At 29.9% G+C, this 241,863-nt stretch overlaps 2 protein-coding genes across 2 annotated transcripts; one reads left to right on the top strand and one right to left on the bottom strand.

Annotated features, from left to right (window-relative positions):
• The first annotated feature begins 10,237 nt into the window (after window positions 1–10,237).
• Window positions 10,238–127,547, top strand: LOC129989222 (F-box/LRR-repeat protein 16-like). The gene is made up of 5 exons (XM_056097600.1): window positions 10,238–11,752; window positions 44,195–44,513; window positions 53,548–53,899; window positions 94,698–94,846; window positions 125,643–127,547. Exons 1-5 carry the CDS (start codon window positions 11,300–11,302, stop codon window positions 125,789–125,791), a joined length of 1,422 nt encoding a protein of 473 aa, XP_055953575.1. The 5' UTR covers window positions 10,238–11,299; the 3' UTR covers window positions 125,792–127,547.
• An 851-nt stretch (window positions 127,548–128,398) lies between these two features.
• LOC129988100 (splicing factor 3B subunit 3-like) lies at window positions 128,399–227,545 on the bottom strand. The gene is made up of 28 exons (XM_056096226.1): window positions 226,976–227,545; window positions 215,483–215,559; window positions 211,433–211,523; window positions 206,884–207,047; window positions 205,476–205,590; window positions 201,387–201,490; window positions 199,227–199,280; window positions 196,007–196,054; window positions 195,845–195,919; window positions 193,594–193,697; window positions 187,813–188,092; window positions 185,073–185,133; window positions 182,269–182,438; window positions 176,198–176,350; window positions 174,922–175,098; window positions 173,993–174,094; window positions 169,448–169,576; window positions 168,918–169,057; window positions 164,292–164,469; window positions 163,333–163,490; window positions 157,747–158,020; window positions 156,399–156,650; window positions 152,433–152,510; window positions 150,250–150,315; window positions 148,448–148,591; window positions 143,751–143,873; window positions 135,466–135,561; window positions 128,399–132,567 (listed from the first exon to the last, which is right to left on the bottom strand). Exons 1-28 carry the CDS (start codon window positions 227,199–227,201, stop codon window positions 132,511–132,513), a joined length of 3,696 nt encoding a protein of 1,231 aa, XP_055952201.1. The 5' UTR covers window positions 227,202–227,545; the 3' UTR covers window positions 128,399–132,510.
• Between the last annotated feature and the right edge of the window lie 14,318 nt (window positions 227,546–241,863).

The following is a 241,863-nucleotide window of genomic DNA, read 5'->3' as shown; positions in this document are numbered from 1 at the left end:
GTCATTCCACGTTCAACGTACGCTGATGAGACCAACACTTGCTTGAAATCATCGCCACTCTGGCGTAATGTTGAAAAAATCCAGCTAAAAATAAACATGCGCGTCCAAATGCTACAAGATTCATCTGATGACACATTCTCTGACCAACTGTTAGATATCGGCTATGGAAAAGTTGCTGTCTAGTAAAATACTGGATGCATAAAATTGCCCAGTAATTTCTGCACTATCGTTGATTCGCAAAATGCTCTCATTGACCGCATATTTCCCAATGCACGCACACAAAACATGAATCATTTTGGCTGACTGAAAGAACCATTTTGGCAACAAAAAAAATGGGGACAATTAAAACTTCAAGATACAGCAGTCGTTGCCAGGCGACTTGGTATCATAAATTTGCGATGCTAACGAAGCTGTAAATTATCCAACAGAGTTTTTGAACTCACTGGATTTGTCGGGCATGTCACCACACCTTATACGACTGAAAGTTGGATCTATGGTTATTTTACTTCGGAATTTGAACCCACCACAGCTGTGCAATGGCACGCGATTAGTCATTAAAAAATTGATGAAAAGCGTTATCGAAGCCACCATTTTGAATGACAAATTCGGAGCAGACAAATTTGCTGCCACGAATTCCAATGATTCTCACAGACGTGCCAATTGAATTCAAACGCGTTCAATTTCCTATTAGATTGGCATTCGCAATGACAATCAATAAGTCGCAAGGTCAAAAGATGTCTGTTTGCGGCTTAGATTTGGGCACATCATGTTTTTCACACGGACAGTTATACGCGGCATGTTCTAGCGTGGGCAAACCATCGAACTTATTTGTGTTGGCTAAAGACGGACTGACAAAAAATATCGTAGACTCAATTGCTCTTCGAAATGAATATTGATTTTCTTTATTTCATTTTCATACTTTAGAATAAAAAATATATTACCTTTTTCACTTTACGTTTAACCTTTGTGAGATTTGATTTTTTAAAATTAGCAACCAAAATATTCACTAGAAATAATTTGTATGGCAGAACAACGTTTGCAGGGTCAGATAGTATTATATAATAATCAACGCAAGTTATTTAACTTTTAAAAATAGATATGAAGAAGGTCAAAATATAATAGTATGCCTCATGTGTCGTTAGCTCTCGTTAGCTATTCGAAATAAAAGAGAAAACCACCTAGAGTGGTCCTCGAATACCCTCTAATAAAGGTGTTACCCCAACGAATGAATTGCATTGGCGTACAATGGCTACGAAATAATAACCTTTGGCTTGAATTTAGCATTTTTGCTTAATCTATCTTGGGATTTTTGCTTGGCTTGGGATGGGCTTTTGGCGATTAATCCCTGACATGCTGTTAATAGTGCGGTTAATAGTCAAATTTGGTTTTAGATGCGTTTTTCTTAACTGAATGAAACGAAAATCTGACACATAACTACATTTGTAATCACAAAATCTATTACCAAATTTGATATATTTAAGTAATAGAATTTTTTCACTTATCATGTTTACATGTTTTTGAAAGAACAGACTGACAGACGATCAATTTGTTATTGCATTTGGCTCAAAATTTGACGGGAGTCTTCACTATAGATGCTAAATCTGTACCGAGTTTTATAGTTATCATGTTAATTTTCATCTGAACAACCGGACAGACAGACTTCCATTGAATTGCTCAAAATCTCATACACATCTAAAAATTATTATATAAAGGCCATATATTAAATCTTATCCGTCTAGCTCAAAGTAGACAGACAAACATAATGTCAAAAATGTATTTATCGACCTCAGGGTGTCCTAAAACCTGGAGATTCGTCAAAATGTCCAATTTTGAATTCTTTTGGTGATTACTATAATTTCTCTATGATTCGTATACAAGAAAAAAAAGTGGGGCGGAGAGAAAAAGGTAAAGAGTAAAGACACGACGTAAAATTAAATATGTATATATATAAAAGCAAAACTTAATTATCGTTTTTTATCCATTAATAATTAATATATTCAAAATAAATACAAAAGAGACAAATTATATGTCGAGATGCATCATTGCATACTGGGATATAAGTTTATAGGACCCCTCCCCCACCCCCACCCCCCACACGTGCTCTACTGTTAGAATACACAGAATGCCACTGACTGTAACCATAATAAATCTAAAAAAAATGTGTTTAGATAAAGCAGGGAATAATTTTTCTTTTTGAATTTCAAAATTTGAAAAGGAGAAAAATTCAACAGCTGTTGTAGAAAGAGGAAATCGTTAAAAGTTAATGAGGAAATATTAATAATTAGTTTGGGTTTCAGGTACTAAAAGGCTGCGAATCGTTTTATAGAGACACAAAATAAATTCAGGCGCCATAATGATGAATTTTGAAGGCCATAGAAACAACAGCTGGTTCAAGGACTGAGCGTCAGATATGATCAATACTCATCAAGAAGTCCTAACTACTCACTATAAATAAATAAAAAAAAAATTGCTGGCTCAGTTGGTTGGTTCCAACCGGGCGCGAAATCCATCGATCACATTTTAATGAGATTTAGTGGATATTTTATTGCTTTTATAACAGGAAAGACTACATCTTATATATTTTCAGAAATAAATAAATTTTTATTTACTATTTGGGTAACATTGTTAGTGTCCTTTGCTACATCATCAAAATTGATTGTTTTGTTTTATCTTGGATAAATCGATTTCTAAGATTATTTTTTTTCCTTCGATGTGCATGTTATAAGATAATTGAAAAATTTGTTTCTGATATGAAAAAAAGGGCTCGTGCAACAATAAGCCGTGTTCTTGTGTAGGCTGTAATAACTGTAAGCCGTGTTATACCGTTATTGTAAAATGACGATAATCATGAATAGGCTTGATTTTTTCCTTTAATTTATGATATTGTTTAACATGAACAGCAGGAATAGAAAATTTAAAATTTGGTTCAGGAATAATTCATAAGCAATTTTTTATTAAATCAGCGGGAGTGGTTTACTTGAAATGTTCTTTCATATATTCTAATAAATGTATTTGTGTATTATTAACCACGTACCACTGGTGAACAATGTTTCGAAAGAACCCAATGGAGTGTGAACTTTTTCAATTAATCGCTAAGAAGCTGCTTCTCAAACGTAGAATACGAATGTATATCTCGGACGATTTTTTCCCCCAACCGATTAAAACCAACGATTCGAGCTATGTTCAGACAACGTTTTAAGAATCAACACTTTAAGAATTCATCTTTTGTCTGACAGTCATTGCTGATAGATATTTTTCTTTCAAGTCGCGTCAGTCACTAATGATTGGTGACATGCGATTTTAAAATTATATCCTTTTAATAAAAAATGTAAACAGCAAGAAAAGGAAAAATATGAATACCTAAATACTATTTTTTACGAAAACATTGTTTTTTGAATATTATTTCAATGTGGCATTCACAAAATCGTCGCCTTTTATCTGATCGATTTAGCATAACTTTTCAATTACTCGGAACGGCGGACAAAACTGCGAATCGGATATTACGGACTAAACAGAAATGACACCAAAAGCAGTCTGAACCCTCGAGATGGGAATGTTTAATATATTTTCGACTTTCAGACATTTTCGCAATAGTGCAATAAACAAGGTCTTTGAAATTTTTGAAGAACAGAATTGGAAACTATATCGTATTTACCCTTCATTCATTCCCCCTTTTTTTATTTTTAATTTAAAATTCGACAGAAACCTACAATTTCGGTGTCAAAATGGTGTCGATTCGGTGTCATAATGGCGCCAATTCGGTGTCAAATTTAAGTATTTTATTACTCTTAAATTATCGCATTCACGCATATCTGAATAGATAGACTGATGGACCAAACTGAGGTATTTTATGCTCATTTTGATCAACGCTGTAATTTTAGTGATAAAATTGTACGTAAAATATCAAGGATTTAGCTTAATGCTTTTTGCGTTATCGCATTCATATGCATGCAAACGGACAACTACAACTGTAGTCGTAAAATCACATTCCAAATTTCATATATTTATTTCAGTCATTACGTTTTCCAGTTATTGCATTTGCTGGTTGTGAAAATTCATACTGGAAGACGGTGAATCCCTTAACAGATCTGATTCTAAATGCGTATCTACATTTTAGATATTAAAGATGTGTACAAAATTTTATCTGAATAGTTTTCTTCCTTTTCTACTCAACTTATATTCTGATAGCTTTACAGACATATTTTTGAATGAATTTAATTCAAAATTTAATAGAATTCTACAAATCTAGAATAGAGACCCTATATCATATTTCATCCATCTAGCTCAAAGCGTTTTTCAGGTTTGTATACTGTATACATCACAAGACTGCATCTTGAAATTCTTTCGAATTTTTATTTTTACTCGTAGATCTACCCAAAAGAAATATATATCTAGAATTAATCTGCGTTTTCTATATAAATATATGAATGAATGTGAGTAATGTATTATTAATTGAAAAAAAAACATGGGCGAAACCTGCAATCTTGTGGCAAAATCGTAACACAATCTAGAGCTAATAGCAAACAAAAGAAAGAAAAAGAAAAAAGAAAGAAGCAAAACAAAACTCCATTCTCCTTAAGTGGAGCAAATTTCTTGAAATATATTCCAAACACTGAAAGTGAATGCAAGAATACCTTTTCTGCATGCAAGAAAATCGATTTCACGGAATTCTCATGCTCAAGAGGAATGCTATTCAAAACACTGAATTATGATTAATGTCTGCGTTAGGTTGGATTCTCATTAGAAATTCGCTGTTCTTGAAAAGCTGTACAAGGAGAGAATAATTAATGGCGGTTTATTTAGAAGCCTTTGTAGATGTCTTGGGTTTTTGTGCGAACTTTGCGACCGCAAAACTGAAATATAAGTTCGTGGTATCAGAGTTTCCTTCTCCAGAATAAAAGAAACTGAGGTATTCTAGATTAATAATTGATGCATTTGATAAAGTAGAATGCATTGATTATAATAACAAGAAAGAAGAAGTTTAAAGAGATTTAAAATAAGATAGCTAACTTTTTTATTAGCATTTAAAATAGAACAGACTCAACCTGCGCTGCCTATATACAAAAAAAAAGCAAAATCATATCAAATTCACGTTTTTTATATGATAGAAAAATTTACATAAATATAAGAATACACTAAAGCAAATTTACAAAAATATTCCTACTTGCGAACATGACAGGAAACCTATCGAAAATTAGTAAAAAATTTAGCAGCTATCTTGCTGCAACTCAGCATAACATAGAGCTAGATGTATGGTTTGTGGACAATTTTAAAATCAAAAATTCTAACCAGCCGAATCGCTGAAGTTATTTGATATGTATTAATTTTGACTCTGTGCATTAGGGGAGGACAGCCTTTGCTACTAAAAATCCCAAATTTTCCATTTCAATAATAATAATAATAACCAACCGAAATAAACAAATTTTTGGAATTTAATCAAGAGAGCTTAACAAAAGGTAAATATTAATAAATACATTTTATTTAATAGTAATTTTAAACGTACTAACACTCTATGATTTTGTTAAATTATTAGTCACCGTTGCTGTTGTTTCTTATGGCACTTGCCACGGACAAGCCCGCTGATCGGAGACAGCCGATTTAAGCGTAAGGGGGAGCGCCTCTTGTTTTTATCGTAGAGCCATCTAGGGCCAAGAGTACGACTTGACTACAAACAAGTCATAACCCTTTTTACGGGGCGGACTTCATTCACTCATCCTCAGATCTTCATTTAGGCCTGAATCAGAGAACGATCACCCCTTATCCAGTACCCCCAGTGGTATTACTCTCGACATGGAGGACTTTGTAACCACGACAGAGTTATACGCGCGTCAGCCACCAAGCACGCGGGGAATCTTCGGTCCGGGGTTCGAGCTCACAATCTAAGGGACGCGAATCCAACGCTCTACCAACCAGGCTATAACGGCCTATTTTTCGCTCTTAAACCACCAATTAACAAAGTCTTTTTGGTAAATTACAGCCGAAACTACCCAAATTATCTTCAATTTGTAAGAAAATATTGTCACCGTTGTGAATAAGGTCGGCATAAGAATCAAGGTATTTAACTTAAGCAAAAGATAGTAAGAACAATGTAGAGAAGGTGAAATTTTGCTGTTCAAATGATAGATATGATTACGGCTTGATTAGTAAAAATTTTATTAACCATTTATAAAAATGTCACAATAAGATCTCTTAATTATGTTAAAATCAAATGATAAGTTCAGGCAGCCATAGTTTTGCTTGTGGAAAACTCACTAAACAAAAAATCGTGATGAAAGCAAAATGTGGGATATCTCATTTGTCAAACTGACTTTGTAACATCTAGGTAGCACTTGAGGAATGAACTTGACAATATTCCAATGTACAGAGAAAAGTTACTATCTTAACAAGCTGCCAAAGAACTTCATTACCCATTTATGTTTTGAGTATAGTAAAATCTCTGAACAGCCAGCCAAACCTCAGCTAACAATCCGCTCTTAAACCACACACTAATGTGGTGAAAGCTTATAAGCCAGTTAAATGCTACGCTGCACGAACAATTGTTTTTGTATCGTGGTCATGTTACTGGGTTGCGAATCACAAGGTGCCAAGTTCTATCCCCGCTCATCCCAATACTCCAAATTGGTGACCTCGGACGATGAACCTTCAACTTTCGTACAGCTATTGTGGCGCCATCTATCCAGAACCGAAGTCATCAGACTCACTTGATGCAGCAACCACTCACCCACTCACGCGCTCGCCATAATGCTTGGCGCTATTCAAATAGGTACAGGCGCATTAGACTCAGCAGCTAATAAATACATCACCACTCAACAGCCATATCGTTCGTTTCCCCTCTGACTCACTGGAGGGTGAGTCTGTGGTGAATAGCATATAAGCCAGTTAACAACTACGCTATGCGAGCATATGCTTTTGTATCCTGGTCATGTTACTGGACTGTGAACCACAAGGTACCAGGTTCTATCCTCGCGCATCACAAACCCCTAAACTAAAAATGCGTGCTTTCCAAATTTGCAAGCAGTTCTTGAATAATGCATGTTAACAGCAACTATAGGCTAAAATCATAACTTACATCCTCCGATTTATTTTCCTCAGAATTCACTTTTCGTTCGAAATAGAGGGTGATTCAGCTAATCAACCCAACCTTAGCGAACAACCCTTTGGTAAAACATATATTAGCAATGTCCACTTTCGTTTTCAGCAATTCTTCAATAATACCTATTAAAAGCACACTTAGAGGCCTAAATCATAACCTGCTTCCCCCTATTCGTGTTCCTCGGCATTGATTTGTAATTTGGAAATAGAGGGAAACCTCAATCTCAGCGAACAACTCATTGCTAAAGCCTGCTTTAAAGCGCGCGCTCAAGTAATTTTGAATAAGGAAGATTAAGAATATAGTCAGAGGATGGAATCTACAACCTATTTCCTCCGATTCGTGTTCTTCAGCGATACCATGACGGACAGAGCTTGAATCTACTATTTTTATGTCCTTGACAACAGATTAAAAAAGTAATTAAGAATAGAATAAACGGAGGAAGCTTTAATATTTTGCTTTTCTATTTCTCGTAAATGTTTAAAAATACAAATTTGAGTCACAAATTCCCTATTTAGTTTGATTAACATTCATTTAGAAAATATTTGTGGATAATTTGGAGATGAATTTTTTTTATACAAATGAAACTATTTAACTTATTAACCAACTAAACTTTTATCACGATTACTTATAGAGAATTTCATCAACATTTCGTTCCGCAAGGCTTCATAAGTTTGTTGCCTAATTTTTCTACAAACAATTGAGGGTTAAGTATTACAATTTTATCGATATCTTTTCTTTGTCTTACTGTTAGTTAAACAGTAGCCATCGACTTAAAATGATGGATCGAATAATCTTAGCTAGTTTGATATATGTATTTTGTGAATACTTTATTAGGAAATTTAATGCAGCAATCATTCATCGAAAAAGCTCTTTTAGCGTTCCATTTTGTATATATATTAATGATTACATCTTAATTCAAAGTATATATTTTATTTTTATAGAAATGAAGGAGTATTTCGGAATTTTAATATAATAAAAGTGAGAAGTCTCGTTGAAATATTGTTTTATATTGCTAAATAAAGGTGCTATTCCCCGCATTAAAGTATGGACTTTAGACAAATCCGTGAGCACTAGGAGTTCTCAGATTTTTAATTTTAGAGTCCCTTGCATAACATATGTGCTATATAGTACAGTAAGAAGACCAACCATACATTTTGAAGGATTTTTTTTCCATCGCTGAAAATCAAACACTGTAGGTAAACTACAATTGTAACAACAAGATTATGTACCAAATTTCATCTATCAAGGTCGTGTAATTGAATATCACATTTACATACATGTGAAGAAAAGAGAAGCAAATGATCCATTTTTTGACATTTGATTCAAAATTGCATACAGATTGATATCTATATCAAATTTTATTATTTAAGTTTTATAGTTAGTGTGTTCCCCTGTTTACAGATATTCAGACAAATTTTTATGTGAACTGGTGTAATTCTAAATGTGGTGGAAAGATCACATACTGAATTTCATCTATCTAGCTCATAGCTTTCATGAATTATTGTGTTCACAGATATAATTTAAAATGCTTTCTTGTTGCATGTTTTGTGTACGGAAAAATTAGCCGGCGTCCGGGCGTAGGGGTAGGGCGTCTTCCCCGTGATCTGGGCGTCTCGGGTTCGAGTCCCGGTTTGGGCCTGGTTGTTCTCCTACTCCTGTGTTTTATCTATGAGGTGTATGAATGTGCCCTCCTGTAAAAAGGGACTGTGCAAGCGAATGAGTAATGCGTGAGTAGTCAAGTCGTACTCTTGGCTCTAGTTGGCTCTACAATAAAAACAAAAGGCGCTCCCCCTGAGGCTTAGATCGGCTGTCTTCGAACAGTGGGCTTGTCCGTGGCAAGTGCCATAAGTAACAACAACAACAACAGAAAAAATGAAGAAAAATAAAGCAACAGTAAATTAATGTTTTTTCCTCATAATTGTCTCCGCTTCTTTTCCACTTCAGAGTATATCTTTTCACGATATTTCATTTGGAAACTGTACCGAGGTGAATATCAGCAACAGTGTATTTGACAGGAGACTTAGTTTCTTTAAAAGTGATAATAATTACCCCTAAGATAAATACTTCCATATATGGAAATATGCCAGTTTTCAAACATGACTTGCAAATATTCTAAAATTCATGCTTTCCATAAGAGCAGTAAAATATGAATGATGTAATGATTCTTATTTTATAATCTGCTTCTAAAGTTAGTAATTGGGCATTGAAATATTGTGGTTTGTAATTGATAATTACGCTTAAATAGAAATTTTCAAAATAAATATGCAATCTTTTTTGAAAATTTTGTTACACACTGTTAAGTTGGCTCAACCACAACGATACTCCTTGCGGGCTACGAGTTTGATACCCTTTTCTATATTAACATGAATTAATTTGTGCTTATGATGATGCTTATTTACTTGTTATTAATTAATTGTATTATGAATATTCTAAGGATCTATGTGTTTCTGGGACACTCTGAACAATGAAGAAGTTCGACAATTGCCGTGCAATTTACAGAAGATTCTACCATTTCTTTTGGAAGTTTCGGATAATGATTATTCAAGATGTGTATGCAGTTTTTTTTTTCTTTAATTACAATCAGTCATCCCATTACCATAGAAGTATACCGCATAAATAGGTAATATTTTGACTGGCTGTTATGCTCATTAACTATCCAAATTTTTGCATAAGAAAACAACGGGGAAACAAAAGTTTAAAGAATTTTCAAACTGTTGGTAAAAGGCTAGAAATCTGCTATGTATGCATTTCTGCGATATAACAGAAACTGGTTCGACAAATATCTAGAAGGATTTATAAAAGTTTCTACCACTTATTTTAGAAGTCTCTAAACAACCACTCTTGTTTTTTCTGTCATCGAAAGATACCATCACCGGAAAAAGAGTAGGGACAAAAGAAGACACCAGCAATAACAACAACAAAAAATGAAGCACAGAGGAGTTTCAATTAAACTCGAAACACCGACAGCCTTTCCTCGGATGGCATTCCCGCTGCATCTTTTTCACGCTTGGAAAAAGAAAGAGAGTCGCGTGATCAGAGCCCGGTTCATATTTCATCGACAGAACGCGGGCATGCGCCTTGCATCCATCCGGCATTTCCTTTACCAGTGGTGCAGTCCGTATCGATCGCCAGTGGGGGTCGGGCCGCCTTAGCCAGCTCGCCGACAGAGCCTTTCTACACGCCACTTCGGACGGCGGAATGCGGTACGACCTCCCCCATTGATCGTCGGTGCGTGGATCTGTGCTTTGAGAAGCTATCACGAGGATGCTCCTCGAATTCGAGAATCTATCCCGTGCGCAGGTGCTTCTGCTTCAAGTTCACCCGGTGGTTGACACTGGGGAATCCTCTGACCGATGAGGGTATGTGGGAGGACTAGTGAGATGAAAACTTCCAGTTTGCTCGCCTGTGTTTGACGCCACTCCGGCCTAGAAATCTAAAAATTTTGTGTTTTTTTCCCGACTGAAATGTGTTCTTAACTTTTTTTTGAGGTGTAGAATTGAAAATTGACTTCTTGATAGGATTTATTCCCAATATAAATATTTCGATTTTCACTGCAATAATTGAGTGTTTGTTTTCTGTTCATCTAAATGTGTATTGATATCAGTGATTTCGACTAAGTGGATAAAAGTTATCTGTTTCTTCACAATTCATTTAAAAATAAAATCAGATTTTTTTAAATAAAAAAGTAGCATTCATTTGCTTCGTGAACATAATTCCTTTGGAACTTGCTCTTAGTTGCTTAAAAAGTTGGCCAATTTGAACTCTAAAACATATCTCATTAAAGATGCCTATGTAGTCTTGGTCTCTTTCTCCAATAGCTAGTTTTTCAGCCACGCCTCTAAAGCGTGGCTCATCTGCCTCTAAAATACTTATCTTATTTACATCTATAAATCATAGGAACTTTTAAAACTCTCTTCCCCAATGGTGTGATACTTTATTTTTCATTGAGAAATAAAATCGCATCGATATATTCATTAATATATATATATGAAGATCTAACTTTATAATATAACACGTCAGTACAAAAGTAGAATATCTGTTTCCAGAAGATGTCAGCCTAATTGCTGGCCATCAGAATCAATTTTGTGCAGCATTACCAGCATCAAAGTACAACATGCGGACTTGGCAAAACTTAGCAAGGTGGTCAAAAAATACTCGGTGAGGCAAAAAACTCAGCTCTGTTGCTTTTAACAACCGCCCGAAGGCATGATGGCAGAAGTGAGCTTTACAAAGCGGGCAGCGGCCGAGCTGAGTCGGCGTTTCAATGGGCTAACTGTCCGGAGTCGTGGATCGTCGGCGTCCTCCACCCCTCCTTCCAATCCGTCCACCCCCCAACCTCAGTCCAAGGGGGTTGGCCAACTGACCAGCTGGATGGTGGAAGGGGTAAAAAAGCAACAACCGAAAGGAAACAAGTTGGCCGAGCTTCTGGCCGGTCGACCGCAAACTGCGGATGCCTTGTGGATGGACCCTGCCTTTCTGGTCAACTTTTTCTGGTACTTTTCGCCGCTGGAGAGAACGACGCTCCCTCAGGTGTGTAGAACGTGGAAAGACATCCTTTACCAACCTGTGTTCTGGAAACAAATCATGCCCGTGCTTCACTGTAGGGAACTTAGGGTCACTTCAGGGGACCTGTCATCGACTTCGGAATTGAGGAAAAGGGTGAGTAGAATATGTTCTTTGCTATCAATATGAAATAGAAATTTTTTTCATCAAATATGCTCTTTACTTAGGTTTGTATATAAATAAAATAGTATTCATGCATTCATTTAATAATGTATTCAAATTTAAAAGGAAATTTCAAAAGATAAGAGAATGTATTTGAGTGTATATAGCTAAGTGAAAAATGAGCGTAATTTTTTCTCAAAACATAAATAGTTTGAAATGATATTCTTCTGAAATCACATCGGAATGTTCTTCTTGTAGAGATTTGGATATAAGTATCATTAAATCATGCAATTTTTATTTATCTAATAATTAGACACCTGATTAGTTGTGTGTAAATTGTTGCTAAAACTTCCACTTATTTTAAGTAATTTGCCCTTAAACGCTCCGTTAACAATATCCAATACTTCAAATTCCATTAATATGCAATATGTTTCATGTGTTTTTCCTAATTTGTGTAATAACTCAAAGGATTATTCAATAAAATGTCCAATTACAATACATTAAAGAGTAGCAGTTTTTAAAAATAAGCTTACTTTAAAATATTTTCATCATTGCTTACTTGTGAATTTAAACTTGAATTGTAAGAACAGAAAATTTTAAAGCGGATGATAAAAAGATATTTTAAATAGGAGCTTTCTCATTATGAAAAAATATATATATAAGCCTTGGCTTCATATCTTCAACGAAAAAAATGTCCATGATGAAATGTTAGTATGAAAGAGCGAAAACGGTTTTAGGTTCCATTTAACAGTGAAATATGGTATTGTAAAATACGTTTAAAATATTTTTAACAATGTATGAAAAGTATATTATTAAAATAACTGTACTGAAATTAAATAAGTATCTTTGGAAAGGTCATTTTTGAATTTTAAGATATGTAAAAATTATTATTATAATACTATGGGAAGTTATCATGAGAAAAACATCAAAATTTGACTTAATTTTCAATTAATTAAAATTTAAATTAGAAAAATAATAATTTCGGGGCAAATTTCCACCTTCAAAAGTATATTTGAAAGTTGGGACAAATTTGGTAACTTTTAGTAACTTCTGTTTGGTCAGTTCTGTAGAAAACCACACATTTTTCTCCGTTTGACTGTTATGATTCAAAAGAAAAGTATAATAGACAAGCAGAATTTTTTTTCCAAGTTTCTCTTCAAAATATTGAATTACTGCAACCATGAATTGCAAATGATGTACTGAAAGCAGATCAAAATGTTTCTAAGTCTTTATAATACTCAATGTGTACTTTATTTTAGAGGAACATGGAAGATTTCTCAGTCCCATTAGTGCACATATTTTTTTTTCCAACCTTTGCAAAATAAAATAAACTTTATAATAAGAAAATCCAGCTATGTCTTCAGCGCAAAGCGGAGTTAAAATCCTGCCTCTTTGGTCTGTATCATTATTGAACTTGCAAGTCCCAAATTCTGTTTAGTCGTCAAGAAACTCAGACAGTTTCTTTTTAAATTGACTGATTTACTGGCTTGCGAATGAAGTTAAGAATGAATTAAAATTAGTCACAGAATCAAACTTCACAACATACTTTTTTTTAATTTACAGCCCGTCTCTCCGTTACCACAGAACTAAGCAGCATAAACATTAATTATTGTGATTGGCTGTTATGTTCATTAACTATCCCACTTTTGCATATGAAAACAATGGCCAAGTAAAATTCAAAGAATCTTCAGACTGTTATTAAAAGGCTAGAAATCTGTTCCATCATTTTTTAATATTTTTAAATTTCCAGAATATTGTAATATTGCATTAAAATTACTTTTCATTATCAGTCTTCCTCTAATTTCTTTGAGTGTTTATGAAGGGCTGAACTGAGCCTATTTCCCCACATATACATGTGTTGTCTTGCATCCTTCAGAACCTGTAGAAATATTCAGGAAATTTTCCACGTTCCGATATAATTTGTACTATCATCAGGTAAAATATTTTTTAAAAATAACTTTTGGTTTCGGTATGAATATTATACGTCCTTTGCACATTATTATCCATATTATCCATGTATCCACCCACTACATAGTCATCCGTCTTCTAATTTCATTCTTTAACATTTGGAATGATTTTGTGACTGCAATATATATTTGGTACTTCAATACTTACTCACTTTTTTAATTCTGGATTATAAAAAAGTCAATGAGATAAAGTCTGTCATTTTATGCATGCATTTTTTTCTGTTACAATTTTGGACACTCTATCAATATGCATGAAATTTTCCATTACAACTTTCGTCAGTTCATCTGTGACAATCAGATCCGAGATATTTCTAACAGGATAACATCCCGTCTAAATGACCTCATCTTTTAATTAATAGACGATTTCAGTAAAATTAATTAAATACAAAATAAATAAGAAAAATGTTAAAGAAATAAAGTTGTTCTATACAAGAGTTTAGGTGAAATAGAGGAATCTCTCACAAGAATACTTTGGTTATAACGTTTTCTGCTAGTCATTCAACAAATTCTATCAGCTAACACTGAAAAACTTCAGAGTCTCGCATTTACAACAGATAAAATATCAAAAATATCTTGTACAGAATCGAATGCAAAGTCAATTGCGATCGAATCTGCATGGTAAAATAAATTGGAAAAAAGAATCTCGTAGTTAATCGCTAGCATTGAATGATTTCAAAAGAATCAATCAAGAGATCGTAGTAAATCTATTCGGTGTAAATTTTGCACTCATTTTCCGTCTAGGAATTTATCATTTTATTGGTATCATTTTCCGTTTGATGAAGACGCATGTAAGTACTTTCCACAATTTGTGATTCAGCGAAAGCCTGTTAATGGAAGCGATGGCTGATACAGTCAGAAAAACTCAATCGCTTATTTGTACAGATTTTAAGTCTAGTATTCGGTGCGGAGTGTGCGCTTCAATTTTTTCTATTAATTGCTATGGAGAGTACAATCGTACACCTTTGTGGTTTCATGTAGCAAATTATTCATCTATAAAAACATTTGGTGTTAAACACGTAATACTCGATTTAGTTTTTGTTCGATTATTCAACAGGAAATTCGTTACAACAAATGTATCTCGTACTATTTTTAGGTGCTATTTCCTAGAAAAAGTCAATCTTGAGAATTGTTTGTTATATAATTCTAGCTTTAGAGACATTGAATTATATTAGAAAAAAGAACTCGATTAGAAATAGTATCTCATAAAGTAAAGTAAATCGTAGAATGAGAGCAAATATGGATCACTTTGAAATTTTCTCGGATTATTATCAAAAAGAAAATGAATCCATATTACGTTGTTCAACTCATCATGATAAATCAATACATTATCAGATATCTAAAATATTTCCGTTTGAAATGTCTCAAAGAACCATTTCAAAAGAACATGATAAATGAAATTGTCTTGAAGGTTAAAATCAGATGTGTGAAAAGGGCTTTAAACAAAAATATCTATCACAATGTTTTTTTAAAGCTTCATTTTGGATCCCATAATGTGCCTAGCCTTTAATTCGTACCTGCTAGTAGCGGTTCGTCAGCTCAAAAATTAACAGTATTGAAAAAAAATTCAAGGCATTGGGATTTTTTTATTTTCTCGTATACGTAGTATAGAGAAAGTATAGTAATCGTCAAAAAATTCGAATCCGAAATTTTGATGAACCTGTGGTGAAAACTTATAAGCCAGTTAACAACTACACTACCCGAGCAATTGCTTTTGTATCGTGGTCATGTTACTGGGCTGCGAATCACAAGGTTCGAGGTTCTATCCACGCTCATCCCAATTCGCCACAAACCTCTACCTTTTAGACCTCCCTGAGTTCGAAAAACACATTTTTGAAAAATGCCCATCTGTCTGTCTGTGCAAAGATAACTAAAAAATGTTTTAAGCTAGACGGTTGAAATTTAGTATACGGTCTTTACACCAAATTTGCAGATTTCTATCGAATTTTGTGTAAAATCTGTTCAGAGGAAATCCGGCTGTTCGAACATAGGTTAACACGGTAAACATGTACCGAAAAGTAAAAGTGTAAACATGTACCGAAAAAGACATGTACCGTTTAACTTTAACATCCATAGTGTAGGCACCCAACAAATTTTGATACAAATCCAACTATGGGTTGACTTTCAGTCTGCTTGTACTTTCAGAAACATGTAAACACAATGATTCAAAAGCTCAATGACTTAAAAATATTGAATTTCATATAAGAGTTTATGACTACAAGTACAGTTTTGTGTAAAATTTTGCCTTCAATTGGTTGAGAAAAACGTGTCTAAAACACAAATTTGATTTTGCAATACTATTAACGCATGCCAGGGAATTATCGCCAAAAAACTCGCCAAGAATCAAACGATAGGTTCAACATAAGTGCTACCTTCAACCAAAAATTAATTCTGTCAAATTTCATAATTGCGCTCCAATGTCATTTAAGGCGTTCTCTGTCATGAAAATTTATTAGAGAGTATGCGAGAAAGTTTTAGGGAGACAACTCCTGCTGTTTTTTTTAAATTACTTTATCCTTAAGTAGCATAATTTTTAATTTTAAAGCCACATCTGAAATTTGTTGTGTTTCAAACGTAATAATGATATAAATTTCTTGCAATTTTATCAAAAGAAATTTATGTGAACGTTAAGGCGCTAATTCAACAGATATAATCATCGGAGCTTCCCTCCAACACACACCTCCATTTCCGCCCTGTCAGCTCACTAATACACGCCTAAAAGTGAATATAAAATAAGGTGCAATGATTCATTTGTGATAGTCATCTTCTTTAAAAGTAATAATTGATAATTAACGATCCCTCATAAAAATTTCCACCTGAAGAATATTTTAGAAGAGTGATCTTTAAAAATAAAATAAACTGAATATTCAATAAACTAGATGGGTTTTCGAGTTAAAATAAGTGGAAGTAGAAATTCTTAAACAACATCGGTAAAAAAATTCTTAAATACAATAGCATGGGTAAACAAAACAAAATTCTTAAATACGATAACATGAGTAAACAAAATTCTTAACTATAATAACATGAGTAAACCAAATTCTTAACTACAATAACATGAGTAAACACAATTCTTAAATACAATAATGTGAGTAAACACAATTCTTAAATACAATAATATGAATAAACAAAATTCTTAAATACAATAACATAAGTAAAAATTCTTAAATACAATAACATAAGTAAAAATTCTTAAATAACAATAACATAAGTAAAAATTCTTAAATACAATAACATGGGTAAACAAAATTCTTAAACACAACAAGGAAAGAACACTGGAAGTTAAAGAGAAAGAGAGAGAGAGAGAGAGAATGAGTGAGAGAGAGAGAGAGAGAGAGAGAGTGAGAGAGAAAGAGTGAGTGAGAGAAAGAGAGAGAGAGATCATTGTTATCGCTGCCGATCTGTCCGATTTTGAAGCTTTAGTTTCTTTAAATTCAACTGGAGAGAAGGCTGTGTTGATTATCATATTTCACTAAACTGCATGATATGCAAATTTTTCAAGTAATGTCGATATAATTATATTATAAGACAGATAATTGCATATGCTAGTTATTATATTTCGAATAAAACTCTATATTTTCCAATAAATGTTTCTGTTTAAATTTTTAGTAGGTCACTTTACATTTTGAAATAAACATATTCCTGCAACTTTTGCAGTATAAACTGTAAAAAGTGCCAAGAGTGAAAATTTATATGCATATAGATGAACATTTTATTAATTACTTTATACCGCTGGAAAGTTTGATTATATAATATTAAATTTTATAAATGTTATATAATTAAATATCCACAAAAATCTTATTTTCATACAATTGTCCATTTTATATAATGTAACTTTATAATATATGTCTTTGAAAGGTTGAAATATATATCTCAGGGAATATTTAAAGAAAAAACTCTGTCTATCTGAAAAATATCAAATCGTAATTTTTCCTCCTTTACTGGAAACATGATTCACCTCTGTTGTAATACTTCAATAAAAATGAATCACACTATTTCATTTTATTATTATCATATGCTTTAAATGCACCGCTTAAATTGCTTTTTTATTTTTATATGCCTAAATCTTCAACTGCTGGGTGATAGTAATATAATAGGCTTCATAATATAATACGCGATAATAAAAAAATTTCTAGCCAATTTACGTCACCCTTTCATTTTATGTTCGGAGTAAAGTGCAAAACATGACTCTCGCCTTGGCTTTTCCTTAGTTCCTGGTTAGATCGGATATAAAATTCAGTGAAAAACACCTTCAAAAAAAATTTATACACCATTTAATAAATCATAATTCACCATGTCTCTATTTCTCAGTTTGATAAATGATTTTTTTCCCTCCTCGATTTAAGACTTATGTACTTTATGACGCGTTATGATCTCAAAAATTAATTTCAAATTTCAACATAAAATGTTATTTTATGTTAGGTTTTCATTTTTAGTAGACACAGTAAAGCATATATCATGTATTTTTTTACCTTAATTTCAAATTTCACAATAGAATGTTATTTCAGGTTAGGTTTTTGTTTTCTGTACTCACAGTAAAGTACTTATTATAATTTTTTTTTTACATTATGTGATATAATATCACGCACAAGAATTGAATTTTTATATTCTAAACACAATTTGTTATAACCAGTTTGAAAAAGTTTTTTGAAGATTTAAATCCACTTTATACCAGTTTGATTTACGAACTAACAGTTACAGTGAGACTCTGTCAAAGAGAATCTGTATAAAAGGCTTTCTTCATAAAATTTATTATAATATAATGTTTTTATGTATAATTTATAATACTAATATTTTAATAACAATTTATATTTATAATTTATAATAATATATTGATGTTTTTATATAATTTCATAATTTATTCTAATATTATACATATCGTCCCAAAATAATGTATCCATGAATAATCAAAATTGACGAATGTAAATATTCTTCCACGAATGTCAACATTTATTGCTTGGTGCATGCCGAAAGGCAGCTATGGGAACGTCGACATTCAAAATAGAATGTTGACATTGTGGGGTATCGATCCTTCACAGTAAAAATATACACCCTCTGAATCGCTGTTAAATATATTAACAGGTGCTGCTGATAAAGCTAACACAATGGAAGTAAAAACGTACTTAAGGAACATTTTCTACCAATGAATACTTTAAATTCCTTGATCCTATTTAATTCTGGACTATTAATATTAATATCATCATTATAATTGGTTTGGCTGCACAGACTGAGTTCTGGCTTCTAAAAACTTAATTGTTGCGATAAAATAAATTCTGGTGCGGCAGATTTTGTAGTGAAAAGTTGAACCAGGCTCAGTAACAATTAACAATGCCTTATTCCACATGAAAGCACACTACATAGGTAATTAATCACAAACAAAGAGTGTGCAAAACAGCACTTAACAGTAAACAGCAGCACACAAGCGGCAAATCAGTAACAAACAATCGTAACAGCACAAAGCGACCAAAGAGAATTCGCTGAACTGTTTGCGCAATTTTTCGTGTGAACTGAACTGAACTCGCATGTCTCTCGATCTACTGATTCCAACACTGCACCTCAGTTTTTTTTATTATTATTTTACGAGACAAAACACAAAGTCTTCTGGAAGAATATCGCATCTTCGCTCATAATTGAGATATCACCAAAATTCTCGAATATTCTGGGTCTTTCATTTTTGCCGACGATCTTCAAATTTGTTTCCAATTCACCACATAATTGTCAAGACCAGGAGAGATATTGACTCGGCATCCATTCATCAATCTTAGTATATCTGTGAAACTATCTTAAATACCAGGAGACTTATTACCCGAAGAAGCAACATTACAAATTCATAACTCTCTTAATTAACATATTAATAGTCTCTGCTCATAAAGTTGATCGATGGAATATTGGAAACGATATTGTGTATTTCCTTTCAGCGATTGCTTTAAATTCATTGATCATATTTAGTCTTGGAAATTAATATAGTGTTAATGACGGCCACATTCACATCGGTTTTGCAAAAAAAAAAAAAAAAAAAAAAACCCTTAAAAACTTTTTTTAAGGGCAGTGACTCAATAGTCAAGCGAAAAGGTTAAAAGTATAACCTTTCCATCTCACCCTTTTTTTTTAATTTTATAAACTTAATCACAATCATAAACATTGAATTTTGTACAGCACGTAATTACATCACCCGAACAATATTATATTAAATTCTGTTTCATTTAAATGATGTCTCAAAACTTTTTCTTCCAAAATATCCAAATGGTGTTTATAATGTTTCATGTATCCTTACCCCCAAAAAGAGTCTGTCTAGATGCTATTCTATAAGAAGATGGGAAGGGGGAAGTTCACTTTTATCTCATAATCTCATATCCTCATTTTCAGCAAAAGTCCATCATGTCAGATCCTGAAGTAACCATTAAGCCGGAGATGTTACGTTTCGCAGGAAGTACTTTTCCCCCAATCCTTTCTTGAATACGTGACATAAACGATATGAGTCTAAGTACTCTCAAAGGAAAATTAATCCACCCGTTCACAATCTATCCTACACAACCCAGTAGATAATAATTAGATCACATTTTGTTCCATTGTCAAACTTGGGTAATCAACTCCCGAATGGCTGTAATTACAATGGTTAATTAAGTAGTAATTGAAGGAAATCGTTGTCTCGATGTAAACAATTTCGAATCTCTGGTTCGAAACATGATAATGTCTTGGGCTCAATTCTTCTGTTCATCTTTGTTTGTCGTCATTGCATAAAACGTTTATGAAGTAGTAAAGATTTTAACAAGATGGAATTTATAGAAAGATAGTCTATCTTCCTTATAGTAAATCTTTAGAGTACTTCTTTGTGTTTTTACTTTCTCTTTGACGAAATATAAAATATTGTAATCGTCAAAAAATTCGAACTCGTGATTTTGACGAATCTCCACGTTTTAGATCTCCTTCAGTTTGAAAAGAACATTTTTTTTTGGAAAATGTCTATTTGTCCATCTCTCTGTCACATAGATAATTCAAAAAATGGCTGAAATTTGAGAAAGAAGGCTGAAATTTGGTATGTGGTTTCTACAGCATATTTGTAGATTTGTCTCTCGTTTTAAGCAAAATCCATTCAGAGAAAGTCTATCTGTTAAATTATTATTGCATTTCATGTTTACGCAATAATTTATTTGATAGTAAAGATTGTTGCCTAGGAGAAATGACTTGAAGACACATGTTGTCTTTTATGTGGTTTATTGGTAATAATAACAAAATGCACATGAGTACGCCATAGTGTAGTAGGCCTAAAGAACTACACATAAGATTTCTCGGGAGTGAGAGAGCCGGGATCACTCCCCCTAGTACAGGAGTCAAGCTCGCTTCTACTGGTAAAAAAAAAAAAAAAAAAAAATACTAATATCAACAGGGAGACCACGTGGCAGCTAGCGCCCCCCAGGAAGATCATATGGCTAACTAAATTCTTAACACTATCTGTTCGGCTGTACAATTATAACATAACATGGTAGCTAGAAAACGAAGAGAGCTATATGAATAACAGTATAGTATAAACAACTATCAAATTTTGTCCCAAATCTAACAAGGGGTTGACCGCCAGTCACTCTGTAATTTCAGAAGCATATAAATGTAATAACTCAAAAATTCAATGATTAATACATATTAAATCCAGTAAGTAATTTTCTATCTACAGTTATAGTTCTGTGTCAAATTTTGGTTTAAATAAGTTAAGAAAAACACATCTAAAGCAGAAATTCGATTTTTTAGAGAATATTACCCGCAGTTTAAGGATTAATCTCCAAAAATCTCGCCAAAGATCACACAATAGATTCAGTAAAAAGGCAAAATTCTCGCCAATGATTAATATTTCGCAATTATTGTACGCCAATGCTATGTAAGACATTGTTTGTTTTTCTTAAGGTCTACAATTTTTTATAGGTTTATTTTTTTAAGGGAATTAAACCTTTTTAGAAAGTATCCAAGAAACTTTTGGAAGAACCACATTTGCTGGTTTTCATGTAATGATTTCTGGAGCACACATAACACAATTTACTGAAAGTGTGCCAGCTTAGAAACTCTATCATCTTATACAGAACGGTCACAAAGTCTTTCTCTAATTATAGAAAATTATTGTAACAAAAATATTGAAATTTGGCATATGGTTGATTCGATATTTTTTAAAGAAGAGTATAAAATTTTTAATAAAACCATTTATGTCAGCAAATTTTGATGTGAGCACTCTTAATATCATGGCGACATTCCAATCTTCACCACGTATTGTCCAACATTTCTGATGTCCCACTAGACACAACTTCTGTCATCCTAACTTTGAGTGCATCAATATTTTCAACTGGCGTTGCAAATACTTTGTTCTTTTTGTAACTTCAAAACTGATATTGAACGGTAATCGTGGCAGCTATCTTACAGAGTTTTCTCAAGTGATTCAGTTTTCGAGATTTTATCATAAATATTCATACAAAATATAAGATATTCATAAATAAATATCCAAATTTTGCATTTTTGTTAAAAGAAAAATAATAATAGGATCCAACCATGTTGTTTATAGAAAATCAAAAATAATAATTGAAAGCTTCAATTCAATATATTTACAAATGCTCCTTCAGAAACATTAGATATACTGAGATGGTATGATAACTCTTCTCACACTTTTTTTCTGCATGTCTTCTGGTGTGACGGTTTGAAAGTTTGCAGATATGTGCGCATTAAGTTAGTTGGAGTCTATTGGTAACGGTAAAACAAATACCTCCTCTTTGATGTAACCCCAGAAAAAGACCCAACTACTACCATACACGGACAAACATTCACCGTAAATTTCAGAGGTTTAAAATTTCTTTGGCTGTGTAGACCCTTTAATGAGTAAAAAATATTTTGAGACCCATTAATTCAATATAAAAGTAAACAAATACACACATACACCACCACCACCACACAATGTATATGAATAAAATATATATATAAGCAAAAAATCTTATTGTTATTATTTAACTGTCACTATGTAAGAAAACTCAATTGTACGCGATTAAGATTCAAAATAAAATTAATTCAAACATATTTTTGATATTGTTTATACTGCATGAGAGATTCAATATCTGGATTAAAACCTGGAAATTTCAGCCGCTTCATGTTTTACATTTAGTTTATTTCTGTATATATGATGAAAAAGCACACTCAGTTGGATAAGTAGTCAAGAGTTTTTAGCGGTTTGAATTAAGCGAGGATGAACCTGGGACCCTGTGGTTCGCAGTCCAGTAACATGACCAGGATACAAAAGCATATGTTTGTGTAGCGTAGTTGTTATATTCTATTCAGCACAAGTTTCTTTAAATATCTCAGTGCAATTGTATTTCTGGATATTGTTGCTGAATTTTTATCCAAAATAATATTCATGAGTTTGTTCTAAAAATGACGTTAAGATTCTGATCACATGATAATTAACTGAAAGGGTATTTATTATTCAATTGATGATATTTTTATTTTATACTAGCCGCCTTTGGCGACCAGCCGGTTCACCAATCTTAATGTTCGTTAAAATTTTAATAATTAAATATTTTATGCAATTTCTACTTTAATAGCTTCTTCATCAAAATATTTTAAAACTTCAAATTTTGATTATCATATAATTCATTCATAATATTATAAAGGCCTTCAGTCATAACGTAATATGTATCTCTCTCATTTTCTGTTAGCACCCGTAGAATTATGTTTTAAATTAAAGTGGAAAGAATTTATCTTCAATTAATATAATAATATTTTTCACTGAAACAAAGCATTTTTTTATAATCTGATTACTGAAAATAGAGTCACTCAGCGTTTAAACTTTATGGGCACTAAAGAATATCTTTTTAAATTTATGTAATATCTCAAGAGTTGGTCAACAAAATTTTCTTAGATTCATTATGAGCAGATCGATTAATTAACAATGTTTAAATTTAAATGCATCAAACACTAAGAAAATAAAACGAATCGTTTAAAATAAACGGTTGAAAACAGGTTTTAAAAAAACTACTTAAAAAACGATGTACTTAAAACTATAAGCATATACAAAAAATATATAACTAACATAAATACAATTTACTTACAAAAGCATGCAACTAACCCAAAAATAATTTAAATCATCCATTGATAACGTTGTCATGGCAACAATCAGAACAGAATGCGCATGCGTGAATTTTCTTCGCCGGTTACGTAACGCAAATACGTGATTTTTTCTACGCCAGTTGGGGTAACGCTATGTGGATTAGAAATTTTTAATTTCCTTTATTCTGTTTTATTTTAATTCAAAAGTACTTCAGAATGAATCTGAAAGATTGATTCATTAACAATGTTTAATTTTAAATGCATCAAACATTAAGAAAATAAACAGAACCGATTGAAATAATCCGCCGAAAAATTTTAACCCTAGCCTCATTACTGTTGGTAGAAAAAAAAACTGAAGCCTTTCTCGTTTGGCGCTGGGGATAATGGAAGATTTTTTTGGCGGAAAAGTTGGCGGTGGGGAAAATGGAAGATTTTTTTGGCGGGAAAGTTAGTTTTTAATTAATAATTAAAATTCTAACTAAAAATTTGAAAAAAGAAACCCCAGGTGCACATTCCCAACCTCCAAGGTATACATGTACCAAATTTGGTAGCTGTATGTCAAACGGTCTGGCTTGCAGAGCACCAACACACACACACACATTGAGCTTTATTATAAGTATAGATAATCCTATTCGGAAGGAATTCTGATTCATTGGTTCTAGTCTCCACTTTTCGGAAAGCATCACTTAAAACAAATATTAATCGGTCGTTCCACTTTTCGTAGGTTGTTCATTTCTGCCATTGTTATGATTAATTGTTGAATAAGAGCTATTTTTGCCTTTTAAATATTTATAACGTAAAATGTGCTTTAAATATCACTCAAACGAATAAATAGAAATTAATAATTTGTCTTAAGAATTTCGTTTTTAAAAGGAATAGAGAATTTTAAAAGAACCGAATATTAATACTTGGTATACTAAAAAACATCTAAGCCTCGAAAAAGCACTTTCGAATAAATGTTTGATACTGTTTTTTCTATTAACAAAAATACTGATTATAGAAAAGCAGTATACACTGGTTTTCATTTTATTTTGTTAATGTAAACAACTAGATTCAATTCAATATCAAGGTTCTTTAGTTCATAACAAACAAAATATAAGTTTAATTTCTTTTAAATGTCTCGGGGAATGTTTGATCCAAATTCTAAAGTAAAAATAGAATCCGAACCTATTAAATTGAACCGTAGATATGGAGAATAAAAATAAAATTTTCATTCGAACTGCGGAACATTTTCCTTTTTCTCCGGAAATTGCATTCCGGAAAAATTCTGGAGACAAATTCCGTCGCCGTAAGTATCTTTTTCCATTTTTATGGAGCTACCAGAAGTGTGTTTAAAAGTTTTATCGTTACATGTAAAGCCGGAGAATGTCTTCGACATTAAAAGAGGTACTTTTATGAGTGCGCGCTTGCACTGAATAGAAGTAAATGCATTACGTCTTGTAAGTCAGAGAATACTTGGCCTTGAAATTATTTTTGGGAATCATATTTATATCACTGCCGTAATGTTTTTTTAGATGAATTTACTTGCAAGAAAAACAAATTTGAGTTTAGAAAAGATTAATTCTTTTCCTGTTAAGCGGCATTTTCAGTTTAAAAATGTACTTATCTAAATATTTGTAGTTAATGAGCTACAAAATTGATTAATTTATTTAAAAATTGCTGAAAATAATTGATAATGAAACAAAAAATGAAATCTTATGAGTTGCAGTTAGGTAACTGTATTTATATTTTATGATGAATGGCACCAACTTTCGTAAATGCGAATTTTCATAAAAGACTTGGGATTCTTCAGTAGGATATTATCTGTCTTTTCCCCCACCAATTATTTAATAAAACAAAATAAAAAAAATGTCGAACAAAGGTTTTATTCTATCTAAAATATACTTTTATCTAAATGTTTATAATTAAGGAAATATAAAATTGATTACTTGATTTTAAAGTAATCTATTTTAATTCAGTAGCTTTATTAATCCGGAAGTTTTCAAATCTGATGGTTGCCGGATTGCTAAGAGTCTGTTGTATTTAGAGTAAATTTGAAAAGATATAAGAGAGAGAAAACACTTTCAGTACATTCCTATTGATAAAATGCTTGGTTACTATGGAATGAAATTCCTATTTTTTTTTAACAGACCCTATTTTTTTTTAACAGGCCCAAAACCTGGAAACAACTTTCCCCGTTTTCAAGTCATTCGATAATAAGATTTATTAATCCTGTCGAACGCCTTTGAAGTGATTTATTTATTTCTTCTCAATAAAATGAACTGCAGTGATGAATTTCCAGCTAGACAAAATAGGCAGTTGCTTATAGCTGCCGGGCGGAAGGGAGGGGACGCCGCAGGCAATTCGATGAAAAAATATTATTACCCAAGCTATCAAATACATAAATTAAAAGGAATAAACATTTATGAATTCTAATACATTATGACTAAATTGCGTAATAATAATAGATTATTAAAATAATTATTATATAAATTAAAGATTAATTAATTATTTAGCTGTAACGGAACATTGACGCTTTATTGCAAAAGGAAACACGAAACACAATTACCAGAACACATCCAAGGCGTCCATAAAGACAATACTTGCAGGAATCAACAATCCAACGGTAAACAGCAAATTTCTTATAACTTAACTGTGACTGCACAGTAGAATTCCGAGTGCAGTTAGATAGCTAGCACTACGATCAACACCTCCAAGAAGAATTCGCTCTTGTGTGTTCATCACATCTTATCTAGCCTCTTTGGAAACAAAAGAAATTTTCTAGATGTATTCTAAATCTCGTTTCCTAAAATTTTTATAATCAAAATTAATGTATTCTAGAACCTGCACTTTTGTTAGTATTGACATTAAATTCTTTGCCATATTGGTGGCCACGACCCAGGTCAATGGCGCGGTATCCATTCAGAATATATGTTAACCTTACAATGGGAACAACTGTCCAGGGAAAAAGGTTTACATATTAATAAAGGTACACCAAAATTTCCTTATTTCAAAATTATTCGCATTCCTAGAAGTCTTCTTTTGACTCATTTATCTATTATGTTTTTCAAATAGTCGCATAACATCTCTGAAACACCTGTTCTTGCTTGTTGCTAACCACGTGCTATTCCTTTTACTATAAAACTTTTAATGTAAAATACATTTGCAATAAAAATTTACAAAAGTTGTCAAGTGAATTAAAAATCTTGCAGTTCATTGAACTCAAGAACAAAGACTAATATACTAAGACTGAAACTTGAGAAACTAACACAATGAAGTTCCAGTTTAAGTTCGTTAAAACGATTAGTGGCATGATTACAAATTAGGTTTAAAAATTAATATTGAAAATTTAGAAAAAAATGAAAAAAAATTACAAATATATAAAATTGATATCAATGAAATGATATATATATATATATATATATATATATATATATATATTTAAATTTTAAGCTTGTATAGTTTTTTGCAATGATTTGCTCCGACATTATTGCTTAAGTAAATAAAATCTTCTGTGAAATTAATTTGTTCGTATACAATTTTCTTTTCTTTTTGAATTGAAAAAAAAATTGATGTAAAGTTTTCTTTTTGTTTGAAATAATTTAAATGATATATTTCTATCACTGTTTTAATAGAATCATTATAATTCTTATCACAATATCAATTCCAAACCTTTTCTGAATCTCTGAACAAGTATTTTAAAAATATATTTCCAAAATGTAGTTTATTAGTACATTTCATTACTCATAAACTAAAAATTTATCACGAGTTTATTGGTTGTAGAAAAATAAAAATTTAATCATTTCTTTTTAATTAAAAATTTAATATTTATGCAAAATTATTTGTTTTTTTTTTTAATTTAAAAGTACAAACACCAATGTTGTTTTGTTTTAAAAGAAAGCCAAATTTTAACTACCTTATTTTCATTTCCTTGATGAGATCATAAAAACATTGTTCTGAAATGAAACTTTTAAAATCATATAGTTATTTCTTTTTCTAAGTTATTGTCACAGATAACTTAATTTTTTTTACGGATAACTCTTGTTTTTCTACTTTCGCATTAATCAATCATTTTTTCTCTGTCTTTGTTTGGCTTTGTTTAGTTTCGTATGATTTTTTCAAGCCTTACTGGGAGCTTTTTGAGATTACTTTCAACTTTGTTATAGTCATGAGAACGACACTTGATCTGATACGCACGCATGCGCACATAAATTTTGGCTTCCATTGATCGAAAAAAAGTGATTTAAAATGTATAATCGGTTTAAGTCAGTATGCTGTCGAAAAATATAACGCTCATGTATAGGAGTCTGAAATTAAAAATCGGAGCATTCTTGACATTAATAACCTTGTTCAAGATACACACATTTTTATATATGGGGGGGGGGGTAACGCATTTACTATAAAGCATGCCAGAAAATTGCGAGGAGACACTTCCCGCTGGTTCAATGCATTACAGAAAAGATTTCTAATACTACATTCTTTCCTAATATTAATTATTGTATTGCAAACAGTCTGTTATACAACTTACTGTACTTAGTAAGAACTGTCTTGCAAATACAAGTTTTATACCCAGCATATTCTTTCTTTCTTAGATTTGCAACTGCGGTTCCGATATGTATAAAAAGGTATATAATTTCTAAATTCATATAAAGCGTCTTATGAAACCTATATTATAATACTCTGATTTAAGATATAGCTAAGGTTATATGAAAATTTGAAATTCAAGACGTACTTTTAATTATCCTTTTCTGTCAGCATTTAATTAAATGAATAATGAAATAATAGCATAAACATGACGCTTTCAAAATTGATACACAGAAATATAACTTTGGTTTTCATTCAAATATCTGAATTTAACATTTATTTAACAATCTGATTTTATACCATAATTAAGGCTATCACTCGAAAGTTTTGAAAATATGATTAAAAGTTACGAAATGTTAAAATAATACTCAACAATAGAAATACAATAAAACAGGTTAGGATTAGCAGATTAAAATTTACTTCTGCATTAAGTTCAATTTGTATAATATCGTTTGCAGTCAATGTGGAAATGATTTTAAACTTTTTTCATCGCCAACACATTAAAAGGGAAAAAACTACGAAGGGGAAAAAAACCCAAATAAATAAAGTTATGATTTTGTCAAAGCTCATGATTTGCAATGTAATATTCGTAAATAAAAAGTCATTTTAAATGCTTTTTTTTCTAAAGTTTGAAGCTTACACTTAGTTTGACAAACATTTCTGACTATGAGTTTCAAATAAAACTGCGGTTTGGTCAACTTCCTGTAACCTTGAATTTGATTTGTCATTTCGTCTGAGATGACAGATGTTGCCTTAAATATACATAACACAAGCGCAGACATTGAACACTTATTACAAAAGAAACATTTATTCTTTTATCTTCTCTCTACAGAAGTAGTCTTTCATTTATATATTTTTTTAATATATCAATTTTTATGGAAACTATAATATCTAAAATACTAAACGTAAGTAGGTTTTATTTTGCAAAAGAGTTTAAAAATGTTTTATTGAATCAACAATTTAATATCACATTAACAAAGTAGGAATGTTTTGTTAAATAATTTTATTACTGTTTGACACTTAAATTTTGTATCTAAATGAAATATTCTTTAAATCGTCTTTGATTTTTTCCAGTGAGTTTTCAACAAATCTAAAAATGAAATACATTCTATTTCCATGATTCTAAAATAAATACTCACGTGTTACTTTTTATTTTTAAGCGATTATATCTTTCTAATGATTATTATTGTAATAACTCCTGCGCATTATATCATTTATTTCTGATTCTGTTTTACTGAATCGGTACACAGTGAATATTGGAAACATCAAAAATAGACCGAAATTGCTGTTACACATTTAATCTTTTATTATCATGAACTCTTTTGAGATTAATAAGAGTCCATATTAAATATCTTAAGGCACATTGGCAACTGCAAATTTACAGCTCAGAGCATTACAATAATTCTTGCTCAACACATAATATATTGCTAATATGTTTCAAAGATTTTAGGTTCGATTCGTAGAATTTATTTTGAATCTGGCATTATTTCGATAAGATTTACTCTAATCTTCGAGTTAAATTAAAAAAATAAAAAATAAATTTCATTCAAAACATATACGAAATACCCTTTATCTCATTTTCAAACAGTTTTCATACAGGATTCTACAAACTGCTATGCAGTGAGCCACATGCTTCGGCAAAGTCAGTAAATATGTCTTTTAGTTCTTCATAAATTGACACCTTGTTTCTTATTTTATTTATTGTTACTACAGATATATTTAAATACTTTGCAATTGATTTCCTCTTCGGCAGATTTTATTTTATTACCAGTAATTTCAATCTAGAAATATTTGAAACAGTACATACCTTTTTCAATATTTGTTTGGAATCTACTAACCATGCAGAAACTGAAATCTTTCCTTTACTGATAAATAAATTGTTTATTTTGCACTTAGAAATTTTAATATCATGCATTTCACAATGTTTTTGAATCATGGAATAGAAACATTTCTCTTCTGAAAATGCAAATAAACACATTCTTCAAGCCACAACTTGTTTGCATGCAGCATTTTCGAAAGAAGAATAAATATCAAAGCAGCAGACGATATTTCTCATTTTAAATAACAAGCTGTTGCCGGAAATTTTCATTCCAAAACATTTGATTTTTTAATATTCTTTTTACAAATCGTTATAAAAATAGGCAAATACCGTCTGTATTGAAAGAATCACCTTTATTGAGTACTGAAATAAAGTATTATATTTGGCAAAAGTTTATATGAAATGTTGGGAGAATTATCCTGTTTTTTATTTGCCAATGGCTTCCTGTATATATTCACTGTTCCTACCGGCTTTAATGTTTTATAAATACCGTTTCAAATTTTATAATGATTTCAATGTATTCTACTATCTTTGAACTAACAGGTACTTCGTATAATGATCTATTGTTCTAATAGAAAATCGACCATCTTTACATCAACAAGAATAGGCAATGTTATTGTTGATAGCAGAGAACCTGCAAAGATATTTTAACATTTTAATATTCTTCCTTAAGTTTTACGAAATGAGCAATTGGGAGAAAAGGATAGTGGCTGACGTTGTACAATAATATACATTTCAAATTTCAGACCAAATGCTTATAAGACACCACCAGAGTTCTGTTTGATATTCTATTCCCTCGCGAAAAGAAGCTAAAGTATATTAATGTAAGATATAAGTTCGCTATCTTGACAAAAATATTGGAGAACTTTCTCCTACCTAGTTTAATAAAATGTTAATTCAACATCAGACATTTGACAGCTTTTTTTTCTGCCTTTAATCTAGAAGCTAAACATTCGGAAACAAGGTATGGCAACACAAGTTCTTGAATCATGTTATTGTGTTCGTCTTCAGAAAACTGTTTTGGTATTGGCAAGTTTACTTCATGTTCATATACATTATTAATCCTTAGGACTCGAATGGCACCTGTACGGCGACATTCGGTTATGTAGTTTATTTATGATGCAGAACTTGAAAGTAACAAATATGTAGTAGCAAGTAATTCCGATCGCAAGTTTACTATTACTGGAATATTCTAGAAGCTATTGAATGAGTTGTAAAATCCAACGAATGTAATGAAGCTTGATTTCAAGTTGTATTCTAATTTTTTATAGATAATTTGATAAATACAATTCGCAAGAGTGCAGTTATCGTAAAAATAAAGCTATAAAATGTACAAAAAATCGTTAAAGAATAAATATAAGTTGCATATTATAAGACTGCGATAATTAAAACACAGAAAAGTTTCGTAATAAATTAATTAAAGTAAGAAACCAAACGATAAATTAATAGCGCGATCTGAAGGTGACGTCACTTCCTAGAAACGCCGAACAGGCTGCATCTATGCTTTAAGCTTAAAACACATATATTTCAATTTTTTTATTCTAACCATGATACAGTTACATTGAGTAGCAACTAAAATTAGTAATTAAGATCTTAGTAAACTTTCATGTTTATATTTTGTGAATAAAAAAAATGAATTATGTGTGCTTTAAACCTAAAGTATGCATGCAACTCAATGTCGCCAATTGAGTGCTGAATATAAATGTAGAATTATGTTATCTTCGTGGGGAAAAGGAAGTATTAGACAATGTTCTGAAAATTGATGGAGGAATATCCGTACTATGTGCAATTAGTTTCCTTATTGATTCCCAGCCATGGTAATCTCATTTACATTTCTTGCCATTCATAAAACATAAATAAAATTTTTCGAAGCGATTAACAGATTTTTTTCCAAACATTTGCATATCAAATTTCGAACTTTATCGAACTTTTTTTCTTCTTACCATCTTAAACTCTGTAAGCAGTTTTTGTTGATTTTGCATGGGGTTAAGGCTTACTCTGATTTCCAAGTCTAACTCGAATGATTGTAAACACTCGTTAATCTTCTTTGCGGTACTAAATATATTATCAAAATAATAAAACTAGCAAATAGAAATGTATATAAATTAAAATCAGTGGTGTGACCTCAGACATTATTAAAATGTTGAGAATGTGCTTTTTTTTTTCAAAAACTGGAGTCATTTTGGCAAAGATAACACCACTACCTCATGCGGCTATTTGCCAAAACTGAATTGCTAAATACATTTCTTTAAGATTTTTTCCTCATAACTCTCATATAAGTTCCACAATCCAGACTGAATAGAAGTGCACATGAACTAGCAATAAAAAAAATTATATAAGTTCAAATAACATCAATTTTGAAATCAGCAGCTTCAAGATATACTAAAGCCGAAATTTCTTTTCAGTAACTGATTTTTAACTATCAACATCATATTTATAGGCTGACATATTATCTATATATTGTGAATCTAAGATGCATCATGAAATATTGTATCGTGTAGAGCACTCTATAGAGCATGCTGCTTGAACTTAGAATGAACAAATTCGGCAAGTAACAATTTTTTGAGTAGTAGATATTCATCAAAAATAAGCTTTACGAAATGTTAATCAAAAATGAGGTTTTCAAAATGTTGATCAAAAATGAGCTTTTTATCAACAATGAAATTCTTTTCAGTTTAAAAAAATAATTAAAATTCCAAAGTTATTCTTCGTTACTTTCCGAGCATATTACCGCACAAAAATCATTTTTACACCGCTATAAAATTTTAAAAGATTGATCATTGATTTCACTTTTTAATTCTGCACAATTTTTTTCTCTAATTTTAGTTCATTTTTGCATTAGTTTTATGTACATTTCGTATTAGTATTTTCCATTGCTTTAGTTTCTTAACCCTTTCTAAGGCCGTGTGAAGTATGCTTCCCACCAAATTTATCAATCTTTGTATGAAATTATGTAGGTTGGCATAAGTTCTGACAAATTTTTTTAAAAAGACAGAAAGTTAGATGCTTCAGTTCTTTATCTCACACAAAATGACGTGTCTTGATTTGTTACTTAATTATTAATGAACCAAATTAATTAATGAATCAAATTAAATTTATCTAATAAGCTGAATGAATCTCTTTTCTTATTCTAATTTCAAGCCTAAAAATATTTAAACATAATATGACTAGAAAAAAAAATGGTCCTTTAAAGGGTTAAATTGAACTTACATGCATTGCAACGATATTTAATAAATACTTTCTATTCATGTCATTACAGTTCTATAATTAAAAGAAAAACTTTAAATAATATATAGACAGATGAAAAGTTTCTAAAGCTTTATCATGTTTGTGTTTAGATTTTCGAAACTACATTAAATATTTTATATTGTATTTAATTCAAATCTTGAACTATACAAGTTCGGTCCATTTCGTTAAAAATGTATTAACTGAAATTAATGAAATGTCTATTTTTTTAATTTAAGAACATTTCAAATTTACAGTTTAAAGAATTTTTATCTAATTTTTTAACGGTTAAAAAATTTACAAAGGTGTTATTATATATTTTAATTGCTTAAAGTTATTAAAAATTTTAAATATGAATTTTCAGCGCGTTCTTTGCATGCCATCAATGCAAATTTGCTATGCAATAAAAATTCGCCCATAGATATCGTTTGCTGAATCAGGGAATTTTTTGTTCCTTTTCCCCCCCTAATATTCGAAGAGCCCGAAGCTATGGATTGGCGCCGTCAAAAAGCCAGACGTCTGCTGACTCACGTTTTTCAGGGAATTTCAGAATTTCTTATAGTCCATTAGACTGCTTATTAAGCATAGTAAAAGCAATTTTTCAACCATTTAGTTTTTCAAGAAGGAATTTTTCGTGAGTAATTTTGTGATGTAGTTAATTAATGTTAAGCCCAGCTATTGCGTTTTTGAGAAAATCATCTAATAATTTATTTGCTATTATTATTAGCAAAGTATTAAACATTTATTGCTCTGAAAAATCGTTATTTGACGAAAATATCGAATATTGCACTTTTTATCGAAAGTATCAAACCTTTTTCTTTACAAAATCGTTTGCATTTTGTTTCTGCTTTTATTCTTTAGGAAATTAGATACATTTTATGTTTGCATAACTTAGTGCCTTAATGTTATATTTACTTCTTTAAATGCATTTTTCATAAATTATAAATTTTGTTTCAATCTTGTGAAAAACTTTTTAAATTAAAATCCAAAGCACATTTTTTAATTTAACATTTGTATAATAATTTCTCAATTTACTTTATAATTTCTGTACAGTAAAATAAGCAATCTATACATTAGAAAGATTTTACTTTTTTTTGTGCATCATAATGAAATTTAAAATTTCATGTTATTTATCAGTTGAACTCCATACTTTTAAAGACTGGGTCGAAATTCAGCCTGTTTCTCAGTTCAAGAACTAGTTGATCATTTTCCCTCACTATTTCAAACAAATAATTTTATGAATTAGAGAATGTTCACTTTACACCTCTTTTTTGAAAAAGAAAAAAAAGAAGAAAAAAAATCCATGGATTTTTTTTTTCCTATTTTCAAAATAGGTTTTTCTTAATTGATATTTTTTATTTCCTAAGCGTTTTATTGATCGATTTTATTAAAAAAGTGCAAAGCTATAAGTATTTTATAAAAATTTTCTAAAAATTTATTCCCAGTGTCACATACCTTAAATAAATAGAAAGAGATTTCTCATAACTCAGAACTAATTATTTAAGGTATTAAAATATTTTAATGCAACTAATTTATAAAGACGAAGGAGATGGTTCCCCCTTCGATTAGTTCGTTAACTACTAGCATAATGACGAATTTTGTGTTTCATAGTATTACAAAAACAAATTGTTTGATTTTTGATATTTTTCTCCACCCTCCACGACTGAGAGACCGCGATGGCCTAGTGATAAGGCTTTGGGGAAGGTCGATTCCAATTTCGTATCATGACTTCTTGAAATAACCGTCGTGTATGCAGGATTGATGCATATTAAATTTGACTACATGTGCCCAACGCTCTGTTATTGATTGGTGTGGAAGTTAGGAGAGAAAATGCAGGCTTAGATGCCATCCTCGTCATCTGCCCGGAGTTCAAAATTACGAAGTTTGTTTCAAAACAGCTTCTTTGTTGCTTCTAAGCGTAGCATTAATGTAACTAAATGAAACCTTTTATTAATTGGATTTAACAACTGATTCAGATTTATATTCAAATGATAAAACTAAATGCTTAATTTTATCTGTCTAGCTGTTTATTCGATATATGGATATAAGCATGTAGATTGTCGGTGTTGTTTTTTAGGGCACTCGCCACGGCAAGCCAGCTGTTCGAAGACAGCCGATTTAGACCTAAGGGGGAGCGCCTCTTGTTTTTATCATAGAGCCAACTTGAACCTAGAGTACGACTTGACTACTCACGAATCACTCATTCGCTTGCACAACCCCTTTTTGCAGGAGTGCACATTCACACATCTCACAGATAGAACAGGAAAAACAACCATGCCCAAACCGGGACTCGAAACCGGGACGCCCAGATCACGGGGAAGACGCGCTACCCCTATGCCAGGACGCCGGCAGCATATAGATTAACTGTTTGAACTGTAGATCTGAATCATATGCTGTATACAATCTTTTGATAATTGCTTTGTGTTGGCGTTTTTGAGTTATAGCACTCACACAGATATGAACAGACAGATGCCGCCCAAATTTCCTCCAAATCCGCAAATTCGATAAAAGGGCACATATCAAATTTTATCCCTGCAACTCGTAACATTTTAGAATTACTGGGTAATTTGTGTAATTTCAAAAATGTGTTTTTCTCACCTAGGAATTGTGAAACATGAAGATTTGTCGAATAGGCAGCGATAACTACAAAACGCAAAGAGTTTAATACATAAAATTAAGTGCACACTTTTAGCATATAAATTACACAACTGTATCAAATTTTAAACCAAACGTGTCTTTAGATTGACCACTTGTCGGTCTATGAATACGTGCATATAAACATTATAACTCCAAAAGTGAAGTCTTAGATAAATGTAATTTGGCATGTGAACTTGATATTAACATTATAATTCTGCGTGAAATTTTATTTTTTATAGTAAAAAAAATCGACTTCAAAAATGTATGAACGGTTTTATTATCTGCACCACAAAATACAAAAAGCCCGTATATATGACTCTGAAAATAAAATTCTAAGGACATGTGCTTTCACTATTTTACCCAAGGACTACAATTTTTTGGGGTGGGGTGGGGGTAACATCTTTACTAGGATATATATGAAAATATATGATCCCTCCCTCATATTTTAAATGAATCTTCAATAATCTGGCTTGTTCGATAGTCGACAGTCCTATGGTTTGCGAAATTACTGAGAAATTAATATATTTACGAAATTTACAAATTTTATAAACTATACATTAACCCTTTCTAGGGCCGTGGGAAGTATGCTTCCCACCAAACTTATCAATCTTTGTATGAAATTATGTAGGTTAGCATAAGTTCTGACAATTTTTTTTAGAAAGACAGAAACTTAGATGCTTCAGTTCTTTATTTTACACAAAATGATGTGTCTTGATTTGTTACTTAATTATTAATTAACCAAATTAATTAATGAATCAAATTAAATTTATCTAATAAGCTAAATGAATCCCTTTTCTTATTCTAATTTCAAGCCTAAAAATATTTTAACACAATATGACTAGAAAAAAATAGTCCTTTAAAGGGTTAATTTTATTTTAATGCTTTGTACTCCTTTATTGTATTGTATTTCCTTATTTTAAATTATAACTTTTTAGTCTGGAGCATTAAATTTGAAGTAAATTTTACACAAGATTAAACTGTTGAAACTATATTACCACTTCTTGCTCCTAATGATCATTTATTAGAAACCAAGATAACATAAAACCACTTTAGCTAATTTTATATTTATAAAATGCCCTTTTTTTACTCTTGGGAGCCATAAACGTGACACTATAAACATTTCTAGTTAGTTGTTTAAAAGCCCATTTATCCTCATTATCTAAAATGGCTTTCACAGAGTTTCCAAGATCAATTTCCCAGGTCATTGGCCGAATCGAACCCTGGAAGACTTTCTCCGATATTCCGATTCCAAAGGCACACGAGTGGATTCCTCCAATTATCTAAATGAAACTGGACAAAGTTTGTGAAGTGGATTGTTGTTGGACTGGAATATTGATTCAAAGTTCAATCGATGTGGATGGGCGAAAAGAGACAATGAGACTGAAGGAGTCAAAAATCGATCCTAAACGTGCGCTGAATACATTATTGCTATTTCAGTAATGGCAACAGTGCGCTTGGGAATTAATGTTATGCGCAAAAAAAAAAAAAAAAAAAAAAAAAAAAATTCGCCTATCTGGAAATATATTAGCTAGTAAAAAAAGTAGTGTGATAAAAGTAAATTGTAAAGTAAATGAAAGACATCTCTATTAGTAATAAAAGTGTATGTCTGTTGCTGTGACATGGCACAATTGTGAGCTAAAAGTTGCGATATCAGGTTCTAATACATTTGGAATTTTTTTAAAAAATTTTATTAAGAATTTTTAAAAACTAAAAGAATTTTCGACATCTTCCTGCAATAACTTTTGACAAAATTATAGCGTAGTTAATTTATAAAATGATTTTTAAATCGTCTAAAGGTTTAAAAATTATCTTTTCAATGATATCTATTTCATAATTTAAATGATTTTTTCTGAATGTCATAAAATTAAAAAAAAAAAAAAAAAAACGACAAAAAAAACATTTGAGCTATAAGATTTCAGGAAAATATTGTTCTTTTAAATGTATATTTTTGATAATATGTATATTTTATATAAATATCTATTCATTTTTATACACGATTTTTTTTAACTTGGCTCTTTTCAGTTTCGTATAGATATAATGTTTTAAATAATTTTTCGAACACTTGTTGACATAAGAGCTTACCGATATCAGAGTAAATTTGTTCATTATCTACGACAATACTTACTTTTAATCTTTTCAGATATCTTTAATATAAGCTGTCCATCAGCTAGTTAAATAAATTTAAATTATTTAAATGAATGGATTAACTGATGCTCGACATTATTATGCAATCACAATAACGCCAACATCTGCGGGTGAATTTGAGAAAAAAAAATTATTTCAAGATCCTTTAGTGTTTATAATAATGGATTATAATTTTATAAATAAAAAGGAGAAAGTATTAAAAATATATAAATTTATTTCTTTTTAATACACAAACCACAGTTTAACCAATATTTTGGTTTTATTCATTTATTTATTAGATGAATTAAAATTTCGTAACTGTACATTTTCTTAAACTATTTTATTTGTCATTAAGGCACTTTTACAGTATTTTGGTTTTATTTAAATTAAGCGAATAACATTAAATTAGTTACATTAAAATTTAAAATAGTGGAATTCGAAAACTCAAAATTAAGGCATGAAGACTATGTAATCTTCAGAGTACAAATTTCATCTCCAGTTAAGCATTAATTAGAATTAAACAATTTATTTTAATTATATTTAACTACAATATTTTTAATTGTTTTACTTATTGCATTTAAACACACACATTAGTCCTAAGTATTGGAGCATTTAGGTCGATGCTGCAATACTTAGGACTAATTTTGAATCTCTTAAACATTTTTACTTCCAATGTTTTGTATTTCTTATTGTGTATGATTTATAGATATTTTTTTCATTTTAAAGTAGAGATATCTTTCTTTCCCAATAAAAAGTTTTTTTGATTGCGACATAATCAAATGAAAGCTCTAATTCGCTTAACATTTCACGACTCCTTTACACATATGAATTTGATAGATCACGATTCAAAAATAGTGGATGTGTTTGCAATGTCACACATCCACTATTTTTGTTTAATCACTAAAATTGTTTAATGCACCAAAATTAAACAATTTTGCAGGATTCTATGTGATTTATATGAGTTTGCTTTATGCTCAAAAAACAAAATGAAATAGAAAATTAAAGCATTCTGGACTATAAATCTTTATTTCGTCTTTAAATGTAAGTAGAAGTTACTCATAAATGACGCATTTGTTAGTTGAAACTTCAAAAACACATACGTGTCATACAAAAAACTGGTCAATTCTTTCTATTAAGTTGAAATTTTCCTTTAAAAATTTATTCCTTCGCCAATTCCTTATACATTTTTAATTTTCTTTCATTTATTTAATCAGGTTCACTAACTTTGATGAACTGCATCTTGTCGCCAAAAGAAAGTTTTATTTTAAAGTATGTATTGTCACGTACAGTGTTACCTGTATAAAAGATGAATAATGGTGGCACCAAAACCACGACAGCCCGATATAAAACCTTGAAAATAAAAAAAATTATACTGATTTGCCGCTTTTATTTTTCTAAAGGCAGTAAAAGCATATACAATAAAAATTAAAATAAATAATAACTGAAGATGAAGATGCATTAAAAAGGAGAAATACAACCGTAATAAAAATGTTCTGCAGATAATGCCTTTACAATATAAATTAAATAAGAGATAATTTTTAAATTTCTTAATTATTTTAATTTGGCTTTCTTCGAAATCAGCGAAGAATTGTGAATAAATCTAGCGAAATCGCTCTAATCGTTGAGAATGGGGGCAAAGCAAAAGTTTTATTTTGTGATATCCCTTGAAGCTGGAATGTGGTGGGGGACAGACGAACATTGATGGTATATATATTTATGATGAGCTTTCAAATGAATAAAAATTAACCAAATTGGTATAGTGGTTAGGTTAGGGGACAGGTTCTAACTCGTTTCAAATTTTTCATTAAGTTTTTCTTATTGATGATGATGATGTCGTGTCCGCGTTACCACGGAAAGGGAGTACAGTAGCTTCTGAGGGTAAAGACCCCTGAGCACCCGAGGGCGGAAGTCTGACTTCTAGCTCATGAAACTCACACACATTCGCTTGCACAAACCCTTTTTACAGGGGGGGGGCGAATTCACACACCTCACAGATAGAACACAGATGAAGAACAACCATGCCCGAACCGAGATTCAAACCCGAGACGGAAGCCCAGATCACTAGGAAGATGCGCTACCCCTATGCCAGGACGCCGGCAGTTTTCTTTATTATTTTAAATATAATAGACCTTCTCGATTTCTCTTAAAAGTATTAATTCTTTTCACCTTTTCTTATGATGTCAAACCTTGACAACAAGGTTTTTATATAACACGATGTACAAATAGTAATACCCACTCTACTATCACTACCCTTATACTCTTTACTGGAAATAAGTAATATTAGAAGAGAACATTAAAAATGTTTAACACTTTATACCTACTAGTTATTGGTTCAGAAATGCACCGACTTAACAATACTACATTCAAAAATCTAATCGATTTTACAAGTAATCCGTAGGAAACTCCTATATTTTCTCGTACTTGAAGTATTCAAAGAGAAAGTATTATAATCGTTAGTATTGTATTACAACTCCCTTTGATTGGGATTATATTTGCTTGTCTTTTTGTCAGTTTGTGAACACAATAGCTCATAAATGCCTTAATATCTAAGCAGTGCTAATCATCACTGCTTTGCTCAATATCAACAATTTTTATGCCAGGGGAGGTAGTATAACGCCTTTATTAGGTTGAATACGAGAAAGTTTCGAGGGGACAAATAATAAAGGTATAAATATGTATTTTATCAAGTAATAAACATCCTCTTTAGTAATCTAGATGAATCCATACGACCCAAATATATTTATTTCATTATTTATCTATTTTGTTTTCTTACGAAGAGTTCGTCTGATGGCTTTAAACCACTTAGATTAGCATACCCTCTGCATGAGTCACAAACTTGCGATAAAGAGGAAGCATAGCATCTTCTGTCGGTTTAGACAACTTGAAGCGCATAGGAATCACTTAAAGTGTATATCTGATTTCGTTTTAGAGTAATAATACTGTTTATTAAATCTACTGTAATAATAATTCAATTTCTCAGATCTTGAATAATAGCAAACATAAGTTATTACGATGCCATTTATGTACTCCCACATATAAGGCTACTTTTACTAGGTCTACATATGAAACCTGTCCAAATATCTTCAATATTTTTATTTCACGTACAAGGATAACCAGCACTTTTCCCTTTCCATATGCAACCATTTTCTACGACTTTATTGAACCATTTGAAATGTCAACCAGTTTATGATGAGACGATTTTTTTTGTTAAATTTACAACGGAGTGCATAATACACTGCAACAACGGATTCACTCTGTATACTGCAGTATGCATGACTTTCTTTTTAGGTATCACCATTTAAATATGTTTATGATTAGAAGATTCTTTGTTGAATTTGCGACGGAATGTACAATGCATTGCAAAATGGATTCATTCATTCTTTGCTTACTGTGGGATACAAAACAACTTTCTTGAGACATCACCATTTGTTTTGCAAACAAACAATACCGCCACTTTCGCCGAGATTATCAAAATGCTTAAAGTAAAACGTTAAATTCTATTCAGTAATGCGTAATTATGTGTCACTGCCAACTGTCACTCATTAAAAATGAATCTTTTAAATCAATTCCTTTTTGAATAACCCTGTATAAGGACGTAAGGTAGAATTTTTCAGTATTAAAGTTTTGCTTATACTACAAAATATGTTTTATAATTTGCTTCTTAGAGTATATTGAAAAAAATTCTAATTCAATAAAATATTCAGTGTACTATAGTAAGAAAGGGATTGTCAAGTTATCACAAATATAATATATTTTTATACACCAACTTATATTACAGGAAATGTATTTTATTATTAGTAGCAGTGTTTAAAAATAGATGTACTTAAAAAAATTTTTCATCGTTGCTTATCTGTGAAGTTAAATATTAATTATAAATATAAGAAATTTCAAAAATTTTATTAAAAATATATTTTAAACACAAACTTACTTAGGAAGAAACATGCTGTATCTTTATATCATCAACAGTGGAAGAAAAATCTAGGTAAAGTATTTTTAGAAACAAGGAAAAAGATTTTAGTTAACATTAAAACTATGAAATATATTATAAGTTATACTGAAAAATATTTTAGAAATTAATAGCAGATAGAAAAAAACTGTAAGGGAATTAAATTTGCATTATTTTAAAATAGTTTACATTAAATCTTTGGTTCTATGATACTTTCAGAAGTTACAATGGAAATGCATAAAAATTTAGACTAATTTCTAATTAATTAAAATTAAAAAAAAGTAGCAAGAAAAGTGTTGAAGTGAGGTGGGTTTATAGGGTTATCAGAGGAAATATTTTTATTTCTGCACATCGCTAAATTAAGGGATCTGATTGGCTTCAAGGATCTGTTCGGAAATCCAGGAAAGATCGATCAAATATCAAGGAAACAAGGATTTGATCGGCTCCAAAGATCTGCTCGGAAATCAAGGATCAATCAAATACTAAATAAACATAGATCCGATCGACTCCGAGAGATCTGGGAAAGAGAAGAAGCTGATAATTGCTTCTGCTTAAAAAGCTCGGGATGTCTCTAGTGTCAGTCTGAACAGTGAGAGATTTTCTCTTACAGCTTTAGACGTCCGGTGACGCATTGATCTTTTGAATCGTCAAGGCCATCTTCGATTATGTGAAAGTGTTGTCTGGAATATAGTATTCACATATATGGTTTTTTTTTTTTTTTTTACTTTCTTGTGAATTAAATATACAAAAAGAAAATATTACAATTGTAAAAAATATTCGATTTCAAGATTTTGACCAATCGCCTCGTTTCAGACAACCCTAAATTGAAGAAAAAAAAAAAAAAAAAAAACCTATTTTTGGATTTTTGTCTATCTGTTTGTGAACCCGACATGAACGATTTTGTCCAACTCCAAAACGCTTGAATTAGACGAATGAAATGTGAAATATGATCTTTTAAAGCAAATTTCTACATTTTTATCATATTTTGAACAAATTTATTCCGAGGAAGACTATCTATACAATGCCATTTAGTCACGAATCATAATAAATTAAAAAAACAAAAACAAGTGCATCTTCTGAAAGTTACTAAAATTACACTAATAATATAAAATAAGTCATTGGTATGAGGATTAAGTTAAAAATGTTCTGAAATAAGACGCTAAATTGACCAGTTTATGAAACGAAGAGTATTATTTTATAGGTATGTTATAATGTGCATTGCCTTTCCTAGGGCTGCAAAATGTCTAAATCCACCGCTTACCCAATGTGTCACTCTTCCTGAACGAATAATGAAAGGGTTGTAATAACTTGGTGTTTTTATCGATTTGATGGAACTTTTTTTCAATGACAGAACCTCCCCCCCCCCCCAGTGATATTTCATATCACTGGTTGCATAATTACGTAAGGTCTGTACGAATGGTTTTCTGTATTTCTTCTGGGTCTTTTATGTAATTTCGGTCTAAATTAATTATCTTGGAAAATTTTTGAAACCTGCAGTATTTGTTAGGAAAAGTAATACCTTCTAAATATTTATTACTACAGTTACTTGTAGAGATAAATGAATAAGAAAAATCCACCCTTTCCATTACTTCTCGAGATAAATGAATAACATAGATCCATCACTTCCATTACTTAGAGAGATAAATGGATAAGAAAGATCCATTTCTTGTAGATATAAATGAATGATAAATATCCCCTTTTTCCATTACTTGTAGAGATAAATGAATAATATATAATCATCAGTTCTACTACTTATAGAGATAAATGAATAAGAAAGATCAATATTTTGTAGAGATAAATGATCAAGAATGATCCCTTTCTTGTAGAGATACATGAATAATAAATACTCATCACTTTTATTGCTTATGGAGATAAATGAATATAAAAGAATCATATTTTCTATAGATAAATGAATAATTTACCCAAATGGATCTTAATATTAGATGGTAAGAAAAAAAACTGGGGAGTAACTTACATAGAAATAAAGGCCATTTAGTTTACTGTAGAGTTTAGTATTATGTATCCTTAGTTAGATTCAAATCTTTTTCTGCAAAACAGGGTTTTAATGTTCTTATTTTTGTTCACAGGTGTATTCCAGCCTCGAGAAGCGCGGTTTTCACTCTCTGTGTCTGTTCGGGGCGGGGGACGACGATGTGTACGACGTGGTCAGCAATTTCCCCCACAACTACGTGCGCCAGGTTCAGTGGCTGGTGCTGCGCTGCTGCAATGTCACCGACAAGGGACACGAGGTGCTGCTCGAGTTCTTCCACGAGGTCACGCGCCTCGAGATGTCCGGCTGCAACGAGGTGACGGACGCAGGGCTGTGGGCCAGCCTACATCCCAGGCTCGTTCATCTCACGCTCGCAGACTGCATCAACGTCGCAGACGAGTCCGTGGCCGCCATCGGTAAGCTCCTGTCTCGTTTGTATAAAAATTTTGTTGGCATGAGGCTTTGGACTTCAATATTTTCTACTTTACTTCCGGGACTTTTACTGCTGCCCTACCAACTACGCGGTTTGTAGGGCGTTGGGCTCGCATCTTTTGGATAGTGAGTTCGAGCCCCGCCGGCCGAAGACTCTCCGTATGTAAGGTGGCTGGTGCACTATAAATCTGTCGTGGTCACAAAGTCCTTCATGTCGAGAGTAATATCACTAGGAGTACTGGTTCAGAGGTAATCATTCTCTGCTTCAGGTCTGAATTACGATCTCTGAATGAAATGCATGAATGAAATTCGCCCCGTAAGGAGGGTTGTGACGCATGAGTGGCTAAGTCGCACTCTTGGCCCTAGATGGCGCTACTGAAAAAAGAGACGCTAAAAATTTTGGCTTAAAATCGCTGACTTTGTAAGTGGGCTTGTCTGTGATAAGTGCCATAAGAAACAACAACATATTTTCTTTTTTTGCATACTTTTTAAGGTATTATTTGCATTAGATTTGAAAGAGCATGGAAGAATACGATACATAAAGATTGGAATGATTAAGCTGTCAATATTAATTTTGTAGGAGCTTAATCCGCACTTCCGGGAGCGTGTCCAGACCTTATTATTGAATGTCAGTCTAGTTTTACAGGAATCTCAGAAAATTAATATAGTGTTATGATATTTAAAACAAGTGTAGTAAATTTCTGTATGGTTAGAAACATTAGAAATGTATGCCACTGTTTAAAAAGCGTCTGATATGTTGCATATGGGATTTGGGTCTCTTAAAATTATTACGGATTATACATAAATTTATGAGTTATGTATAGTTATAACTTTTGTTAGATTTTCTAAATATTAAAGTGCAATAATTATTATATAAATATACGTAGCTCAGTAGCACGACATGACGGTCAGTGTCAGGGTTCACTTGAACTCATTAAAAAAATTTGGAATTGAACGATTAAATTAGTACTGGATTATAGGATATAACTGAATTAAAGAGCGCCAGTTGGATATAATAGATAAATTAAAATAATTGTTGTTTTTTATGGCACTTGCCATGGACAAGCCCGCAGTTCGAAGACAGCCGATTTAAGTCTGAGAGGAGCGCCTCTTGTTTTTATAGTAGCGCCATCTAGGGCCAAGAGAACGACTTAGCTACACACACGTCACAACCCTTTTTATGGGGCGGACTTCATTCACGCAACCACATATCGTAATTTAGACCTGAATCAGAGAACGATCACCCCTGATCCAGTACCCCCAGTGGTATTACTCTCGACATGGAGGCCAGCCACCAAGCACGTGGGGAATCTTCGGTCGGCGGGGTTGAACTCGCGACCTAAGGGACGGGAATCCGACGCTCTACCAACCAGGCTATCCCGGCCTCATTAAAATAATTAACTACATGCAGCAATATATATTCAAATGCGCCCATTACGGATGAAAAATATTGCCACAATTAGATGCAGAATGATTTATTCGCAGAAACTCATTTGAATAACAAGAAAAGTTAAGCTTCTTTTTTTATAAAATTTAAAACCCTTTTCCATTTGCTCAACCATTTCTTAAGTATTATAAACAATTTAATCATTTTACACTTGAAATACAACCTAGTTCATACATCTTTAGCAAATGTTACGTCGTTATTTTTACCTATATTTGTTTATTTCTCAAATTTTAAATCGAAACCCTTTTACGCGAATTTGACCACGGTGGCCTGTTGTTAAGAATTCGGCTTCTGAACCGGAGGACTTCAGGTTCCAGACCCGATTCCACCGAAGAACCGTCGTGCAAGCGGATCAGATGAATGCTAAATCCGCCGAGGCCAAACGTCCTCCCGCTGGCGTGGTGTGGAATTTTGGAGAGGTGGTTGTCGGCCACCCTCTTCATCTGACCACGGTTCAGAATTTCGGGGTCCGTCCCAAAATAGCCTTAGTATTGCGTTAAAACTGAACGTTAATATTGCCGCATTGAAAAGAAGAAGTCGACACTCCATGGCCGAATGGTCATGGCACTGATCTCATAATCAAACGATCGTAAGTTCGAATCCCGCTAGAGACAATACGGTTCATAGTTTGTGTAAATATTTAATTACTTTATTTTATGTTTTCCATTATTTCATGTTCCAGAAGATTCTGGACCTTTCTTTAGTTTACCAGATAAGTGTTCTGTACTTTTCTTACTGTATCAAGTAAAGTATTCTGGAACCTTCCCTGCTAGTATAAAAGCAGAAGATCTTGTAGTCACTGTGTTCTGAGTTGAGATAATAAATTGGTTTAGCTCTATTTCTTGTGTGTGTGTGTGTGTGCGTGCGCGTGTGCGCGCGCGTGTCTGCGTGCGTGCGTGCGTGCGTGCGCGTGTGTGTGTGTGTGTGTGTGTGTGTCATTTAGTTCCATATTAAAGTACGCTACGTGACAATATAACTAAACTAAAATTTCCATTTGATGATATATTAACTTATGCTTTATATAAGAAAATTTTGAAGATCTGATGATGATAAAGAAAAATTAATAATTCGGTTAAAAAATAAGAGATTTATATAAATACTCGTCATGTCAATGTATTTCAGATAAACCAGATGATTAATCCTTTTTCAATGCAAAAAATATCCAATACCTTAAAAACTTATTCTTCGAAATATCCATTTTTCTCAAAAGACGATGCGAAAATTTTCCTTCTTCCGATTTCGTATTCTTTTTTCTAGTAAATGTTCCCTTTTAGTTTTAATATTGATTTTCCTTTAAATCGCACATTACATTCCGTGCGGGGCTTTAAGTTTGAAATATTCTATCGAGTCTGACTGGCTCATGGTAGAAGATAGCATAAAACAAAAAGCTGTAACACGTTTCTTCCGCTTTTTTCTTCTTCCAATATTTACGCTTTAAAAATGACGTGTCACGGACTGTTCTAAAGCAAAGATACATCAAGTCAGAAAAGTTCGTCCATCACTCAAGCTTAAAGTTTGTAAGTTCATGTTGTTTTTTCAGTAGTATTTTGTATCCTTTGGATAAACCAGTTAACACTTGTCATCCTATTTATAGGAGAGCTACATTTCCCTTCCGTGACTAAAATGAACGTATTCTATTGTTTTTTTTAATTTGTATAATTTAATAATATAAATATACATATTCTCAAATAACTATTCAGTTTTCATCTGCAGATGAAAACTGCATAGTAATCCATTAAAGTTCATTGTAGTCCCTAGTGCATTGCAGTTCATTAAGTCCATAGTAGTGCATTAAAGTTCAAATTTGTTCATAGTCCATAGTAGTCCACAAAACCCATAAAAATAAAGTAGACCATAGTAATCCAAATATTCATTGGGCAGATTATGAAATAAAAGTGCTATAATTTTAACTCCTATTCTTAAATTTCTATCAAGGAAACGCAAGTAATTATTTAAAAGTAATTTTGTTTTTCAATAATTTACTATATGTTAATTTTTTAAAAAAATATACAAATCGTTATAAACGTTTTTAAAATCACTTTGCCGGCATCCTGGCATAGGGTGAGTGCGTCTTTCCAGTGATCTGAGCTTTTCCGGTTTCGAGTCCCGGTTCAGGCATGGTTGTTCTTTTTCTGTGTTTTGCCTGTGAGGTGTGTGAATGTGCCTCCCTGTAAAAAGGAGTTGTACAAGCGAATGTGACGCATGAAGTAGCTAAGTCGTACTCTTGGTCCTAGTTGGCGCTACTGGAAAAACAAGAGACGCCCACTTGGCTTAAATCGCTGACAGATAACTGTCAGCGGGCTTGTAAAGTGCCATAAGTCACAACAACAACAAAATCACTTTATTTGGCGACTTCTCTGTAGTTTTCTTGAAAATTTTCGACATTTATTTTTTCTTCCCAATTACCATGGTCCTAATGTTTTTAATATGATAATAAATTAAGTTGGGCATTAACGGGCTAATTCTTGCTAAAATAAACAATACTGTTGAAAATCGGTTAATGGTACTTCAAAAATGAAAAAATCGGAGAATGAACATTTCGCTGAGAATTTTTCTTTTGGCATAATCCAGAAGAAAGAAATGACGATTTATACAAAATTTATGGAAGTGCATTTTTCTGCTGTTTATTGGCAACACAAAAGTCAGACGAAAATAAAATAAACAAAAGCAGTAGTGGATTGCCGAAGAGAAATATACATGAAGAGGCATTGGAATGAAAATTGAGATCAGAAAGTATGAATTTTTAGATATATATATATATATATATATATATGCGATTTTTGGACCTCGATTTTGATAACTTCAAGTATAATCTTTTCAAGAGCTTTGTATTGCTTTCTGTTCTCTCAATGAAGTGCTTTTTTGAACTTTGTATTTATAGAAATTCATAATTTTATGATTTCTAATATGAGTGAACTGTGAAAAAAATGTGAACATTATAGAAACCAAGTAAGAGATATTTACATGTTATGGCATTAATTCATAATATAGAATTATTGTGACATTTTATGTATCATTTGACTCTACATAATGAAATAATCAAACTCCTAATTCTTTTGTAGATGGCAGATTAACGAACCCCCTCTTTGATGGAATTATGTTCTTAAACAGTCTCAAATGTGCTTGAATTAAGATTTAACGTCTTGATCTATGAATTTACTTATCTTTCTAATCAAATGATGCATCTTATTTGGGATATTTATAGTTATTTTAATTCCTATAATAAGTTAAGGACCTTTGAGACACTAAAGATTTTTAAGTGATTTTTGCGTTTTAAAATACTTAAAATTTTCACTGAATTGCAAAATAAAAATTCCTTATTTGATCCCGAAGTCAGATTTATCACTGTATGCGAAGGGTTAAAATTTTTTATCTTGTGCTTATAAAATAATGAAACCAATCGTCCAACTCGTCAGTACAGTGTAATCTGAAGTTCAAACAACAGGTTTATAAAGAATATCGCACGCGTCAATCTAAGCAACTTTTGCATTCTGTCGACTTTACACCGTGTGTCAAATTCTGATTCAAAAGTTTGAATCAACGTTTGAGTCGAATGATTCATCAGTTGCAGAGACAGGTGTTTCTGTTGCACGGTATGATGAATGTTGCAATTAAACCTGCTCTAACGTTCAGCGGTTTCAGTTGACGATAGCAATAGAAGGTGCATGTACTGCTGCCTCAGTGGTGGTGGTGTCTTATTCCCATTTGTTTATTAAAAAAATAAGAGGTAAACAATTATTATTTACTTGATTGATGATGACAAGATGACGTCTGCCATGTAGTAGTTCTCTCATACGTATGAAGGATTTGTTATGAATGTTCAAATTTTTTTGCGTGCAAAAAAACTGTCAATTCCTGGGAAATCTTCCGGCGTAAATGTTCGACGTTTGACAATGGAATCTTGTAAATTCTAAACTCACTATACAATGTTGCAAATTGTTAAACGTTCAGAGTTGAAAGTATTCGTGCAATAGTTTTAGAATATTGGGACCTAAACACAAATCTATATCTTTACAGATGTCTTATTGCCCCTGAATTTAACAAAAGAATAGGATATACCAGACAATATAATAAAAGAAATACAAATCGAAACATAGTTGGAGTTTAACAACAGACATAGAATATATTTCTTGGAACAGTCTGATAATCGAATCCTTTTGAATTCTTATTTTAACCCTTTGCACTCGAGTACTTCTCGCTTGAATTGCCGGAATAAAATGAATTATAAATGTCTCCTCTCGAGTGAAAAGGGTTGAATTACTCTACAGATGTGTTGTTGATATTAGTATTGCATGTCGTAGGAACCATCAAGTTACGTGTGATTTTTAATGTTGTCATTCAAGCAGATGTAATGTAAATTTGCATTCCATTGAACTTTCTTTGGATATTTTATCTGTTGTATACTTCTTTTTTAGTTAATTAATTGTCAAATCATGCATCCTCCTTGCGTTTGCAATCTCATGTGCTATTCCTTTTTTTTGTCTGGACGTGTGTAATCACCTCTAGAAGTTTGTCAGTAGAATTTCGATTCAATTTTTTATTTAATCTCGTTTTGAAGCAAAGGTAGTGCTATTTTGAATCATATTTCTTAATTTTGAACTTTTGTTCAGATGAAGAGGGTGGCTTCGTTATCCGGCCCCGACACTCTCCTCTTTAAAGCTTCCATGCCAAATCTATGGAAGCATTTCAGCACGACAGATTTACCATGCACCAATCCCATTTATAAAATAGTTCTTCGATGGGAGAAACTATCAGGCCCTCAATCCGAGGTCTTGCCAATGGGCACCGTGCCCCCAATGGAATTCGACTCTACTTGTATTTATAAAAAATACAAAAAAAATATCTAAAATTACGACTCTTTTAGAATTTTTAACGATGTTAAGTAGATCTTTCTACTTTAACCCTTTGAACTCGGATGTGTCCTCGCAGGCACCATTCCAGACAGTGCATCGTTTTGACTTTTTATTTATTTTTAAAGAAAATTTCATTGTTAAAAATACCTACAGAGTGGTAAGAAGATGTAGATTCATTTTTCGAGGAAATTCAACTTGAAAAAATTGTATATATCTATTTTTCGGAACTATAAAAATGTCCTTTTATTAGGTGAATAATTATGCATCGAATTACTTTTCTGAGTTCAAAGGATTACAACGTATAGTATTAATCGTTAACTAACAGTCTGATTCACCAGCCTTCTTGATTTTCTCCGATAAATTGCTTTAGTGAAATAGCGTTGATTCTGAAGCTCCATTGTCTTGGGTAAATTCCGGTAATTAATTTCTTTCGTAAGCAACTTCACACAGATAATGAAGATTCGTAATTACTAATCAATATCATTTACCTTAGAATAATTATCTCCTATCTCCGTTAGTTATTATATGGAGAGGAGTAATTTTGAGGAGCTTTTCTTAAAGTGGTGACCTGCTTTTCGTTTAACAGGATGATAAGTGTACGGTAAAATGAGGAGGAAGGTCAGATATTGACCACTTCAACTCCTCAAAGAAGATATTGTAACATTCCTCGTTTCCCAGTACTGATAAGACATTGTGTTGTACTGATTCATAGTGTCGTCGCTGTTACTTACTAAACTCCTCGGGATAGCCAGAAGGTGGATCTTTTCACTTGGGTGGTCTCGCATCTGTTCATTAGCGACTACAATGGAAGAATTTGCATTCTATTAAATCTATTTTTCTCACTTTATCTATTTTGTCTTTTTCTTTCATTTCACCCTAATAGCACATCTGTATAGTAAATATTGTATGATATTAAATAATATTTGCAATATTTTATAATATTGTTGAATATTAAATTATATAATATAATATCGCAGAATATTGTAAAATATTGTGCAACAGAATGCCCTTATCTGGACACTGACAGCATCCCTTTTTGTATTTCCAACCGTATATTCTTTTTCACACATGTTTCTTTTTATTATCTCCGGACTAACTTTAAAAGTTTATATTTCTCTTTATGAGATAATCTGCATGCATTCTGCTAAGATATCCTCTAAGTGTACGAATTTCTTATTTGTACCTCTTTTATTTATTATCCATTTCTGAGGAAAGAGGACAGAAACAAGAGCACTAAACATCTGTTAAAAATATACATCGTACATATGCAATATAAATTATAATTTCATTAAAAAGAATGAAGCTGGTCTATAATAGTTATCTTCAAAAGATTTTTTAGGTATCTTAGTTTAATGTCAGAGCATTAACTAGTTACTAAATTTTTATACTGAATGTACTGTAAATTTAAACCTAATATATATTTATTAAAACACCAGTTGCCAAATATCCTAGAATGGCGATCTTCTATTCCCGCCAATTAAAAACTCTAAAAACTGTGTGCTCCAACATGATCAGTAAATAAGAAAAAGGTATGATCGAATAATGTAGAAGCAGCAATTTGTTTAGTACAATTAGTAATCAGGCAATACAAAAATGTAGAAGAAAAGAAGGGTGACAGACTCGTAAATGTACAGTAAACTCCTCATTAATCATGGATCTTTGTGGCATGACAACCATGGATAAATACATTTCGTGGATAATGCACAAAATGGCAGATAAACGACATCAGCATGAAAATACTTTAAAATGGTATTTATTTATTAAAAGTTTATACAAATTATTATTTATTGAAAGTTTATACAAATAGTTACGACTTAATAAAGCAAATCTGTAATTTCTAGAATTAAAAATTTGATGTTCTATTTAGGGAAAAATCGGGTGGCCTGGTGGTAAGATCTCGGCTTCGGAACCGTAAGGTTTCAGGTTCTTGTCCCTATTCCACCGAAGAACCGTCGTGTAAGGGGGTCTGTTGCACATTAAATTCGTCATGACCAAACGTCCTCCCCCTGGTGTAGCGTGGTGTGGAGAGGGGGGTGCCAGCTCAGGTGTCGTCCTCGTCATCTGACCGAGGTTCAAATGACGAGGTCCGTCCCAAAATAACCCTAGTGTTGCTTTAAAACGGGACGTTAATATAACTAAGCTAAACTAAACTAAACTTAGGGGAAAATCGTTACTTTTTGGGATGATTAAAACACTTTTTGTGATTTAAATATTTAAATAAAGTTTTGAGCTTGATATCAGCAGATAATCGAGAATTTACAGTATTAAAAAGATTGCTGTGTAGATTCCCGTGGTTAATACTCATGCACATATGGAGATGATTAACGCATATCAGTAAGAATCAACTTCGTGTTAGAACCTCGTTATACAAAATTTTTATGTAATAATTAACTAACCAAGGACTCTTTTTATTAAAGAATATTAAGGGACAATCAATTCCTCTAAAAAACAAGATTTCATATTACTAGATACACTGATTGCTTAACTTAAGAGTTATATGAATCTATGTTGAATAAGAACTAATTCAGACTTATCACTTGCCATGTGGTAAGTTGAGTGTACCTAGTGTGAGTATCGCCATTACTCACAATTAGGTCCACCCTCAATAAACCCTCTATTGCTTCAAAAGATGACAATAAAAAAAATTAAACAAAGCATGTCATCTTGTGGATAGTACTTTCAGAGTGTATTAATAGATTTCATGTTTCTTTCTTGCAGCCCAGCTCTTGCCCAGCCTCCAGGAGCTGAATCTGCAGGCATATCACGTGACGGACTCCGCCCTGGCCTTCTTTGGCCCCCAGCAGAGTGGCACTCTCCGGGTCCTGAGGCTTCGCTCGTGTTGGGAGCTCACCAACCACGGTTTGCTCAACCTGGTGCATGTGCTGCCCAACCTGACGGTTCTCTCGCTGTCCGGTTGTTCCAAGATCACGGATGACGGCGTGGAACTGGTCGCCGAGAACCTAAGGCAACTCAAGGTCCTTGACCTTTCCTGGTGTCCAAGGATCACGGACGCTGGACTTGAAAGCATAGCCTGCGACCTCAATGTCCTCGAAGAACTTGCCCTGGACAGGTGAGTGTGTCATTAACCGTTTATTATTAATTTACAATGAAGCAACTACTGGACAGTTAGAATCTATTTTGAAAGTGTTATGTGGCGGTTTATTCTCTAAAACAAGTTAGTATTTGACAGTAGCTTATAGCTAGAATTGCCAGTTATTTATTCCAGTTGGAATCCAAAACCACATGATTGTTTCAACATAAAACCTGGTTTTAGTAGGTACTTACTTGAGTACCCCTTTTTAATAAAGTTTCCGAATTCCGAGGGAATCCTACGGCCTTTGATTTGGATGTCAAACAACACAATCATTGGCTGCTACAAAATAAATGGCTATATTGTCTTGACAAAAGAAATACTGTTAGTTTATAATAAAATTTAGAGTTATGAGAAAATTCAGTTCCTTATGATTTTTACCAAACCCTTCTTTTGAATTGGATGACGCATCCTAGCATTCATCCGAGTCTTTTCATCCTAATTACAACATATTCCTGAACGGTTCAAATCTGGTCAGTCAGGTTATCTTGTTCACAAGTTAACATAGACAATGCAAGTTTTTGAGCAAGTGGTAGATTTAAATTCATTACTAATCGCAATAACTGCGTAAAAATGTTCAAAATTCGTGCGATGAAATCCACTGCAATTGAATAGTTTTCCCACTTTAGTGCACTAGTGAACATGCATTTTCAAAAGCTGTTTTAATTCGAAGATTATTCCGATTTTAAATTTTATGATTCTACAAGGTAATGATAAATGAATAATCGCCAATAAAAAGTACTTTATAAGTCCACCATGAGGTCATAAAATATATATTTTTTAAAATTTAAAGCAAAAATTAATTTCGAAACTCAACTTACCAGCAAACAAATCTTTTTCCCAAATAGGATTGTGGCCATTCAATCGGCTCCTATCAGTAAGTTTTCATTTGGTAGCATTCTAATAATATCCTGGATCTCATGTAAAAATAAAACAAAGTATACCCTTGTTGTTCATCAGAAATTATAAATAACAGTTGAAAATTTAATTTTAACACAGTTTTAAGTATTCATTATAAGCATTTAAAAAAATAAGAATGACATCAAGATGATACGGTAATTCTTCCTATACTCAGAATCAGAATCTCAAATGTAATGCTTTGAAAGCCTGCAGATAGGCATGTCAATGTCAGTTCGTAGCGGCGGAGCAAATACTTGTTGTTTGATGTAGCATTTGAAAAACAATCAAATATTGCCATACACACTTATCTGCATCCTTTCACAGCTTCACACCAAGTGTGCAGAAAAAAAGTGTGGGGTCAGTTATAGTACCTCTTCGTATATCTGGAAGGGCTCACACTGAACACTTATAAGTGTGTTGAATTTAAAATTTTAAATGTTATTTTTGATTGCCGGTGAACAACATGGCTTTGATTTGTTTTGTTTTCTTTTAACAGATATTCATTTACGATTACCCTGCATAATAAAAGTAACTCTACTTTTATTATTCAACTTTTAATATAAAAGGAAAATTTATTGATTTTTTATTAGAATTTAAAATTAATATAAATGGGTCTTAATATCTTTTTACTAATAGATTAACGTCATTCGCGGGTGTGTGTTAGTATTATTAATCTAATACTATTACTATTATTGAATCAACTAGTTAATCAACTAACAATAGATGTTAATTTTCCTTTCACTTATTAAATGTATAATCTGTTTAGTTATATATTATAACACATTATTTTATGTGAAGCATGATGAAGTTTGAAGACAGTGAAGAGACTTATTATCTTTTTAAATTCTTTTTAATCCATCGGGAAAGCATAATTATTTACAAGCAAAGACGCGGGCATTGCGCGTCCGCCACAGCGCGTTGCAAAAGCAGAAGTGGGGAAGAAGGCCGAAATGAATTATCTCTCGCCTTATATAACCTTAGATTGTGATAGGGAAAATATTTTTCCACAGTGCTAATATATTAATAAGATTCTGATAGGGATTTCTGACGCATGTCAATCACATGTAAGGGAAACACAGGGATCTTTTAAGAAAGAATGTGCTTACTGGACATTTTTTATCCCTTCACGCCGAGCGTGTGAAAGTATCGGCGTTCAGCCGAGTCAGCAATTTTATAAAGCTTATCTTGAATTAATTAAGAAGAGAAAGTGGAATTGGATCACGAAATAAGAGAATGAACTTATTATGGGCTAGATTAAGATAAAACTTTGGAAATTAATTAAATTGAAATTAAGTGTTTAAAATATCATTATATATATATATATATATATATATATATATATATATTACTTTATACAAATAATTTAGTTAGTAGGGATGTAAAGGAAAAGCCCTTTATTATTTGTACAAAATGAAATATGTTTAAATACTTCTCGTCAAAATTTTACACTCCAGTGCTCGATGCTGTTAAAAGCCAAGCCAACAGTTAGACATTAACGTATTTTTTAATATTCTCTAAGTTTGAGCAAAATGCAAATGTAATATGTTTGGATGACATGTACCCTCGGGTTTTGCTGTATAACATAATCCTCAGTTACCTGTATCGTATATAGTAACATTTTAATTAACAATATTCTCAAGACATTTCCATTCTAAAAATCTTTCTCACAATATCATCTCAAAAACTTTCCTTTTATGTCATCTTTTTCATCTGCCGTGATAGCGAGTTTTCCCATTTTAATTCCCCCTTCCTACTTTTTTTATATAGTTTGCGAATACCTCTTCCTGCTTTCCATCTGATATTTAAAAGAAGAAGAAAAATTGGATAGCTTTTCACTTTTCTAACTAGTAACTGATCACGGGAAACAACGGAGAAAAATAACACTCTGTCTGAAAATGTGAACATTCTTTTTCTCTTCCTCACAAGAGTCGTCTGAGAACAAAGCACTCTGAGACAACCCCCCTCCCTATTCCACAGGAATCTGTCTTCGGAAGACTGGATTTTCTCCTCCTTTCCGGTGTTGCCATGGCGACGGCATCCCATTCATCGTAACCGTTACCTGGCGTGCCCCGCTTTGTCCCATTATTGGCTTTTACTTGATGTCCCTTTCAAAGGGGGGAGGGGGAGAAAAGCAAAAAAATGTAACGATCATTGGGAAACAGCTTTCGGAGACCTCGTGTTCTGTTATATTTACCGTTTGGAGTCGCCATCTTTAACTGTTTGTAACACCTCTGGGCTTTTGAATGGAGAGAAGTGATTCTTTTAATTGTTGCCATCTTTCGAGTTTAATGTGTTTTTTTAATCCCGTTAATTTAAAGATTTATTGATACTCTGGAGATTGTTTTTTAGAATAAAATGGAGAAAAGGTGCAATAATTGAGCACCATTTTCAATAAAAATGGCACCTTGGTGAAAAAGAAATTATTTTGATACAAGTTTGATTTTATTTGGTATTGAATTGAAGTTTTGGACGATATTTCTCAAAATTAACGAAAAAAATGGCATATTTCTAGATGTAATTATGACGTATAGACGTAACTTTGTATTTTAAATAAGTGGCATATTTCTAGACGTAACTTTGTATTTTAAAAAGAGGCATATTTCTAGACGTAACTTTGTATTTTAAAAAAGAGGCATATTTCTAGACGTAGTATTTTAAAAAAGAGGCATATTTCTAGACGTAGTATTTTAAAAAAGAGGCATATTTCTAGACGTAGTATTTTAAAAAAGAGGCATATTTCTAGATGCAACTTTGTATTTTAAAAAAGAGGCATATTTCTAGATGCAACTTTGTATTTTAAAAAAGTGGCATATCTCTAGAAGCAACTTTGACGTATAGACGTAACTTTGTACTTTAAAAAAGTGGCATATTTCTTGATGTAACTTTGTATTTTAAAAAGTGGCATATTTCTAAACGTAACTTTGTTTTTTTAAAAAGTGGCATATTTCTAGACGTAACTTTGACGTATGTGACTGGTATTTTAAATTAGGTATTTTAAACTGGTATGACTTGGTATTTTAAAAAAGTGGCGTATTTCTACAAAGTTATGTCACAGCGAGAAAGAATGAAACTTTATGAGTTCATTATCATCTGTCCCCATTAAAAGAAAGACTGAATTTTACATCATATTCATAATAAAAATTGGATTTTTTTATAATTTTTTAGTATTCAAGATTTTTTTTTGAAATTATTAAATAAATTCTTAAAGCCGAGAAAAGATTAATGGTTTAAAATAAATAGACAGAAAATGGAAAGAAAAAGCCAATTAAACTTGGAAACTGCATTTTTTCCTAATAAGAAAATAAAACAGCAAACAAAATTCGAATTTTTAATACGAAACATCGTTGCATAATAATATTTTAAGTTTCATATACTTTACTTTGTAAAAATTGCCCTTAAATACTATAATTTTATGAGTGTGATAACATGCACTCATAAAAGGTATTTAAATATTGTCGCAACGGGAGTCAATATAAATCTAATTATTAAGACAATGAAACGTATAATTCATTAAGCTTTCAAGACATCGTGTCCCTCAAGAGACTTAATACTTAACATTACACAACAAAACATCTCCGTTTCTAGAGATCATGTGACCTCTTTCCGGTGTATAAATGTAGATAGGCTTTATTAAAAGACAAAAAAAGTACACTGCAATCAATAGCAAAAGAAATACACAAATGTTCAAATATGGATACATATAACATCAACAAAAAATGTTAAAAACTAGATTGAAAAATATCTGGAGTTCAAATCCATCGATAGAAAGATGTAAACCTAGAAATGTGTTCCTCTGACTCAAGAAGTAAAAAACATGAAGATTCATCAAAATCTGGATATCGAATCATTCAGCTGATTCATATTTTGGTAATGATTATTTTTTTATTTGTTAAACTAATTTTATTGTATATACGCGCTTAAAATCAATATGACACTAGTTTCTGCCTATCACTTGTTTGCAAACTTTGTGCTATTTTAAATTAGCGTAGCTTATGACTATTAAATTTAAAAAAATCTTTTTTTTTCCTTAATAAACTTTGGAAACATTTTAATTAATTAAAAAAATCGCAGCAAATGTTTAATCTATAATATCTCAGTTAAAATTTGAAAATGAGAAGAATTTAAAGACCCAGAACTGTATATGAAATTTTCTACTGGAACAGTCTATGGGCATTTTAATAGCCGAACATTTACGCTGTCAGACGTCACCAGGGGCGTGCAATATTTGAAGAATTAATTTTAAAAATACTTTTTTTTTATCCATCAGTCATCACAGAGAGAGTATGATACTGGCCAATAATTTTCAGTGGTAGTATCACACATATGTTGTGTGAGTAGACAATTACACTTTAATGGACGCACGACTACGCAGTCAAACGTTGCCAGAAGCCGGTAATAATTATGAAGAATTAATTTAAAGACACTGTATGTAAATCCATGAAATAATTCAACATGTGGGAACATACACAAAAAACACTACGGTTGCATCACACACATATTGTATGAGCGGACACTATCAGCTGTTCGACAATCACACACATGTTGTGTGAGCGGCCATTAAAGTGTTAAAGCGTTAAATTAAGAATCTGGAATAGTTTGATAAAAAATTCCTAACTGATTTTATCGACGTAGAAGTTATTATTGTTGTATTTAAACCTTCTTGGCATGAAATATTCTTTTTTTGTGAAATAAATCAGAATGACATAATTCATGCTCTAGATCAAAGGAAAAATGTTTCAAAAAAACTTAATATAAGTATATAAAATAAAATAACTAAGCAACAGTATGATAAAAATATCCATCATGCAAATTTATATGTTAAGCTCAGTACAAAATAAATAAAAATAATAATATTTGCATCATTTTTATTCCTGATGATAATTAAAAAGACAATTATTATTCTTATTTAGAGACAAATTAATTCCACATTTACTGCATGAGATTGTAGAATGCATTTTGAATTTAGGGTATTTGCACCGGAGCGGCCCACCTAATTTCGGCCAATCTTCAATATTCCTCTATTCCAAATTTCTCTATAAAAATAACATAAAATAAACAAATAGTAAAAAACATTTTCGTCATACATTAGAAGTGAAAAAACAACATAGTGATGCAAATTCCTGTCAATATTATTTGGGGTATTCGATATAAAATGCACAGAAAATAACAGAAACCAAAAAACAAACCTTCTTTCCATTTATTATCGCATTTATTAGCAAAAAAATCTCAGACAAAAAAAATATTCAAGAAATCATACTTTTCTTCCAACCACAACAAATAGCGGAATGACAAGTTCAAATCAGCTATTATGATTTTGGCATTTGAATTTTTTTGACAGCTACGTTCCTTATTACGCAATAGTCGTGAAAAAAGTGGCCAGTAACAACCCATTTAAAGTACACCTGTTTTGAGTACAATTTTTTGTTCACTAAATAGTATGATGGAAATTTCCATCATCATGCAAAGAAGGGTAAAATTTATGTATCTGTGATATTTGATTCGAAAGACGAAGCCTTTGTAGTGTTCGCTATTAAAATGTTTCAAAAATTCTTTAGCAGACAGATCGCTCAATCTGATCCAATGACACGTATGGTATTAATTCAAATTCTCTACAATTTGTGTTCAAAGCTGGTGACTTCATCGAAGGACTATAAACGTATTAAACTTGTAACGATGCCATCGGTTATAACTACTGTCCAATTCAGGATCCCAAGATTAGTACTTCCGGTGATTGTACTTCTCTAAAGGGCGGTGTGCAGAAAGATAAGCATTATTACCCATCCTAATTCCGCGAATAAACTAAATTTACCCTGTTGTTAAACGTAAACATCTCCTCGTGTCATCTTTCCTCTCAACTCTTTTTTGACGACATAAACGCTTCCTGACGCATGCGCAAATGGGTGGTGGATTTTTGAATCCGAGAATGAATAGTTAATGGTTACCATCATCAAATTTCCAACTCTTGAATAGCAAATAACATTGGCAAATTACAATACAGTTTTTACGAGAAAAAAAAGGAAAAAGAAATATCATAAAAACATTACTTTGTCACTATTCAATGAGTTATATAATGAAATATTTTATAATTCGCCAGCATTCTGGCCTAAGGGTAACGTGTCTTCCAGGTAATCTGGGCGTCCCATGTTCGAGTCCTAGTTCGGACATAGTTGTTCTTCTTCTGTGTTCTATCTATGAGTTGTGTGAAAGAGCCCCTCTGTAAAAAAGGGTCGTTCAAGCGAGTGTATGTGTCATATTCATAGTATGAACTAGAAGTCGGACTTCTGTCCTCGGGTGCTTAGGGCTCTTTAACTTCAGAAGCTACTGCTCCCCCTTTCTGTGATAACGCGGAAATGACATCATCATCATTTCATAATTCAGGCACGCAGAAAATTTCAAAAAAAATAGAACATGGAACAGAACATTTCATACATGGAAACTGAGAAACACTATTTCCATGTATGAAAACTTTATACCAAATAGAGTCAAAATAAGTTTAAAAGATTAACAGATTTTGAAATAACATATACCATCAAAAATATTTTGTGGTATATGTTGCTATTTTAAAATGTATATACTATTTTAATGCATATGCTATATATGCTATTTTAAAATTACAATAGTTTCCCTCTGTAAATTTTGTATTTGTGAAAGTAATAAAAGTGAGCCTAAATTTTCTCCAAAATATTCACTAATAAGACACTTTGTTATGTTGCTAGTATGAAAACGTTGCAGTTTTATATTCGTTGCCCATACATCTTATTCAAGCCATCAACCGTAGCAACATCACTTTGCCACATGATAAAAGATCAGTATCATGAGATGGTCGATTGCCTAAATGTGAAGGGTTATAGGCCTAAGCAAAACTTCCAACAGCAGCAATGTACTTTGCTTTTTCGCAGACTTACCTTGAGTAGCTACTCAGAAGGAAGAAAAAGAAAAGAAAAGAAAAATCTTCAACAACCATTAAGCTAAAATATGGATGTCATCACGGCGGAAAGTGAGCTTGAAAAAAAAATGAGAAAAACTTATCTAAACAGAAAGTTAGGTAAGAAGCAAAAATAAAAATAAATAAAATAAAGTAGAGCCAAGACACTAAGCTCTTTCGAAAAACGAAGCCATGGAATTACAAAGGAGAAGCAACCAGCTATGAACAGAAAGCGGACATCTTACATGCGTCTCACCTTAAGGGTAAATAGAAAAAGAGAAAGCTCCACTCCGCTGTAAACAGAGCCGAAGTGACTTATTTAAAATAAATAGAAAAGTAAATCCTTCGGAGCTGCGAAGGGGTGTAAGTGGAATTTGTTTTTTCCTAAGGATGTGAAAAAAAGGAAGAATTTAAAAACGCAATCTTTTTTTAGTAAAGTTAACGAAATCGGAAAGTGTAAAATGAAATGATTTTGAGTGTGGTGGCGACTAGCACCTAATTTTTTAGGGGATATTGACTAAACTCATTTTTATTAAAGTACTAGCTGGTATCGGGTGTGATGCTGCAGCAGAAGAAATAATTTTAGAAATGTCGTTTGAAATTTCAAATAACTATCTTGGCTATTTATTTTCTTGTCGACAATGAATACATTCACTGAATTGAATGATATATAAAGGAGAAAATAATATAATTAAATATAAATATAAATAATATTTATTCTTTTTGACTTATATATATATATAATATGTACTAATTTCAGTTTAATTAATTTCCAAAGTTTTATCTTAATTTAGCCCATTGTAAGTTCATTCTCTTATTTCTTGATCCAATTCCACTTTCTTTAATTAATTCAAGAGAAACTTTATAAAATTGCTGAATCGGCTAAACGCCGACACTTTCTCACGTTCCGCTTGAAGGAATAGGAAAATGTCCAATAAGTCCCTGTGTTTCCCTTACTTGTGATTGACATGCGTCAGAAACCCCCATCAGAATCTTATTAATATATTAGCACTATGAAGAAATATTTTCCCTATCAAAATCTCAGGTTATATAAGACGAGGGATAATTTATTTCGTTCTCTTTAGACTTCCGCTTTTCTGCTCGCTGTGGCGGACGTCTCTTGTTCGCGTCTCTGCTTGTAAATAATTATGCTTTCCCGATGGATTAAAATTAATTTTAAAAAGATAAAATGTATCTTCAATGTCTTCAAACCTTCATTCTGCTTCACATAAAATAATGCTTATATAAAATTAAAAAATAAATAAAATAAATTTCTTGACTGTCAACTCTTGAGCATCCAACATTCAACTATCCATGGGAAAAATGTGGATTTTCTAGGTTCAAAGCAATAAGTTGACAAAGTTTTATATACATCGGATGAACAACAGTACGGCAGCGCATAAAATACGAACAAACAAACATTCATTTTTATGTATTAGATATAATAATTGTACTATGCCTATAACCTTCACGCAAGTGCAAGCAATAAATTGGAAAAGTCTTATCGCAATCGGATAAACGGTGCGCAGCGCATAAAATGAGAGCAAATAAAAATTCATTTTTATATATTAGATAAAATTTTAGAACTCCAGTTATTCAATGTAGCCCAGTAACTTTAATATTTCTCTTTGAAACAAGAGGGAGTGGTTTCTCCAAATCTTTCTCACATGCTCTTTTAACCCCAAATTGTTGACCTTGAGCAAGGTCGTTAATACCTTACTTCGCATTGGCTAACAATTATCACGGAATATAAGCTCTTTGGTATTTATTTGATGATTAATCCCAGGTTAATACACAAGTGCCCCAAAAACGAATATGTAATCTGGATGAATTTTTCGAAGCGATTGAAGCTAAAATTTCACATAAAACTGGAATTGTAATCAGAAGATCCTTAAACAAATTACATATAATTAAATCACTGCGTTTTTGAGTTATCGCCTTCCATTTGAACATTTGAGTAGCGTCAAGCGTTATGGCTAGCGTCTGTGGGTGAGTGATTGCTGATGCTTCGTCAAGTGACTCTGACGACTTTGGGTTGCTGCGTCAAGTGATTTTGACGACTTTGGGTTGCTGTGGGTAGATGGCGCCTTAACAGCTGTACGAAGGTTGAAGGATCACGGCCAGGTCACCAATGTGGCGAATTGGGATGAGTGAGGATAGAACGTGGGACCTTGTGGTACGCAGTCCAGTAACATGACCACGATACAAAAGCAATTGCGCGGCTGTTGCTGGCTTATAAGCTTTCACCACAATGTGAAATCCGACAGAGACCAATCTTTTGAGAGATTTTATACAAAATTTGATTTTTAAAAATCTACACTTTTGATCTAAAACTATGAAACAAATTTTATTTAATGAAGTTGCTAATTTTTTAACTGCCGCGTTTACATGCATGCAAAAGTACATACGATAGACGGGCAATCCCTTGTCCTCTAGTATTTTAAATTTGATACCAGATTTTATCTATCTAGCTGTATGTATTTTGTATTTTGTAATTATAGAATTCATATGTTTTCTGATATTTGAACAGGCAAATTTGGTTCAAAATTTTATAGAAATCTGCAAATTTGATGTAAAGACTATATACTAAATTTTAACTATCTATATGAAAACTTCTTTGAGTTATCGTGTTTACATACAAAGATAATTCCAGAAGCTTGTTTTTGAGGCTCAGAGATGTCAAAAACGAGAATATTCGTGAAAATCTCGAGTTCGAATTTTTTTGACAATGTTTAACAATACTTTCTTCTTGTCCACTTTGTAAATGTGAAAGCAAAAGAATTTAGTCAAATGTTTTTTTTTCTTTTTCTCAGAAGATTTATTTATACCATTATAATTGAAATCTCAAAAGTCACCGACATTTTCATGTATGTTTCCTATTTGTTTCCTGGGGGGGGGGGAGGTTGCAAAAACTGAATCCGGACATAGAACAAATATCGAAAAGTTTAGGTCGGAAAAAAAATTTGATTAAAAATTTGATTGTTTTAGTCTCTTCACCTAGGCTGCAGTTTTACTATCTCAGGTTTCCTTTGCGAACCGAGTTGCGCTTTGGTTACGAAATGAAATCAGTGGGAATAGTCTCCTGGAAACTTTCTCGCATACTTTTCAATAATTTTTATCTCCCAGCCACCGCATAAAATTGCTGGTCCTTAAGAAAGCCGCGAATACTTTGCATGGCATTGGTGAGCTATAGTTATGAAATATAAATCTTTAGCCTGAATCTAGCATTTTTACTGAATTTATTGTGACAATACGTAGTTTAGAAGTCTTTTTGGTGACATATTATGGCCGATACAGGCTAACAGACTATCTACTCTTTGACAAATTTTAGATGTTAAACTTATGTATGATTTGTACTTATCAAGTTCACTTACAATCGAACAGCCGGCCAGACTTATTGAGCATGGATTTGGTTCAAACTTATGACGAAATTTGTAGATTTGTTTCAATTTCCAGGTACTAAGTTTCATCCGTCTAGCTCAAAGTGTTTTTGAGTTATTGTGTTCATGGACAGACTGACTGACCGATAGAAAGCCAAAATCTGTTTTTTTAACATGGGGAGGTCTTTTTTAACATGGGGGTTTTTTTAACATGGGGAGGTTTTTTTAACATGGGGAGAGATTAGACAAAAATTCGAATTCGAATTTCTTGGTGATTATAGTATTCCCTCTATGCTTTGTAAAAAAGAAAGTAAAAAGAGGTGAAGTAATAATAGTTATTTTTCCAGTTTTTTTTTTTTCTTATATTTTTCTAAAATATCACATTCAGTTCTAAAAGTGTTTTATATAAAAAGTTGTGTAGTAAGTATACTGTAGAGGAAGTATAAAAATTTGCTTAAAATGAATATTAATATTATATATTTTGCGATAGCAGTATAACTGAACTCTTCCTTTAACATTCTGATTTTTTTTTCAATTTTTAAAATCTTATTTCTTCCAAAAAACGATGCATATAATCAAAAAAGTAATTTAAAAAAAGATTGCATTCAAAAAGTCTTTATTTTATTATTCATGTAGTATGTTAGAGCACCAGTACAAAAGTACTAGTGGAGTGTGAATTTGAAACTTCAAACAGAGAGTGATGAGGAATTTCAGGGAAGCTTTCATTCTGTTTAATTCAAGGTCCAAATTTATGAAGTGAAATATATTACAAACATTTCTATTAGTCTAATTATTCAAATCTAGAAGGTCTAATTATTCAACTAACAGTCTAATTATTCAAATCTAGAAGGTCTAATTATTCAACTAACAGTCTAATTATTCAAATCTACTAGGTCTAATTATTCAACTAACAGTCTAATTATTCAAATCTACCAGGTCTAATTATTCAACTAACAGTCTAATTATTCAAATCTACCAGGTCTAATTATTCAACTAACAGTCTAATTATTCAAATCTACCAGGTCTAATTATTCAACTAACAGTCTAATTATTCAAATCTACCAGGTCTAATTATTCAAATATACCAGGTCTAATTATTCAAATCTACTAGGTCTAATTATTCAACTGTCTAATTATTCAACTAATTATTCAAATCTACCAGGCAAACCTTCAACTATTATTGGATTATTTTGAAATCTGAGGGAAATAATAAGGGAAGCGTTGACAACAACATTGATGCATCCGTTCACAATCGAAAGAGGTTATTTTTACCTATTTTTTCAAATGTGACTAAAATAGGGAAACAATCATATCGCATTGTTGAAATGCAACTTAATACATGTACGTATGTACGTAAACATGATAAAATTCCATACCTTATTTAATTTACAGTTTGTTTTTTATTTAAATATTACGGTAGTCACAGTTTCTTCTAGTTTCTATTTGTGAAACTCAATTTCATGAATTAAGGTGATTTCTCACTAAAATTTAAAATCTTCGTTATCTAATTTCTTAGCTTTATCCAATTATCGAATCGGTTCCATCTCCGTTTCACCTGAATATCTAGAATTATATTGTACCATTTCTTATTTTAAGTATTTTTAAAGTGAATGTAACATGCATTAGCATAATTTTCAGGCGGAAGTTGGTGAAAATGAAAATTATTAATTGCATATTTTATTATTATTATTTTGAAAATTAAAGTATTTTGGGTTTGTTTTATTGCTGTTAACAACTAAAACAACAATAACGTTAATACAAAGGCATAAATTTGATGTTCTCAATGCGATATTTTAAAACAAACAAGGAAAATTATTATTGCAAAATATATTTAAAAATATTTAGAAAAATTAACTAAAATAAAAAAAAATATATAAAAATAATGCTAATATAATTTATTTTCTGAAGTTTAATGTGGTATGAAAATAATTTTAATGGGATTATAACTCCTAAGTTATTAAGCAAAAACAAAATAAAAAAATCATTTGATTATTTAACTAACTTTCTGATTAAAAGTTTGAAAAATCTTATTTTGCCTAAGAAATAATCAGATGCGCTGTCGAATAAGGTAATTTCCAGACAATATGAAAAACCAATAAAAGTTATGTTAGAAGCAAGGCTGTCCAAAAATAATCTACTTAATTTTGTGATTTCAGGTTTTCCTACCTAAAAACAAAATAAAATAAGGGCGGACGAAATTATTAATTTTCTACCCTTTCAAAGACGTTTGCAAAATAATGAATTCTTCTAAACAAATTGAATAAGAGTATTAAATTTTATTCATTTACTTTTTCTTACAATTTATTAAGTTACGTGATGTCAAAATAATCAGTAAGAAAAAAAAAAAAAAAAAAATGCAGATATAATTTTTTTTGCTTATAAAAAGTTTTTTGCAAAGAACGTTTTCTTCGTATAGGGTGCTTTAAATTAAGCAAATGCATTTATTCTAATTGTATGTTATTTACAAAAGTTCTAGTATATCTGAATATAGCTTTATGGATTCTTCTCGCGAGAATTCTCAATAAAAAGATATAGACTTTCTATTAAAAATCAGATTTTATGGGAGGAATTTATAGACCTATTTTATAAAAAAAATTAAGATTTCGTTTTTAAAAAAATCATATCTAATATTAGATTTGATTAGACAAAAATCAGATTTCGCATTATTAATTCGTCCTTTTGTTTAGTTCAAACAATATATCAGATTTCATGTTAGATAGAAATCTGCTTTTATATTTAAATTCCTATTTAAATTTATATCAGAAATGCGATTTATTATTAGAAAAAAATTCGAACATTTCCGAAAATTTGGCTTAAAATAAAATTAATTAAATTTATAACTTTATAACGTTTTTAAAAATTGGTTATCTTTATTAGGAACGAAATTTTTCCATATAAAAATTAGCTTTGCTACGCGATGTGGTAAATACAGACAGTGTACACAACTTTTTTTATTTTATTGTTTATTTCAATTAAAAATCTTTCATTATCCTAATTATATGTAAAGTTCTTTTGCAATCGTGGTCCAATAGTTATTTCTAAATAGTAAAATAGACGCGCACTTTTAATTGGAAAAATTATTTAAATTGGTAAATGCATTTTTTTTATCCTCTTTGATTCAATTAATGTACTTCTGAAAAAAAAATTAAGAAATCTTAATTTGAATGCAATTATTCGATGTAGTTCGTCAGCAATACGTACACGCAGCACAACACGCAAATAATTAATTAACCAATAACAGAAACATAATTTATCTTTGTGGATCCGCTAGCAATGCGATAACAATCCAACGAGATGATTTACTTGATAGACTGACTTTATCTTTTCGCATTTATATAAATTTTGCGATCAGTACATGGAATTTTCTAGAAGAATCTCTGGAGCTCTCTTCTTAAGTCAAACTTTTTATATTTTCTTGTACCTTTATGTCTGTTTCTAAATTGATTAACAAATGATCGCTAAGAGTGTAGGGTTTTAAGAAGGCCTCCATTCAACACTCATTAAGAATATTTGTAAAATGATCTTCCTTATTTTATACAATAGTACATATAAAGTAATATATGTACAATAACAATATTATATATTCTTAAGTTTGTAACAAGATTTCTTTTAAAATGTAACATAATTAAGTAGAATGTAATGCAATTACTTTTCCTGGAGATGCTACTAAAATTAAATTACAGTCTTAAATTGGATAAATTAAACAGAAACATCTGGCTTTATATATTCTCGGCAAACTATTGCTAAAATTCGCGCTTTTCCAATGACCAGATTCCCCCTTTAAAAATGATGTTCTGTAAAAGTAAACTAATTTATTTCTTAATTGTATTTCCTTTCTAAGAATTAATAAAATTACAATGAAATTTATTTTCGAAGTTAAAAAAAATGAATTTAATGCAAGCGGAAAAGCTCTAAAGTAAAATATAAAAAAATGTTTCCCTTTCTGCTTATTGAAACATATTTCTAATAATAAAAGCTGAGTGCTTTGACGTTCCCTAAGTACTTTTTTTTAACTCTGGCAACGAGAAAATGTCAAATAAATTTATTTAAAAACTCTTAATGTGTAAGCTTTCAAGAAAAATCTAAAACACATGAATGACAATATAGATTTTTTTAAAAGTGCGAATCCAGTTAATTTTAGAAATTTTCATTTCGGGAATTTTGTGCAATGCATGGCATTTGCATTTTGCTGGAAATAAATCAAATAGTAATAGATAATATGATTTGACAAAAAATACATAATTGGAAAAATATAAGAAAATAAACGTTCAATTTTTATTTTTGCTTTTAATTCTTTTTTATTAGAATATGCTAAATATCTTTTTTTTTTTAAATAAATATTATATAAATTATATGTTAGCTTTTTCTAAATATATCTTCAAACTGAAACAGTAACATTAACATCCTGGTATTGAAATTTAATAAAAGGATTTTTTTTTAATTTATTCAACTGATATGTTGTCTGTATCATAAATTGAACCTCTAAAGTTGTTTAGTCCTTAATTGGGAAATGCCATGACTGATGATAATTCAGTTAATCTAAAACTGCATAAAGTTGAAATCCGCTACTACTTGCTATAAGAAAAATTATATAATATTTCCTTTGAAATAAGATTATATGTCTTTAAAATTTTTCTAAAAAGGATGAGAAATTCTTCAGATGAATCAAAGAATCCTAACTTATATAAACAAATTTTTTTTCCCTAATTTCTAAAATTTCTTTAACATAACCCTTCTTGATGTATTAGAGTTTGAATTATTCTATAGTTTCGTATCCTCGATGATAAAATATTATTTCAATATTTACCGAACCTATTAACAGTTATACAATTGATTTTAATGAAATCTTGAATATCTATGATGTCAACTCCCGTTAAATTTGAGAAAAATATATTAATTAAGAACCTATAATATTTATAATAATGAATTATAAATGAAAGACTTAAAAGACAATAATGAATTTTTCCATTCTTTTGCTTTCACTTCTCTCTAAATGGATGATTCTGATTTGGGAATGTATAATTCTTACTATTCATTAAAACTTCTTAGAATGTTCGTGGACTATGTGTAATTTTAATATTGAACTATAACGGTATTGCGTTGAAATGATTAGTATTAGTTTATAAACTTGAGAAGCAATATTTCGATACTTAAGGTGTTTAAATAAAAAAATTTAAAAAAAAATAAAAAATTACCTTTTAATATACTAATGAAAGGATGTTTAAAAAATAATTTTATTAACATACTTTACAATTATTCTTAACATAGAGTGCAAAAACGAATTCTCGTATTCGTGACCCTTCAAGTTGTCAAGTCTTTTGAATTCAACCGAATCAGCATTTCACATGATAATCCCCTTTAATGCAAGTGCCCTCTTTTAATAACGAACCAAATTTTCCTTTCCTGGCTGTTGAAATTAGATGCATTAAAGATTTATTTCACCCGGACAAAACAAAGCTCGCGCAACCCGTAGCCGAAGAGGCGCCGATTTTGATGTAAATTCGTGTCGACCTCCACTCTGTATATCGATTGCGTCGCCATGGTAACAACTGAATCGATTGTCGGCGCTTCTTCCCTTTAACTGAATGCCCGGATAGTCGTTTTCCTGCTTTATATAGTCGTCTAGAATTCTCGTATTTACATATGATTCTGGGTCAGTGTTTGACAACAAACAATTCAAGCACTGGGACTATTTTGGTGTGGATTTAGGAAGGAATTTATACCACTTATCTTTTCGTATTTGTTGACTTTTTTTTATTCCTAGGTGAATTTTTTTTTTTTTAAGATTTATTTTACTCGTAAAGTTATGAATATTCTTTGAGAAAGTTTTTCTGAGTTCTTTTGATCTGATAGCAATTCATAAGCAAATATGATAAAATTTTAGTTTTTAAATAAATAGATTTATCTTTGAATTATCCCAAAAATTTTAATAATTGTTATATAAATAGTGTTTTGCAAATTTGCTAATGCTTCTCTTTCCAATGAGTGATTCTTAATAAAGGAAACCTAAACGCGTTTTTATTATTTAATTAGATAACCCATCAGTTTTGGAAATGTGCTATCTTACTGATTCATATAAGATTTAATAGAATAGACAGTATTTTTAAATTATATATCATTTTTTGTATCGAATTATAGTGTCTTTGTGTTATTAATTTCCATCTTTAGTTTGAGAAGAGATAACTCGGGCACCACTATTAAGGGGCTAAAGAAAATGAGTTTGCGTCGGGATCAAAGTGAAAGGTAAATCCATCATATTTTGCCAAATGAAGGTAACCATCATTTGGTCTATTGAAATCAAACGTTAGTCAACTAGAAAAAATTAACAAAAAAAAAAAAAAAAAAAAAAAAGACCAGGAAGTGGGGAAAAGGGAAAGGAGAAAAATAGTATCGCAAAAATTTTGTGCTATACCTGAGACGTGATCACAGCAGTATAAACCCTGCTAAATTCAGTGGAATAAATTTCAGATTTTCTCCTTCCGCTGTTGCACAGTGAACAAAGTTTAATGCTTTCAAAAGCTAGTTACCGAGCATGTGACCAGCTCTTTGTATCTCCTACTTGAATATTCATTTTCTGGCTTGCTTCTTTTTTTTATTAATATTATTTTCATTTTTTTATCGAACTCTCAATGTGGAAAAAAAATAAAATTAGTTTAAAAAAACGGAAAAAATAATAAAACTAAAAAACAAGCTTTTGAATAATTTCAGAGATTGCTACAAATTTGCAGTCCTAATGGACCGCTGTTGGAATCATAGTATTACAAGAAAAATTCTTTGGGCGGTAAAGTATTTTATTATTAATATATAACAATTGCTTAGACAAAAGGCAATGAAACCATATAAAATACTACTGAATTTAATAATATTACTGTATGCCATGAATCTCCTTGTAATTGTATTGCCATAAAATCATACTGACAGAGACCAAAAGGTTTGTAAAATCTAATTTCTATTTCACCAAAAAATTATCATATACTATAAATCCCTCGGCATCAAACATGTTCCAACTATTGTGTGGAAGTTTGAAGAGTAAGAGTGGCTATCTTGTATTGTTATCTTCATAAGATCACAAATAAGAATTTAAAAAAATCTACCTTGAAAACCTACTCTTTTAACTATAACATAGACCGTCAGACAGTCGATTTCTTGATGGATTTAATGTAAATTTTGATAGGGGTCTATACTTTAGACGATAAAACTATGTTCCAAACTTTATTTAACTATCTTTGTGTTTTATAACTATCGAGTTTACCCGCAATTGGGCAGGTGAACTTATATACCACCTGTAACGGGATTTTGTTTGAAATTTCATAGAAATTTACAATTTGATGCAAAGAACACATACCAAATTTTACCCATTTAGCTCACAGCATTTTTCAGACATCGTGTTTAAAGATAGAAAGACAAACAAACATAGCGATTTTCAGTGTAGAGGATGTCTTAAACGTAAAGATTCGTCAAAATCTTGCGTTCAATTTTTGTTTTGAAGATTGTAATACTTGTTCTTAGTATTTCATACGCGAGAAAGCAAAATAAATAAATACAAATAAAAAATATTAATAAATTGAATTTATTGATTGACCTTTTCTATATTTCAAACATATGGTCAACCCTTCGTTTAAAACAATAAACAGATGAAAAAAAATCTCATCTGTTCTTTTTCCCATCATCTCTGAAACGCATTCACATTATGATAAATTTCCAGAAGATTTGTTATATCGCGATGCATTCTATTTTTATCCAGTGATAAAAATATAAATAACTGATATACATTCTTCTTTTTTTTTATGCTGTTGACTCTTTTGAAAGTGGTTCGTTTCATATTTCTAAAAATGAAAATTCTTTCGCTCATTTTCTAATATGCTAGAATTCTAAAAATTTTAATAGTTTGTTTCCATTATGTCATAACAAAATTTCAGTCATTTCACAATTTAACCTTCAATTAGCAGAACCCATTTTATCTACTTCAGATTCATTTCGAAAGGCGCCATCTGATAGTAAATATAAGATATGTTTATAAGATTCTACAATAATTATAATTGTGAATTATGAAAGGTGTTACCGATTACAAAAGAAATTATAAATGTATAAAAAGATTCTAAAGTTTACTTTTTCTGTATGCTATAAACCACAAACTGGTTATTCCGCCCCGTCGGAACGCACACGGAAAAATCTGAATGACCGGACCGCCTCAACAGCAATACTGACGGGAACTGTGGTTGAGTCCCAAGAGCCATCACCGGCCACGGTACAACCCTTCCCTTGAGAGGTACATCCCGATAGGAGGAGCCAGAGCTCCACCTTTTCTTGTACCCACAAGGGTGGTGAAAACTAACCACTATGCCGGAAGTTTTTCATCTTCAGTTACGAGGTGCCTCCCCCCCCCCTCTTGGAATTCCTTATATTATAAAACAAGAATTGCTTTTCAATGAAAGATTTGGTGCGCAAAGCAAAACCCGTAAAAATCTAAAGTTTGAATACAATAAATGATTGCAAAGATTATCATAAAGAAAAAAACATTCCTAAACATTTATTAAAAATAAAATTTAAATTTGAATTAAATTCTAACTTATTAAGAATATTAATAATAGAGTCGCAACTTTTGCTTTGATTTCCTACTTTTTTTTTTTTTTTAATTCTATGCTATGAAAGCATGTTACTGAAAGTTAAAAGAAAGCTCTCTGGCAAATAAAAATAAAAGAAACTACGGAAAAATAAAAGTAGCTTTTTAGAAGCATTTTCGAAAATTCTCCAATTAACCCTCTCCTCCTGCTTAAAATTGTAAACCCTGGATAAGACCCTGAATGTCTTATATAAGTGAAAAATAAGTACGAATTATAGATATTTGGCATTACACAATTTGTCATGTGAATATGTATTTTGGATGCCTTTTTCCCGAAAGATTACAATCAATGTTTGATACAGCAGAGAGGCTCGTTTTCTCTTAGCAGATTTCATTCAGGAATCTACAAATTTGATTTAAAATTCAAATACCAAATTTCATTTTTCCAGCTCAAAATGCTTTTGAATTATTCATGTTCACAAACAGACACACATAATGCCTTTTTTTACGGCTCAGGGAGGCCTGAAAAGTGAATATTCCTCGAAATCTCGGGTTCGATTTTTTTGTCAATCACTATACAGGGTGTCCATAAAAGAACACCAAGATTTAAAAAATAATATCGAGTTAACAGTATGAGTGAGAGCCGCAGTGGCCTGGTAGTAAGGTCTCGGCTTCGGAGCCGAAGGGTTTCAGATTCGAAACCCGATTCCACCGAAGAATCGTCGTGTAAGCAGGTCTGGTGCACGTGAAACGCCCTGGCCAAACGTCCTCCCGCTGGTGTGGCGTGATGTGGATAGGGGGATGCCAGCTCAAGTGTCGTCTTCGTCATCTGACCGCTGTTCAAAATTACGGGGCCCGTCCCGAAATAGTCCTAGTGTTGCTTTAAAACGGGACGTTAATGTAACTAAACTAAACTAACAGTATGACGTTGGTCAGATCAATTAATTTTGAAGAAATCAGTAGTCATCAAATCTTATTCACACAATCAGTTTGTTTTTTCAAAACCATGTAGCGTCTCGCGGCATTGACCTTGAAGTAACGTATAATAACAGACGCTCTTTCCATAGTTCAGAGCGATGGCGACGCCTCAGCATAAGGCTCTGTGCTCACAGTCTACTTTCGGTAGGATAGAGTGACACCTCACTTCAGTTTGCGTGTACGGGAAGTATTGGATACTCGATTTGGCAAAAGTGGAAGGGCAGGGCCTATTTCTTGACTTCCAAGAAGGAAGGATCTGACTTCATTAGACTTTTTCTTCTGGAGGCATCTCAAGAATCTTGTTTACGCTGAAAAAATTCAGGATCTAAGCAAAAGAATAATCACTTGTGTGGTAAATATGGTAAACATCACTCCAGATAGGTTGGCCAGGACCTGAAAAGAAGGTTAATTGAATACCGTTTGGATGTGTGCTGTGCCACATACAGGGCACATATTGAAATCTATTAAATGGTAAAAATATTGATAAATTAATCTTTAAGTACATATACATAACAATAACCTAATTTTATGACTGAATTTTAAAAATTGTGTAAAAATTAAAACTCGGAGTTGTTTTATGAACATCTTGTATTTTTTTTATACTTCTTATACCAGAAAGTAAAAATGGATAGTAATAACGTAATATTGCAAATTAATTCACCTTCTTATTACTTTTTTGTATACGAATCATAGACAATCGTCCAAAAATTCAAACTCGAGATTTTGATGAATCTTCACGTTTCAGATCTCCATGAGTTCGAAAACCACATTTTTGGAAAATGTGCATTTCCCCTCAGGCACTCGTCTCCTTTATTCGATTATGGTTGGCCCAATCTCGAGGTACTCAGAATTCATTTCCTTTTCTTCTTTTGGATGGTGTTTGGGCAGGAACCACCCATTCGAATGAGAACTATAATCTCATATGAATGGGAAAGAGAGTTCAAAATCATATATAATTGTATATAGAATATTGTGGGCCCTCAGAATGTCTAACAACAAAATTTGCGGTGTGGTTAGTGAGTTGCGAAGTGTGGACTTAAGTTCTGTATAGGCAAAAAGAGAAAATATTGATTGATCGTTGTCAAGGGAAGTAGTCTGTCGAATTAAACTCTGGATCAATAGGATGCAGAGTTTTATAAGTTAAAGGAAAGATGGTGTGCAAGTATTTATCTGAAAGACGCACAGTTGATGCACAGTTATTTTGAAAAGTTAGTCATAACTTAGTGACTGATAAAACATAGATTGAGACTTTTAGACTTCAGTTGCAGTAAAGGGATCTGATAGAGCTGTGCTGCCTGATGTTGGTTTTTTTGTTGCAGAAAGTGATAGGGTTAGAAAGGGACAGAACGCCTTATTTGGGTACGAAGACTAGTAGATTTCCCGAACGACTATAAGTTAGTACAAAATGGCACTTGATGCACAGATAGAGGGAATATTGTTTTAACTGAGACATAATTTGTTGGAATCACACTTATTGATGGGCCACTTGTTGAAGTACACATACGTGTTATAAAGTGAAAATAACATCTAGGAAGTAAAATTTGGAAAACAATGGGCCTGATACACACACAAAAAAAGTCATAAAGACCCATGAGGATAGGTTATGTCTAATTTTGCATGTGGAAAGCGAATTTAAAAGTTGTTCTTAACCTTAGTGGAAGCTTCTTGCATAAAGCTGTGTTGAAAGTTGTGAGTGATGAGAGCCGGTTGGATGTCCTATGTTTGACTGTATGGCGAAATTAGCCTAAGAGTTTAGCTTGGTTGGGAGCATGAGTTAGATAACTAAGGAGAATAGGAAACAACTGGTTTGAGTATTTAATTGGTGGAAACATCTTAGGGTTTCAGGTTCGAGACCCGATTCCACCGAAGATCCGTCGTGTAAGAGGGGTCTGTTGCACGCTAAATCAGTCAGGACCAAATGCCCTGCCTCTGGTGTGGTGTGGTGAGGGGGGGGGGAGGGTGCCAGCTCAGGTATCGTCTTCGTCATCTGAGCGCGGTTAAAATGACGAGGTCCATCCCAAACTAGCCCTAGTGCTGCCTTAAAACGGGACGTTAATATAACTAAAACTAATCTAAAAACTAAAGTACAAAACAAATAGATATCCCATAGATGGATTTGATAGAAATCTGAAAATTTGATGTATATGTTATTGTTAATGTGATTATTCACTTATTATTAATACCTATAAAAGTGATTAATCAATTTATCACATTAATAGGTTGTGATTAATGCTAGCTGTGTTTATTAGTAATGAGTCACCTATGGTGACCAGCAGGTTCTCTGTGGACACTGATTATTTTTAATTCCGGTTAAATCGTTTTAAAATTTTTTTTTCGTGTCCAAACTATCAGGCATTAAAGCCGTGTCATTTTAATTATTTTACATATGTTGCCAAAGATTATGCCATAGATTTAGTAAATATGTTAAATTCACGCCAAAGATCAATATTTCGTAATTGCTATTCGCCGCCTTAACGAAGGTCGACAATTTTTAAAGGTATGTAGATAATAACACCATCATGGAAGATTATGCGATAACATTTTGGATAGACTACTGCCGATGGTTTTTTTTCTCACTTATTTCTAACAGTATACATCGTATAAAAAATAAAAAGCATTGAAGTTTAATATATTCTTAATAGACCAATCAATTGGTATAAAAACGTTTATGCAGACCACTCATGATGTTTTCCCTCCGCAATTATTTCAATCAGTATACTTTGTATAAAAAATAAAAAGCATTGAAGTTTAATATATTCTTAGTAGACCAATCAATTGGTATAAAAGACCAATCAATTGGTATAAAAACGTTTATGCAGACCACTCATGATGTTTTCCCTCCGCAATTATTTCCATCAGTATACTTTGTATAAAGAAATAACAAGCATTGAAGTTTAATATATTCTTAGTAGACCAATCAATTGGTTTAAAAACACCTTTATAATTTCTTGTATTAAAGAATTGTCAGAAATTTTTTATCCTCAGGAAATGCTTCACCATTCTCCTCAAAAATGGATTATTGCAAACATTTTTTCACTGCAGATGGCTCTATCACTTGAATCATTGACTATTTAATCAGGTTTTCCTTTGAAATCCTGAATCCTGCGTCGTAATTGTGTCATCTGGAGAGTAATCCTCATGTGAACACCTGCACTCTCAGGGTACGCAGCGGATTGAAGGTCAGCGTTATGTTTTATGCATCTTAAGTGAGGAAACTGCAAAGCAAAGGCAAAGTGTTGATGAAATGGAACGCCCTCTTAAACGGGTTTTCCCTTATCTAATGGCGTAATTCTGTTACAGCATTGAATACAAATATCTAGATCTCTTTTCGGGAGAATTCTTTAGTCACTCTCGAGTTATTTTTTATCTAGGAATGCAAATAACCATGGGATTATTGGGTAACTTTTCTTTGAATGAACAGTTTGATGTGTAACATCTGGTATTGTTTTCTTCTTAAGGAAATAATCCGAATTAATTCGTTCTGCGTAATGTATTTATAGTGTAAGTCCATTTATCAGAATCCAGTTGTCTGGATCGCATTGAGAAGAAAAGAATTAAAAGAAATGTTTGGAAAATATTCTGGAGTAAAAACATTTTATACAGCAAAACAATTGATTTTGACTGATGAATTTTACAAAGACATTTTATTGCGCGTGATAACTATGCAAAATATAAATAACAGCATTTTTGCAGCCATTCAATTAGTACTAGAAGCTTTTGACGACAAGCTTGTTCTCTCGGATTATTGATTTTATTTAAGCCTATTAAACGATAGAACCATATTATTTGATATTAATAAGGAAAGCATTTTCTAAAATTTCACCTCGTTGCTCAATAGGACTGAAAAACATGAATTTAATTGGATAAATTTGCTATAAATTGTTAATGATGAGAATTAAAGAATGTGTATACGTCGAAGTTTTAATTTAGTTATATTAACGTCCCGTTTTTAAAGCAACACTAGGGCTATTTTGGGACGGACCTCGTCATTTTGAACCGCTGTCAGATGAAGAGGACAATACCTGAGCTGGCACTCCCCTCTCCGCACCACACCACACCAGCGGGAGGACGTTTCGATCGGACGGTTTTGACGTGCACCAGACACGCTTACACGATGGTTCTTCGGTGGAATCGGGTCTCGAACCTGAAACTCTCCGGTTCCGAAGCCGAGACTTTACCACGAGGCCACCACGGCCCTGTGTATACGTCGAAATAAAAACGATAGAGAAATCTTAGTTCGGATTTGATATTCAAAGAAAGGAATGTTTTTTTTTTTCAATCATAATTTTAACATTAGCAAAAGCACGCGATTAAATGTTTTGATGCATGAGTTTGAATTTAAACATTGTAAATGATTGAATATTAAATTAAAAAATTATTGAAAGACTGGACAGAAAAAAAATTAATATCGTTAAAAAAATAATATTTTGAGTTTTGAGATGATTCAGAAACTATTTTTATATTGTTTGAAATATAATAGTTTTGGAAGTTATGGCTATTAATTTACGTAGTTGAATCATAGCGATTACATATCTGGAGACGGTTAAGCCTATCTTCACCCTCGATTAAACTTCCTACTTAACGCCTACTTCCTGGTATCTTTTACATCTTGTTTCTTCTGATTGAATGGAGTTTTGACAGATGTGGTGAGCATTCTCCTGAGCATTTCTAATAATATTTTGAAGCTTCATTAATTTGCGAAACATTGAATTACGTACAGCTGTAAAATGTTCATTGAAGCTGTCTGAAACATTCGCATAACGATTTGCTTACATTTGATTGTTGCCATTCGGCAATAAGTAATAAAAGCGAATTCTGAAAGAATGCTCATGTTTCAGATCTCTTTCAGTCCGAAAAATACATTTTTGGAATTATGACTGGTTGTCAGTGAGCACGATAACTCAAGAACTATTTGATCTAGACAGATGAAATTTGGTATCTGGTCTTTATTCTAAATTTATAGATTTCTATCGAAACTTGACCGAAATCATTTTAAAGGAGATTTGTCTATTTGTTCAAGTGCAAGTGGACTCGATTATTTCAAAACGCTTAGAGCTGGAACGCTGAAATTTCAAACCTGTTTTTAGCAGCCAAAGTGTAGATATGTATCAGATTTTGAAGCCACTGCATTCAGGAATTGGCGATCTTTTTGTTTATGGATTCTTTTAAATGTAAACGAGATAATTAAAAAACGCAATGAGTTAAGTAAATGAAATTTGTATATGATCTTGTTCCTGAAATTTAAGATCTGTGTCCAGTTTTGGTACTGAGGTGAAAGCTTATAAGCCAGTTAATAGCTACGCTACACGAGCAATTGCTTTTGTATCGTGGTCATGTTACTGGTCTGCGAACCACAAGGTCCCAAGTTCTATCCTCGCTCATATCAATTCGCCACATTGGTGACCTCGGACGATGAACCTTCAACCTTCGTACAGCTGTTGTGGCGCCATCTACCCACAGCAACCTAAAGTCGTCAGACTCACTTGACGCAACAGCAATCACTCACCCACACACTCTCGCCATTTGGAGCTATTCAAATGCTCAAATGGGTACAGGCGCATTAGAATCAACAGCTAATACATCACCACTCAACGGCCATATCGTTCGTTTCACCTCCGACTCACTGGACGGAGAGTCTGTGGTGAAAGCTTATAAGCTAATTAACAGCTACGCTACACGAGCAATTGCTTTTGTATTGTGGTCATGTTACTGGGCTACGAATTACAAGGTCCCAGGTTCTATCCTCGCTCATCGCAAATCCGCCACAGTACCAGTGAATCGACTAAAAGGCATCATATTCAGTTTTCTTGATTAAACTGCGATGAGAAAAGCGCGCATGTGTGGGACTCTGAAAATAAAAATGTGAGAGTCTGTGGTGTTCACAGCCCTATCCAAAGTTTACAAGGAGATTGGGGAGTAACGCTGTATTAGGGAGTATACAATAATGTACCGAAAGACCCATTCACTTTGGTTTTTAATTGTGTAACGAGAGCACTGATAAAATTGTGCACTATTGTTCTAAATTAACTAACGTAAATTGTGATATAAATTGTGCACTGAGTAACAGAATTTTGATTTTTATATTTTTTTCCAAAAAAATCTCGCATATTAATGTGAAAATTTGCATGGTATTTCAAAGATCGCAGATACAAATAATTTAAAAATTTTGCCACTAGCTCGGTAGAGAAAAGAATAAAATTCTTCCCAACATGCTTTGCGTAAGTCAAAAACAAGGACGAGTACAAAAAAAATTAAGTGCATATTGTTTGCCAATGGATTCTAAAACATTCCGCGCTTTTGTGCATGCGTTAATATGGGTTTAATTCGACAAAATAGGGATGAAAGGAAAGATGAAAGGAGGATTTAGCAATAGGATAGATGAAAGAAGTATAGAGAAAGGAGGATTTAGCAATAGGATAGATGAAAGAAGTATAGAGAAAGGAGGATTTAGCAATAGGATAGATGAAAGAAGTATAGAGAAAGGAGGATTTAGCAATAGGATAGATGAAAGAAGTATAGAGAAAGGAGGATTTAGCAATAGGATAGATGAAAGAAGTATAGAGAAAGGAGGATTTAGCAATACGATAGATGAAAGAAGTATAGAGAAAGGAGGATTTAGCAATAGGATAGATGAAAGAAGTATAGAGAAAGGAGGATTTAGCAATACGATAGATGAAAGAAGTATAGAGAAAGGAGGATTTAGCAATAGGATAGATGAAAGAAGTATAGAGAAAGGAGGATTTAGCAATAGGATAGATGGAAGAAGTATAGAGAAAGGAGGATTTAGCAATAGGATAGATGAAACGAGTATAGAGAAAGGAGGATTTCGATGAAATAGATGAGGAGAAAATAGATGAAAGAAGGATTTAACAATACAGTTAAATCCTAAATGCGAATATTCTTCCTCGTCTCACCCCTTAATGAGATAGAATCGTCGAAAAGTGGTCATCACAAAATACTGAAACGAATAATATTAATAAAGACTGTACAGATGTTTAATCTACTTGGTATCTTAGTAACACCCTCTGCACGGTCGCTTGGGATTTACTTGTTATTCACTGAAGTAAATTCAAACTTATTATTTATGTCCAATTTGTTCTGATATTTTTTGCTGCATTTAACTAGAGTCGCAATCGAATGAGTGAAAATACATTTTACTTCGTTTGAATAATATTAATCTCTAATTATACTGGATAATTACTCATTTGAATAATCATTCGATTTATAATTCAAATTTAGAACATCAAATTTCCATTTGAATAAAATCACATTGATAATTCTGTTCTAAGTTCTAAAAAAAGGCATCAAATAAGGCATCGATTATCTGAATTTATGATAAAAATTCCCTAATGTTAAAATTTTTCTTAATTCATTTTATTTTATTAAATATTTTTTAATACAATTTCAGAGCATCGGATCTCATTTCTATAATTTGGTCTTCTTAGATTGATAATGAAAATATACGTATTGTAATTACTTAAATGGGATAAAATTCTTTAGTGTAAAAATGAAATGCATAAAAGTAGTTATTTTCAAATACTGTTATGTTATTCTTTAATAAAAGCTAGATTATATTTATATTTTTGTTATATTGCATTTAAAGATCAAATTGCGAAAGACAATTACGCAATGAGGAAATAAAAGAACCAGAAGCAAAATAAAGGTGTAAAAATAATATAGCATCATACATTAACGAAAAATTTTATTTGACGCTATCTAAAAAAGGATTCCTCTTATTTTTTTTTTCCGTTCCAAATCATTTGTTTTCTAATTTGATCTGTTTAATCTTCCTATTCATTTTTCTACTAGTTTCTTAAAGGTGTTATTTAACGAAGAGTTTTTTTTTAATAAATCAGAATATACTTAGAGGAAAAGAAATGTTTTATCTGAAGTTATATTTTTCTAAATCGTTTAAGAAAAAATTATTTTAAAGAAAAGATTTTAATCAAAGATTCAAGAAAAAAAAAATTCTAATTACAGTAATTAAAAAATGGTGATTTTTAACAGTTAATGGAAGTCTAACAATCAATTTGGATTAAATGATATAATTATTTGTAAATAACAAATCTTGATCTGAGAATGATCAATTTGGAGTTCTATAAAATTTTAGAACAAAATTAGGACTTTTCAAGCATTGAGAGAATTTTAAGACCAGTTTTGGCTTGAAGAATATTGAAGCCAGCCCAATTTCTCTTTTAGTATTTTTTAAATATATGCAGAGTATGAGCAAAAATGTGTTATACATGAAAATCCCACAAATCTTTTAAATACTACAAAATAAACTAACTTCTCGATATAATCTGTGTCATTGCATTTTTACTCTATCGTATACGAAATATAGAGAAATTATTGCAAAATTTTGAACTCGATATTTTGCTGAATCTCCAAGTTTTAGATTTCCTTGAGTTCGAAAACTGCATTTTGGTATTATGTTTATCCGTCTGTCTGTCTGCCACAAAGATAACTCAGAAATGTTTTCAGCTTTGCTGCATGATTTATACATGAAATTTGCATATTTCTATCAAATGCTGAGCGAAATTCATTCAGTGGAAGTCTGCTAATCCTGTTGACGGAATATATATTAGCTCGATAACTACAAAAAGAGGAAAGCTAGATGAATAAAATTTGTAATGTAGACAAATCATCAATAACGTAGACTCCTTTCATATTTTGAGCCAATAGTTAAAAAAAAACATATGTCAGTCTGCACTTTTTGAAGCATGTAAACGTAATGTCTGAAATTTGGCATGTGATTTTGTGATTACAAATGTAGTTCAGTGTCAAATTTTGGTGGTTTCAATCAATTGAGAAAAACACATTTAAAAAAAAAAATTCGATTTCTGAATAGTGTTAACCCATGCCAAGGCTTAATCGTTATTCGCCATTACAAGATTGATTCAGTGAAAATGCTGAATTCACGCCAAATTTTAATATTTCGTGCCTATTGTGCGCCAATGCCATTCAAGCCGATCTGTGGGATTACCCCCTTCTTTAGAGAATATGTGAGACAGTTTTGGGAGACCACTACCATTGGTTAAAATATGTATCACAACTGGAAATGGAATCAAATAATCAAATATTTGCCTTCGACAAATTTGACAGTACACATATATATCATATATATAAATAAGTAAATAAACATCGTTCTAATTTTTAATTTCTAATAAAAATTTACCGACTTTATCCATTTCAATGCCATATTTGTTATTTGTCATTAATTGTAGGTTTATTTATTCGATTTATTTATTAATCGATTTTGTAATCAAAAACTACAACCTGTGGACTACCATGTTTTTGTATAGGTAGATATAACTTAGATAAATTTTATAAGAATTTTAGATAGAACCTTCATGTGCTCCTCTACTTGAAAGTTTCAACCAAGAGCCCATCTTTGAAAGAATCAGGTTTGATATTCACTTTCCTTGGATACTAAACCTAGAGCGCACCATCAAGTTATGAAGCGTTCTTCGTTCTTATGCTAGTTACCTTTGGCGACCAGCTTCTTCGTTGGGTAGGCTATTGGTTTTATTGCCAGTTTAATTTCTTATCTGTAGAATGGTCTTAATGGACACCTAAAGAAAGAAATTCTTAGTTGCAATCTCGTATTAATTTAAATTGCTCTGTTTAAGAAACTTTACATCTGTTCTATTTATGAGGCACATACAATTATTTTCTAACTAGATTTAGTTTTGATTTGAATTAATAACCATAAAATAAGAAATTCAACAAAACCAATAACGTGTTTTCTAACTGATTGCTAAAAGGCTTATAAAAATATAAGAAGGTAAATAGAAATAAACTATCTGTAATAGTTACGTGTGTACCAAAAACACATTTATAATTCACTTAATGGTTTAAATAAAACGATTGCGTATAGCGTAGAGATACAATAAAAATATAATAAGTAACAATAAAATCCAAAATTTTAGGTTAACAGAGCAATAACATTTTTATGCACTAACTTATGATATAACAAAAGATCAGTAACTAAAAATGAGCAAACTATAAAAAATTTTCATTGGCAGATATTTTCGAAGTTAAACTATATCTAATAATCTAAAAAATATAAAAAAGCATAAAAGAAACGCGTGCTTTACTATGAAAATTTCTCAACATGCAAACATAACATTTTCTTGCCTTCACTTTTTATACTGGAAGAAAAAAATTCCATCAAATGTTTTTAGAAACAATGCGAATTATTTGAATTTCATTAAAAACAAAGAAAAATATTATTGTGATTTAAAAATATTTATAAAATTATAAAAATATAGGGAATTTCTCAAGGGTAGGCAATTAGTAATTATTGGATTGACAAGTTGTAAAATGGTGTAAGAAACATTTTGACGCTATAATATTATTCGAAATTATCATGAAAAATATCAAAATTTTACTTGATTTTTAATAAATTATAGGATTATTTAAAAAAGTGGCACCATTAACAAATAATTATAACATTTTTGTAAAGATCGGTAACAAGAAAACAGTTAATTATAATATTTTTACGAATTTGTAATATTACTTCCTTGCAGTGTTAGTATCATAGCTGAAAAGAGAGATTTACAGATTTCTTAATGGATAATAGATCCTAGGACAGTGGTCCCCAGCTTTGGTAACGACGAATTATTGACAAAAATGAAACTTCTATTGAACAAAAGAATTATGAAGTTATCTCTAATAACAACCGAGACTTGAGGATCCTTCTAGAAAATTCCATATATTGTAGGGAGATTTATAGGTAGTAGTATATATATTGTATATTGTAGGAGATATATTTTACAAGATTAATCACTCATACGCGGTAGTAATTCTCTCTTTGGACTGTTATCGTATTGTGAAGGGGTATGCCAAACACTATTGTGTTGTTGCTGTTATTTAATTAACGATTTGCTGTCTGCATATGTTTTGCTCATTTTCTTGTGTACACCTTGGTCATAATTTTATAGCTGTGTTTCAGGCTTTCTTATGGAATACAGCATAATTATTTATCATCACGCTTATTAGACTTCATGTGCCGTATACAGCCACTACCTGGATTCCCTTAACAATATAGTATAAAGTTTTGTTTGTATCCTTAATAATTACCATACGTGATTTTACGTTTTCCTTGTGGTAATACATTTCGCATCAAAACAGCCACTACCTGGATTCCCTTAACAATATAGTATAAAGTTTTGTTTGTATCCTTAATAATTACCATACGTGATTTTACGTTTTCCTTGTAATAATACATTTCGCATCAAAACAGCCACTACCTGGATTCCCTTAACAATATAGTATAAAGTTTTGTTTGTATCCTTAATAATTACCATACGTGATTTTACGTTTTCCTTGTGGTAATACATTTCGCATCAAACACGATCATTGCTGATGTGTACCTTCATATTCTGGTTGTGACAACTTAAATCTTCTGAAATCACTTTTTATGCCTTCATTTCATTTTATCATGGCGTAGTTGTTTTGAGTTACCCGTGTGCCTCATACAGGGCAATTATTAAGTGCTCAAATTAAACTTTTCTTTCCGGATTGTGTTCACATATTTTTTTCCCCATCATTGGTTACAAAAAAGATACAGATATCTGAAATCTGTGCAATTATTTTAAGTTATCTTTATTGAAAATAGTAACCCAAAATTCTAAATCTAATCATTTTTTAGCATATTTGTGCGAAATTTTGTAACTTTTAAATCCATGCATATGCTCCGTAAAGTGACAAACGGCAAATTCATTCACTCAAAAATACCATATAGATACAGAATATGTACATACAAATATAACGATGCACACGAACATACACTATCTTTTTTTTTATTAATGTTAGAAATTTATATGCTTTGTTCAGAAAACAGGTATATTGTTTATTTTAGCAAACTTTGACTCATTAATTGAAAGTTAATGAGTTTTAGTCTAAAACCATTTTAAATAATTTCATCTGAATACAAATGTTTCATCTTAATTTCCACCTCGAACTAACTGAAAATATTGTTAAGAATATTGTTTGGTTTGTGTACGGTTGTTTCCAAAATTCAAGATAATGGAAAATGATACTTTAATCCAAGTTGGTTTGGTTTGGTTATATTAACGTCCCGTTTGAAGCAACACTAGGGCTATTTTGGGACGGACCTCGTCATTTTGAACAGCGGTCAGATGACGAGGACGACACCTGAGCTGGCACCCCCCTCTCCACACCGCACCACACCAGCGGGAGGACATTTGGTAATGACGGATTTAACGTGCAACAGACCCCCTTACACGACGGTTCTTCGGTGGAATCGGGTCTCGAACCTGAGAACCCTCCGGTTCCGAAGCCGAGACCTTACCACCAGGCCACCGAGGCCCCTTTAATCCAAGAATACTCCTGAAAAATTCGAAATTCAGGGAGGGGGGCAACAAGGTATTCTCAAATAATAGCACTTGTCGATATTTACAACACAAAACAGACTGTAAATCGCTAATAGAAAATCGTAATAGAGCTTTGTAAAAGAAATTAGAGACCTCATTCTGAAATCACTCTGAGTCACTTAAAGTTTATACAGGATTTTCAATAGGGCATGTCGTCTCATGGAATTCTCGTTTCGAAAGCGTTTATAAAACAATAAAAAGTATAGTTTTAAATTATACTTTAAAAATTATCTGAAAAAAAAGTAATAAAAAAAGCTTATACTTTGTAGTTTATAGTGGTGTAAAAATGTTTTTTTGTAATAATATATTCCGAATAATATGTTTATTATGTTGATTAATTTTTAATAAAGCATATAATTAAAAATTGGAAAAGTTCTTATTAGTAAGCACTTACTACTTAAGAAGTAACTTTTTGCCACATTTGATAAATCTAGATCCAACTGTCTGGCTTGTAGAGTTTTTGAACGATTTTCGTATCTTGCATGTCGCCTTATGCGATCATGATAAAACTTGATCACGATATCGTGAATAATTATCGGGAGCAATCACGTTAACGAATCATCCCGAACAATTATATTATCACGTTAAAAGTACCATATTGCGGAATTATAAGAGTTTTTTTCTTTCTAGAAAATTTCTAGAATTTTCTAGAAAGAAAAATATTTTTAAGGAATTTCTAGAGTTTGCTTAAGTAATGTAATTACTGTGCGATTATAATGGCAAATTAAATTCATTCTCCTTCTCCTTCTTTTCTACACTAAAATCGTTAACTTTAGACCAGGCCGCTAACGCCACATGCATTCTCTTATTTTCATTTTTCATGGATAATAAGGAAACCGAGTATGCATTTTGGACACATATTTGCTGACCTATTGAAAGCAAAATTTGAGACAGAAAGATAAAAAAAAGAAGAAAATCATATCTAAATGTAATTTATCTGGGCCGTCACGTTTCTGTGTAATCACCTTTACATGCACTCGAATGTACTGAAGGACAAACGACATTTCTTTGATGGGTTTGATTTAAAATTTGTTCCAAATCTAAATGTTAAAATTGTGGGTTAATCTATCCAGTGCTTTGTTTTTTGAAGTAATCGTTTTCATTTTGCATTCGAAATGACAAACTTCCAGTGAATGGAATTCGTCCAATATCTGGTGAGAGTTACTGACGATTCCAACGGCAGCCAATGTACTATTAGCATCCATTTAGTTAAGCCAATCAATTGCGATTGACTATATTTTATCACAATAAAAAAAATTTATTTTAAATTTCCGTGGAGAAAAAAATATAGCGTTTTCTGACTGTTTAGTTAGTAGGAAAATAGTGAAATAAATTATCAAAATCTGTTCTCATGTTTAGATTTAGAATTTTCTCAAAGATTTGTTTTTTTATATCTCCCAAAAATGAAGATGGCGCGGATCTGATAATACATATAGAAATCAGAATATTTCATAGAAAATAATCAGTGGGAGTAGTTTTTCAAAAACAAAAATATTTCGCATACTTTGCAATAAAGGTATTAACCTCCTTCCCTCGCATAAAACTGTGGACATAGAACAAAGCTGCGAAAGCTATACATTTCATTGAGGAATAATAGTTACGAAATATAGAACTTTAGAATGAAATTAGCATTTTTACTGAATTTATCGTGTGATCTTTGGAGAATTTTTCTTGGCGATGAATAACTCGCATGCGGTTAATAATATTTGAAAATCAAAATTCATGTTTTATACGCGTCTTCTGAAACCTATTTAAGATAGGCGACTACATTGAAAAGTCGATTTTTTTGAGGAATTAGGAATTTTTGTTCCTATTTAATATTCTTAATGCTTGGACAGATTTCTTTATAAAGCCTTTAGAATTTTGCTTTTAAACCTATTTTTTGGGAAGTTATATTTATTTTTTTATTTGCATTTACAAATGTTTTAATCGCATTTTACATCTTTAGATGCTATTTTCTCAAATTCTGATCTTTGATAGAATTTTCTTACGGAAAACCTCATAAATTAAAATCTAATGCATATTTTTTGTTCATATTTCGTATAGTAATTTTTCAAAATATTCCGAAGCGCCTGAATTAGATAATACTATATCTGTTAATGTAGAAATATTTTACAGTCTCTTATTTTTAGGGCTTCACAATGCAGTAAAAAAAAAATGAAAATTTCGTGTTATTTATCAGTTGAACCCCAATATTTAAAGAATGGATAGAAATACAGCTTATTTTTTTAGGTCAGGGCTTAGTTATAATGTATTTCTTGAGCTCTCTGCAAAGTTTTAATCAAATCAGTTCACAAACCTCTAGAGTAGAAAATTTTTGCTTTATACCTCTTTTGAATTTAAAAAAAAGTCCTTTTTTCCAATTTTTTTAAAACTTTGTCATTTAACTGGTATATTTCGTTTCATAGATATTTTTTCAAGCTTTTTCTATGAGAATATTAAAATATGTAACTATTTTCGAACGTCTTTTCAAAAAATTCCTCCCGATCGTATAAACCCAATTTAACACAGATCTGCAGGTTTAATTCTAAAATCCCACTCTTACTATATTCTTGTTTGAAAGATTATTTGTTGTCATTCTTCTAGTCTTCCAAAATCGATTACGCTTTTGAGAGGAAAGATTATTTTATGTACGAAAATATTCTTTATGTTAACATCGTAAAAAAAAGATATTATATTATGTTAAGTTATTAAGTTAAGTTACTTATAGGTTGTTAAAAAATATTATATTATTCTCTGTAAAACTCAGTATGAAAGTTAAGTGGCAAAATGGTTATGTACCGGTTAAAATTATTGGCCCAAAATAGTTAGTATTATCAAAAACTATAAAATAATGATGAGAATAAAAATAAATTACTAAATTTTAAGAGAATTAGGGAATTTTCGATTGTTTTTGCTATTTGATATTAATTGAATTATTTAATTTAGATTTTTCATTATTATTTGCTACAAGTTTAAATCTTAAAAGGTCTTTTGATGAAAATTATCTCAAATGCTATTAATGGAAAACTGAATTTTGAAAATATTAAAAAATTGTTTACTATTCTCCTTTAAAAAAATAATTGAACATTTCCATCGCATATTCTTTAGAAATCTATCATCGAGATTTTAAATAAATAAAGTGAATTAAGTTTGATTTCAAATATCATTCTTTTCCCCCTAGAACACGATTATGGTAAAAAACGTTGTCAAATGATATCATGCCTTGTAATTTTAATCAACAATTCTTATCAGAATAACAAATTTAAGAAGCAAAAAGAAAAAGAAAAAACCCTGAAATAGATTAAAACATTATATAATAGTGGCGGCGGTTCAAATTCCAGTTGATCCATTAAAATATGAACCATATATTCCTGATAAAGTAGAAGTATGGTATTTCCGGTTCTCTAAACAAGCCCGGATGACATAGCTAAGATCTGGACTAGAAATCTGAGTTACACTGTATCCGAATACTTTCGAATTTCCCCAGAAAGGCTAGACGAACTGTCTTTGAACATAGATCATGTGAAGAATTTTCTTTAACTCCCAATTTTTGTGAAGATTCGATCCCAAGAACCATTAGAGGACCGGCCGGAAATTCATGAAGCAAAAGATCTGGGCTCACACTATTTCACAGAAAGTTAATTATGCTTTGAAACTTTCATCAATTGTGTTGTTTACGGTACACAATATTTGAATGCGTTTTTGTGTATAGCAACTATTCAAAAAAATATTTTTGAAAAGTCCGAAATGTTTTTATTTATTTTTTGCTCACAGTGTACTGAATTCAACGAGTTCGCAAATTGTACAGACTCAGTCTATGGCAAAGGATACCGACGTGCTCTGATTGGTTTAAGCCTTGGCATCTTTTTGGCAATGTTTTGCCAAAAAGATGCCATACCGAAATATTTTTTTATAAAAATAAATAATATATGTGAATTTATCCCCCCTCCCCTATTTTTTATGGTTTACGTGTAATATTAATCTGGAACACATATACAGCAGAAAAGATCAAATCCTGAAACTTAAATTCAGGAAATATAAAAATTACAATTTATTAAAAATATTTTTATGTGTGTTTCTTCTTAATGTTATTTTGATATAACTAAAAAAATTAGCTACGAAATTACATATTCCGTTAAAGCTTACATATTTATACGTTTTGGGATTAAGTAATCACCTCCCCATATGTAGTTGATGGGAAAGTAACAAACGTTCAGCAGCAAGTTTCAATGACTGCATAAATTATCTAATAAAAGCACGAAAATCATAGAAAAATAAGAATTATTTCATTGCTGCATCATATGTTGAGTAATTACTTTCATATAGTTTTTATACTTCTGTGCATAAACAACATTAGTTACTTGTATTATTAGTATTATTAGTGATATTTATTATTATAATTATTAATTAGTATTAGTAGTATTACTAGTAATATTTAGAGAAAACAATTATATTAATAAAAATTAGAGCGTGTTGATATTCACTCGTATCTTCCATAAAACTAATGAAAGGTAAAATGCTTGAGCCAAATAAGCGAAAACTAGACTATTATGAGTGCAAAACATTGCCAAAAGGATGCCAAGGCTTAAACCAATCAGAGCACGTCGGTATCCTTTGCCATAGACTGAGTCTGTACAATTTGCAAACTCGCCTGAATTCACAATCAAATATACGAATTTCACAATATACGTGAAAATATATCTGCTTAGCCTATTAAAATTTAAAAACAATACATTGTATATTCGAAGAAAAAATGAGTATTTGTAGAAAATCATTTTAAAATGAGCATGTGCAGAGCATAGCATATTTCTTCTTAATGTCAAGAATTCTTGAAATTGTATATTTGAAACAAGTCGAAAATCAAATTATAACACGACACATACAAACATATCATTTATAATAGTTTGAAAATGTCGGTTTTAAAAACTGTTTCTATGGCAACTCCAGTCATCTTCGTGTTAATGTACATGATTGATATTACCATAGCAACCGAAAAGAAACAGGGTAGATCATAGCATAATTGATATTAAAGAAATTGAGCGTGTACTTAATAGAGAGAATTCTTACTAAATGGAAATTGTTAAGGGATTTTAGGAAAACCAAGAAAATCAAGATTTAGGGAATGAGAATCAGCCGCTGGGAATGAATACAAATCTACAATAAAAGAAATCAAGATTGTAAACTTGCTCTGTTATTAGTAATATGAAAATGTAGGAAATAGTCCATTGAGAAATTCAAAAGGCTGATATCTTGTATCTTTTATGGATGGTTATTAAATGAAATCTTAAAATAATCAAATGATTATTAGATCGAATCCAGAGTTCAGGCAAATCCAAATAGTTGTTTATTAGAAAATTCAAATTTCATGTTCAAAATCCTATATGTTTCTCTAATATACATTTAATTTGTACATGCTAAAATTTGTTTTAACTTATTTAATTAAATTCATGTTTTTCGACCTTATCAAATAATATGAAATTTTAAAAAATATACATTCCACATTATTTAACAGCTTAAAAAGTCGACAATTTGGGCGAAATTGCTGGTCGCCAAAGACGGCTTGTTAATTTAAATGCAAGAAACTTTAGGCACTATACCTTTAAACGCTTTGAACTGAGATTTTAATTTTATAATTTGATACCATATTTTATTTTGGACATTTAATATTATTTACGTCCATATTAATAATAGAAAGATAATTTGAGACAAAAAAAATATTTCATAATTATTGTTGACTTTTAATTCAGTTGCCACTGAAAGATTTAGATATTAAAGATCCTATAATTCTAAGCGAATGCAATATTTTTTAATATGTCCTTCCATGTTTCTAAAATCAAATGTTTGCACATTTTGAATTCTTTATGTGGTCTGCAATCTTTTCAAAAATAACGGAATACAACAGTTAAACTTACAACATGATTTTAATATTTTTAAATGCATTATTTATAGCTTTTATTCTTTCTGTAGGACTCATTTTGTGTCGTGCACTCTGTGATTAGAACATTTTTTTGAGGTGAAGTTTCATTAAAGAAATAAATTAATAATTAATTATATAAGTAAAAAATTATTATTACCTCTCGCCTACCTATTACCTATTTGATAGGTTTTAAATTATTTTATTCTCTGAAATTAATAAGATATCTTATTGAAAGTATATACTTAATGTTCTATCTACATTTTTTTATGTTTCTGTCCCTTCCCGGAGTAAAATAATCTCGTTAATAATTAGGTCTTAACATTAATTAATAACATTAGATCTTACATTACATCTTTGTAAATATAAGATCTGAAATAAACAGTGGATTATACCGCATGGTACATAGCGAAAACCATCTGTCACAGGCGCCACCTGGAGTTTGATATAATAATTGATAAATTGGACTAGGATTTCTTAAACGAATACTGAAAAATTTCGCTTTTTGTCTCCTAGTATATGAAACAAAAATGTTTAAGGAAATGCTTCATGAAAATTTGCTGAATAACAATGCACAATGGAATAAAGCACATTTTAATATTTCAATAATGAATTAAGTAGGAGATAATATTCTAAATCAGAAGATTCCAATCTTTTTTTTATAACCCTTGATTTATCATTTTTTTATATAACTTTACTGCAAGACTCCCCCCCCCTCACTCCCACTGTCTAATTATCTCTTATTACTGAGAAGTTTTTATTGATGAGATTAAGGTATAGGTTTGCTAAAGAATCAAAATAATTAAATTTATTTAATAACTTCATGATCTTTACTTTTATTTTTTTATTTTATTCTATTGTTTATAATAATTCTTGATATTTCTCTTTCACTGCTATCTAAAACTTTTTTTTTATTTCATGTTTTTTACCATTAAAAATTCACACCTCTAAATCTCCAGCCGCTTACTCCTAGGAAATTGTGTATCAAAAATTGAGAAGCTATGCTTTAAATCAGTATTTTGAATATGATGAGTCAAATATAAACTTTTTAAATGTGATATTCATTTGAATCAAGTAAGAAACTAATATTTTTTCTGAGAAAAACATAAACTTCGATGGCAAAGCACATTAAAGTTTAATATGATTGGAACTTTCCACCTAGGTCGAGTTTGGCTCCAAGAAGCATTTAACTTGAGGTAACAGCTATTTAAAATTTATGATTAAAAAGATGAGAAATGCCGAAAACTAACCACTTTTGGTGGTTAACTAATTCTTCAGAAATACTGGTTCTGCTAAATGTTCATTAAATCTTTTATACTCATTTATATTTATGATTTCCTCAAAAATATATTTTTAAACATCAAACTGTGATATATATAAACTTTTTGAGATTTTAAAATGGAGTAAAAATAATCGTTGTGGCATAATATTTCGGAAATTATTGTGGAATTGTCCGAATTTGGATTATACAATTAAAATTTTAATCTAACCAATTAGCATTTTAAGTTAATTGATCACAATTTTAATTAATTAAATTTTGTTAATCAATCAAAATTTTAAATTTCTTCGAGGTGCACATTCCCATCCTGTAAGGCACATTTGTTCGAAATCGGACAGCTCTTAAGTCTAACCTGTAGAATGGCAACACGCACACATACTCTTCTATGTTACAGGTACAGATAGGAATAAGTGAGATAACCATGCGATAATTATTAATTTTTGTTCCTTCTTTCGCAGGTGTGTGCACGTGACAGACCTTGGAGTGGGCTATGTGTCCACTATCACCACCATCCGAGTCTTGTATCTGAGGTGGTGCACACAGCTGAGAGACTTCGGACTCACGCACGTCTGCAACATGAGGAATCTGGAGATTCTCTCTTTGGCAGGTAAGCCAAGCTTCCGTTGAAATCCACCATTTGCTCCCATGAGTTTCTCGCCAATATGGTAATCCAAACAAGCAATGAGAATAGTTCTTGGCAATCCTATGAGAAGTATTATTTTTCTTGTCATCTATCTTGATTTTGGCTGTTTTGCATTGTTGCCATACCTTGCCAATGCCAACGAGTACGTTACCCGTGGTTTTCGAAGACAAAAATATCAATTTAAGAAGATTATTAAAATTAATAGCAAATGTTTGAAATCAAAATCGGGACTTCAGATTTGATTTTTGACGTTAATATGCAATTATATGCCGGCAATAGGGACACACTATATAAAAGAAAGTGAAGGGATTGATTTTGATTGTGCGTATTATTACCTTAAACAATAAATATCTCCAAATATAACATTAAAATGTGAACAATCATTGAAGTTATTTAATTAACTTTCAAACCAATAGAAAATTATTCTTATCAATTTATTAATTTCTCATTTACGAAATATAGAGAAAGTATTATAATTGTCAGAAAATTCGAACTCGAGACTTTGAAGTATCTCCATATTTCACTTTCCTGCTTTCAAAAAAGAACTTATGTTTGTATGTGTTGTGACTTATGGCACTTTACAAGCCCGCTGACAGTTATCTATCAGCGATTTAAGCCGAATGAGGGTCTCTTGTTTTTTCAGTAGCATCAACTTCGTCCAAGAGTACGATTTGGCTGCTCACACGTCACAATCCTTTTTACGGGGCCGGACTTCATTCATGCATTTCATTCACTCATCCACAGATCGTAATTTAGACCTGAATCATAGAACCATCACCTCTGAATCAGTACTTCCAGTGGTATTACTCTCGAAACGGTGGACTTTGTGACCACAACATATTTTTATGTGCGCCAGCCACCACACACACGGAGAGCTTTCGGCCGGTGGTGTTTGAACTCGCAACCCAAGGGATGCGAATTCAACTCCCTACCAACCAGGCCATGTTTGTTTGTAAGCAAGGTAATTCAAAGGCCCTTTGAGCTAAACGGGTGAGAGTTAGTATATGGACTTTAGACCAAATTTGCAGATTTCTGTCAAATTTTGAACAAAATCCATTCAGAGGAAGTCTGTCTGTCCAACTATTCGAGTACAGGTGAACTCGATAACTACAAAATGCAAAGAGCTAGATAAATAAAATTTGGTATACAGATTTACCATGTAAAGTATAGATTCTTATCAAATTTTAAACTAATTTTGTCAAAAGGTTGTCCATCTGTCAGTCTGTATTTCCGCATAACTCACAAACGCAATGATTTGAATCACGATGAATCATCAACCTTCGTACAGCTGTTGTGGCGCCATCTACCCACAGCAACCCAAATTCGTCAGATTCACTTGACGCAACAGCAACCACTCACCCACACACGCTCGCCCTAACGCTTGGTGCTACTCAAATGGATACAGGTGCATTAGACTCAACAGATAATACATCACCACTCAACAGTCATATCGTTCGTCTCACCTCCGACTCACTGGAGGGAGAGTACTGTAGTGAAAGCTTATAAGCCAGATAAGCTACGAAACACGAGTAATTACTTTTATCTTGTAGTCTTGTTACTCGGCTGCGAACCACAAGGTCCCAGGTTCTATCTTCGCTCATAACAATCCACTACAACAGTATACTAAATTTCAACAGTCTAGCTCAAAGCGTTTTTGAGCTATCTTTGTCACAGACAAACAGATAAATGGACATTTTCCAAAATGTTTTTCGAAATCATGAAGGTCTAAAACTTGGAGATCCGTTAGAATCTCGAGCTCAAATATTTTAACGATTCATATACTTTCTCTAGAAAATAAGAAAAAGTATACGCACTGTTAATCATTTTGAAAGAATTCAAAAGAACAACGTCAGTTACACTTTTTCCTGTTACGAGCATATATATCTACGTTTTAAAAGTATCGCTTACAATTTGAAATGGCAAGGAAAAGAAACTGGGTATTTCAGAAAACAAAAAATATTCTAAATAAAGCTATGTTTTGAAAAAAATAGAAAAAGGAGCAGAAACAGAGATTTGCTTTCATTTTTTCAGTAATTTAACGTGTTACAAAGACGATGAAAACAATAAAACAATTAATTTAAAAATATCTCGAAATGACTAAAAACGAATGATTTGTTTTTACAACAATCAAATGAGGAAGGGCAATTTAAGTGACGTCAAATCCGAAGTCCAAATTTAACTACACGCGTCATCTAAATATGCCACAAAATGTTGCAAAGCAGGAGAAATGCGGGCCGCCTGTCATTAATAGCTGTGTATAAATTTTCGGAAACTTTTTGAATAAAAAAAATCGCTCTATTGTTTAAGTGTTAACAATGACAAGTAAAAAAGTAATGCGCTTGCAGTACAAAAACATCTGCATTTAGCAATCCTGAATTAATAAAAGCAGGATCGATACATTTTCGATGAGGAGCCTTTAAAACTGTATCAACTACCTACTGAGCTCTTTTTCAAATTTATTTTCAAAGCAGTGAGAGATAAGTCTCCTCTATATTTTTCTCTCTTACTACTTAATAAAGATGTCATTCTCCACCCCAATCCTACATGAAATTTATAACTTTGAGCAAAGATTTGATAACATGGGCGTCTTTTACTTCGTTTAGTTTTTTTAGTTTAGTTACATTAACGCTACGTTTTAAAGCAATATTAGGGCTATTTCGGGACGGATCTCGTAACTTTGAACCGCGATCAGATGACGAGAACAACACTTGAGCTGGCATTCCAATTCTCCAAACTTCCACACCACACCAGCGGGAGGACGTTTGGTCTCAACGAATTTGGCATGCACCAGACCCGATTACACGACGGTTCTTCGGTGAAATCGGGACTCGAACCTGAAACCCTCCAGTTCCGAAACCAAGACCTTACCTCCAGGACAAAGAAAGCCCTTGTGCCTCGTTGTATAGCGACCATAATTTTTCTGTTTGCACACTTCGCATGCAAGAAAGTGATGAGTAACTGTGTATTTAAAGAAGATTTTTTTTAGAAATATCGCATCTTCTGAGGTGCTCTTAATGCTAAAATATCAATAAATTACAATGAAATTTAAAAATTTATAATAGAAAAAATTTAATGCAAAATGCTTGTTTAATAATTTTTTGAGCCGTAATATAATTATTAGAAGAATCGCGATTTTTCAGATTTATCAAAAATAATCAATGAATACCATCAATCAATTTCAAATTGCTTAGAATCACGAAAAATGAATGTCCTCAAAAAACGGCATTAAGGTTAAAAAAAAGTGTCAAATTTCATTGAATCCATTCCAAAATATGTTAAGATGTTACAATTCATAACTGGAGAGACAAAAGAATCACAATGGCTTGTATAAACCACCACTGCCTACAACCGAAATGTACAAAAAAATTAAAAACAATCTTAGATCAAAACCTTGACCAGAATTCGTGATTTTCGTGAAAAAAATTTAGAATAGAAAAAAATTCGTAGTATTTAAAAATTTAGAATAGAAAAAAATGTAATATAAGGTGCTTATTTCAGAATATTTTAGCCATGATATTATAATTAGAAGAAACACGATTTTTCATATTTATCAAAAATAATCAACAAATACTCCTGCAATGGATTTCAAGAAAAGAATCAAGACAAATGAATCTTTTCGAAAAGCAATATTAAAAAAATTTGTATCAAAAATCCATTGAAGACATTCCAAAATGTGTTAAGATGTTACAATCCATAACAAGAAAAGCACACAGGTCACAATAATAGAATGAAACATTGCTACCTACAACGAAATGTATTAAAAAAATTAAGAACAAGATTGGATCAAAACGTTGACTTGAGCTCGTGATGTTCGTGGAACATCGTCATTAGATAGTATAAACAGCTGTCTATTCGTGATGTAGTCATTTCACTCTTTATTCTCATTTATGTAGAAAGTTGAAAAGCGAAAAAGTAAATAAAAAATATATTTATATGTCCTAGTTTCAGGTCTTCAAAAATTTGATATTCAAAATAGATGTCTGAGTTATTGCCGTATCTGTTCTCCTCAGTTTGGTTAGCTGTGTCTGATATTCAAATCTTAGCAGAAAATCTAACCGACTGAAGCAATGATTGTTGAACATCAAGTTTAACGCCTCTAATGTTTCTTTGCAATGATGAAAAGCAATTGCAGATACAGGAAATATGTGCATAACGAATTATTTCTTTCTACATCCAATAATGTTCTAAATGTGTGTAACAAAAAAAAAGGTTCATAAAAACATTCCATTTTGACAATGCCACTGATTGATCTTATGAAATTCGTATATAAAAAGAAATAATATTCGAATCATTACCACTACCTGCCTGGAGAACTTTTACCACAAATTTGTTTTATCGCTGCATTAAAAAGGAACTAGAACAAAGTTAACATTAAAAAGAAAATAGAATGTTCTAAATTTGTATAACAAAAAAAATGTCACAAAAAATTTCCATGTAGAACAATACTACAGATCGATCTTATAAAACTCGTATATAAAAAGAAATTATATTCGTTCGCATCATTGCCACTGCCTGCCTGAAGAATTTTTATAACAAATTTTTATTATCGTTTCCATTAAAAAGGAACTAGAACAAAGTTAACATTAAAAAGAAAACAGAATGTTCTAAATTTGTATAATAAAAAAAAACGTTCATAAAAAAATTTCCATGTGATCGATCTTATAAAACCAGTATATAAAAAGAAACAGTATTCGGAACATTGCCATTGTCTATCAAGAACTTTTACCACAAACTTTCATTATCGTCTGCGTTAAAAAGAAAATAGAACAAAGTTATCACCTAACAATTTCAAAACATTAAATAAAAAAAGAAAAGAAATGAAAAATAATGATTCCCCATTCATGCTATCTTCATGAACAAACCTTTATTGTCATTTATTATTATTATTTGAAAGCAATTTTTTTGCTCAGAACATTCTGTCCATTCTTAAAAGTAAGCAATGCTTCAGGAAAAATAAATGAAAAATATATAATCTGATTTATTAAAAAATAGTTGGGCGATTCTTCAACAACAAAAATTTTAATCAAATTCAACAAACTTTTCACATAACATTTTTTTGATAATCGATGTACTTTTGTACTGCGCATGAGAAAAATGTTTGCGCACGGATGACTAAAGAAAATCGATAAAAGAAAAGTTGAGAATGTGGCCTATTGCATCTGACCTTGAACTCGGATGAGAATAATCCAATCAAGAATTTTTCATGGCGTTAAGTCCTTTTCAAGAAAAACATTCTTCGAAATAGAAAATCTTTATCTAGTTATTAAATTTTGCATAAGAATAAACTTTGAGTTTCCAAAAAGTTCTCTCAAGAAAATTAAGGATTTCTTCTGTTTGTTCATTTCATTTCATATATAAATTATTCTAAGAATTTTCATCATTTTGACTTGAATCTTACAACTTTCTATATTTTATTTTTTCTTGCAATAGTGCAATTATTATGGTACCTAATATATATGGTACAATCATATTTACTAATCAATTATTATTGTACCTTAATATATATGGAGCAATCATATTTACTAATCAATTATTATTGTACCTTAATATATATGGAGCAATCATATTTACTAATCAATTATTTTTGTACCTTAATATATATGGATCAATCATATTTACTAATCAATTATTATTGTACCTTAATATATATGGAGCAATCATATTTACTAATCAATTATTTTTGTACCTTAATATATATGGATCAATCATATTTACTAATCAATTATTATTGTACCTTAATATATATAGTATAACCATATTTACTAGTGCAGTTATTATGGTACTTTAATATATATGGTATAATCATATTTACTAATACAATTATTATGGTACTTTAATATATATGGTGCAATCATATTTACTAATACAATTATTATAGTACCTTAATATATATGGTGCAATCATATATAGTAGTACAATTATTATGGTACCTTAATATATATGGTGCAATCATATTTACTAGTACAATTATTATGGTTCTTTAATATATATGATGCAATCATATTTACTAATAAATTATTAATGTACCTTAATATATATGGTATAACTATATTTACTAGTACAGTTATTATGGTACCTTAATATATATGGTATAATCATATTTACTAGTACAATTATTATGTTGTCTTAATATATATCGTACAATCATATTTACAAATACAATTATTATGGAACCTTAATATACATGGTACAATCATATTTACAATTATTATTGTACTTTAATATATATGGAACAATCATATTTATAAGCACAATTATGATAATGCCTTAATATATATGGTACAATCATATATACAAATACAATTACGATAGTACCTTAATATATATGGTACAATCATATTTACAATTGAAGAAGAAATAAAATTTCTACATATAGAAAAAGAAAGTAATAAAAATTTTTAAGTTTCCAACTATAATTTTGGATATACAGGATGATCAAGAAATAACAGGATGTGTTCGGAGCCCTGTAGCGTGTTATGTACTGGACAATATATAACAAAATGTGGCCATCATACACATTAAAGTATACGGTTTCGATTTGTCAACAAAAACAATTAGTACCAAAAAACGTCGATAAGGGAAATCCTGGCGCTGCAAGCACATAATGTGTGAATAAACAATGCATAATGGAAACAATAAACAACAACACACAATGGAAACAGTAAACAACAACACACCAAATACCAATTAAAAACATTACACGAAGTTAAACTTTAAAATGCGGTACACGAGGTTTTCAATAGTGGCTCGCACATATCGGCATTTATTCGCTGACATGATCTTTCCACATGAAATTGAGCTTCATCGCTCCATAATATCCTCCAAGGCAATTCGTCATCCATTTCCAATTGAATCAAAAATCTCAAAGGAAACTCAAATCGGGTATTTCTGTCCACTTGGAGAAATTCTTGAATGGGTGTTACCTTATACGGATAAAATTTCAGGATTTTACGCAATATCTCGAGTACAATCGAGAACGAGATATATTTTTGTCGTGATATTGAACAAGCACTGCTGGTACGCTGCTTATTAGCTATCGCCTGATCCATAACGGCAGTTGCAACTTTTTCAACTTGTTCCTGCTTCATACCTTTACGTCCTCGGCGAGGTTGCGCATCAAGAATTCCTGTTGTTTCAAATCTTTCTATCATTCTTAGTAAGTTAGTTATGGTCTTCGGTCCTCTACGTAACTGTTTTAATCGAAGGTATTCACAAAGAGTAGCACTGGCATTTTCATCCCATTGATAATACAACTTGACTAATAAGGTACGTTCACGTAATGACAACGCCATCGACGGGCGAACCTTCGCAGAATGACTTGAATTCCTGCAACTTTTCCTTTTATCCTCGAGTCACAAAGTACCCGTATATGCAAATTACATATAGAAGTTTTCGATCGCAGGGCCAGAATTTTCCCTATCGGCGTATTTTGGTACTAATTTTTTTTTTTTTTTTGACAAATCGAAACCGCATACTTTAATGTATATGGTGGTCAATTTTTTTTATGTTTCGTCCAGTACATAACACTCCGAATGTATATGGCTCCGAACACCTCCTGTTATTTCTTGATCACCCTGTACATGATTTCAATCTTAAAATTAATGTGAAAAATATGCAGAGTTGAAAATTTTTCAAGGAGCAGATAATCTAGAATATCATTTACAGATAAATTAATAGATTAAAACCATCAAGTTAAAATTTAATGCAATTTTCACCATTTTTATTGCATCAGCATTTAGCATCGACAAAATACTATAAATAAAACTTCTTTAATTGCCAAAATGCCAGAGCATCAGATTCTTTTAATCTATAAAATGGATATGGAACTAGAATTTGTTTGTGTGAAAAAATATCGCTCACAGTTGTAAGAAAAGAATTTTAATAAAACTAATATTTACAAAAAAAAAAAAAAAAAAAAGTTTGAAAAAAAAATTCCTTAATTATCGTTTGCTTTTTTCAGAAATCTTTGAGTTCAGTTGTTAAATCATGTTTACAACAATTTTAGTCTCGTGGCCATTTTAAAGATTTTACCGTAGTCTCACGTTTGCAATATACAAAACTACAAAACAATTTAATTTCTTAAAGTGATTTTTAATTTTCTCTGAATAAACAACTAAAATCATGCTAAAAGTATTACTATTTATGTTACAAAATTTCCATTTCAGCGATTTCAAATAATTAGTAACATTAAATTATTATTAATAATAGAGTAATTATTTTAACTATTCATTTAAAAAATTTTGACTAATCGCCAAGATTTATCGCAATTAAATCATAAGATATTTAAAATTAAGTTAAATAAAGAAGAAATAAGAAACCAAAAAACAAATTGTCGAAAAATGTCCATATGGATATTAGTTATCCAATGAAAGCGTTGTTATGTAAAGGAGAGTTAGACAATTCCGCGACCCTAAGGGATTTTTGCAATAATACATTTAATAATTTTCTTACACGAGCTAACATTTAATATTCATTAAATTCAATCTTGAGGGCGAATTGAGAACTATTCTTTTTTTATCCAAGCAATTTACTTTTTAAAAAAGTAAAAGGTTCTTCTAAAAAGTGTATCTACGTGGTATTATCCCATGTGGCGGGTAATTCGGCGTACTGAGTGGGAAAATTCCGTGCATATGACTTTTGGCTTAAATGGAGAGCAAATATTACCGCTTCTTAAAAATTTCATGTTTACAAACAAAAATGTTAAAATAACTCTATTTTGGAGTGGAAAATTCGCTGGTTTTTTTAATGAACAAATTAACACAAACATTATTTAACAAAATTAAAAGTAACTGTAATTTAATTATAAAACTTCTTTAATACTGCTTTTAGTTGATATTGGTTCTAAGACCCCTTATTAATATTTCTGTATAATTTCGAGAGATCTATAAAATAAATAAGATACACATTAGGTAAAAAGACTTTTAGTATTGGGTAATACCGCGCACTTAATTTAGGAATAATACCATGTAAGTCGGAATTGTCCCACACATAATCAATTCATTCAACAAGCCTTGTTTCGATTAAAATTCACTATATTGATTCAAAAAATGGTCTATTCTATTAAAAAAGGCTCGAATTAAAATATTTGCTGATGCAAGTTGTTATTATTACTCAAAAAGAGTCCTACCTTAAAAAAGTTACACATCGAATATCATCGAAATCGCAATGCTGAATTATTTTGACATTTAAAATACATTATCTTCATATACTTCATACAAAAGTATAAAAACTAATAAAAAATTCTCTTGACTTTCACAGACTTATCCAATATTCATATATTTCATCAGCTTGTTTAAGAATTTAATAAAATCCCATTTTAAATGAATGAATTTCTTAAGAAATAGAAAGTGAAAAAAACATTGAAGAGGGAAAAAAATGATCCTATTTCCATATTTTCGAAATGAAACTGCAGCATCTCATGCAAAAGCCTTCATATATTACCTACAAATGACTTTTTCTCGCTTTCGTATTCTGGTTTTGAATTACAAATTTGAAAAGAATTTTTATTTTTAGCATGTATTTTTTTTTTCCTGAATGAAACATAAAAATGAGTTTCTAAAAGAAAACATTAAGATATTGTAATGTCTTGATCTAGACTGATCAAATAACGAAGCAGAATTTCCAAACAATTCTTCATTTTACAGCCCTATATATACAAAAGAACAACTTGTTCTAATCTTGGTTAAATAAATAGTTATTTACACCTGTAGTTGGAGATATAACAGTCGAAGTCGAAGGTTTATCTTGAAACTCGGTTGGTTCTCGGACTCCTAACTCGTGGGCGTAGTCCAATAGTCTTCCTGCAATTCGTTTCTTCTCTCCTCCTAAAATAAAATATTTCCGCACTTTATTTCGGCAACAATCTCCGCCTCTTAATTTACATTGGTCATTTGAGCTCTCTTTCAGCCAATCGGGGTTCAGCAATATGTTCCCTCAGCGGCGCCAGTGGGTCGTGGGAAGGTCCTTTCACAATGAGAAACATTTAGCATCCAGATGTTTGGACACCCCTTTCTTTTTGAAGGTACTATCAATACCTTTTGGACGAGGAATTCCACATGTGGTCTTTCTCTGGTCGACCCAGGTGAAAGATCCACCATCTGGCTATCTAGAGGAGTTTAGTATTTAACAGCGTCAGCACAGCTGGCTGTAAATGTCTTATCAGTACTGGGAAACGGAGAATGTTACAATATTAATAAAATGTTTAAAATTATCTTAATCAATATTGACTGATTTCTGATTACACGCCTTTTTATTTTATTTTCTCGTATACGAAATAGACGAGAAAGAAAAGTATTGTCATCATAAAAAAATTACCTCGAGAGTTTACTTCGAACTTTACTTTTCAGACGACCCCAAATCCGAAATACACATTTCCGAAATTATATCTATCGGTGAACATGATATCTCAAAGGCTTTCAGCTAGATGGATGAGATTTCGTACGTGATCCTTCGTATGTGATTTCTATTCCATTTTGAACAAATCCATAAATAAGCAGCTTGTCTGTCCGTATGTTCGAATAGACTTGAACACGATAACTAAAAAACATAAAGAGCTGTGTATATTAAATATGATTCATACTTTTAGCATATAGATTGTAATATCCATATTGCTGGCTTGCTTTAAAAAACCACGCAATTCAAAAAATACAAATTTTTTAAAAGATACCTATAATTCTTAGGTATCAAATTAGGGTTTTTAACTGTTTTTTTTACTGTCTTGCATACGAAGTATAAAGAAAGTATTGTAAACGTCAAAAAAACTGAACTCGAGATTTTGACAAATTTCCTCGTGTCAAACCTCCTTGAGTTCAAAAAGCATGATTTTGAAGTTATGTCTGTTTCTGACAGAAAAAATTCAAAAACTCTTTGATGGATGATTCGGTTTACTTGCCAATGCATCAAATTATTATCATTATCATCTATATCATTTTGAGCAAACTCTGTATACAGGAAATCTGCTCTCTGTTCAGAGGAAGTCTACGTCTGTTCGAATATAAGTTAACAGGATGACCATTAAATGAAGAAGTCTATATGGATTAACAGATTAACATCTATAGCGTAGACACCTATCAAATTTTGAGCCAAATTCAATCAAAGATTGTCCATTTATCGATCTGTAATTTCACTGATCGATAAAATTATATAAATGAAATAAATCGCAAAGACTGATATAAATGAAATTTGGTATGTGATCTTGTGATTAAAATTGTAGTTCCATGTATATTTCATGAAATTACATGCTATTTTATATAAATATTTTCATTTTTCTCTAATCTTTCTCATTTTTCGATCCAGTTTTTTAACTCAAATTTCTGGTTAATTAAAATATTGCTACGAAATTTCCGGGTTCGTTTGGATAGTGGAAGTGATATATGGCGTGGAGAACACTCAATCAGCAGGCGGCAGTAGAAAATAAAACAACGACGTTTATTTATACGAAGACACACAGGAAAGCACAAAGACGACAACTATATACAGCACAGAAGACGATTATCTTCAGCCGAGACGTGCAGCATACAACCAGACTCTACTGCAGACAGTAGCGCACAGCTTAGTTCAGCACTAGCTTCACTCCGTCGCTGCTCCGCTTATCTCTTGTAAGCCAATTCTTTAGCGTCGATTCCGACTACTCTCGCGCTCCAATTCACGACGACTCCCCGGCAGCTGCTGCTCCTTTTATAGGTCTCAGGAGGCGGGGCTAGAAGCCTCTCAACCAATCAGGAACGTTCGAGGTGTATCTCGGTTCCTACTGGACGGATCGGGAAAATTATCGATGTTTCGGGTATAATCTGTTTTGGCGCCAAAGTCGCCAAATGGTCGCCAAGCTCTGGAACCAACTATGCTGGAAAGGCGCATCACAGATTCGTAACAATATTTAATATGGCTCCATCAGCTTTGAATTAGACAGGTTCAGTTGCATAACCAACGAGATGGTCTGCCAAAAACTGTCTCTCTTATTTTATAGTAAAGATATCTCAGAGAACGCCTGGCATAGCATTGGCATATAGTAGTTATGAAATATTAACCTTTAGCTTTAGTTTAATTATATTAACGTCCCATTTTAAAGCAACATTACGGCTATTTTTTCACGGATCTTGTAATTTTGAACCGCGGTCAGATGATGAGGACAACACTTGAGCGGGCACCCACTCTCCACACCACGCCACACTAGCGGGAGGACGTTTAATGTGCATGAAATATTAACCTGTGGCATAAAGTTAGTTATAAAAGTTTTTACTAAGTTTATCGAGTGATCTTTTGCGGTTAATCCCTGGCATGTGGTTAAAAATATATAAAAATCGAATTTCTGTTTTAGACATTTTTTCCCCAACCGATTGAAACTAAAATTGACACAGCACTACAGTTGCAGTCAAAAAACCGCATACCAAATTAACTATATTTAAATCATTGTGTTTTTAAGTTATCGCGTTTGCATGTTTCTGAAAATACAGTCCAATTGACGGTCACTCCCTCATTGGATTGGCTCAAATTTGAAAGGTTATCGTGTTAATAATGTCGTAAATAAATATCGTGTTAAATTATGTTCGAACGGCCCGACAGACTTCCTCTGATCGGATTTTTCTCAAAATTTGATAGAAATAAACGAATTTGGTGTAAAGACCGTATACCAAATTTCATCCATCTAGCTCAAAGCATTTTTGTATTATCTTTGTCAGACAGCAGACATAATGGCAAAAATGTGTTTTTCGAACACAGGGAGGTCTAAAACGTGGAGGTTCATCAAAATCTCGAGTTCGAATTTTTTTAACGATTACGTGTTTTCTTCATACTTCACATACTAGAAAGGGAAAACACGAAGCTGAATATATCAGTGCTTTTATTTTGATAGTCAATACACCTACGGATAAATAAACGGTAACTCCATCTACATTTTCTTGAGTATCACGGAGAAAGTATGCGGGGAAGTATAGAATGAAACGTAATTCAAGCTTTTTTTTTTTTTGTTCCTTCGTTTTTTGCAGCGTTACTGCTTGAATATTTATTCTGCATTGAAAGCCTAAAACAAAGTGAATCTCATGTAAAAGTGTTTTTTTATCATGTAAGAGCATGATGTTGTTTTGGTTAGGGGGTTTTGAAGCTAGAAATCGCGTAGGCAATGAATGTTGAAACTCAAAATCGCCTAGGCAATGAATAAAGTATAAATGGCAATCTTCATCATTATCTTTAATATATAATTATATTATATTTATAATATTGAAGCTCAAAATCGCCTAGGCAATGAATAAAGTATAAATGGCAATCTTCATCATTATCTTTAATATATAATTATATTATATTTATAATATTGAAGCTCAAAATCGCCTTGGCAATGAATAAAGTATTAATGGCAATCTTCATCATTATCTTTAATATATAATTATATTATATTTATAATATTGAAGCTCAAAATCGCCTTGGCAATGAATAAAGTATTAATGGCAATCTTCATCATTATCTTTAATATATAATTATATTATATTTATAATATTGAAGCTCAAAATCGCCTAGGCAATGAATAAAGTATAAATGGCAATCTTCATTATCATCTTTAATCGCATAAATTTTTTACCTGCTTTTACCAGTATTGCTTTATTATTGCGTATGCTTCTTTGACAGCAGATGCGTTTTTAAAAGGGTGATGTAGAACTATGACATCATAGCTGTTATTTCATCTCAAAATCGGACGAGCTCCAACACTTTTGTTTGCCAGTTAGAAAAATTAAAAATGAAAGTTAAAAAAAAATTATCATTATATATATAGAGAGAGAGTGATAGAGACCGATAGAGAAGTCTCGTGATTGTTTCAAACCGGTTTAAACTGGATAATGACTTAAATTAATTAAGACAAATAATAACTTAAAAAATAATAATGTTCTCACATGATAACTTGAAATTTGCGATCGTAGATTTCATTTTAGTTATTTCTTTTTTTATTTATTTTTGTATTCCATCAAATTTACATTACGATGACATCGGATATTAGATATCCATCCTCAAAATTGCGAATTTGCATCTTTCAGCTCTAAAGTCGGCGTTAATAAAAAATATCCACTGGTAATTCAGGTCAATTAAAGAAAATAATGATAGTTTTAATTATTTTCATTTTCTAATGAACATAAAGTTCTTTGATTCATTTTTATTATCATTTCCTTTATGATTGCACAATGAACTCATTTCACAAAGAATTTATTCTATAATTTAATGTTCCTATTTTTAATACACAAATAACAGAATTTAGAAGATTTTCAAATTAAGTATAAAGCGAGGAAATAAAGAAGCATCCCATTTTTTTTAATTAAACAAGAACATCAACAACTTGTCATTTGCTATAAAACAATCAAATGCCTTTTTTAATAGCTTCATGTTCATTCTGAAAGGTTCTCTAATTATTGTCAGTAGTGTAATTTTTCCCATAGCAACAAGCACATAATTTAACTCTTTTTATTTTTTTATCATTTTTAGTATAAATTTTATTTTTCCTTCAATTGATTAAGACTAATACAAATTTTATGAATTAATATTTTTTTCTGGATGTTGTCATTTATAAGCGGAGAAATAAATCCTGAAAATAACTTATGAAAGTGTCAGAAAGATAAATAAATAAAAGAAGAAGCAATCTATTTTCCATAATGGATCCATTTTGTAAAATAAATTCCACGTTCATTTCCTGCACGTGTTTTTTTCAGTACGTCCGTTTTATAAAAAACCGTTATCAGATATGAAAAAAAGGTTCAGTGTCTTGTTTTCTATACTTTAATAAAAATAGTCTCTCGGCAACTGTATGTTTTCCCACGCTTGTTTCTGTTTTCCTTTCTACATGAAAAGGATGGATATGACAAAACATTCAAAATGGAAAAATTAAAGTTTTTAAGGTAAATGATAATACATTTTGATTGCATTTACTTTAAGGCATCATTTTTGATATTATAATTCTTTTTATATATGTAGCAAAATAAATTTATGTCCAAAAAATTGAAGGAAAAAGAAATGTCATTCTCAGTAATACTGCGTTCAATTTTGCAGTGTAAATTTAAAGATAAAGATGGCGCAAATGTTCATTACATTTATGAAAATATCTCAGAACCCACATTAATATTGAAATTACGAACATGATTGAACAAAAAACTTCATTGTGATTCTCATCTTGGCACCCGAATCTTACACCATTTGATTAAGTTAGCATTTATACGTTCAATTTGAAAATGTTATGAAATAATATGGGGAGCGGTGGCCTGGTGGTAAGGTCTCGGCTTCGGAACATGAGGGTTTCAGGTTCGAGGCCCGATTCCACCGAAGAACCGTCATGCCAAACGCCCTGCATCCGGAGCGGCGTGAAAGCTTAGAGACGGGACGCCAGCTCAGGTGTCATCCTAGTTATCTGACAGCGGTTCAAAATTACGTGGTCCATCCCAAAACAGTCCTAGTGTTGCTTTAAAATTGGACGTTAATTAAACTAAACTAAAAATAAGAGGAGAAATTAATCATAATGCTAAGAAAAGCGCCTTAAACCTTTGCCCTTCTAAAAGTAATGAGATGAATCCTTATATATAAGTGAATATAAGAATTCTTTGTGGTGCTTAGAAATCTTAGATATAGCTATAAGTTTGCTATAATTCCTAAAAATTATTGTTTAAGTTTTATTTATTATACGGCTTTTTTAATAATCATTATCTATCAAGATTATGAAACTGATGAACCCAGCATAATACCAGTTAGATTGGACATTAGAATGCAAAGTTACTTTCATTTCCTCAAAGAACTGCAGATCAAAATTCAGACCTAGTCGAAGTGCTCATCACTCCAGCGAGAAACGCGTGTTTTCAAGCCCCACTTACTCTGTTAAAAAAAAAAAAAAAAAAAGTAAATGGTTTGCCCATTTTATCTAGACCGGCATTGGCCATTCGTTTGAAGATTAAATGTACTACCGCATAAAACAAAACAACTAGCAATCGCTGTTAGAGATGCATAATCCACGATTTTTTGAATAACAAATAATATCGCTATTGTTATTTTTAAATATGCGTTCCAAATATCTGTTATTTCAATCATATTATTAATTAAAAATTATTACCTAATATTAAATATAAAATTTATTAATTGTAATTAATGCTTAATTTACTAATTTAAGTAACGTATGATTGAATTAATGTATCTGTTTCAGCTTACTTCTTAAAATTTATTTTTTTTCTCAAAACTATTTATTAATTAGAGTGAATCATATTCTGGAAAAGATGAGTTAAAAATATATGTCATTTCTTTAAAATGTTTACTTTAGTCCTATATTGTACCAATAGATGGCGCCAGCAGTAAACACAATACATGTAATCAAAGACAATCATGTCAAGAACAATTAAAAATGATTTGTATGGAATAGTGCGTCATCAGTTACGAATATCGGTCACTCCTGTAAAGTGGAGCGGTGACTTCGCACTTTCCAGTGAAGCCTCGCACTTTCCGATGAAATCACCGCTCCGATAAACTTCAGTGATATGCATTTCAATGATACGATACGATAACTCCAATAACCGGTCCGTTCACTTTTCAATCCAATCGCAGATTTCTTTCGAGAGCTTGTATTGGACAGATCGTATCGATTCTTACTTTCCAGTAAAGTCACCGCTCCGGCAAATTTCAGTGATATCGTATCGATTGTTACTTTCTATCGTGATCCAAAACCTGTAATCGAAATAACATCAGTAAGATCGTATCAAGGATTTGAATCACACCCCTCTTTGAAAAGTATTGATCACTTGTATTTGTGACTTTTTGATATTGGTTACGTAATAACCGCTCTTAAAATATTCGTCATCCCTAATCGCCGTGGCTCATTCGGCAGAGTATCTCATTTAAGATTGGCTGATCCGTAGTTCGAATTCTAGCCACTATGTTTTATCCAGACTATAATTCTTTTATTTAAATTGTTATCTATTGTTTATGTGAGGTCTGGAAGGTTCTATATCTTTCTTAAATATTCATATTGGATTGTTCAGGAACATGCTATATGTATATAAAAGCTCAGCTCCATCTGTGATGGGCAAGTTCTCAGTCTCGTGCTGTTGTGACTTCGTTCTAATAAATCTAATTGTTTGTTTAAACTAACAGCGTGGTTCTTTTCATCTTCATGACAATATGACAATGTAGGTTAAGCTAAGTGTTCGACTCAGACTTTGCAAATCAAGGCCGCATTGCTTTCCGAAACATTTCAGGTTCTATCCATTTTTTATGTGTTATCAATGCATTAATTCAAAAAGCATTGTTAAAAATGCTTCTATCAAAATTATTGCATTACACAGTGCTTTTGCTCTATAGATAAAATTTAATTATAAATAGCGATAGTAAAAATAATGCCAATGACATTTTCAATGACAATTTCATTTTAAGTAGAGCAGCATGGTTTTTTTTTCGTGCATTGAAAATAATAAATAAAACCATTTCAAATAATTCTTTTAGAATTTAAAAATAGTTTATTGTGCTCACGTTTATTTATTGTTTTTATTTTTGTGTACTTTATAAGTAAACGGAAAAGAAAAATTGACTTAAATAATTTATCCTGTTTTCAATAGTTACGATTATGAGCAGTTTTTCAAGTTTATTTTCTTATTTTGTAGAGAGCATAATTGTGTTCTTGATTTATGTTTCGAATTGCAACTTCCTATAAGAATAAAATGTCTTCAGAAACCTCGCTGTGTAATGAAGAAAATTGATTGTGTACTCCAGGCACCTTTAATTTCTTCAAAATAAAGGCATCCGAAAAAGTAAAGAGATTGGAACAGAATTACAATTTTAAAATCAAAATCACATACCAGATTTCATTCATCTAACCTATAGCGTTTTTTAATTATCACTTGTAAATTCATGTGAATGGACAAAAGTCCAATCCTTCGAAAGATTTCACTCAAAATTCGAAACGGATCAATTCTTTAGTGCTAAAACTAAGTACCAAATTTTATAGATCTAGTTCTTTATTTTTTGTACTTATCATGGTTATTTGGTGTCAAGCAGATATTTAAGTTTGAACTTCGTACAAAATTTGACAGAAATTTATTAATTTACTATAAAGACAGCCTGCCAAATTTTACTTGTCTAACTGAAAGCATTTTTGAATTCACATGCAGATATAATATCAAAAGTGCATTTTTCCAATTCAGGAAGATAGGAAAAGTGAAAATGATTCGAAATTCCAGTTAATATTTTTTAACGATTACATTACTTTCTTTTTTTATAATATTTTATATACAGGGAAGTAACCAACGGGAGTGATCAAATATTTCCTGCATAGGCTCTAAAAAGTGAATTCATGCTTCTGACGCGTCTTTACTCCAATCGAAATCAATTTACAGTTACAGTTTCAGTTACAAAGATGTATACTAATTTCGAGATATTTAATTCACTGCGGTTTTGAGTTATCACGTTTATATGCTTTTGAAAGTACGTACCGAAAGATTTTCAATCTCTCATTCGATTTCGTACAAAATTTGACATGTGTCCACACTATAGATGTTAAATCAATGTAGAGAATTTTTTATCCGTCTAACTCTCTTAGTTTTGTCGTTATCGTGTTAACTTATATTCGAACCGCCGGATAAAGAAGCTTCCTCTAAATGAAGAACAATTTTCCTCTGTATAGAGTTCGCTCAAAATTCAATAGAAATCTACAAATTTGGTGTAAGCACCATATACCAGATTTCATCTGTCTAGCTCAAAATGCTTTGATTTATTTTTGTCACAGACAGACAAGAATGTGTTTTTCGAGCTCAGTGATTCGTCAAAATCTCGAGTTCGAATTTTTGACAATTACAATACTTTATACATCTTATATATTGGGAATGAGATTGGATATAATATTTTAGTTCCCCAATTGGCAACACCTATTTAAAATGAGTTCCTTATTTGCTGCATGAAAGGTGGTAGCTTTGCCAGTGTAGATTGTGTATGGCAGTCCTCTGCGACCGACAATTCGTTGGGTTTATAGGTGTTGCCAACTGTGGGCAACTAAAATATTATATGTAATCTCGTTCCCAACTGTATACAAGAAAGTAAAAATTGCGTGCAAAAATTAATTCCATGTCAGAACACATTTTTTTAAAACAAAGCACTCGAAACGCCATCAGATATTTAAATCACAGGTTAACACGCACGCACGAAATTCACCACTCAATAAACAAATTAAAAAAAGAAAATAGTTTTAATATTTTCCAAGAAATATATTATATCCGATAAATATCGATTCATCCTCATCGATTATTGCGCCATGAAAAATAAAAAGAGCTATAACTAATCTAGATCATTGGCAAGCGATTCCCTCTGCTTAACGAATACTCAAAAAAGGAAACCATCGCCTGCTTCTCTTTTAGTTATGGTGTGATTTGTCGTGCAGAGTCATTATGTACGTGACTTTCTGCATCGTTACGTCGGCATTTGGACGTTCTATTTGAGGAGATGATGTTCATCGATTGCCTCTAAATCACTCATATTTCCAAGTAGCTAGCTGCTTGGAAATATGAGTCTGGCACCTAATGACCCATTTCTTCAACACCGCACGGCTTACATAAGTTCTCATATTTCTGCAAACGACTCATTTGGAGCAGAGTCGTTAATGGCGAATCTCGACTGCAAATGGAATGGGACTGTTGCTATGAGGCTTCAATAATATTTACCATCTCATGTGCATTGAAATGTCATGTCTTGCCATTGCAAATGTATCAGGAAGTGTTTTGGGGTAATAAATAGAAAGTAATCTGCATGGTTTCAGAACTGTTTTCATGTTTTTTTGTATCTCTTTAATACTTGAATAATGCTCATCATAGGATCCTGTAACTAGCACTTTTCGAAAGATTACACTTCGCTAAAGGGTAGCACGCAGAAAAATGATTGGTTGCCATATTACGACTCCTAATTCCGGAATGCTTCTCGATCTTGAGTTCTGAAATCCTCCGTGGTCTTGAGCATGCGTCAGGAGAAGATTATTTCATCAAAAAAAAAAGTGGGGGGGGGGAGTAGATGCTTATACTTTTAAAAATAGTGTGAACTCATATTAGTCACCGAATTAGGAGGAGAAATAACTACTCAACTTTCTATGTACCGCCTCTTAGTAGCATACAGTCGTCGAAAAGTGCTAGTCAAGAAATCATGGTGCGGTCAGTAGTCTCAGTTCACTCTACTGCTACATGTAAACAGCTCCTCTTTTCAACTCTTCACTAGCCTCGTTTTAAGGGCCGCGGGGCCCTAGTGGTAAGGTCACGGCTTCGGAACCGGAGGATTTCAAGTTCGAGACCCGATTCCAATCGAAGAATCGTGATGCAAGCGGGTCTAGTACAAGCTAAATCCGTTGGGTCCAAACATCCTCCCGCTGGCGTGGTGTGAAAGTTTTGAGAGGGGTGCCACCTCAGGTGCCGTCATCGTCGTCTGACCGCTGCTCAAAATGACGAGGTCCGTCTCAAAATATTCCTAATGTTGCTTTAAAATGGTACGTTAATATAACTAAACTAAGCTAAACTCTTTTTAGAAATAAACGCCCCTTTACGCATGCACAAAAGCGTTCAAGGTGTTGGAATCCGAGAAAGAACAGTATATAAACTTATATTAAAGTACTGCGGACTCTAATAAATCATGGGGAATACACATAACAAGCCAGTGAGCGTGGTCTCCCCGGAATTTTCTTGCATACTCTCTAATAAAAGTCTTATACTCTTCCCCATAGGAAATTTTATTAACCTATGGTAAAGTCCCGAATGCTTTGCATGGCATAACTGTAATCACAAGATAATACAGAATGTCTCAAAAAGATTGAAATGCGGTTTAATTCTTTATCCATTAGAAATAAGTGCGCAATATAAACCGCAAAAATAGTTCAAAATAAGGTACAAAAAACTTTCACTTTAATAAAATATCACTTCACTAAATAGAAAACTTTAATAAAAAAAAATCCATTCCTTTTCAAAAAGTTAATCTTTATAAATTTTTATCCGACCTCCCCCCACCCCCTTCTAGACAAATTCGGTCGATTAAAAAGTTTTCGTTTACCATCCAAGAACATCAGTAGAAAAAAACCGCTTACCTATATATCTTTAAACCAAATGAACTACGATATAGAAAAGAAAAAAGAAAGAAAAAAAACGACTTATGCCATTTTTCTGATTACTTAAAACGCTTTTTTTTATAATGAAAATGGGAATATATACAAATTGATAATGGAAATTTTTAGATAATAAATGCGATAGCGTGTGTCAAAAAATCTCGAATACCCTTAAATAAAGCTTTAACTTACTTTATTTCACTTACTTTTTGAATATAAGTTAGAGGGTTGGCAGAAAAATATACAATTATGTGTTTCTTCGTCTTCAGTGTAAAGTCGATTTCTCTCATGGCCAGGTCTCGAAAGAAATAAACCGGTAGTTCTTAGTCTGGTAGTCTCATCGTTCGATAAACAAATGTGCGTGAAATTTCAGGCAAATGAGGATATCGTCGCCCAAATTCCTTAAAATATTCTGTATTATTTTTATTGCACATATTGTGAAATAAAATTATTGCTAATTCAAGTGGCTCGTCATTTATTAAAAAAATACTAAAAGACACAACCAGTTTTGTTATATTCTTAATTCGAGAATATAAAACTAAATATTACTGAATAACTTCCAATTTTTATTTTGACATGTACAAGAAAAGTTTGGTTGAGTTGTATTGAAAAAAAAATCTGAGAATAAATATATAAGTTCAAAAAGAAATCGTCTGCATTTCACTAGGAAATTTTAAAAAAAAAGTATTTTAATATAAATACTTGAAAAGTTAAATGAAAGGAAATAAACTTACCCATCGCCAAGTGAATAATCGTTATAATTTGTCAAAAGGAATTGATGTTCATGTATTCCAAAATTGTTATCTTATAAAAATGGTTTTCGTATCAGTATCATTTCTGTAGAATTTTTTAAAAAATTTTAATGAATTTTTTTAATGTAGGTTATTATGGAATTCTAGCTCTTCTATTAAAATCCTCAATCGTGTGTTTTTGCTAATGATAAATTTAATATTTAAGAAATTACTTTTGTTGGAGATTAACTTTGAGGTAGAATTTTCACTTCTGCTTTTACTTCATAGCATATACACTTTTTAATTTGCACTTACAATTATTTATAATACACCGATTCAATTAAAGTTATGACTTTCAATCATAAAAGAATAATGAGGTAAAATTTCAAAAAGTTCCCTAAAATATTAATCTTTAACAATCTAAAAGAGTTAATAAGTACATTAAGGTACATTGGCTTTATATCGAATTTCAACAAAGCGCTAACTTTTCAACTACTAAACCTAACAATTTTTGCCAAGACAGCTATATCACTTCTAATCTTAGTAATAGTAGTCTATTTATAACACAATAATAGATTTTGAGAAAATTAGCAAAGTCCTCTCCCCCCCCCCCTCTTCTATATTTTGCTAAAACGACATTATCCGAAAATGTGTTTCATTGGATAATTGTTTTTGAATAATCATTTTTCTTCTGAAATCTGAGGACTTGGAAGTAGAAACGTATAGGGAAAAAAAAAAAATAATCTACAAAATAAAATTCATTGTATCATATGGTAAGAGAAATAATATATTATGTATCACTTTTCAAGTTGTTAAAATTGAAGATACATCCAGAACCTGAAATCGTATCTCGTCGCATTCCGAGTTCATCAAGAATGAATTTTTATTCTACTGCAGTGCCATCTTTTGAGTAAAAAATGAACTTCTTTCCTTCGGCCCGATTTCTTGCGTTTCTTCTACGCATTGCATCAGTGAACGGTATTTCAGATAAAATTATTTGATTATGAAAGTCAAGAATTCAGAAACAGCTTTTGAAGGCATGCTTTTTGCTTTAATTTTAGAAAATCAACTTCATTTAAATACTTTTTGAATTCTAAAAAGATTACTTTATAAAGTACACACACACACACACACACACACACACACACACACATATATATATATATATATATATATATATATATATATATATATATATATATATATATATATATATATATATATATATATATATATATATATATATATATATATATATATATATATATATATATAATATGTTTTTTTCCAAAGTACATTGTCTTCAAATAGCTAAATTGAAATCAATACAAAATGGAAAGTTTTAAAAAAAGCTTTATATAATGAAATGTGTAAAGTTAATTATAGGATAAACAAGTTTTTATTTTTAGCTTTAAATGTTTATTTGAACCGCGGATTTTTTAAATGTATTGTAGAGTTAAAAACATAATATATTAATGCATCATCTTTTTATTCCAAAAAGAAATAGAAGGTTATCATACACATTATGCTAAGATAAAACCTGACTGCGAATATTCTATAAAGCGAAAATTAGCAGTATTTCCATGAAATATATAACATTTTCAATCATATAACGCTGTTCTAAATGAAATCAACGTGAGGTCACAGGTCACATGATGAAAGTAACTGCGCGTGTTATTTCATATGTTACTGCATATTTCGTTGTAATATTCTGGAATTAGATTGAGAAAATCTGGAAAATTGAATTCTGCAAGATTCAGTAAGACAAACTGAGACATTCAGGTTTATTATTACTATTATTTTTATTTTGAACAACCAAATTTAGCACAAATGTACTTTGGATGGAAGGAATGTTATCTGGAAACAATATTTTTAAAATAATGATTATAATTTTAATTAATTAAAAATTAAGCAATGATGTGGCGTTTTCTTGTGATAACTTCTAAAATTATTACTGCACAAAATTGATTTTATATCATTTAAAAAGTTTTTTTCATAATACCAATTTTACTTTCATGTAAATTTTTCCCGAATTATGTATATATATATATACTGTTTTTAATTATTTAATAAATAAATATTCCGTCAGTTATTAATAGTATGATTTTCTTCCCTCTTTGAAAACTAACTACGTAAATACTGATAAGAAAGATTTTATTAAATATATGAGTTGGTTACATGGTATATAAGAAAGTGAAGTTAAAAGCGCGAAAATTAGAAAATACATAATCCAGAATACTTTTAATAACACTATAAAATCGTGGGAGTTGACTTAATTAGAGTGTTTTATATACACAATTAACAGAATAGTTATAATACTATTAGAATAACAACATTTTAAAGTTTGTCACAATTTAAAGTTTAAAAATATTATAGGGGGGAATCATGAAGGTTTAGTTATTTATGCATAAGAGGTTGAATTGAAAGAAAACACAACCAATATCTCCAATGAACCAATTGGTAGCCAAAGGGGGGTAGTAAAATAACAAAGTAATTAATCAAAAGAATGAACCTTTCTTTCTCTCTCTCTCTCTCTCTCTCTTTCTCTCTCTCTCTTTCTCTCTCTCTCTCTCTCTCTCTCTCTCTTTAAAGCAATATGGAATTTCTCCCCACCACTACTTCATATACATTTAGAGAATAGCAAGTTTTGAGCTTAGTTTCGCCAAAGAGTAAAGAATTGAATATGCATTTTAGGACTTTCTATTGGATAATGGATCTAAAACGTTTACAGATTTATAAATTCAGTAACTAAAAAAATTTCATTTACCAAGTTTGTTGCAGTTTCCGTTCTCATGTTTATATACACACAAACAGACAATGAATAGATAGAATTTGCTTAAAATTTTGTAGTATTCGTGTTAAGGTAAAGATTACAAATAACATTTTTGTGTGATAATAGTTTTGGTAGATATAGTTATCAATTTCTATTGGTAAATCATAGCAATTCCTCATCTGGTGACGGTTAGGTCTAATTTTGCACTCTATCAAATTTTCTGTTTGACATTCATTTCTTGATTTATTTCATATTATATCTTGTTTCCTTTGACTGAATGGAATTTGAGAGCCTTATCCAGAATTTTTTTTTTATCATGTGTGAACATGATGTTGTTTTGGTTTGAGGTTTTTGAAGCCTCAAAGTGCACGGGCGATTATCGCTTTTCAGGTATCAATTTTTCGCTTTTAGGGTTATTAGAAAATAATAAAGATTATACATTTGAAGACTTATTGTCAACAAAAAGTTACAATTCGGTGCAAATGTCCGCCATGTGCTCGATTCTCTTGCCTGACTAATAAAGGGCAGGATTGTTTGAAGTTATTTCCCGATGAAATACAGAATAGAAAGTGAGAATGAACGCGAAACAACTAGGAAACTTATCGAAATAAATAAAGTTGACGATTGTGCAATACAGTAGTCATTCAATCATTTCAAACCAGTTTAAACCAAATTTTGGCAAAAAAGAAAAAAACATCTGGTTTTGAGATACAGTTTTCAAGTTCGAACGATTTTGAAATGATAAAAAACCATCGCTTTCTAAATATCGGTGCATCGGTAATCTGATACTCACGTGACTTATTAAAACCGATTTAAACTGGTTTTACATGAAAAAAATTTTTTAAAATTCGATTGATTTTGAGATGGTAAAAAATCATAGCTTTTCTAAATGTTGGTAGTTGCGAAATATGAGTCATGTGAGAACATGAGGCTTTTCTGTCGGGTTGATGAAACGTGACTTTAAAAAAATAATGTTCTCACAAAATAACTTGAAATTTACAATAGTAAATTCTTTTGTTTAACAATAATTTGTACCTCAACTGTTATACGAAACGTTAAATTAAATGTAACTGGAAAAAAACGTTCAAAGAAACAATCTGAAAGTTTCGTATAACGATTCTTTTATATTTGATTGTTGCCACTTGGCAATAAGTAATAAAAGCGATTTCTGTGCTTTTATGTTAGTGTTTGATATATATATGGATTCATTCATAGAGAACTTCTAAAGAGCTCCTTTACGAATCGAAGTCAAGTCTCGACGACATATAAAAATCAATTTTCCTCCGTCTATAAAAAATAAAATAATAAAATGAAAGAAAAGTCGATCTTGGAAACCATGACAGCTTCATAACACTCTGAAAGTAGGTCGTATGCAATTTTGACCGTTCCACGAACTCATCGATTTAAGAGAAAATGAATCGCGCTAAACGGCCACTCCATTTTCAAATGGTGTGTAAGAAATGATAAAGTCTTGGACTCACTTAAAACGGTTCTTTCGAAATACTCCTTCGAGAAAAATTGTAGTTTCCGAATTGATTGAAGTCAGTTCTCAAAAAGCATTTATATTCACCAGCCGCCTTTACCAATCAGCTGTTGGAAAGATTATTGGACAGATTATCAAAATGTCTCCAAATTTGACCAATATTCTCGTTTTAGACCTTCGCGAGTTTGGAAAACACATTTTTGGAGTTTGTCTGTGACAAAGATAAAAATGCTTTGAGCTAAACAGATGAAATTTTATATGCGGTCTTTACACAAAATTTGGAGATATCTATCAAATTTTGAACAGAAACTATCAGAGGTGGTCTGTCCGTCCAATTGTTCGAATATAAGCTAGCATGTTAACTACAAAATGAAGAGAGCTAAATGGATAAAATTCGGTACCCAGATTCAACATCTATACACCCATCAAATTTTGAGCCAAATCTAACAAGGGCTTCAAACTCTGTCGGTAATGCAAAAGTGATATCTCAAAAATTCGACTTAAATTTATCAAATTTGATATGTGATTTTTTTTTAAACTTCAATTATAATTCTATGTTAAATTTTGTTTCAATCGGCTGGGAAAAAACGCGTGTTGACACAAATTCCCTCTCTTTAGAGAATATGCGAGAAAGTTTTAAAGAGACTACTCTCAGTGGTTTTAGGTTGTTAAACTATTAATATGAAATTCATTTTTTTTTAAATTTTATCTTGTTAATTGATAAGACTAGAAAACACGAATTTAATTGAATCTATCAATTACAAATCAGTGCACATACAAATTTTAAAAAATGTATATTCTACGAAAATAAAAAACGAAAGTGAAAATCCTTCTTCGAAGTCAATGTCCAACAAAAGCAATTTTTTTTAAATCTTTATTTTAATATTGGCAAAAGAACAAGATTGGAAATTTGATGTTGTTTGTTTGTTTTCTTATGGCACTTGCCACTGACAAGCCCACTGTAACGAAGACAGCGATTTAAGCCTGAGGGGGAACGTCTCTTATTTTTTATAGCAGCGCCAACTAGGGCCAAGAGTACGACTTTGCCACTCACGCATCACTCATTCGCTTGCACAACCCCTTTTTACTGGAGGGCACATTCACAGATAGAACAACAGAAGAACAACCATGCCCAAACCGGGACTCGAACCCGGGACGCCCAGATCACGGGGAAGACGCGCTACCCCTATGCCAGGACGCCGGCGGAAATTTGATGTATAGTTATGAATGTCAATCATAAAATGAAAACCATGTTATAGACTGTGTATGAAATTAAATTTTAAAAATGTAATAAAAAAATAAGCAAAATAATTATACGGAAAAGAAACTGATATAATAAAAAATGTACTTTTTAAATTTTAAAATAATGCAAAAACCATTTTTGTGAGATGATAGATTAGAAAGACATAAATATCTAGTTGCATTGGCAAGTCATGGCGATTATCTATTTGGCGATGGTTAAGTTTAATTTCCCGCTCGATTAAACCTTCTGTTTGATGCCTATTTTGAACATTTTTTTTTTTTTTCATTTTCTTTCTTCTGACGTCTGTTATAAATGTTATATATAGCAATTTTTCATCTCCTTAATGCCTATTATCACTTCCCTGAATTTATCTTCCGAATTTGGCAACACCCTCTGCAGACATTGGTACTGAGGTTGGCTGCGCTGTTTTCTGGTGCCTATTTTAGTTTGTCATGAATATCTTAAAAACTCCTCAGTTTTCACACTACATGCTTATATCAAATTAAAGAGTATAACATTTCTTATGTTTTCAAGATTTTATTGTTCTTAAAGTTTTAATATTTTTGTAGATAAGGGTTCTAAACTACTTTTTCATTTTCAGCAATTTACGAACCCCTGGATCATCAAATCGACATGTTACCTACATAAAGAAAACTTTTAAGCATGTGCTTTCACTTAAAAAAATTACATAGTTGAAGCCTCACTCGTTATTTTTTTTATTTATTTATTTTCACAGTTTCCAACAATTCTCGGACACCCCATATTTTTGCGTTTTTCACATACTCAATGTCATTTGGGAACCCATGTCGTATGGTGATTTTTTTTTTCCTCTTGATGCCCACTATCACCTCTCTGAATTTGTCGGTCGAATTCGGCAACACCTGTATATAGACAGATAGATAGATTTGATTGAAAAGTTTTATTTATCTGTGTGTGCATACGTGAGTGCGTGCGTGCGTGTGTATTTTGGAATTAGATTTGTGGGTTGATTCGTGAAAGCGATAACTTACAAACAAAACAAGTCATTCAAATGGAGATTCAGACACAGTTACAGGGAGTAAAACAAAGTTCTTCAACTGACAAACTTCTTATACATGTGAACTCAATAATTTATAAACTCAACTAACTATATAAATGAAAATTAATGTAGCTTTGACAAAAAAAAAAAAAAAAAAAAAAAAAACTGAAAAATCTGCTCAAATTTTGGAGAAAAGTCGATCAACCAGAAGAGGACATTTTTTTAATCAAATTGGAATCATGTTGTTTTAGTTTCAGGTTTTTTTCAAGCCACAAAATGCACGGGGGAAAAATTGGCGATTAATTATTTTTGAGGCATCAATTTTTCAATTTTAGGGTTATTAGAAAAAGATTAAGAGATAAAATTAAAAGTCAGTTTTGGCAACTTATCGCCAAAAAAAAAAAGGTACACCTTGGTGCGAATGTCCGCAATTGTACCCGATTCTCCTGTCTGACCAATAAAAGGCAAGGTCGTTACCGCCCGAAGAAGAGCAAAGAAGATAAAGGGAATCAATCAACACGAAACAGAGGGGAGAGGTATTAAAAGGTTATATATTATAATGATTTTTTTTTTTATTTTGAAGTTGTATTTTCGATTTTTTAAGTTGGCAAAAAAAAAAAGTTTTTGTAGCTCGAAGGATTTTAAAGGGGAGGGGAAAAAAGACGCTTTTTGAAAAATTAAAGATTACGCAGTACAATAGTCACGTGATCATTGCAAACCAGTTTAAACCAGGATTTTCGAAAACAAAAATAAGTAAATAAACTTCTGGTGTCGTGAAAAAGCTTTGGAACTCGAGCGATTTTGAGATGAAATATATATATATATATATATATCGTTTTTTTAAATATCGATGCATGCGTAATCTGATAGTCACGTGACTGTTTCAAATCGGTTTTTAAACTGTTTAATGACTTAAATTAATTAAGACAGACAATGACTTAAAAAAAATAATAATGTTCTCACATGATAACAAAATTTGCAATAGCAGATTTCATTTTTTTTTTTTTTTTTTTTTTTTTGTTATACGGCAAGATTAAAAACACAAAATTTCATTTTTATTTTCTCATATACGAAATGTGCAAGGAGAAATCATTTTAAAAAACTAAAAAAAAAAACCGAAGTTTTGGCGAAACTTAACATTTCAGCCCCTCCCCCGAAACCGAAAAACACATTTTCGTAATTGTATCTGTAAAGACAGTAATTCAAAAACGCTTTGAGAAAAACAAATGAAATTTCATATATGGTCTTACCACCAAATTCGTAGATTCTTGTTAAATTTTGAACGAAATCCATGTTCAGGAAATTATTACTTCTAGCGAGTGAAAGTGAACGCGATACGTACAAAGCACAAGAAGATAGATGAATAAAATTTTGCATACAGATTTATCATTAAATGTAGATCTGCATTAAGTTTTGAAACAAATCTCTGGGAGGATTGACCATGTTATGGATGTATTTTGAAGCTATATTTCAAAAATGCAACGACGTATACGAATGAAATTTGTCATTGTGATCTTTTTACTAAACGCATAACTTCGTGTCAAATTCAGGTTTTAACCTGTTAACCGAGTAATTAACTTATATTCCGTTCGTTTTACATTGAAATATTTCAACATACCCAGTTAGCAGGTTAAGCAGTTCGAATTTAGTTCAGTTATATTAACATCCTGTTTTTAAAGCAACATTAGGACTATTTTTTGACGGACTTGGTAATTTTGAACCAAGGTCAGATGACGAGAATGACACCTGAGCTGACACCGCCCTCTCCAAACTTCCACACCACACAAGTGGGCCTAAACGGATTTAGCGTGCGACAGTTCTTCATTGGAATCGGGTATCGAACCTGAAACCCTTCAGTTCCGAAGCCAAGACCTTACCGCCAGGTCACCACAGTCTTTAAGCCGATGTCCTGGCCTAGGGGTAGCGCGTCTTCCCCGTGATCTAGGCATTCCGGGTTCGAGTCCTGGTTGGGGCATGGTTGTTCTCTTCCTTGCGTTCTCTCTGTGAGGTGCGTGAATGAGCCCCCTTCTAAAAAGAGGTTGTGCAAGTAAGTGTGTGTGTGTGCCATCTTCATTTGAGCAAGAAGTCAGACTTCTGCCCTCGGGTGCTCAGGGTCCTTTACCCTCAGAAGCTACTGCGCAAAATTTGGCTTAAAATAGTCACACGACGAAAAAAAAAAAAAGACGTTAAAAACTGCCTATTTAAATTTTTTTTGTTATGCATATTTTTTTTATAAAGTACAAAACTCTCATGTTTTGAAGTAAAAATTTGATTATCTATTACGTTTCTGAATTTTGGTCAATAAAATTTAAGTAGAGAAAAGCAATTTTTATTAGAGAATATTTGCGGATATATGTGATATGCTTTGATATGTGATAATGCTTTTGTAATTCCTACTACTGGAACAATAATGTTTACATATTTCATCCTTTACAGGTTGCTCTCTGCTGACTTCAAATGGATTGTCTTCGATTATACAGTTAAGGAATTTACGAGAACTCGAATTGACAAATGTTCCCGGCGCCTCTCAAGAGCTGTTCGAATACTTGAGGGGACACCTACCCACCTGCTTGATCATCGAATAGAAAAATCACCGTCCTTCGAGAACAGCCGAACTTCTTCCGTCAGCAACAAAGTAAACATGCGAGCCAAGAATCAGGCTGCTGTCTACGACGACCCCAATAAACAAACTATCAGACTGAGCCGCTGAAATTCCAACTGTTTTGTTTGTTCTTTGTCATCAGCCATCTGTTCTGCATTCACAATCATACAAGCGGGAAAAAAAAAAAAGGAATAATTGTTTCTGAACAGCAATTTCAGGAGCATGATTACTATTGCCAATCCGAGCAAAATAGTTTACTTTTTCGAAGGCGATATTCTGAATGAAGATTTTTAATGTAAGCATGCGCTTGTACAGCATAATGTTCTGGACGTTTATTACGAATTTTAACCAATATGGAGAAAAATGGCTGACTAAGGTCATTCCTCTTTCTGGCGTGATTGTGGTAGCGACTGGACACCTGCCAGAAAAAGAGAGCTGCCGAGTTAATAAATAAAGATTAAATCGATCCTTTCGGCAACAGTACGTGTAAGCGGAAGATGGATACTTCAAACTATCACATGACGTCACCTTCTTGGTTTCGATTTTTGCTTTTAACACTTCAAGCCATTGGGTTGAAATTTCAGCCTTTATTGAAAGATATTTCCATGTTTTTATGTGCCATTTAGAATTGTAAACTAGAATTTTGTTTTAAAGAAAGATTCAATAACGTAGCAACGATGTTCTATGCAATGTTTCAAGAGAAACAAAAATTGTGATTATTTGACATTCTAGTGTGGCGTTCCAAGCTTTGAATGGTTAAAACTCACAATGTGAACACTTTCTCAGAGTAAAGTTACACTGCAGCTGTGCAGATTCAAACATTCAATTGCAATTTTACATGAATTAAGCAATATTGAAATAAATTTTTAAAGTAATTTTATCTCAATCTTCCCATACTCGAATGCCGAGTTGTCGCCGAAACAAGGATGCTCCCAAACATGTATTAAATTGCATTTTACTTTAAAAATTTCCAACAGTGGAAACTAATAAATAATTAGAAGTAAAAAAATAAAAAAAATTCCAATACTGTGAAATTTACAAAAAGTTTCAAAATTCTTAAAAATTATATGTTCTCCCCAAGTAGCACCTGTATATTGTACAACATTAAACAATATTCACAATATTGTGCAACAGCATATGCTACATGGGTCAGTAAATTAATCAATAGAATTGGCATTGTTAACCTAATTGTAATGTACTGAATGAGACAGCAATTTTTTTTTCTTTTAAAATGCTGCTGTATATTATTAAAAGAATGTTCTTATGCTAACGAAGAATATTCTTATTGTAAGAATAAAAATGTATGCATATTTTTAAATTTTGAAAATACGTTACGATAAACGCTAAATCTTTGTGATGACGTAGCGAACAGAGCTACCAATCTTAACTCAAAAATTTAAAAATAATAATTGATTGCAATGCTTTCAAATTGTGAAAATATATATTGTAACACACAGTCTTAAGTAATCAGTTGTACAAGGTACTCAGAAAGACGTAACACAATAGGATTTCGAGAGAAGCGAATGTTCACTAGAACTCGAATATATTTTTCTCACTGGCAATCTGCAAGTTTAATCTTAGCATGTGGCAGCATGGTTCGATTCCTTTTCTCATAGCGCCGATGAATGGAAGTCATTTTGTAATGTACACTTCATTAGATGTACATATGAGCGTTGGCTGCACGTACAGTTATGTAAACCTTGTAACATAATTGCGAATAATGTTCTCTAATATTCGATTTCAGCATAATAAATATTGAAAATAAATGTGTTCTTTCTTTCTTTTTCATTTGAGTTGTATTCTAGTACATCAATATCGATTCTACAGCCGCCACATAATTCAAACAATTGTTTATCTTCTACAGCAGTTCTTTTTATATAACATATGTACTTATGTATAAACAGTTTCATTTGGTTTTTTATATCACCTCTGCACACACATATATAATGCAATTTCGAACATTCCACGACCACAAATTAGAACTAAAATATTTTGCAACATCTTCCAAGACTCAGAGGAAGTGGTCTCCTAAAACTTTCATGTATATTCTTTAACCCTTTATAGTTCTCTGGTATATATTCTTACCACCTGTAAAAGATTTTTTTATGAGGGTTCAAATAAGTGTTTTAAAATCAGATGCTTAAAATTCTATTGAACTATATTAATAGCTCTGAAATATATTGTCTATGATTAAATATGATTTCAATTCAAAAGTGGTAAATATCCTTCGTTTACGATGTAAGGATTTTCATAATGACATTCTAGCAATTGTCATTAAATTTAAATTCCTAAAAGTGTTTTCAAACATGAAACACCACTGCGTTGTGTTCCTTACGTCCAACATATTCTTATATGTAATCATCACTATTTGTTTTTAAATTTATTTTAAATTTAGCATTCCTTTTTAAAAAAGAACAAAAACTGTTGGAATTTCTTAAAATTCGGAATCTTCTTGTTAATGACTTTATGAGAGACAAGTACCATTTGAAACTATTTGCACCTGATATATAAATACACGACACGAAATAACAAACATGACAAAAGGAAGAAATGAAGTTTTATTTGAAACAACAATTCATTTTAAGCAGGTTACAGGTTATAAGACAAGATTTTACATCACAAATATTTGCTTAAAACTAGACAATACATTGATGAAATTCTGGAATGAATGCTTTAAAACTACGACACAGTTATAAATTCTACTTGACAAAATATCAACACGTGAAAGCTATTAAAGACATTAACAATGTTTACTTCAATGTGGTCATTTGAACTGGAAATTTTCTTTGATAAATTTATCTTTAAAATAACCCCAAAAGGGAAAACAGTCTGAAACATTCGTTCTCTCCACTTTCAATTAAAAAAAAATCTATGACCTCGTGGTAGGCGATCAATGAATTAAAAATGTCGCTTATAATATGCAATTTAAAATGACTGTGGCAATGCTATACAACCAGACGTTTTCAATCGGCATCAATGAAAATTGTAGAAAATCGAATATTTTCTCATGAACTCTAGATAATGATTTTCCTAATTTTTATTTAGCTTTAGTTATATTAACGTCCCGTTTTAAAGCAACACTAGGGTTATTTTGGGACGGACCTCGTGATTTTGAACCGCGGTCAGATGACGAGGTCGACACCTGAGATAGCACTCCCGCTCCAAACTTCCATATCACATCAGCGGAAGGGCTAATTTTTATTTAATCAAGATGTTGTTAATTAACTTTTACTGGAAGATTAGGAAAATACCACAAATGGGCGAGATCCATTTTTGAATAGGAATCATCCAAGCATCTCATTTTTTAAAGAATAGCAGCAATGAGATCCTTCCACTCTATTTTTATTATCAAACGTGTAAAAATTTTCAAAAATGATTTTTTGCGACAAATATTCCTTTTATACATGAAATAGGCGGGAGGGGAGATAAAAATCTATATCTACTATAATGTAAAAGAATTCAAAATTCACAGTATGCAGTAAATATATGCAAACATCTATAGACATTCCTATTCTACAAAAAAACATTTATTTTCAAATATTATATGCAAAGTTATTTGGCGATTCAAGCTAGTAAATATAAATGCATAAAATTAAAGATTTCTCAGGACTTACTCATTTTTTAACATTAAGAATATATATGTCTGCTACCAGTGGGTAATTTTGCATCTTCTTTCCATGCTCGAATTATTATAAAATTTGAGAGGTGGTGGCAGTAAAGCAAAATGAATACATTTGCAGAATCAAGGGATAATAACCATTTATGCAAAAGACTAACTACAAACAGTTTATATAAACATTTATCACCTGGAAATTAGGGCATAGATAAGACTTAAGTCGTCAAATATTTCAAAGTACAATTTACAATTTACCTACCTTTTCTTTAATGCTGTTCTCCAATTTTATCAGATAATCAGGTGTGTCAATACTTAAAAATTCTGAATTGTCTGAAAGCATACTTACTAATGAAAATTCTTCACCATGCTTTCAGTAGTACTATAGAGCCAATAAATGAAATAAATAATTATTTTTAAAAAAAGTCTCATTCGTAATTTTAGATTGTAAACAAAATATTGATATAAAATTTGAAAAATTCAGATGATTTAATACATTAATAGTTTGAAAGCCAATTAAAAGTGGATAAGCCTTGTAAACAGTTTATTCAAACCTCATTAATAAAACTTTGTCGTCCCTCCTTTTTTTTTTCTTTTTGAAATTAAATTAAATTAAAATTTCCCCAATAGGAGTAATTAAATTACTCCTATTGGGAGAAAAAAATATTTTTTACAGTCCAAATTTTATGAGATAAAAACTATAAAAGTGAATACAAAATTTGTGATCTTTAGAAATGAAAGCCTTTTATCAAAGTCCAAGCAATCTAAAATTACTTTGTCTAATAGAAAAAAATATAAAATTATTCTAAAAACACAAATTGCTTTAAAAAGTTGGAAATAATATGTTTCTATGGGGAAAATAGCTAGATTGATTTCATAACCTCTAGAAATATTTTCATTTGCAATATTATTTTTAGAAACATAATGATAAAATTTATCAAAACGTGTATATATTGGTGGAAACGAGATCAACATATAGATTTACAGCAAAGGCCTAAATTTTAGGAGAATTTGGAGAAAATCAGAATTTCCAGTTTTTAATTGTTTATACCAGCATTTACTTTTCTAAAAAAAATAACACAGAACCTGTGGCTTAACTAGACAATCTTACTCGTGGCATAATATGGGCATCAAGCTATTAAAAAATTGTACTTTTACAATTAATGAGAGTCACAAATTTTTCACTTATAATAAATACAGCACATAATATAACACCTTTAGCTGATTTGAAAAAACTTATAATTTAGAAAGAGTAAGGAAACTATTCATAATTTATTTACATTTTTAACAAAGAGATAAATTTTATTAGCACTGAGTACAGTCATCAATTCTTATGAACTGTAGCAGAGTCTACGTGCTAATGTTTGTATCTCGATATCAAGTATATATACATCAATGACATGTATATCTCCAGTATGAGAACATGGATTAACAAGGACTCTAGACACTCCTAACACCCTATTCATACTTTTTACTGAAAATGAGTAATAGTAATGAGTCAAGCAGCAGACCATTTTATAATGTATATTTTTTGTAAAAAAATTAAGTCACAGCCAATTATGTGGAATATTAGATCAAATTTTCTTTCTTAATTTAGAAGAAATAATTATAATTTTAATTAATAGAAATTAATTAATAAGAATCCATATAAATAAAACATGAATGTTAAAAAAATTTGTATACTACAAAATTCCAAATAAATAAATAAATTTTCAGTTTTTCTTACAAATACTATGAAGTAAAAGGAAGATTTCTTGACAATTTATTAAATAAAAACTATGTTTCTAATCAAACAAATCTAAAACTCGCAACCCACATTTATCAGTAAATTGAATTTAAAATAGACAAAAAAAAAAAAAAAGATATTTAAATATGATTTTGTTTATCATATTAATCATATGTAAAAATGTCTCTTTAAATTGAAAATTTAAAGGTTTTTACTACATAAAAATGTATTCAAAATTTGGAATACTGCTTTAAATGGTGGCAAGAGGTTTAAATTCACCATTCAAAATGGCTACCTTTCTATTTTATGTTGCAATTAAATCTTTGAATTGCTAAAAATATTTATATACTAATTTAAAAAAAATTATTAATACTTATGAAAAAATGTAATTATTAAAAATTACTTGGGATTATTAGAAATCTTTCAAGAAGCCATGAAATTTTGAAATTCTATGATGCTACAGATTTTTCTCTCTTTAACTCAAAGTTGCAGATAGCAGAAAGATTTTGTGTGAGGATTCTGTCGACTGCTAATATTAATTGAATCTTTTATTCATACAAGTTTATACAAGTTGTAACAACTGATTTGATATGTGACAACTTCTGCTATGAATATTTGTTGCATTGATTTCAAATTTAGCTCATATATATCATGAAGGAATTATCCCCATAGTTTTTGGTTATAAGGAAACAGTGAAAACTGAGGATAGCATCCTAAAGGCAATCTCATGCCAAAGTCCAACTCTCTCAATAAGGGGTATGTTCTGACATTAGAATGGAGGTAACTTAATCTCACATCCCTGTTTATATACCAGTGAAGCAAGAATCTGCTTATTTGCAGATCTCATCTCCTCATCATAGAATTCTCCCATTCTCTTCATGGGAAAAATACTGAAGAAATGTTTTAATGAAGCTTTTGTAATAATAATTCAGGAGTTATATTTCATTAGTTGAAAACAGAAAAATAATTTTTTACTGAATAATGCTGTATATTTTAACTCTTGATTTGCACTGTTTGAGTATTATTTTAACAGGCAAATAATAAGTTCCCTTCTGAAAAAACAACTGGCAATTGCTTCATACTCATTCCTGTCAGGTAGCATTTTATGAGTAATTGTTTAATCCAAAACTTTACACCACTAATGACAAGTTTGAAAAACCAGAGCATAGAGTTTGTGCAAGGAAATCTTACAAAATGAATACAGATGAAATTAAATGATTTTTTTTTCTTATGTTGACAGAATAAAGAAATAAAATAAACATGCTAAAAAAGGATAGTGCCTCAATGCATGAACAGAGACAAATAACATTGTTTAAAATATAATATTAAAACATAACTGATTTAAAATCAAAATTGATAAAATTTAAAATGGAAAATCTAGCAAGCAGTCTCTTCTTACGCTTTCAATTTTAGCTGTTATCTGCAAAGTAAAAATAAGAAAAAATATTTCATTAAAGAGAAATAAGCTAAAATAAGTTTTAAAACAGGTGTTATGTGCAAACAATATTATTCTAATACACATCTTCAATACAATAACATATTTCACTCTCAACTACATAAACTAAAAAAAAAATAATAATAATAATAATGCTTAACTTTAGAACAGTTACGTGTTTTTTTACACACCTTTGCATCCTAGGCAGAACACATTATGAAGCTTTTTTTAATATATAAACTAATTGATGTAGTTTGACACTTCAAATCACTTTTAACTAAATATAATAATGATTAAATTGCACTTAATTTTTTATTTTAGTAATGAAGTAAAAATGTATATGTTTTAATTTTTACGACTCATGGCAGAGTGTCATCGGAGTTTGCGTACAATATTTAAACAAACACTTGACTTTATAAATGCTACAATAATTCAGTGAATATCATGAAACAGCAGGAAGAGTCTGGCCTATCTGCTTCAATATTCAGTGTTAATTACCTAATATTTAATAATTTACAAAACTTTCCTTTTCTTTTACAAATTTATTTTTTTAGTAAGAAGACTAAAAAAATATTTTAATCCACAGAAACCAAGTTGGAAATCCATCATTGATATCATCTTGAAAATGTGCACTAATTATGAAAATGAACAAATTCATGATAAATATTTTTGTCTGAATAATTTACAAAACAGTTTGATTTCTACAATTTTGCAAAGATAGCTTTAAATTATGACAGTCTGTATGAATGTTCAGTAGAATAAGCTTTAAATTCTTTTCTAAGGCTACATTCATAATAATTATGAATACAATCAAAATATAAATTTAAAAGTGAATATATTCTTCCATGAAGTTCTAAAATTTAACTTTGAAAATGAAACTACCATGAACTATTATCAAAACCACTTATAACATCCCTATCAGCAAATCTTGGAAAATAATGATTTTATAGTGAAAAACTAAACTAGTTGGGAAAAGGGCACACATTTATTTTTAAAATGTAATGTCATTAATTCCGTATAAAATGGGTCTCAAAGTATACCATTATATTTATTAGAAAAAGTGAAATTTTAATTCTTTAGTACATGATTACTTCTATACCTATATAATAAAATATGAGTGGAGAAATGAATAATTTTAGTCGATTGCAAATTAACCAACATATGAATAAAAAACATGTACAGAAACAAGATACTATGAAGAAAAACATAAAATATAGAATGAATTCAATCATTATAATAATATGAGCCTTATGGAATATGTGTTTAAAAATTTCTAATCAAGATTAGACTATCATTTTATATTAATTCTAATGAAAACCAAACTTCTACTTCTACAAAAAATACTTCTACAAAAGACATTTTTCCTCTGTCTGCAGCAATATCCCAGATATAATCATCGATTACTAAATCTCTCACAAGGGGCACTGGAATTAAATTCAGGTGACAATGTATGGCTTCTGTGCTACAATCAACATAACTTCCACAACTCTTAATTTAAGTGTATTGTGTAAAAACAAATATAACAACCTTTATATGAGTAAGAATGAATCACATTTCTCACATTTTTAATATTCAAAGCCTAGCTTAAAACTTAAAATACCTTATTTTGTTTTGATCCACATTGACTCCGATATTTTAAGCTTCTCTTAGGATATGAAATTGAGAACATGTAACTAAAACGTTTTGAGAATCAACAGAAAATGAGTATTATTAAGATTTTAAAAATCTATATCGAACTTTCCTTTTAAAACATTCCAGCAAATTTGTCTTTACAAATATTTAACCACAGTTTTATGTATTGGTACATCAATGTATATGATTTTAATTCAGAAAATCTATAAAGAATGTTCTTCACTTTGCTGTACTTTCTCACACTTGGTTTTGAATAAAATATCTCATAATTTAGAGGTAAGTTTTGAATAAGTTGAAAATCAAAAATCTTATGAAAGAAGTTAAATGCATACTAATGATGATCACTGTCTTTAAATTATAAAATCCTTAAAGAAATTCTACATTTTGTATGGTTGATTATGAAACAATTATGAAAAATGATTTATTTTTATTTCAATCTGTCCAAAAAATGAATCAATATTGAACATGTTAAAAAAGACCAATAAACCTAAATTTTGTCTAGAATATATAGGTAATATAATGGTTTAACATTTCATAGCTAGTCTGCAAGACAAATATAAACTTCCTTAAACAATGGGATACAGGATTCATTTACCTCCATTCACTTTATTTCATAATTCTTATTGAATTAATACCATGGTACTTATGCCAGCTACATTTTGAAGAAATTTCCAATAAACTGTAAATGAATGCCAACAATAACTCTGTGTTTGTGATGAGAAGCCTAATTATAATTTTCAACAACTGTTAAATCTTAAATGGCTAATTTCATGCTTAGCTAGTCACACAACAATGCTGCTATTTTCAAAAATTTAGACTCTGTCTGGATTCTAAGCAAACAAAAGAAAGAGTTTGTCTAAAATAACTAAGAACTCTTTAGGCTTAGGTACTAAAAAGTACTATATGAATGTCACGAAAAGAGTTTCTAAAGATACAATTCCTGTTCTCAAAGACTATTTAGTGATCATTGATAAAAGCATTTATGAAAAGAAATGAAATCAAAAAGTATTATAAAAATAACCTCATTTCAGCAACTGTTCAAGGATCCGGTTAAAATTTCATCTTTTTATACCTTGCTTAATTATTTCTATTATTATTAGTGAAGGAAATTGGAATTTTTTGAATAAATTCTCAACATATTTTAAGAAGCTGGTTTTAAAATCCAAATTAAATCATCTACTTCATTTAGAACAATTATCAGAAAGAATATCCTATCACACATAAGAAAAGAAAAAAAAAAGAATACTATACCTGACGAGGGCTTGCTTTGACTTGATTTTGAACATAAGTTTGAAATTCTTCCTCCAATTTTACAAAATGAGCAAGAAAATCTCCATCAATCATATTCTACAAAAATATAAATTTTTTGCACTTACTTGCTAACAGCATTTGCAGAATTTACATTTAAGTTAAGATGTATTTAATCGAATACGTTTGTTTAAAATAAATAAGACCATACCTGAGAATTAAACATGAATTCACACATCATTGAGATAGACAATATCTTAATACAGTACATTTGCTGCTCATTTTTAAAACAAATGCTATTTTAAATTTATTCAAAAAAGACACATCTAGATACAATAATAAAAGACACAAGCAATCCATGGACAGCAACCGCAAGGTTCATAACCTATCCTACATTTCAGTTTACCTTAAAATTTTTATCTATCCTAAATAATTTTGGTGATTTAAAAATATAACAAAAAATATATTTCATTTAAAGTAGATAAGTTCTAACAAAAATATTAAACATTTTTTAATAAAAAATCTTTTTTATTTAAAGGGTATAACTAAACTATAACAAAAAAATTATGAAATTATAAAATTAAATATGTAGAATGAAAAAAATAAATCAATAATATAAAAAAAATTTATGAATGATTATGTTTCATTTTTCATAACATTCAAATTTAGGTTCATGAAAAAATTTCTATAGCAGAAAAATTTTCCTCCTTGAAACAATAGAAGGGAAATTATAAATTTCTCATCTATTGTCTTAGAAGAAAGGAAATACTACTCTTCTGAAAGCACCTTCTCTTTACAAGCCAAAGAACACAATGAATGTGCCCAGAAATATATTGCTACTTCTATGTTGAATGAATAGAGGCATACGGTGTTTCACTGCATTTTTCCTGAATACTGAAAATCCTGAAAGAACATTAATGGAATTTTGATGGATTTAGAATAAATAAATGTAAATGTTATTTTATATTTACATTCAAGTGAATTAGTGTTCAGTGCGATGAGTCTTTAAAGTGATGAATCTTTTTCTTTTATCAATAAAAAGCTACCTTTGCATTTCCAATCCTATGTTCAAATGCAGAACTGAAGATTTGTATTTGTAAAATCTACAGTTATTCATCAGATTTGTCTATGCCAAACTTAAAGTTTGTTCCATTATTTTATAAAAATGTATAGTGTATTAACACAAAACGATTCTCTAACAGCTGAGGAATACATTATACAAACCATCAGATTCCTTGAAAAGCAGCATAGGAAATACTGAATTATAATATTAGGATTCTATGATTTTAATCAATCATATCTTTTATATTGATAGATTTCTTTATTACAGTTCCTATCCATTAGCTATATTAAATATTATGCTTTACTTCAACAGTTGCATGCAATAAATATATAATGTAAATACATAAAATGATTCTGTAAGTAAAATAATTTTTCAGGCCACTTTTCCCACTTACCTTACCTTGATTTGAATTTTAACTTCCATAGACTGTTACTCCAAACTATAAATATTTATCTACTTACCATTCAGAAAAAAGATTCATTGAAAAGAAATTTAAATTTTAACAAATTTGAAACCTTCTTATTTCCCAAAAATAAAGTGCAAAAAATAGATGGTTAAGAAATTTTTTAAGTAATTCAGGGTGGCTATTGAAACTGCGGAAAAAAAAAATTTCCCTGACCACACTTGCAACATTTCTCTGAATTTCTGCTACTAATAATAAAAAAAGCCTATATTTCTAAGAAATTTAATTTTAAAAAATGGAATGAACATCCTAAAGAAATTAAAGCAGTATATCAGATTTCTTATTAGGAAAAAGAAATACTGGAAATTATAACAAAATACTTTATTTCTAAAACTGCATAATTCTAAGAAACATTAAAACAACTCTTTACAACACAAATAATTTTAATAATAAAGGTTGTTGTGATCTTTTTTCAAAATTTTAAAACAATTCAATAACTAATTAACTGCTGTAGCAGAATTATAAAAATAGTATGATTTGTAAACATTTAATAATATATATTTTAGCAAAGATTTAAACAAATGAAAATTTTATTATCATTACAGCTTAAATGTTACTTTCAATCTTTTTTCTTTAACAAATCATAAGAAATTACTTCCTCTAATCAAAAACTTATGATTTTATAAATGAATAAAAGTATTTCAATTTCATCTTTATTATAAATAATACTAGATGTAAAATACTAATTTAAAGCTAATAACTCAACTAACTAATAACAAATGCTTATCTATTACAATTAGAATTTTAAAAACTTTGCAAAGACTTATCAATTAACAATTTCAAAATCGAAATACCAATTACTAGAGTCTTAATAAAAAACATTTGATTTTAAATAGTCAGTCCTTTTTAAGTGAATTAAAAAGTTTTGAGGTTTGCAATTTCTTCCTTAACTCTTAGTCTCTTTTTGAGATGCTTCAATAATAATTATTATTATTACTGATTTTGATTCTCCGGGCTGATACTCAGCTCCCCTCCCTCACCCCCAAATTTTCATATAACTCCTTCCTTTCCTTTCTTTCTTGATATTCTTCATATTTGGCCCATGAATTTCTCACACTTAAAATCAATTGTTTTTACACTTCAAAACTTTTATTTTCTACTATTTTTGTAAATGCTGTCATAAACAATTTTTTTTTTTTTTTTTTTTTTTTTTTGCAGTGAATGTTTGTTCTTTTATATCCCCTATAAACAATCTTTACTAGTCGAAAACCCTTTCTCAACAATATTGTTACAATGAGAAAATGTCCTTATCATCTTTGATAAAAATATGGCATCATTGCAAGTTTTGAGAACAGTATGAATCATCATTTCTTCGCTCTCTGCTTTTTGAAAAGTGAAAACCGATCTTTCCAAAAATTTCATTAGGGTTGCTGTTAGCAGCATTCATCAGATCATTGCTCTTCTTATGATAACGAAATTCCACAAAGTCACCATACATTTGAAAGAAAACTATCCTGGGTTGCAGTTCTGCGATCTTTTCAGCGACATTAGGCTTCGTATGTAGAGAAATAATAACACAAAATCGCCGCTTGCGCAAAACCTTATGAAACAAGTCATATGAAAAATCTACAAAATTACTTTCCAGGCATCACCACGTTTTAGTCTTAAAAGAATAATTTTTAGTTAAAAACTAAGCAATTCCAAAAGCAAGTATAAACAAACCCATAATCCTGTTCAAAAAGACTAATAGTTATCAACCTTCCACTTTATTTTCAAAATATAAATCATTATTGTTACAAATCTGTAATGGCAGCACGGTTAGTTCAATCATTGGAAAGACTGTTTTACTATCAGCTCTATTGCATGCTGATCGGATGTCGAATCAGTGATCTCAGAGCATGGCGGCAAATTTGACAACGAATTTGGCGACTGGCGACAAAACAGATAATACTGAAAACTTCCAGAATTTTAGCGATTGAGCCAGTAAGAACCGAGATATCCATGCTTGTTCCAGAACCTTCTCTGCCGGCTCCGGGACCTATAAAAGGCCGGCAGTCTCAAGTTGCAGTCAGTCGTGAAACGAGTCGCGTATTGAGTCTGAATTGAATGTTGGAAAAAGTCAACGGCGAATAGTTGGATCAGTCCAGCAAAGAGCAAGCGTTGTACGGAGCTCAAGCGACTGCTGAATTGAGCTGTATACCGAATTTTGATGTTTATTGTAGAAGCAGCATCGAGTCGTGTGTGGAGTAGCCAATTGTGTGGTAGTGTGTCGACAGTTAGATACAGCTAAAGCGAAGAGACAGTGAGGAATTGCAGGCGTCTGAATAGATCATAGATTTTGGCTATGTAGATTCCCTTCTTCTGTTGATGAATTCTGTCTGGTCGCTTTGTGTGCTGTGGTTGTTATTACTGCCGATTACTACTTGTGGGCTACTGTGTGTTGCCTGTGTTCGTCTCGGTTGTATATTTGTTGCCTGCGTATTCTTGTTTTCGTGTCAATAAAAGTCGTCATTTGTTACTGAGGCCTGTTGAATGTGTTTCTTCATCGACCATCAAATCAAGAAAGAACCCCCGAATTTCCGTAACATTATGATATGAAAATAAAAAAACAAGATATAACTTAAGGGCTTCATACTATATCAAAATGAAATTATTGAAATTTTACAGGGGATTTAAAGAAAAACAAACTCACATGGATAACAAATATATATTATATATATATATATATCTTGTATTAAGAAATATTAAGCTTCAGTAAGAAAAGATTACACTCTTCTGAATGAAATTCAAAAAGTAACACAAAAGGAAATTTCTGCTTAATGTTTTTCCCCTTTTCTTTTTGAAAGATACTACATTAAATAAGAAAAATTGTAAATAAAACACACACAAAATTTCTACAAACTAACTTTAATGTAATTAGGAAATTAATCTCGATTTTCAAGGTTTAGCATTTGGATATATATTAAATAAATGTCTACTACAGAAGTTAGAACTTTTCTTAATTTTCAAAAATTGCAAAACAAACATAAATGTTCTTAACAAACAAAAATTGAAACCTGCTATCGCAAATTCCAAGTTATCATGTGAGAACATTATTTTTTTAAGACATGTGGTATCAATCTAAAGACGGGGAAAAAAGAGAAAAAAAATATGTTCTCACATGGTTCATATTTCGCAATCACCCATTTAGAAAAATGTTAGTTTTTCACCATCTCAAAATCAATCGAGTTCTAAAATTTTTATTATTAATTTAATTTATTAATTAATCGAGTTCTAAAATGTTTATAAAAACCAGTTTGAAACAATCACGTGACTATCAGATGACGCGTCCGTCTATATTTAGGAAACGATGGTGCGCGTGTGTGTGTGTTTGTTTCCCCATCCCCACCTCAAAATCGTTCGAGCTTAATCTCAAGGCCAGGGTCTTTTTTTTTTTTTTTTTCTTTATCTTTTTTCCCATTTTTTCCCCCGAAATTCCGGTTTAAACTGATTTGAAATGATCATGTGACTACTGAACTGCGCAATCATCAACTTTTAGATTTTTTCCCCTTTTTCCCCTTTTTCCCCAATCCCAAAATCCTTCGAGCTCCAAAACTTTTTTTGCTAGCTAGAAAAATTGAAAATTAAAAATATGTAATATTTTTATTATTCTTAGATATAATAATATATTATTTCTTAGATATAATATATATATATATATATATATATTTTAATTTTCAATTTTTCAATTGGCAAATACCCATTTTTTTCTCTGTGCTTCTTCGAGCGATAACTGCGGTACAATTCAGTTTTAACGCCGGTCAAAAAGCGCTAAAATTTCACCAAATCATAAAAATATACTCATGTGCATTATTATTTATTATGAAAAACTGTGAATGTGCGAATCGCATGCTATATAGTTTGACGATTAAAATCACCAAATTGGCGATTTTTTTTTTTTTTTTGGCACTTTTTGGTCGCCGTTACAACCGACAAATACCATAACTTCTTGCGACCCTGTCCTTTATTGACCAGACAGGAGAAGCGGGTACATGGCGGACATTCGCAATAACTTTTAATGTTATGTTGGCAATAAGTCTTCAAATGTGACCACCTTCTTTATCATTTTTTAATAACTTTAAAAGTTATGGAATGAAAAAGCGGACTTGATCGCAAAATCAGTTACAGAAATCAGCCCATGCATTGAATGGATCGCATCGGAAGACATCATCTCACGCATCAAACAAATCTCAAAAAGAAAAACAACAGACAGCTATAGACAGAGCAAATATTATGAAATTCTTGGTGAAATTCCAGACATAAAAAATATTGCTAAATGGATAAGAAATAGAAGACATCATTTGCGCTAGAATATCTACCAAAACACTCATCACACCTGGCCTTCTACATCGTTTTAACCTGTCGAATCAACCAAATTGCGAAACATGCCACTCTTTGAATAATTTGGATGATATCTTACTGCACTGCCGAAAATACTCAAGCATCAGACGTTGCCTGTGGTCGAAGTTGGGCCTCAACTCTCTTTCAAGCTGTAATTTCAAACAACTCACGAGCAAAGCATTTGCAGATAAACTATCTCTCCATATTTTCCTTCAACACTTGAAATTTTTTGACATTTATTAATTAGAGATATTGTTGAACGCTGGGATGACAGCCTTTGTAGCTAAAAATCCCTAAATCCCCCTCATTCAAACAAACTTTAAAAGCGAAAAATTGATGCCTCAAAAGCGATAAATCGCCAATTTTCTGCCCGTGCATTTTGTGGCTTCAAAAACCTCACACCAAAACAACATTATATTCTCACATGATAAAAAGCACCTTTGTTTTCAAACCGATTATAAGTGGAATTTTTTTGTTTCCTAAGAGAAAACTATTTTAAAATACGCTCATAAATTTCAAAAAATTAATATTTTGACTGATTACAATTACAAAGTGTCCAGCATTTCTGCTGTTTGAATTTCCCTGACATTTTCAGGTTTTTAAAGAATTTCCCTAACATTTTTTGGAAGTTTCTAACATCTTCAGAACAATGTTGTTTTATTTTATTCTCTTTAATTATTGCACAATATGTTCTTAATTTTATTTGAAAAATTGTTCTACTTTTTTAATTAAAATCAATGTAAAATATAATTCAATTCTCAGGGAAAAAAACATCATTTTCACTTATTGAATTTCAAACAAGCTTCAATTATGTAAAACCCCTCCTTTTTTTTTTTTTTTTTTTTTTTTTTTCAAATATATTAATTACCACTAAAAGATACATGACCATCTAGTCCAATTTTTAGCCAACCAGTCATATCTCAGAACTGTTTGTCAAATTTACTTAAGAAAAATGCAGTAAAAAAAATACATGCACATTGGTGGAATGCTTAAAGGTGAAATGGTTTTGTTTTCTTCTAGTGGGGTTTCCCATATCCATACTGTTTACCATCATGCCAATTAGAGCTGAACAATAATTTTACAAACAGAAAAAAAAATAATTTACAAATATAAAATGAAATCGCTATATCAAAATAAGAAACAATCTTCAATAAAATCAAAATGACTTTTAGCTCAGCAACTATAATAATAATAATAATAAACAAATCACTAGCATGCTGGCTCAATGCTTAACCCGTACGAGAACAAAAAAAGTAAAAAGTTTGTCATCAATTTTTTTCCCCTTATTGCACAAAAAGAAAAATGTTTAAAAGGTGTAAATTTCAAAAAAGATAGAATGAGTTAATCTTGTAAAATTTTGTGGCAACAGTTACTTATACATTAAACCATTTAAGAAAAATGCTACCCTTTTCTTTAAAATAAATTTTGGGAAAAATTAAAAGAGGTATGTGCACTTCTAATATATAAAACAAATTAATTTCTTGTATAAATTATTTTAAGATAATAAAGCATTTTGTTGAATGTATGGGAAATCTTAAACATAAAATTTTAAAAAATGTTTAAGTAAAGTATAAGTAAAGTAAGTAAAATATTATAAGTAAGTATTTCATGTCATTCATACAAAGAATTTAGTAATCCGTGTCCATAATATTTAAAAATAAACAAAAAAAAATGTTTTACAGAAATAATAGCAATAACGTCCTATACTTCATAATTTAAAAAGATCACCAAGAAGAGGGGGGAAAAATAATTATTGTAATTTTTTTATTTTATTAAAATAAACTGATTTGAAATTATAATAATGGGTCAATATTTCACAACCAGTTTTGAATACTGATTTCCAAAATTCATACTTTCGCTGTTGTGACAATCGATTTGACATTCAAAGGAAGAAAAGCGGGAGGGTAGCTCCATATATGTCATTTTAAATAAAAAAGACCCATTAAAGCTTAGCAGGAGCTGGGATTTAGGTAGGTTGCCTTTTCCCATTGTATGCAAAACTATTTTTGCTGATTAAGTTGATAACTTGTCTTCTGAAAAAAGCAAACAAAAACTTGTGGCGAAAATATTATATATTTATACATACTACATGCAATAAATTAGATATAAAAATTAATCTTTTTATTCCATAGTCTGTTTTACACTAATCAGTAAAAGTTTGATTTTCATTAGTTGCCAATGATTTTTCATTCTACTTATGAAATAATATCAGTGAATAATCATGTTACAAAAAAAAAATGCCGATTTATAAAACTTTTCCTGACGATTCTAGGTTTTCCGGTTAGTGAACTGAGGCCACCCAGAATTTAAGATAGAAATAGGACTATCAAAAATATGAATAACTAGATTATTTTGATAACATTTTAAAATTCTATTTTTTGCACTCTCAGATTAAATATAAAATAGATCATATTTACCGTGTACAGATATCCATAAACTTACCTTGCACTGATGATATTTCGAACGAAACTGTGAATGTGAGCTAAGAAAATTGGTGCTGCTTTCTTCAATTGCTTTTGTCCCCATCAACATAGCTTTATATACAGAGGCCAAAAAACTTGCATCCTACAAAAATAAATAATTACTTCATGCTAATTAACAGTTGTCAGCTCATGCAGGATTGAATACTAATATACAAAAATAATAATATTGCTTTATTATTTGCAAAAAATATATATAAAAACAGATTATATATCTATACATTATTTCTTTCAAACAACAGAAAGGTTAATTAAGTTGACATTTAATAATTCTATGAAAGTTCATATATAAGGGCCCCTACATAATTGTTTTAAATTTTATTTCTCAGAAACCGTATGTGATAACGCAATGCTGCTGTATGATATTTTCAGCTAGAGAAAATGGGTGAAAAAAGTTTCGTATGGCAGTTAATATATAAAACATATTTCTAGTGTTATGCATCGGTGATTCTAAAACTAAGAATGTTCATAGTAATTTAATACAGCATTTATGGAGAAAAACAGAATTTGAATTAACAGGAATAGGGGAATCTTACTTCATATGCATAAAATTTTTTTAACAATCCCAAAATTTATCAATGCAATTGAAGTTGCCTCTTTACTAATTATCTGTTGGCATCTTTATTTACCTAAGGTATTAAAAGAAATTACTTGAAACATTTTAGCTTCATTCTTAGAAATAAATCGACAGACATTTTAATTTAATACAAGATATTTATAGAATAACTATCAAAATTAAATTTACTGTACACAATAAGCCCAAGAATTTTTAAGACCAGTGATGGATCTTATCTTTATAGGTTCTATCTGTGTTATTGTACATGTTCAATGCTCTTTAACTATTAGTTAATGTGCTGCCACAATCTCAATGCATTTCTATAACCTCATACTATATGAATATTTTTTAGAGAAATGCAAGATTTTCCATATTTAATTTTCAAGATGGAATAAAATTGTAACTAAATTTCAAGCAAATCTTGAAACAAATGCCAGTAACATTTAATGAAACAACTTTACAGTAAGTTTTATATAAATAGATCTAATGTTTCCTTGCGACACAGACGTTTTTTTAGACATAAGAAACACTCTAAAAGATGATAAGCATACAGAAAAACCAAGTTCGTCAAGAACACCCCAAATTATTGGGGAGGGGGGGGGATGTGTGATTTCATGACAAACGATTGTTGTGCCTCACTGAGAATATTTCTTTGTAATATTCACAGTGAATATCTTTGAACCCAAAACCTGTGCTAAATTCACAATCACAACTCATTAAAGATATGGTGATTTTTGGCAAAAAAATTATGCCTTTGTATTAAGTCATTCCTCGTATTCACCTGATTTCGCACTCTACTTTATTTCCAAAACTTAAAAAAGGATATTATTTTGATGACAACGTTAAACAGCTTCCCACAGACATTCGAGTCATTATTAAAACACAGTAACAAATATGAGCAAAGAAATTAAATAGTGAAATAAAAATTCTAGAATTGTAGAATTTTGAATAAAAATTCTTGAAAATTCTAATTACTTGTTTTTATTTAATTTATAAACAATCTTTAAAATTTTCTGACACACTACATATTTCAAGAAGTACCTTAATTATGAAAATAATCAATAAATCACACACACAAAAAAACCACCACATTTTTTTTCCTCCAACAGAAAATTAAAAATATTTCATGAATTTTCTTTTTATTTCACAACACATTTCTCTAGGGATGTTGAAACATGTCATTGTTTATGCTCATAAAAACATTGGTAAAACAGTCTAGGAATTCATTCAACCTAGTTGAAAATGTTGGCCCATGCACAGTGTTTCAAAAAAAATTGCAAAAAATACGATCTACAGACTGAAAGGGTGCTAAATCTCTATCCCTACATCAATCAATCCAAAGTCAAGGGACTACTGAAAAAAATAACCTTGTGCTACAAAATAATCCATGTGGAAATACGAATGTATAGAAATAAAGATTTAAAACATGCTAATTACACATTAGCATTAGTAATTCTATTTCAAAATCCGAAAATTATTTTGTAATTGCTCTGATTTAGCATAGTTTATGAGGAGTAAAATTAATATAAACAGTATAGAATATGTTAAAAACCTTTTTCTAGTTATAAAAGAAATTTGCTTTACAGTAACAGAATCAACTTTTCCCATACGAAGATCCACATGCATGATGCACTTAAAAATTTAACAAAAATTATTAAAATTAAACAATTGAAATTAAATGAGCTATTGCAAAACTGAATCACTTTTTCAATCGCGATGCTACATAATAAAAGTTAAAGTTACTATTTATCAAGTTGCTTGCGCTAGTTTTTCCTTCTTATAGTTTCCGTAGACTTTGTATAATAAAAATAAATCAATTAAATCAGCTAATCATAATTTTTACTAATGAGAATATTATATAAAGAAATCAACAATTATTTCAAAACCCAAGATACGAGCTTTTTCTTTCAACACTCTTTAATATTTTTGCCTGAACTTTGGTGATGTTAGATTTGTTAGACTATCACCAACATCATAAAAGTCGAAAAAATTTGCCTCAGCAAAAAGTTCACCTAGTGGCAGATTCCAACATTCTGCACCCCCAAGATATTGTTCATTATGAGAACTATTCTTTTATTAAAGATTTAACTTTTTCATTAATTTCACATTATCATACATTTTTAATGATTCAACATCATATTAAAAACTAATCACTTCTGGCAACCAAGTGGTTCATCAGAGATAATGGTCACTTTTCTGCTTTTTTTTAAATTTAAATCATGTGGACATGTTTTCATCAAATTGTTAGCTATTAAATCTCTGTTATTTTATTATCTTACATGTGTTTTGTTAATTATGTATATGAATTTTTCTAATGGGGCAAAGCAGTTAGAAAGAAAAATGTTAAGTTTGTCTATTTTCTAACTTTTGCAGTATGGTAACTTTACTCTTTTTTTTTCCCTTGAAAATTACATAAATATAAAGAAGAATCATTCTTCTAAAGATTTGAACATTGAAAGATAATTGCATGATAAAATAATTAAGGGAAAAATGAAAAGGATTTGAGTTTCTTGGTAACAATGCAATCTATTGCTGGAAATCATTCAAGATATAAATTTTAAATCACTGCCAAAATTTCAGAATCTTTTGGATTATCCTTAAATTGGTATTATTAAAAAGAATAATTTTTTAACTTTTAAAATTCTTTCCAGCTAAAATTAATTTCTATGCAATAATGTTTTTGGAAGTTCTTGCAGAAAAACACCAAAATTCAGCCTAATTTTTTTCAAAAATCACTCTGTGGTATATATTAAAATTCCAATTTAATTTTTAAAGAATTGCACTCTAAGGTGCTCATTCCCTCCCTCCATGGTACATACATGACAAATTTGATAGCTGCAAAACAAATGGTCTGGCTTATAGAGCATCAACCCAAACATATAAATTTATTATTATTATTATTATCAATTGAAATTTACTTTAGGTCAATTTTTCAATTTACTAACTTCATAAGTGCATATATTTTTAATTATATCACAATTCATAACTGAGTAGCGCGCACTATATTAAGATTGGTGTTTGTAAATACTGTAATGGCTAAGTTTGTACTGCTCATTTCAGTATTCGAATACTTTTCAACGATTCTATCACATAAAGGGGTAAGAAGGATGTGTGCATTTAAATGAATTCTCCGGCATTCTACTTGATTTCCTCTCTATTAGATACCTTTTCATTCAATTTTTTTCATGTGTGTGTCATTTCGGGTCACATTATCTTATTTTAATTCAAAATTGTGTATTGATTGTTTATACAACTACTTCAAGTGTTTTTTTAAATTCTGCTAATTATTTCATATAACAATTACCAAATTTTAACTTAATCTTATGATGAAATCTTCCATTTATTCATCATACTTTAATGTTTATGCCCCTTCAAGTGAATAAAAAGTTATCTAAAATATTTTATTGTGAATTAGCATCTTTTCTCGACAGAATTGCGAATTATCTCCAATGTTTACACCTCATAAGTCCGCAAGAAATCTGTGTTTACTTTATTGCTAATTGTAAATATCTCTTCCTTTCATCTTTCCTCTCACCCCTATTTTGATGAATTAAACCCATCCTAATGCACATGTAAAACAGCTGAAGATTTTAGAATCTGTTGGCAAAGAATAGTAACATAAGTGTGAACTAACAGAGAAACAAATAGCAATCTGACCAACTATACTTAATAAAGTGTCAACATCTTTCCTAATATTTTATAATTGGTGGAAATTCAATTTTTCATAAATTTATTTGATAGGCAACTAAGCTAAGAACATTTTTTTAAACAGCCTGTCTTCAGCTATGATCTTTATCAGTTATCTTGTCTGAAATCTGTCACTGTTTCACAATATTATTTTGTGATGAGTTAAGGTTTCATAAAAAGAGATAAACTCTATAAAATTTTATTATGTTGATGCTTCTCAACTTTTTCTAAAAAATTAACAATATTGCTCTAATTTCAAAAAATGCTTGTAATAGTGCACAAAATAAGAAGGATGATAATAAACAAGAAAAACATAATTATTCCCCAAGTATGTAAGTTAGTAAGCGAACAACAACTACTATTACAAATAAATGAAAGAAAATAAATTTATGAAGAAATAAAAAATATATATATACCTTTTCCAATTTAAGTTCTGATAAGATTCCAACAGATCCTGCGAGAGTTGCATACACCACAGTTTCATATAAATTACTTGAAAATTTAAATGTCTGTATGGATGTCACAATTTCTCCAATATAAATACAAGCAAGCACTTCTTCCTAATTAAGAATAATATTAACTTAAAGCACTTAAAATTTTAAAAAAAACTATAGAAAATAATTAAGAATCAATTTAGAACTAAGAATAAAATTTCACTGCAAAATATTTTTTTCATTCTGATAAAATATAATATTATAAATTAAGAAAATATAAATATCCCAATTACTAAGTTTTAAAATTAATAATTTTACATATTATATTTAAAGTTGATTATTATTTTTCTATAATAGAGGATATCATAAAAAAAGGGAGTATTTTTTTTTTTTTTTTTTTGTAAAGATATTGAACTTGATTTATATTACCATTTATTTTCAGTTGCACTGCAGTTTAATTATTTGCTAATGATGGTTAGCTTGAATACATATTTTAATTGCAAGTTTAAATTTTTATAGCATATTATGAAAATAACAAACTGAGATTTAAAACAAAACGAACTTGATTATTTAATATTAATAATCTGCACAATCTGGCTGCATCTGCTTTCAGAATTATATAAAGAAAAGAAAAAAATTGACAGCAATGAGTGATCCACATATTTCATGTCCACTCACTGCAACATGGGACATAGATAAGTTGAAACATAAAAGGTATATAAGCACACTTTAATTTTCTAACTAGATTTTCTCTGAATCATTTGTAAAAGCATGGCTCCTAAACTACATGTATGGAAATCATAGTCAAAGTTAAGTAAGTGCTTTCTTCCCTTATTATATTTGAGTAAAGTCAGTAATATTTATTAAAATTGTATTTTTAACCAAGACAGATATTTTTTTGGAGAGGGAAATAGAATTAACTGGAGAAAATTTCAAACTATTCAAAGCCAATATGAATTTTGGAGGATGTGAGCATGGATTATGAAGCTGTAAACGCCCAATAAATTCATAAAATATAACAAAATCTTTAATCGAAGGAGAAACATTAAAATAATTGAAATTTCATTTTTCAAGTTCTATCTAATTTGACAATAGTAGATAAAATCTTTTTTGTCCAAAAGTAATATGTTATTATTGCTTTGTAAGAAAATGTAATATATTTTGTAAGAAAATGAATGAATGTATAAATGAGTATAACTGATTAAAACAGATTTGATTTCTTTATACAAAAAATTATAATGTTTTTAAAATGAATTAGAAATTTGGGAAATATTTTAATTTACATATTATAATGTAAATGTAAGGCAAAAACAAACATTAAAACAAATAAAAATAAGTTTAAATAAGTTATCATATACAGCCTCAATATGATACATTCTTTTATGTACTAACCATTCTATTTTGTACAAAATTCTATTGAAAATCTATGAAAATTATCCACCAATTATTTGAATTATTCAAATTTTATTTCGTCCATTGTTATTAATTCTTGCTTTGCATGGTGTTAAAATCTTAAGGATAAAATCGCTTAGAAACAAATATGCATTTAGTCCAAAATTTTAGATATCAATACATTTCTCCAAGTTTTAAAAACTTTTTTAATATATATATATATATATATATATATATGCAAAGTTCCCTCAGTATATAACAGAACAAACTGAAAATGATTTAAGATAAATTATTTATAAAATTGGTTCCAAATTGTCAATATTTTCATTTCAGGAAAAACTCTTTGCATCAAAATCATTATTTTTAAAAAAAATGTAATTAATACAACTTACTTGGGAAAGTGTAGACATACGTCTCCTTTTTCTCAAAATTGTGGCTGGCAAAGTCTCGCGTTGAATCTAAAAGAGTAAAACAATAACACTGCAACTGTAAATTTAAAAAATCATGAATAACTTTCAACTTAACATTTAAAAAATATTCGTAATTATAGAATAATAATTAATTAAAATATTAGATAATTAGCATTCCAGATAGAAAAAAAATTTTTTTTAAAGAATTATTAACAAATTTAATTTTAAAACCTAACATAGAAGCTTTTTCTTGCAACACTCTTTACCTTTGGTGGTATTTGATTTGTTGGACCATTTCTAACAACATATAAGGGGGAAAAAAATTGCTTCTCAGGTCAGCTAATAACTTCTGATGGTTCCAAGTGGTTCACCAGAGATATTGTTCACTTTTAATTTGAATTAAATCATGTGGATAAAACTTCATGTTTCCATCAAATTGTTACTTATTAAAGCTTTGCTATTTTAATTGCCTTACATGTGTTCTGGTCATTATATACATGAATTTTTCTAATGGAGAAAAGCCCTATATCACCTTAGCACAATCAGAAAGGAAATGTTGTTTGTCCTTTTCTGAACTTTCGTGATATAGTAACAATACTTTTTTATTTATTGAAAATCATAAATATTAAGCAGAAACTTTCTTTTTCAGATTGAACACTGGAAAATAAAACCACATGGAAAAATAATTAATGACATGATAAAATAATTGAAGAAACAATGAATAGGTTTTGAGTTACAAAGCAACAATGTAATCTAGTGTTGGAAATCATTAAAAAAATTATGTTCCATTTTCAAGAAATATAATACAATGCATTAATAAAATGTAAATATCCAATTAACTAACGTTTAAAATTAATAATTTTCTATATTATATTTAAAGTTGATCATTATTTTTCTATAATAAAGGATATCATAAAAAAGAGAACATTTTTTTGTAAAGATATTGAACTTGAAAAAAATATCCATAAGCAGTTGCACAAAAATCAATAAAAATAGTTTCATTTATTTATTTATATTAACATTTATTTTCAGTTGCATTGCAGTTTAATTATTTGTTAATGATGTTTAGCTTGATTACATATTTTTGTTGAAGGTCTAAATTTTTACAGCATATTATGAAAATAACAAACCAAACTTTAAAACAAAATAAATTTGATTATTTAATATTAATAATCGGCACAATCTGGCTGCATCTGCTTTTAGAATTACATGAAGAAGATTGATCCACATATTTCATGTCCACTCATTGCAACATGGAACGTAGAGAAGTTGAAGCATAAAAAATATATAAGCACACTTTAATTTTCTAACTAGATTTTCTCTGAATTATCTGTAAAAGCATGGCTCTTAAATTACATGTGTGGAAGTCATAGTCACAGTAAAGTAAGTACCTTCCTTCCTTATTATAGTTGAGTAAAGTCAGTAATATTTACCAAGATTGTATCATTAATCATGACATTTGGGGGGGGGGATATAAATAACATGCATCGTAAGAAATTGCTGCCAAAATTAAGTACTTTTTAAACAACTTAGCCAAAAAAATTTAGTACCTTTGTATGTGTATGAATATGTAAATTAGTGAATTTTCATAGGTGATTCATTAGCGAATTATTTTCTGTTTTATAACAATGCATAGTTTTTAGTGAAAAAATTTAAAAATTAATTTTAAATGAGTATTCTACAAATTTTAATATTTATTTTTGTATTTGTGCGACATTTTCTATTGTAAAACAAATTATGCCTTTTTAGTTTTGACAAAAAGAAAAAAGAATCATAAATATGAAGAAACTATCAACATCAAAATTTTAAGTCAACTTTTATAAGATTAACAATCAAGATCTGTGATCTTTTTTAATATTTTTTTAAAATAACACATTACCAGCTTATGGCAACATTGATGTAGAAACATAGCATGATAAATAACATTCATAATAGAAAGTGTAAATTTCCTCCTGCATTAACTCACTACAATTAAAAATTTTAGTTGCAATCTTATAAAGCTTTTTTTAAACATTTAAGGCATATGACTACGTTCAGAATGAATTTTTTGAAAAATGTTCAAATATGATTACATATTTTGAATATTTGCATATAAAAAGATTGCAAAAAAACCCAATTATGAAACCAAATTAGATCAGTTAAACAACAAAATGAAGTAAACTTACTAGTGGAATTGTAATGAAAGGATTATTTTTGTTAGACACCGTAGACTTCTTTCTGGCCTGCAAAGTCCCAAGTTGAACCTAAAGGAGCAAAACCAAAACTCAACAACTGTAAATTTCAAAAATCATGTTTAACTATCTACTTAAAAGATAATTTGAAATAAAAAAAATATTCGATAATCATAAAATAACATTTAATTAGCATTTCAGAAAATATTTTCAAAAATATTTTTAACAATAATTTTTTTAATATGGAATGGTTTTTATCAAAAGGCATATGTAAAATAATCTGCCTCTGGTTTCACTTCATTAACTGAATAATGTAGCTGTATGGTATGAAGAGTAACATCCTAGAAATTTCATACATGTTTCAGTGAAAATTTACTAAATTTTCACTTACTTTATATTTTTGCTTTTTTTGTATTTTCCCATTAACTCATTTATTATAAATACATTATTGATCACCCATAATAACATGATACTTCTAAAAAAATAACGCTTGCTTTAACAAACTTCTGTATCTTCACCACAAGAAAACGGTTTTATTTCTATTGTTAATCATCAAAACGATGCAAACTTCTATGTACCATAAAGTTGTTTCCAAAATTAGAATTAGTTAAATAAAACTTGAAAAACAGCTAACGATCACATTGGTAGCTGCTTTCTTTTATAGATCAAATGCAAGCTTTAGCCATGTTGCATCATTTACAAGTGAAAACAGTAGCTCAATCCATAAGCTGAATGAAGTTTAACTTGCTATTTAAATATTATGATGGAATATAGATGAAAGAAAATAAAAATAATAACAAAGCATACAAATGCAAGTAAAAATGAATAACGAAATAGATATATGCATGAAAAATAGATGGGAGGGAATCATCTTTTAAATGTGATGCAAATATAAATAAATAAATAAGTAAATATGGATGCAAGAAAAATATGCCTTATCAAGCTTGTTTTATTTAAGATGACAATTCAAAACAAAGCAGTCAGGAACAATTAGGAGTGAAAGGTAAAAGGATGAAATTGATTTCAACTTTCCAAGTAGAGAATAATTTTACTTAAAAACTTAACTTCAAGCAACAAATTTCATAAGGATGTACCTTCAGTGACTAGCAACTCGTCCATTAGCTGTATACTTAAAATAACTGGCCAGACAAAAGAGACAGTCTCACGGCCATACATTTGAACTGATTTCATTTATCATTTATTCCATATGAAAGCTCATGACCCTTGGATATCTCAACAATGGTTGTCTTCCTTAGTGTTTTGAGAGAAACATCATTGTAATTATCTATGGAGGAAAAACCTTAACAAAATTCCTCGGGCCACAATCCCCACATTAATTTCCCCATTTTTTATTATTATTTTAATTTATTCCTAGATACATTATCAAAGTCATCAGCCTTCACCACTTCCATTTTCAAGAGATAATGCAAAACTAAACTCAATGCCTACAACTCAACAACTGGATTGTTTTTCACCCCTTTGGGAACATAAGCTAATCTGTCAGAATGCTCTATCACTGTTATGAAATCATAACATAAAACAGTCCTTTTAGTTTGGATAAGATCTATTTCATCAAAATAAAGTTGACATGAACATGTTCTTCATTAATACAATCAGTTAGTATTAATCAGATTAATTTAGTCATGTCAATCAATTTTGAACATCTCATCACAAAAAAAGTATTATTTTAAATTATGCTTCCACAATTATAATAGAGCATTCCTGTTATTAACTATACTTCAAAAATGGCTTATGAATATATCTGCTGAGGATAGGTCAGAATACTTCACAGTAGTAAACATTTTAGGAACAATAATTGGCAAAATTAGTGCAATTTTAAAGTGTTGTGGGTTCTATTAATGTTTTATTTTGTAATGTCTCTAAAAATGGAGAGGAAGGGGATGGCAGATGACTGATGATGCATCTTGGAGTCGTAAAAAAGAAATGAAACAAATTTTAAATCAATAGAATGGCACTATCTGGAGAATCTGATGTTTTTGAATCTGTTGCAGTTTTTTTGGATACAGACTGTACAATAAAGTAGTATTCTTCCAATTTCTTTCAAAAATGATAGTAAATGAATGGATGGTCATCAATGGCATATTTAGAAGTCATGAGCTTTTCTATGAAAAAAAAAATTAAAGAAATTGATTATTGGTTAGAGCTGTTTAACTGGTTCTTTGGCTTTTATTCATTCCATATTATTTCACAGATAAACTTATTATTATTTAATTAAATCTTTGCAAAATGTAGAATGTTTGTTCCGTGGAAATTTTAAAAGGTATTTAAATGAATACTAAGACTAGAAAGATAGAAATGATTATTTTGATTGCAAATGAATTTGAAATGCTCATTTTCTAGCTTTATTCTTTTATTTGTTCAGTTCATTGACTTTTCCCTATTTATTCAAAGAAACTATAGAAGCTTATTCTTATTTATTTTATTTATATATTTATTTTTGCTCATTACTATTGACACTATAAATGTGCATAACTGGAAAGATGGACACAATCATTTTGACTTCTGAAAGATATTGCAGACTATGATGTATTTTACATTCTGGTTTAAATTTATTCCCACTAAAAAAACCTGCAGGTCACCTACAAATTCTTGTAGTGTTGAGAAATATCTGCTTTGTTGGAATTATCAATATTCCTTTCTTGCGATGATTTTCATTTGGATTTATTTCTTTTTTTCCCTATTCCACCTACATTTTGTTTCAGGAACTCAGTTATTTGTAATCATAATCTCAATCAGAATCTTTGTTAAAAGAAATTCATCAAATAAAAATTTACAAATCTAGTCGAATTTATATGTGAAACTGAGTCTGGCTCAGATATAAATTATTAATCTGAGGATGTATATACTCCCGACGATGACAGTAAACTTCAGCAGCCAAATGCTTATATTTACAGATACTGCAAACAGCCATTTCTTCTCAAAATCACAAAAATGAAGAAAATATATGCTTAAACATTGATATACAATATGCAAGTATTTCATGAGAAACAAATCAAAGATGAAGGGAAGGGAAAATAGGTCATGAAAATCTCAAAATGATCAAAATAAGCAAAGTTAAGTAATAACAGGCGAATTATACAATTTTATTTCTATAAACAATCTGTGTGACTATTGATATCAACTTTACTCATGAAGAAATGGATTGATAGAAAACATGAGATATTTACTCAGTGACATGATTTCAAATCTAAAGAATCTGAGTCTTTGGAAAGATTAATTTATTCTAGTAAAGGAATCTGGAACATGTTTAATGAAAATTGTTTGCTTTGTTTCAAAACCAGTAAAAATATAACAACTAATGAACAACTATTCCACAAATGATACTTAGTCCATTTACATAATATAGGGCTATAAAAATTAGATGGCCTTGGAACTAAATTTAGGATAGAAACTTATGTTCTGTCAAAATATTTGTTGAATGCCTTTCTATGCTAAGGAAAAAATACAAATAGATTCACTGATGAAACTGTTAGAAAACATGTAATATGAAACTTGGCAGAAACATTTCATAATGTTAGAATGAATATCAGAATTAATAGTTTTTTTACATCGGTAAAATTAGAACAAATTTTATGGTGTAAAAAACCTCATTGATATAGTGTGAAATTTGTAAAGTACCCAAATAAATGAAACTCAAAAAAGGCAGAATACTTAAGCGTGATATCGTCATTCTAACAGCCTATCAACAAAGGAAGGAAAAAAAAAAAAAAAAATAGTATAAAAACTTATTCAACAAAAAAAAAAAAAAAGCCTGAAAAGAAATGTAGTTTTTTATTATTTAAAAGGAGTAATGAAAATGACTAATCTTAGTCTTTCAAGATATATGAAAAAAACTATCTTTCTATTGTTAATCAATTGCTTTAGAATTGAATATTAAAAAAATAGAAATGGTTGTTTGAACAGTTGAACTAATGATAAAGTTAATTTCATTATACTTACTATAAAAATGTTTCCGTATTTGGTAGCTCGGACCATTCGATCACCACTTAAAATACAGGCTGCTGTTACTTCACAAGGTTTTATATCTTTTTCTAATAAATGCAAGGCCCTTTTCCTGAACTTATCTTTTTTTTTAATATGGATTAAAGTTTTCTTCGGTCCATACAATAAACAACTCATGCCACATTTCGAATCACTGACCCAAATTCTTTCATCAACAGGATATATGGCTGTTATAGCTCGGAACACACACTATAAAAACAGAACAATCAGCATATTGTAAAAGATACACACATCCTATAAAAATATGTTAAGATTATGCTTTTGATATGAAAAGTTTGCTCATCCATATTTTAAATTACATTATTATCCTATAAAAGTTTTGTAATTATATGATTAAAATATTTTTTGAGAATACGTAAAATAGAGATAAATTTTGGTATAAAAAACTTTTTTTATATATAAATTTAAATTACGTCAAGCAAAAATAGATCAGAGCATCATAGAATTCTTCGAAAATATTTTATCCTAAAATGTCTCACCAAATTTGCTGACATTTTTAAATTCTAAAAAAAATTATGGATATTTTTTAAGACAAGTTAACAGGCTTTAAGATCTCTTTTTTAAATATAAATTAATTCTCTTTTTAAATGTCAATTAATAGTGTATATTGTAGTAGATGCTTCAAATGATATTATTTGAATAAATACAATTGATTATAAAATGCATTCCAAATAATTCTAAATATAATTACATTCCAATTTTTTTATTAAAATAATTTTTTTACCACTGAACCAGAAAAAAACTTTGTGTTTACTGTAATCTTTAATAGTTATCACATATAAATCAACTGAAATCTATTTATCATTAAGATGGTTTGTTCCATAAAATCACTACTGTACAGTCAAATAAAGCTTATTTGAAAACTAAATTTCAAAATGGGGTACTATGATTTTTTTTCATTTAAAAAATTTTCCTTAATGGAAGTCATAATTTTTTAGTCATAAAAACATTTGTTTATTCCAGGATAATCTTGATATAAATCTCAATCTAATGGCAACTACTAATTTCTTATTTTTTAAACTCTCTCTCTCTGTTTGTCTGTCTTTATTAAACAATGCATAGTATAATTACAGAAATTTGTCCAAGTAAATGTTTTTTTGAATGGAAAATCTTATATGCTGAATGTTGCAAGAAACTTCATATTTTAAGTCTTCAATACAAACTGAAACTTTCAATATAAGCTTTAAATGGTAAACTTTAAGCATAATGTTCTGCATAAGATTCATGAAGTACCTTAAGAAGGAATACAATAGAGATCGGCAAATAGAAACTATTAAAAACTTACTTCCTTTTCCTCACACACTAGCTGTAATCCATTGAGCCTTACAGAAAAAAGTGCAAGTTTCCTTCCAATTCCAATTAAGACTTTTTTGTCATAATAGCACATAGCTGAAGGAGCACTTTTTGTAAGTGTTGTGTGTAAATATTTGATAATTTCATCATCCTCCAAAATTTGGAATGTTTGTATTGCTCCTTCTGCACAGCATCCATAAGTACTAAAATCTTTAACCAATCCCACCAAAAGGAAATTATCTTCGCCTTGTTTAAAATAACAAAGACTGAAATTTTAAAAAAACACACATAAAGGCTGTATGGTAGTAATAAACATTATATATATTTATAAAAATTATATTTTTTGACTGAAATAATGCAGTCCATAAGTCATTGAATATCTAAGAAATTTATTAAAGTAATTAAAATTTCAAAAAAGTAATACATTTCATAATAAAATACTACAGAATCAGTTTTTATGCAAAAATAGGGGAAAGCAAAAAATATAAAAGAATTGGTTCAAAATTATATTTTTCATTTAAAAAAAAAAAAAACTCCAATGTTATCAAAAAAGTGAATTATCCCATTACCAATACAATTAATACATCATTTTAATGATATTACCTTCACTAACCTAAACTGAAGCACAAACAAAAGTTTAAGTTTCTACCTAATAAAGTTAGCAGAGTTATCTTTATTTCCGAAGTTAGAGCAACTTATCACAAATTTAGATGGAAACATTTAATTTAGAAATGCAAATTTATTCAATGCAGTAAAACTTTATCAACTATTTGTCCAAATGTACATAATTCAATCAGTATGATTTAAAAAAAATATGCTACTCGTACATCTAATGCCCACTTTTAGTTGTTAACAGTTGTAAATTCAACTTAATAAAGAAGAGAAGAGAAATGCAAGAAATCAGACATTTAAGGTACCTCTGAGAAATAGTTTAAACTCAAAATGAAAATAAAACTATTTGCTCATAATTTTACAAGTGAGGTTAAACAATAAAAAAAAAACATATTTTTAGTAACAAAAAAAAACCCTCAGAAATGTTGATAAAATCTAGATTGCAGGTAAACATACTGCAGCTGCATGCATATGCATTGTTAAAAGAATGCAACTTTACAGAGATGTGGAAAATGTTCATTTTAAACAAGTTTTGTAAACAATTGAACTTATGTTACATTTTTAAAAATGATCAAATAATGAAAGATTCTATAAATACATTAATATTTCTGACTTTGCTCTTTTAATAATGTATTATAATATGTGTATTATCCCTGAAATATTCAATTAAACTCTTATAACATCAGATACAAGGTAAAAAAGAATTGCCTATGTCAATAAAATTAATTTTCATATCTTTGCAAATTTTCCAAATAAAAGAATTTGTAGAACAATATGAGTGTACAGAGGAATGCAAGAGAAACATTTTATTCAATGACAATTTTACACTATGTGGAGTTCTTTAACTTTCTAACTAAATTTTATCATTTAAATTTTTTTGCAATCAATCTCCAAAGAAATCAAAAGGTATTTAATCATTTTCCTATTGTATTTAATGAAAAATTTAAATTAGAAGTATTCATTATAATATGTAGAGAAATGCAAATTTGTTCCCCTTTTTTGTAAGTATATCATCATTGTTCAAGTAAAAGTCACCAATTTCAATTTTGAAATACATATTCCATCTACATCTCCAATTAATTCTCTACAGATTGATATAACTAGCGAACTCTTTTGGCTTTTCATTACTGAGTAACAGAATTGTTTGCACTTCAATATGTCATATAGACATATCAGATAGAAGTCATTTAGTCCAGTGACTTTTAGCAGATTTATTACATATGTGTATGAGGCACTGAAAGGACTTAGTGATTGTTTGATACTAATGAGAAGAGTATGATAAATGCTAGCCTCTGAAGGGGGACACCAGGGATCAAATGATCGGAAATGATTGAGGCCAAAGTGGCATCATGAAAAATGAAACAAATGAAGAGACAGATGATAAAAAAAGAAAAAAATGAGTTTATTCATTTGATTCCCATAGTATGCTTCATATTCTATCTAGTGATGTGTTGCCAATATATAATAACAGGAATTTGTTGTAATTTTGCCCTTCTTCCAAATAATGCACATTGTTTTATGTGACATGAATTATTCCCAAAAAATAAATAAGTGTCTCTTTCCTTTGACACATGTAGTGGCCAGAATCAAAACCAAAATATAGCATCTTTATTGATGTATTTGGTCCAAACAACTTGCATCGAAATTATTAAGCAAAAAAGATCTGTGATCTGGACAGGTGAACTGATAGAATGTGATAGTATGAACAATTCTATCTGACTCACAGAAAAATTAATGCCAATCCACTCTAATAGGAAAAAGAATTGTATTTTGTATTGAAACTTAAGATCAGTGATTTCCTTGATCACTTGGACCTTTCTCAGATACTTACACTGAATAAAACAAAGGATAATGAAGGAAATAAAGTCAATTGGCTGAAAGTAAAAAATTTTCACTTTGAGAAAAAAATACCTAAATGACAGTTTTTATTTAGAAAATTATTCAAAAATCAATAATTAATGTCAGGGCCATTTAAGAACTCTTACACTTTTAAAGATTTGTATTTCTCCTTTTCTAATCTTTGAATGAAAATTTAAATGAAATGAATGAAACTGCAGAAGGAAAACTAATCTTTGAATATCTTTTAACTTTGCTTGGTTTAATTCTTAAGAATCTGGAGCCAGAAAATTAAGCCAAAAATTAAGCTGATTTTGCTTAAATGAATAATCAAGGTGTCCCTAAAATAAATGTGGGTTTTTGAATTTTAATTATTTATTACAATGACAATACATACTGTATACAGAATATTAATAGTAAATAGCTGAAAATGAATAGCTAAGGCAATGCAATAGGCTGAAATATTCGTATAAATTATAAATAATTTGTCTGGGCTAATATTGTTGATACACAATTAAATTGAGGATATAAACAAATACCTTTTTCAAAAGCACTAAGACTGATTCTAAAGAACTCTTAAAGGCAGTTTACATTCTGGTAGAAAAACTATGGATGGACTATTACAGGCTAGCTATATTATTTATTAATGTACATTAATGTACTCTTAGAAACAGTTTACATTCTAGTAGAAAAACTACGGATGGACTATTGCAGGCTAGCTATATTATTTACTAATGTACATTGATGTAATGTAATGATTTATATTATTTATTTAATGTTTAAAGCAATAATCTAATCATCAGTAAATCTACCAGTTACTGCTACAAGTATGTAAACAGTTTTAAAATGTCTCAAAACTATAGATTAAGACTTGGTGACTTTTTACTTGAACAATGATGATAAAATGAAATGAAAGTAGTAAACCTTTGCATGAATTAAAAAGTTTCTTTGCAATTTTCCTCATCTCCTTTACATACTGGATTAAACCTCACTACTATTTCCAAATTGAATAACTACTCCGAAATTTGAAAAAAATTCTCCAAAGAATTAACATTCTAATTAGTAAATAAAACAACACCATAAGTCTATGAACATCTCAGCAAAATTAATACAAAAATATAAGGAAGTGCAACTTTTTAAATCAGGCACATCACATTAAGAATAATGGCAGAAGGAATGGATGATTTTAAATTATGAAAGCTAAGAATTAAAACAAAAATCTTTATGATAAAGCAAATTTACTCCAAAAAAGTTAGAGAACATAATTTAACACAATAAAAAATGAAGGAATGATTCCATCTGATTTCTCTGCTGTGAAAAGAAATAATGTCAGCAATGAAATAATAAATCAAAAGAAATAATGTCAGTGATTCAATGCTCCAGTGATTCTGAATCGCACAGGAGTTATTTTCACTCTTAATGAAAAAAAATGTCATATTGACATACCGCAAAAATTCATATCAAATTTCTGAATTTCATAACTCTGTTAGTAAATTTTAGTGAAATACTTAAAATTACAGATAAAATTTCAATAGAATGTAGGATATCAAACAACAAATTTTCTCAACAATTAACTAAGATAATTTCAGTATAATAAAAAAGGCTAATCACTAGCTTGCAATTATTCAGTAAATGTCAAGACATTTAAATATCCCTTTCTTCATGCAGAGGAGGCAAAAAATCTGAATAATGTCACAGTTATATAATGTGATAATCTTCCCACATAAATTTTAAATTAAAGCCGATTTACAAAACAAGAAATTTCTGGAGAAACTCATATTCTTGAGTGATTACTGATGCATTCACTTAAAGTCAACTAGAGATAAGATACAACTGATACTGATCACTTGGTCATATATCAATATTCCTGTTTTCATGTTCATTAATGTTTGACATACTGTGATGAAATTAAAAATCAACTTGACAAAACACGCAATGGTTGTTGAAATGTTGTAAAAAAAAATTTTATGTTTAATTAACCAATGAAATATTTATATTTGGCTATAATCAGGCTGCAAAATTACTTGGCACTAACTTGTTTCATCATGTCTAATTTAATATCAAAAGGCTCAAAAATAGTTATTATGAAAATAACAGCTAGAGAATGAAACATTAGTAGCATTTATTTATTCCAAACATGAGATAAACTGGAAAAACAATACATACAGTCTAATAACAGGTTTCCTTGCAGATATATTTATTAAATTTTTCAAAGGATTGCTGAAAAATTAACTAAGTAACTAATCAAGTGATCATAATTATAAATAATAATCAAGTGATCAGAATTTGAAGATACATAAAAATTTCCAAGATAACTAAATTACATCCAATCATTTAAAATCCAATTTTTTTAATATATATATATATATATATATATATATATATATATATATATATATATATATATATATATATATAAGCATTATTTTATGTGTAAGCAGGATGCAGTTTTGAAGACAGTGAAAAGACTTTCGATTTCATAACGTTTTATTTCATTTTGGAGAAGCAGGCATTATATACAAGCGATGAGCACATACACAACACAGAAAGAAATGAGGGAAAAGCTGTTGAACATTTTATATAACCCGAGATCTTGATAGGGAAAATATTTCTCCATAGTGCTTATATACAATAACATTTCGATAGGGATTTTCGCTACACGCGTCGAAGCGGCACGGGAAACACAGGGATCTTTTAAAAAAGAATGTGCTTATTGGACATTTTTCTAGCCCTTCACACAGAGTGTGGAAAAGTTAGGCTTTTAGCCAATTCAGCAATTTTACAAAGCTTCTCTTGAATTAATTAAGTAGAGAAAGTGGAATTGGATCACGAAATAAGAGAATATTTTATAATGAAGTTACTATGGGCTTAATTAAGATAAAACCTTGGAAATTTATTAAATTGAAATAAGGTTTAAAATATCATTACATATATATATATTAGTTGCATTGTAATGCATTATTTGGGATTTTCTAAGTACTCTTTAATGAATTAAATTATTAGTTAGCATTTTATATTATGATATTACATATGGTAAAATGGAAAAAATCCTTACAAAACAAATTCCTTTCATGCAATAGAGAAGTGTGAAAAAATAACAAAAACTTATATATTATCCAAATTGTTTTACCTCAAAGCTGTGTTGCGTTGTTTGAAATGTACTTCAGCACCTTCTTTCAGATTTCCCTCATGAACTTTTAAAACTCGTACAATTGAAGCCCATGATTTTGGAATCTTCTTAACAGCAGGAGCACGTGGGGAATGTGGGTTTTCAGCCGCAGCTTTATACTATCAAAAATAAAAAATACATAAACTCAAATTATAAAAAGCATAACACACACACATCATATTATATATATATATATAGTTACCACTAATTTTGATTTCTAAAATCTGATGAAATAAATTCTGAAAGTATTAAAATTGTATGTAATAATATATTAATAAAAAATGGTAATTTTTTTTCAACTAAGCATTATTTTTGTTCATTTTCAATTATAACTTATTCTGCTAATTTTTTTTTTTTTTTTTTTTTTTTTTGTTATTTATTGACTCTGAGGATCAATTTTATAGGCAAATATAATTTTCTTGATAAATATCATTTGATGAAGCATGTAAAAGAAATTACTTAAGAGTTCAAGTTAAATAATCAGAAATAATATCTCAAAACAGACAAATGAAATAAAAAACTCAAAAGCTTAAACATTTTTAAGTCCTTCCTGATGATTCACTCAATTTTACACTGTCTCATATTTTTAGTAGCATTAGAAATTAAAATTTTATTCAAATACCTAGAAAACATAAGGATTACATAAAAACATATAGAGTTGTTTTGAAGATACCATATTTCAAATATTCAGATAAAGAAAAATTCTTTATCAAAAACTTATTTTATTGTTGTGGGTTTTTTTTCAATTGTTTTATGAATTCTTCATATTTTGAAGTGCACAGAAATTCTAATAATGAGAATTATAACTAAGGATATTTCTGGTAAATGAAATTCCCAATCATAGTTCTGATTTTAAAAAATGTATTATATACTTTATCAGAATTACATTATCAAAAGTAATAATGCTTCTAAAATAGTACCATTTCAAGTTCCATTCTCTTTTCCTCTCTTGTTTCTTCAGTGTAACTGTTATTATCACTTAGAGTGATGATAATAGTTCCAGAAAGAGGATCAGTAACCAATTTCTTAGGAGTATATTCCAATGGGACTTTAATTTGAGTTTTACGTTGATGAGTGAGATTTTCCACTTCAATGAACCTGCAGAAATACGCAAAGCATTAAGACCCTTTATCATCATATGAAACTACTGGAAATGAAATTTTAAAAAAATCAGTTACTAAAAGCAAAACATTTTCAGATAAAATTTCACTTTAGTTACCATTTTCAAATCAGAACATTTAATAATGTGAGTTCATGTTAAAAATGCATGATCTTGAGAAAATTATAAAATGCAACAAATAAGACTTTTTTTTAAAAAAAACTTGTAAGTATAATATTTTACAAGAATTTTACAAATTTAAAATTATCCTATTTAATAGGTTTTGTCTACTAAAAAATCATAATCAAAATAAGTATTAAAAAAAAGAAAAAAAAATGAAAAAAGCATATATTATAAAAAAATTTTGTAGTCACAAAATCGGGGCAAAACTGAATAGTCAACTAATAGGAACTTGCAGTGTTGATAAGAAGACATTTTAACTGTTTTATTTTTATTTAATATTTTTTTATGAGAATCACTGCATTACAGTTATCCTCTTGATTGACTACAAATCTACAAAAGGAATCTGGTGTTAATATCTTTTTCCATTAGTTTTAGTTTTTCATTTATTTAAAATCTAAACATGTGAGTGAATGTTCTTGAACAGATTAATAACCTAAGGAAAAAGGAGGAAAATATATAATAATAAAAATAAGCTCATAAATAAAATTTTAGGATATCATGAATACAATTGGGATTTCTTTAAAATCACACAGCACAGTAACAGATGATAAAATATTTTATTAAAAAAAAACTTGAAATTCAGAAAAAAAATTCTAAAAGCTATAACAGAAAGTGAAACTTATTCTTTCACATGGTTCCTAGTATTCCATTTATTTTATTATGCTGAAGATTTACAAATTGAAATATATCACAAACAGAAAAAAAAAGAAAATTTATTTACAAATGAAAATAATTCACTATTGTAGCACCTCTTTTTCCCCTTGAACAGATAGTGCCCTCTTGTGGCGTTTTACAGAAGCCCCTTGTGGCATTTACAGACAAGCAGTTGAACCAGAGACCTGCATCCTGGGGTCGACTTTTTTCCCAATGCACAACCCTTGCGCTAATGCCGAATGCTTTCGGTCGGAAACAGTGGAATCCCTCCACCATACTGTTTTCTTTAACCTAATTGTCTATGTGTGTTTGTAAATTTCGTAGTGTAGCTTTGTTTGTGTAGATTAAAAATATTATATTTCAAACCGGGTAGTTCATTAGTTCCGGGCAGTTCACAACACACTCGCTATACTATTGACATTTTGGTAATTTACAAATATTTATCAAGTAGAAAGTTTCTTCACATTTCGCAGATAGCTATGTGGCTAAATATCCACTATAATATTTATTGCATTGGCAAAACTAAATACAATGCCAAAATTACAATTAAATAGCTTTTTTAAAAAAATTCAGTTTCAATTTTTTTGGAGAAAATTATTATAGATTGAAAAAGAAGCAAAATAATTAAGATATTCTATACATTTTCACATTAAAAAAAAGGTGTGAGAGGGGATGATAGAAGATACAAATGAAATAATTTGCGATGCTTATTGCTTAACAGTTTTTTTCTATAGTTCGGGATGGTGTCTCAGGGCAAGACTGCGTTAAGATCAACTCTTCAAAGCTCTTTCCTAATTTAACAGTACTTTGCAATGTTTACTAAGCACAAATACAATTGTTCTATAGTAGATTTTTCTTGCCACTGTAATGATGGAATTAATGAACAGTTTAAAATGTAGTCGGTGAAATGTCAGGAAGAAAATGTCAGTAAATATTACAAAATAAGCTATTGTTTGCCAAAAGACTCTAAAACCCTCCGTGCTTTTGCACATGTATTAGAATGAGTTTAATTCGACAAAATAGGGATGAGAGGAAAGATGAAAGGAGGAGCAGATGTTTACATTTAACAATAAGGTGAACTCAGTTATAAAAGGACTGAATTAAAATAAAATAACACAGTCAAGAACAATTACTCACAAACAGGTGGAAAAAATTGAACGAAAAAGTATCTAATAGGGCGAAAATCAAGATCAAAGAATGACGAAGAATACCGGAAAAAGCAAGAAAAGGAAGCAACAATTTAACATTAGTTAAAATAACAGCATATTAAAAGAAGGTTTATATTTACATACAGAAAAAAAATATCTTTATTTATTATATAGAATTTGGAAACTGGAAAAGGGCTCATAAAAAATATTATTATTCAAAGAGATGTTCTGTATGAAAAATGGTTTTCTTTGCAATTCTGTCACAGTAGTTTGCCTTGTCGAAATAAGTAATTTGTAATAACAGTACTGTGTTAACCAATATTCAAATAAAGTAATTTTTTTTCCCTATGATAGGTTCTTTCCTCAAACACTGTTTCACAAAGCATAGTTTAATACAATAATTTTGCATAGATACAAATAATATTGTCTAACAAATCAGTCCCAACACAAATAAAACGAGTTCCTAGTGCTGTCAGTTAGAATACATTTTTCTTAGTTAATTGGTATTCCCCCTAGCGCTGTTAGTTAAAATGCGTTTTACCTAGTTAATTCGTGTTTCAACTGTTATATATATATATATACACTAGCTACTTTTGGCAACCAACTGGTTCTCCAAGATTAATGCTTGTTAAAATTTTCAATTAACCTTTGTTCATGTACAATTAACCTCTATTCATGTACCTCTGTTCATTAATAGTTTCTTCAGAAAAAATATTTTTAAGTTTCAAATTTTGATAGTCACTTAATTCATACTATTATAGAAAGCCTAAACCATTCTGTATATCATGTATCTCTCTAATTTTCTATCAGCTCCATAAATTTTGAACTTTAAATTAAAATATAAGTAATTAAATTTTAATTAATACAAAAACCTTTCTGCTTAAACAAAACACGTTTTTTTAAAAAATATAATTACAGAAAACAAAATTGTCTAATGTTGATGTATGAAATATTTTTTACAGTTTATGCAATATTTCCAAAACGTATTCAATAAAAATTTCTCTGGTTCATCATAAAAATTCAGTTTCTAGTTTCAAAAGGATTTAAATGATGTAAATAATATTTTATTTTGTTTTTATATTTATGTTTTTATTTTATTTTATTATATTTCAAAAAAAATTACGAAATACGAATTTTATACAGTCATTTGATCCTAGATCTTTTATTATAATTATTTAAAACTATTTGCCTTTGGTGACTAGCCAGTCTGCTGAAAATATTGGTTATATTAAATTTTCTGTAAATCATTACGATATAACTTTATGTCCATAATTCCCTGAAATTAATAAATGCTAAAGCTGGGTTATATTAGTTATATTTCTCTGTTTATTATGCACCAGAATCTTTCTAATGGAAATCAATCCCATGGTTTTCTGAAGCTCAGAAAAATGTAAATATTCAGTTCATCTAAATTTTTCAATATTGTACTTTTATTTATTTTTTAACATATTGTAAACTACACAGATATTAAACAGCCTTGTTCTTTAGCTTTCCAGAATGGAACAAAAAAATATCATGCAATAAATTATTTGATGAAACAATGGAAACAGTTTGAACTTTAGAGTAGCAATATAATCTATTGTTAGAAATTAGGTAAAATAACAATTTAAACAATTTTAAACAATTGATAAAAATTCAGCAATAATTCACATGACTATTAATTTACTGTCATGAATTTTTTTTTTTTTTTAATTTTTGAAGCAATGTAAAATTTACATTTTTGTGATAACATTATCAGAAATTATTGTTAAAAAAATGCCAAAATTCGGTTTAATTTTATACAATTAAAAATTTTTAAAAAACGCTGAGATGCACATTCTTGACGTCAAAGGTATAAGTGTGTCAAATTTGGCAGTTGTAAGTCAAATGGTTTGGCCTGTAGAGCACCAACACATGTATACATCTTTATTATAAATATAAATATATTATATATATATATGTATATATACTTGCAATAAAGAAAATATATAGTAGCCGCATTTTGAAACCATTTCAAGCAGATATCGATATATTTTGACAAAATTTCCCAACATCCTTTTCGATTAAAAAAAATTTTTAATAGAATTTCAGGAAACAATTACTCTTCTTTTATGCAAGCGTGTTATTTTTATAAATCAAAGATTATTTTCGCACGTAATTTCTCAATGCAATCTTTTCTAGAAGGTTTTGGTAATTAGACTAGGAGCAATATAAAAGATGTGAAATGCTAGTTAGGGCCAAAATTATTAAATATAACTTAAAATTAAATGTGAATCTTTTTTTTTTTTTTTGTATACTAGTTATAAATATTCTTTTTTTCTTCTTATGCAGAAATGTTTAAAGCGCCAATAAACTCTCATAAAATGTATAAATGCATATCTTCGCTGTTTTTGATAAAAATGCACTGCAGCAAAATTAGCAACAAACTATATTAAATGAAATAGTTAATTTTTCAAGTAAAATAAAAAAAGTCAAAGTTTTACCTCAATAAGTCATCAGAAATTGTTGCTATACTTTCAAGCTTCGGTATAAAACAAATGCAACGAGAAAGTTCTGCTCTTATTTGAGTAAAATCCTCATCCACAGTTGCTTTGCACCAAGAATCATCGGATTTTGCTAGAATCTAAAAGTATATCAATACTAAAATACTATGGTTACACAGTTTCAAGAAAATTATGCAATATCCTTAATATGATCTAACAGTCTACTAAACTAGAATTCAGAAAATGGGGGAAAAAGAACACTTTTCAATAAATAGAAAATAAATTTTAAAATATAAATATAGATGACATAAAACAAATAGTTTCTTTTATTATTATTATTAAATGGAACAAAAAAATCTGTGGAACAAACAGCATTTTATTATAGTAATATTTAGAAATTCTTCCCCACCCCCCAAAAAATGCTTTTCAAAATATGCAAATGCATTACAATATATTATCTAGCCTAATAATACATAAAACTAATTACAAAGTCATTATATTTCTATATAAATAAAGTAAAATCAAATTACACTTTGTTTCCCATCAGCACACACTGGAAGTAATAGCACAGCTCTTGTGCCAACGGCTTCAGTCTTTATTATATTAAGTTCACGACGGCTATGTATCTTTTCCATAACAACAGTAAGCACCTTTCCATTCTGTTAAATGAAAAGCATAATATCCTTCAATATATAAATGCTATAAAATGAAATGAAAGAAAATAAAAGCACTAACTTCGATTTTCAGATGTTTTTCAAAATAATATAGAACAACCCAGTCTACAATTTAAGCACTTCCCTTTTTCCATTGCCTTAAATTTGATACATATTTAATATCCTGATATGAAAATTACCAATCACATATGCAGCCAATTTAATGCCTTTCTGAGTCATTGTGCTCACATACAAACAACCAGACAGACTAGTCTTTTCGTTTGAAGAAAAGATCAAAAGTCAAAATTTATTCATAAAGTTAGATCATTGTGTTTTATTATGTCTACATATATAGGAACATAAAAATATTTATTTTTTAGAGGGGATGGGGAGAGTGATTGAGGGAGATATAAAACACTGAAATTCAAATATGAAAATATTACTAATTCATGATTAAAGATTGTAATAAAAAGGAGTATAATAAACATCTATTTATAACTTACATTAAGCATCATTTCTTAGGCTGGGATCAGTATTTCACTGAAAGTAGTATTAATCTTGAAATTTTCAAAAATGCATTAATTCTATAATGCATCAATATTTACTTCTCAAAAAATTGTTGAATAATTTATTTTTTTAAAAAATTAAAATGTTTAATTTTTAACATTCTCTTATTTCAAAGCATTTTCTCTCAAATGTTAATAATTTCCATCCAATATATAGTATCAAATGATGTGTACCTACATAAAATAGTACTCGAGGCAAATACAAAAAAAGTGCCACTCACCCTTTTTTTAAATGTGATCTTAATTCCTCCTCCCCACTATTTTCTTCAGGCTCTTTAACCCTTTCTGGGGTTATGGGAAGTGCACTTACAACCAAATTCATCAAATTTTGAATGACATTACATAGGCTGGGATAAGTTATCACAAATTTTTCAAAAACACATCCTAGATGCTTCAGTTTCTATCTCACATAAAATGATGTGTCTTGATTTGTTCATTATTTATTAATTAATAAAATTAATAAATAAATCCAATAAGATAAATTAATTACTCTTCTTAAGCCTATCTCAATCCAAAAAAAATATTTTAACATACCACAATTAGAAAAAAGTAGTTGCTACAGCAGAAAAATCATTTTCAGAACCGACAATTAAAAATTACTTGAGATTTATTATAAGTCAATCTATTACAATTATTTCTATTGAAAGAAGCTTTTTTTAAACTAAAATTAGATCTAGAGATTAGATCTTAGTTACAAATCAATTTCCTAAAATTAAAATATGCAAAAAACAAAATACTAAGTAAAAAAAAAAAAAAAGTACAAATCAATTTTCAAATGTAAAATTCAACTTCCATCATTTAACTCCAACCAAATGTCGAAATAATTCAAAATTGTTTTAGTTTATTTGTTTATCATATGTATGCCATATGCTTTGTTCCTATGTTTAAACAGAGTTTATGTGAAAATGGATTTAATGTGTTAATATATTTTAATATTAATAAATAAAATTAAATATTTACTTATCAGCAAAACTCATCTCTTTATATATTTTTCAAATACATAACATATTATATATGCAAATTAATTTGTATATAAAGGTAAGAAGATTATTTAAGCAATATATTTGGTATTCAGATGTGTTTACAAGCAATGCGAGATAATATATTAAGGTTATTTTTTATTTTATGTATATATTATTCAAGAAATGTATCTGAATGTATGTTTTAATACAACACAAAATAATTACACATTTAAAAAATTAAAATTATTTTTTTAATATTATTTTCATGTCAATAATAACTCTTGTCAAATGTTTACCATAAGTCACTTCATTTTGCATTAATATCACCATTGCATAAAGGAATTTATTAAATAGTTGCATGATCTCACCTATAACGCTCCAAACAGCCCTGGAAGCACCCTATATTAAACCTTAGCAATCCATCTGACATTCTTTTAATATTTTGATGGGCCATTATAAAAATTCATGATAAGGATTTTCTTTTGGAAAACAAAATATTAAATCTTTATGGTAATATTTAATCATATTTAAATAAATTTATTAAACTTCCTTACTTTGTGCTTTTCAGATTTATCTTTTATGCTTTTTAACCCCAGCTTTTTGCCAAACATTTTAAGAAAATGAATTAAACAAACATAAGAAAACAGAGTTGAAAAGATAATCAAAAGAATTTAGACTTTACTTTTAGCAGCATGGCAAATGGATGAAGGTGAGGAAGTGCCACTCTTCTCCAGTTTTTTTTTTTTTTTTTTTTTCTTAAGAATCAGCATTTTGACCACATCAGTCAATAAATTTTAAAAATAACTGAATGTAATATTTTATACTATGCCTCCACAACACTTGGAGAAACATGATTATAGTGTTAAAAAGAACTGGGAAATTCTAGACTCTATGTCAGGTTAGATAAACGCTATTCCCTTTTTATTATTAGCTGCTACTTGTTTCAAAATTCAACAGTTTAGGAAAATTTTTGTATGCAACAGTAGGATACATTAATAAGCAGAAGAAAAAAAAATGTAAGGCACTGACAAACAATTAGCAGCCAAAATGCCAAACAATCTCACCGGAAGAGGTGACATTGTTTGGCAGAGGAAGCTGGGTATTTTTGTTTCTGATTTGTACATAACAGGAGAGTTTTCATGAGATTTTCACATATGCTTCCGTAATAAAATTGTTATACCTCCTTACTCATTTGAAAAGTATGAACACTGGACAAGATCATGAATTCTATGAGTACTGAGATTTTTATTACTTTAAGAATATGAGAATGGACCAAAGTAGAAGAGTGACAAATTTTTGATATCAATTCTTTTTATCATCGAAGCAAATATTGATTACAAAAAGTAACACATTATTTCGTGTTGATGTATATTCTGAATAACAACATGTTAACATTCAGAAAGGAGTTGAAAATCTGAGATAAGATATAAAACAGGCTTGCAGTAAGATTTGTAATAAAATTCTAAAAGTGGAAGGCCTTTCTGGAAATTATGCTATCATATTGTGCAGCTGTCTAGCATAGTTTAAAATAAAGAAATAGATTTATGAATGGATAAAAATACTTGTCTAATGGTTAGTTATAGTATTTACATCATTTTAAGTCATGTTAAAGATTTTTATTGTTTATAATTTTGGTGATAAGTCCTTTTATTTTTAATAAAAATTTAATTTCCGAGTATTCCAAAGAAAACTCATTCTGTTGATCTTTTTTTTTTTTTTTTTTTTTTTTTTTTGCTGACTAATGAGGTTTTTTTAAAGAATGAAAATAAGGAATGCAATCTTTTGGTTTATTTACATCTTGTTTGAAGGGTTTTTTTTTTTTTTGCTTTAACTGATGCTTGAAATAAATAAAGCTGGGAAATTTAGAATCATTACAAGCAATTCATTATTTTATCATGAGATAATTGTTTCGGTTACCAATTAATAACACACTTTAATATTCACGATTTAAATTCAAGAAATCATTTTCTCTTTTACCATTAATTTACCTGAAAATCGACTTCTTTCTGCACCAGATATAATACTTTTACAAAAAAAGTTTGAAATCAATATAACATCCATGTTATTGTGGGATGTTTGTTACTCACGAAAAATCAAAAAGCATACCAAAGAATCTCAAATTATCAGGCAAATAGTCAGGATTAGAAACAGTGTAAAAATAGCAAAATATTAAAGTGAACTATCATATGTGGAAGTTATCTTATTTTTTCAGAGCTTTAGAAATCATTTTGCAACTTGCGTAAACATTTGCCCCTATGTTTCAATTCATGATTATTGAAAATAAGAACACTTTTTTACTAATTTATCCTGTAATTATGGCAAATCAATGTTCAAATATTATGAATAAAGATGATACAACTTTATTTTAAGGCATATCATGTGTTAATTGATTCTGAATTATTTTCTGTTATCTTCCCATTCATCTATTCCTGATCCACAAATCTTTTATAGGGACTTTAATTTGAATCGAACTTTTCACAGATAAGGTTTTTGATCATCAAATCATCGTAATTTAATATTATTTGTTATTTCAGATAGAGAAATCTTATTTGAGCAGATTCCTGGACAGCCAAAAATTTTCTCCTTTTGATTTTTTCGCACTTTTTTTCAGCCATTTTAATTTTAAAGAACCTTGGCACAAACAGCCATATTAAAGAACTATTATTTCAAATACAATGAATTGATTTCTTAATTTTGCCTAACTAGTAACTATATCTGGGATACCTTCTTTGCCTTACCCAACCTAATTATGTCACTGTGTATACAAGATATGTGTACAAATTTGTTAAAAATTGTAATCCATAAAACAAAATTCCAAATCAGAAAAGAAATCAAATATGTGATTTTATAAGGTTTTTCAAACAAATAAGAAAATAATAGAATCCTGCTAATACCTGACAACCAACCAAGAAAGATGGTTGATTAGGATCTATATTCATAAAACAAAAAGAATAAGGAGAACTTTCCACACTCAGCTTGCACAGATGTCTCATTGCCTATAAAAAAAATAAAGGAAAAATTTAAGTAAGAAACAACACAAAATAGTGGTATTGAGAAAAAAAAATTTTTTTTAAGCCTGAAATATCTCACAATCTGAAATGATTGTTTCATAAGTCGTAGCCTAATAGGCAATCAAATTTCAAAAGACCTCTGAATTAACCATAATGACTCATTACATTAATAACTAGATATCACAAAATTCCTCAAGTAAAATATTTTAAATAATTCAATAAATTATTATGAAATATGTATAATAAATACACATTCACAGATGGCAAAATATGATTTTAAAATAAATTCTTCACTTTTCAAAAAATTGTTCAAAAATTTGTTTATAAGTTTTCTAACATTTTATAATTATGCATTCGATAGAGGAAAAAAACTTTGAACAAATCTTTTCAAAGTCTGGTAGGCAAAAGTAATATCTAAAGAGGGTTTAATTTATTTTGATTAATGCCTAACTTTCAAAATACAGAATTTATTTTAGGATAGAATACTAAAATTTGAAGTATGGTTAAATGACAAGGATAATACCAGAACTGGTATCTCATCTATAAACTTTCACACTATTAGAGAAGGATGTTTAATCACAAAAAATAAAAAAATAAAACACTAAGCCTCTGTACACAACAAATGCTTGGTGGAACAGATTTTGGAAACAATTTGATTTGAAAACTAAGGATATGGCAACAGGTTGCTGCAGCCTTAAAATCCAAGTGAGAAACTGGGCATAAAAAAATACAATGCAATTTTCAAAGCACTACTTTATTTCAATGACAAATATTTAAAGAAAATATTTTTACAGATATGGACTGATACTTACTGGAAAAACGTTAAATAAATGAATTTCATACAATTTACATTTTCTATTTCCAGGAATGGAAGTGCGAAGGCCAACTGCCAATAGCTGGTCATTTCCACTACTGGCAGATAAAAGCAAACAAGTGATAATTCCACTTACTCCCACTCTGGGAATTTCGGAATTCAGTATACAACCATGCTAGAAAAGATAAATTATTGGATTCTCAGATATAATTGAAAACATTTTAACCATGTTTAATACCGTTGTTATGTTTAAGCATATTCATATATTAAAATCTACTGTGAGCTGCATATTCCATAGTAAACTGTTATTCAAAAGAAATACAATGATGATCCCTTATTAAAAAACATAATATCAATAAGTTTATTAAAGAGATGAAACAGATCATAAACTAAGATAAAATTCATTTTAATAGCTATTTTCCATTGAAATTTCACAAATTAAAAATAGATACTGTATCTGTTCAAAAAATTCAATTTATGATAAGCAGTATTAACCACTTTTAGACATTTTTATTTAATATAAATTATTTGTGTTAATAAAAATGTAGTTTTGCAATCAATTGGTTATCGATTTCCTTCAATAATAATAATATTGAAGTTTTGCCTAATATTGTTTCTTATAATTGATACACCAATCTATACAACAGTTAACTAATCAAATTTTTATTCTTTATATTCCCCCTGGTGTGAATTTGAAAGATAAATTAAAGATTTTACAATATTTATAACAATAAATTTTATTAATATAAATTTTTAAAAATAGTAAAATTTAAAATAATATTATACTTTAACACACAATTCAAAGTTAGTTCTCGAAAACTAGTTTTATTAAATTTGTTAATTTATTTTTCATTTAGTTTTTCAAGTTGCTAAAATAAAACTTTATTATTATATTAGTACTTTATAATGATTAAGTTTTTTAATCTCAGATTAGGGGGCTTTTTACATTCAGAATGAGAAAAAAAAATCATTCAAAGCTTTATTTTATTAAAATTTTAAAAAATAAGTATCAAAATAATCTTGGTTTTAAGCATTTTATTGAAATTTGTTAAATAGCATTCTAATCAAACTTTATTTAAGCTATAATAAATTATGCATCATACTTTTATTTTTCAATTCAAGAACAAAGCAAAAATTCTGTAAATTTAAGTACAGACAGAAAAAGAATTTTCAATTGAAAAGAAATCACATATACGAAAAAAGTTTAAAATGCTTCTATCCACCCCTCCCCCCTTCTCGAAAGATATTTTTGGAAAATAGACGGGGAAACTCACATTGTCAATTTTATGATGTTCCAAAAATCTGTCTCTAAAAGCTAAAATGAGAGATTGCTTGTTCATTGTGCAAGCTTGAATAACCTCAAATCTAGTTGGGAGAACAAGATAATTCTTTTTTGCTGTGATGACACAGATCCCTTTAGGGCAAATCTGTCAGGAAAAATAAAAAAACTTAATTATAAAAGCATGTGAATCAAAAAGTTATATAAAAATAGCATTAGCTCTGCATTTATAGGATAACAAAGCACAATGAAACTTTGATTAGAAACCTGACTTTGAATAGATACCTTTTATTATGAATTCCTTATCACTTTATGTAGTAAACTGCTGAATATTTAAAAAGATTTATCATTTGTTACTGGTTCAGATTTTATAAATTATGAGCATTTATGGTTTGCAGACTTTAAAAAAAGGAACATAAAATCAAGATGTAATAATCTTTTGCCTATAAAAATCATGTAACATATTAAAAGTTTGAAAATTTTCTAAAATTCAGTTTTCACTATAGAACTAATAACGTAAAAATCAAATAATCAAGCTCTTTCCAGTACTGGCAGAATTATCAAATTATTTTTTCAAATCGATGTGTGATATAAATATTGCTATCATTCTTCACATAAGTAAAAATATTTATATTTCAGATGCAAGAATTATTTATAAAGAATATTTCCCAATAGAATCTACAGCATATACTTGTTTGTAAGGTAAAAAAGGAATTCTATGAAGGAAGAGGTAAAGTCATTTTGAAATAATCCAGTCAAGCCAACTTTCAATCTTGAAACTAGAGCAGAATGGCATTCTGAAAAAAATACAGTGCTTAATTTGAAAAAAAAAAAAAAAAAAAAAAAAAATGTAATCTGGAAGAGCAAACTTTTAAGAATATGGCAGTTGTTGCAATGAATTTTTATGTAACCTAAGTATGCAACCTTTATATGTAATTAAAGTCTAGTGTGTAGTAGAGCCAGAAAGCTATAACATCTCAATTTTAAAAATAAAATTTTTTTTAAAAAAACTTGTAAAATACTTTCTTAAAAAGTAAACGTTGTAATATACTTCCTTGAAACAATGCAATCTTTGTTTTGCCTTTATCCTTGAAAATACCGTCGTATTTCAAATTAATAAAAGTAATATATCACTATAACAGCAGCAGGAATGATTATGAACATTACAATCTATATTTTGATTCTAAAAACCGATGGTATTTTCTGTATTATAATTGTGTTCTGATAAATTGCTAAGTGTGGTGTAATAATTGCATGATAACAGAAGAGTATTTTGATGCTAGGAAAGCGACAAATCAAAAATTATTAGATCTGTATTCCATTTCTGCAACATGCTGAATTAGTCAAAAATATTCTGTAATGAAATAAAAAAAAATATGCTGAGTTCAACACAATCATATTTATTGCAATTCTATTATTCATCATTCCATACTCTCATCCCTTTCAGCAAATTCATTTGTCTGTCTGCTGTGAAGGTCAGCTGCCAACCCATCAGAGTCCGCCCCACACACACACACTCAACATACATACTACTACTTCACATACTAACTACTGATAGTAGTTTGTAAAATTTTCCCATACATGTTGCCAGACAGAGTTATATACACAGTCACGAGGGGAAATAAAGGAGTCATCCAACTTTATTTTGGCATCGTTCATCATGCAATCATAAAAAAAGTGTTTGAAAGGGCTAAATACATTCTTAAAGATTATTAAATTAAAAAATTTTCAGGGGCCCAACTATATATTGAAATAAGAACTAACTTCAAAATTTCCAAAGACAACACACATTTTTCTCATCAAATTTTAAAACTAATTCAAAAGCTATTAAAGAAAACTAAGTTTCATTAATTTAGGTCTTTTGGTTTTGAAATTATGAGCCAACAAAATTTTGATTTTCTAATAGTAAAATTACATTGTAAACTTTTATTCATATCCTAAAAATTTACAAAATTGTTGACCTACACTCTTCTTTTTATAAAAATATGAAGTATTCTACAAAGTTTGCATACATATTTAACATGGAAGAATAATTTTTTTAATACATAAAAAAAAATCACAAAACTAAAATTTAAAATTATTTCAATTGTAACATGCTTAAATTTTTACATAAATCAAAGGACAAGACCATTTTATGAGCAGATGCAAAATTTCAGCCCATTCCGATGAGAAGTTTCTCCATTGCATTAAGTCTTCCATACTGCCCTTAAATGATGCATTTAAAAGGGCATATTTACAAATTTCAAAATATCGACATTTGACATCGAAATTCTGATGATAATTCATTCCTTGAACCAAATATCTTTTTCACATTGTTGCAATATAAAAATATATTTAAAAAATTCATCAGTGGTAAAAAATATGAAATCAAATTAAAATTATTAGTAGTCACTAATCTTAAATATGGAGGATAATCACTGTTCTTGTGACAAGCTAGAAGTTTTATGCGTCAGCTCATATAATGTCACTTAGAGAATATAATAAATTCCATAAAAAATAGGAATTTTATTTCATAATGAATACTTTATAGTCTTTAAGTACTTAATTTTACAAAAAAAATTTAAATTTCTGAAGAATATAATCTCTTAATAATTTACCTTAATCTCATGATAATTTATGAATAACAAACTCTACATTTTCTAACAAAAAAAAAAGTCATTTGTTTTATTGAAGTTTATTGTTTATGTTTAAGTGCACAATGTTTCTTACACAAGTCTCATGTTTCATAAGATTAATCTGCTATAATTATTACAATATTGTATATAATCAAAAATGGAATTAAAAAATTCAGGTATCAAAACATTATTAACACATTTATTGTTCATATTTAAATAATATATTATTACAATTTGTAATTCTTTTTATTGTTTTTATTAATAAATTTTAATACAGTTGGTTCATAAATATTTTTTTAATTCTAATTTAATTAAATGAACTTTGGATAGTATATACTGATAAAGTAATGCAGAAATAAAATGCAAAAGAAAGAAACCAGTTAATTGCTATCTCTCACTCAATCAGTAAGATATTAATTTTAACACTAAAATTGGTATTTATTTAAAATAATAAAAATAATTATTATTTATACATTTTTTACCCATACAAAAATAATTCCATTTTGTTTCCAGGTTCAGTTGCAATTTAAACAAAACTAAATACTTTTGAATATTTCTTTGTGGAATATAATCACAAATCTTAAAAAATTAATTTTGTCATGAATGAAGTAGCAATCAATTTTAACATGTAATTTGTAACTTTACAGACACTTTTAAAGAGCACAAATTTTTTTTTTTAAAAATGCAACATAAAAAGAATATCAAAATCTTACACATCTAAATACGAAAATAACCCCTTAACAGAAAATATTAGATATCTCCCAATATAATCTGATATATGAAATAAACTTTATACTCTGAACATTTTTTTACCATAAGAAATCTATTTATGACATCAAAAAAGGGTGTTAACACAGGAAATTTTAAAGTTTGTACAATCTTAAATATGCAGGCAATTTTCTATGAAAATTTTAGACATAACATCTTTCAGTATTCATTGCTACCTTTAAAATAGTACTTTTAATTTTCACATAGGATGATCAATCACAAAATAAATCTAAGTGGCCCCTTTTTCTTTCCCCTGCAACTGCATATAATACTCAAATAAAATTTATTATAAAAAGGCCAAATTATTTAGACTTCTAGACTGAAGACATGCTATAAAAAAAATTTATGAAGTAGAAAAATTTTAAATAAATCTATCTATAAAAGAAATTTATTATAGGCAATAGTGTTCTCTAGGTTACTGCATGATATTTGTTTAGAACGATGAAACTTTTTATCCTTGCAGCTGAATTTTACAACCTTGGTGCACAATTTTGATCAATAGGCATTTGTCAACAAGATAAATCTTATTTAAAATTAAATTTGACTGTCAGGCTTTTATTTATATATATATATATACATATGCAGGTAAATTAAAAGTTTGGATGCAATAGAAATAGAAACTACTGAACAGATTAGCTGCAAATTTTACTCACAAAATCCGTAAGACATAAAGAAGATTGTGTGAAAAATAGTTATTTTTATTTCATTAGAAACTGCCCTCATATGTATAAAGATTTTATTATTAGTGGTACTTGTATTAAATGAAAATATTTATATGTTTTAAATATTTTTGTTTATTTTGCCTCTGAACTGTCACTGCCAATGTTTACTTACATATCATTCTTTTATATTAATAGCAAAATAATAATAAATAATAATAATTTTTTTCTATAGAAGAAAAATTAGTTTTGCACTATTTTTAAAAATTGTTTGCAATAATCTAATATTTTAAGATGCAAGATTTAAAAATAGTTAAGTGCATTTGATACTAAGATTTAAATTTTTAAAACAATAAAATGATTTTATATATTATAATTTTATACATAGAAGCATTTTTACTAAAATGTTGCTATGGAAATCATCTTGTGGTTGTAAGGTGAATGTAGCCCAAACAAATTGGATAACAAAGAATGATGCTTTATATAACATGAAATATTCCAAAAAAAATATTGAATATTTCCCCTCACCCCCCCAAAAAAAAAATTTAGAAAGTACACATGAACAGCACTTGTAGAAATTATAGAGCAGATGGCAAATAATCAAAGAACAATAAAATCTCTATCAACAGTTCTCAGAATCTACAGCTTAACAGCTTGCACTATAAATAACACTCCAGAGAAAGTAATTTTTTTTTAAACATTTAGGATATTTGTAATTTTTACAGCATGGAATTCTTTATGGAATGATTTAGAGACATATTTGAAATCAGACGCATTTATGAGAAAACAAATTAAATTGTCTTGTGAACAAATGAAGAATCGGAATCAAAACTTAAAGGATGTTTAGATTTTGATTTTCTAATAGATATAGAGTCATGATTTGTGCATTGTCCAGAACTAACATTTTTATTTTCAAGATTGAAGGTCATTGGCAGCATTTACAAACAATCTTCCAAGAATTTCTCTTTTAGGTCATAAAATTAAAATGGCTGGGAAACAGTATTATAGATTTGCTCCCCTCTCCAAAGACTGCATATCCCAGTAGATTCATAACATGGAACTATGAGTCTACTGAACTAATAATCCAAATGGATATAGCCAGTTAAAATAAATGATTTTCGAGTTGATGGTGGGAAACCTCTGAACTCTGTAGATAACATCTTTCAATTTCTTTCAAATAGTATAAAGTTCTTTTCATTCAGTGCAGACAAAAATATAAGGCACGATTGTGTTCAGACCTCTCTGGTACTTCGATTATAAATCCAAGTATGATCACTTTCCTTAAAGTTCTGGGTACAAATCTTCAGTTGTTCACTAGACAATTTAATTCCCTCTCTCACAAATGCATGTGCATTTTTCAAAAGATATTCTAAATTATTCAAGTATTCATTCTGGAAGGTGTATCACTATGCCAGCTAAAGGGAATATCACAAGGTAATTGAACACCTAATTCTCTATATTCATATCAAATCATGACTTCTCATTATGCTGGGAATCATTGATTTACATTCAAAGCATGCAGGGTGCTGTCTATTCATGATAAATAATAACTGTCTTTTTTAGAATTTTATTTAACTTTCTGTAATCAACACAGAATTATACCAATCTTTCTTCTTCACAAACACATTAAGAGAAGCTAAAAGTTCTGGCAATTCCTTGATTAGTCCACTGCCCATTTTTTGAACTAAACCCTCGGCTATTTTTTCCCCAAGAAGCAAACATCATGGATGTTGCTTGAATAGTCCTTATTATTTTTATGCTGTGGCATTACAGTGGTTGGCATTAGCATCACAATTAAAAAGCAAACCCTTAAATTATTTTTTTTACTTATACTGCTGTTCACTATTTAATAAATCCTTGAAGATTGAAAGAAGTTCTACAGAAATTCTTGATTCACATGTTGCAGTGAATCACATTTCCTTTGTCCATTCATTTGCATACATTGGAAAATAAAGAAATTTATTTAATTCATGAAATGAGAAATAAAATTAAATACAGAAAGCATTTGTAAAAATGGATTTTACCTGAATAATAGCATCTTCACCAGTCTTTGCACAGTATAAGGTATTTGTATTTAAAGCCAACAGTACTTCTTCTTTTCCCTTTTTTCTAAAAAGTGTTGAATTTTTTTTAACAGTGTATACAGCAGTTGTCTTTAGAAAAGATATAACTATGAGTGTTTCTGCTTCCTTACCTGTAAAATCAGAAAACAATACAATTGAAATCGTTACCATTATTTGGCTGTAAATTTATATTAGCAACAAATTTGCAAAACTTCCATTTCTTAGATTAATATTATTAATAAATTGTTAGAAATGTAAAAAAGAAAATTTACATTTTTTAAAGAAGACAATTTATTTACAAAAAAAATGATTGGCATTTTTTATTAACAAAATTAAAAGTCGGACTAACAAATAGTAATCTAATTTTATTGCTAGCACAAGTATGATTATTTTTCTTGAATACTTTGCTTGTACCATTTCTGACTAGGCAATTGCCTGGATCTACTAGGCTGAAGGAAGCAATCGCCAGGCTGAATCAAAAAAATTTATTAGCCTATGTGCCAAAAAAAAATGTTTTTTTTAATTGAATTCAATGAATTATAAAATATCACGCATACAATGAATATTTACATTGAATTGTTTAAATATTTATTTAGAGTATATTGGAATATAATTACTGATTGAACTGATTATGTTATATTCTGCTTGTGATAAGTTCTGAGAGATAATTTTTTTGGTTTGGTGTTTTTATTGTTGTTGTTTTTGGTGCAAGGGCCAATATGCTGACATAATGTAACAGACTAAATAGTAAAAAAGTAAGAACAAGATACAAACAAATTTACAAATAAATAAAAAATGATGGGGAAATTTTCAATCAAAACTGAAAAATGCCTATAACAGAATAAAAACTGATTGCTTTTAAAAATGCAAAAAGATGATTTTTCCACATGATATTTTTCCACATGTTCATCTTACAAGTATTGCAGTAGCATTCTTTTGGGGGGAAAATGCAAAAACTAGGAATTAAATTTTGGACATTTTGGTAAATATGTGTAAAACAAACATGGAACAGTTACATTTCAAGCATACTGGTGCTTGTTCTCTAAGCATGCAAATCTACGCAACAATAATTTTTTAAGTTATGCTTGGAATTTGTTGTTGCTTTATAATCATAATAATTAAATATTTTTATTTGTAATTAAGAATATCATTAGTTATCAGTTACGGTTCATACTTCAGTTGTATGTTATTATTTTACTGAATTTTTCATAGTCTTTCATGTATTACTTCATTTCAAATACACATAATACATATTTTCACAAATTTACTAAAATAATTTTATTTTAATAATTTTTAAAATAAAAATTATAATGTCATGAACATGGTGATTCAGTTAAAAATTTGTTGGAAAGTAAAATTAAAGTGGAAAGTTATTGAAATAGAACTTCATAATGTGCACTGTTTAATGGTTGCAACATTTTGATTTTACATTTGCCACTATTACAGGCTACTACAAATTTTTGAAATTTAATTAAAAAGAAACTGTGAAGGAAAAATTAAAAAATTGCAATACAAAAATTAATGTATGACAGTATACACATAAAAGTAGATATTTATAATTGCATTCTAAAAACTAAGGTAGTGAATGCATTTAGCCACTTCAAAAGTAGTATCTCATGTAAAACAATGTGATCTTTCTACTCTTATCAGCCCAGCATTTCATCTTGGTCAAGTTCTCAGGTTCAATATACAGGCTCATTGTCATGTATAACTTCAAAACAAAATAACCTATTTGAATTTGTAAATGCTATTAGATGGGGCGATGCTATAGTTGAATTTTATGGATTTTGACCATCAAGAATGGGCATTAGATTTTGTTCTATGCTTCTAGATTTGATAGATTTGTTGATATAAACAAACAGCTTTTTAAAAGTGCATATGTGATTTAAAGGAACTACGGCATTCTTGCAAATTGCTTTGATTTTATCATTAGGCGAATTTGGAAAAAAAAAAATGCTCAGATGACTGTTGTAAAGGGTGAGGGTTTAGCAGAAGTCTAGGTACATATGCTAGGATTATGTTGCGCTTCATTCTGTTAGTTATGGATAAGAGATCGTATCACCTTCAGAATTAAGTGAAATGATAGAGATTTCAGTAATAGCAGCCAAAAATAAGACATAGAAGAATAAATATAATTATAACATGCCATTAGATGTTTGGTCTGAACCTTCAGCTAGTTGTATTCTGAACTAAAATAGAATCAAACATGGAACTTTTTAGTTAAGAGCTGGAAAGATTGAGAATTTTTAAATTGGAATTTTCTACAGATTATTATTCCCCAATTTCCTTTAAAAAAAAAATTCACATGGACAGTATTTGTGATTTTGTTTTTGTGTCTATAATATTTAATGCTAGTTAAAACTTGAGTATTTTGCATCTTTCATTTATTTCTATTAATGTTATGCTCTTTATATTAATACATATTAAGTAACAGTATATTATAAATGTTACTTGTAAAATTGCATATTATAAATGTTATTTGTAAAATTAAAGTCATATTTAAATGCAAATTTTATATAAGGTGAGGGTTTTATTTATTTATTTTGTAAAATTAGGTTTAACTACAAAAATGCATGGGCCCTTGGCAATATTCCATTTTGGAACATTTGATCTTGTGCAGCACTTCTTCATTCTCCAAGCACAGGTCTTGGGGGACTAAATAGCACGTAATTCAGAAGATCAATAAACAAAATTACAGAGTGACACATATACAAAATTTGAAAAAAAAATAATAAATATTAAAACAATAAAATAAGAATACATACTGATACTTGGTGTACTTTCTATGGCCCACATACATATAGGTCTCTGCTTGCTTTCCTTTTCCTACCCAGAAAAATGTACCCACAATCATTAAATGAATAATACACACTAAATGACAATTTAGATTATCACAAGAATTGAATAAGACAAAACAAATAATAGATAAGGACTGATTTTAGTATTTTCATTTATAAATGTTACTCATAAATTTGTTTTTCTATGAAATGGTACAAGAAGGATGATGACAAATTTTGAACTACACGTAAGAAGTTTGTCTAAATACAAGTAATTTATTGTATAAAAATGCAATTGTTTAGTGATGCTAAAAAACTATGAAAAGACAACTTGAATACGAATCATGAGTAAACAGTAAGTATCTTCAAATATTTTACATATCGATATGAGGCTGATAGATCTGTGAGTGGATAAAATATGAATAAATTCTGTAACTTGATTTTGGAAATAAACATTTGTTGGAATTAACACTGAAATCCATAAATCTAAATTTGAAACAGAGCCTATAAGCAATATCTTTAGTATGTTTCAATTTTTATTTTATTGGGAATCAGCATTATAAAACAATGGAAGCATCTGAATATCTAATGAAGCATCTTATGCAGCAGCATCTGAATGTTGAATTCTACTAAACATAAAGAGAATAAATAACATGATTGTCACATTTAAAAATGCACCTATTTCTAAAAAGAAGACATCAATTTAAAATCAAATACAAATCTTATAGAACTAAAGTAAACTAATGAATAAAGGAAATGAAAATAGTTTTAATTTTACAATCATACCTAATAATTTACAATCAATCGTAATATTCATATCAAATTTTCAATTTTTTTATGTGTAATCATATATTTAAAAAATTAATTTTAATATTCTAATGAAAGGCAAAGCTTTATGTAAAAAGTTATCCACATAGAGTAGAGAAATTCCCCAAAAAATACAGTACTCTTCAAAAATACATGCACTAAATATGCATTAACACATTTTGTTGGAACAACTTATCAGTCTAAAAATAACTGACTCTAATGAATGATCTTTAAATTGATTCCAATGTGCATAGTAATATAAGAGAATTAAACTTAAAGACAAGCAATTCCAAAATAACACAGTAGTCTGCGCATCTTGATAATATATAATATGAGCTCTTATTAAAGTAAACAAAAAAAAATTCTGTACAAAAAAGAGATCTGATTTGAAAAAAAATCAAATTAAGTAGATCTTCATATTAATGGAACAATAAAATATTTTAGTTAGTAAATCAAATTTTAGCACCAGTACAGTTTACATTATAATAAGAGTAAAATTTTTTCTTTCATTTCCATCACACTCTTTATTGGCAAGGTTGTATATAAATCTAAACATTATTTAAAACTGATATATAAAAATAAATTATCTTGTTTTCAGCTACAAAAAATAGTATCAAATCAAATCAATTACAACAGATTGACTAAATTTTAAAAGAGAAATCCTCACAATTTTACTAATAAAATTTGTTACTAAAATGTTGCACTTGATTCAGTGAAAGAATTTTCGGTTAAAAAAACATATGGCACATTTGTTAAGTAAATGCAAATACATTTGGCTAATATAAATCTAAGATGTATTGTGAAAAAATGTCTATACTTTTTTAAAAAAAAAAAACATTTTAAAGTAAAATTGTATTTTATATTATGCTTCGACTAAACGAAGTTATTACTGCATAAAATTAACAATCCATAATGATTAAAAAGAAATAAGAGATAAAATTCAAACCAATTTCCAATTATAATTGGAATAATACTGTTATGGTATTTACTTTTATAGAAAAATTTAAAATAAAGCTTCTATATTTGACTAATAATGTTCTATTCATTGGTTATGTCAGTTTTCTGGAATATTCAAAGTGTTATTATAATATTAGGGAGAATATCTTCCAGCTTGAATTTCACAATAAATTGTAATAATCCAAGTAGATCCACATTTATTTTCATTGCATGTTGCAGCAATGAAAGCCCATAATCAAACTCATTCAAGTTTGAAATCCTTCCTGTCACTTTCAGCAAATATTTAAACAATGAGACTACATTCAAGTGTTGTCCAAATCAGGTATTACAGATAGCATTTTTTTTTCAGCCAAACAAGTTGGCATTTCTACTTCTGTACTCAATGATGGAACTTCTCATTTCGCACCTCTAAGGTTCGATGGATATAAATAACTCAATCAATGATACAATCATTGGAAATGATATTAATTGAATAACTGATTAAAATTTTTTGCTTTTATTAAATAAAAAATAATTACAGTGAATTTTATAATTTGAAATTCAACATGTACTGAATCTTCATTATTATGACTATCTATGCCTCAAATTACATACTATATTTAGTACACAAATAGATTATCTCCCTTATATGATATCACAATTTCCTTTTACCAGTACAGACAAATATCAAATCTCAAAAGTAAATAAATGTCTGATTTTTCATTATATTGTTAACATTTATACATCAAAGCATTTTTATAAAAATATTAACCACGCTTACAAAAAAAAAAAATTATAATACTAAGATAATGATTTAGAAGTATATCTAAATGAAGATATGTTGCAGAAAATTTACAAATGAAAAATAAATGGTTATATTTTTGTCCATGAATTATATTAAATTACCTTTTAAATAAAATAACTTCTCTGCAGACAATAAATTCTTAAAATATTTTTTAAAAAATAATCCAAAAGTAACACTCACTATTTTTGCACAAAATTGATAAATAACATCTCGCCCAGAGATCGTTAAATGAGATAAAGATCCTCGACCACTTGCCAAACACAATTGATATTTCCTGGCTGAACAAGGTGAAAGATCCATTTGCATGATGGGAGATATACTCTTTATTTCAGATACTGGTAAAATATCGAGCGTGCGATGCAGGAAAAAGAAATGTTTGCCTTTTGGGAGAGTTAAGGAACTACTGAAACAACTATGGTCCCTTGCATACATTTCTATATCATCAATTTTGTAAACATAACTGAAATGTAGAAAGAAGACATTTTTATCATACAATTCCTTATATTCATTACATAAATATTAAAATAAAAAAATGTTAGTGTGTCACAATAATAAAGGAAGTTTTTACTTCCCCGATCTTTCAAATTATCTGTCAAAAAAACTCTAAATAAATAGATAAAAAGCAGAGATATAAAAGAAGAAAAAGATAAAAGAAAGGAATAGATTGAAATATATAAAGAAGCATAATGAATAAATTTAATTCATCTCATAGTGAAGACTAGCGCTTTAACAGGCTGTTCATAACTGTTCCATTCATAACTAAGTTTAAATTTAATCGATTTTTGATATGTAAACCACTACCAAGCTCTTATAAAATAGTAAAACATAATAAAAAGTCACAATTCGTATAGATCTACTATTCTAGCAGTGCAAATAAAAATAATTGGTTTCATTAACTTTTATAAGATTGTTTGATTTTTATAGTGATAAAACAACATATTCATTTCAATATGCTTAAAATAAAAAGCAGGTTATAATTTTAACTTATAATTTAAAAAACTAATGTCTAAAAACAACTAATGTCTAAAAAAACTAATGTCATAAAACGTATTACAAATCAATATGAAACAACAGTTGTCACCCCCCTCTACAAGGAAGAGGAGAGAATATGATCAATGCTATCACCAGTATAACATCTCACAATATACAGAATTAAAACCATAATCTGTTTTCTCTTGGAGAATTGCATTTCCCTTACATTTTCCAAGAGTGAAGAAGAGGAAAACTTTGGCCAAGAGGAAGAATGTCACTTTAAGGGCTGGATGTGACCCTTGCTTGATTTTTTTCAGAATGACTGCCAATAGACAATGAAAAATTATTAAGGTAAAGATGGCAAAGAAAATCCTCTAGTATATCAGAAATGTATATGCTATTAATTATAATAAATGCTTCAGTTAAAATCATAGTCTGCATTTGCTACAGATACAATGAATTAGTGCCAATATGAGGTCAACGTTTTTTGATAGCTTAAAAATTTAAAGCAGATAGATAATACCACCATTAACAAATGAGGTATAGAACTGAGACTCTATGTGCTTAAATTACCAATGTTGTTGCTGGTGCACAATATAAATTATTTACACTGTATCCAATGGATAAATCCAAATCTCCAGCCAAGAAAATGAGAATCGATTTTAAAATTTATTTTGACTGGGATCAGTACATTTTGCCTGAAATAATTTTATGTAGTTATTCAAATATTTAAAATAAAAATGGTTATGTTATGGTATCCAGCATTAGCTAAAATATTAAACAATTGCCAAGGAGAATGCAAAATAAATTTCCTGGTTTTGTTAACTTTCTCTTTCTCTCTCATGTGTGTGTGTGTGTGTGTGTGTGTGTAAGTATTGGGATTAAATTAATACATTTACATACTTTACTTATATTATTCACATATTTTTGTAAAATGATTTAAATATATTTGAATTTGTAAGAAAGTTTATAATTAACCATATTTCAAGTGATTTATTCATTACTGAATAATTAAATTTGATGAAATTTTATTAATATTTAAACAAAAACTTTTTAACAATTTTGATTAGAATTTCACTAGCATTTTATTAATGTTCTAGTGCATTCATTCTATTATCATACTGTGTAGCCTTATCGCAATTTTTATGCTAGTTCAACTCTTACTGATTAAAAATTGCAAAGCAAAAGGTATGAAAATATACATCATGAGATTGCATGCTTCACACTATTGAAATGCAAATGTTTATATTAACAATGTGAAAAGAAATTGAGAGCAATTCATTTTTTTTTTCAATTATTCTGTGTTGTGTTTTATATTTCCTTTTTAGTTGCTTGTCCAAAAAGCTTATTTAATTTAGCAGCAGTAAAATATGCTTAATGAAATGATTTTTATAAAACATTGTTAACAGAAACCATTGCATTATTGGAGCACTGGAATGAAGGGTTTCATTGCAGATTTTAACATTAATTGAATATTACCGTAGTAATTTCTTAAAATTCATCCTCACTCCAAGAAAGCACAATATTATTTAAAATGAAATATATTTTTAAAAAATGCTTTAATTTCATGGTTAAACAGCTGAAATAATGGCTTTTGTTGGCTAATTTATGTTACAAAGAAAATGCTTCATATACAAAAGCCACAGACAATATTATATAACAGTAACTGAATAAGTCAAAAATAAATGCCAAAATGGTCTCAAACTTTTGGTAATATATATGTGTATACCTTAAAGAAGACTACACAAAAACATAACATCTGCATATACATCATAATCAACAAAATTAAATGCAAGAAAAAACATTAAAAATTACAAAGAAACACAAGAGATGTTAGGCCCAAGAGAATGCTGAAAGTCAGCAAAAATAAGTTTACTGATTTGAGATAAATTAAGAAACATGAAATTCGTCTTCATCAACACAAAAATTTTGCTTATATTTCATATTAAATCACAAAGTGCTAACAGGAGAGTAGCAGGGAGAAGAAGAAGATCATGAATTGGCTGATCATTCAAGGACAGAAACAGAAATGATTCAAACAAAAAAGTGTTTAAATCATTTCAGTTTGAATCAATCAGTGTTTGAATACATTATATTTATACAAGGCGATTAAAAATGACAATTCTTTATTAGTTTTAAAAAAATAGCCTTTTTTTTTCTGAAAATTCCAAAATAAATAAAAGAACATTTTAAAAGAAATAAGAAAAAAAACTAACAAAATTTGCGAATATAAGCTCTTTACTTCACAAAATATTACATTCTTGAAAGAGTGAAAAGAGCTTCAAGCTTTAATAGAAAATAGTAACTTTTCTTGAATTCATGTCCAAAAGCTCTTTTAGCTTTCTTTTCAAGTAAAATAATTATCTAAATATGAGGAATGTAAAGTTGATAATTTAAAAAATATTGATATCCATCGTCAGATGTTAAAATCCCAACATTTGTTTTGGCATAGAACGACTCAGACCATTATTTTTTTTATTGATTGAATCGATTCATCATTATAGGATTAAACTTAAGCATGAATAAAAATTAGTCATAAGATCCAAACATATTTTATTTAATTTCTTTTTTTTATATTGAACTATAGCAAAAATCAATGAGCCTAGATCCACAATTTTAATTATTTTAAATTTAGATTTATTCATAATATTTTCGCTTCAATTTGAAGCTATAAGTAATATCTTCTTTCATCATTATTTTTATTTTGTATTTGTAATTGCTTTTTTTTTTCTGACTTTGAATTATCAACATATCACTATTTGCTACAATCCTACTTTAATTATTAGTTTAATTCAAGTATTTGTAAACCTTACAAATAGAACAGACCACACTGCAAAGAAACAAAACTTTAGATGTAAATATATAATAACATCTAAAGTGAATAGCATTTTTTTTTAAAGTTCTTAAGCACTCTGTCAAAATACATAGAATTAACTACAATAACTTTTGCTAGTTAATCTGAGACAATCATATCTGAGATATTAGTAACAAGATAACAGTCTATCTAGACAAGAACATTTGCAATCACTTTATAATTATTCAGATATGCTTCCTGAATATGCTATAACATTGAAAAAAATATTTTGGAATTTTTCTGAACTAAGCTATAAGCCCTGTATAAGAAAGCATACAGGGTTGCCACTCAAATCTGGAGAAAAAAAAATTCCCTGTGTTTTCCCTGTTTTCTCCCTATATGTATATTCAAGATATGAGGAAATACATGAATGGCACTCATGTGCTAGTTATAATGTAATATGATTTTAAGGTGTGGATAAAGCCAGGAAAGGAAGCAATATTATAATATTATTCAAAATAATAGCATATTAAAAGAAGATTTATATTTACACACAAAAAAGGATAATTTCCCATTATTATATAGTATTTAGCAAGAAACAATTCACATATTTAGGAGGGGGAGGGATATATTATCACTCATGCCCTTTAATTGTAAGTCACACAAAATTAAGGACTGTGGGGGAATAAAATGCAAAACATATCTGTTATCATAATACAAATCGTTTCTTAACAAAAAAAAAAAAAAATACAGAGCAAGATTACCTTTATTAATTTATTCATTTTTGCCAGCTCATGTATTTGGCCATCAATTTCTGCAGAATTGTCAGCCATTAGTTTCAAGGAGCAAGTCCTTAAGAAATAGGGTAAGACATTTTTGCCTAATGTACATTTTTTAGATATTACACTTTCAATGAACATAATGAAAATATTTCCGATATATCATTAAATGCATGAAAGGACAAATGTGATGCAACAAGTTTTAATGCCTATAAAAATTCAGCTTTAAATTATTGTTCTTGAACTAAAAAGTTTGAAATCGGTTTATTTTTGAACATTAAATTTGACGTTTTTGGATTTGACAAGTCATCTTTTCATGTATTCCTTTCAGATACTAAGTCCAACATCAATAATAACTCTTTTGAACTGTCAGGCAGTCTTGTAAGTTTTCCTCTTTTGGTATGACTAGTAAGCGTCTGGACTTACCATTTTAACTTGGGCTTATCTTTTCACAATGCGAGCAGTACGCAACAACTGGATTTGCGAAACTTCTCGAACTCATTCGGTAAAATCAGGATTGATTTTTTATCTGTCCAATTCATATTAAATATGGATTTTAAGCAGCTCATTGTTTAAAAATTTCTCTGATCCACTTCGAATCTCACAGTTTCTCAAATAATAAACAAACCATTCAATAGACTCAAGACTAAACACTACCGCGCTGCTTCCACAGACTAAATGTTTCCGCTGGAGAAATGTATTCTATTCTTTCAAGCAGTTACAGAAATGTCACACACGTTTATTAACTGTGATTCGGGAATCTTATGGAAAAAGAACTGTCTCGCAAATCGAAACTGGACTGATCTATGCAGGGAAAAAAAGGAGAAAGTAAAAAAGTTACGAGTTTCCGCATTACACAATTGCGAATGGTATTGTTCCGTCTGTGGAAGTTATGATTACGATCTTTTATTCTAGCAATCTTTAGAAATTAACTTTTTTAGATGAGAAAAAATAGGTAAGAAAATTCCCGGTATTTTCCCAGTTTTTATGAAAATTTTCAATTTTCCTGAATTTTCCCAATTTTTTTAGACGATTTTTGAATTCTTTGTGTTTTTCCAATTTTCCAGCTTCTCCCAGTGACGTGGCAACCCTGGCAAAATTGCTGAACAAGTATTTCATTTTCTGAAAAGTTTATGGCATTTTAATTTTGAAATTGGAGAATAACATTCCTAGAATAACAAAGAGTAAATATTTTGATTTGTAAATATTTGAGTAAATATAAGAGTAAATATTTGACTTATTTGATATAAATAAGTTTTTTTTTTTTTTCAATTATGAAAATACAGCAATAGTTTTCTGTTCAAAATATGCACACAGTTCACAAAAAAAATATGCATCTAACAATTTAGATAAGAACAATCGTATCAAGCAGCTTAAATTTATCAATCCAAAAATTTAAAATGAAATAGCACTCACCTGGAAAGAAATTCAGAAATGACAAGGAGGAATTCACCTTGTAAAACACATAATGCAGTTGCAAGAGGAAGGGTGATAAAGTATTTTAGTACTATTTCCCTCACCTGTAAAAAAGTAATAGATAAAATTTTAATTAATGATATCCTAAACATTCATTCATACATAAAACACAAGATGGACAAATGTACATGAACATTTAACTAATAATAAATTTTTCCATTAAAGATTTGAAACAAATCTAAAAAAAAAATCAAAATTATCTTATTATCTTAAGAAAATTAATATTCCAGTAAATTTGTGATAAGCCAAAAATTCTGAAGAATAACTTAAAATAAGATTTAAACAATTCAAATTTTAAAAAGGGTGCTGATTTTCATCATTTTTTAATTTTTAAATAGTAAATAATTCAAACTACTGTCTCTAATATAAACTCAAAAGCAAAGAAAAGGAAAACTGATCATTATATACTTTTAGATATAATTTTACAGCCCAGTCCCTACTGCAACATAATCCATACAGCTGCACTACCATTAGACAATCCGATTATTCATTTCTATGTCCCTTTTACTATGGCATGCATGAACCAACAGTCAAAACATTATCATCACTGCTTCCCACTCAAATTTTATACCACCCTTCCAAGATTTAGTTAGTCATTAATTAAAAATCTATAAATAACAATTTAAAAGTTTTATTATTCTAAAATAAAACAAAAATGTGATATGAAATAGTATAAAAATTAGCATATATGTAAGTTACTAATATCTAAAGTCAAATAATACAGATCATTGAAGGAATAATGATATTTGACAAGAACAAAATATAAAAAACATTAGGACTTATAGGTAGTGGGAAATTGCTTCATTGGCTATTTCTGTGAAGTATTTGACAGTAAACTTTGGTATGCACTTTATCGCAAAAGAAATTTGAGAAAAAAATGAAACCACAATTGTAACACTATAACAGAAATGACATTTAGGTTTAGCCAGAAAATTCACTTGTTTATGGTTAGTTCTAAAATAGATATAAATATTCATTATATTACCTAAATGTGGGGGGGGGGGACAGGATATGATGCATATTTAGTAAAATCCGAATTCTACAATCATAGTCGTTTAAATGCCATTCTAAAAGTAAACCCTCTTCTGCATATATAATTACATGCCAAATCAAAAAATTTTAAGAAATATCAAGAATTTTTTAATACATATTAATCAAATTTTGTACATTAAATTTCATTTTCTAGGCTAATCTTCTTCATAGAAATTTTAAATTTTTTGTAAGAACATGAAAAACTTTAAAATTAAAAACTCAACAGTAATTAACAAAATAAATAAAAATATACATTATAACTGATAAATCAATATCTAGTCATACAATTCAATGAAATATATTTTAACATTTTCAAAGCTATTCTAAAACCATATCTATACAAAATTTTAAATTCTCAGTTTAAAGATATCAATGTTTTTTATATTCTTTCTAATATTGAGGTTTTAATTACTGGGCTGATTTTCAAACCCCAGGTAAAAATCTTTAAAATCACTGAGAAATTGAAACTTTATCTTTCAGTGTGTTCTCATTTAAGTCAACAAAAATATTCAGAAGTCAACCAATATTCTTATTATTGCCAACTCAAATTGAAACCGAAATTTATAAATGTGCACAATTTTTATTTGAAAATTTTAGAAATGTAACATTTTTATAAATTTGTTTTATTGATTAAATTATTAATCAGTTTACAAGTATTTTAAAACTCCAAAGTAAACAATTATAATAAATATAAACTTTAATCACAGAAAAATAGCTTTTAAAAAAGATAAATTATGTTTTATAATAAATAACTGGATCATTAAAATTTTAAAATGATGTTTTAAAAAATTAATTATGAATTATCTATTTTAATATGAATATAATATATATCAACAAACAATTTGGTATTAATATGAAAATGAAAATGGTGTGAATGTCTGTTTAAATAAGAGGATAAATTAACTCTGACTTAAGCAGGAAAAAAATTTGGCCCGACCAAAGAAATTTTATCTAAAGTGAAACATCCAATTAAAAAACAAAACTAAGAATAATTCTTTATAGCCAAATAATTTCAATCAGAAACTCCTTCTATTAATTGATATCTAATTTTAAGTCAGTTTTTAATTTTGTTTTTTAAAATATCAGAAATATATTGATAATATATGATAAAGCTTATTATAAAGATAATTTCTTCAATAAGATGCAAATAACTGCTTACTTTATCCTCATAGACAACAACCTGGATTTTGAAGATATCTCCTTGTTCAGTCTGAGCAAAGTAGTAAATGGACCTCTAAATAGAGACATGTGTACATTTAAATTAATATATTAAAAAGGAGAATTTAATTTAAATTGCTTACAAATATAAAAAGTGTCTCACTTTAGAAGATGCATAAGATGTAGATGGTTCATTCAGATTAAAATCTGTCTAAAAAACATTTAAAAAATAGCTATTAATAATTGTCAAAAATAATATTATACATAAAATAAAATTCTAATAACATCTGCAGTCATAATAAAAACAACCACCCATCTGTCTGTTTGTGTACCTGTCAGCACTCTATAGGACAGGACCGTGGATCTAGAAGACTAAATTTGGCAAAAGATATACTTTTAAAAGGTGGGAGTGTAAAACATACATAATTTTTTTTCTTTTTTTTATAACATTTTATTAATAATTTTTTATAACATTTTAATTAATAAAAAAATAATCAAAATTCACATTCACAATTCTCCCAAATACAAATATCATTGCACAAAAACAATTTATTTCATTAACAACTCATTAAAAAATATTTTTGATCATAGTTTGCTACAATACTTCCATTGTTGTAATGAAAGTTATATCCTTTCCACTATAAATTCAACTTTTTTTTTTGGGGGGGGGGGTTGAATATTTTATTGTTTGATTTGAAAATAATTTAAAATCACATACAAAAACATAAAACATATTCTTATTAGTTTTTAAGCCTCAAAGACAGATTATCTTCCATAAAATAGCTTTTGTTTGTTTTTGACTCATTTAATTAGGAACAATTTTTCAGTATAAATAATTTTTAAAAAGTTCATCCACTTCTAAATGCTGTTATCTTTTTGTCACAAATTTTATTTATAAATATGTATTTTTGCTCTGCAAATTTAAATGTTTTACTTTCTTACCACAGTAAACTACTATTCAATTAAAACTGTAGTTGAATTCCACTAAGATGTTAGATAATTATGAAATATATTTGGTGGTACATATATAATTCTGGTCACAAGAGACATTGCTCAACTTTTCTTACATCTTTATGAGCTTGCTTCAATTCACCTGATATATTACTTGAACAGTTGAACTTTTAACAGTACAATTCATTTGATTCAAGTGATTTCAAGAATATAATATCATTAACATCAATTGAATTGAATGCAAGAGTAAAATGAACAAAATAAAAAGTAAGGCCTTTTTATTAAAATTTTAAAATATTTGATGAAGAAAATATAATTATCAGGTTATTTATAACAGATTTGATTGAAATTGAGCAATCTATAAAATGTTATTTAAAACTCATCATATGAATTGGGGGGGGGGGGATTTTAAAAAAACAAGACAGGCTTGGAAAGGGGCGCTTTACTGAAATCACAGTCTGATCAGTTGATGAATACACAAAGATGCAGAAATGAAAAACCAATATGGGAAGGAAATTCTAATGATACATTACACTACAACAGAGCTGGAACTGCATTGCATACAGAACAGATACTTGAAGAATGCGAAATAATTCAGGCAATATCTACTCCAGAAAATTGAAATATTTCCAGCCATTCAGTCAAGATGGTATTGCTCAATAAAGTAATCCTTAATGGTACCCACCTATACATCCATGGAGAATTAACATTGAGAAGAAAGTGGTTGCGTACTTTGTGAGTTGCCGTGACATCACTGTGTTGATTAAAGTTCCCTTCACAAGAAAAATTTGCTTTATCTATGAGCATAATGAAGATAGGAAATGCTCAAATTACAATGATTGGACACTTTACAAATAATATGGATGTAAATGGTCACCACGGTATGGATGTAATTGCACATTACTAGATAAGGAAGCTTTAACTACAGTATTAGTGGGAATAGAAGCCTTACTCAACAGTAGACCTTTGATTTAGGAATGTGACGAGAATGATACAGAGGAAGCTTTGACCCTATCTCATTTCCTACCTGGTCAAGAATTGACCACTGTCCCATCCGGACTTCAGCCTAAAAATAACAAGATCACAAATATTTACAAGTAAGCAGCAATACTCAATGGATACATTTTGGAAAAGATGGTATAAAGAATATCTGTTGTAATTACTTTCATATCATCGAGTACGAAACGTCAAGCAATCACCACGAGTATGAGTAGGAGACTTGGTCCTATTACAAGATTTATAACCACGGCATATGTGGAAAAAAACTCTGGTGGTGAAATTAATTTATGGTTGTGATGGAAAAATTCATGCCTGCATCTTTCTTGTTAAAGAAAAAGAAATTATCCATCCAATTCAACTGGTCATACCTTTGGAGTTTGACCAAGGTGAGGATAATATTGTGGTAAGCGAGTAAACATTTTAACATAATTACTTTTAACTTGAATGGAATCACCCTTGTTATTGTTGTTATTCTAAAAACAATTTTTTTTATTTGCAATGCCTACGTATCATGAAAAAAATAAATATATGTGTTATACTAACATCTCCCAATATGGTCCCTCTATACTGTGTACTATATATTGGATTGAAATGCTGCAATATCATGGGTTATGCTTCAAGTGACTGTGCCAGCAGCTCCTTTCACTTGATGCAAGTTCTCCTTTTTGATGGCAATTCCATGTGTTGTTTGTGGCTGGCTTATAACATGCCCACAACTGCAGAATGTCTGAATGGGAATTCGCACAGATTACAGTGCAAATCTCTGAATATTTGGTGATGTAATCCATATTTGTTTGGATATCATTTGGAGTGTAATTGTGCTGCAGCCATTCCATTGCAGTCAAGTACACCATACACAAGTTAGATGTCTGCCATTTCAGTGTTCATAAATTGTTCATACTCTGCATAAGTAATCAGAATTATAAATGACTGATACTACATTCCAACTACAGCATCTTTGAGAGTACCTGACTGTGGATAATAAGAACTTCGAGTACTTTCATGGAGTAATGAATCTATATACTGTCCCAGTGTAAAGTATTACTAAATAAGAAGATTTTAACCCATTATTGGTTTATCATTTCTGCATTTTTATTCACCAAATTAGAGTTTTCACACATATTTTTCTATGCAATTTTTTATTCACGTGTTTTCTACCTCTCTTGAAACTTTGTACATTAAGGTTTGAATCACCCTATATTATGGCTAAATTAATGACAGCCAGATATTCACAAAAATAATTAACAATTATGTTTCAAATATGCAATGAGAATTATCAATCATTGACAATAATTAGGACTCTGATGATAAGAAGATCTGAATACAACAATAAATGGAATTCTGAACAGGTGCATGTTTACATGCAATTTAAATAGCAGTAGTATTTAAAAAAATACTTTAATAAGCATTAAAATTTTTTTTAAAAATCTCACCTGTTCTTTGTATTTCGTAAAACACACAAAGATATTAGTCATTAGAGGATCAGTCTGAAACAACAGTAACAAAAACAGTTGTTGCCATTAATTGTCTACAAACTGTGTTGTACACAGAATAAAACTATAATATAACTTATAAAAAATCTATAAACACATATCACTTCTACTATAATTTTCAAGTGAAGAGATAAATACAATACTCAAAAATCAGATTCAAATAAAGTTTTAAGTCCAGCAAAGGGACAGAGATATAATTTATTCTTTATATACGCATAAAAATAAGTTCTATAAGATTTATAACAAAGCACAATATTATTAGTTTGTGAAAAATCGTTTGAGCACGTTTACAGTGTCAAGATGAATTTATCCTTCTTATAACCATGAAATTTGGCACACAGAGAATGTTAACAGTCACTCAATATTCAACTAGGCTTAAATTTTAAAATTTACTATTAAAAAAAATATAAAATAAGTAATATGAAAGAAATATAAAATTTAATACAGAATTATGAAAGTTTTATTAAATTTTTAACATTTTGTGCCCCTTGTGATTTTTTTACATTATTTATCTATATTTATCTGTAGTGCCTTTCTAATAATAACAAAAAAAAATCAGTGAACTATTGAATAGAAAAGATAGTTGCTCCAGTTTAATATGTTTTGAATATTAACATAATTTACTGAATTTCAAGAAATTTATAAAAATTACATTTCCCCTAAAGGTTTAAAAATTAAAACCAATTCCTGCATCTCCCATTCTAATTTTGTTATCCTTTTCAAATTTTTTTAGATAAAAAAAAGGAGGAATATTTCTCCTTAATTTAAAACAAGAACAGATGAAATATCTTTTTCTTGAATTTAAATGATTTTCATAATAAGACTTTAGTTACAAATCAATTGAAATACGAAGGGGCATATTCCCTTGATGACAATGTTAAAAAATGCAGTTTGTGGGGAAAGGGGAGGGGGGGAGTTACTGAAAAATACAACCACTACGGACTTAAGTTTCAAAGTTAAACACTAGAAATATGCATTCCTATGCAGTTAAGCATAATGACGCAAAGCACAGAAATCTTCAATTATATAGCACATGTCGTAAGAGCAAGGGAAACAGTGAACAGTTCTCCCTTTACAAACTTAGCACTTAAGGAAAGAAGTCAGTTTCCCAGCACGGTTAGTTCAATCACTGGAAAGACCGTTTTACGATCAGCTTTGTTGGATGCTGATCAGATGCCGAATCAGTCATCTCAGGGCTTGGTGATAACTTGGCTACGAATTCGGTGACAAAATAGATAATACTGGAAATTTTGAAAATTTTACCGATTCAACCAATAGGAACCGATATGCCCGATTGTTCCAAAACCTTCTCTGCCTGTCTCCGGGAACTATAAAAGGCCGGCAGTCTCAAGCCGCAGTCAGTCATGTTTAGAGTCGCATAGCAAGTCAATGGCGAATTAGTTGGATCAGTCCAGCTCAAGCGATTGCTGAATTGTGCTGTATGCCAAGTCCTGAATTTATTGTAGAAGCAGCAACGAGTTGAGTGAGGAGTAGTCAGTTGTGTAATAGTGAGTCGGCAGTTGGATATAGCTAAAGCGAGGAGACAGTGAAGAATTGCAGGCTTTTGGAGAAACCGTACAGTGAAGCTACAAAGATTCCCTCCTCCTGCTGAATTCTGTCTGACCCCTTTGTGTGCTGTGGTTGTTATTACAACCGATTACTACTTGTGGGCTACTGTTTGTTGTAGTGGGTTGCTTGTGTTTGTCTCGGCTATATATTTGTCGTCTGTGAATTCATTTCTTCGTGTTTAATAAAAGTCGTCATTGTTAGCTATTGAAGCCTGTTGATTGTGTTTCTTCATCAACCAGCAAATCAAAAGAACTCCAAATTTATAACAATATAAAGAGTCCTATTCATATAATATGATTTTATTTAGTTTCTTATAAATTGATAAATGGAAAATGTTACTCTCCACCTCATCCTTTCTCTCTGCTTGATTTAGGATACATATGAATTTTATTGATAAAATAATAAAAATATAGATTGCAAAACTAATATAAATTTTGTATAGAAATAAATGCACAGTAAGTAAAAAATAAAGATTTTAAGTCTTTAAAACTTAAACTTAATATTTCATAAAAGAAGAAGTACAATTCATACCATTCTTAAGGGAACAGAACAACGAACAATACCATCTGCTAGATTCACAGGATAGTAAGTAAGAAAATTTTCTGAACAAACCAGTACACCCTTTTGACCAGGAACTAAAAAAAAGAAAAGGAGATTAAATTTTTAATGAAATAGAATTTTAGAATTATAAAAAAATTTGTTAATACTAATGAAAGAAATTTCAAGTTATAAACTAAACTGCTTTTATCATTTGATAATTTTTAATATTTTTCATTGAAAATCAATTATTTCAATTGATTTTCAATGAAAATCAATATTTGTTCCAGTTTATTTGGAATCAGTTTCCCGGGTTTAAAAAAAAAATTGAAATTACCCTGAGTTTTCCCGGTTGTTTTACCTCTGTGTAACTGAAAGTCAAAATGATATATTGAAAAGGTATTATAAGGAGACCACATCTGTAAGGCCTCACTCTTCTGCTCCCAATGATAGCTGCAAACTAGCCAGGAGTGGAAAGGCTGCTATATCCAAGGAGAGGAAATGAAGAGAGTGATAGAAACGAAAGAGGGCAGACAAATAAGGATGTAGAGAAGAAAGCAAAAGCCACTTGGTCTGCCATGAACTAATGGAATTTGATATTTATTTTCAGACAATGTATTTAATCTATTTAAGTAAATATATAAATTTCAGTAAAAACATAATCATCTAACATAGGATTTGCTTGTTAAATTTTGGCTTACAAAGTTATCATGCAGATATCATCAAGTGGGAAAATTTAACTAAAGTGACAGTTCAGGCCTAGGAGGAAAGGTAATGCAAGCCATTTTGGAGTGATAATCTAAAAAAAAAAAAAAATGTGAAGAGAAATTACACCTAATATTCATTCTGCATGCAACACACACTTCACAGCAACATTTCCTTCCCCCATCTCAAATCTCTTCCAGAACCAGATACTTTTTATTGGTTTTAGTTTATTATCTAAATAAACAATTTTAAAAAAGCTATCATTATAACAGAGTGAATTAACAAAAAATTTCAAGAAAGTTGATTCTAATACTTGGCAAATAAAAAAAATTGAAATTAAAAATAATTTTAGTATAGAATATTTTAGAATTTATTTTGACAAAATTGTACAATTATAAACATTTTTAATGCCACTTATATACTCAAAAATTTACAGGAACTATTGACTCCAAAGTCACTCAGCAAAACAACACTGATACTTGATCCAGGCTCGATTATGTATGAATATTTGGCGTTAATATGTAACTGAAATCTTAAGGTTACTTTAAAAACATTACAAAAAAAAATCTAAACCTCAAGAGCAGTTGCTTATTTGATAATTCAGCCTTAGTGTGAAATAAGAAATAAACTAAGTAGCAACAGATTTTTATTCGTTATTAAAGAAGTGAAAAAAAATTCAAAAGTAAGAACTGATGGGGAGGGTAATGTGAAAGACACCAAAAAATGTGACCAAAAACTGCTTTGATTCATTAAGCACATCACAGATTATTATAGCAAATTAAAGAAGATTATAATATAATGAATATAACTATTTAAGACTTCAAAAATAGTATGAGTGATACATGTATCAAAATGTGAAGTTTAAAAACATTTTAGAAGAGAAGTCATTAAAATTATGTTGTGTATAAAAGGCATATTTGAAATTTTCATATATAATAATTTAGTAAAGGCAACTATAAAATATAACTGTGCAGTGGAATGTGACTAATTTGAATACTGAATTTATTGTTAATTAAAATTTTTCTAAAGTTCCTTGAATTTCTTTTTAACTTTTTTCTTTATCCCTTTCATTTTATTATCATTCAAATCTACTTTGATTAATCTGAAATCAAAATTAAAGACTGTAAAACACTGCTTTTATTTCTACACTAGCCACCTATGACAACTAGTTGGTTTAGCTGGTATTAAGGATTTCTAAAAATTCTTATTAAATATTTTTTCAACTGAATTAAAATGGTTTATTCATACGAAAAATATTTTTTTTAAATTTTAACAGATATATAACTCATAATATTTTAGAAGTGCAAATGTAATAATGCTGATTGAGCTATATACCTCCTTACTTTTCTATTCATTTCATCAAAATTGTCAAGTTTTGTTTTGAAAGAGAAGTGATTAAACTCTTAATTCCAGTATCAAAGTGTGTTCATAAAAAACATAATGGCAGAAAGATGAATCATTCAATATTGAATTTTTTGATATATTACAGAATAAATTTCATTATCTATGTAATAAAAAAGGATTATTCAATTCAAAATTTCACTTTTATACATAAAAAAAAGGATACATTGGTATACATGTTGATCTCTTTGTATTTTGGCAATGTTCAGACAAATCTATCACCTTACAGCCATGAAATAGTCAAATGGTGATTCAATGCATCTAGAACCCTGAATTTTAAAATTCAGTGTAGAAAATTTTATTCAATGTTTTGTGTTATTTTGGATGATTTTTTTATGCATTTTTTCGTAGAATAAATTCTAATGATTGTAAGGGGAAACAATATTTATGTCATCAAAAAGAACAAAAACTATTTTTCCGAAGAAATTTTATTTGGAATTTTTAAAAATTAGTCATTTTTCTCAAAAAAGTTTAAAATTTAAAATAAAAATTTATGTGCCTGATTTTTTAATTTCCATTATGCTTTTCAATTTTTTTTAAATGATTACTTAAATATTTGTCTCTAATTTAAAATACCTTCAATAATCAATTTTTTAATAATTATTTTTCAGATGATTTGAATGATTTTCTTATTTAAGCTTATACAGTTAATGAAGAAAGAAAACTTCTGCAAGAATGATTTGGCCATCTTGCCATATTTAGAACCCAGGGAACCAAGAATTATGAAAGTAAATAAATAATAATAAAAAAAAACCCAGCCATTTAGGTAATAGAAAAATCTTGTTTTTGAATCAGTGAAAAATTTGGAACAATCATCAGTTTCAAATATAAATAAAATTTAAAACTAGGATCATTAAAATGTTATTACGAAATTCAGCTCCAACATATTTGAATAAACTTGCTTAGTTGTAACTGAATGAAAACAGTGTTTTAAAAAAAAAGCATTCTTTCACCAAGAATGAGAATGACAAGACATTTTATATCCTGCAGTTTTCTCATAAGAAAAATAATAGAACATTAATAACTTATTTGGAAGTCAAGAGTACTAACATGAAAAATTGGCTTTTTTTTTTTTTTTTAACTACAATTGAATCAAAATGCAATTGCAGTTAATTTTAACTTTTTTTTTTTTTTTGCAATCTTAGTAAGGGATATGTGATTATTAATGATACACACAAGGCCAGGAATTTTCATATGAAATTAAAATTTTTGAAATATGTCCAATGATTAGGATGCAGTAGGTTTTTCAGGTTTGATTTTGCTAACATTCATCATGTCACTGGCTATGCCATGTAGTTGCAGATAGTATTCATAGAAAGAATCAGTGCAATTCAAGAGGCAAAAAAAGCAAAGCATCAAGCTAAAAAAAAGTGGGGAAAAAAAAAAGAATTTTCAAGAAAATTTACCACTGCTTATTTAAGAAGTTAAATATTGTCTGTTATTAATGAAATATTTAAAAATTTTAGTAAAAACATGCTTTAAACAGAAACAAATTCAATGTGAAAAAATAAACCGAATCTGACTACAATGGAATGAAATGTTATTGGCAAAAATGAAAATGATTTGGGTTTCATTTTCAGTAATGAAAATATTGTTGTAATATATACTCAAAAACATCTTTAAAAATTAATTAAACAAAAGAATTTTACAGCAATTAATTGCTATCAAATGATAATTTTTTAAATGGTGCAAAAATAATTTGTGTAGGAAATATTTTCAGATGCCCTTGTGGAAAATGCCAAAATCTCACTCAACTTCTAATTAAAATTCTTAAAATTTCAAAAAAATAATTATTTTTGGGATGCATGTTCCCACACAACAAAGTTTAAATATGCTAAATTTGATGGCTTTAGGTGAAATGATCGGTTTGTAGATTGCCAGCATATAATCGGCCACAATCGTTTTTATAAATAGTAAATACAAGTGAAATCAAAGGGTTTCTCAAGATATATGTACTTAACCATTACTTAAACTGACCTGGTATAAGAGCATTGGCATGATCTATAAATATGGAATTTCTTTCTCCTTCTTCTCCATCTTTACTAACGTCAAAGAAAACCAGCTTGCAATCCGGTCTCTTTCCAATCCCGATCTTTACGACATCATGAAGTTTAAATAAAAATACACAAGGAAAGAGAAAAAAATAATTTTTTAAAACTTCTTTAGTTATCAAACAGCAAAAGCTTATTGATAAATCCGTTTTTTTAAAAACATGAGACTAAAACATGTATGTATAAATGTATTTAGAAAACACGTTTTCTAAATACAGAGCAAAGTAGTGCAACAAAATGAAAAATAATAATAATAATAATAATAAGGATAACTTTTAATTAAGTTTTGAAAATTATATAGTGTTTTGTCATTAAAAATAAACAAATTTTCAAAATTTAAATTATTTGGCATATGAAATCAGTAAAAATAACTGATTTTGACATAATGGAATAAAATATCAAATACACCAATTTCAAAAGAAAATTTTGCCATATTCACTCCTAATAATATAATATTTGAAATGAAATCTATAACATTCTCAATGTTAGCATATAAAAGGGATTTTCTCATAAATCCATCTATTTATAAATATAAATTTCCAAAAGCATTATGCAAACAAATAAATCTTAATTTTTGTCAAAACCTAAAATTAAAATCAGTAAATAAAACATTTTCCAAGATAAAACTTCCAGGTCATGTATAAAAAAAATGCCTTCCAATATTTTATTCAAAAACTTTCTGCAAAATAGATACAAAACATTCTTAGTAACAATTATTTTTAACTCTCCCCCCCCCCCAAAAAAAAAACAACACCATGAAAACATTTATGTTTTCTTTTTTTCCTTATTATTACTCTAAATAATAATCAAAAAAAATTGAAAACCAGATCATTAATTATAAGTACTGAACCTTTGTAAGCTAACAAGAGAAATGAAAGATTCAGTCTTGATTTATAATGCAATACTTAAACTATGGATTCAAATCAAGTGCTTGCAGGATTGCTTGCATATATTGAGGGCATCTTCAAATATTTTTTTTGAAAACCCTAAATCAGAGGAAAAAATTAATTTGAAATATTTTATTAAATTACAAATGAAGGCACTTGATAATAAGTGTGTGCATACTTATCATTTTTTTTTTTTTTTTTTTCCTTCTTCTTCTTTTCTACTAATAACTATTTTTGGGCTTGTAAAGAAATCTTGCAATCTCAAATGAAGTCACAAAACATTTTTAAATATGATGCGAGATGCAAAATGTTTCAAAAGTTCCATTTTATAATGCTTTAATGTTTTTTTTTTAATTTTATTAAATTAAATCAATTTTTGAAACATTAAACAAAGGAAGTGAAATTAACAAAAATTCAGACTTTTTTAATTGCCATGATGTCATTTACCTGATAAGAAGCTCCTAAATATACAATAATAAAATTTTCTGAGTTATCATCCACAAAAGCTATGTCAAAAATAACAGTAATGTCTTCAGAAAATTCCAAATAAGTCAGCTTGCTGTCGTCTTCACCATTAAAAGTCCATAACTGTATTGCTGCTTCCATTGTAGCTGAAAAGAAATTTAAATATTAACTTGCAAAATTATTACATCATAACATTAATATATTTAATATAAGCACTAACAGTATTTTAAGATAAAAATTAATATGCCCATCAATCAAATGTATTGATAAAAACCTTAGTTATAGTCAAATTCTTTAAAATTAGTTTCCTAAGTAAAAGACAGCATAAAATACCATTATATAAGCAGGAATTTCTTTTGAGATTTAATTAACTAGGTATTACTTTAATGGAAATATATGATATATTTCAAAAACAACAGAAATAAAATAAAGAAAAATTCTAACCAGATATTGCAGTGGTTCACAAAATGTAAACTATGGCAACCTGGGAAATCTCAACTTCCTCTCTGGTTCAACATGATATAGGTATGTAGTTTTTATAATTTTAATTACTTTAAATGCTTCTTATTTCTGCAAAGCTGGAATATTTACTGGCATAAAAATCAAAACATTAAATGAAAAGGAATGTAGCAAAGCATATGGTAGTAACTGTGGCCATTTTAATTTCCCCAGTTTGAGAAATGCATAGTGATCAATAAACATATCCTATTAATTATAAAATTTATAAAATTTGTTTATTCATTTTTGGGGGGTGGTTAGCATATCTGCTGTTTGAATTTCCCTGACTTTTTTCTGACAGTTCCAGGCGTTTTTTAAGAAATTTCCCCGATTTTTACCGGATGTTTCTAATACCTTCAAATTCTCTTTAATTATTGCACAATATTGTTACAAACCTGTAATTTTGATTCCCATCACGAATAGTGTCATCGTAAGAAAGACCGTTTTAACGATCAGCCCTGTGGGCGCTGATCGGGTGACGCGTCAATGACTTGACCTCAGACCATTTGGCAATCATTGGTAACAAATTTGGCAACTTGACGGAAATGGAAACTTCCGAGAATTTTCTCGATTCATCCAATAGGAACTGAAATACGCCCAAATACGCCCTGATTGGCCCGCCTCCCGGGAGCTATTAAAGGACGGCTCAACTCTGCTAGGAAGGAGATAGCCTCGCTACGCGAAGCGGGTGCTCCATAATTCGCTAAATCTCGCGAAATAAATATAAATGGAGGGAGCTAGTTGCTTGTTTCTTGTCTAAACAAGTGTACCCAACATGAGTCACGGGACTTAGGGAAATCTGGGTGTAAGGATACCTTTCTTGGCGCCATATCGCAAATCTTGGCATACTCAAAAACAGCCACGCAACATTTTGCTTCCCGGCATTGAGTCTGGTCGGTTTTCATTTCCGCTTAACATTTCCTAAACTATATTATATATATATATATATATATATATATATATATATATATATATATATATTCTTTGAAAACTGAGCAAACTGATTTAGAAAATAATGTTTAGTTTTTTACTGTGGTTTTGTGCATTAATTAAAAGTGATTATTTTTCTTCTTTAAGTAAACATTTTATTTCTTTTCTTTACCAAAAAACATCTTTTAATTTTACATTACATGTTCAAATACTTTTATCATTATCTGATACAGATAAAAAAAACTTTTATAAAAGAGACCTTTTTTTCTGTCTTTTTTTTCTGAATATTTAAAAAAAAATGCATTTATATTTATAATTAATTTTATTTCTAAAAATTAAATTATAATCCAAGAATTAGGAAAATAAATATTTATTTTTGCATAAAAAATAAAAAAAGATATTAATTACAACTGTTAAATTATTTTGAAATAATTTAGAAAGAAAAAAATAACACTAGCCCAAAATCGAACCTAGGTATCGTGAATGCGACGCCAGTGCATCAAACTACTAAACTCCAGCGCTCGTTCGGGTAACACATTATTAGTATATAAGCTAATTTGAAAGTTTTAAGGTTGACTATTGAATCTTAATATTTTCATGAATAAGCATTCTAAGTGTACCACCATTATACAAAATCTTATCCCGAACTCAGTTTTAAACCTCGTGCCTTTCCCTTGTTAATATCAGTTTTAAATATTTCGCTTCTGGTTTATAGTTTTGCCGGTAACTTTGCTTCTAAGTACCACAGAAACAAAATTAAATAATTTTTGGAATCTTAAATGTGTTGATTTAATACAAAATAATATTCGAAATTTTTACGGTTAAAGCATCAATAACATTAACATATTTTTAAATTAGATTAAAACATTAGAATAAAAGCAAATAAAATAAAATTTCATTCATGTGATAAGAATTCAACATAATTATTACTTTACGAACAGGACATTAGTTATTATAATTATTACACTCAATCCTTGCACAATAATATATGATATTATTATGGAATTCTTCCATCGGAGTGCTTTCTCGATTTGTTGGTCGATGAAATAAACAGTTCTTTAGTGACAGACGACGACTTTTATTAACACGAACAACAAAGAGTAACCCACAAGTAGTAATCGTTAGTAATAACAACCACAGCACACAAAGAGGCCAGACTGAATTCAGCAAGAGGAGGGGATCTTCGTAACTAGTGTCTACGGTCCTTCCAAACGTCTGCAAATCTCCACTGTCTCCTCGCTTTAGCTGTATCTAACTGCCGACACACTACTACATGATCGGCTACTCCTCACAGGACTCGACGCTGCTTCCATAATAAACACCAGGAATCGGCACACAGCTCAGTTCAGCAATCGCTTGAGCTCCACAAAACGCTTGTTCTTCGCTGGACTATTCCGCCGTTGCTTCGTTATCCTCTCGATGACTCGATACACGACTACGGCTGACCGCAGCTTGAGATTGTCGGCCTTTTATAGTTCCCGGAAGGCGGGCAGAGAAGGTTCTAGACCAATCAGTCGTATTCCGATTACTATTGGCTGAATTGCTAAGATTCTAGAAGTTTTCAGTAATATCTATTTTGTCACCAAGTCGAGAAATTATCACCAAGCTCTGAGATCACTAATGCGGCACCATATCAGCACCCAAATGAGCTGATCGTAAAACGGTCTTTAAAGTGATTGAACTAACATTGCTGGGAAGCAACATTACAGGTTTGTAACAATATTTTATTTATTTTTTGACACATTACTGTGCACCATTCAGGATATTATGCAACATTGTACTGCTATCAAACAATATGTGCTAATAGGAAAATCATTCATTTAAAATATACATCAAAAGGAAAAATATTGCTTTGAAATGATAATAATTTATTTTTCATAACTAGATAATAATTAGATCTACCAATCAAATTGTTTAGGAATACAAACTGACTAGTAAGACAAAGAAAAAACAAAAATAAAAAATCGTTTTTTGATTATACGTTTGAAATGATTACGCATAATTATCCTAGAACTAATAGGTTAAATACATCCAAAGGTCTACATTTTTTTCTATATATATACCTGAAAAATAAAAGAAAGGGGGCACAGATTATTTCAATGCAACTCTGACCAAGTTTCAACATTACAGGCATCTTTCAAGAAAATAAATATCAGTGATAAGTAATTAACACTAAATGCTATCTTTGAACACCTGATATAGTTTATGCTCATATTAAGGATTAGGAATCTTCTAGTTAAAATAATTTCACTTCTTTATATCAAAGTTGTTTTTTTAACTTTGCTTTTCACATTCAAAAGAGAAATTGAAATTGAATTTTATTCAAAAACATTTTATCCAGTATCAAAACTGGAAAAACATACATAAAAATTTAATTTCAAGAAAAAGTAACAAACACTGAATTATATGCCCTTATTTTCTATGCCATTTTCTTAAAAAAAAAAAAAAAAAAAAATCAAACTTTTTTGTTTTTTTAAATTTTACATAGAAATCAATATTATGCTATGTAACATTAAAAAGATTAGGAACTTCTATTTTATATAATTCATAGTTTTTACCATATTTCAATTTTTTTTTTTTTTTTCCCTTTCCATATAGCAACACAAGACTAATGAATACTTAGGCATATATTTGAATATTTATAGAATACATTATTCTTTATATACTAAGAAGAGTTTTTCTCATCCAAATGAAATATAGTATTATTTCAATACAGAGAAAAATAATTATAGAAATTTAATTTTTGTATTCAATACAGAGATAAATAATTATAGAAATTTAATTTTTGAATACAAAATAATATTTTCAAATAAATTTAAATATTTTTCTACATCTCAAAAATTAGGTTTCATCATGAAACAAGAATCGAGCACAAAATATTATGAAAATTAATTGAATTTATAACACAATAGTAGATTTAGTATTAATACTATAAAATTTGATTCCAAAAATTTATTTTTTTAATTATATATCTTAATATATAATAATCCAAATGAAAGATAAATTTATTCGAGATTATAATTTATATCACTAACTCAACCACTTTATCTATATTGTGTATAAAATACCAATTGAATTTATTGAAAAGTCATCACTTTATTACCTGTACAAAAAGCACGCATTTGAGAATCAAAAGCCAAATAATATAGAGGCAATCTTCTTGGTATGTCAGTATTAAACTTTTCCTCAACAATCTATGGAAAAGCAAGCAAATTTATAATGCACTTTCTTTAAAAAGACTTTTTCATACAAAAAGTAGATAATTAACTTTTAAATATAATAAGAAGTGAAAAATGAGTAAGATTACAAAATAAATGATGGAAAAAATAGAATTTGTAAAAATTCTAAGATTACAACTTAATTTAAAATAAGTATCTGAATATAATTTTAAATAAAGGACCATTAAAATTTGTCCAATTTTATTTTAAACAAGTAAAAGCATTAGACCTGTTGTAGTTTTTCCATCAACAAATAAATTAAGGTCAAGTACACTCCTGCTTAAAATATAAGCAACAAATGAAAGACTCGGAATAAAACTAAAACTATTTAATGAATATGTGTACAAGTTGTATACGAGATAGGTGCATAGATCACATATCAAACAATAAAGCAAAAAGAAACAAAAATACATATATTGCGGTCGTCACGGCACGACATCCCAAATTGGTAGGCAGAATGTGCAATAAGAACCCCACGTTAATAATGGGTATGATACTCTCTAGTTGAAATGCACACTTGACAATAGCGATGCATGCTGGCAATATCGTTGATAGTTTATTGTGGCAATGATGCTCATTCCTGTAATAAAACTTCATGAAGCTCGTGGAGGGTGCCTGGTGGTACACTGCGATCTGCAATCTGTCTCCTCAACATATATCTCACACATTCTCTATGGGATTCAGGCGGGTGGTTTACACTTGACAATAGCGAGGCATGGTGACAATATCGTTGATAGTTTATTGTGGCAGTGATGCCCATTCCTGTAATAAGGCTTGTTGAAGGTTGTGAGGATGCCTGGTGGTACAATGCGACCTGCAATCCGTCTCCCCCAACATATATCTCACACATTCTCTATGGGATTCAGGCGGGGGGTTTACACTTGACAATAGCGAGTCATGGTGGCAATATCGTTGATAGTTTATTGTGCCAGTGATGCCCATTCCTGTAATAAGGCTTGTTGAAGCTCGTAGAGGGTGCCTGTTGGTACACTGCGACCTGCAATCCGTCTCCCCAACATATATCTCACACATTCTCTATGGGATTCAGGCGGGTGGTTTACACTTGACAATAGCGAGGCATGGTGACAATATCGTTGATAGTTTATTGTGGCAGTGATGCCCATTCCTGTAATAAGGCTTGTTGAAGGTTGTGAGGATGCCTGGTGGTACAATGCGACCTGCAATCCGTCTCCCCCAACATATATCTCACACATTCTCTATGGGATTCAGGCGGGGGGTTTACACTTGACAATAGCGAGTCATGGTGGCAATATCGTTGATAGTTTATTGTGCCAGTGATGCCCATTCCTGTAATAAGGCTTGTTGAAGCTCGTGGAGGGTGCCTGTTGGTACACTGCGACCTGCAATCTGTCTCCTCAACATATATCTCACACATTCTCTATGGGATTCAGGCGGGGGGTTTACACTTGACTATAGCGAGTCATGGTGGCAATATCGTTGATAGTTTATTGTGCCAGTGATGCCCATTCCTGTAATAAGGCTTGTTGAAGCTCGTGGAGGGTGCCTGTTCGTACACTGCGACCTGCAATCCGTCTCCCCAACATATATCTCACACATTCTCTATGGGATTCAGGCGGGTGGTTTACACTTGACAATAGCGAGGCATGGTGACAATATCGTTGATAGTTTATTGTGGCAGTGATGCCCATTCCTGTAATAAGGCTTGTTGAAGATTGTGAGGATGCCTGGTGGTACAATGCGACCTGCAATCCGTCTCCCCCAACATATATCTCACACATTCTCTATGGGATTCAGGCGGGGGGTTTACACTTGACAATAGCGAGTCATGGTGGCAATATCGTTGATAGTTTATTGTGCCAGTGATGCCCATTCCTGTAATAAGGCTTGTTGAAGCTCGTGGAGGGTGCCTGGTGGTACACTGCGATCTGCAATCTGTCTCCTCAACATATATCTCACACATTCTCTATGGGATTCAGGCGGGTGGTTTACACTTGACAATAGCGAGGCATGGTGACAATATCGTTGATAGTTTATTGTGGCAGTGATGCCCATTCCTGTAATAAGGCTTGTTGAAGGTTGTGAGGATGCCTGGTGGTACAATGCGACCTGCAATCCGTCTCCCCCAACATATATCTCACACATTCTCTATGGGATTCAGGCGGGGGATTTACACTTGACAATAGCGTTGATAGTTTATTGTGCCAGTGATGCCCATTCCTGTAATAAGGCTTGTTGAAGCTCGTGGAGGGTGCCTGTTGGTACACTGCGACCTGCAATCCGTCTCCCCAACATATATCTCACACATTCTCTATGGGATTCAGGCGGGTGGTTTACACTTGACAATAGCGAGGCATGGTGACAATATCGTTGATAGTTTATTGTGGCAGTGATGCCCATTCCTGTAATAAGGCTTGTTGAAGGTTGTGAGGATGCCTGGTGGTACAATGCGACCTGCAATCCGTCTCCCCCAACATATATCTCACACATTCTCTATGGGATTCAGGCGGGGGGTTTACACTTGACAATAGCGAGTCATGGTGGCAATATCGTTGATAGTTTATTGTGCCAGTGATGCCCATTCCTGTAATAAGGCTTGTTGAAGCTCGTGGAGGGTGCCTGGTGGTACACTGCGATCTGCAATCTGTCTCCTCAACATATATCTCACACATTCTCTATGGGATTCAGGCGGGTGGTTTACACTTGACAATAGCGAGGCATGGTGACAATATCGTTGATAGTTTATTGTGGCAGTGATGCCCATTCCTGTAATAAGGCTTGTTGAAGGTTGTGAGGATGCCTGGTGGTACAATGCGACCTGCAATCCGTCTCCCCCAACATATATCTCACACATTCTCTATGGGATTCAGGCGGGGGGTTTACACTTGACAATAGCGAGTCATGGTGGCAATATCGTTGATAGTTTATTGTGCCAGTGATGCCCATTCCTGTAATAAGGCTTGTTGAAGCTCGTGGAGGGTGCCTGTTGGTACACTGCGACCTGCAATCCGTCTCCCCAACATATATCTCACACATTCTCTATGGGATTCAGGCGGGGGGGGGGGGGTTTACACTTGACATGCTGGCAATATCGTTGATAGTTTATTGTGGCAGTGATGCCCATTCCTGTAATAAGGCTTGTTGAAGCTCTTGGAGGGTGCCTAGTGGTACACTGCGACCTGCAATCCGTCTCCCCAACATATATCTCACACATTCTCTATGGGATTCAGGTGGGTGGTTTACACTTGACAATAGCGAGGCATGGTGGCAATATCGTTGATAGTTTAGTGTGCCAGTGATACCCATTCCTGTAATAAGGCCTGTTGAAGCTCGTGGAGGGTGCCTGTTGGTACACTGCGACCTGCAATCCGTCTCCCCAACATATATCTCACACATTCTCTATGGGATTCTCATCAAGCAAATAATTTATTCTACTTACGCTTTCCACTTTGGCTATGTCGGATTTCGCGTAATCATCGATACTTGCAAGCTGAAAAGTCCAGTAAGCCCCTTTTTAAGGTGTTAAGTTTTAGAGCTGGATTGCGTTTTGTGTTAATTTTGGTTATTCATTTGCATTAGGCTATGCAACCTCTGTCTCATATGAAAATTGTGTGTTTTAATGTGCAAATCGTTTTTTTTTTTCATGTTTGTTGCTTATTTTCTGAGCAGGAGTGCAGTATTTTAAACTAAATGCAATATTATGAAATCAATGCATCATTGCACAATTTGTAACCAATTTTTACTTTAACACAATGATACAACAGAAAAGAATGAACTAGTTCCGATTGCAAATAAAATTTTGCTTTCATTTTAAAGATACAGGACTAAGCAATGTAATACCTTAAAATTACTGGGGAGGGGGGGGGGGTTGAATGTATCTCACATCAAACTGTTTTTCTAAAAACAAGAAAAAATTAGGCTCTTAAATAATCCATTATAATAAAGAAAACACTTACCCGCTCAAATGCCATTTTTTCAGCATTAACAACTAAAATCATTGCAACTCTCCTCTCTGCTAAAACCACTATTGAATCTGAAATAAGAAAACAGGAAGTAATGGAAAAATCAACATAATGAAAGAATACGAACGAGCAGGTATCTTTAAGATACTTGGACTTCTCCTTTTTTTCTCAATAGCAGATTTAATTTCCTTGGTTCTTCAGTCAACATCTAAATATATTTATAATTCTACATTTCTGAAACAGTAACCAAAAACATTCGTGTCATTTTAAAAGTTTAACAAACAATAGCTCGAATTATTATTATCTGAAATAAATATTAAAATGCGAGAATTTGGTATTAAACTTTTATTTTTAAGATATAATAGTATTCTTAAATAAATTAATGTTAGATAATCTAAAGTTCAAATATCTATATGCTTTATTTAATTACAGCTTGGTAAATAAAATTAGTAGTATTGAGATATTTGTGAGACTAGATTAGGAACAAATGAGCTTACCTACATTATCCTTATAGGGAAATTACAGCTAATTAACTTTGTTAATTGAGTAATTTTGAGTAGTAACTTTGTTAAATGAGTAATCGAGTAGTTTTTAAAAAAATCTGCTACATTAAGGCTTTCATAGAAAAATCATTAAAAAAAATTCGTGTTTCAATATGTTAATAAAATTTTATTGAATTTTTAATACTACTTAATAAAATTTTATAACTTCAAAACCACAAAAAGCTGGATTTTTTTGTTGTTGATAATGCCTCAGTTGTTGTTGTTTTATTATTGTTGTTTGTTTGTTCGTTTCTGGTTGTTAAGTGTAAGGAGTTTGCTAAGCCTAATATAATCACTCCTGTAGATATCATGCAAGTAATAATAGTTGCATATTATAGCAGTTTCCAGATTCAATCGCCAAGCAACTGAGATATAACACCAAGATGGTTACATTATGCATAATGAAGTTATGGCAATCTTGGCATAACCCTAAGATCAATAAGTAGGCTCAAGTTCATTATAATATGCAAGTACCCAAGCAATTTATAAAGAATTTGTTGGAATTTTATCAATCAGATCTTCAGCCAAAAAATATGATATAGATAGAAAGACAAACAAGATACATCAGCACAATCAACATCAGCCATCACAGCAAGATACGTCACAGTTTTTGTTCTCTCCAGCCTGATTTTAAAATAATATAGAATTTTACTAATATATATATAGATAGAGATAGAGATAAAAATGATTTTTTTTAATATTTTAAATTAAAGTTCTGTCTAAGTTATTAAAAAGTAATTACATACATTGCATCTAGATCACCAAGGTTTAGAATGAAATATCCTTGAGTTTAAAAGAAGTGGCGAGATAATTTAAATTTTCCTCATTTAATGCTATTCCACTTAATATAAGTATTGTTAAAAATTATTATCAAGTTTTTAAAAAAAATAGTTTGCAGTTTAGAACCAATCGTGTTGGGAATGGCATCCCCTGGCCAGCCAATCACAGCCAACCAGAACTTACATGAGTTGTTCTGTTTTTCACTTTTCATTAGATGTACTAAGAATCTTATTGATGGAACACTGTGTTATGCTTATATTGTGATTAAATGTTTTATATGTCACATCCTTGTTTATTCAGTAATTGTCAATTCACTCAGCCGAAACAGACATACTGTTTGACAACGGATTGTAAAACCCTCTGCGCTTTTGCGCATGCGTTAGGATGGGTTTAATTCGACAAAATAGGGGTGAGAGGAAGCATGAAAGGAGGAGATGTTCACATTTAACAATGAAGACTCGCGGTTTTATGAGACGTAAACATTACAGATAATTAGTAATACGGAAGGAAAAAGGTGCTAATGCACAGTAAAATATTTCAGAGCAATTTTTATCTAATGTAAGGAGCATAAACATTAAATTATGAAGAATAAATGAAAAATTTCTGTTCTTAAAATTCGGTAATTACTTTTTTACAAAATAATAATGATCTTTATTATATTAAAATGATCTTTTTTTTTAAATGCTTCTTTTTTTATATGTTATTAAATTTTTTCGGCAATATTTTAATTGCCCGTTTTCTGCTTCTTGGTCACAATATTTAATAATATTAAGTAAAATTTTCTGCGTACCACTCCTGAAAACGCAAAAAAAAAAAAAAAAAAAATTCAACTAAAAAGTATCTAATGGGGGAAATCAAAGGTGAAAGGTGAATACCGGAAATGTGCTCATCTATCCGCGTCTCATCCCTTAATGAAATGGAATCGTCGAAATGTGGTCGTCTCAGAATCCGTTGACGAATAGTAGGGTAGATGTCAGCCCTGCATAATTATTTGAAATATTGAGTAGTATAGAAAAAGCCGGCATTTATAAAGGGACCTGGGTGCAAAACACCATTTCGGGCCCTAAATTTCTGATAAAACAAAACAAAAAATACAATCGTGAACATATATTAATTACTATTGCATGTTTATTTAAAGCATAATTTGAATTTTGCTATTAATTACTTCAGAGAAATTAGAATTTTTTGCAATTTCTTAATACAGCAAATGCATTTAAGCGTTCTGCACACATGCTTGACTGAAGACGATTCTTTATTAATTTTAATTTGCTAAAAGAGTGCTTAGCACTTGCCTATTTCGGAATATATTCTTTTTCCAATTCGTTTTTCAGGAAAATGTTCTGAAATATTCAAATTGCGTGCTATCTCTTTTGTCTCGTCTAAAACTGAGTTAAATATTGGATTTCAGTTTTAATTTTACTGACCAAATTAAATCAATCAAGAACAACTGTTTTTGCTTGAAATAGTTTAATCTATTTTGGCTTCTCAATGAGTGTCATATAATGTTTTAAGAGAAATATTTAAATGTTTTTGTAAAATTTCTCGTATTTTATAAGATGCAGAAAATAAGCAAAGATATTTTAAGCGGCATCACAAATTCATAAATTAAAAGAATATAATGTACAAGGCGCAGGAACTGCATGAAGGTTTAGAAGATTATTCCAGATTGTACACCTTTATATTTCCCTTTCATATTGCAACCATTGCAGTATGTCTGTCCTCTACAATAAGCTCATTGCAGTATGCATCTTCTACAATAATCAAGCTCACTTAATCTTTTCAATAGAATTTTTGCCAGTCTTTCTACACCAGTTAATTTAATAAACTCTGTAAATGACTCATTTATAGTTAAACTTTTTTCTTCAAAATTTGAATATCTAACAATGACTGGCGTTTGTTCCTTATAAGGAATATCAGGAGTACAATCCATTTGGATACTATAGTACAAGGCTGTTTCACATCGCCGTTTTAGTCCTTGATCATGTTGAGGGCCCTCAATCTCGGGGCCCAGGGGCATAACTTCAGTCGCACCCCCTAGTGGGCGACCCTGAGTATAGAGTTACGTTACATAATTTCTGGCGCCAAACGCGGGGCCCGTTTTGGCTGTTAGTTGATATTTTAAGCCAGAAGAATGGATGTGACACCGCTTAAAGCACAATGAAAATCACTCCGTACGTCGCTTACTACTTGTGCTAAGAAGATTGAATATGAGCTTAATAAAGAAGCTCCTACTACGAAAGAACTTTTTTTTGAAATCTCAAATTGACGATAAATTCATGCGCTTGGAAAAGTGCGAAACAGATATAACTGATCGTATTTTGAAAGATCAAGACGCCGAAGCGGCGTATGAAGATTTTCTGTCTGCTGAAAAATACAGAGACAGATATTTTGAACTGTGTTCACAGATTAAACAAGAAACTGAAAGATACATCTACGAAAGAATTTTCTGAAAAGATAAAGTTTAAGCTTCCGAAGATAGAGCTTAAAAAGTTTAACAGAGATGCTAAGGATTATCTAGCATCCTGGAATTTCGGAAAATACACGACGTCGCAAGTATTCCTAATGAGGATGAAAGGCAGTATCTCTTGCAAACTGTTGTTTCTAAAGAGAAATCGGCTCGCGTGGTGGAGAGATTCCGTTACAGCGGAAAATTATCCAAAAGCGATCTCGCAGCTTCAAGAGAGTTTCGGACGTGACGATTTATTAGTGCAAATATACGTAAGAGACTTGTTATCCATAGTTATGAAAAACCGGAAGTTCGAAAACGGGTCTACCTTCTTTGTACTATGAGTTAGAAGCCAAGATACGAGCATTGGAGAGGTCTTGGAGGTACCCAAGAAAAATATGGTGATTTTTTAAAAATTCTTTAGTGGAGTCGTGTCTGCCTGAAGAAATGTTGATAGCTTGAGAACGAAAAAGAAGCATGAAAAATGAATAAGTTGAAAACCGCTCATTGAAGAAATTAATGCATATTGGGGGGAGAGAAACGCAGAGTCATATTTATGATGTATATAAATTGTTTATTAATTAGTTCATTAGATGACTCATACAATCTTCGTATTAAAGCTTTCGCGAAAAAGAGGATTTGTGGCACAGTACCAAAAGTTAGTAACCCTACTGTGATTAATGAGTTGAATAAAAAGGGTATAATTTTGTCAGTTCTAGCATCTGATGACTGCGAAATTGGTTTATTGATACGAGCGGATAGTTGCTGGCGTTTTGTTTTTAGATGAATCTATCCAATTGGATTCGGGTTTGTTTTTGTTAAAAACGAATTTACATTTTTTTTTTCACTTTTCACTAGATGTACTAAGAATCTTTTTGGTGTAACGTTGTGTTGTAAAATGTTTTATATGTCACATCCTTGTTTATACAGTAATGGTTTAATTCACTCTGCCAAAACAGACGTCGGGTAGATGTCAGCCCAATATAATTATTTGAAATATTGTGTAGTATACAGTTAAAGCTACAAATCGTAAGGTTATAGTATGATTTACGTTGAATAATGCATAAATTCATCAAATCAATAAGTAATTTCAAAATGTTCATTCAGAAAAATTTCTAATATCACCTGTACAAAAACATTGAAAATAGATAATTATAAAAATAATTTCACACTAGCCGATTTTACCTTATGGTTTAGATTTCCTTTCCTGAGTCATTAAATTCAATGACACAGGTAGGTATGGTGAGGTTTATTGGCACAAGGTCCAATTTAGAACAAGCTGCGCCATCCACAAGGATATTTAAACAGTTCCATTATAAAAGTGTAAAAGGTATAAATAAAACAAGGACACATTGTAAAACGTCAAAAGCTTAGAAAGTCTGGCAAAGTTTTGGCACAAGAATAAAAATAAATCTCAAATTTTAAATGCTATAAAAGAAACCAATGGCTTTTAAAAAGTCAAAAGGTTTTGAGGGAGGTTTCTCAGACACCAGGTCCTGTAAATTTAAAATAGGCGAATGAAAGTGAGTTAAAGGATCTGAAGTAAAATTAGGACATTGAGTAAGAATATGTGCAATGGAATTGATCACTCCACAATTTGTACAATGAGGAGCTCGTTCACCAAACAGCAAATGTCTATGCGTATACCTTGTGTGTCCGATTCGTAGACGAAATAATTTTACATCTGCGCATCGGTTTGGTAAAACTGACCACATATTTATTTTTGGTTGAATAGCATGTAGTTTGTTATCAGCTTGCCTGTCCCAAACTTCTTGCCACTTTTCATAGATATACCATTTGATATAACTCGATACATCACAAAAGTGGACACGGAAATTCAGTGACACAGGAAAATGATCTGAAACCATCTGATCAACTTAATTTAATTCTCATATGTGAAGCAAAAGTCGGGCAGCAAATGAAATTATATGATATTCAGTTAAATATCATGTTAGTTTCTATTATCATTGTTCATTACAACCGAAAAAAAGTGGTATGAAGGAAGAAAAATACAATGGAAAGGATTAGAGAATATGAATCCACTTTTATGACAGGAGAATTTGTAAAGCTTCATTATCATGGCTGAAGTAATTTCGAATATTTTAAATGTACCTGCTACATCAGCTGCAATTAAAAGAACTTACAGCATTTTTAATTGGATTCTTCGCAAAAAAAGAAAAAAAGTCTGTGCCTGATAGAGTAGTTATTCTCATATATAAAAATCACACAATTAAAAGTTTTTATAGCATAATAAAGAGACAAATTGTAAGAAACAAATTTATATCAATGAACAAAAATAAAGATAAAATATAACTAAAATAAAGATAAAATATAACTAAAATAAAGATAAAATATAACTAAAATAAAGATAAAATATAACTAAAATAAAAATAAAATATAATAAAAAAATTTACAAATGAAGTAAATAGTACCGAAATAGATAATTTGTGCACGTTGCCTGAAATTCAAACTCTTAAGCCTTGACTGTAAAATATATGGATCTTATTCAGATTAATATTTAAACCATTAGCAAAGGGTACAAAAAGAATAGTGAGCAACTTTTTCATTTTAGTTACCATTATTAGATCTTTATTATTTCAGAACCAAACTCAACATTTTTTTAAATTTAGTTAAAATAATTCATTTAAAAAAAAGATTATAAATACATTTTTATTCATTTAGTCTTTATAAGCTGAAAGGGGATTAATATTTCAATATTTTATATAAAATACATAACTGCAATTTTCTATGGCTAATTTTTTAAAATTAAAATGGAATAAAATATTCTTTATCTTATTTTTACATTCAATATTTAATGGAATATCATATTGCATATAAATGCAGATATTTTAGATAATAGATTAAATGAAAAATAAATACTCATTTTAAGTATTTACTCGAAAAATTGTAATGAGTACAAAAATAAATACTTAAGAATTTTACAACATTACATATTATTTTTAAACAGTTATTTTTTATAGTGTTAAAGCCTTCATTTTCAATCTCTGCAGCTTACATTGATATTTTACATACTTAATTCATCTATATATATTGCTTTTATATTACGAAAATAAAAGCTACTTTGCTGGCACCCTGGCTTAGGGGTAGCGTGTCTTCCCCATGGTCTGGGCATCCAGGGTTCAAGGCCTGGTTCGGGCATAGTTGTTCTTCCCCTGTGTTCTATCTCTGAGGTGTGTGAAAGAGCCTTCCCCCCCACCTCCTCTGTAAAAAGGGGTTGTGCAAGCAAGTGTGTGAGTGTCATTTTCATATGAACTAGAAGTCAGACTTCTGCCTTCGGTTACTCAGGGGTCTTTAACCTCAGAAGCTATTGCATCCCTTTTCTGTGGCAACACAGACATGACTTCATCATCAAAAGCTACTTTGATATATGTGAAGCAATTTAACAAAACATTGTTATTCAATAAGGTAAAATCTAGTAAAAATTATAAATTTATGCTGTAATTTTTTTAATCCTTGATTATTATAAACCGTTAAATCAATTTATTCTTGTAAACTTATTAAAAAAATATAGTATATTTGGATTAAAGAATGCACATAGAAAAGATACCAAATCTAAATTTTATAGCTATTTTAAGTAATTAGCACATGACCATTTGTTGTCTCTCTGGACATAATAATTGAGATCATAATTTGAGTTCAATTAAGTAAGAAAAGACATGCTTTCTACTTTGTCAAAAAACATCAAGAAATAATACTACATTATGAAGTTTAACATATGTATGTTTCAAATTTTTTAATGTATTCTGCTTTTTTTAAAAAGTAATAAATTTCTACTAAGTTCAATTACAACAATATGAAAGCATTAAAAATAGTTTTTAACAAGAGAAACTACTAAAAGCTTTTTTATTATATGAACTATCAGAGAAATATTAGAAATTAGTAAACAGACATTTTGTAAATATGTTTATAAAGAAACAAAATTTGAAAGATTGCTTTATTTGTGCAAATTCATAAGAAATAAAAATCCTCATTTGAAAGGAAGTAATGGTATTGAAAAACTGATAGGTAACGCTTTGAGTTTAATGACATGATTCAGTGTTGTTAAAGCAATTTACTAACAAAAAAAAATATTTTACTTTGTAAATAAAAATTTTCTTCACATAATATTTTTAATTAAGTTTCCAGTGTATGGCTAGGTTAAAGCACACAAAACACTTTAAATAAGAATTTTTTTTTTTCTAAATATTCTACGGATTTGTAGGAACCCAAGAGAAAAAGTTAGTTTAATAAACTAGAAGACATAAAATTAATTAACTTATGCATTCTTAAAATAATGGTTAATGAAGAATAAAAAATATTGAATACAAAAAATATAAACATTACTGTTTGATAATCCTATGAAACAGAAGATATCATTAAGGTTATAATAGAATATTCTAATGTAAACATATATTTGAAAAATTCCATTCAAATATCACTTATTTTGTATTCGAATCACACTACATCTCATTTCCTGGTCTGTTTCAAATATAATAAATTGCTTGTTGCTAAATAAAGGTAGCACTCTCTCCTCCCAGTAAAATCCTAGATGGGCCCACCTCTTGGCCACTCATTTGAAATCTCGCCAAGTTGACTACTAATTGAATATTTGTTATTATTATTATTATTTTTTCAATTAAAAAACGATACTTGAAGGCCAGAAATAATAATAAATAAAATAAATATAATAAAAAAATAAATAATAAATAAATAAAATGAAATAAATATAATAAAAAATAAAATAAAAAAATATTTTTTTTAAAAAAAGCAGTCTAGGTTGCCACATTGGCGACATTATCGCCACTCGTTTGGCGAGAATTCAAAAAGACGCCAAGAGGTGGGCTGTGCTAGGATCCACCGAATAATATATTGATATTGGGAGAAATAAATACCATAAAGTAAAAATAAAACAAATCTTTCTTTTAAAAATTTAGTACTAATTGTTCCCACTTTCTATAGCATCTTTATACAGAAATGCTTCTATTCATGAATCATGCATAAATTTCATATAAAGATATCAACTCTTACCACAGTATTATTTTTGTTCATATCTTTCAAAACTATGCCTTCAAAACAATTATTTACTCATTCAAATAAAGTTCAAAATTCTTATAAACAAAGGAAATCATTTGTCACAAGTAAATAAAATATATCTTTCAGAAATTAGATTGTCAGCTAAACCTTGTTAAAAATTAAATTTAATTAGGAAATTACTCATAGCAATAACAGCATACTATAAAAACTTACAATTTATCTACTTAATAAATCAAGTTAAAGAGACAATCACAAAAAAAGCCGAATCAACATGACACAAGCATTTCTATGAGATTGTTACTAGACATTAATGCACTTAATCTATTGTAAATAGAAATTTAATTTCTTGTAGGCAAAATCGAAGAAACAAAGGCAAGCATGCTACAACAAAAACATGATACCCATCAGAGAAATTTATTTCCTTCTCTTGTGCAGTAACATCAGTCTCTTAGATCTTCAGCTGCTTCATTCTTAAGGAAAGAGAACAAATGTCTCTGAAATCGAAATTAGACTGATTTATACAGAAAAATAGGGGGAGAAAGTTGAAAATGGATGAGTTTCCGAAATTACACAATTGTTTTTGGTGCTGCGGCTCTAATCTTTTATTCTTGCAATATTCAGAGAATATTTTTTTTGATGAAAAAAAAAATTAGAAACTTAAAATTCCCTGTATTTTCCCAGTTTTTATGAATATTTTCAAATTTTCTGGCATTTTCCAATTTTTAAAATAATTTTTACATTCCCTATATTTTCCTATTTTCACAGTGCCATGGCAACCCTGGTAATTTATTGTTGTTGGTATTTTACAGTTCAGACCACAAGATCTAAAAGTATGAAATTTAGCTCAAATATACTTTGAAGAATAGAAATGAATACATTAGGGTTATTTATTCATTTTTTTTAGAAATATGAATTAAAAATTATGTAAAATTTTGGTAGTTTTCTTAGACAATTTCTGAAAATATTACAGCACAAAAAATTTTCTACATCATATGAAAATTCAACAAATTTCCTTTTCTATGGCACTTTAGTTGCATAATTTTTCATAAAGTTTAATAAATTTAGAAAATACTTTAAGTACATTTTACAATAATACATTTTCACTACAATAATAAAATTTAAATCATTTTCATTGCTACCAAAATATTTTATCTTTCAGTTGTCATATTTTTGTAATGTGTCAAATTTATTCTTTAGATAATGAAGTTTAGATTATGTAGTATAATTGCTAAAAAAAAAAGTCTGATCTTAAGATTTTGATATTCTCCAAACTTGAAACCTCCTCTATGACCTTTAAGATTTTGATTCTTTATAAAGCATTTTTGATATTATGTCTGTCACTGAACATAATAACCGAAAACATATTGAAATAAAACAATGAAATTTTGATTGTAGTCTTCAAACTTGTAAATTTCTATCCAAATTTAGATAAAATAAATCAAAAGAAGTGCATTGGTCCATAAACACATTAGTACCATAACATAAAAATTGAAAGAGTTATACAAATGAAATATGGTTCACAAATTTATCATAAGAACAGTAGATGTAAAAGATATTGAACTACAATTTGTTGATCTGTATAATCTTGTGCATGTGAATTTGGTAACTCTCAAAAACAAAATTTATTACATGGATTTGAGGCCAAAACTATCAATCTATGTCCAACTTTGGATCGAGATGTTATTCAAAATATGTAATCCTGCACCACCACACATGAAAGTCATGCAGAAAGGTGGGGTCTTATGATTAGGGATTGCCATGACCTTTGAAGATTTGTCACTTTGCCCTCTTATATTTCCTCTACTATGTAATCAACAAATGCTTAAGAAAATAGAAAAATAGAAAAGAAACTACTGATTATTTAAATATATAAAAATAAATATACATTTTTATTTAACTCTATAAAGCTGTTAAATTTAACTTTCTTTTAAACATAAAAAAATTTCTTTACTCATTTGTTATTCCAACAGGATAACAGATATCAAAATGGCTCAATAAATATTAAAAACATTAAAAAATGAAAAATTTCTATTTGCAATTCAAAACTATTTCTATTGCACAAAAAAAAGTAAAAAGAATAAATATATTTGAAATCTATTTTGATTCAGTCTTACTATAATGACTCCCAAGATTCCACAGCTAAGCCAATAATAAAATCTCACCAAAATGCAAAAGGCTTATAGCACCTATCTTGGCAGAATCTTAATGAATCTTAATCTTAAAAAAGTACTTTTATTTTAATGTGTAAAATAATTATAAAAATTCAAAATTAACAAAATTAAATTTTACAGAAATATATGGTTAAAAGAATCTTGGAAGATAAAATTATAGAGTCTGCAATTTTTTATACATGAGTGGCATATTTGCTTGGTCTTAAAAAAAATACACAAAACTATTTAATAAAACGACAAAGGCATAAGCTTGGAAAACTCAAAAACAAATTCTCCATTAAATTATATATGAACTCTTCTCTTTAACATATTACATTATAGCAACAACATATTAGATAATTAATACTCTTAACGAAAAATAATAATATACTTAATTCTCTGAAATTAGCCAAGAATTGAAAATTATCCAGATAACACTATACAAACTGCAACAAATCAGAAAGAATTTTAAATGGATAAAACAATTTTAGAAGATTAATTAGCATATATTACACGGTAATGAATATATTCTTACCTTTGGATTGCCTTTCCCTGCGAAATTTCCCCAAGGCACAAATAGTATCATGAGTATCCAAAGATATTAAGGTTTGAAACATAGCATAGCGTGCTTCAAACCTCTTTAATTTTAAAACTCTCCCAGTACATATAACGATGTCTTCTTTCTTTTCATCAAGAAAATTGCCTACTGTTATTTGATGTATATTAGTGGCTTCGTAAAGTGTTTGATGGTAAAAAGTCATTGTGAAGATAAATGGTTCAAAAAAAAATCTTTTTAACTTATATGAATTATTGACGTAAAAATATTTTACATGTCAGTAATTTAGGATTTTATATTAAAATACGACAAAAAATCATTTAAAGAAAGGGCAATTGCGAATACAACTATCACAAAATTATGAATCTTTCCTAGCTTTAAATTCCTATTTTAAAAAGTCGCCTGTTAAACAAAACGCGAAACATAAACAAAACTCGTTAACCGGAGGATGCTTCATCCGATAATAGTCCGAAAAGGGTGAGAGCATTAGGAGTGAAAAATTATTCCCACATCCCCTTCTCTGTGACTAGACCTTAGTCCGCGCCCATAACAAATCTGGCAAAGGCAAAACTGCGCATGCTCCGAAAGATAGTTTCGCTTTTGAAAATCTTGCTTTTTAATGTCTTCCAAAGCGAATGGTTAAGATCAATCATACAACGAATCGATAAATCACAACCCATTCGGAGTGTCTCAAAGTTCAATTTTCTCTAAATAATTTCCAGAAGTAGAAATTATTAGAATCAAAATAAACAACTACGAAAATAACGAATGATATGCGCTACACATGCGCAGAAAGTACTTTGAGAAAATAGAACTTGTGGTACTCTTCTGAGGAGTTGCGATGAGATTGTTTGTAAGACATATTTGTAAACTACATTCAAACATAAAATTGGGCTTCGGTGAGCAGGAAGCGAGTTTTCATATTCATATATTGCCATACTATTTTTGTTTACGACCCAACCGCCCATATTATTTGTAGTTCAAACTTACAATTATTTTTTTTTGTCAACAATGGACTCCCAATATCGATTGTTGTCTATCCTATTTTCTCTGAAGTCAGCTGTAGATCCTTTTGTTATTATTCAAGATATTGAAAGATATTTAAAAAAGAAAAAATGTGTGGTATATGTTAAAGCTTTTCGTAATGACCTAATTGTTTGCACTATATGTGGTGACTCTGCTATTTCCAAAGTGAAAAATAAAAAGAAGGTTCTTATTAATAAAAGTTACTACAATTATAAAGCAGTTGAAATGAATGTAACATCTTTAAAAATCGAAGTGCCTTATGGTGTTGGAAAGGATGACATAAATCGCCTATTACGCCCCTATGGAACTGTTATAAAAAGTGAAATTTATATCAATGAAGAGATTCACGTATATTATGGAATCATTGAATTGAAACGTAATATGCCTGCAAGGTTGAAATGCAAGTATGGTTCTATATATGCTGTTGAAATTATATAATGAAAATTTAACTATTAAGATTGAATTGTTTAAATTGTAAATCCAAGAAAATATTGTACAAAAAATTGCTAACTAAAAAAATGTCGCACTAAAAACATGCTTCGTCTTGAATTTCTATTTTCATACACACAAGTTTGCATATTATACTTCTATCTTCATCTTAAATTTCTATCCTCAATTACAAGAATTTGATATTTTATATGTTAATATTGTTGTATTCCTGTTTTTTTATAATGAATCTGTAATTAATAAATGTATGCATTTTACTTCTCATTTAATCTGATTATGTTAACTGAAAAGGTTGTTTTTTATATGAAAGTATTCTTTAAATCTATTTGATGTAATTTCTTTTTTTTTTTTTTTTTTACCTGACATCTTGCAAATTGCGATTAAACTTTTATTGAGTTCAGTTGTATTTTTAAAAACTAATTTTAAATCTAAATTTGTATTGTAAAATCCTACTTTAATACAGATTCCTTTTTATTTTTTAATTGTAAACTATTTTGTATAATATGTAAAATATTAAACATATGCAACATTTATTTAAAATGACTTTTCTCACTTTTTATTTCTGAAAATTCATCAAGCTGATCCATCAGATTTTAAGATTATATTCTTAAGAAAATTAAAGAATTCATTGTCTTTCAGATAAAACAAAGTGTCTGTTATGGATTACTTAATTGGTTATTCAATTTAATTCTAATAAATATGATTTCATTGATTTTTATTTTATGACAGTATAAAAGGATTATTTTGAGTAAGTGAAGTCAAAGATATAAGACTCGGATAAATTGAATAATGGAAAGTAAATCTAAGTAATAATAGCTTTGAGTCATCAAGCATTAAAAGTTTCAATATCAATACAAGTAAATTTTGACTTATAATTTTTTCATATAAACAACAAAATAAAAATTCAGGAGAATCCCTTTTCTGTCATTTTGTACATTAATAACCTTATTAGCATATGAAAAAGTGCCCAATATTATGCAGAGAATATTAGGGGATTCTACATAAGAACATTCTCACAATATTTGGCATGAATTATAATGTCTTAGTAAAAAAAGATCTCTGAATAATCGGTACTTCTTTTGGTAATCAGAAGTGGCTTCCTTTTTTTTTTTTTGTCTTATATCTACATTTTAATTTAGCTGAAGTATAAAAGAATTGAATGAACAAAAGTCATTACATATAAAGTCAAATAGTCATTACATAAAGTCAAATAGTTTAAGCAAATCCCAGTGCTTAAAAGAATAATTCGATTGGATTAATTTTCTAATGATTATCAGGAAATACATACTATTACTGAACTTTTTGAAGAAATCAATACTATTGGAGCCATTTTATTTATTTAGATTTTTTTTGTTTTGTTTTCAACAAAATTTTTTTAATTAATGTTGTTAATACCTTTTAATTCTTTTATATATTTTGAACACTTTATCAGTTCGAATTGCATCAAATCTGTATTTGAAGCAGGTTACCAGAATTATGATCAAAGATTCAAGAATTTCAATGTTCAAGTATGAAAATTTCCTTTATCAGCCTCAGTTTAATGTATTATTGACTTTTTGATGCCATCAGTATCAAATAATGTGTATTAAATATAAACTTTTCATTTATTTTAATATATTTTGTAAAAATTACTTGCATCTCCAGAATACAAAACTATTTACTGAAATTATTCTACTTCAAATATTTTACACAAATTTAAATTGAAATTATGTTTGCCCTTAATCAGAATGATGCAAAAAAAATGTTGATACAATTGTACCACATTTGGAATTATAAAATTGGAAGACAATCAGTTATGAAAATATTCAACAAATCATAAACAATGTTTTGATTATGTTTCACATTGGTCCTAGTCAGTGTTTAAGGCAAATAGTTTTTAAATATATTTATAAAGAATTAAATATATTTTTTTATATACATATATTAAATATATTTTTGAAATATATAAGTAATTGCTCATAAATTTCAGAGTTATATACCATCATTAAAAACAGATACTTTGAATGTATGTGTTATATAAAAATACATCATCAATTGCTATACATAAGCAAAACATGTAGTTATATTTTTAAAACTTTTTAAAATATTTTGTTATATTGTATACTTCTGCTATAAAATTTATTAAATATTTATAATGCTTTCAATACAATTTTTAGTTTATCAAATGCAAATTTTGTAGATTTCCATTGTTTTGGAAGCTATAAATGAATTTGTCTGGTGATGGGTTTACTGGATTGATTTTTGCACTATAAAAACTTTCCTGTATGATCTGTTTCCATGGCTATCTCTAATTATAATTTTTCTGACATTGAATTAAATATCATGTTACATTATAGTGCATATCATTGATTGGGGTTCTAATTGTATAGATAATTTTATGGAAAACCAATTTGTGTATCAGCTTTATTATGTATTTTTCATTTCCAGTTCTTATAAAATTGCAGGGATTTTTTTTATTTTCAACTTTGGTGCTATATGGATATTTTAGCAAAGCTTTTTTTCTGTGATGTATTACCAAGTGTATATACTGTATCATCATACATTAAATATATTGTATTCATATTGTAAATATTAAATATATTTTAAGGGGTTGTGATTTGTCAATTCACATCATATGGTGTCATTGATACAAGACAAGATTAATGGTTAGCCATTGGAAGAAGTAAAAGGAATTTGTTTACACTAAACTAAAACACAATGTCTGAAATTATACAGTTGTAGGGTGGAAGAGGGTTTTGCTTCCCGGAAACAAAAAACCACTGCACTTAAGGTTCCTCCATAGTTTTTCTCTTGTCACTTTTCCTACACCATGTCCACCTTTCCATTGACGACGCCTGAAACGTCATAACAACAGTGTTTGGATTAGAATTGAATTTTTTATTTCTTAAGACTTGTCTAATTTGAAGAGGTGTCGTCCTCGTCATCTGACCGCAATTCAAAATTACTAGGTTACTGCTCTTTCTTATTTGCATCTACTTCTATTCCAGCCTTGTCACCACTAATGTCATTGTTCTTCTCTGCTATTTAGGATGTTTCTACTTTAGAGCGCTGCATTTTGAAGTTACTACAATTTTGTATGGCTGATGCCGCTTAGATTTCGTAATCTGGACTTAATATACCATTTCTGATATTCTCCTAACTTGAAAAGCTGAATTTTGATACGCTACAGGGTAATTGTTTGATTTTATGACTAGCATTCTAGTGCGTCAGGTATCTGCGATTGTTGGATGGCAACCTCGAAAAAAAAAAATTCACACTATCTTATTCCTTGTGGTTTCGTCGCTTACAACCACATGTTCAAGCTATACTGCAGGAACAGGCCACTCTCAAACCAGAACAAATGGACAAAATGGTTGATGGAAATTTCTCTTCTGTCCCTTTAGCCTTTTGCGAGTTCTATCCAGCCGCTAGTTGCTTCAGTAGCTCATGAAACTGCAGCCACTCGAGAATTTTGCTGAGCAGGTGATTTTGTAGTAAATGCACCGAAGGAACTAACCGCAAGCATAGGTCCCGCGGCAGTCCTTACCCCGCTCAAAATGTCTATCGTCGATGCTTTCAGATAAGGCTCGGCTCTGAATAAAATCATGTGGTTCTGCGGAATTATAATCGGAAGCTAGTAACAGACTATTAATTGTCGTGCTGAAAGCAGTTGCCTTTTGCCTTCGAATAGCTGTTCAAAAGACAATAACTGTAAATCATTAGAGCCTTTGTTTATGATTCCTGAGGTTATATTGCCTGAGATGAGACATCTGAATGCAAAGGATTAAAAGAGAAAAAGTTGTACACATTCAATAGTTAAAAAAAACCTTTACCAATATTTTTTTTCTTCTCACTAATTTACTTTCATAAGCATGTAATCAATGCAATTTGTGTTGGTCACTAGTCTAATTGTATTTGCAATAAAATTTTCTGGGTATTAATGAAATATTTCTAATGTCGAATCAGTTAAAAACTCTTTTGAAAAGTAATGAATATACTATAGATTTTGAATAAAATATTTTGTATTTTATAAACGATGCTCATATTTACCCTTTGCAGAATTAATAGTATAAATGTATCAAAAATATAGTTATAGGATCGTTATAATTCCTAAAATTTAATGTGACACTTTTTGCTATTATACTATCTGCATTAAAAACATTATCTAAGAGGAATGTGAAAATGATGCAAACTTCAAAATGTCACATCAGACTCGATGTTGGACCGTAAAAGGTTAAAGAAAAATCTGAATCATGTTAACTAGTTTAAAATTTATGTGTAGAAGTTCTTAGTTTGTTTCTTAATTAACAAGTTGAGATTTATCACTATATAGTCCCTAATGGGTTAGCTCCATTCAGACAGAATTTTGAACAAACCAAATTGATCTCAAAAACCATTTCGAATTTTGGGAACGAAATTTGATATACGTATGGAAAAGGTATGTCAGGTAGAATAAAAATTTCACATCTAATCAGCTACTATAACTATATTCCTCTATTCAAAGTATGTTATTAAAAAATAATTAGAACTAGTTTGTTCATCCAGATTATTAGCTATTAAATAATTAATATGGAACGCATTTTTTATAACTATTTCCTTGGTATGACTAAAAAGCATGAATTCAATTTAATTCAAATTAAAAGTATATTATATATATATATATATATATAAACGAAAGAAAAAATTCTACTACAGATTTAATAATTGGCAAAAACATGTATCTGACTGTTTTGGTGAATTTTGATTTTCATAACATTTAAAAAACATTGTTACAGATTATGCATCACATTGAATTAAAAATTAAGGAAAAATTGTGCGAAAATGAAATTGATAAGATTGTCTTAAGATAATACAAAGACTATTTTTATAAGATAATTGTTTTGGAAAATATGAACATCAATTCCCATGGGCAAGTTGACGATAGTTAGGCCTATATTTAAGCCCCTATATTTGAGATTTTTAAAATTTAATTTACTGTTTGAAGTTTATTTCTTTTATATCTTCTTTCCTGTAACTGAATGTATGACAGAACGAACCCTCTCCAGAGTATCTATACATACACTCATGTCCAAAATTAAGGTCACAAAAATGTTTTTCAAAGTAATTCTAAATGGCTATGTTGCTACTGGCGATAGGCGAGGATCGAACTCGCAACCTTTGGGTTCGTAGCCGAGTAACAAGACCACTAGACAAAAGAAATTTCTCATGTCTCGTAGCTGTTATCTGGCTTATAAAGCGTCACCACATTACTCCCCCTTCAGTTCGTCGGAGGTGAGACGAACGATTTTTTTGTCCTGTTTTTGCTGTTATTAGTGGTGATATATTGGCTGTAGCGTCTTATGCATTTTTTTTTTTTGGCTGATTATTTATCAGCTTCATATTTTATTTATTGGCCGATTGTTTATCAGCTTCATTTTTTTTTTCATTTTTTATTGGCTGATTATTTATCAGCTTTTTTTTCATTTATTTATTTCTGGTAGAGGGCGCTACAACAGTTGTATGAAGGTATTTTGCGTATGACGTCATCGGGTCACCAATGTTGCTACTGGCGATAGGCGAGGATCGAACTCGCAACCTTTGGGTTCGTAGCCGAGTAACAAGACCACTAGACAAAAGAAATTTCTCATGTCTCGTAGCTGTTATCTGGCTTATAAAGCGTCACCACAGCTACCAGTAAAATTTAAACAAATTATATTTTATATATTGTGAAGGCCCACTAACACGATATTAACCTTTATTGTGGGAAAAAATGTTGTTTAGCATAAGTTTTTGGGGAACTACTGAAATTAGACCGTTTAGGCATCTGGGAGTTTTGCCTGCAATTTTGTGAATATTGCATTAAAACAAAAAAATTAACATGTTTCCAGTGAGAATGCGTTCTCATAATCGTTTAGACGATTCCTTGAGTTGGAGAAACTTTGGCAGGCTTGAAGCTGGGCAGTCTCAAGCGGAGGTGGCTCGATGGTTACAAGTGGCACCGAAAGTGGTATCCAGGTTGTGGAATCAATTCCAAACAAGTGGTACTGTAACCAGGAAAGTCGGCCAAGGCCATCACAGAGCAACGACGCCTGCACAGGATCGCTATTTGGCATTAAGCGCACGACGGCATAGGCTGACAAAGGCTCCTCAACTTGCTCGTGACCTTGCTGCTGCGTCTGGAATAAGAATTTCCAGACAAAAAGTATACAGACGTCTAGCAGAGAGAGCTCTTTATACCTGGCAACCAGCTGAGTGTGTCCCTTTGACTGCATTCAACAGAAAAGCCCGGCTATTGTGGTGCCTAACATATCAGTCTTGGGCACAGCAAGAATAGGGACGTGTTCTTTTCAGTAATGAGTCGAGATTTACCACGCAGAGAGACACTCGTCAAATCTTCATCTGGAGAGAGCGAGGAGCTCACTATCATTCTTCCTGCGTAAAAGAAATCGACAGATTTGGTGGCAGAGGATTCCTTATCTGGGGTAGCATAATGTTGGGCAGTCGTTCATTACTGCACGTCTTCGATGCGGGTACTGTCAATGCACATCGCTATAGGGTTGAGATCCTTGAAGCATATGTGAGGTTGTTCCGGGTGTGTTTGGACCAGACATCATGTTTATAGATGAAAAAGCGCTTCTACTCAGAGTCCAGATCGTTGATGATTTTCTTGAGGAAGAGGATATTCGACGTATGGACTGGCCCTCGAGGACTCCGGATCTCAATCCTATTGAGCATGTTTGGGATGGTCTCGGAAGAGCCATTGCACATCGTAACCCCCCTCCTAATACCCTCGAAGAGTTAAAAGCCGCACTTTTGGAAGAATGGGCTTTGTTGCTCCAAATATTTATTGACACGCTCATAAACAGTATGAAAACTCGTTTCGAAGCCTATAAAGCAGTGCACAGTGGTCACATTCCATATTAGACATGCTCTTTCCGAGATAAATGCTTTATCTCTGATTCATAATGTAACACTTTTTGATATATCCTGTTTCTTAATTAACAATTAAAATATTTTCCATGTAGTTATGTCTCTATGTTCTTTCTTCTATTGTAGTGTACCTCTGTGTCAAATTTCGTGGCAACACAGTGAATAGTTTTTCATTTTCCGCAGATTTTATGTTTGTGACCTTAATTTTGGACATGAGTGTAGTATAAAATGAAGTTTCCTGAAAGCGTCTGTATGTTGAAACCCTAAAAACTCGAGAAATACTTAACTAATTTTGGAGATATTTGCACCATTTTGTAGGGTATTTATTAGGGAAGGTTTTACTATATTGAAGTCATATCAAAATAAAAAATGGATTGTTATAATTACGATTTTAATTATTTTCCTACTACGATTCGCGCATGCGTAAAGAAGCAGTATCTGTGCTTTGCACTTTCCCGCGCGCGAGCGGAAATCTCAAACTTCGCATGTGCAAATAGCAAGAACTGTGGTATTCATATGTGATACATTTCTTTGTTTACGTCCGATTTTAAATGTTAAAACGCTTCGTTTGTTGCGCGATAATGTAAATGTAGAGGAAAGAAACGTTAGAGAAAGAAAGTCCACACTATCTTCAAAGGAGAGTTCTTCTGCTGAGCGAAGTAATCGTCTCTCTTTAAATCGCACTGCAATTGAATTACAGAGACAGAATGAATCTCGCCTGTCTCCTGACAGAGAAAGACATTTAAATTTGAGACACAGGAGAAGAAGTGAAAGAACAAACGTTCCTGATATTTGACCCGAAAAGGAGTACACCGCTCTGAATTTCGATCCATGTGTGGATTACAGAAATGATGCCCTGGTTTCAATAGGAACTATGTCTATAGTCTGTCCATATTATTCAGCCTTAGGAACAGCTGTGAAATACAGTCACTTTCGCCATATTTTAGCGAAATGGCCGAATGTGGCAAGAACGGCAGTAATAGGATAATGGTAGCAAAAGTGACATCGAAAAATTGCCAACCTTGCAAGGCGCAAAATGACTGTATATCAAAGCTTAGCCCAGCTTTAAAATGGAAAGATGAATCAAAAGGCACGTGTTGTTTACAAGGGAAAATTGAGACCATTGTAACAGTATAAATATGGAACAGCATTGATTTACAGTCATTTTCACCCAAAAAGTTTGTCAAATTTTAGCGAAATGCTGAATGTGGCGCGAACGAAGGCAATAACGTTTCCAATCTAAAGGTTCCGAGGAACGCTGCAGCAAATTAAAGGAAATATAGAAAGAAAAAAAAAGTTAAATGCAGTAAAATGAAATGCATGCAAAAAAAAAAAAAAAATTTAATCGAAAGTAAGTAGTAGTAATGTAGTAAGTAGAAAGTAAGTAATAAGAAAGTAAGTATTAAGAAAGTAAGCAGAAGAAGTATGTGCAGCAAGAAAAAAATCAAGGAAAATGAACAAAAAAGATCGAAATACAGAAGCATAAAAAAAATGGCTACCATGTAACCCCAAACAAAGCGTCACCGAAAAATTGCCTACTTCGCAAGGCGCCAAATGACTGTATATCAAAGCTTAGCCCTAAATATTTCTGAATTTGTGCTATAAAAAATTGTTTTGTAGTTATTTTTGATTTCTAAATATCTTTTTGATCCCGCATGACATTCCCATGTCATATCGGGTGGAGGCTAGACTTAAATCTAAAGCTACTTTTTCCTCTTAGTTGTTATGCCACGGGCAACGCTGTGCGGGTACTGCTAGTTTTTAATATTTTGCAGCTCCATTAATCAACTAAACGAAAAGCTGAATTCAATACAGCTATAAAAACGTTCAATGTTTTAAATTCGTATGATAGTTTGTTCACATTTCGCCGTTCCCATTCGACAAAAATAATAAGAACTATTTCTGTAGATTAGCGTTGTATATCTATAGAGAGCGACAAATCAAATAGATAGTGTGGTGAAAATTATGCGCAGCCATAACATTGTAAATCTAACATGCCTTAGGATTACAGAAAGAGCTCTAAGAAATTATGATTTTAAAATATAAAACAAATAGAATATCGAATAAAATTTCAACTTCCGCATTACTTTTTCTCAATAAATCCTGACCGAATTTAAGATTAGCTCAATGTAATGGAACAACTTGTGTTGTCACTATCTAAAGATCTAATGCATTTATTGACCTATTGAACATTAATTTTCAGGAAACAAATATTAGCTGACCCGATAAAAATTCCAGTATCTTCTAATTCACAATGATAAAGTATTTAAAAATCTGAGATTCAGATAGCTGAGTGAGTATTTAAGCAGGATGTCAATGGGTCAAAATATTTCGCTGAATGAACATGTGCTTGTTAGGTGGAAGTTGAACAAGCAGTTACAGTCAGTCAGAATTTGAATCCACACAAACAGAAGAGAAATGAATTATATATTCCACGATGATTTATTTATCCTCCCTTTAATTCAATAAAAACAGAATAATGAATATTTTGTTTTTTAAAAAATCAACGCAATTACTTTTTTTTTTTTTTTTTTTAGATAACATTGGGAGAAAGACCTTATAAAATGAAATAGATTGGTGAAATTAAAGTTTCTCAGAACAAAAAAATTAAAAGAGCGAGATTTCTTGTCATGTTAAATATTTTAGATCTGAATTGTCTATCTTCATTTTATTTTTAATTATAGAAACAATCATATGCATATAAAATTGTCGCAATGCAAAAGAGAATTGTACTAAAATATACTTTAAATATTTCAAGAATTTATTGAACTTACTAACATAACTGTATGAAAAAAAAGTATTTATGAAAAAAAGTTTTAATCCTTTAAAGGGCCATTTTTTTTTAGCCATGATATATTAAAATATTTTTAGGATTGTGATTGGCTTAAGAAAAGTGACTCGTTTAGCTTATTAGATAAATTTATTTTGATTAATTAATTTGGTTAATTAATAATCAAGTAACAAATCAATACGCACCATTTTGTGCGAGATAAGGAAATGAAGTATACAAGTTCCCGTCAAATATTTGTCAGAATGTAATGTGAACTAAGTCGAATGTAACTAAGTTTCCGTGATTGAAATATTTCTCAGAACTTACACAAAACTACATAATTCCATACAAAGATTGATGAATTTGGTAGGAAGCATATTTCCCATGGCCCTAGAAAGGGTTAAAATAGTTAAAACTGATTTGGGTGCAATAATGTATTTCAAATTGTTAAAATTTTAATAAATTTTAAGTGAAAACCAAAAGTTTTAAAACATCTTTTCTTAATTATAACTTATCATCCACGAATCAAATTCGATACCTCTAAATCAAATAATCTCCAGAATGTCTTAACAATTTTTACGTTATATGATTGCAATTGAACAAATAATTTATACAAGTCTATATGTCGATAATGATCTGAAAGATTAAGCTTAAAGAGCTACTCCATGTGGTTATTTGATAATCCACTAATAATTTTAAACGAAAAAGTTTGTATATACAAATTATCCCAGAAAATTCAATGGCTTTTTCAATAATTTTATGTTTCCTTATTTTTAATAAGTGTAAAAATAAATAAAAGTAGAGAAGATGTCAAACTCACAATCTGGTGAGTACTGACAAAGAAAATCATTTATAATAATGTATAAAGTAAATTTAGAAATAAATTTAGACCATGAATGTTTCATGAAATTTGAATTTCGATTAAGTATTCATTTTTTTAATGAACTACAAGTGAAGCCAAGTCTTGTTATTTGTTTGCAGCTATCATTTCAACACATACAAAAAAAATGAAAAATTTATCAAAAACATTTTATTCTGAGAATACTAAACAGTTTAAAATATGAATTCATTGAAAATGATTTCGTATGAAAGTAAAAAACAAAACTACTAAATTTTAAAAATTCAACTTTGTTTAACACATACAAGAAATTTTTCTGGAGATTTTTATTATCATTTTATCTAATCTAAAGACTGAAACTTAAAGGGATCAACAAATAATCTTTTAAGACTAGTAAACAATTTTAATTTTTAAAAAAATGGGCAAATGATTTTCAATAGATATGATAATTAATGTAAAAAACTGGCATTTGATAAAAACTAAACACTAAAAGTATTATCACCAACAGCAATAAAATAAAAACCATACCAGGCATTAAAGAGATTTTTTGCACAAAAATTCAGATAAACGATGACATTTCTTTTTAATTCCATAATTATTTTTAATAAACACGCATCCATTACAAATTTAGAAAGGAATACCCTTTCTCTTTCCGAAGGTACAAAAGTATATAGCTTTATAACACACCACAATAAAACAAAATTTTTAAAGTGAAAAAACAAAAAAAAAAACAAGCACAACCTATTTATGAACAATCTTATACGAATATAAAAACAAGAGGTTTTCAAGCAATATTCACCGGTATCATAATTGACAAGACTGTTAAATGTAGATGCAAAAATTTTTCTTGGCATACTCATATATATTCTACGTAATTTTTAATAAAAGATGAAGTGCAATTTTCATAATTCACAAACTTTAAATTTAATAATAAAAGAAACAAAAACCCATAGTAGGATTTTACTAAATATTAAAAAGATTTGTTGTCTTTCAAAAATTTATTAAAAATAATACAATTTATTTACCATTGAACAAAATAGAAAATTTCAGTATAATATTTCTTTTTGACTATCCCCCCTCCTTCTCTTCTTTCTAAGTATTTACATCTTCCTATAAAACTGAAGTTCATTTAAGTGCAGTATTTATCAAAAAGTTAACAGCATATTTTTAAAGTTAATTTAAATAATTATGCATGACAAAATAATCAGAAGAACTTTCTGATCTTCAACATAGACTATGAGTACAATAGTATTAAAAATTTAGGCCTCCATTTTTAAAGTATAAAAATTTAAGATGTAGGAATTTTATTTGGATAAAGTTATTAAGATATATTTTAAAAATTAAAAATCTATTTCAGTAGTAATTTCCACAAACATGCTTCATGTTTTCTACTATGCAAAGTAGGAACTTCTATTCCATAAAATTATCTTGAAACAAGGAAAGATCCTGCCAAAATGTAAATTCTTCTCGAAGTTAAAAAACAAAAACTGACAAAATTTTTTATAGAATCAATAGATTAATTTTCACAATATATACAGTTAGAGAAAGTTGCCAAAACAGAAACAAATAAATTATATATTAAGACTTTAACCTAATAATAAATTCTTTATTGAAAGCAAAAATAAGAATTCACAACTCCATAATATTCAAGTCTTATCAAATATCATTAAAAAAATATTAAATATAACAGAGTAACCTTAAGATAATAAAACAAAATCATTTAAAAATTGATGTTGATCCCCTTAAGTCATTTTTACAGTCAAAAAGTGCAGTAAATTGGCACTTTACATATTTTACCTTATTTAACAATTTTATAAGTCCTTATATTTTTGTACTTTGTGATTAAAAAACAGGGGGCTCAGCAATGCCCACCAGTGAGTAACAGTTTTAAACACAAATAGCCAGAAAGTAAGCTTTTCACCAAATCAAATGTAAAAATAAAAAATAGAAAGAAAAAAACTTTACAGGAATATGCTTAAATCTTCACAGTGTTCCATTTTTTTTTTTTTTAAATATAGAAATAGATGTAAATGATTAACATTTCTCGAATATTAATTAATGAAAATGAATAAACTCCAAGCAACAAAATACAGCATGTATTTTTAATTCAAAATCAACAAAAATTTCTTTTATGAGATTTTTATACATTCTTTCTTATAACTCAGGTTTACTAAAGAAAAATTATATTGATCTCTAATTTTAAATAGCTCTAAAACACTTATAACACGGATTATCAAAACATCAACTTGTTTAGATTAAAGCAGATTTTAATTTTCTATACTATATACACACAGATTGATAAAGTACTGCAGAATTGAAGATCAATAAAATAAATCTGACATGGATATCAAAGAAATTTTGGAATAGAAAAGAAACTGGGATTTTAAGGCACATATAAACCTTATACAGACAATTTATTTAGCAACATTCACATTTGAAAAGGATAAATAAACAATTGTCTCCCCAGCTATTCGCTTTCTTCCAAAATTAAAAATTTAAATAGCACAAAATAAAATAGTATATTGGATGTTACAGGAGAGAAGGACATAATCTATATCAATAATAAAATTAGATTCTTTCCAATATTATAACAATACAATTTTTATAATTTATATTTTCTGATTAAAGGATATTTAAACTTTAGATAATCTGTAAATTGTACAAATCAATTACTTTTTTTTAATTCAGTTATAAAAACAGGGAAATTTCATTAAATTTTCTTTTAAATATATATATATTTAAAATCTATATAATTAACATTTCAGGTACATTAATCTCATGAATCCTAGACAGAATAGTTTTAATCTTATCTACAAATAAATTTTATACATATTATAATTTTATTCTTTCCATAAGATCAATTGACATCCCAATTATTAAAAGATATTACTATCCATT

The sequence above is a fragment of the Argiope bruennichi genome, chromosome 10 (genome assembly GCF_947563725.1).
Source record: "Argiope bruennichi chromosome 10, qqArgBrue1.1, whole genome shotgun sequence".
Classification (NCBI taxonomy): domain Eukaryota; kingdom Metazoa; phylum Arthropoda; class Arachnida; order Araneae; family Araneidae; genus Argiope; species Argiope bruennichi.
The sequence above is the reverse complement of the archived record's forward strand: the minus strand, read 5'-3'. Positions and strand labels throughout refer to the sequence as shown.

What these genes read in the sequence shown, in the direction of transcription:
- LOC129989222 (XM_056097600.1), top strand. Translation starts at nt 11,300, where the DNA reads ATGATGGCAGAAGTGAGCTTTACAAAGCGGGCAGCGGCCGAGCTGAGT. An exon ending in GAAGAACTTGCCCTGGACAG is followed by an intron (nt 53,900 to 94,697) that starts GTGAGTGTGTCA and finishes CTTCTTTCGCAG; the next exon opens with GTGTGTGCACGTGACAGACC. An exon ending in GGAGATTCTCTCTTTGGCAG is followed by an intron (nt 94,847 to 125,642) that starts GTAAGCCAAGCT and finishes CATCCTTTACAG; the next exon opens with GTTGCTCTCTGCTGACTTCA.
- LOC129988100 (XM_056096226.1), bottom strand. Translation starts at nt 227,201, where the DNA reads ATGACTTTTTACCATCAAACACTTTACGAAGCCACTAATATACATCAA. An exon ending in AATGCGTGCTTTTTGTACAG is followed by an intron (nt 207,048 to 211,432) that starts GTAATAAAGTGA and finishes ATTTCTTTTCAG; the next exon opens with CTACAATGGAAGCAGCAATA. An exon ending in CAGAACTTAAATTGGAAAAG is followed by an intron (nt 143,874 to 148,447) that starts GTATATATATAT and finishes TTATTTTTGTAG; the next exon opens with GATGCAAGTTTTTTGGCCTC.